Source organism: Sarcophilus harrisii, chromosome 4 (genome assembly GCF_902635505.1).
Source record: "Sarcophilus harrisii chromosome 4, mSarHar1.11, whole genome shotgun sequence".
NCBI lineage: Eukaryota > Metazoa > Chordata > Mammalia > Dasyuromorphia > Dasyuridae > Sarcophilus > Sarcophilus harrisii.
In genome coordinates, this window is record NC_045429.1 from 410758361 (window position 1) to 410977582 (window position 219222).

Genomic DNA, 219222 nt, shown 5'->3' on the forward strand with positions numbered 1-219222 from the left:
ATACATTCTGTCTGTGTCACCCTGGACAAATGATTCTCTAGACAATTCTTTAAAACTATAATGAATAAAACAACAACAACAAAAACTATAATGAATAATAGATAAGCTTAGTACCTGCTGATAGAGGGAGTTCTCACATAAAGAAATCTCTATACAAAAAAAAAATCACAGGTCTAGTCCCTACTATCCCATTATGTGCAGGCATTGTGCTAGGAAAAGATTTACAAATTGAAAAATGAAAAAATCTCTCTTGTCCAGGAAATATTTATTATTATTACACGTCTTTTCATATTTTTCTGAAATCTGTCGTATTTACCATGTGGTGCAATAAAATTCTATTGCCTTTATATAACATAATTTGTTCCATTGTTGGCCAATTAATGAACACCCATTTTGTTTCTAATTTTTGGCCACCACAAAATGTGTTGCTATAAATATATCAATCTTTCCAGTCTGATATAAAGCTAGAAAGGACTAGAACATTTACAAAGGTCAAAAAGAATGAGAAAGCCTGGAAAATAGTCTCCACTGATGGATATAACACCCATATGGATAAGATCCCAGACACATTGAACCAATAATAGTTCACACTTATGTAGCATTTTCAGATTCAAAAAGGTTACACATAAATAGTTGTATTTTGGCCCAAAGAAGAAGCATTACTTTTCTCAATGAACCCCTTGCTAAAAATAGCTCCAAATATCACTTATATAGAGACTTTTTATTTGGTAAACACCCTCTTACTAAAAGGCTCATGACATTGCTTAAGCAATTAAAAATAAATTATAGTTGCATCCTACACACGCCTTCATAATGTCATCATTATGCTGATAATATTACTATTATAACTTCACTCTACTTAGACTCCCACTCAGTTCATAAATTGTGTCTTGCTTGCACTGGTCATGAATATAATGATAATAGTACTTTACTCTTTTAATGGGTTTTACAATTTTCAAAGGTCTTACATCAACTCTAACTTTTTCCCCTTCTCATCTTCTTTTTATGTGTCTTCTCCTATTAGATTGTGAGCTCCTGGAGAAGAGATACTATCTTATATAAGTCTTTCTTTGTATCCCCAGAGCTTAATACAGTGCCTGGTACATAGTAGCTGCTGTATTATTCAAAATATTGTACTATATCCATGGGGAGCTGCAAAAGAAACAATACAGTTATTAACTTAGTTATTTCATTGTAAATAATAAAATCTATGTGTGTTTGCTAATATTATCTCAGTAACCATTATATAATATTATATTACTATATAATATGTATATAATATGTCAGTTGGGTTAATCCATGGATGGCTGAATCTGAAACAAAGCAAGCTAGAAAAAGGAGTCAGGACACGAGCAGAAGTTTAATTAATTTCAGGGAGGAAAACAACCCCCATAGGTAGAAGCCTACCCTTTAAGAAAGAGGAATTAATACTGCTGGTTGTGGGACTACTTATATACATAAAAGCGGTTGGCTTATAACACAATCGTTCTTGGATCTTGGGATAGTTCTCATGATTAGCATTTCTTGGGACAACATAGGTGTTCTTTCAGTCCAAGGGAACAGTACGTCTCAAGTTTTGGGAGCCAATGCCACCCTGTGAAACACAGAATGAGAATTCTGTGATAGGAACAGAAGTGCAGAGTGATGGATGGCCCTGGAAAATAGAAGGAGCTAAATAAATCTCTCAGTGACCACCTGGTGCTGGTCCAAGCAATACACTTTGCCAGAGGGTAATATCATCCTGAATGCAAAGAATTATTGTTATGCCAAACTCAGGACATAGCCTGTTTGCTGGGCCTTAGCTTTGGGAAACAGGGTATCTCCAAAATATTTTGCCAAACATTATATCATAACACTATATTGTATAATATTGTAATGTAATATTATAATGTAATAAATTATAATGTAATTAATAATGTATATTATAATGTAATAATTATAACATTATTATCATCTATATAACTAATATCACTTGTGAGTTGATTTTTTTCCTGAAGTAGACACTTAACAGTCTATTTTAGTACCCAGTTGTGAACAAAGTTGAATAACTTAAGCTTAATCTTACAAATTAAAAGTGATTCACAGCCACAAAATAAGCCAGAAGGAACTTTACAAGAAGAAATATTTAAAACAATGCAAAATAAGAAAAATTCAGGTCACTTCAGGAAAGGAAGCAAGCATGAATTAAGATCTAGTATAGGCGTCAGCAACTTTAATCCTTTTCCAGGGAAGACATCAATTATTCCACATAATTAAATTCTAAACATTTACTTTTTCTTATATAATAGGGTTTATTGTCTCATGCCATAGGACTCTGGAGCATGTGCATATTGTTTTGGATGAAAAGCCCAAGAGATGCGTAATGCTGGAGAAACTGAAGCAAGATAGAGATTAGAGAGTATTTAATATTTTATTTGAAAGGGAGAGATTTACTGGGACCAAATGGATCCATGGTTTGGTCCCAAGACTGAATGAGACTATCATCTCCAAGAATCCAGCAAACAATATGAGTTCTCAATGACATATATACACGTGGCTCAGACTCAGGAGGTAGACTGAGGCAGGGGCAGATTCAGGGTGCTGAGAGCAGGAACTACATGCTGACAGGGTGGGGTAAGCCACCAGAGATGAGATGACATAATGGAGGGAGGAACCCTGGAGATGGGGAGGGGCATCTTAATAAGACAGTTTCTGATATTCTAAAATATAAGATCTTGATTTTATCAAATATTCTGATTAAGAGGGAGGGGTGGTTTTACAGGATTGAGCAGAACAATTATAAACTGAGGCAGAACAATTAGGGAAACTGAGTCAGGACAATAAAAGAGAACTGTGGCATAACAGATGGAGTTTCTGGGTAATTAATAATCAGCAGGCTAGGAAATACAATAGATTGATAGTTGGTGGTCTTTTTCATGAACCAAAGACAAAACTATAAAGATCCCTGAATACTTAAATACCTTTGGAAAAGGAAGTGCCCCTTGACAGATAAAAAACAACCCTGATTGATGAACAATTAATGAGGGGGGTAGATACATATGAATGAGGAGGTAGACTATCAGCTGCTCCTCAGAATGTGACTTGATCTTGGGACTCAGCTACCTCCAGCAATCTGGAAAAAAGAAATCTGTCTCTATCCAAACCACTGGATATTTTTTTCCTTAGTAAGCTGTGTCATTCTAAATTCTAATAGAGGTGTCCAAAGAATGGGACTTGTTTCCTGGAGGCAAAAACTCCCCTAACCTGGATTTTCTTTACACTTTAAACAGAAGAAAAGTCTTTTAATTGAGTGGTGTTCTGTCCAGGAACAAGGAGCATGTACCCCTATTTGGGCAATGACCACCTACAAAAGTGGAGATCCCTAAATAAGGAAATAATAGAAAGGGAAAACCTAAATCCTAATTCCATAACTGATAATTAATATAAAAATAATCATTTCTCAAAATATCTCATTAGTTTGCTAAAATAGGATTATCTATATGGAGAATGCTAAGAAGCTGCTTCTAGAAGACTTGTAAGGGATTGAAGCACGTGTGGACTTTTTGCAACTGATTCCATTTGGCCTAATACATGGTTAAGAGTCCAGCTGTGTCACTAGACCTGCTGACATCTTTAAAAGGGCCTGCGTCAGCACCAGCCACAGCTTTAGCTGTATTTGTATTTGAGAGAGCATAGTAGCCTTAACAGTGGTGAGAGAGTCATACTGTAAGGGGAAGTACTAGAGCTATAGGTCCCTTTCCTTAAGCCTCAAGCTATCTGGGCCCCAAGAAATAGGCCTGGATCCTCTAATTTTTTTCTTTTTTTTTTTTTTTCTTTTGAACCATGGAAACCTGAGAGTCTAGGAAGCAGCCAGCTCAACATCAATGTCCTAAGGAACAAAGGTCCAGGATTCCAACCTAGCTGGACACAAATTTGGTGGACAAATGCTATGAAGGAACTAAGCTGAACTGTGAACATCTAGAGTCTGAAGTGATAAAAGGGGAAATTAGCACAATGTTGGGGGAAAGGTTTATATTTTTGTTCTTATATCTGTAAATTAAATATCCCTTTGTAAAAGCTACCCAGTGATAATTGATTAAAAAGAACACTGATGGTAGGGACCCCTGCTGATGAAAGAGAGAATAGAATTTCCCATTTCCCTCAGTGTATCTGAGAAGGGCGGTAGGAAGTGTGAATTCAACAGGCCTAACCCCTAGATAGTAGGGTCAGAGACAACCATGTTATATTTATTATATTTTATCAATTCTAAGTCAGGAAAGAAAGTACTCCAACTCTATTCCCTAGAAGCAGCATTATTGAGAAATTACAAGCAGAAGAACATAATGTATTAAAATTGTTGTTACTCCATTTTTAAAGAGGTCCAATGATATCACAAACATGATCTCTTGACTCTGTGGATGAATTTGATTAAAGTAAAGCAAAGTTGCACAAAGTCAGTCAACCTAACTTTTACTTCCAGAGTTCTCAAAGTCCAGGGGCAAGACAAAGTAAGCATAACTGGTGATGGGCTGGGATGCTGCGTCTAAGTTCTAAGCACCCCACATCCACTGGTGCAACTGACTTTGTGGTCATTAGAACAAATTGTTCTCATCCACTCAATCTTCTGGGAGTCTTTGTGCTTAGGATAACATCTCCCTAACTCACTGATGGATTTGAGGCTCATCAATTGAAGCACGTGTTTAGCCTGTCAAGGAGCCTGTTAATCAGCATGAGATTACTTCTCATGCTACAGCTTCGTGGAATCACAGGTGAGAGTTGAGTTTTGGTAGACACCAAAGGTAGATAGATAAGCAGTTCTGAAAAGGGCTGGCAAGCCCTCACCCCAGAGGTGCTAGTTTTACTTGAACACCCATACACTCCTGTGTTAAAAATATTCACAAAGGGAATACTTTAATCTATAGAAAGGTAAGTTACCTAGTGTAAGGGATTTGACACTTTCACCTCAATCAATCACTCAACAGACATGATTAGGTTCTAAAAAATGTATATACAACACTGTTTTTTACCTTGGGATCCCTTTGATAGACACAAATTCCCCCTTAGTTTTGTCTGAAGCAGTGTGATTGGCTAGCTAAGCAAATAAACCAAGGGACTTTAAATAGTGAAGATTTAGCAGTGAGGCAGTCAAGTGGTAAGAGCTCTATGCTTTTGAATGCCTTGAGAAGGTGAAGCCTTGTACCTGTACCAGAGAGCATTAAGGGAGTGAGCAGTTGAATATAGAAGCAGTCTGTCTCTGTCTCTGTCTCTGTCTCTCTCACACACATACACACACACACCCTCCCATTGATCCTATTTTAAAAAAAATTTTTTTTAATAACTTTTTATTGATAGTACATATGCCTGGGTAATTTTTTACAACATTATCCCTTGCATTCACTTCTGTTCCAATTTTTCCCCTCTCTCCCTCCACCCCCTTCCCTAGATGGCAAGCAATCTTATACATGTTAAATATGTTATAGTATATCCTAGATACAATATATGTGTGCAGAACCAAACAGTTCTCTTGTTGCACAGGAAGAATTGGATTCAGAAGATAAAAATAACCTGAGAAGAAAAGCAAAAATGCAAACAGTTTACATTCATTTCCCAGTGTTCTTTCTCTGGGTATATCTGATGCTGTCCATCATTGATCAATTGGAACTGAGTTAGATCTCTTTGTTGAAGATCCATTGATCCTATTATTGAAAAGAATAGACTAGTAGGAGAAAATGCCTCAAATTGAGAACAAACAGGGAAATACTGAGGAAAATACAGACAAATTTTAACACAGATGGATACAAAAATTTAGTCACCCAAGAAAGGACGCAGCTTTAAGAACCATGATTCCTTGCACCAGAAAATAATGCCAGTTACAGATTCAAGAAAAGACTTCTAAAAACCAAAATTTGTGAATTTGCCCATTAGATATGTTCTCTATAGTAAAAGCCTACTCATATCCCATTGACATGTGTGTACTTGTGGCAGAGAGTGCCCCAGACCTTGGGGCAGATGTTTTATACCAATTGATCTTAGCAGCTTAGTATGTGCCCTTTTCTAAAAGTTAATTGAAGCATACTGATGGAATTAGAAGTTTTAACTGTAAATGTGAATGGGATGAACTCTCCCATAAAGCCTAAACGGATAGCAGAGTGGATTAAAAGCCAGAATCCTACAATATGTTGTTTATAGAAAACACATACAGAGTAAAGGTAAAAGGCTGGAGCAGATTTTATTGTGCTTCAGGTGAAGTAAAAAAAAGCAGGGGTAGCCATCCTGATCTCAGATCAAGCAAAAGCAAAAATTGTTCTAATTAAAAGAGATAAGGAAGGAAACTATATCTTGTTAAAGGGTACTATAGATAATGAAGCAATATCAATATTAACCATATATGCACCAGGTGACGTATCTAAATTCCTAAAGGAGAAGTTAAGAGAGTTTCAAGAAGAAATAGCCAGGAAAACTATAATAGTGGGAGATCTCAACCTTGCTTTCTAAGAACTAGATAAATCAAACACAAAATAAATAAGAAAGAAGTAAAAGAGGTAAATAGAATACTAGAAAAATTAGGGATGATAGATCTTTGGAGAAAATTAAATGGAGATAGAAAAGAATACATTTTCTTCTCAGTAGTTCATGGAATCTACACAAAAATTAACTATATATTAGGACATAAAGACCTCAAAATCAAATGCAGAAAGGCAGAAATAGTAAATGCATTTTTTTCAGATCACAATGCCATAAACATTACTTTCAATAAAAGGCCAGGGGGAAATAGACCAAAAAGTATTGGAAACTAAATCATTTCATCCTAAAGAATGGTGAAACAGCAAATCATAGACACAATCAATAATTTCATCCAAGAGAATAACAATAATAAGACAACATACCAAAATTTGTGAGATAAAGCCAAAGTGGGGGTAAGGGGAAATTTTATATCTCTAGATATATAGATACTTGCATAAAATAGAAGCATACTGATGAATGTCAATGGGAAACATACTAATAGGGGCTTATTAGCTACTGTATTAGACATCCATAAACTCTCAAAATTTTGAGGTGGTAGTAGTTTTGGACTAGACCCAGAGGTGGCATATATCCCAACATTCTATCTGTATACTTCACCAAGAAGCAACCTATTTACATAAATTCTTTTTCCCCCATTTTTTATATAATAGCTTTTTATTTTTCCAAATACATGCAAAGATAGTTTTAAACATTCATCTTTGCAAAATCTTGTGTTCAATTTTTTCTCTCTCCCTTCCCTCACCCCAGATTAGCAAGCAATCCACTATAGGTTAAATATGTACTATTCTTCTAAACCACATAGATTCTTAATGAGTAGCTATAATTAATATCTTAATATTGCCCAGAAAAAAAAGTTATTACATTGTTACATTTTAATTTGGATAATATATGATGTTTTGAACAGATAATTAGGAATGAAGGAAGCCTTATCACATATTGTTTTTTATTCTAGTTATTTGTGTATGTAGCTCATCTACCTAACTGTAAACTCTTAAAAAGCAATGTCTATGTTAGTCCACTATTAAAATCCCTACTGTATATTGCTTGACACAGACAAATATTTGTTGATAAAATTCATTGAATAAATAAAGCAGGGATTTTGTTGCTAAGTGTCTAACCAGAAGGAATTGTGAGACTATTATACTTCATGACAGATTAAAAAATAGAACAGGTTACCTGGCTGATAGTCACCACAGACACTTCTAAATGTCTTGACAAAATATTGGTTTCCTAGTGCAATATCAGATTTTTGCAAGATATCTCAATTAAACTGATGATCTCACTTTTTCTTCCATATTAGCCCACTTTGACTAAGATAATATAATATCAACTTGCCTTTCCTACTAATTGTCACTATGTAAACAAGTCATTCAAAAGATGAGCCACTTAAAGGCATGGGCCTTATAGCTTCAAAAATTACATAATTTGAAGATACAGGTATTAAAATGTTAATATTGTGCAGTCATTACTTAGTGATTTAAATCCTTAACCAATGAGAATTTAAACTTAGCAATATGATTTTTATATATTATTTCAGAGGGGAAGTTTGTGTGACTGACTTCAGAAACAAATAGGAATCTGATGAAATAAGATGAAAAAAATCTGTTTTCCTTCTTTGCAGAGGCAGGGAAGTATGGAAGCAGGACATTGCATATACTTTCAGATTTAGTTAATGGATTGGTTAATTTACAAATCACTTTTTTTCAGGACATACCTCTCTATAAGGAAAGAAGAAAGGAAATATTTGGAAATGAAGTTGATGTAAAAAAATAAGATATTGATAAAAACTTTCACATGACATTGAAAGACATGAATCAATGTAAAATGTAAAAAATGAAAGACAAAGAGTAACGTAATAAAGTGGTTACAACTTTATAAATTCCAGCAATCTAGATGGGTGTTTTAGGAAAGATCATAGGATATGTGAGAGAGAGAGAGAGAGAGATAAGAGACAGAGATTAGTATCAACATAAGAAACAAGAGCTCTGAGGTCCCTTCCAGCTCAAAACTGCTCAGCTACTCATATTCAGTACTGGTAGTTGCCAGTTTCTAGGTAGCCTTTCCTAATGAAGAAGTTATTTTTTCCTAAACTATGTCCAATGAGAAGACAAACTTTCTGTTACTTCTCTACAAAAGAACATATTTAGGACTGAAAGACAATTTCAGATTATTTTCCATGTAACTGTAATCAATACAAATTCCAGGCACTAAGAAAAACAAACAAGTCAGTCACTGCAGAATTCAGAAGAAAATTTAACTTTGAAATTCTGCAAATATGAGCCTTATATGACATTTAGTAAGTTATATGTTACAAGATTTTTGATCAGGTTGTCATGTAGTGAGAGGATTTTTCCTATACATAGTGGGAGAGAAAAGTGATAGATTTTTAAAAATTATTTCTAATAGTTTGCATTTGCATGGCACATTATGATTTTAAAAGTATTTTCACACACACACCAAGGCCAGTTAGGTGGAACAGTGGATAGAGTGCCGAGTATGGAGACAGGAAGACTCATGGTTCTTGTCTCAGACATTCATTAGCTGTGTGACCCACAGCAAGTCACTTTACCTTATTTGCTTCTGTTTCCTCATTTATAAATTGAACTGGAGAAGGAAATGGCAAACTACTCTAGTATCTTGACAAGAAAACTCTAAATGGGGTCATAAAGAGTTGGACACAAATGAAAATACCTCTCATATAGTCAAGACAAATAATATACTTACAAATGAGAAAAAGTTGTAAATTGTCTTCCAATGCCAAGCCCACTATCCCAGGCTAATTATATTTAAGCATGGTACAATACAACTTGTTATTCAAGCTGATTAATTCCATTCATCATTTCCAATGTCCTTTGAAATAGAGAAACCAAATATTTACTTGTACACTACTTCTGAATTCTGGAGACTCTGGGGAGATAGCTTTTAGAAACTGCTTTAAAATAAAATAGTAGTAAAGAAATAAATTTATTGAAATGGCATGATCATCTAAGCAGAGGAGTCAAAGTCCAAAGGCTACATGTGGAGTAACTTTCCTGAGTGCAGTACAATCCAGATTAAAATGTAATTGGGAAATATTTAGTAATGGAATAAAAATACAGTAAAACATGGTCAATATGCAACCCGCAGGGTTTTTGTAGTATAATGACCCCATTTCTATTCGAGTTGAACTTCAATGATCAATACTACCAGGCTTTTCCAGAAATTAATTAGTGGTTGCAGTTCTTAAAGATATAAAGATATTGTAAAGTTTTTGGAAGCTCTGAGATGCTGCTTACAATACTTCCCATGAATTTCATCTTCTAGGCCCTGGGTATACTCTGCACTGAAATCCATAATTTCTTTCAATCAAAAGTTTCTAAGTTTAAAAAGTTAATTGCACTGTGTAAGACAATAGAAGTCAGTATGTGGTCTGTTTTAAGCTTTCAGTATCACCTTCAACTTTTTTGTATAGGATAAAGATGCAATCTTAGAATTAGTCATGAAAACTGGGAAATAAAGATTAATATTAAATTTTAAAACTTAACTGTGCAAAGGGTCATTTGTAAATGATAAGTTCTAATATAGTTGTATAATAAAATCTCGAACTATACCCATAAAATTGGCAGTATTGGTATATTACTTATTTTCAATAAGTCATCCTAATTTAAAATACAATTGCTATTTGAATGGGGATTTATCTTGAACAAGAAGTGCAATAATCTGGATATTAGCCTTTTGCACTGCCTTGCTTATCTTTCCCAATGAATGTGCTAATAAATAAATGAGTAGTACTTTGTATTATTACAAAGTTTTGGGGATTTTTTTGCTTTGCCTATTTTAGGATTCAATTCTGGGGTTAGATGGGATCATATCCAGAAATAGCTATGATGCAAAAAAAAAAAAAAAAAAAAAAAAAAGGCATCAGACTTTTTTATATGTCAAAGCTTATTTTAAAGTAGGCTGGTATATGGGAGGTGTGATACAGTGCTGGACTTGAATTTTTAAAAAGTCCTAGTTCTTTCACATGTCCCTAGTAGACAAGTCATTTATTCTGTCTCTTCTTCTATAAAATGGGGACAAATAATACTTATGCTTTCTACCTCACAAAAAGGCTCTGAAAATTACTACAAAAAGTAATTTTTGTTTAAAAACTGCCTAAGAAATGTTATAGTTTCTATAAGATATAAAATCTGAACCTTCTAAGATTAAAAATGAACCACCTCATCCTTTCATTATCAAATTTGTTAAGAAGCTGATAAGCAGCTCAAATACTAGTAGATTTTCAGTGGTTTATATTATCTAGTGTCCTTCAAGATAATTTAAGAAGAGTAGCTGAAGAGCAAACTCACACCCCAAAATAGTATTTTTAAAGGACAGTTAGACTCAGCACACATCATCTTTTATACATGTAAAATGATACATACTACTGCCCCACATATGCCCAGGAAAATCACTACATCAGAGGCTATTCATAAGCATTTATTAAGCACCTTCTATGTGCCAGTCATAGGAATACAAAGACAAAAATGAAATAGTTCCTGCCCTTAAGGGACTCACAATCTATATGTTATATAGTGTTGTGAATAATATTTTGGACTTGGAAATCAAAAAGTCTGGTTCTAATATTAAACAGTGTAATCTGGTCTCAATTTTCTCACTTACAAAGTAGGGAAAAACACTTTACTACCCAATTTAGAAAGTCTGTTGTAAAGGAAAGCACCTTTGTAAACTGTAAGGACTTATTAAATAGGACCTACTTTAGTACACTTGCTTCAACTTCTTAGGTACCCAGAATCATTCCTGATGAGAAAGAAGGCAAATACCGCAGCATTTAGGATTTATTAAGTATCATCTATTTGCTTAGAGTCCTAACCTTAAAGTGCATGGAGAAACCTGTGGAAAACATAGTTATTTACATTGATCACAGTAGTTAACATATCTCCACAAGGGGCATAAACAACATAATGAGCAAAGTTCTTATTTGAGGGGTAATCAATTGAAAAAATGATTGGGAATAGAAATAGAATTGAATCAGGAGTCATCAGAAAACCAGGGTTCTAATCCCAGTTTTGTTGCTGTATGATCACATGACCTCAGCCAAATCTCTTGGCCTAATTCTCAGTCTCCTTCGTAACAAAGGAACTGTTGGGGACTATGAGATATCTGTTTCATAACTATAAAATGCTATATAAATGTAAGCCATTATAGTGATCAGTAATATAGCAATGGGCTAGAAAAAAAGAAACTTCTTAAAGAATAAGATATAATACATCCACAGGAATATACAAATAACAGAAACATCATACTTTGGATTTCACATTAACTTGCTTAATTTTCATTGACGGTTTTATTTTTAATATTAAAAAAATCAAGGTAGCAGAATTTCCCAAATATTGATTAATAGGTTGTTCACAACCAACACCAAAAAGTATAATTTTACATAAAAAAAGAATTTTTCAATGATTCCCTAACTTTTTTCAATTCTAATATTAAATTAATAATAGTATAAACAATAATAATTTAATACATTATGGTTAAATACACACAAAACTTCCATATCCTGAGCTATAATAGCAATACCTAAAGTCACGTGTGTAGGTGCTGGCAGATATTACCACAATGAACAAAGTTCTTAAAACAAAATTTAAAATACCGCCATTTTTACTAAAATTTAGAGTGTCTGCATTTGAACTCCTTTAAGTGTCTCAGAATTTAAATCCTTTTGGTAGAGGTCAGTTCTTCTAAAACTCAAACAATGAATCTAGTAGGCTCAAAAGATTTTTAGTAAGAACCAAAAAAAGCTCTCAAATTATCTTAAGTTTTCACATGGAATTCTGAAAGGGAAAAGGAACTTTCACAAAGAAAAAATTACTTTTGATATCCAATGAAAGAAATAAAAACAAATTATTTCTTTTAAGAAATCTAATCTTATGCAAAAGAATCTAATCTTTCAGCAAAAAATCTGGAACTTTCCCTCTTTTTCTTTAAGAGAACCAAGAATACTTTATAAATATATCCCAAAACAGAGCGTCAAAAAACAGTTTCCTGTTGCAACCCATAAAACCATTATCTGAGAGATTGAAAGTAACCAAAAGACTTGTTTTATGAATTGCAAAACCAAAAAGATTAATATTTAGATTTCACATATCAAACTGCTATAAAATTCAGTAGCAAAAAGCAGACCAAAACATAAATACTAATTAGTTTAAATTATCTTTATCACCTCAGAAAAATAGGATGATTTGCATGGTTTTCAGAGGATTTTAGCTTCTTCCATGCTGTCATTAAAACCAATGAGCAATTTCAAGTATCAAAAAGAAAGACAGGCAATTTAATACCTAAATACCACTTTTAGAATCCACGAAGTCAAAGTAAAGGCAGCAATGAAGTGCTCCATTCTTCATTTATAGGATCAGCTGGATATAGACAATAAGGTAATTGTAAGAAGTACTTAAATTATTTCAGGACCTTTCATTTTTTGGCAAGGTGAAAAATACACAGTTCTAGTACACACACATTTGTTCTAGAAGACAGTGGAACTTTAGAGAACATAAAAGATGTCAGGATCCATAGTTTGCTTCATCAAATGCTTTTCTAGCCCGTTTCAGTTCTTCATTCATAGTAAGCAAGTCTTTAACTCTGGCAAACTTCCTTGGGTCCTTTCGAATCAAAAAGACAATATCTTCAACTTGCACTCGACCTTGTCGTCCAATAGACATTGCTTTGTGAGTCTATCATGAAGATACGAAGAAACATGATGAGTTCAACTAATGGAAAAATTTTTTCTTAAGTTATTTCATCTTTTCTATCAATTTTTCCCCACAATCAGGCAGAACAACTTGCTTCTAAAAAAGAGAGTTAATTTTAAAAACTTTATTTAAACCTTAGTCATTTCCCAGATTGTAAGGCTACAATCTGAAAGATATCAGACTAGCACTGTCAATCCATAATATAAGTGGATATGAGAAAAAGCTGTCTATTTGGGGACTGTTCAGCATCAATTTTTTTTTTTTTTTTTTGTCATTTTATTTGTTCTCTCCAAATAAACTGTTTTTTTCTTCCTTCCTAAATTCTATTTTATGTTTTTCATTCTCCATTCCCTGCCCCCCATTTATTGCAGGTTCCTGATCTTTTCTTTCTTCCCTTTTTTGGGGAGGGGAGGGGAAGAGAATAGAGTTTCTAATTTTTAAAGAGACAAAAGGAGTAGATTTAGTATCTTGTGTCTCTTTAGTTACTGAACTAATGAAAAAACACAGAATGATTTTCAAACAAGGACGGCCTTTCTTCCACTTTTCTCCAATCACTTAAAGAGGAAATGGACCACCTCTGTATAGACTATTTTAAAAGCTCTGTGGTTTCTGAATGAAGTCTTTCTTAACATTCATGGTATAGAAGAGTTCTAGATGTCACTTCAAGGAGAAATCTAGGTTCAAATCCTATATCTGACAAAGTAGTTGTATAACTATGGCTAAGCCACTTAACCCAAACCTGTTTTCTCATCTGTAAAATGGGAATGATATTTGTAGTATCTACAAAGTGTTTATGCGGTTCAAATAAGACAAGAAACACAGTATTTTGAAAATTTTAAAGAACTATATGTCATGTACTATCAATACTTATATACATATATTATTTATATAGTACCCTGTGTAAATAAGCTGCGTGAATAAAATGAGATAATGTATATGAAATTGCTCTATAGACTTTAAAACCCAATAGAAATGTAAAGTGTTAAAACTATCTAATTTATAAATAAAACTCCTCTCATATTTATAAAGTACTCTCTTCACAGCAACACCGTGAGGCAGATAATACTAATGGCATTAAGTCCACTGTATAGATGAGAAAACTGTGACATAAATAAAGTGACTTGCCCAGTGTCATATAGTAAGTGTCAAAAAATAAGTTTTGAGCCCTCTACTCTTCACTTTTAAAATTTTGTCACACAATCTCTGATCAACCAATGGAATAGGGAATCTAAATCTGGGGTCCAGAAACCTTCAAAGAGATTTATGAAGAAACTTCAGGGAGTCTATGAATTTGCATTTTTATTTTCACTAACCTTTAATTAAAATGTACTATTTCCTTCAATTATTTAAAAACATGACTCTGAAAAGGGGCACACAGACTTCAACAAAACTGACAAGGGAATCCAGGAATAAGGAAAGGTCACTAAAAAGGGTCTGTGAATGAATACCAGCTGTTTCAAGATGGCTAATTCAAAGAAGAGTAACTTAAGATGCTCAAAGTAAGAAGAGCTTATAGCTCATATTTATTGTTTGGCTATACACATTCTCGAAATTAAAAGAAAACTTCCTTATACTCCTTTCTTTAATGCTATATAATGACTTACAACAATAGCCCTTCAAAAACTTCTATTTTAAGGAGAGTTTTAGTCCCATATAAGATAATTTTTAAAATAATTAGTTACTCAACTTTTTAAAATATCTTACCATTTCAGTGATGAATTCTATGACAAGATCTTCTAGAATATCCACTGATTCTGTGTAAGGATTTTGGTCATCACCAAAGCCATACATCATACACCTTACTGTGAAAGAATAAAGTATTAATAAATCTGAATACATACAGCCTTTTACTACAGTATGTAGGTATTCTTCAAACTACGTTCCACATTCCATACCAGGTATTTACAACCCATAGAATGTATAATTGGAATAGACCTTCAAAACAATTTAGTTCAATCCTCAGTTTACAGATGAGGAAACTGAGACCAAGAGAAGGTAAGTGACTTGCCTAAGAAAGTAGCAGAGCTGGGATTCAAGTCCAGTAGTTTCCATTGTACCATCATACCTTCTCTCAATAAACAAGACCAGTTTTTCTAAAATATATTTTAGCTTCTTCTACAAAATCCTATTCTGATGTTTCCTTGTGATAAGGAAGTTGCTCCCTAGTCCTCGAAGGTTAAGCAAAACACAAGATTTGATAAAACTTTTACTGTATTGAAAAGGGGCTACAAATATGGTCCCAGAAAAAAGAATGCTTATTTTCCAAGGACTAACCTGGCTAAGCAGGGAGAGGATTTTCAATAGTAGATTTAGCTATGAATTCTTTAGCCACAATAAAGAAAAGCCATGCATTGCAAATTAGATGAACTTATAGGTGTGCACCTTCAAAGTGAATATAGGCATAGGAAAAGATAATGAAAAAACTGGAAAATAATTTAAGAGTAAGGAATGAGTATGGTCAGGAGAGAATTCTAGGAAGATGGAGGAGTAAATTAAAAAACTTTCGGTTCTCCCAATTTTCTCCATAAAAAAAGACAGAATATCACCCCAGAGAGAATACAGCATAGTAGAAATAAACAAAAACTAGGGTTAAGCAGTTGTTCAAAGACAACTTAAGAAGACCCCCAGGAAAGACCAGACCTTCAGGGGCAAAGATTGTCCAGTGAAGTATAAATATCTCAAAGCTGACTGTAGAAACAACAACAAACAATTATTCCTAAGGGCAAATGGTTAAGAGGCAGCCTCAGCCTTGGAAACTGTCATCTCACAGACTGTATAGGGGTATGATGGCTGAATAGTAGCCTAAAGGATCTTCCACTGATGCCAAGCAGAGATGTGCTGACCATCACATCCCAGACTGTGGCTTCAGGGGAGAAGGAGATAATGAGTTCAGTAGAAAGGAATGGAGACCCTATTGGCTGCAGGCACTTGCAGGAGAACAGAGTCCCTGGTTTCAGTTCTGAGGCAGAGAGGAAGTTATAGTTTGCTGCTGACTAGCAGGGAGTAAGATCATTTGCCAGATAGTGTGACTGGGGACTATAGTTATATGGCTTAGGAATGGAGAGGAGAGTCTAAGGTTCAGCCTCAAGACAGACCTCAGACTATAATAGTAAGAAGGACTTGAGATGTGGGGCATCATTCTCCATGGGATTATAACTTGATTACAATAATAGCTGCTAAAAACAAAACTTTAAAAAGTGAAAATAAAAATGAGTAAGCAAAGAAGATAGAACCCAACCATAGATATAGCTGCTAATGGGATAGAGAATATCTGGATTCATATTCAGAGGAAAATAAGAGACCAAAAAAAAAAAAAAAAAAAAAAAGCTACTCTTTTTTTCAATGAGAAATGCCAAATGGCCCCAGGTGCAAAGAGTTACTAAAGGACTTTAAAAATCAAAATAAGAAAGAGCAAGGAAAAATTAGAAAAAAAAAAAATAAGAAAGAAAAGAAAACTTGAAATAGAGAATCAAAAACTTAAGGAAGAAAATAATTATTTGAAAATTAGAATTGGGCAAGAGGAAGCCAATGACATTCTAAGATACCAAGAAATAATAAAATAAAATAAAAAGAATGAAAAAAAAAAAAAAAGAATTTCAAATAGCTCAACAGAAAAACAACTGATCTGGAGAACAGACTGAGGAAAAATAATAGAAGAATGGTCAAACTACCTGAAAATTACAATAAAAAAGAATCTTGATACAATGTTACAAGGAAAATTGCCCAGAAGTTTTAGAATAAGAAGGCAAAGCAGAAATAGAAAAAAAAAAAAATCCACTAATCACCATCTGAAAAAGATTCCAGGAGGAAAACTTATAAGAATAACATAGCCAAGTTTCAAAAATCATGAGTTAAGGAAAAAAATATTGGAAGCAACAAGAAAAATAATTTTTTAATATCATGGAGCTACAATAAGAATTACACAAGACCTAGCAGCTCCTACATTAAAAGCCTGAAATACTATAGTCTTGGTATACTAGTATTGTATTTTGCAGAGCAAAAGAGCTGTGGTTACAATCAAGGGTAACTTACCTATCAAAGTTAACTATAATCCTGAATGAAAAAATGGATACTGAATGAAATGAAAGACTTTCAGGTTTATGTGACAAAAACAGCAGAACTTGAGGAAAAATTCGACATAAAATATCCTGGAGAAATATAAGGTAAACATTAAAGGCCAATTATAACTCAATGAGTTTAAATTTTTTACTTCTTACATGTGAAAGTATTATCAGACTGTGATTAAAAGATATAAAAAAGGAGTAATTATCCCATACAAATGAAGCATAAAAAGGAAAAAGCTGATGCAGAAGAAGGTAGTAGGAGATAGGCTGGATAATGCTGTAACTTTATACTCATCAGGAATGGGTTAAAGAGGGTGTTGGTGTGCGTGCCCTCACAAGTGTGTATGTATATAAAAGTATAAAAATTCTTCTACATACAGAAAGGAATAAGAGAATAAAGGGATATGGAGGGTAAGAGAATAGGGAGGGACTCATGGAAGATGAGTAGGTTAAGATATAGGAAGATGTAGATATAGGATAGATGTTAAAGCAGAGAAATGAGTAGGGATAGGAATAGGGTAAGAAGGATAGTGAGAAAAACATAGAAAGAAGGAAAATACATAACAAGTAATTATAGTTTAAAATGTGAATAGGATGAATTTGCCCATAAAATGCAAACTGATAGAAAAATTAAAAATTTGAATTCAATAATATATTGCTTTCTGAAAACACTATAAAAATGAGAGGCACACACAAAGATAAAATAAAGGTCAGAAGTTGATTATGTTTTAAAAGAAAGAAAAAAAGAAAGAAGCAGGGGTAGTAATCATGATCCCAGACAAAGTTAAAGCTAAAATTGTAGAGGGCTGAAACTCCAAAAAAATATGCTTGAATCAGAAAACCAAGCACTTAAGGCTATTCGATGTGAGACAATGACTCTATTAGCACATATTTGGATAAATGGCTCTTCTCACTGTTGTTGCTTGCTGAATGTTTGGTGTCAAGATAATCAGAGGCAAGGATTGGAAGGGGGAGGGGAGGACACAGGCCAGTGTCACTTGGTGGCAGGACAAGGAGGTGAGAAGTTGGTGATTCTGGACTCCCGAATTCAGGAATCTGCTTGCCTGCCTCTTTCATTTCTTCCCCTAAAGACCAAGGACTTTGATTTATCCTGACTCTGGCTGACCCTGAAGCCCTCCAGAGAGCTAGCCTGTACTTCACATTGTAATGGGTTGAGGTTTGAGCTGATGCACTGAGGTCCCAAGTACATGAGGCTAGATAGTAATTGGGCTATACTCTATTAATATACATGATTGGATAAAGAATGGTCCCTGCCCACTCTCCGTGCAAGTCCTGATGTGTTGTATAGGAAATGACGATTTTGGTGGGTGGAGGCAGAGAGAGAGACAGGAAGAGAAGCTGGGAGAGATTGGGCTGGGTTCGAGACTCCAAGCTGCTGGTTGTGTGGCTGCTGGTCGAGCTAGCTTCTTGACTCAGCTGCACACATTGCTATCGCCGATTCTCTTCCACCTCCAATCCTTCTTCACTGAGAATAAAGACTGACGATTTTCCCCTAACCTGAATTCCTGTCTCGTGCTGATCTTAAAATACACGATCTTCACATCACATTAAATAGATTTAATCAAAAGAGAAAAATAGAGAAACTACAATATGTATCAACAATATTGTTTTAAACTATTCAAAATAACTAGAGTATAAAATACTTGAGAGCATACCTGCCAAAGAAGATACAGGAACTACATGAACATAAACATAAAAACCTTTTTATACAAATAGTTAGATTTAAATAACTGAAATATTTACTCTTCATGGACAGGTAAAGCCAATATAATTTTTTTAAATGACAATTTTACCTAACTAAATCTATTTAATCACTGCTACCCCAATTAGATTACTAAAAAATTATTTTGCTGAGATAGAAAAAAATTAAAAAGTTGGAAGAACAAAAGGTCAGGGACTTCAAAAAAAACAGGAAAAAAAAGATGTAATGGAAGCAAACTGGTAGTATCAGATATAAACTTATTTTAAGATTCCACAGAAGATGGTAAGAAAATTATGAACAAAGCTGTCTCATAAAACAGTGAGAAATAGTGAGGAGAAAAGCATATATGGTTTGGCTAGATCATCTTGAAAAACTTTGTGGATAAAATTGGAAGGTCAACAAATAGAAAGACAAAATTAATTCTGCAAAAAAATTTCTAAAACAAAGTAATAGAAACAGCACCAAAAAAACCCCCAAACCCCAAAAAACAAAGGGAAGCAATTAGACTCCATCAAATAAGTACAAAGGTCTATGCCAATTCAGAGAATGATAAGACATCAGTTTTCAAATTTTCTTAAAGTTAAAAAGCTATCATCAAACCCTTGGAAAAACTCTTCGAATTTATTGTAATCAAAAAAAGGATACAAAGAAAATACCCTTAATTACTTAACTAAATACCTCCTTGCCCATCTCTACATAATCTCTAAGAATAATCTACATGGATATTGAGGAGATGTTTAATGAAGATGATTAAGCAACAGGCTTTTGCAGCGGATCATATCTTTCCAATCAAAAACTGGTAAGTGTAGTGATATCAAATTTAATTCCCTACAGACATATCAATTTAGAAATCACAAATGAACATTATCTACATTATGTTGTATTTTTATTTATTTTGTTAAACATTTCCCTATTAGATTTTAATTGGGCTGGAACTTGGGAAGGGCAGCAATTCTGATACCTCTGACATAGAGACCACTGTGCTTGTCTGTCAACTATTAAAAAACATCTGATTCAGAAGAGCAAAATGCACCCTTAAAAAATTTTTCCCCTAAAAGTATCTCCCACACATGTCAAAATTGAACAAAGTTATTCAAAAGGTATAAAAAGATAACTTTGTTTGACAAACCTTTGATTATAAATGTTAAGTGAGGAGAGACATGCTCACCCAAAATGTTTGCCAGTGTCAAGAGTCCAAATCAAAGAGGTATTCTCCTTGAAGAAACTTTAGTGAAGGATATGGACAGGCTTAAATATTCACCTTTGGAGGAAGTAGTGATTAGTCACATTGATTAGTCAGACACTGATATACTGAAGAAGAATTTTAAGATTGTCCCCATTTACATTTTGTGGTTTGTCATCCATAGTGAGATAGCACAGTGTCTAACCTGTTTTTAAACAACATAAAGAGAGAGATTTTTTTTTTTAGTTTCTGTATAATTGGTTTTAAATACTATACAGGCAAACACAGGGGAACTCCAAGATATTTTTATTTCTTCACTGCTGACATTTGAGCACAGATCTTGCTGCTGCCCCTTATTTCTTTCTCATCCAAAGTTCAAATTCTAAATGTTTTTTCATAAAAGTATTATTTTTATTTACAGTTATGTTGCCATCATTGAGGTACATTATAGGCAAGACAATTCATGATTTTGTTGAGGGTAAATTTTAAACCAAATTATCACTCTTTGTAGATGATATGATGGTATACTTAGAGAACCCTAGAGAATCAACTAAAAATCTCTTAGAAATAATCCACAACTTTAGTAAAGTTGCAGGATACAAAATCAATCCACATAAAAAAAATCATCAGCATTTTTATACATCACACAATTAAAAATACAGTTGAGAACTACTATGGCAGCATACAAAGTTTTTGTAGCTTTCTAGAACCTACCAGAACTTACAGTCCACTGGATACCTCTCAAGAAGTGAGGATCACCACTGATCCAGGCATTCTGGGAAGCAATTTGGAATTATACCCAAGCAGTGTTACTACTGAGTCTGTACCCTAAAGAGATCATTAAAAAAAAAAAAAAAGAAAAGAAAAAGAGGGAAAAGGACCCACACATGCAAAAATTTTGCAACAATTCTTTTTATAGTAGCTAGGAATTTGAAATTGAGAAGATGCCCGTCAACTGGGTAATGGCTGAATAAGTTATAGTATATAATTGTGATGAAATTTTACTGTTAGTTATAAAAGAAATGATGAGCAGGCTGATTTCAGAAAAGCCTGGAAAAACAATATGAACTGATACTTAGTGCAATGAGCAAAACCAAAACACTGTACACAGTAACAGCAAGGTTATGTGATGATCAACTATGATCATCTCAGCCACACAGTGATCCAATTATTCCAATACACTTGGGATAGAAAATGCCATCTGAATCCAGAAGGAATACTATGATTCAGAATACGGATCAAATATATCATTTACACTTTTTTGGTTGTTGTTGCTTTTTCTTTCTCATGTTTTTTCCCCTTTTCTTCTGATTTTTCTTTCATAACATGACATATATAGAAATGTTTAAAATGAACATGCATAACCTATATCAGATTGCTAACTATATTGGGGAAGGAGAAAAAATTTGGAACTCAAAATCTTACAAAAATGTGGAAAACTATCTTTACATGTAATGGGAAAAACAAACTATTACTGAGAATATAAAAGTGAGGAAAACCTCCATATAATAATGTAGCGTCACAACAAGATATTAGTGGAGTACATCACAGATCAAATAGACTTTTATAGAGGACTTTAGACATATAAAGCACAATTTATAGTTTAACTTCTAATGACAGATGTTTCTGTTCCTAGCAACAAACAAATTAACTTTTAAAGCACAACCCATTTTTAATTTAGGGAATATCTATATATGTTTCATCTTCAATATATGACATTAATAACCAAATACTCCCAAATACAATACTTACATTCTTTTGAGAAAAGTCTTTTCCTTTTACCCTGTCCACCATCTGCTCCACCTCCTGCATCTTCATTATCTTCCTCAAACTAGAAGAATTTAAAAGAATTGAGATAAAGTAGACTTGTCAATATTTAATAAAGACTTAATTTTCAAAAATCAACTAAACTGGAAAGTACCTAAAAGATCATCAATGCAGAAAACTATTTCTGTGTCCATACAAAGATCTCTACAATATAGAACTCTAAAATATTAGAACTAAAAGGTACTTTTGTTAATCAAATAGTTTATCTAGCTACTATCTGAACATTGAGTGAAAGGAAGATTAGGATGTAATAAGGCTACTTATTTTTCTGTTAATAGTTGAAAGTATTTTATAATAATAAGGGAAAAAATTACATACAGTGCTATACAAATAGCTAAAACATATAAGTATTACTTAGTTGAAAAAGAGATTAAAGGAATTAGAGTGGGTAATTAGGAAACCAAATTATCACTCTTTGTAGATGATATACTTAGAGAACCCTAGAGAATCAACTAAAAAACTATTAGAAATATTAGAAATAATCCACAACATTAGTAAAGTTGCAGGATACAAAATAAATCCACATAAAAAAATCATCAGCATTTTTATACATCACTAACAAAATGCAACAGCAAGAGATACAAAGGGAAATTCCATTTAAAATAACTATCGATAGTACAAATATTTGGGAATCTATCTGCCAAGGGAAAGTCAGGAGCAAAACTACAAAACACTTTCCACACAAATAAAGTCAGATCTAAACAATTGGAAAAATATCAAATGCTCAGAAAATTCAGGTTTGAATCCTGGCTCTGCCATTTACTGTGTGATCTTAAGCAAGCCTTTCTTTCACCCCTAAAATAAGGGTCCCAGATGATAGCTAAACTCCTTTCTGTAATTTCATACCAACGTTTCCAAATCTCTCATTCTCTTTCATCTAGATGAATTCCCATTTGTTGATGTCCCTCTTAAAATACCGTGATCACAACTATAATATTCTTTCTAGTCTGAATGCCATCTTCTGTCAACTAGATAAATTCCATGCAATTTTACAAGTAGGTCAGTCCTCAAAAGTCATCTCTTTCAATACTCTCATTTTGTAAAGGATGAAACTGGGATCTTAATATGTTAAGTGAATCTTTCAAGGCCAGGGAAACCCAGTTCAGAACTGAGTTTTACTGATTTCCACAAATTTAGGGCCAGAAAAAATATTTAGTGAGTTTTACTGATTTCCACAAATTTAGAGCCAGAAAAAATATTTAGTGAGTTTTACTCATTTCCACAAATTTAGAGCCAGAAAAAACATTTAGTATCATTTCTGAATAATGCGTATACAGAGGCTTTTAATATTAAGTTTTTCTTCACAATGATGCTGTCAGAAAGTTATCACACATCAAACATTTATTATATAGGGCATGTGGTAAGCACTGGGGATATGAAAGTAAAAATGAAATAATTTCTACCCTCAAACAATTTAGATACTATGGAGGATAGCGTATGTATACATACAAAAACATGTTCAAAATATAGACACAAAATACAAAACACTAGTAGGAGATGGCTATTTTGAAGTGCTCTAAGTATCGTTTCCCCTAACATATAGAGGATATTCAGTCCACAGGAGTTAAAAGAGACTTGCCCAAAATCACAGTAGCGGGACCGTGCCCTTAGACTCCAAAATTAGTGTTTTTTAGACGTCACTGAGTGTCCGGACTTTAGGCTGCCGAGGGTTATGTTCTGCAACATCCCTGATTGTCGATGCATTCCCAGGTTCGGCGCTTCTTCCCCGTTTTAAGTCACCCTCCAACCTCCCTTCTTCCCCAGACAAAATAGGATGCGCAGAGGACGGAGGGAGGAATACTGCGGAAACCAGGCGATTAGATCAGAGAGAAGGGACCGCAAGTCCCCGGGGATTCCTGATTTGGGCCTCAGGACGCTCCCTCCCGCACACACTTCCAGCCCTAAGTGGCCGAGAGCCGCTGCTCGCTCCTAAGGGGAAGAGAGGAAGTGAGGAAGAGAGGCCGGGGATGACAGGACGGCTCACTCACAGTAGGATCCTCCTCCTCATCAGCCATCCCGTCCCCGTCTCCAACCGCCAAAGAGTCGGCTCCAGCTCTGGGCGCCAGTCCCAAACTTCCGCTTCACTATTTCCGCTTCCTCACTTCCTACCACGCCCCCTTCAGAGAGGTACCGTCTCAGTGCCGCCGCCCCTCGCTAGTCGGGGGAGGAGAGTTCACGCGGAAGCAGGGAGAATGTCTCGACGCGCAGGCGCATATTTCCCGGGGTCTCTGATTCGTCAGAGGCGAATGGGGCGGGGTCTCGGTGCTGACTCCGCTTTCAGTGATGTGAAAAAATTACTCTGTCTTTAGTTGATTAAGCTAAAAGATAAGTGGAAGCTGGGTGGCCGGGGGCAAATATAAAGAGTTTCTTTGTATATTTCAGAGGTTGACACTTGCAGCAGGAATTCTAGAGAGAAGGTCTCTACTGGAAATCTAGAGAAATGACCTCCAGGACATCTTTGGATAGTGGAAAGACCCTTGGACTTGGATTACAGCCTGATAGCGGGAGTATGGGACGTTCAGGAACGACTAGCACTTCCTTGCCCAGCCTTTTCCAGAGCTGCTTGTCCATCTTTGTTTCACCTCTCCCCTGTGACTCCAAGAAGCTGTGGCATGGAGCTGCCCTTGTGGAGGAGGATAAAAGGCAGATGAGAATCATTTCTTCCAAAAGTCACGAAAGTGTTGGATGCTGGTGCTTTGGAGCACTTAGAGATTGGTCAGACATAGGAAATGGCAAGATCATCCGCTGCATCTCAAGCTATTACCGGTCGCTTGACTTTTGTCTTGCAATTGTCTTCAATGATTCTGGAAGTTGCACTTTGGGAAACTCTGCTTCACTTAAATCTAATTTATATACAAGTCAAGACATCACCCCCAGATGCCACTGTTGCTTTTCAAAAGGGAAGGATGAACAACAATAATAAAAAGGGAAACTAACACAGATAATTGAAACTGACAAATGCAAATAAGAGTGCTAGAAGTACCTGGAGAATTTTGAGGAGAGCGAAATCACTTTCAGACTATCATTGGAAAGTAATGAGTGCCAGTAACAGCTGTTTTCTGCAGCTTGAAAAAAAAAAAGTTAAGACTTGTTATGGGCTGTATTGTGAAAGGCAATTTGGGGTTGAATCTTTTTTTAATCTGACTTGGAGAATAATGATAGATAGGCTTCAACATCCAATATGAAATTAGGGAAATTCTTTATCACTTTGTCCTATTTTTCTGTAAGCACTTGAGGCAGGTAGGTGGTATAGTGCATAGAATACAAGATATAGAGTCAGGAAAACCTGAGTTTGGAGCCTACCTCAAATACTTAAGTTGTCTGACACTGAAACTCACTTGCCTTGTCTGTAAAATAGCATCTACTTCCCAAGGTGGTTGTGAGGATAAAATGAGATAAATTATATGAAATAGTTTGCAAACCTTAAAGCATTACATAAATTCTATCTATTATCATTATCTCTCTGAAAGTTAAAACTTCTACTTGTGTTTCTAATTTTCTGTTTCTATATATGTTTTTATGTGTCTTTTACCTCTTACGTTGTCGCCAAGTCTTTGTGACTATTTTTGTCTTTTTTTTTTTTTTGGTAAAGATACTGGAGTTATTAACCATTTTCTTCTTCAGCTCATTTTACAGATTTTACTGAGGCAAGCAGGATGAAATGATTTGCTTAGGTTCACATAGCTCTTAAGTTTCTGAAGCCAGATTTAAACTAAGAAAGGTGAGTCTTTCTGACTTTAGACCCAATATACTTACTACTTTGTCACCTAGCTGCCTACTTCTTATGTATTCTAGTTCTAGTCTTCTGGTCCTTTAAAAAGATATATAACTTTTTACCATAAGAAGATATATAACTATTATAACTTAAATATGTTCTTTTTTTTAATATTTATGAGAGGCAGTAAAATATAATGGAGAAATGCTGGCCTAGAATTCAGGATGACCTGAATTCAAATTCCCCTGACATATTGACTATATCACCTCTGTATGTCCCAGGCTATTTTTTAAGACTATAAATTGAAGAACTATTTATCTACACGGAAAAAGTTTCTTCAGTGAGATGAAACCATATATCTGGACCCCCCAAAAACCATGTCATATGTTTGTATGTGTATATATATATGTTTATATATGTATACACATATGTGTATATATACAAATATGTATCTGTCTAACAAACATTTATGAATTACTTTTAGCAGGTTTAAAAGCTAATGTCTTCATGTAGTTATCTGAACTAATTATTATTTAAACAAAAATGATCACTATGATTATTGTATATTTTAATTATGTTTATTTTCAAGAGGACATCCTGAAAAGATCCAAATAGAAAAATTTCTTTCTAGATGGCAAAGTCTTCCAGATACTTCTATTTGCAAATGACAGTGCAAATGTATCATCAAGATTCAAATTTTGCTGAATCTTTCCAGTGAGATCCATAACTGCTCAAAAGAGATTAACCTAAAAATTTTTATGGCAAAAACTAAATGAGTGAATGAATGAAAAAGCATTAAGCATTTACTATGTTCTAAGCATAATTGAGCACTGGGGATACAAACAAAAAAATAAGTCTCTTTTCTCATAAAATTTACATCCGAATAAGGGAAACCACACATATGGATAGTTTTAGCTACAAGTCAGTTAAAAAGCCCCAGTGGTGTTTAAGGTGCAGTGATCAACAAATGGTAACATGTCTTTAGTGCTATTTCCACTGATCAAATCATCTTTGTTTCTGATAGTGAACCATTGGACAGTGCAGAGAACTTCATTGGCCAAAACATTGTTTTCCAGTTCTTCAATAGCTATGACTGGAGCATCTGCAGAGATACATGACAAGTTTCATCTCTACAAGTATTGCTTTCCTAGACAATGGCCATGGCAGTCCAGTTGTGAGCAGGGTTGATTGTGGGTAGGTGCTCTTGGAACTATTGCAGGGGCTCTTGGAACTTACTTCTGAATCAGTAGTGGTTGTTTGGTGGTTGATAATGGTAATGGTTGGAAGAATGGCTCCCTTCTTTAAGATTCTGTCTCCATTGTATTCTGACAGATGATAGTAGCTGAGGTATTGGTAGTAATGATGTGCTGACCAGTCTGGAATATATTGCTTCCTGTTTTCTTCAAAATACATTGCTCAGCTAGCAGCTGGTTTTACTGTCCTGTCAGTGGCAATTGGTTGGCATTAGTGGTGGTGATGTGGGAAGTGATATTGGAATTTTCTGTAGGAATTGCTCCCCTGGATGATGGTGGAAGAGGACAGCAGAGTTAGTAGGGGAAACTATTGTCACATTGTCACTGTGATATAGAGTTGGATGGATGGCCCATAATATCAATAGATAATGAACTGGACCAATAATTAAGAAGGAATACATTCACGATTGCAAATTGACAAAGTACTTTTGATGATTTCAAATTACTTACCATACACACATACATACACAAAATTACTTACCACACACACATACATACACAATATTTTACCAACACTATTACCAGCATTGTCCTGGTAATGCTATATAGTTTCAAATAATGGAATATAACCATAATCTCTGAGGAGACAAAGTTACAGGTAACTCTAAGGGAAAAAACATAAGCAGGGTGGATATAAGTAGATTCTAGCCTATTTGTTACCAGTGATGACTTAAAAGTAAAAAGTAATATAAAGAACATTATCTGTGGACCAATCATGAAAGTGGAATAAAAGATGAAGGATAATGGATGAACAGTCCAAATGTTTCACTGCTTTCCACTGAGTAGTAAAAGATTTAGTACTTGCACTACTAGTACATTAAATGGATTCTTTATGGGGGACTTCTGGGAAACCCTGGACAAGGATCACATCCAAGCCAAACTAGAATGGATAAGAAGGCACAGATAGATTGTCATTTGTTTTTTGTGGCAGCCTGGAGAGAATAACCATGTTAATGAGATTCTTTTAAACAATGTTGCTCCATCTCAGTTGAGTACAAGAGTCATATCCTTGATTTTGCCATTATCTACAAGCGTCCACTTCTATGTTCATCAACTCTGAAGTATCATTATTTGATCATAATCTGTTGCAATTCTACCTTTTTATCTCTTTAATCTTTATTTCTGTTCTTTCTCTTTCCAACCTCCAATCCCTCGACTCATTAATTTTCTAAGTGATTACCTCTGCACTAGCTACATCTCCTCCCATTCCCATCTTAATAACCCTTTGGTGAATCAGTTCAATCCTATCTTGTCCTCTACTTTTCCCCTTTGTTTTACCTATTTTCTTACCTTACAGAGCTTGGGCAGCTGTCTGACAAAGTGGATTGAGTACCAGCATTGAAATCAGGAAGACTCATTTTCCTGGGTTCAAATCTGATCTCAGATAGTTACTAGTTGTATGACCCTGAGCAAGCCACTTAACTTCCTTTGCCTCAGTACTTCATCTATAAAATGAGTTGGAGAAGGAAATGGCAAAGCATTCCAGTATCTTTGCCAAGAAAATCCCAGTTGTGATCATGAAGACTCAGACATGAATGAAATAACTGAACAACAACAAAAACAGAGTCTCAGCTTTGGGTTATTCTCACAATCCACTGTTATTGCTCCTATGCACATGCTATTAAATAAATCTGGAAAAATATCATGAAATTGTGCTGATTGTCTTTTTATGATGGCAAAGAATTGGAAATTAAAGAGATGCCTATCAATTGGGAAATAGCTGAATGTGTTGTATATGAATTAATATAATACTATTGTATTATAAGAAATGATGAGTAGGCAGATTTCACAAAAACTTGGAAACACTTACATGAACTGCTGCTGAGTAAAGTGAACAGAACCAGGAGAACACTGTACATAGTAACAACAACATTGTGAGATGATCAACTATGATAGACTTGGCTCTTCTCAGAAATCCAATGATCCAAGACTGCATTAAAAAATGCTATTTACATCCAGAAAAAAAGTTATGAAGTATGAATACAGATCAAAGCATACTATTTTCACTTTTATTTTTTTCTTTCTTGTGGTTTTTTCCTTTTGTTTTTCTTTCACAACAATGACTAATGTAGAAATATGATTGTACATATATAATCAATAATCAATTGCTTGCTATTGTGGGGAGAGGAGAGGAAAAAGGGAAAGTAGAAAACTGGGAACTCGGGATCTTATAAAAGTGAATGTTGAAAAGTACATTTATATGTAATTATAAAAAACTATTAAGTGTAAGTGGGGGAATAAAACAATAGTCTCCAAAAAACCACAACTGTGCTGATTGTATCCATTACATATTTATATTACATAGTTTAGAATTGGACTCTTACTGTGGCAAGGAAATCCTTTTGTACCTTGCTAATTAATTTACTCTGCCCTTAACAAAGTGACTTTTCCAAGCCTTTTTATCCTCCCTCAAACTTCCCATAGCACTCCTTTCCTTCACTCTCTCTGCTGAGAACCTGTCTTTATACTTCACTGGAAAAATTGAGGTAATTCATCAAAATCCCTAATTTTTCCCCTTATCTTCTCACATTCCCGAGATATCGTCCCTTACCATCCTCTCCTTTGCCTCTATTTCATATGAAGATGCAATCCTTCTCTTTAGGGGTTCAAGCTAACCCCTTTCTACATGCATAATTGTGCATTCCATTCCATCTTGTCTTGGTTAGCAGATTCTCTCTCCCAATTCATAACACATACACATACACATACACACACATGCCCATACACATGCATACACATATACATACACACATATTTTTTTTCTCTCTGATGAAAGCTTTTCTGACCAAAGAATCTATAAAATACAATCTCTAACATTTCATAATATCCTGGAACTTTGGCTTGTCAATGTAAAAAGTTTCTCTCACATTTACCCAATCCTGTTTACAGTATTTCTCTCAAGAATGTTTCTGCACAAAGGTGAATGGAAAAGCAAATAGGTGGTGGCCAGCAGATGGCACTCCATGAACAAACAAGAAATCAGCTCAGATTACAGAATAAAGAATTAAAAGAAAAAATATGTATTAGATAGATGTCTGCCTAAATTCCTGCTTTCAAAGAACTTACATCTGAATAGGAGAAGATAACAAATAGGGAAGTCACAAATAGTGACTAGAGAGGAAAATATGGGAAGACACAGGACAAGGATGGTAAGTAGAGCCATAAGGCAACTCATTGGTATATCCTATCTAGGAATGGTACTGTTGACTTGATCATTATCCACAGAGCTAGAAAGAGTGTGAATGGGTAGGAGCAGAAAGGGCACATGCATGGCACAAAGAAGGTCAGAAGGCAATGAAGTAGATCTGAGTAAGGTAGATTTGGAAAAGAGAAACATAAGGATAAGAAGGAAAGCTGGTGCACTGGAACACAGAGCCTCTATGTGGAGGGACAAAGACAGACTAGTACTTTTACTAGTACTGTGAGTTGTCCAGACTGTGGAAGTCTAAGGGACAGGGCTATACTCTTTGGTGATACAAAATTATTTCCTAATTTGGAGATTAATTCCAGGAGAGTGCTACAAATCTACAGTAACTATACAAGTTTCTAGAGAAAGTAAGTCTCATTAGAGAATAAGTTGCTTTATTCCTTAGAAATCCCAAGTTCTTTTCCCACATTGGGGATGCTCAAACCTAGGATAGCATTCAGAATCAGAACTACTATAAGGATTCCCAGGAGAGATGAGGTTTACTAAGGGTAAAAGTTTTTTGTTTTGTTTTTACTGTCCTTGTGTTTGGGCATGAATCTTTTTCTCTATTCTTTGATGTTTATATAATATGGTTTTCTCTGACTTCATTCTTTTAGAGTCAAGTTTGCTATATCTCCCCCTTAAAGTTCTCAGATACTCTCAAGGGGGTTATGTGTATTTTTTTAATCTGTCATCAACTCAAGTACCACTAGATGTGTTTTCCTCCCATTATTAAGGGTCTAGTGACTGGTACCATGAGTTTCATTTAACCCCTGAAATCAGATTAGCTTTTACAAAGGAATATTTACTTCGAAGACATAGCAAAATTTAAATATACAAATATTTTTCCAATACATCAGAGCATATTGACTCATACTACCTTGATCTCTAAGATTGGGGATTAAGTGCAAAATTTAGCTCACTTGCTATACAGCATTAGTCCCACCAAGTTCATATGACTAAATGACTGCCAGATGCATCTTAGTTACCTTGGGTTAAGTTCCCCAAAGTCACTTTCAGAAATTGCTTCATCATCCCATGGCAAATGATGCTGCACTTTTCTACAAAACCCAGACTCTGGAAAGATGTAATATTGAGATTCACTCTATTATTTTTATTTCTCAGGGCATGAACGTGCTGCATTAGCTGCAAACACAAATGATCGAATGCCCCGGGGCCACTGGTCCTTTTGAACTGATAAGGTCATAAGCTTTATTCCCTTCACCAGACACCAAGATTTTCCCAGAGTACTAAGCCGAAAGACTGAAACTGACAGACCTTTTTGAATGACTTATGTACCCATATCACAGGGTTGTCATAAGGAAATACACGAGGAAATTGTGATCCAGAAAAGTCAATAGTTAATTGGTGCACCCGATACTTAAACTTCATGTAATCGTTCAGCAAATATTTATTAATGGTCCCTATCAATCAATCAATCAATCAATCAATAAGTGTTTTCATGAAAGGGAACTTAGAGCTATCATTTATTGATACTAATAGGGAACGAACTCAGATCCAATTTCTATTAGACATAAGAATGAGTCAGGGTTATGCAACTGGGCAGCAGGCACAAAGCCCACCAACTCATCTTTTCGCTTTCCACGTACGAGTGTTAGTTAATAACCTGCAGAGGTACCTGCAAAGTTCAACGGATGCGCGCCCAGCATTACCTAGCACGCGCCCGGAGCCTCCGCCTTTTAGGAGAGTCCAGCCCCCAGCGTGGAAACCTGTTGCCATGACTACCGCCTCCGCCTCCCCGCCGCCCCGCGCCTTACGTACGCTCGGCGCTCACTTGGCCGTGCCTGGCCGCGGTTCGGCGCTCTCCGCTCTCCTCCTGCGCCTGCGTTGTTCTTCCCCTGCCAGTCACTCCGGCTCAGATCGGGAAGTGTCAAGCGGGAGCCGGTCTCCGCCACAGCGGCAGCCGCCCGCCTCCGGAGCCCCGAGGTCTCCGGCCCTGGCCCGGTTGGGCCCAGCCGTCATGACGAACGGTGAGACGGCGCCCGGCGCGGGGAGGGGGGAGGGGAGACGTGGCAGGCCGAGGAGGAGGGGAGGCGGGCGGGGCCCGGACTGACGTGGCCGCTCTCCCCGCCCCCTCCTGCTCCCAAAACTTGGGGAGCCTCTTCGCGGGGGACCGCTCTCCTCCCTTAGAAGGCCAGAGACGCGGTCCGACCCCGCGGGTGACGGGACAGAGCCGGTCACGGGGGGTGGGGGAGGCGGCCCAAGCTCGCCAGTCGGCCCCCCTCGCTGTCCCGGGCTGGGGGAGGGGGCTCCTGTGTCGGCGTCCTGCGAGCGCAGCCTCCACAAGTTTAGAGCCTGGGGATTCAGGGTTGGAAAGGAGTCCGACTCCTGCAGAGGGTGAAACTGAGGCTCGGAAGTGACTCGTCAGTTGGATCGAGCCGGGAGGGAGGCGCGGAGTCGGGAAACCTGGATTAGAAGTCTCTTCATCCGCGGTGGGATCCCGACCAGTTAATGAGCCCTTTTCTCTTGTGTCAGACGACTATGGCGAAAGCGTCTGCCTGCTCTCGGGTCATTGGGGAGAGAAAATAAAATCATGTAAAGTGGATTGCAAACCGCGTCCGGGGGAACTGCTACTGACGTGAAGGATCGGAGGCGGATCGTGTCCCGATCCTTTGGTACCGAACCTTAGGCTATTGGCTGTGGTCTTGAGGCTTATAAATTTGTTAAATTAATGCAAGTAACAATTCTGACCGATTGATCATATCCAGACACTCCGGATAGAGAGCGGTCTACCAGTTGTTGTGAAGAAGGTACTCTGAACACCTTAAAGTGCTCCATAAACATGTCATTCTTAGCGTAGGAATCAGTCTGGTAAGCAGAACTGTAACAAACTGTGTCCAAGGAAATACTTCTGGCTTCAGAAACTAAGGATTGAATTCCGTATGAGGAAACGGGGAGGAGGGTAATTACCTCATGCCTTTTTTCTAAGTAACCCGATAACTGCCACACTGATTATCTTTTTATTTCCCCGAGCTGGGAGGGTAGCATCTGCCCCAGAAGCATTATGATCATGATGTTAGTAAGGCAAAAATCCTTGTGTGTTCCTTTTCTGGTTAGCAGGGTGGGATGGTTAAAGCACTGGGTCTGGCACCAGAGAGAGTTCAAATCTGGTCTCAGACACACACAAGCTCTGTGATCTTGGACAAATCACTTCACCCTTTTGGACTCAATTTCCATATCTATAAAATCAGAGAAGGAAAGGAAACGGGCAAGCCACTCCAATATCTCTGTCAAGAAAACCCCAAATGGTATCACAGAGAGTCACAACTGACACAACTAGGTCTGGAATAGAGGTTCCGTGCCCTTTGAAGGCAATCTTTTGTGAGGTGGCCAGCGGAGACAGTAGTTTAAATGAAGGCCTAAAAACTTTCTCCTATGAGGGGTGGAGGATATCAGGATTGTGTTTACTGTTGCATCCAACTGATTTAAAATTTTCCTTCAAACTAAAATTTGGTTTTATGGGTAGGAAATCTGAGATATAGGCAAAGCCATAGATTTAGAGCTGAAAGAAAGTACTAGAATTATTTAGTCCAAACTCCTTATTTTACTGGTGAGGAAACAGACTCAGAGAGAGGTTAGTTATGGAGTTGTCAGAGAGGTTAGTTAGGTTGGATTTGGACCAAGGTTCCTTGGCTGCTGATCCAGCATCTTTTCCTCTGCACCACCACCCTGCCATAAGGAGATTTCAAGTTGTAAGGGGACGAAATACAGAGCTCAAGATCAGATTCCTTATTTGTTATTCTATTTATGGTTTGCTAAAGATTCTACATTCTTTTTTTCTTTTAAGAAGTTGGAGGTTTTTAGTGTTAGATGTTGTTCTGTATTCTACCTAATAAGAGAATATTTACAGTTGCTGTCTACATATGGGCCAGTAATACATATATGAACTCTAGCCCCTATAAGTTTGTTGAACTTTTCCATCTTCACCAAGCCATTATCCCAACAGAGCCAAATCTGATGTATTTAGTTGTAAACTTCCCTCTCCTTTGTATTTTTTTTTAAATGGGTGTATTATAACAAGAATATGTTAAAAATATCTCATGCCTTGTCAGTCTCTTGTCATCTGTCATGCATGGAAGCCTGATTTCAGAAGAACTGATGGTTGTTCTTTTTTTTAAACTGGGGATGGGGCACTATTTTGTTAAATCTTACTTAGGTTTCAGATAGTAAAAGTAACAAGTTGTTTCACATTTAAAACTCAAATGCATTATTTATTAAAGATTTGAAAAGATGGGTATGTATATCTGTATATATCTCACTTGTTGGCAAGTTTTCAATACTACTATTTGGGTGGCATTATAAGAGAGGTACTCTCTGGATAGTCCACTCAGGTGATCTAACTTCAGAATTCTTGAGTCTGTCTGGCTAAAGTAGTGTTCCTATTGATCTACATACAACACATTCTGCTTCCTGCCCCTGGGCCTTCTAGGAGGGCTGCACTTCTTCATTTCCCTCTCTCAGAATACTTCTTTCTTCTTCAAGACTCAGCTCCATTGTCACCTGAGGCTTCTCCTGATCTTCCCCAATTGCCAGTGGTTTCTCCCCAAAAATCAATTTTTAATTACTTTGTATGTATTTTGTATTTACATATATTTATATTACTTCTCTTTCCCCTTCCCTTTCATTCCCCCCTGCCCCCAACATGTAAGTTCCTTGGGAGAGACCCTAGACCTATTCCATTTTTTATTTTATATCTCTAGCATATGTCTGACCCATAGTAGTTGCTTAATAAATGTTTGTGAAATTAGTAATTGATACCCATTGTTTTATCTAGCAAGTATACGGTGGAAAAAAAATTTGAAGTTGATTTAAAGAATGCTCTTTAAGAAGCTTTTGAGAGTATTGGGGATCTATTTCATACTCATTCTTTCAACAAATATTTGTTGAAACTTAATTGAGGCAATGTTGCTAATAGCAGAAAACTGCTTTCTGTTATTAAAAGATGGCCTAGCCAATTTATACTGTTCACTATTCTATTCACTCCCAGCCCTCTAAAGGGAGCATCATCAGTCTTAGCTCAGATACTGATTTTTCTACCAATAAGTGATAAGCCAAGCTTTGTTTCTTTTCTTTTCACAGTATATTCCTTGGATGGGATCCTGGTATTTGGTTTGCTGTTTGTTTGCACCTGTGCCTACTTCAAGAAGGTGCCTCGTCTCAGGACCTGGTTGCTCTCAGAGAAGAAGGGAGTCTGGGGTGTGTTCTACAAAGGTGAGATGATGCTGGAATAGGAAGAGGAGATTTTTATATAGCATTGAGGAATTTGCAAGAGATGGGAAGGTTTATATGAGATAAGGTTCAAGTTTTCAGAATATTTTGGCAGTGAAAAGAAGTTTTAAGAATCTAGGATTGGGGGAAATTCTTTTTCTGACATTTAGAATAGAAATGAGCATTAAAAATAGGAGTAATTAGGAACTCAAGGATTTATTTTAGTGCTCTGAACTTTCTGAAAAATATGCAACATGTACATTTTAAAAATATCTGACAAAAATTTTGACAAACCTTGAGTTTGTTGGGAAGGCTGTAATCCTAATAAAAGGATTTAAGCCAACTTTAAAATTTCCAACTCTAAGAAAGATAACCTGGAGTTTTCCTCCCTCTTAGGTTTTGACTTTCATTTTTCTTTGACTTTTTGACCTCATTTTTGGTTCCTTTATCTGGAAGGCAAGCTCTATAAGTGATTACCACCATGATAGGTAATAACAATAACAACAAATATAATAGCTAACGTCTATCTAGCACTAACTATGTGTCTAAGTGCTTTACAATTATTATCTCATTTCTTCTTCATAACAAAACTATAAATTAGGTGATGTTATTATCCCTACTTTACAGATGAAGAAACTGAGACAAAAGGGTTAAGCAACATACTAAGGTCACAGAGCTAAGTGTTTGAGGCTGGATTTGAACTGGGGTTTTCTTGACTCCATGTCTAGTGCTCTAAGTCTGAATTGGGGCATTAGGATTTTTTAGCTGGCTTCTCATGACCTTGAGGAAGCTTTCTAAACTGTGGTCTAGTGTCCATCCTAGTTCATTGTGGGTGCCCAGTGACTTTCACAGAAGAGGAGGATTGGTTAGCAAGAGTAAAAGTTGTAGATCTTTTATTGGTGTGTTTTCATTGGCATAAGATTAGGCTTGTGGTCTTCCTTGAAGTACCAAAGAACCACTGTTGACAAGGAAGATGAAAGAAGGTTTTAGGGAAAGGGATACTTATGTTCTCATTCACAGAGACAAATATACAACTGTCCCTTAGATTCCTAAGAGAGGCTGATAGGACTCAAATGCAATGACTTTCAAGTCACTGGAGGCCAAAGGAGGGAGAGACTTATCTGCCTCGGAGAGTGGCTACACCCATGTTAAGCCAAACTCTTGTCACTCCTCCTAGGTTGGGGTTGGGCTGCGTGGGCTTGAGGTTTCTTGTTTCTTTATTTCCTTCCTTCCCTGCACTACTCTCCATCCCCCCTTTTAACCTGGAAAAGTCAGAAATGGAGGATTCTAGAAAAAGGGCAAGGAAGAGGTGCTAAATAGAAAGAAGGAATAGATCTATATTAGAGGCAGATTATGGCAGACACATCTCATGGAACTCAGGACAAGAAAACCTGAAACTTCTTTTGATTATCACACTTGGGGTCTCAAAAGTGTTCATCAGAAAGTGAAAAATTGTTTGAAAGACAGGAGGTCATTTTGCTCTTTGCTTTTTTTTCCCCCACAGCTGCTGTGATTGGAACCAGACTGCATGCTGCTGTGGCAATTGCCTGCATTGTGATGGCATTTTACGTTTTGTTTATAAAATGAACTCTAAGACATCCAAACCGCCAACTGCCAGTCAAGGGGCCTGGGGCAAGAGGCCTCTCAGGGACTTATGCCCCCTGTAGAAGAGCTGGACTGAGATCAGCAAGCCACCCCCAGGATGACGTTGCATCCTCTGCCCCTGCCAGGCCTAGAAAAAGCTCCTCGGGATCACCGCTTGGGGGGATTCCCGACAGCCAATTTCTCTACCTTCCTCTGATCTGTTTATAAATTAATCCGCTGCAAAGAGTCTATGGTGTTCAGCTATATAGCGCACCTCTTGGTGATAACATTACATACCTCTTGCTGAAGAGTACCTGTCATGTATTTTGTTCCTCAGCAGTTTTTCAGGATCTCATAAAATTGAGTAAGCCTAAGAAGAGTAGGAAGAGTAGACTGGGCCATGATTTCTTGGGAGAGAGTATTTTTCAAGTCTCACTTTTTTCCCTGTTTAATCTGCATTAGGCAAATTGGATAAATGGGAGTTATGCAATGCCAAGGAAGAGTTTGGCTTTAGAAAGTTCTCTTTTTTATATCCATCTGGGGGTATAACAGAGAGACATTCCCTTCTGTGCACAAAAAGAGCAGACCAACTAGCTGGTTGCTGAATATGTAGGAGTTCTGCCAAGACAATCTTGGGGAATGGCTAAGGTTGGGGAAGGGCATATCTGTTTGGGGTCTGGCCAGAAAGCAGATACATCCTAGAGAAGAGAAAGAGCTGGTAGTCAGAAATGCAGGCTTAGAGTTTTAACCAGATTAAATGGCACATGGAGAATTAGTAAACTGTTGTTTTCCTTAGCCTTGGTAGATTTTTCAAATTTCCTAAATTTGAATACAATCATTAAAGAAGTTTGAAATGTAGCCATTTAGGGGAGGGGGAACTTTAAAGGAAAGAATTTTACAATTTATTTACAGTTGGGAGGGGGGGAACCTATCATATTACAAACATTTGTTATTATATATTAGAAAGATTGGCATTTCTAGCCAAAATATAATAAGATCCATACTCATTGTTTGAAAAGACTAGATTGTTAGGACAGTTCTCAATTACTTCTACTTTTGTCTGGCTACCTCTTGTGATCCCACATATACTTTTCTTGAAAACTGGTCTGGGAGGGGGAAAAAATGAATAGTTAAGTCTGGGAAGGGGGCAGTGTGCTGCCATTTGGATGGTCTTCATCCATATATTGTTTCATAGTGTCTAGACTTAGACAGGTTAAGGCTTTTTCATGCCTCTGAAATGAGTTTGAGATAAGGGGAGTTTTCCAGAAAGAATGGATGCTCAAACCTGTTTGGAGAACTCTACATTTTAAAAAAGTGTTGACATTTCCACGTCTCTTCTTTGATCTACAGTGGCATTGGGCTTGATGAGGCCAGAGCTTCTGCATCAAAAATATTCTTATAATAAGGGCTGAACACATTAAATTACCTTGAACAACAAGTGTAGATTTGAGTCTATTAATTATCTGTTTAGGTTAAAAAAAAAAAAAAAGTGGTTCTACTTTTCCTAAATCTCTCAGAAGGAAAGTTTTTTGTCTGTGCTTGCCACGGGGAGATGATGAGTTGTCTTTTATATCTGCTCCTTCCAAACCAGTAAAAGCTGCTGGAAAGTAGGGTTTAGGCAAAATGAGTCTATTGGCGTTAGAACCCCCAGCAGCAGTAGAAAGTCATCGTAAGACCAACCAGAGCAGCCATCTATTGGGCTTGATCTATGGGAAGAATATGAGTGGATGATTCTGTGTTCTCTTGGGATTGATGGGATCTTTGACAAGGAAAAAGACTTCTTTTAAGTGACTGATATGAAAGGGAGGAATGAGATCCACCTGGTGGAAGTGAGCTTGGGATGGCTCACTAGAGACCCAGGTTCAGCACATTTTGCACATACTGAGTTCAGTAGCTTTAATGTATTTTCTTTTCTAATAGGACTAACATCTCTGAGGTTGGTGCTTAAAGCAGCTTCATAGATTAAACTAGTCTCGTTTCTTACAGCGGTTTGTCCAAACCAATCTATATGGCTTCTTAAGTTGATCAGCATGAACTTTTGAGGAATTTTATTCTGAAATGTTTTTCTTACCAAAATGAACCAAAAATGTACTAGGTAAGCATAATTATTCACAGGAAGAAAATGCTTAATTGTGTTTTTCACAGCTTCACAATTCTTTATGTAAGTAGAGAACCAGGAATTCCCTAACCAAGTGAGTTTATCAGCTTAGCTAACATGTCCTACCACAGAAAATCACAAGCAGAAACACCAGAAAGCCATTCCATTGGGCAGTGGTGAATTAGTGGCTGAGGGAAGAAAGGAGATGTCAATATTGGGATTTCTGATGTTGATATCTAGTATAAAAACTAGGATGATCACAAACCCCTCCCCTTTATGTCAGGTGGATTGAGGAGGGCAGCTCCTTTTTTAAAGTTAAAGAATTTTTTTACTTACCATTGTCTGTACAAATTCTTGGAAATAAAATCTCTTTCCCTATAGCCTTTGTCTATTTCCATTTGTCTTATGCAGATTTTGTCTGCTTCAATATAATCTCTTGAGTGCTCCTTAGTCCTGAAGCCTAGGTCTGACTATGGCACACCCTAGCTCTCTATTCAAGATAAAAACCCAATACTTCTATTTGGCATTTCAGGTCCTTTACACTGAAGTCCTTCAGCTCTAGTTATGTTTCCAGACTTAGCTCAAGTTACTCCCCCTTGTGTATTCTACATTTCTGTTAAATTGGCCTATTTGTTGTTTCCCTAGTTTGATTTCTGTATACCTTTACATGGGTGTGGAAAATTCTTACCTCTGTCTCTTGGAGTCTCTAGCTCCATTTAAACCCCAAGTTAAGGGTCACCTCTTGAATCTTTTCCAGAATCCGGATCATTCACATACCTACTCAGTGTTCTTCAATTCCAGAAATACTTTTGTATTTACTTTGTATATATTTTACTCTGAAGAAAATAAGCTCTGTGAAGGGAAGAGCTGTTTTTGTCTTAATATCTCTACCAATTGGCCCAGTACCTGGCTTCATAAATATTAGTTGGATACTACTAAAAAGGGTAATAATACCTGATAATGTAGTGACCTGTTTTTGTGGTATGATTTGAAGTTTCCCAAAAAAATGCTCTTGTGGGGGAAAATGTAGCAGCTTTCTTATAAATGGTTTTTGAGAGGGGCAGCTAGGGAGTTCATTGGATAGAGTGCCAGACCTCTTCCTGAGTTCAAATCCAACCTCAGACATTTACTAGATGTGTTTCCTTGGATAAGTCACTTAACCCTGTTTGCCTCAGTTTCCTCATTTGTAAAATGAGTTGGAGATGGAAATGACAAAACAACTTTGCTTAAGAAAATCCCAAATGACTCAATAACGAACACAAATCAACAAATCTTGTTGATGATCAACAAGAATTTTGTTAATCATTTAGTACCAGACACTATGTTAAGCATTGGAAATAAAAGCAAAAACTTCCTATCATCAAAGAACTTTAAAAAGTTTAAACTTTTTCCACTTATGACCCATTTTGCCCTCCAAATTTTTACATGGTGCTGGGTATATAGGTTTATGAAATAGATATACAAATCAAACGCTGATAAATCAATTTCATGACTCACATTCTTTGGGTGCTCCCAAAGATTGAGACCCTATATGGGGTTGTGAACTACAGTTTTAGGAAGCTGGGAGGTAGACCACCACATACATGGCTAGGAACATAATTAGAAGATATCCTCAGAAGGAAAAGCAATAGCAGGTGAAAGATCAGGACAGGCTTCTTGCACTAGGTGGCCTTTGTGGCTGACTTGAATGGAGTCAAAGATTCCAAGAGGCTAATAGGAGGGAGAGTGTTCTGGCCACAGAGGACAACCAGATGGAACAGAGGAATGGTAAGTGGAGAGTTTGTGAAGGGAAATAATTTGTAGAAAGACTAGAAAATTAGAAAGGGCCAAATCACGAAGAACTTTAAAGGCTAAATAGAAGAGGATATAATTGATCTTGGAGTAATAACGAGCCACTAGTTTCCTAAGTATGTGTATGGGGGGGAGAAGTGACATGATCTGGGATCAAAGGTCCATGGTAGCTGTGTGGAGGCTGGAGTAGAGCAGGAAGAGACTTGAAGCGGAAAGACTGATTAAACTATATTAGACAATATTTTAGGCAAGAGATGATGAGACCTGTGCCTGTGTGAGGGGAGAACATGAGAAATAGATGAGAGATATCAAAGGGGAAAGAAAAGGCAGGTTTCAGCAACTGATTGGAAATGTGAGTTGAGAGGAGGCAAGAATGTTATATAAAATTCAGATGTGGGTGCCTGAAAGAACTGTGTTGCCTTTACTAGTAATGGGGAGGACACTGGTTGATGCTTTGGGCATCTTGAGTTTGAGATGACTACAGAATGTCCAGTTCAGAATGTCTAATAGGGGCAACTAGATGGTACCAGCCCTGGAGTCAGGAGGACCTGAGTTGAAATCTATGACATTTAACACTTACTAGCAGTGTGATCCTGGGCAAGCCACGTTTGCCTGCAAAAAATAAAGTCCAGTCAGCTAGTGATGCAGGGCTGGAGCTCACAGGAAAGAGTAGGCCTAAACATATAGCTCTGGGGATCACCTGCAGGATGATAATGGTATTTTTATGTGGATGTATAGACACATACATATATAAATACATATATGTATTATACACATGTTTATAATTTACACATTAAATATATTTTACTTATATATGATAATAGCATTTATAGTTGTAATAGCTAGCTTTAAGTTTGCAAAGCTCTTTATAGAATGTTCTCCCATTTGGTTTTCATAACAATCTTATGAATTAGGTGCTTTTATTATTCTCCTTTTACATTTAAAGAAGCATTCTAAGAATGGGTAAGTGGCTTGCCCAGGATCACACAGATAAATATATGAGCCAGAATTTGAGTCGTCTTGAGTCCAGGTTCAACAATATTCATTACACCACCTGACTCTAGCTAACAGGTTTGGTAGGACCAGATAAATATTTTTTAAGGATGGGGTGATGAACATTTTTATAGGCAACAAGGAAGAAACCGGGAAAAAGGGGAGAGATTTTTAAAAATTAGAGGTAAAGATAGTGATTCAAGAAGCAAATCTGCTGGATGGAATGGGTGAGCTTTAAAAGTTCTTATAGCGCGGTTCTGACTCAGAGAACTCAGAGAACTACTACTTCATGAAAGACCAGAACCAGAACAAAGGAGAAGGTAGTGGGTGATATAGATCATCACTGAAAAAAAGGGAGGAAAAGGGAGCACTTGTTAGTGAATAGACTTAATTTTTTCAGTGAAGTGTGAAATCCTTAGCTAAAATGAGGGCAATCGGGCTTGGAGAAAGAAAAGGTTTGAAATAACCATTGTTGTGAATGGGATGGGGAACCTTATAAAAAGGAGCAAGATTGCCTAGCTGTAAGGAGGAACCAGTTCGGATTAGGCAGCATACATTTGTAGTGAACTCAATCATCCCTGTTTCCGGACTTTTTTGTTCTCCAAAAAGGACCAATGACTTCAGAAGGCTGATGTTTTGATTTGCAAGTGAATTGGATTTAAGTGAGGCAATGGCCTCTCAGTATCGTGTAGGTAGCAGTGAAGGAAGTGGACAATCTAGGGGTGGGATTAGGAAAGATGTGATTGGTGAAAAGACAGAGGGACAAGGGATCAGAATAGAAAATAGTATTAAGTAGAACTGTCTCACCAAGAGTTGGAAACTGAAAGAGTGGCCAGGGTGATAACCTGGAAAAGTATTGAAAAATGAAGAAATTGGAGGATAAATAAGTTTAGAAATCATAAGCCATGGGGAGAGATGGAATGAAAATGAAAAAAAAATATGATCCAATAGAGGAATTTAGGAGTTCTTGAACACAAAAGCAGAACATTTGCGGGTAATGGCAAAATCAAGAGTATGACCACTCCTGTGTATAGCTGAGATACTAAGTAGATCGTGGGAGCTGAGTAGCTTGAGGAATTGGAAAGGTAAGATATTTGAAGGAACATCAGTATATATGTTCAAGTGTCCTAGGAGGAAGGCAGGAGTTGAGAAGGAGATTATGAGCCACTAAGTGAGGGACCAAGCTCAGTGAGGAAAGAGGGAGGGAATTGTGAAGGGTAGGGGATTAAGTGATGAATTTAGAAAATGTGAACCTCAGAGGAGGAAAAGTTGCTGAATGATGATGGAAGAGAGAGAATCTGAAAAAGTAAGGAATACTCCAGCTTGACATCCAGGGTGTGTGTGTGTGTGTGTGTGTGTGTGTGTGTGTGTGTAGAGTTAGGAGGGGTGGATGAGAGACAGTGTGGCCAGTACTGAAGAGGACAACCAGGGATTCATTATCTGGATGAAGCCAGGTGTCAGAACCAGAAGATGGAAGGAGCAAGAAGTTGTTAAAAATGAAAGGGAATTGGTTAATTATGGAGCAGGAGTTCCAGGCAGCACTATGGGGGTGGGCAGATCTGGAGTAAGGGTATGAGGTTGATGTTGGTGAGAACAAGGTAGGGGAGAGCTGGGTTTCAGGGTATGTTTTGCTCATCACAAGCTGGAGATTCAGTGTTATTGGTATAGGGAGAGCTCATGGTGAAGCCAGGTAATTGAAGATTCAGTATCATCCCTCAAAATCTCAGCACATCCTCATGACATGTGGTATTCGTCTCTGGAAGCCTACCTTGAGGCAGAAGAGAGCAAGAGGTGATGTGTGGCTCATTAGGAGCCCAGGCAGGAGGTGAGAGTTAATCTGGCCTGGAGCCTTGGTATTCCACTTCCTGGCAAGCACAAGCAAAGTCTGGTGGTTTGGAGGCCTCTGGGAGCCTGGCCAAGATATTTAAATTGCCCCTTATGGTTTACAAAGAACTTTTCTCACCCTGAGAGGTGGGCAATGGACATACTATCCCCCTTATTAGAACTGAGTAAATTATGTGCTGCCATAACCATAAAGCTAGGATTACACATGCCCCACGTCTCCTGATTCCCAAATTCAATACTTTTTGTATGGTACCTTATTATCTCCTTATTATTTTGTATGGTACCTTAGAACTGGTTTATCAGGTGGTGCTAGGCCAGGAATCAGGAGCACTCATCTTCCTGGTCCCAGAAGAATAGATAAGAAAACATACCTTCTTTCTCTAAGCAAAGAGACTGGATGTAGAATGATGAGAGATCTCAGATGTAGAATACTGCATACACCCTGTCAGATATTATTCCACCTATCAATTGCTTTTCTTTAACTGTTTTTCTTTGTTAGAAGAGAACATTCCATGCTTGGGAGGTTGGGACAGAAGGAAATGACTCCGATGTAATGATTAAAGTCATCTATAAAACTTTGTTTTTAAATTATGATACCATGAGAAAAGTCACTTTATTCAATTAGCTAGCCAGTCACCTACCAAAGCCTTTCATAAGGCCACAGGCACATTTGAATGGTGAGGAGAAATGTTTCAGTGTTGGGGAGCTTGGATTAGCCAGGGAGCAGTAGGAGGATGAGAGTAGAAAGTAGAAACCCTGCAATTTTTATATTTTATGTACATCTTGTCAGAGATTAGTCCTGACTTTAGCTTTGTGAACTTAGATAAAGCATTTATGCTTCCATTGTATAGTATTGCTGCTGCAGTGTATAATGATCTGGCTCTGCTCATTTCACTCAGCATCAGTCCTGTAAGTCTCTCCAAGCTTCTCTGAAATCATCCTGCTAGTTGTTTCTTACAGAACAATAATATTCCATAATATTCATATACCACAATTTACCCAACCATTCTCCAACTGATGGGCATCCACTCAGTTTCCAAGTTTCTGGACACTACAAAAAGGGCTGCCATAAACATTCTTGTACATAGAGGTCCCTTTCCCTTCTTTATAATCTCTTTGGGATATAAGCCCAGTAGTAATACTGCTGGATCAAAGGGTATGCTGGATCAAAGTCTGATAACTTTTTGAGCATAGTTCCAAATTGCTCTCCAGAATGGTTGCATCCATTCACAGTTCCACCAACAATGTATCAGTGCCCCTGTTTTCCCACATCTCCTCCAACTTTGTCATTATCTTTTCCTGTCAGCTTAGCCAATCTGATAAGTGTGTAGTGGTATTTCAGAGTTGTCTTAATTTGCATCTCTCTGATCAATAGTGATTTGAAGCACTTTATCATATAGCTACAAATAGTTTCAATTTCTTCATCTGAAAATTGTTCATATCCTTTGACCATTTATCAATTGGAGAATGGCTTGAACTATTATAAATTTGAGTCAATTCTCTATATATTTTAGAAATGAGGCTTTTATCAGATCCTTTGGATGTAAAAATGTTCTTATATGTATTAGCTTTGTTTGTATAAAAACTTTTAAACTTAATATAATCAAAATTATCTGTTTTGTGATCAATAATGATCTCTAGTTCTTCTTTGGTCACAAATTTCTTCCTTCTCCATAAATCTAAGGTAAACTATCCTATGTTCTTCTAATTTGTTTATAATGGTATTCTTTATGTCTATATCATGAACCCATTTTGAACTTATCTTGATATACAGTGTTAGGTGTTGGTCTATGCCTACTATACTAGTTTCCAATTCTCCCGGCAGTTTTTGTCAAATAGTGAATTCTTATCCTAAAAGTTGGGACCTTGGCGTTTGTCAAATACTAGATTGCTATAGTCATTGACTATTTTGTTCTATGAACCTAACCTATTCCACTGATCAACTGGTCTGTTTCTTAGCCAATACCAAATGATTTTGATGACTGCTGCTTTATAATATAGTTTTATATCTGGTACAGCTAGGCCACTTTCATTTGTAAAGTTTTTTATTTTCAAAACACATGCATAGATAATTTTCAGCATTCACCATTGCAAAACCTTGTGTTTGGATAAAGCATTTAAAAAGCCCTTTCATTTTCTTTTTCCTTTTAATAAAATGTATTTGCCTTCTTTGAGGGCAGGAAGCGGATGCTATACTTTTAGCTAAGGATGCCACTAATTAATATACATATTAATTAATAAACAATATATTAATATTCAATATACATATTAAGGTTTGCAAAGCATTTTCCTAACAAGCTTATCATGGCAGATAATGCTAGTATTATCCACACTTCATATGAGAGGAGACAGGGAGTCTTTCTGTAGTTTCATTCCTGAATAAAGTAACTCCTAGGTGAGGAAAATCCCTTTACCAGTGCTGGTGGTTATTTTTCTACAATTCAGAGCTTTCAACAGTTGCTTAAATTCCGAGAGATTACATAAACCCGGGACTCCATCAGAATCAATAAACATACCCTGGATACTGTTTCTCTTTAAAGCACTGGGCGTATAAAAAGTTACACGCAATCGGGCTTTGGTGAATCTATAATCTGAATCAGTAACTTCCACTCCAAACATGGAAAATATACCCAGAAAAAAGACGGACGGTGGCGACGGGCTCGGCAAGAATTATGCCGCCGGTGCATTTAGCGAAATAAGGCCAGGAAAGCGGGGAGACTGCGATGTTCGCTATCTGTACGATCCTGGGCAGGACATTTCCCGCCGGTGTTCCGGCAATGGGACACTATGCCTGCAGTGCGGGCGGAGGGTTGGCTTTGCAGTGAGGAAGTTCTGGGCTCGGGCTCTGAAGACCACGCGCTATACACCCCGCAGACAACTCACTCAACCTGTCCGGGACACCAGCGGCTGAGCGTAGGGGGGGGCGCTTTTCCCATACCAGGAGTTTCCTACCCCGAAATCTCCCTTTTTTCCCCCAAAAAGGGAAAATTTTGGCCCTTTCCTGGTCAAAAATAACTCTTCCCTCCGTGTTACTGGGAAGCGAACTCTTTGTAAAGATTGTGCCGCTAGATCTAGTTATTTAATTCCAAAACATTTATAACAAGTTCATTATTTTCCACTTTCCCCGGAACTAGGCTCCGTAATCCGTTAACAGCCCTATTGGTTCCCCCGTTTCAACGCCAGGGGGCAGCGCTTGCCGACGGATAGAAGGCGCTCCATCCGGCGACAGCTCTATGGTTACTCCCATAACCCCTCGAGACGGGGGCGGGGCGGAAAAGGAAAAAAAAAAATCTATAAAAGGCGCTTCCGGAAGAAGTTAGGTTTTATAGGCGGGATCTCGATCTTGGGAGCGGTGAGGTTTAAGCACGCGGGGTGTTTGTTGTGCGTGAGGTGGCTGAGTTTAGCGAGCAAGGACGCGTGCAAGCCGTGTGGGTGTGCGTGCAAGTCCCGAGTGTGAGTGTGCAAGGCGAGTGCGTGCCCGCGTGCCGAACCGACCCCTTCCTGACGCGTTCCCCCCCTACACTCTGATCTTATTTGATCGGGTCGCGCTCCCGCCTCGCCGGCCCGGCCCGAGATGAGAAGCTCTCCTCCCGCGAAGCCCCGGCCCCCCCCGGGCCGAGGCGCTGTGCGGCGAGGCCTATGCGAACAGGCGGCGGCCGCTCCCGGGCTTCCCGAGCCGGCCCTTCCGGGGCCGGCCCGGCCGGGCGCTCAGAAGTGATGAGTTGATCAGATAGACGAGGCGGGGCTCGCCCCTGCCCTTGAGTATCGAGGCGATTCTGATCTGAGCGAGCCCGCCGCCCATCCCCCTCTGCCAGGCGCCGGCAGCCCGCTGGGAGGAGTTCCCGCGGTGCGGAGCCCTGAGCGCCCGTGGGCGCCTCCTAAGGAGGGCGCCTCCTAAGGAGGGCGTCCAGGGGCGGGGAGGGGCCGCGCTGGAGGCTCCGCGCCTCCTCTCCCGGCGTCCAGCCATCTCCGTCCATGAGCATTCGAATGGTGGCGAATACATCAGCATGTATTATAGGAGTGCTTGACGTAGTCGGAGCCCTGGCGTTGCCAATTGGCTACTTAACCCTAAACCCGTCCCCCATTTCCTCTGGGGGCTTCCATTTCCTGGCGGCAAAGTGAAGGGTCTGGTCTAAGTGAGATTTCTTAAGAGCCTTGGCTTTTGGACAGGTGCTGTTATGACAGCCTTCAGTAACGATGAGCTGATTATCAAAAAGCCATTTCTTGTCCGTTATAGTGTGCCAGGTACTGGGGATACAGGACAAACGGAAAGTATCAGATGGAAAGCTTAGATTATATGGAGGAAACAAACTTGTCTCGTGTGTATCCATATGTGTGTGTATGTATATATATATATATATGTGTATGTGTATATATATATATATATATATGAGACAAGTTTATATATATTTTTTATTTATATATTTATTTATTTTTATATATACACATATATATATAAAATATACAGTCTACAGATTATGTGCATATATTCTGATATATATGGAAGGGAGACACTAGCAGCTAAGAGACTAAAGTTTATTAGTTCTAAAAAGGTAGTATAGAACCAGAATTTGAAGGACTTTTGTCAAGTCACCAAGCATTTATTTTGCATTTACTCGTACCACATAAGCACCATTTTTCCTGCACCTCTTATGGGAATAATGTGTAAATGCTTAAAAACAGAGTAGTGAAAGGAAATCTTAGAAGGTTCTGTGGAGAGTTGGTAAACTGCTGGGAAAAGCTCAAAGTGGAATTTAAATTGAGTCTTGAAGAAAGCTAAAAGTGAAGAACATCTGAACATGGGAAAAAGTCAATGCAAATGCATGAGTGAGGGAAATGTGATTTGTTTTTAAATTTAAACAAGTGCACAAAAAAAATTGCTATATACATAGCAGAACTTAAGAGGGGATTCACTATAAAGCAATATGTTTCCATTTCAAGAAAACCTTTATAATAAATACTACGTATTGTTTTCAAAGCTGCCCACTTTGCTTCCTTGTAAGTTTTCTTTTGTTCTCTGCTGTGGGCTTTTTTTTCCCCCCTCTCTTTCTTCCCTTCCCCACTCCAGGCAGCTACAATTAGGCTTCTATATTTACATGTATGTATATAGTTTAATATATTAAATATAGAAAACATGATTTATAGATTTATGTAAAGCTACACATATATGTAAATTTATATAAATCTACAATATGCATGCATATATACATACATATGTCTATGTATATACACATGCATATGCAAATATACACAGATTAAGACCGTACTATGCTTAATTTCAGTTACCTATTTCTTTGCAGATGGATAGCATCTTTTAAGTCCAAGTTTTTCCATATTTTTCTAAATCAACCATCTCATTTCCTAGACCACAGCAGTATTTCCAACCCAATCACATTCTATTGGAGAGATTATCTATGGAAGCTTTTTCTTCCACTTTTCTGCATGCCTTCTTCTATTGGCTGCATAGATTTTATACAAGAAAATTTTAATTTAAAATAAAATCCATTTTATATCTCAACAATGCTCTTACCTTATAAGATGATTTAAGGTCTGATACTACTAAATCTACTTTATGTTTCCTTCATATCTGTGCCCCCCCTCCCGTTTCTTTGAAGTTCCTGACTTTTTGGTCTTCTAAATGAACTTTAAAGTTTTTTCTAACTCAGATAATTTTTTTAGTAATTTAATTGAGCTGGCATTATGTAAATAGGTAAAATTATATTATATTGGTTTTACCTACTTGTGAACAATTACTACAATTATTTAGTTCCAACTTTATTTGTATAAAAAGTGTTTTATGTTTATATTTATATAGTTCCTGTGTTTATTTTAATTGGTATACTCTCAGGTATTTTATACAGTCCAGTTATTTTAAATGATCTAAAACATAACTGCTTTACCAGGAATTTGTAGTCTAATGGAATGTGAAGTACACAAATAATTGATATGAAGGGGAGAGGAAGTTGCAAAGGAATAATGCAGGCAAGGTCCACAGAGGAATTTTAGAGAAAGATGGCTTTCATTGAGGAGCAAGACTTCACAGAATAGTAGCATCTGATTTGGCTCTAGAAAAATAGGTCTCAGCGTGAAGCTCTAAGTAAGGAGGAGGTAATAAATAAAGACATAGAGATGCGGAAGGACAAAATATGAATAAGGGCCGAAAAGAAAAGATTGGTTTGGTTGGCTCAACATAGATTATGTTAAGGGAATAAGATTGATTCCCTTAGTAGTTAGATTATGGAAAACCTTGATTATCAGGGTCAGAAATTTGTTTTATTAGAGAGGCAGTGAAGAGCCAGTAAAGGTTTCTAAAGTAAAGGACTGGCATAATAAGGCATAATGAAGATTATTCAGGGAATTAAGGAGGAGACATTGGAGGCAGGAAATCCAAATTGGAAACTCTTTTAAGTGAGAGAAGATAAATGTTTGAACTAGGTGACTTCAGTGGAAATGGAAAATTGGGTATGAAAGAAATTTTCACTGATAGAAATGATCCAATTTGACTTCAAAGAGTAAGGATAGAGATGGATCAATTGTGGCTCTAGGGTTTTATACCTAGGTGACTAACAGAAATCAGCTAGAGTTTGGGTGTGGAGGATGAGATTACAAATTCAGTTTTAGATATGTTCAAGTTCGGTTACCTAGACAGATGACCAGTAGTCCAGCTGGAAATGCATCACTGATGGAAAGAAGTTGGGTGGGTGGATGGGAGATGGTGATGGTTGTTATGGGCCAGAACTTGAAACAAGGTGCTGAGTCAGTGGAATTGATAGAGACAATAGTTATCTACTTTAGCATGGTTCAGTATAATCTGATCCTACAAGGAGATGTTATGTGCCAGAACTTAAAACAAGGTACTAAGTGGAATTGAGACAATGGTTAAATCTAGTTTAGCATTGATTTAATCCTACAACAAATAATCGTTTCCTAGTGATATAATGATTGGTGTATACTCAAGTGTATAGCATATAAGCTAGAAGCTCTCAGGGCCAGAAAGGACAAGCACACTAGAAGCTCTAGGAGGCTGAGACAGATTCATTCCATCTTTCCCTTTTGTTGTGGTTGGAAGCTGAAGCATAAACCTTTGGAAGTCGGGGAGATTCAGAAACCTGAGAAGGCAGGCGGGAGCAGCGGCTCTTGGAACCAAGGAGAGAGATAGGCCTCCAGAAAAACTAGCTGAGCCGCAAGTGAAGGAAGGAGACAAGACTTTGAAGGAGACAATAAAGGATTTGGACTTTAATCCCTGGCTGCACTTGTGATTACTGAACTGAAATAAAGACTGTCTCCAGAGACCCCAAGGAAACCTCAACAAGAGAAGATTACATTTTAGAGAAGAATATTACAGATGGTAATTTAAAAGATTTAGGGGTCACGTGAATACAGGTGGTAAACATGAACTCCTGGAAATGGTGATCATCAATGAAAGGGCATGGAAATACCGTCTAAGCTAAAACCTTAAGAAACACCAATACTTAAATGATTTTCAAACTGAAACACCATGGTTCTCAATAATGATACCCAATCTTGCTCCATTTCCATTTCCATCTGTCCCTTTGAGCTCTTCTTTCACTTTATCTGTTTTCTGCCTTTCAATTTCACACTTTAACTCTTTGTCTTTACATAGTTTGTCCTAACCATTAAGTCAAATTCCTTACCATTTTTATGAGCCAGAAACACAGATATAATATAAATTCAGTTTCCCTGTGGTTACTGTCTTGGTAAAAAAAATGCCAACTGCCAGGATGAAATTGCTAACTGCTCTGATGTTCAGAAACCAAAACTTTCTTGGTTCCGGATTTTACAGTAAATCGAATCTCCTTGACTGCTGTTTGAATGTTCTGATTAGATTAGACCACTAACTCAACAGCTCAGGGAACTGTTCTTTCCTCACTGGATCCTCAAGTAATTAATACAACTGAATGACAAAAGGATGAGCTGATTTAATTTTCTAGGCCTTGTACTGAGCTGTCTCTATTCATTTGCCAGTCTCTTATTATGTAAGTGTACTACAGCACAGATTACCTTCTCTGATTCATTAATGGTAGTCTACTAGGTTTTCTTTCAATTATTCAAATAGCAAAATGATACAAGAGATGTCTGTACAAGCACTGGATAGTTATATATTTAAGAATGTTGCTTCTTTACAAGTTATTAGTCTTAGAATTTCATATTACATAGACCACATGCAAAGGAAACTTTTCTTTAAGGAAAATGTGGTAAAAGAAAGTAAAGATGCAAAATCCAGAATCTTGGACTTGAAATCCTAATTGGAAGAAAGAACTGTACAAAGAATGCATCCTCGGGCCTCCAAAGAAAACACCAGTAACTCACATAATAGGGGAAAAATATTGCATATTCCTGGAGCTTATATTTGAGAATGAAGAGATTGGGTGTCACAAAAAGAACTAAGAAACTGCTTCTTGTTTAGTCATTTCTGATTTCATGATCCCATTTGGAGTGTTCTTGGCAAAGATCCTGGGAATTGTTTTTGTCATTTTCTCCTCTAGTTCATTTTACAGAAGAGAAAACCAAGGCAAACAGGGATAAATGATTTATTCAAGGTCACACAGTAAGTGTCTGAGGCTTGATTTGAACCCAGGAAGGTGAGGCTTCCTGACTTCAGGCCCAGTACTCCATCCATTATGCCACTTAACTTGCTCCTAAGTTACAAGTTGCTCCTATCCAAACTCTTATTTTTCCATTCGTAATCCATGAATTTTTTTTTAATCTTATCATCTTTTTCAATACTCAGTTTGTTTGTTTTTGACTATGGGGAAAGTTCTCCACATTTTGCAAGTGCTCTGATGGTAAGCTTTCTCCCTGTCCCTGAGAAACACCATATGCCTTCAAAAGTTTCATTTGATTATAAGTTTATTTAATGGATGTGAGGAAGGGTTGCTTAAGTTATTCATGTGGGCAATAGTAAAGACTAGGTGGAGAAGAAGCCACCATCGTTCTTGCGAGAGTAGCCGCCATTGGTGGCTGCATTGTGAGGGGACACTGTGGAGAAAAGAAATACAAGAGTTAGGAAGCTGTCATGTTGCCTGGCACTCCAGAGATCTCAATGCACTGCTGAAGGGGACTCCTATTTCATGATTCAATAAAGGTGTTTGCAAAAGAACAAAAACTTGCCCTTACTATGAAAATAGTGCCTGCTGGCTTTCTTCAGTTCTCATACATTGCCCATTGCTGCTGAGAACTGTCTTTAAGGTTAATTATCTGTGTAGCCATTTGCACTAGATTAAGCCACCCATATGCTGATTTTCCCCAGAAGGTGGCACCCCCAGCCACTACCTAACTTCCTAAATGTCTCCACTGATTTTAATGGGGAAAGCATATGGCTTGTGTGCCTTTTAAAAAGACAAATACCCTCCATTCCCACTCCCCAGGTAGCCAGCCTTACCTATGGTCCCTTGGACACTGTGGATTGACTCCTTTTTGGGACTGACCCAGTGTCTCATCATTGCTCGAGTAGTGATGGGAGGTAGGGGACAAGGAGGCAGAATCTCATCTGGGTACTGTAGTTTGACAACTCTGGAACAAACCAAGGAAAGAAACCAGATAATAGTCAAATACAGCAGAATTCCAAAGCTGACCTGTAAGAAAAGCTTCCCAGAAAGTCAAGGTTCATATGGACTTTTTTTTTTTTAACTTCAAAGTCACCTTAAATTGTGATTAAAAAATCATATTTATATAGCACCTTAATGGTTATAAAATATTTTTGCATACATATTCTCTTCTATCAAATAATGCAAGGATTTTTATCCTGCCCAGATGAGGAATATGAGGAACTAAGAGGTAGGGTAGAATAGTGGAAAGAGCAGTGACTTTGGAGTCAGAAAACCTGGTTTTCAATGCTATCAAAGACACTACCAATTGAGATCCTGGACAAATCATGTACCTTCTATAGGCCCTGATTTTCCCAGGTATAAAATGAGTGCATGGGATTCATTGACCTCTCAGTTCCTTTCCCTCTCCAAACCTATGAACCTTTGACTTGCTTGGGTTCCTATAACAAGTGGCTTAGAAAGCAAGTTATGATGGATAAAGCAGAACTTAGGAGTCAAGAAGACCTGGATTCAAATCCTGTGGATTTTGATCTTAATTTTTTTTTTTTTTTTTAAGTGGAAAAACTAAGAAGAGTCTTAATGTGGTAGAATGAACCTTTGGCCTTGGTGTCAGGAGACCTGAATTCAAACTCTAGTTCTGACAGAATTAATACCTCCACATTTCCCTCTGCTTTTAAGATCTCTTTGCAGCAGTATCTAAGCTACTCAGACTCTTATCATGAGTGTTGGACAGTTTCAATTCTATTTCTGTATCTTCAGTGCCTAGTCCTTAATAGTAATTTTAAATAAGTGTGTGTGTTTAAATTGCAGATTAAATACTTTTAAAAATAATTTTTCCCATTGACTTTAGGTTAGTTGCTTAAAGTCTCAGTCTCAGTTGCCTTTTAAAATGGGAATAATACTACATGTACTACCTTTTAGAGGGTGGTTGTTGAGAGAAAAGTGCTTTAAAATGTAAAAGGTCTGTATAAATAAGATTATCATTATTTATTCAAATTAGGTCAATTCAAAACAAGAAAAAAAATCCTCTGAATATTGCGCTTATGTGTCTTAACTGATGCAGAAAAACTGTGGAAATTGGAATTGATTTGAAGAGTATTTGTGTGGAGCAGCTGGATTGGACTGGTATGTAGGGATATCTAGCAACGGAGGGTACAGAAGAATTTCTGTCTATTTAGATAGTGACTGAAAACATGAAAAGTTGTTATATCAGATATGTATGTAGACACATATATGTACACAAAGATGTGTATATATACAAATAAGAGTATTAATTTTTTAAGCTAACAATTTGTGATCCTATTGCAGAAACAATGTGACTTAGTGAATAGGAACACTAGACTTGGGAGTCAAAATGTTCAAGGTTCAAATTCTCTTTATGATATTTAATATGATCCTGGTGATTTGGGCTTTAGGTAACTTCCCTAGAATTTATCTACTAACTTTTGGAAAGATTGCAACCTTCTAGGAGTTCTCTAAGCTGAAATAGTCAGACTCCTCCTGAATATATGGCATGATCATATGGTAATATTGAAATAAGAAGATGGTTGATAGATTCAGCATAGAAACTCTGGGACTAAACTCTTCACCTTAAGGTACTGACCGCTTTTATTAGAATTCACTGTCTAATCTACTTACCCATGAGTATCATTGATAGTCTCCTGATGGACTAGCACCTGTGCCTTGTCCTGAAACAGTCCAGTATGGTGATTGTACAAGGATGTTATTCGGAAATCCAAGTCATCCAAAGGGATCTGGAATAGAAGTCGGCAAGACAGTCATTTATAGGCCTTTTGCTCTTGCCAAGCTCTGTTCCTCTCCTCCCCCCCGCCTCCACCCAAGAACTTAGTAGAGATTTTGTTTGGTTTGAGATCCAGCAGCAAGTCTTTATACAGGGTGTCCTAAAAGTCTCAGTTCTGTCTAAAACTTAATCGCTTAAAAGCTCTTGCACTGAGGTCTGTTTAAAACTGCACTAAGACTTTTGGGACATCCTGCATTAGAGGCATTTCTTGCTTGACACAGTAATCCCTTATGTATTACCAAGTTTGATTTCCTACTTTAAATGAGCCTAATCCCTATTTTCCTTTCTAATAATCTTAGAAGTCAATTTTATAATTTATTTGTATTATGTGGGATCAATAGTAATTCATCCCATAGTTAGCATCCTCTTGCATTTTAGGCAGTGGAAAATGGGAGACACTGGGTCAGTCCCAAAAAGGAGTCAATCCACAGTGTCCAAGGGACCATAGGTAAGGCTGGCTACCTGGGGAGTGGGAATGGAGGATATTTGTCTTTTTAAAAGGCACACAAGCCATATGCTTTCCCTATTAAAATCAGTGGAGACATTTAGGAAGTTAGGTAGTGGCTGGGGGTGCCACCTTCTGGGGAAAATCAGCATATGGGTGGCTTAATCTAGTGCAAATGGCTACACAGATAATTAACCTTAAAGACAGTTCTCAGCAGCAATGGGCAATGTATGAGAACTGAAGAAAGCCAGCAGGCACTATTTTCATAGTAAGGGCAAGCCCCACAGAGAGACAGTGACTTGTTCAAAGTGAAAGTGAAACAGAGCCAGACCAGAATTGACTCTTGGTGATTCTTTTTCCAGAGACCTGAGAATAGGATAGGAGTGAGGCAGGGGAGTCTGGATAACTTTTTTGGTAGATTTTTAAATTATGGATACAAGGAAGGCGAGATCTTCCAAAAAATCAAAGTTTGACCATATTTCTTTAAAAACTGCTCTGTTTCAAGTCAGGAAAAAATAAAATGGATTCTTAGTTCTCAGTACCTCTGGGTCATAGAAATATACATCCCTCCTGATACTGGCAACAGTGGTAGTTGAATGGAGTCGGTTCCAAGGATCCTGCTGCTGGACAAGATGGCTTGGGCTGGTGTAGGGGGCTTTCTGCAAGACACAAATCACAGCCATCAGAGAGTCATGTCCTGGTGGTTTTTTACAACTCTCTACTGGTTCCTCTGTTATCAAGAAGCAGCAACTGTAATGTTAGATAAAGAATGACAGTTGTCACTAGAATTGTGACCTTTGAATGTTTCGAGTCTTGATAACCAGCAGAGTGATATTATCATTCAATGAAATAGAGAAATTTAGAGGAGATACTTATTTGGCAGTTGGGTGAGTTTTAAGTTAGAGATGTTGAGCTTCCTCAAAGAGAGGAAAATTGAAGAAAAGCAAAGATAGGAAGGAATAAATTCATATAGAAACTGGATAATTTGTCACAGAGGCAAAGGAAGGAGTAATTTTAAATGATAGAGCTGGTTAACCAGGGTGATGAAATAGAGATATCAAGGATAATAAAAATAATGAGATATGAAAGGAAAAAAAAAACTTATGGAAACAGCAAAACATAATTAGTACTCAAACTACAGGCAAAAACACCATTATCTTATTGAAACTAATATGATCACATTAAAATTAAGTATACCATATGGTCATGCAGTTATGTCAATGCCAGTCCTTTACCTCTCTAGAACAAAGGTTTCTGATTGTGAGCTGTGTTCTCTACAAATATTAGCAGACAGATAATAAAGGATTTGGGTTTGTTTGTTTTTTTTTTTTGCTTTAAAGTAACAATTACTCTAATTTCTCTTATACTTTCCACTTCAAGATGCCAAATCACATAAGAAAAACTATTTAAATTCATAAATAGTACCTTCCATATAGTTGGTTCTTACAATTCAAATTGGCTACTCTATTTGAAACATTGTTCTAGGATTGAGAATGCAAAGACAGGGACTGTTCTCAAGTATCTTAGGATCTGATGGAGAAGAGGAAAAGAAGCACACAAATATTTAATATACCAGGGTTCATGAGAAAAAGCCAAAGAAAAATCTTTGCAAAGCCTTATGAACAATTAAAAACCTTGACAGATATTTGTTGTTGCTATAAAATTTTAAAAACCCACGAGTTTGGAAGGGTTAAAAGGAGGTATTGAAAATACACGTATGGCTTTTTTACCCTATTTTGGAGCACTACCTTTAAAGGATACCACTATTCACTCTGAATAGGGAGCTAGGAAAGCTTTAGGGAAACAAAGCTAGTTTAAAGTTCATTATTTTAAAGTGAATCTTGCTCACTTTGGGATGCCTTGAAGACCTCTTATTATACCAGGATCGCATTTCCAGGACACCCTATAAACTCATGGATCGCCAAAGACAAAGAACTTGATAACTTCTTCCCAGGATAACCGTGGGGGACATTTATTTATAAATAAGCTTCCTGGAAAGCTGATGGAGGAGTTTATGGCTTTCCTGGGGTGATACACCTGCTCAATTGTATGAGCAAGAGCCCTACTCTTGACTTCGGATTCGAAATCTTGTGTTCTTTCGCTCACAAGTCTCTCTGCCTTTAGAAAGGAAATAAAGGCACTCGCCCAGACCCCTAGAGATATACCTGGCAGTCCCTTTTGCCCACGTAGGTTTCTTCATTCTCGTACTTAGGGCTTTGAATGGGGTCTCGAGTAGGAGGCATAGTGAGAAGCGAACTCCGCCCAGAAGCTCAGGACCAGCCACACGGCGTATGGAGATCTCGGTGCCTCTTGTTTGGAATCCCAGGAGCAGGTTGCTAGGCGACGCCCCGCCTCCTCTATGACTAGGGATGCCCCTAGCTGTGGGGATTCGAACTCATCTAAGTGAGACCAGGTTAGAGCTCAGGAATGGTCTTACAAGTTGGCAGGTGGGTTAAGTTATTGTTATTTAGTCGTCTTTCAGTCGTGATCAACTCTTCGTGACCCTATTTGGGATTTTCTTGGCGAGGACACCGGAGTGACACTGGAGTGGTTTGCCGTTTCATTCTCTAGCTAATTTTACAGGAGAGGAAACTGAGGCAAACAGGGTTAAGTGATTTGGAGGGTCACAGCTAATAAGTGTCTGAGGTAAAATTTGAACTCAGATCTTCCTAATTCCAGGCGGGACGCTTTATTTATTTTGCTAGGTTGGGGAACAGTGTTGCAAAGGTAACCCACAGTTTCCAGGAGTCTCCAAGAGAGAACTTTGCCTTACATGAAGAAAGACAATACACGTCTTGAAATTTCTGCTTTAGGAAAAAAGTCATAAAAGATGGTGTGGAAAATTACTTTCCCCATGTGGTAGGAAAATGATATTTCTGCCCTTGGCAAAACTGTTGGGGAATTCGGCATAATTACTTGTGTTTCTTTAGCGTAGTGAGATTTGCAAAGCACTTTCCTCAATAGTACTGGAGGTGGCTTATCCACTTCTTTTTATCCCCAATGGGCCTGGGGTACTAATACTCAGACAGGTTAAGTGACTTGCTTAGGGCTAGATAGAGAACGTCCGAGCCACAGTTCAGATGAATAAATGAATAAAACATTTGAAACTCAGGGGATTCAAATAAAAATGTCTCCCCTCAAGGAACTAACATTCTTATGGAGAAGGTGGCAACATATATGAAAGGTTTCTTAAGAGTTTATCAGCAAAGCAGATAATAATGCCCCTTTTAATATATATATTATATATTAAAATATATGTTAATATATATTAAAATATGTATTAAAAGGGGCATTATCTGCTTTGCTGATAAACTGATAAAATCATAGGTTTCTAATTTTGAATCATTGCCAGAGACTTTGGAGACAAGAATTTTTTTTTTCTTATAGCACCTACATAAGGGTCGTGTCCCAGGTTGATGGCCCTAGGCACTGAGCTGGCAACATTTACCATTCCCAAGTATTGAATTCAGAGACCTGGGCTGTCTCCATCAAAATCGGGGAGAGAAAATAGTGGTCTAGGCGCTTGTGGTGGTTTGACCAGCCTGGCACATGTTGCCTCCTGTCTCTCCCCCAAGGTCTCTTGATGGCCACCCTTGTACTCTTGTTTCCCTAAGTGCAGACAGAGGTGTTTATTCGCACTGGAAAGTATCCTGTATTTTGTCAGTAGAGGAGTCACTGGAACTGGACCTGTGATTTCACAAATGGGATAATTATGTAAACCATAAATAAATGTTACTTATTATTGGGATGGGGAACTACTAAGGCTGATCAGCACAGCTGTAAATCCTAGTTGTAGAGCTGTCTGGAGTGGGAGAGACAGACACAAAGCCATATGTGTCACAGACTAGATTTCAGTCCTGGTCTTCTTGACGCCAAGGTCGGCTCTCCATCCACTACACCATTTACTTCATTTTTTTTTTTCTCTTCCTTAGCAAATACTTGTGCTTAAAACTGGTAGACCAGATAAGACAAGTCTGATTTAGCATTAGTTAACAGGCATACTTTCTAATAAATGGGAGAGTGTCTTTGGAGTGAAGGAAAGCAGACTTTGAGAAGCAGCTCCCTAAAATAGAGAAATACTTTACGCAGGGAGCCGCATTTAAACACACACACACACACACACACACACACACACACACACACACACCGAAACAGATGCACCTGGACCATGAACCAGTAGAATTTTTTTAATGCCTCAAGCTCCATTTACACGCGCAGTTTCCTTGTCTGTTAAGCCGTTTGCAGCCCTTTAGCGCGCGTCCTCCCACGCGACTCGCTTGCCTGGGTGGTAGCTTCGGCGGCTGCTGCTGCCATGGCGACAGGCAGGTGAGCGGCAAAGGCACCGCGCGTGGTCCCTTCCCCACCCGCGCGGAAGGGAGGAGGAGGCGGTTGCCAAGGCGACGCCAGTAGAAGGAGGAGAAAGGGAAGGTGGGAGGAGGAGGATGGGCGGCCCTGGGCTAGCTGCAGGGAGGTGACTGAGGCGAGCCCAACCCCTTGCATCCTCCCTCCTTGTGCCTCCCTCCCGGTTCTGCTTCCTTCTGCCAGCAGAAGCGGTGGCGGCAGCAGCACCTGAGGCTGCTCTCTCTCCTAGCAGCGCTATGGCTAGAGCTGGGAGCAGCCTCCATCCTTCTGCCAGAGACAGGGAGAGAATTGAGAGGCCTCCTGCTGTATTCCTACTGCTGCTGCTGCTGTTGCTCTGGGCTGGGGCTGCTTTCCAGGTGGCTCAGGGAACCGAGCTCCACGCCTGCAAAGAGGTACCATCGCTCCCTCCCAAATGTATCCCCTATCCCCCTCCCCTTAACCAGAGAGGAAGTCAGGTTGAGACTTCTTGGGGTCGAAGCACCAGCTAGTTTCAGAGGCCCAAAGAGTTTGGGTTCCTGTGGGGAGAGAGGGAAGGTGGGACAGACAGTGGCGTCATAGAAATGTAAAAGCCCTAGAGGTCTTATGAAATAGAACATCTTCATCCTTTGGGGTGTCCAATCTCCCCTCGCCAGTTGCTCAGGAATAGAGAGGAGCCTGGGTCACGGAGCAGGAGAGAATGGAAGAAGGAAATGTCCATCTAGAAAGTAGGGAAAAATAATCAGTGGTTCAAAACAAAGGGCTAAAAACATGATGGAACCTCAGAAAGAAGAGGGCTGAAGTGATAAGAGAGTGGAGTTAGGAAAGTGGAAGGAAAAAGGCAAAGTGAACTAGTTTACATTTTTAAGGGAATAATTGGGGTAGAGGGATGAGAAAGAAAAGCCAGGTGAACCCCTCCTCCCCCCCAAAAAATATCACTCTTCCTCCAGGATTAAATGCAGTAACTTTTCGAGCTGGAAAATAGACCAGATTATTTTCTCTCTGTAACTTTTAAAGGGAGAAATGTGCTTTGTTTTGTATCTGAAGAGGATCCTACCTCCTTCCAGGTAGTTCTCTGAGTTCCAACAGTGTATTCTTTCTCAGTCAGTACTTAACATCTTTTCTGGATTTCTGAACTTGCCTCAAAGTTGGATTTTCCAGATATTTCTGAAATGTTTGGTAGCATGATTTACAATTTAATTTAGTGAGTGCCTCTTGATCAATTAATTATTGAAATACTTTAAAAATAGGAAGTAAATGGGGTGTAAGTAGCAAAACTTCTTGAGTTCCCACAATAGTGAAATGACAGGATGATTTTGGTTCTCCTGGGCATAACTTTTCCTAACCATATGGCACAGTTAGTAATAGAGTACATACAATATTAGAGGAGATACAGTAGATATTGCTCTGTAATGTCTGTGAAATGTTAACCATTTCAAAACAGATCAGGTCCCAAATTGCAAAAATAATTGCAAGTCTCAAATTTGGCATAGCATTTATGAAACATTTTTGTTTATTTGCTAGTGATTTTTGGATAGACAAAAACAGGGCGCTTGGGGTCTCATTCCATCTCTTGATAGATTGTAAGGTAATTATTGGCCAGGTCATGAAGAATCGAAATGAATTTTTAAAGAAATAAATGTCCTCTTCTTCACATATTTACTTATTGTTAGGATCCAATGTAAACTACTCTGGTTGCCATTAGAACTCATGATAACCTGGCTCTTTCCTACCTTTCCAAGTCATTTTATATTTTATTCACCTCTACCATTTCCATAATCTGCCCATTCTGCTCTGTTTGCTGTTCCTCTTATAAAACACCCCTACCTTCTGTCCCTGTGCTTTTTGCCCTATCTATCCCTCATGCTCTTTCCCCTCACTTCTGCTTAGTTCCCCTGGCTTCAGTCAGTACTCAATTTGCATCTTTTTTCTGTCTTCTCCCTAGATTAACGCTTTCTCAGTCCATTTTGTATGTATTTAATATGTGCTGAGATATTTATATATATTATCTTCCCCATTATCTTTCCCCTTGAAAGAAGGGACCATGTTTTTGCCTCCTTTTGTATCCTCAGCACTTAGCTAGCATAGTGTTAGTGTTAGGCACATAGTAAGTACTTAAAAATGTTGACTGACTAATTTTAAAGATAATACTAACACATCATCAATATGTTATAAAATATAGGATTGCTTTTCTAATATTGATCATGGATTTTAGTCAGCTATTATACTCTATGGACATCTATAGCATATGCCTTATATCTTTAAGGCATATCATTTAAGGCTAATCATTAATAGACTGTTCAGTGACTGCAAAAATGAATAAGTTTCTTAGCCCATAAAGATCAGATACCCAATTTTAATCTTGGTAGCACTGTGTGCTGAATTAGCCAGCCAATCCAGACAAATTTATTTTTGGCTGGAAATCAAACTTGGAAAGTTCAAGAGTTCTATCACTGAATTAACAATTCCCATGAAAATTTTTGTAAACTAGGAGAAAATGAGAAATGTTTAATAACATGATTTTATTATCTTGATGTGGGGAGAAAATTAATATTTGAGAACTCAAGACTTTTACCTTTAAATTAGTACTGTCTAAACAAGTATCTTCAGTTTTATAAACACAATAAAATAGAGGGAATCTTTTGCTATATGAATTTACTATATGAATATAGATTTTCCCTCTCTCCCTGCTCCTCATATTCTTGAAGCCATCTATTTTATTTCCTCTATATTGTCTTAGACCACAGCCTAGCCCTATGAACTTGTGAGACAGGCTACTAGAGCTGGCAGCAAGCACAGCATTGTTTGCACACACCTTCTCCAAACAATGACCAGCAAATCACACAAGACTCCAAGATCCACCTCCAGGAAAGGATAAATTCACCTCATTGATAGTCTTAATTTGAGGGCTTTGAATTAGATCCTGAAGGACTCTGGATTTCTAAACCATACCCATAACATAATCTTAGAGAGGGGAAATTCACCTCTTGCTTGGTTGGACTGTTTCAGTTTTAAGATCTTGGTTTGGACTTAAGAAATCCAGCCCAAGGTATTTTATGCTGGGAGATGTTTTCTGGCCAAGGCAAAATAATAGCATTTAATAACAAGCCAGCATTTACACAATGCTGGAAACACCCTCTATGCATTTGCATTTGTGCCTTGACATCATTGAATGAGGCCAGTCCTTTTTAGTAGCATTCTAACTGCTTCTAACCCTTCTGACAATTGCTGGTGATGTTTCCTTGGTTCCTGAGAGCCAGGGCAATCCCCTGGGATCTAATAAGGCAGAAGAAATAGTGGATTACTTGATTAGTTGGGGCAGAGGTGGCAGGATGAGTATGAGTTCTTCACTCTCTAAAGTGTGTTGAGGCTTGATGGGGTCTGTTTGAATGTTTGTTTTAAATTAATCATTTTATGACTCCCATGCTGGTGCTGGCTCAGTGCTGACTGATTCCTGATGGGATATTTCTTGTGCTAGCAGCATATCTCTGTTAAAGAATATAGTAACAAAAAATTGTCTTTGATCTGAACTTGATCTTTGATCAGAAACCAGGAGCTATATGGATGCCATATGTGTGGCTTCCCCAGTTCTTTTCAGAGATACTTCCTAGATTGACTGAAGCAGAGAAGCATCTAGGGGAAAAATGATTTCTAGTACGGGAAACTGAATTTTAGCTAAATTCTGGACCTGAAGATCACTTACTAGTCCCAAGTTATATTTAGTATTTCCTTAGAACTTGCATATGTCAATGGGATTATTGACATAGTACTCTCTTCAGTAGTGCAGACTGCAACCTTTCTATACCTCATCCTGGTTGACTCTTGTCTATGTCCTCTAATAAATCCTCCATGGGGGCCCCACCCAACATTTTAGGTGCTTTCCTCAAGGTCTTTTACTATTCCATGGATTATAGTACCTGATTTGGGCTGCTGAATTGTTATCTTTTATTTTTTAATACATGAATGGCCTTATTTTCCTATTATATCTCTTGGAAAGATGTCTTTGACCCATTTCTTATTTGCAACTAGTTAATCATTATTTATATGCCCACCATGTACCTCTCCATTGCCATTTGGGTTATCTGAAATTTTGACCTTTGGGACACTTTAATTTCTATGATTTGCAACCAGATAGCATCACTTGAAGAATATTAATGTTTAAAAATATGCATATTTGTTTCAGGGTAAATCTCTGTTCAATTAAAGAAAAAGAACAAAAACTTTAAAATACCAAATGGCCAACAATCACTATAGCTGGCTTACTTTCTATTCTTATGAAACAATCATGTTTTATCATTATTCATTCCTTTCCTCAACAAATATTTGAACATCTGCTATGTAGTAGTCACTCCTTCAAGTGTCAGCAGAACTCCCACCTTCTCCAAGAAACCATTCCCAGCCCTCAGCATTTCCTTCAGTTAATCCTCATATAACATGAACTGAAAGTTATTCCTCATCGCGATTGCCCTCCACTGGATGTGCTCTATAGTTTATCAGCATCTTTCCTAAGAGGTGGTGCTGAGAATCAAACACAGTATTCTAGATGTACTCTGTCCAGAGCAGAATAAAGCAGGATTAATAGCTCCTGAAATTCTTGGAAGTGTGTGTGTGTGTGACCCACAGTTGCATTAACTTTTTGGGCTTCCATACTGCATTGTTGACTCATTTTGGACTTATTGCCTACCAAAACCTCCAGATCTCTTTCAAATAAACTATTATCTAGTCAATTCTCCCCTACCATGTACTTGTGCAGTTTTTTGGTTTGTGTTTATTTGTTTGGAAATCAAATTTAGATTTTATCCATATCAAATTTCATCTTACTGATTTGGGCCCAGGATTAAAACTTATAAAGATCTTTTTCAGTCTTGACTTTATCTTCCATTGTGTTGGCTATCTCCTCCAGCTTTGATTAACATGCTATCTGTGGTTTTTGTTTTTGCTTTTTAATCCAACTTAATACCCAAGGACCAAACATAGCTTCTTAGGGCACCCCACTAAAGACCTCTTTAAGTATGGGGCAGCTAGGTGGTACAATGAATAGAGCACCAGCCCTGAATTCAGGAAGACCTGAGTTCAAATTTGATCTCAAACACTAAACACTTCCTAGCTGTGTGACCTTGGGCAAGTCACTTAACCCCAATTGCCTCAGCAAAAAACAAAAAAAAAAACCCAAACCTCTTAAGTGGACAAAAATGTTATCAACTACCTTTTGAGTTTAATGGTTTAACCAGTTACAAATCCTTTTTATTGTCTTATTGTCTAGCTTATGCCCCTCCTTTTCCCCATAAGAATTATATGAATCATTTTATTATTAATGGCTTTGCTAAAATGTAGATAAACTATAGGAGAAAAAAGCCTTATAGGAGAGAAAAAAATCAGTTCTAATATAGGAAACATTTGTGTGGTCTGGTTTGATTGAAACATATATATACATATAGAGGAAGTAATAGAAAATGGAATTATTATACAAGTTGTTTGGAGCCATATTGGGAAAGTCTTTGAATGTAGTTTGAATTTCATTTAACTGACAGGGGAAACCATTGAAGGTTTTTTTAGTATAGGAGTGAAGTGACTAAGGTGATGCTGTGAGACTAATTAATCCGGTTGTAGGGAACAGAACTTGGATCAGAGAGACTGGAAGATGGCTAACCTCTGATGAAACTATCTCATGAATCTGAAAATATGATAGCAAGGGCTTCAATTGGAATGAAAGAAGTAAGACTGAAGGTTCTGATTTAAATAATCAGTAGAATTTGGAGGATGATTATGTGTAATAAGCAAAGGAGGAATCATTTCACAATCAGGACTCTGAAGGCTGAGAAAGTAGGAGAATTAACAGCACCATTCACATTATATAGCCATTACCAGATGTTAGAAATTTATAAGGAGGAGCTTTGTAATAGGGTACTTAAACACATGTATGTAAACAAGCTTTTCAGCTTTAAATTCTCTCTATAGATTCTACTTTTATACTACCTGGGAAAGCTAACAAGTCTTGGTGGACTATTTCCCTGCTTCATGGCAACTTCTAGGCCTTATATAAATTCTAGTGCCTTTTTGTGGCTCCTGCTCTATAAAAAGAAGGGTTGTTGTTGTTATTTGTCTGTCCTTCTTGAAGAGGACCATGACATCAGGGAGGTGATGCCATGACATGCAAGGGAATTGGATTGAAGTGAGGAAGGGCTAGGCAAAATGACCTGCCTCATTTTTTCCTCCAGAGCCATCGGGGTCCAGTGGCCAGATAGAGATTAGGATGATTGGAGGTGGCTTTGGATGGAATGGGAAACCTTGGCCTTCTTAAGCTAAACTCTTCAACATCATTTTAATGATTAAGGCTAGACAGAAATTTCACCTAGTTCCCCCCCCAAAAAAAAAAAATCTAAAATAAATAAGTCTGGGAGAGAAAGACCCTCAGGGTTTTGGGTCAAAGCAGAAATGACTGCTATTTATATTCAATTAGAGTTGATCAGACCAAAGAATGATCAAATGGATCTTGGCCTGGGATCTGTTGGTGGCTAATCAATGATAAGGAAAGAAGGAAAGATAGATTACTATTCAGGTATCTCCCGGATCACTGCCTTATTTATCATGGTGGAGGGTCTTGTGTGGTTCAATGAAACTATGAGCAAAGCTGTGCAGATCACTCAAAATGGACAGGTCATAATGGAGAGTTCTGATAAAAGGTGATCCATTGGAGAAGGAATGGCTAACCACTCCAATATCTTTGTCAAGTAAATCCCATGAATAGTACTAAAAGAGATAACATTGGAAGCTGAACTCCTCAGGCTGAAGGGCCTGGCGTGCTATATGATCCACTAAATCAAGAAGAGTAGGATATCACTGAACAATGACAAACCAATCTATAAAACTGTTATACTTTATTTAATGGGAGTGGAAGGAACTAAAGAAGGATGTGATCTTGGGACTAGTCTCCCCTGCTTCAAGGTATAATGACACTTGTACAATTTGTACCATATCCTAAAACTGGAACCACACAAATAACAAATTAATTCTAATGGGTTTATTTTAAATCTAAAACAGTCCCATCTCAATTCCTAACTAATCTTGTTTTTCCAAAGTTCTAGGAACTTTGCTAAAGACTTAGCAAAAGTCACATACCTTGCCGGAGAGTGTCCTTTGTTATTAAAACAGTGTGATTAACTTGGACTAGACCACCTGTACACTCAGAAGGGTGGACAATTCCTACAATTGGGCAAAAGCTTAGAGTTTCTGGGGAATGTTGACCCTCTGAGATTATGGTTTCTTCTAGCTAATAGCACATTGCCTGAGCTAGGTAAGTAGGTGATGAATGGTAGAAGGGTAGAAGGATTTAGAACATTGTGAAGGCAGGAGAGCTTGACAGAATGGATGAAGAGTAGAAATAGCCACACTAATCATCTGGGAAACATCTTGATGCTTAGATCTGTTGGATTAGTTTTTTATTTTAGTAACTATTAAGAATAACTTAATTGCCATTAATTATACATATTTAATCACTAATTTAGTATATTTTAAGCTAATAACAGTTTATTGTTGTTCAGTTGTGTCCAGATCTATGTGACTTTGTCCATAGGGTTTTCTTGGCAAAGATATTCCCTTTCCTTCTCCAGTGTGTCCCCATTTTACAGATGAACTGAGGCAAGGGGTTAAGTTACATGCCCAGAGTCACATAGCTAGTAAATGTCTGAGGCCAGATTTGAATTCAGGGTCCTTCTGTTTCTAAGTCTAGTGTTCTATCCATTATCTAGTTGCCCCCATAACAGTTTAATCACAGTCAAATTTAGTATTATTCTTTTCTCTTCTTAAAGTTTGGAAGAATTAGTAGAATTCAAAACTCTGGACATTTGAAGAACCAACTTCCAAGAAATATTGAGCCCTGGTATTAGGCGTTTTGGGAATATTGGCAGTTTTAAATTTTGTACTCAGAGCTGGCTCACTGACATTCCATGTTGGACACAGATTAAATGATCTTCTCTGGCCTGATCCTTGTATACCTCATTTTATTTGTCTGTCTTATATTTTTATTTTATTTTTCCCACTTTATTTTTAATATACATTTGTTTTATAATCATTTTGGGAGAGAAAAATCAGAGCAAAAGGGAAAAACCATGGGAGAGGAAAAAAACAGAAAAAAAGAAATGAACATAGAATGTGTTAATTTACATTCAATCTCCATAATTCTTTTTCTGGATACGGATGGCTTTTCCTGTCCAAAATCTATTAGGATTGCTTTGGATCATTGAACCACTGAGGAGAACCAAGTCTTTCATAGTTGATCATCCCATATTCTTGCTGTTATTGTGGTTCTGTTTGTTTCACTCAGCATCAGTTCATTTAAATCTTTTTAGGCCTTTCTAAAATCAGCTTTTTATCATTTTTGTAGAACAATAATATTCAATTATCTTCACATACTACAACTTATTCAGCCATTCCCTAATTGATGGGCATCTATTAATTTTCCAGTTCTTTGCTATCACAAAAAGAGCTGCTACAAATATTTTGCACATATGGGTCCTTTTCCCTTCTTTATACTTTCCTTGTGATATAGACCCAGTAATGGCACTGCTGGGTCAAAGGGTATGCACAATTTTACAGCATAGTTCCAGATTGCTCTTCAGAATAGTTAAATCATTTCACAACTCCACCAACAATGTATTAGTGTCCCAGTTTTCCCACATCCCCTTCAACATTTGCCATTATCTTTCCTGTTATCTTAGTCAATCAGAGAGGTGTGAGGTGGTACCTCAGAGTTTTAATTTGCATTTCTCTAATCAGTAGTGATTTAGATCATTTTTTTGTATGACTACAGATGGTTTTAATTTTGTCATCTGAAAATTGCTCATATCCTTTGATCATTTATCAATTGGGGAATGACTTGTATTGTTATAAATTTGACACTATTCTTTATATATTTTAGAAATGAGACCTTTATCAGAAACACTGGCTGTAAAGATTTTTTCCCAGCTTTGTATTTCCCTTTAAATCTTGTTTCTGTTGGTTTTGTTTGTGCAAAAATTTTTAAATTTAATGTAAAGTTGTCCATTTTGCATTTCATAATGTTCTCTAGTTATTCTTTGATCATAAATCCCTCCCTTCTTCAAAAATCTAATAGTTAGATTTTCCCTTGCTCTCCTGATTTGATTATGGTATCACCCTTTATGGCCAAATCATGTACCCATTTTGATCTTATTCTGATATGGGATGTGAGATGTAGGTCTGTACACCTCATTTTAAAAAGGAGGACTTATTAACCCATCCCCAATCTTTCCATAGAGGGCATGGGCTTTTTGCTTTTTCCTAAATGCTAACATGATCTCATTGATCAGGTGACTTTGTTTTCATCTGAGAATCTCTTAACAGCAATGATGTTATTATCTTAGGCTCACAGAGGTCTAGTAATGAAATCTCTTAAAAGTGCTTAGCATAGTGCTTGGTACATAGTAGATGCTTAATGATGTTTATTGATTGAAAAACAATGTGGGACAGTTGAATGTGTGCTGATTTTGGATCCGAGAGCTGGGTTCAAATTTTGACTCAAATATGAACTGATTGATAAAATAGCTTGAGTTATCTAAATCTTGGTTGCCTCATATGAAAAATGGAGACAGTAATACCTAAGCTACCTACTTGATAGAGCTGTTCTTAGAAAAGATCTTAGCAAACCTGAAGATCCCATATAAATGTGAGTAATTATTAAGGCAGAGCACATAAACTAAAGGCTTGCTGCTGAAACTTTAGGATGGAACCCAGGATTTCTTTACCCATTGAACACCACTTAGATGGAATATTTCAGAGACTAAACCCAAACCTTAAGGACTAGAGAAATTATCTGTTATTTTCTTTATTTTTTATACTACTTAAAAATTTAAGTTTAAATACAAAATGAGAAAAAATATTGCTACCTACACAGCAGAGCATAGGACAGCATTCAATAGAAAACAATACATTTTCATTTCAAGAACACCTCTATAATAAATACTACATATTGTTTTCAAAGCTTCCCAGTCTCTTTGCTTCCTTGTTGGTTTTCTTTTGTTCTGGACTGTGTCTATGTTTCCCTCTCTCTCCCCTATGCAAAGAAGACTATACAAATAAGGGGGAGATATCTCTCTCTCTGTTTTCTCTTTCTCTATTTACACATACACATATACAAAGATATCTATAAACTTATACACATGTATATAAGCCTATACTATGTTTTTTTTCTACATGTTATCAGTTTCTCTGAAGGTGGATAGCATCTTCCTTCATAGGTCCAAATTTTTTCATATTTTCCTAAATTAATCAACTCATTACAGACACAGGAACTATATGAACTTAAACATAAAACCAAAACTTTTTATACAAATAAACTCAGATCTAAATAATTGAAGTAATATTTATTGTTTGTGAGGGGGTAAAGTCAATATGCTTTTTTTATTATAGCTTTTTATTTACAAGTTATATGCATGGGTAATTTTACAGCATTGACAATTGCCAAACCTTTTGTTCCAATTTTTCTCCTCCTTCCCCCTGCCCTCTCCCCCAGATGACAGGTTGACCCAATACATGTTAAATACGTCAATATAATTTTAAAATGACAATTTTACTTAATGAATCTATTCATTCAACATCATCCTAATTAAATTTCTAAAAATTATTTCACTGAGTTAGAAAAAATAATAACAAAGTTCATCTGAAAGAGCATAAGGTCAGGTACTTCAAAGAAACCAGGAAAAATTAAACTTATATTAAGATATTTTATAACAAAGAACATTGATAAGTATAAGAAGGATAATTTCAATTACTTTAAAAAATTTTTTATATAAATAAAACTTATGTAGACAAAAATAGAAGGAATGCAGAAAATTGGAATGGGAGGATGCTTTTATAGATAATCTTTTAGGTAAGATCTGACCTGATTGGAATGCTGCTTATGATGTTTTTATGTTTTATGTTTATGTTCATATAGTTCCTATGTCTATTTTGGCAGGTATACATCTGAGTATTTTATATTGTCTAGTTACTTTAAATGGTCTAAAACTATATTGCTGACACATAATGGTTTTTCTATTTTTCACTTTTGTTTAAATATATTTTAACTTTAACTTTGTCTGAGATCATGATTACTATCCGTGCTTTTTTTTTTTTTCAAAATAAATTTTACTCCTGCCCTTTATCTCTGTATCTCTTATTTTTATGTTTTCTGAAAGCAATATATTGTTGAATTCAAAATTTTAATCTATCCATTTCTGTTTTATAGGTAATTTTGTCCCCTTCACATTCTAAGCTATGATTATTTGTATTTTTTGGTCCTTCCTATTTTTCCTCCCTATTCTTCTCATCCCACTTATCCTATCTCTCTTCACTCCTGTGATTTCCTTCTGGCCAACACCTCTGTACATTTGTGTGTGTATGCATATATATGCATACACACATATATTTTCTCCTCTTTAACCCATTCCTGATGAAAGTAATGTTCTAGGAGTAAGCGCCCTCCCCCCCCCCATTAGCTCGAAGGCTGTATCAGTTTTTCTTTTATGACTCACTTGTTTGAGATAATTATCCATTTTATCTCTCCCCACACAGTTTTGTTTTGTTTGTGAAACACCCCCTCATACTAGCTTAGTCCAAGTCTTTTTTTTCAAACTACCTGAATACAAATTACAGTCATAAAAGAACCAATAATAAGTTTACATAGGAGAAGTAAATGATTTGACCTTATTGAGTTTCTTATATTTGGTCTTTAATGTTTACCTTATATTTCTCCCGTATGTTACATGCCAAAATTTCCCTTCAGTCCTATGGGTTTTATCACAAAAACCTTAGTCTTTCAATTCATTAAATGTTGATTTTTTTTTAAATTTAGGATTATACTTAATTTTGCTGCATAAGTTACTCTGGGTTGTAACCCTAGCTCTATGAAATATAGTATTCCAAGACCACCTGTCCTTCAATGTATTAGTTTGTCAGGTTCTGTGTAATCTATTGTAACTCCATGATATTCAAATTGCTTTTTTCTTGTTTTGTCCAATATTTTATCCTTAACTTGGGAGGTTTGAAACTTGGTATTCTTGTAAGTTTTCCTCCTCACATCTCTTCCGGGCAGTGATTGGTGGATTCTTTATATTTCTGCTTTGCCTTCTTGTCTCCTTGGGCTCTCCAGTCCTCAGCCATGGCTAGGGCCCCCAACGTCCCTGGTCCACAAACAGTCTTACTCCCTACGGGTCCCTCTGGTAGATAGTTGTCCTTTCTGTCCCGGAACTAAAAAACCAGGGACTTTGCTCTCCTGTTAGTGCCCGCAGCCAACAGGGTCCCATCCCCTTGCTACTGCACTCACCAGGTGTGTGGTAACTCCTTTTCCCTGCAGCCACAGCCAGAGAGGCATCTGGCACAGCTGTGTCTTGTGTCCCGCCACAGGGGAAGGATCTTCAATTTTCTTTTCCTCAGCCATCAGACCCAGATCAAAATGAAAATTTCTAAGGCTGGAGATGTCCCTCAGCACAGCTGCCTCCAGGGCTTCTTTGAGGAAAATGCAGTCACTTTACGAGTCTTTGCACTTCACTCCAATTGAATTTCTCTCTGGAAGTTGGGTCTTTCCTGGGGTCTTCTCAAACTGTCTCAGGAAAACAGCTGCTTTATCCCTTGGTTTATTTCTGCTAGTCTAAAGCGATATTCTTTCTTTTTTTTTGTGGATGAAATTTGGAAAGCCAAAGGTTTTATGCCCTTCTCTGCCATCTTTCCAGAATCCTCAGTTATTTTCCAAATTTCTGAGAGGCCAAGGTCATGCTTGTTCAGCTTCAGTACTAAGGAGCTGTTGAGTTTAAACTATTGTGATTCAAGGAGGACACAAACCTGTGTTCCAAGACCTTCTTGGGCTATTAAGTTTGATGCAAAGATTGCACTGTCCTCCACTCCCACCCCATTTTGTCTCTTCAGTTGGTCAGAGTAGAGAAGACAAATACCATGGGTGGGACATTACTACGTATTGGCATCAAATGGCGTGATTAGCACACGGTCCGTTGCTTTTAGGGCCCATAGATTGTGGACTTTGCAGTGAATTGTCTTTTTGGCTCTTTTGAATCCATGCTCTGGAGTCCTTGTTATTTGCATGTTGCATCATAGCCTTGGAAAGGGAACCTCCTACCTTTGTGAAGTGAAAAGGATGAGACTAAATGATCTGTAAGGTCCCCTTGTGGCTCTCAGTCCTGTGGATCTTTTGTGGCAAGGATTATTTGCCACATATAAGGTGTCTCTGTGGCAGGAAAGGATGCAGAATATATATATATATATATATATATATCTTGCTTCTTCTCCCCCTACCTACCTTTAGCCAAGAGATTTTAATTTCTGTCTAGGAAGAACCAAGAAGTTGGTAGAGCCAGAAATCTGGCCATTTTGCCCTCCTCAGAGAAGGGGTACCAGGCTAGAATTATATCTATCTGTTCTGGTAAATAGTGTTAATCTAATAGGTATTATTTTCAAGTTCAATTTACCTTTTAATGACCATTTAATATTAGGGAAAGGAGGACCCCACATTTTATATCCGAGGCATGATTCCCTTCTCACCAAATCCTAGATTCACAATGAACATACATAGTAAAAATCAAAAAGAAAATCCATTTATCCAAATCACAGCAAAACATAAATCAGAGTAAATGGACACAGGAGAATACAAACCAAACAATATAGAGTAAAGGAACTATCCCACTGGATGTCCTCGATATCACCCAAGGAGAAGTTTTTCCAAATCTCCAGCATAGGAAGCTGGGTATAGGGACTTGATGGAGATGGCTTTCTTCTAGAAAAAGAAGAAAGAAGACCTAGAAAGAAGGCTAGCTCCTCTCATGTGGCTTCTTCCCAGAGGCTTTTTCTTCAGCAGCCTGCAATGGGATTGGATTCTTAGATCTGGAAGCCAGAAGTACCTGAAGTGATGTGAGGAGACTGTTGGAGAGACTGAAGTTCTCTCTGCTACTCTGATCAATTCTACCTGCCCTTCAGGCAGGTGATGTGATGGCCACCAAGAATGAGGCAGTACCATCTCCAGGGGCTTACCCACATGGGAGTAAATGACACCTTAAATCCTAAATCTTGTCTATCAAGCAGCTTCTGGGACAAAGAGGAGCAGACCTGACAGGCTGTAGCCACCACTGAGTTGTCTGAGAAGTACATAGGTAAGCTCAGGCATCTTTCTCATTCAGGACTATTGCCTCTCAGGTGATGAAAGCCGCCCAATTTGTCACATTTCCTCCCAGAGCTGTGCTCCTGTGTCCTAGAGAAATAGAAACAGATGATTATGGCCATCTGGCAGACGATGAAAAGCTTTTAAAAAGAAAAATCCTTTTCATCATTCCTGGGTATTCCATTTTTAAAAACCCCATGTGGAAACCAGAGTCTGTAACCTATTTTGAGGTTGTCATTGCTTTTTTCAAAGGGTTTCCATCATCTTTGGATTGTCTTGTGTTACTAAACCCAGAATCACAGATTGAATCATAGAATTGTGGCATTGGAAGGGATCCCAGAAGTCCTTGTAGCTGCGGCCTTCCCCAAAGCATGAATCCTATCTATGGCAGCCCCAACCAGGGGTCACTAGTCTCTGATCAAAGATCTTTACTATTAGGGAATTCACTGCCTTCCAAAGAAGTTTATTCTGCTTGATAGCTCTAATTATTAGATAATTTTTCCTTATCTAAAGGAAAAATCTACCTATTTATAACTTCTGCCATTGTTCCTACTTTTTCCTCTTGGGGACAAGCAGAATAAATTTTATTCCTTTTCCACATGACAAGTCAGATAGTGTGTTCTCCTTAAACCTTCTCAAAGCTAAATATCCTTAGGAACTGCTCCTTGTTTATTATGGCTTGGAGTCTTTTTTGTCATCATGGTCTTTGACTTCTGGACACAATCTAGTTTGTCAATATACCTTCTAAAGGAACATGGGTGGGGGCAGCTAGTAGTGCAGTGGATAGAGCACTAGCTTAAGTCAGGAGGACCTGAGTTCAAATGTGGCCTAAGATACTTGACTATGACCACTTACAGGAGTCCTCAAACTTTTTAAATAGGGGGCCAGTTCACTCTCCCTCAGACTGTTGGAGGGCCAGACTATAGTAAAAATAAAAACTTTTGTTTTGTGGGCCTTTAAATAAAGAAACTTCATAGCCCTGGGTCAGGGGGATGAACTTTCTCAGCTGCTGCATCTGGCCCGCAGGCCTTAATTTGAGGACTCCTGATAACCCCTTGCCTGTGTAACCACTTAACCCCTTTGCTTGACCAAAATCAATCAGAAAAAGAAATACATTTGCCCTGAAGGGAAGTCACATCCCTTCTGCATCATGGATTCCTACTGTGGACTAACATGGATGTGGGGGAGGAAGGGACTCTCAAAAGAGAGGGGATTTAGATTTTTTTTCTTACTGGTTTGTTATGCTACCATCTGGAGTTATTTTAGGTGAAAATTTCTAAACATATTGTTGGTTTGGGGGGTTTTCTTGGCAAAGATACTAGAGCGGTTTGCCATTTCCTTTCTCCAAGTCATTTTACAGATAAAGAACTGAGGTAGGGTTAATTAAGTGACTTGCCTAGTAGTCACAGAACTAGTAAATGTCTGAGGCTGTATTTGAACTCAGGTCCTCAACTCCATTCTGTCCACTGTATCACCTAATAGCCCAAACAAATGTTAGGTATCACTGATGTCTATGTCTATAGTCTTTCCCAAAAGGAATTAACAGTTCCTTCTAGAAAAGTTTCTCAATATGCAGAGGATAGAGAATCAGCTGTTCCCTCTCCCACAAAAGAAATGCCTAAAATAAAAAAGCTTCATAAGCATGAAATGACAGATCCTCAAAACACAAAACAATAAGTCATAACTCCTATTACATTTTTATGAGAGATGGTCTCCGGAAGACTTATGAGACTGCTAAACAGAAATTTCATTTTTATGTGGAAGCTGCTTTTTTTTTTTAAACAATTCATTTATGATCTTTAACCATCTAGGCTTCCATATCTCATTCCCCTTTTTATGGCCATTTTTCTTTACAATTCCTAGAAGCAACACTAGCTTCCAACATCTGGATATTTCAGTGAACATTCAGATGACTTCATGAGGTAATCATCAAGGTGGAAAAGATCCATCTCAGGGTTACTGTTGGATCACCTATGCTCAGGAAGAGAAACACATTCAAGTCACCAGCTGCCTGTCTTACGGCAGACGATGACTTAGGAACTGATCCCAACATTGTTGGTGGAGTTGTGAAATGATCCAACCATTCTGGAGAGCAGTTTGGAATTATGCCCACAGGACATGTCCAGCAGTGTCTTTCACACGTGCAAAAATGTTTGTAACAGCCCTTTTTGTAGGGGCAAGGAATTGTAAATTGAACAGATGCCCATCAGTTAGGGAAGGGCTGGAAAAGTTGTGGTATATGAATGTAATAGAATATTATTATTGTTCTGTAAAAATGATGAGCAACCTGATTTCAGAAAAGCCTGGAAAGACTTACATGTACTGATGTTGAGTGAAGCAAGTAAAACTAGGAGAACATGGTACATGGCAACAACAAGATTATGTGATGATCAACTGTGATGGACTTGGCTTTTTTCAATAATGAGGTAATTCAAGGCATTTCCAATATTTGTGATGGAAAGAACTATCCACATCCAGAGAGAGAACTATAGAGACTGAATGTGGATCAAAGCATAGTATTTTCACCTTTTTTGTTGTTGTTTGTTTATTTTTTCCTTTTCTTGTGTTTTTTCCCTTTTGATCTGATTTTTCTTGCATTTTTGTGTAGCATGACAAATATGGAAATATGTTTAGAAGAACTGCACATGTTTAAACAATATCAAACTGCTTGCTGTTTAGGGATGAGAGAGGGGAAGAGAGAAGGAGAAACTTTTGGAACTCAAGATTTTGCAAGGTGAATATTGAAAACTATCTTTGCATGTATCTGGAAAAAGAAAATACTATTTAAAAAAAGAACTGGTCCCAGGCAAGCACATATATACTTGTTGCTATGTGCATGTAGCTGCCATAGATTTGTTAGTGAGGAGGAAACCCAAATGGGATCCCATACTTTCTCAAACTGCCATTATCTTTGATTCCCCTGAAAGAGCCCAGAATACTTACATTTTCAGCTCCTCACCTCTGTTTCATATAGTATAGGAAATACTTCAGAGAATAGGGTAGAATACACCAAAATCATCTTTCTGGTTCCTATGTTTTGATCAAGGAAGATTGAAGTAGCTTTTATTATTGCTCATTATTATATTATCCTATGAACTCATGCTGAGCTTGAAGGCTGCTAAAGCTAGCTATTTTTCTTATGAATGCTTATTATTTGTGCACCTGATTTTTCAGATCTTAAGTGTAGGACCTTCTATTTCTTCCTATCAAATTTCATCTTCTTGGCTTTAGAACTTTTTTGATTCTAATTCTTTCATCTCCGGCTTTAGCAATACCTTCACATCACCTTCACATCATCTGCAAATTTGACAAGTGTTTTATCTCTGCAAGAAAACAAAAGAGGTTTTCTAATTTGCAAAGTCTAAAAGAATCTAATTTTCAACAGGCAGGGACTTAGGAACGTGTCTTCCTAAATGTGATTTTCGGTGCTGGTGCAAAATAAAAGCAAAATGAATGTAAGAAGCTTTAAGGCTAATTGAGATGCCATTTCCAATATCGAGTGCAATTAAAAACATAAGAGGAGGTTGCTCCCAAATTGGAGTGAAGCTAAGCTTGAAAAGCATAATGAGATTAACCAATTTGTTCTTAAGAAACTGACTAATTTGAGCTCAATTATGTGGAATAAAACCAGTGAACGCTAAAACATGAGTATTTGAGGAAGTATGATGTCATAGAGCACCGGACCCGCTCAAGAATGTGGGTTCAAGCCCCCATTCTGACACTTATCTGTGTGAGACCCAGTCCTCGGCTCTTATTTTCTGTGGGCCCCATTTCATCATTTGCAAGTTGGATTAGATGTCATTGAACAAGCTTTCCAGCCCTAAATTTATAATCCTAAAGAGCAGAGAGAAGAGAGTTAATTAGTTATCGTTTGGGAAGGGTTTAGCTAGGACACAGTTTTAGAAAGAAGGAAGGTTAGGAAAAAATGAAGACATTAAACCCCTTGGATTTCACTGGCCTTCTGCTTTATTGCTCCTTTGGGAATAAGTAAAAGGATTCTTTTCCTTGGGTTAATAATGATAATGCATCTGGTGGCAGTGATGATTATGGTACTGATGATGTGATAATGATGATGACGGTGGTGGGAGTGATTATGGTATGACATTGATGGTGATGGTGATGATGTGATATTGATAGTAAGGATGATAACGGTGATGATGATGGTGGTGGTCATGGTGATGACTCCTTATGACGGACTACACCCTGATACAACCACTCAAGAATTAGACACTTCAGGGGTCTCTGCCTTGTATGTCACCAACTTTGGGGCTTATCCTTTGACAGACTTCCCCTAAAGCTTTTCAACTGCAGCATGGTGCAATGGAAAAAGAACTAGATTTGGACTCAGGGAAGCGGGGTTCAAATTCTGGCTCCTTATGGGCAAGTCAGTTATGCTACCTTGTTTTCCTCCGACGTAAATTCGGAGATTGTACCAAATGATCTTGAAAATGCCTCCTAGCTCCAAATCTGTGATCTTATAATCAGTCCCTCCTGTGCTCACAATCTCTTGATGCTGTGAACTCACACATAGGGATGAAACTTTATTTGAGGATTGTAGTTACAAAAAGAACATGTCTATCTCTAGACATCTTTCTCCCCATACTCTTAAATACATTTTGTTATTATTTAAATATTAACTTGTTATATAATATTATGGTGATATATAATATTAAACACAAATATATTACAAATATAAATACTAACTAGATCATATATAAAATATGTTAACTTGAAATAACAAATAAGATTAAACTTATATTTCTAACTAATTATACTTTTTTGTTACTAAATATACTTCTAAAAGACTTTCAAGATTTAGATGTTAATAACATAGAATTAATTGCTCTCACTGTCTCTCTCTGTTCCCTTCAATTCATTATTTTTATTTACTCTTTGAATGTATTTTCTGTTTATGTTCTCTTAGCCTTGTGAGATGGAGAATAACTAGAGGGAGTGGACATGACTAGAAGTAAATGAAGGTGGTGCTAAATGTGAACAAGTTTGAGCATATCTGGGAGAACTAAGTAGATTAGCTGGAAGCTATCTGTGTACTGCAGACCCTTTGAATTTCAAATTCCCAAAGGATCTCAAGCACTTTGATTATTGCATTCCACCTGGGGGATAAGTATTATATACTGATAATTTAATAGGCCCATGGTTCTATCAGTGTGGATAATATTTCTACAACTTCTCCATATATCTTGATTCTGTGTGATTTCTATCCACGTCTCCCCATAAAATCCCTCTAGAAAGGATGTACCCCCCACATCCTTGATAGCTTTCATCTGGTTCTTTTAATATTTCGAAGGAGCCAAGGTGGTGCTTGGAATGTCCTTTCTTGTTGTCTTTCATTCTCCCTCCTTGATCAGTTATGTTCATCCGTGATAAAAAAAAACAAAAACAAAAAAAAAAAAAAAAAAAACCCCAGCCAGATTCCTTTATGAAGACTCCTTTTATGGTCATCAAAAGAGGTCTGGTAAGAGTTCATCTTGTTAAGTCCAGTAGATCTCTGGGCCTTACCCAGTCATTGAAAACCATCTCCTAAAAGGTATCAGTGGGGCAGCTCCAAACTAAATGATTCATCTTGGGATAGCCCCTTTTCTGAGACTTTAACAGGAGCTGTTCTTGTCCTCTCGATTCAAATCTGGCCTCAAACACTTACTAGCTGGAGAACCCTAGGCTGGACTTTAACCTCTGTTTGCCGCAGTTTCCACTACTGTAAAATGGGGACAATAACAGCAGGGTCATTGTGAAGATTAAATGAGATAATGTTGACAAAGCACCTAACACAATGCCCGGCACACAGTAGGACCATAGTAGGTAGTCTGTAAATGCTTTTTCCTTCCCTCCCCCTTCCCCCTTTGTGCCTCAGTTTCTTCATCGGAAAAATGAGGGGATTGGATTCATATCCTTTAGAGTCTCTTCTAGCTCTAAATCTAAGTATGATCCTTTGTCAAACATCTTTCAAAAGTCACAACCAGTTCTTCACTGTTTTGAATTTTTGCCTCCTGAGGGCAGGGACTTCCCCTCACTCCCTTTTCTTTTTATCCCCAGTACCTGGCACATAGTAAGTGAATAAATTCACCTGCTAAATAAAAAAAAATGAATAAATGCTTATTGATTGACTGACCAAAGATCCTTTGACTTGTAAAATCAGAAACTCCCCAACATTAAACTTTTACACTGGAGACTGCTCAAGTTACCAGTCTGGAGAATTGGATCCACGTCTTGACTCTGATGCTTGTGACCTTCATTTCCTCTTGTGTAAGATGGGTATATTGATCATTGTACCATTTGCCTCCAAGGTTGTGTGAAGAAAGTGTCTTGTAAACTTTTAAGTATTAACATTAAGACTGAGTCATCCTGGGGACATCCCCCCAGATTTCTTTCTAAAGCTTATTTGAATAGTGTGCTTCAAAAGTAATTTTAGATCAAGATCTAAATGGGCCTGACTTACGGAAGGATTGTCATTTTTTTTTCCTGAGACATTACTGTCATTATTGGACAGCAATTTTGGCAAATGAGCAAGCCTGTGAAAAACTAAAAGGAATTTGGGGAAAGAAAATAAAAATTATTTACCTGGAAATTTTAAAAAATCAGATGAATATCTATGGGAGGCAGCAATGGAAAGAGCATTGATTGTGCAGTTATAGAGGGCGCAGGTTCACATCTCCCCCGGAATGCTCTCTACCTTAGTGACCTGGGCTAGTCATATAAACTGCATCTGCTTTACATTTCTCAGATTAGAGTGTAAGTGGCTTGTTAAGTCTCTCCTAGTACTATGATTGTTTGAAAGTAAGATAGTTTAGATCAGGGTTTCTTAAACTTTCCACTGCCACTCTTTTCACTCAAGAACTTTTTACCTGGGTTACATAGATATATAATATAGGTATACAAGTCAAACATTTACTAATTATAAACATAAATAAATTTGTTTTAAAACAATTCTTTTATATTATATATACATATAATTTTGCCATTCATTAAAGATGAAAGCAAATTTGTATACCAATGAGATGGATATGCTTGATTATATTTACTTAAAGAATTAAATTTTGGCAGAATATTTGATACCTTTAACTGTTATCAAATTTTTTGCAATCCTGCATTCTATTATATGGCCCTATATGCGGTTGTGACTCACAGTTTAAGAAGCTTTGGTTTATATAAATTTAGAAGAAACATTTTAGCCTTAAGATCTTAGCAATTTGGAAATTTATTTCTGATAGCCACCTCAATTAAACAAACAATTCTTATGTACCAATGTGCAAGGTACTGTATTAACAAAGACAAAAATGAAACCTTTCCTATCCTCAATGAACTTACTTGACTAGACTGTTAGCATTATTACCTTGACCAGTATTTACTTTCATAGCTCATGGATCTGTGGCTTCCCCATTTTGGGTACTAACTCCACTGAGGCACATTGAAACCTATCCATGACTTGGTAGATAAGTCTTAGAGAGTTACTGTGTCCAAAAATGCAATCTCCCTGTGGCATGAAGGGTGATTGAATGAACTCTTTGGAAAGGCTAAGTTGCTTTTTAGAAAACATAAAAAATCTATTTATGGATCTATATTCAAAGCCTTTTAAGTTTGGTTGTCAGCTTGCTCTCCACTGGCAGAGCCTTTGAGAACCCAGGGCCATTTTCCAGGTACAATGAGATCCTGGATAAGGACTTTAGTGGAGGTTTTACAAATCAGAAAAACATTTTATGGCGAGACTGGACATGAATATATATATACTGCTAAAATGAGAGGTGGGACTTTGAGATTTCCCAAACATTTAACACATTATTTTGACCTCACTACAATCTTGGGCGGGAAGTGTTATTATCACTATTTTTCAGATGAGGAAATTCTGGTCGAATGCAGTGCTCTAAGTCTATAATTTTCAGAGCAGTTGCTGATCTCTATTGGTAGATAGCATTTCCTCTATTACAAGTCTAGCCCCCCAAAATGACAAATTATTGTGTGTATGTGTACATATATATATGTATATATATATTTATGTATATGTGTATATGTGTGTGTAAACACATATACATACATGTTTCTGAATCAAAAGAGCTTTCAAACATAGTTGTTTGATGAGCTATTTGAAAATGGAAATGACAGTTTCTCTAAGTAGCTGTGTAATGTGATTTACCGTCTCTTCTGAAAGTCTTATTTTCTTCCTTCTGTTATGCATGACCCAGCATTCCCCCAAGGCTTTTTGGCTTCCCTGGGCCAAATTTGATTCAGGGGATTGAACTCATAGAGGTCAGATTCTCTCTTTGACCCTAGCCCAAATCTGGAAAAAACTAAAAAAGCTCTAAAACAAATTGTAGATATAGTCCTTGTCTAAGGATTTCCCCTATGTTGGTAATAGGGTTACTTAATCCTTGCAAAGGTACTACAGATCAATCAGTGAGTGGATTAATAAATATTTTTAGATGTCTATTAAGTTTCAGACACTGTGCTAAGTGATGAGTATATCAAAAAAAAAAAAAAAAAGGCAAATATGGACCTTGCTTTCAAGGATCCTATATATTTCCTCCAGCCTTTAAAAAAAAAATCAATTGATCTGACCACCCTTTGATCTGCCTGTCTTTCATGACTCACTTCCTTGAGAAAGGTGTTTATACTGCCTACCTCTACTCTTTTTCTCTCACTGTCCTTTAAATCTTCTGGCTTCTCATTAATGTCATCATTCAATAGAAACTCCTCTCATGTTACCCATGATCTTTTACTTATCATATCTAATGACTTTTCCCTCTATTCTCTCTTCAGCCTTTGGCATTTGATCACTCTTTTTTCCTGAATACTTTCTCCTCTCTAGATTTTCATAAAACTACTCTTTCCAGGTTCTCCTCCTACCTTTCTGACAACTCCTCAGTCTCTTTTGCTGGTTCCTTAACCAGATCATGCCCACTAATTGTGGGTTTGTGCCTATACTGTCCTACTTGTTCATCTCATTAATTACATGGTTTTAGTTCTCTTCTCTATGAAGATAATTCTCATATCTACTTATCCAGTCCTAACATCTCTCAAAAATATCTTGTATCATCAACTTTTTATTGGAGAAGAGAATTCTGGGAAGATGGCAGAAAAAGTAAGAAAACTTTAGACTTTCCAAATGTCCTTTACAAAAACAGACAAAACATCAGCTCAGAGGAAATAGAGAAGTGAAAACAAACAGAAGTTAGGATAAAGCAACTGTCCTCCTAAAATAAGCTGAGGAGATCCCTGGAAACACCATAGCTCTCCTAGGGCAGAAAGTAAAGTGCAAACACCTCCAGGCTAACTGTAGAATTAAAAAAATAACAATTTTACATGACCAATACTATTTACTTAATGCCACCCCAATTAAATTACTTTGAACTAAATTAAATTAATTAAAATTTACCTTACTGAGTTAGAAAAAAACAAAAGGTCAGGCACTTTAAGCAATCCAGGGAGAAAAGGTATAGGGGAAGCTGATTCAGCAGCATCAGATCTTTTTAAACTATATTATAAGATGAGAGCATTGTTGAAATGTAAAATAGATGATTTTGATCATATTAGAATTTTCTTGTATAAATAAAAGCTATATAGCCAAGAATAGTAAGAATGTAGAAAACTGGGGGAAAAATATTTCATAGATAATCCCTTAGATAAGATGTGATTGGTTGGAATATTGCTATGGTATAGAATGTGAAGAGTTGATTGATCTGTAAAGACTTGGGCTTATAAGCATAGTACAATATAATATGTGTATGGGTGTATATGTATTTGTTTATAGATATTTTTGTGTATATATCTTAATTGTAGCCCTCTTTAGGGGAGTGGGGAGTGGGGAGGGAAGGGAAAATATACAGTAAAAAGTGGACAATGGAGAGCAAAAGAAAATCTACAAGCAAACAAAGAAAAGCTGTGCAACTTTGAAAACAATGTGTATTAATATTTATTATATAGGTTTTCTTGATATGGAAATTTATTGTTTTATATTGAATCATGGGCTGCTGTGTTCATTATAGTTTCTTTTTTTCTCGTTTATATTTAAATTTAAAATAAAAAATTACAAAAAAATAAAAAAGAGGCAGATCTTCTTAGCAATACAATGATCTAAGACAGTTCTAAAAGACTCATGATAGAAAATTCTATCCATATTCAGAGAAAGAATTATGGAGTCTGAATGCAGATTGAAGCATACTATTTTCAGCTTTTGTTGCTTTTTCTTATGATTTTTGTTCTGATTCTTCTTTTACAACATGACTGATGTGGAAATAGGTTTTCTTCAAAAAAGAGGCAGAATCAAAAACCCAAACCAAAACAAAAAGCAGCTTCTTATTAGACTTTTTGAATTGGATACCTTTTAGACCTCTCAAAGTCAAAATGTCCAAAACAGAATTAAACCATCCCTTCTTCTGAATTTCCCTATTCCTGATGAGGGAACTACTATCCTCCCAGTCACTCAACCTTGCAACCTCATCCTCTTCCTCATCTCCTCACTCCCTCATCCCATAAACCTAATCTGCTGTTGTTTCTACTTTCACCAAATCTCTCATATACATCTTTTCTTACTACTCACACAGCTGCCACTCTGATCACCTTTTTCACACCTGGACTATTGCAGTAGCCTGATGGAGTTCTCTTCACTCCACTACATCTTTCACCCACCTGCCAAAGTGATCTTCCTAAAGGGCAGTTCAATGTGGGGCTGGCACTCCCCAGCCCTATTCATTTAAAACTCCAGTGGGCTCACCTTCAGGATCCAATATAAATACTCCGCTGTGCTTTTCAATACCTTACTGCTCTCAGATATAATTAAGCATTCTCTAAGTTTCAAAGATCACGGTATAAACTACTCCTCCCAAAAAGAGTCCGTCTCCCTGAACCTCAGTCCCTAGGAAGCATCTGGGTTTCCTGGAAACAAATGAGAGGAGCTCACTGAATATTCTTGGCAAGAGACTAAGCTTAGCCTTCCCACTCTATGGGAAGTATGCTCTTCTGACAAAAGTCCACCCTCTGGACTCTCATTAACTTGATTGGGGTATAAATCAAACTGAACAGGTCTCTTGTCCATCCCATTACACTTCTTACTCCTTTCAAGTAATAGCCATAGTGGGTGCCTTTCTGCTACAGCATTCTGGAAAACAGAGTTTCTTCTCACAGCTCCCCAAGCATGGTCCTTTTGTGTCTCTTTCTTCCTTAGTGGGGGTAGACAAAAGAAGCGTTGTTTTTATTCTTTCACCTGCAATAATTTTTATTAGATTTTTTTTTGCAATTTAGATCTTTTATCATATTTATTTAGATGTCTTATCACTCTTATGAAATCATCCCATAAGGGAACTAGATTTGGATTTCATATTTATATCCTCTGTATCTAGAGGAAGGTATTGCATATATTAAGGGATTAATAAACATTTGCTTAGTTCAACAGAATTGAATTTATGCTGCCATGATTTTCTGTCCTGCAGGAGAAACCCCACAAGTTTGGAGAAAGGCTCAAAATTAATTACTCTCTCTTCTCTACTTCCATCTCTTCCCTCCCTTCAGTGTACAATAATATAATTTCCCATTGTAAAAAAGTGGTAACTGCCGGTTAAGCTTAGTTTTGCTTTTTTAGGAAAGGCGATAACATTTATCAAGCAAGTGTGGGATAGGTAGGCACTTCTTGTTGGCCTTTGGAGTCTGCCTCCAAATGTAGCAAAAGCTTTTAAAGCCTCTATTTTACCTTTATTATGGTTGTTTCCAGTTTTTTTCTGTGAGGAAACCAGACCATTTCTGAGAGAGATCCTCAAGTCCCAACCTTTTTTGCAAATTTGAAAATGAACTTGAATATTATGCTTTTATGACTTAGTCTCCTGTTGGTTTATTGATAGGAAATGAATGCAGGTACAGTCTCTTGCCCCAAATGCTTCCTTTAAATAAATTTCTCATCTTGATTATAAAGATTAAGGCAGCAGAAATATTGTGTTCAGTGTTATAATGTCTTTTTATGGCTTTCAAAGCAGCTTGCTGATATTACCCTGGAGTAATCTAATTCATTTTACAGTTACCAAAAACTGACAAAGAACTTTGGCATCTTGACTGATGGCCCAGTCAGTATTCTCCCCAAGAAATCATGTTTTCTTAAGCAGTAGATTATCAAGAGATCATTAGTTTAGGCAAGAAGAGGAAAGATCAGGCCTTCCCTCCTTATTTAGAATCACAGAATTTTAGGCTTGAAAGGGAGAGTTTTGTAGTTTATCTAGCCCCACCTCTAGCTGCTCAAGAATTCTCCTTATAACCTTATGAGGAGCAGATCTCTAGCCTTTGCTTGAAAAAAATATACTACTTCCAGCCAAACTAGTCTATTAACCATATTTCAAACATGCTGCTCATCTCCTATCTCCATGCCTTTGTACAGGCTGTCCTCCACTCCTGGAATGCTCTCTCCCTTCTCATTCTACCTCATAATTCCCAGCTTTCTTCAAAGCTCCAGTGTTCCCTCCTACTATGTAAGATTTTTCCTGAACTACTGATTCTGTCCTCCATCACTCAATAATATGTATACACATGCTATTTATAGAATTAAGTTTACATCTTATTTCCCTCAAACCTTTGAGGATAGCAATAATTTTGGTTTTTGTCTTTATATCCATAGCACCTAGCATGTAGTAGGTACTTAATAAGTGCTTGTTGGTTGATTGACAGATCACTTTCTTTTGGATGTACTCTGTCCTTTTTAAAAATATTGTAGCCAGAACTCCTAACACATTACTCTTTGAGTGGTCTATTCAGAGCAGAAATTTCTAATTTTCAACAATATGCTTCTCTTAAATATGTCTAATGTGTAGCCATTTCTAAAATGGCTAGCATTACTATTCTGGGTCACCTTGTTAAAGCATTGACTCACTTTAGGATCTACTAAATCTCCCAGATGTTTTTTTTAGCAAAAAAATATTGTTTATGAACTAAAATACAGTTTTTGTGATTCTGCTTTTTCCTTTTCTGTCGCTAAGAGGTCTTGTGTTCCACCTGCTACCCTAGACAAGCCTGGAGCAGAAAGCTATTACTCTCCTTATTGATCATGGATCTATGATCTCAATTAATCAGACTTGATATCTAATCAAACTCTTAAGTGCTCCACAACACTTGTTTCCCTGCCTTCATGGCCATTGAAACAAATTGTTCTCATCCACCCATTCTACCCGAGTAATGCTTGGAGTGGATACCCCCTGACTCACCACAGGGTTTGAGACCCCTTGGTTACCCTGTGTTTAGCCTGTGTGCTGAAATGGTTTACCAAGGTGTGGCTCCTGTAAATGCTATAGCTTCTTGGAGTCACAGGTGAGAGTTAGGTGGCTCAGTTAGACACCAACGGTGGAAAGCAGTCCTGTAAAGGACCCTCCTCTTCCCTGAGCACATCCCATGTCCCGTTTGAATTGTCTCAGGAAGATTCTGAAGATCACCTGGCAGGAGAGGATGTCAGACACTGAGGTCCTTTCTCAGACTAAACTGTCAAGTATTCCAACTCTGCTGCCGAGAGCAAAACTCCATGGGGCTGGCCACGTTGTCTGGATGCCAAACATACGCTTGCCAAAAAGATTATTTGAAGGAGAACTCATCAGATCAGAAAAAGCCATACAAGGACACTCTTAAGGTCTCTTTTAAGAACGTGACTCTTTCCAACAATGGGATGGCTGATACCAGTTCCAATAATCTTGTGATGAAGAGAGCCATGTACACCCAGAAAGAGAACTGTGGGAACTGAGGGTGGATCACAACACAGCATTCTCACTCTTTTTGATGTTGTTCATTTGCATTTTGTTTTCTTATTCATTTTTTTTTTCTTTTTTGATCTGATTTTTCTTGTGCAACAAGAGAATTGTATAAATATGTTTACACATATTGGATTTAACATATATTTTAACATGTATGACATATATTGGATTGCTTGCCATCCAGGGGAGGGGGTGGGAGGAAGGAGGAGAAAATCTGAAACACAAGGCTATGCAAGGGTCAATGTTGAAAAATTATCCATGCATATGTTTTAAAAATAAAAAAGCTTTTAAGACAAAAAAAAAAGAACTTTAGAATTGATTGTATGACATAGGAGACACTGGCACAGGACCGCCCCACATGGTGTACCTCATCAGAGAAGGGGCTGTGCTCTGTAAGTAAAACATAATTGAATTAGCTTAGAAGAAATGCAAGGTGAGCAAAGTTAGAGAGTCCACCTCAAATGTTCTTAGGGACTATTGTGTCCAACTTGTGGCAGAGCATTCTGAGCTTGTATTGGTCTGGCCAACAGTTGGACAGTGGTTGACTGCGACTCAATTCTTAACACAGTGATGTCAATTTGCTCCTCTCTGAGAATGACTGACAACCAACCAATGATCTCAGTAATGTGGGGACCCCCTCTCCAGATACAGATAGTAACCCATCCACATTTTATCATCCTAGGCAATTCTTGCCCATATCCTGCTATAAGCCCTCCTCCCTCTACCTTGCCTGCTGGGAGAAATTCCACTAGGGTGCTTGACATTTTGAGATGCCAGTGAAGCACACAAGCCATTCATGAGGCATCAGAGGATAACTACCATTTGCTCTTCATACATGACTGGCCCTCCTCTTTTTCCAGTAGTAAATGTGATGTCTTTTATTGAACTTCTTGAATGCAGAAGGAAATATGCTGTAGCTTATTTATGCATAACATTTTTTTCAGTCACCTGTTGTGTAAATTGTAGCACTAATTCTTGAAAAACTATAGTATTCAATGCTTTGAGGCAAGATAGAAACTGGAAGAATACTACCATGAAAAATAAGGGTCTTTGTTCAAGGAAGACACTTAAAAAGTCTAAAAATAGCCTTTCCCAAATGCATTTCAGTTCACTGACCTTTTTCTGTTCAACTGGGGACCTTACTCCTTTCCATTTGCAGCATCTATCCAAGATATATGTCTTGAGCAGTTTTATGGATTTGGATCCAACTTGAGTATTTTGTGTAGACAGAAGGCATCCTTACCCACTTGTTTGCCCAGTGGATACAGTTATACTGAACTTTTTTGCATGATTATGGCTATTGTTTAGGAGGCTCTGCCATGTTCTGGAGTTGGATGCTGTCAGCACAATGTTATCCATGAACGGGGACATGTGGAGGAGAATCTGGTATCTAGAGAGATCCCTCTCTTTTAGTGGTCAGACATGGCTTTGTGAAGGTAGGATCTCATCTGGATCCTGAAGGATGAGACTTTGGATAGGAAGGGAAGCAATAAAACATAAGGGCATGAGCAATTAAAAAAATAATAGATTTTTTCCTGAGAAATTTTTTTCTGACTTTTTTGCTTGAGATGTAAAGTTATATCATTGACAAGGACTGAATGGGAGTAGGAGGGTATTATTCATTTAGAAGACATTGAGATGGGAAGAAGGAAAAAGCAAAAAAAAAAAATTGTCTTGACAGAATAAAATTCACTTGCTTCTTTATAGACATTGGGACTTCCTACTCACTGTTGAAATGAAAAGAGATCTTAGCTAGATTCCAAAGCTACCAGATTTCAAAGTTATACTTAAAAGACATGCCTAAAGCAAACTTTACTTCCTTATTTGTCCCCTGGTATTAAAGTCTTTGGATTATAGCTGGGAATATTTAAACAATAGCCAGGAGCTTGCCAGATGGAATTTGTGTGTATATGGTATAGGGAGAGTGTGTGTGTGTGTGTGTGTGTGTGTGTGTGTGTGTGTGTACAAGTATTTACAAGGGAACAACTAGAACTAAAAACATTTCTTGAAATGGATTTCACACTTTGAGGGAATGGATCAAGTTCCATGGGGTTTAAAAGCATGACTTTGGGCCAGAATTTTGCTACTCTTTATTTTTTTTCCTGTCCTAGAGAAAGGACTTCCCTGGAAAGTTAGCAATGTAAGGAAAATTTAAAAACTCTTTTCCAATGTTTACAAATCAATTCATGGCCCACCAATGACATTTTGGAGAAAGAGCACAGGTAGGTATCAGAATCTCTCCAACATGCCCTATGCTCTGTGTCCAACTAAGCTCACACTACATTGAGATTCTAGTTGCTGATGGAACCCTCTTCCTTCCTTTTATAAAACAAATCTAAAAGAGTGTTTTCAAAATCCCCCAAATGTAGCTTAATTGATCAGTTTCTTAGCTTGAAAAGAAAATTTTCAAGGATTAGTGTCATCTGAAAAGCCCTAGTAGTATCAGGAACCTTTCTTGCCAGGAGGGTGGATTGCTGCCATTAAGACTGTAGCCTCCCAGGTGTATACATCCCAGGTATATACACTCTAGAAGGCTAGTGCTGTAACTGGGGTGGCCTGAACAAGGCTTTTGTCCAAAGGTATTTGGATCTAATGGGTAGGTGTACTTCCACTAGGAGGGTGGTGGGGGGGGAGGCTTCTAGCTGACTTTTTAGCTCAAGAAATGACTGTTCCCCTCTCTGAAATTCTCAGGAACCCATCAAACCTGCCTTTCCTCATTCTTATATGCAAGTAGAGTGTGCATGTGTGTACATGGGGACAGCTAACTGGCATGGGGGATCAAGGGCTGGAACTTAAAATACTGTTCTGATCTGCTCTCAGATACTTACTAGTTTGATCTTGGACAAATCACTTAACCCCTATTTGCCTCAGTTTCCATATCTGTAAAACAGGAGTAATCATAATACCTATCTCCTGGACTGGTTGTGATAATAACTGATTATAAAAGTATTAATAAAATACAATTATGATAATACAAAGATAATAATTGGAAATCACTTAGCTCAGTGTCTGGCATATAATAAGCTCTATATAAATGTTAGCTATTAGTATATATAGTACATAATAATTGGAACGCACTTAGCCCAAAGTCTGGCTCTATATAAATGTTAGCTATTAGTGTACATATATATATGTAGCTAATAGTATATATTAGTATACATAGGACACATTTTTACAAGTAAGCATAAATATAAACATATATACATATATATTCATACATGTTTGTACATATAACCTGTCTGAAACTGGTACATAGGTTTCTTAAGTAGCTAAGGATTTTTAAATTTAGGACCCACTATTCTTTTAACAGTCTTTAATGGGGGAAATTTAATAGCAGATTATTTGGATTCATATTGTGACACCCTCTGCTGCACAGTGAGCTTGAGGGGTTTTTCATTTATACACCTACTCTTTCCTCTGCAATTCCTTTCCCTCCTCTCTCAGCTGAATTTATCACAGTTGCAAAAATCCCTAATATTGTGGAAGCCGGTTATTAGTCCCTGCTACTTAATTCAGGAAGCTTATGAAGAACTTCCAGTCTGAGGCAGATTGTTACCTCAGTTTCACTGCTGCCTTGATTTGTGTTCTTGTGGTCCTGGCTACTTTCATGACCTGGATCTTCTAAGTCCAGACCCACTGCTTTGTCTTGATCCCAAACTTCCATAATCTGCCTGGGCAAAAACTGTCCCCCAGTTTACTTTTATGATTTGTCCTTAAGCTTTGCCTTGGCTCACCTCAACCTCCTTTTTTTACTTCCTCAATCCATCACTGTTGTCAGCCCGTTTTAACGGGGCAGCATGTTAGGAATGGTTGAGAGATCACAAGACAATAGACAAAAGTCAGAGGGAGTCTTAGATACATCCAAACCAGCAAGAAAACCTGATTCTCCTGTACCGTCTCAGTCTTCTGGGAAGGGATAGGAGGGAGGATCAGGATCACAGCTTAACTCAGTTCCATTAATCCTGCCAACTTCAATTCCAAAGTACCACAGGGCTAGTATCAGAAACCGTTGCTCCTACGGACTTCCTTGCTCCCTTGGCTGAAACTTCCAGTCTGGATGTGACTCACATTTCCACTTTGGAGACTCTGCATCTAAGTCTAAAAAGGACAGATGAAAAAGGCCAAATCCAGGGCCATTTCTAGGTGTTCCATGATCTAAATGGAGGAAGAAAAGGAAGTGGTCCTGAGGCTGTTCCCCCAATCACTTGGTGTGGATGATGGGAATGCAGCAAGAACCCTACTGGGCTCAGTCAAGCAGTTTTACAGACACAGACAGTTTGGGCCAATGTTAAACTAAATCTTCCATTCACAAGGTAAACTGATGCAGAATGTTCATCTTTAGGCAAATTTTCCTCTTATCTCCCAGAAGTTGATACCTGGCAATTTCCACGTTATGCCCTGAATAAAATTATTATAACCCCCTTCCCCTTTCGCTTGCCATTAGGACTGGGAGAATTGAGTCAGGAAAAACCTTAAAGCTCTGGTTACTTTACATTCCATTGTACCATAAACTCCAGGTGCATTATCTCCATCCTTGATAGGATAATTCCCCCTCCATTTGAGTATTTCCCTTCACCTCACTGTCTCCTGCCCTCAACCTTCTTATCTTGACCCCTATTCTGTCAGGATTAAGTTATGATCCTTTCCTGGAATTATGGCTTGTTCACTTGCCCATAATCCTCAATTTGCCTTTGTTTCCCCTGTAAGATTATATTCAAGTTATTCTGTTGGCAAACCCTAGTTAGCTATAAAAGGTCCCTGCTTCAGTCGCTCAGGGCTGGAATGATTTTTGGACATGAGTCCCATCCTGGTCAGCTAGCCTAAATCTCCACAATTAAAAGATTATAAACTAATCTCTGTGTTGTCTCAGTTTCTTTGGCATTAAACACATGGGTGATGACGCGGGCCAGATGCGGCAGCTGAGGACGATTATCCCCCTCATCCAGGCCTATGAAGTTTCTTTATTTAAAGGCCCACAAAACAAAGTTTTTGTTTTTACTATAGTCCGGCCCTGCAACAGTCTGAGGGACAGTGAACTGGCCCCCTGTTTAAAAAGTTTGAGGACCCCTGTGACTATAGAAGATGTATTTAGGAGGAAACTAATAAAGCTTTCCTGAGGTGTTAAATTTCCTTGCTAACGTTAGTTTTCTGAGATGTAGCCTTGCTTCTTTAATGCACTTTGAGTAAAATTAATTGTCACAGTCAATCCATATACCTGTACGTCTGCTATAAGGTGGGGCTCACCAGATGGGCTCCGTTTTGGGTGACTCTCTGGAAACTGTGTTTCCTTCGTATGGAGACTTGAACATCAGGATTGCACTGTTACCTTAGTGTACTATAGGACAAGGAAGAAAAGGAGAGTCATATTGTCTGTTTGTGGGCATGGATGAGAGAGTCCTTTGCTTTTCCTGTTGGACTGTGCATGTGTGATGGCTTGTTAACTTGAGTGATTGATTGCTCGATAGCTAAGGGCCCTTTTTCTTTTATGATGATGATCTGAATCGGAGCCAAATTCCAAGTTTTTTTGAGGAAATCCTGAATGGGAGCCTGAGGCAAAAAAGAGATTATGCAATAAGTTCCCACTGGTTACACTATTAATAGAATTATCTAGAGAAAGAGGGGTCTGGTGAATGGCACAGTGATTGAATGAATGAATGAATAATTTATTAAGAATTTTACTGTGCTCAGAGCTCTGAGGCAAGAAGTGGGGAGAGAAACAGAAAAGTCAGGCAATCCCTGCTCTCAAGGAGCTCCCATTCTGATGAGAGAGACTACATATACAGATGGTTTCAGCTGCAAGTCCCGTGGAAACGATTCCATGGTTCTTAGGAGAAAGCAGCAAAGCAGATTGCCTTTTCTCTGATGTATTTCCACTGATAAAATCATCAGTTTCTTTTTATTATAGCTTTTTTATTTACAAGTTATATGCATGTGTAATTTTACAGCATTGACAATTGACAAACCTTTTGTTCCAATTTTTCCCCTCCTTCCCCCCATCTCCTCCCCTAGATGGTAGGATGACCAGTATGTGTTAAATATATTAAAGTATACATTAAATACAGAATAAGTTTACATGTCCAAACCATTATTTTACTGTACAAAAAGAATCGGACTCTGAAATATTGTACAATTAGCCTGTGAAGGAAATAAAAAAAAAATATGCAGGCAGGCAAAAAATCATCAGTTTCTGACGTTGAATTATCTGACAGGATCAAGGGTTTCAAAGACAAGAACTTTCTTCTCTGGATCTTTAGCAGTTTGTGACTACAGGAACAGTTGCCAGGTTGCATCCTCAGGATGTTGACTAAGGACACCAGGCTGGGAGTCATTGCCATTCCCAAGTTCTCGGGCTCAGAATCTTGGGGTGAAGTTGGTTTTTATAGTAGTGGCTTGTCTTGTCTGGTCTGTGCTGTTTCTTATCTCTCCCTCAAGGTGCCTTGCAGTTTCAGCTAAGTGGGATTGTCTGCCCTATGGATGGGCAGAGGATTGACAGTTGGTGGGTTTGGCTGCTCCCTTTTCCAGAGGATTTGCTTCCCAATATTGACCATTGGGGAAAGAAACAGTTTGAGAGTTGGCCCAAGAATAAGGAAAACCTGGCTTCAAATTATATCTCATAACACTTCCTGGGCAAGTTATTTAGTCTTCAAGTTCCCTAGGACTATTAAATTGTTGATTAATCGCCAATTGTCATCTCTTAGGGAGAGATTTTCCTTCTTAGCAGCTCTTCACCAATCGCATCACAGGTTCAGACAAAAAAAAATGGAGAGAATACATCTGCTGACAATAACTGAGAGATAATCATGTCTTGTCACCACAAGATCAGGAGTAAGAAGACTGTATTTATCATTTGTTGATTATTTCAGATTATTTTCAAATTGTTCAAATCAATTCAGGGCATTTTTATTGAACTGTAGTAGGTGATGATAGAAAAAAATAAACATAAAGAATCATTATTTTGTCTGCTTCTGATTGGAAAAATAAGATATACACCCAAAATATTTAAAGAGAAATGTAAGAAAGTGTGATATACATTGCCCACATGTTTGGAATAGACAATCATTATGAGAGTAGTTCAGACTAGGGAAAGGTCAATGTGTGCTCACTAGTGTAGAAATTTAGTGGAAGACTTGGAAGGAGCTCTTAAAGATGAATTAGATTTGGATTTGCATTAAAGATAAGAAAGGATGTCCCAAGCTGGAGGAAAATCTAAGGTTCCAAGTTAGAAAAGGACATGGAACATTTAGAGGACTCTGAAAGGAATTGATTAAAGAAGGGGAATAAATCTCACCTTTAAATGAATGAATGTACAAAAAAAGCATGATTCTCAGTATTGTTTTTAGGAACATAACAATATAGTGTTATCTCTTGGTAATATCAAGAAACAGTCATGTCTTATTGTAGTATTTTGAGTAGGGAGAGTAGTAGTAAAATGGTCAAGTGGTCAACAGAAGTGGGGCCAGATTTTGAAGGGATTTGAATAGCAGATTGAAGACTTGAAATTTGATCCTAATCAAGAAGTTTGGGAACCTTTGGAGACATCTGAACAGGTTCTGCTGATGCTTAAGGAAGATGAATCTAGTAAAAGGATGAAGGATGACTTGGAGTGGAGAGACATCAGAAGTCTCCAAATTGCTCTTTGCATTTTTCTGATACTGAAAGATGAAAGCCTTGAGATTGCCTTTTAACAAATTTCAGTTTAATTTAGAAAATATGGGATTATGCTTCTTTTTCTTAATTTTTAAAATTTTTAACATTCTTTTTTTAAATTTTGAGTTCCATATTCTCTTTCATCTAGCCCCTTCCTCACCCATTGAGAAGGCAAGCGATATGATAACAATTACACATATGACATCATGTAGAATATATTTCATTATTAGCCATATTGCAAAAAAATCAAGATAAAATCATACTTCAATTTGCACTCAGAATTCATCAGTTCTTTCTGGAGGTGGATAGCATTTTTCATCATGAGTCCTTTTCTCTCGGATCATTATATTAATCAGAGTAGTTGTCTTTCACAATTGATCATCTTTATAAAATTGCTATTACTATGTACAGTGATCTGATTCTGCTCATTTCATTTTGCATCAACTCATATAATAAGTCTTTCCAGGTTTTTCTGAAATCCTCATCATCATCATATCTTATTGTTCAATAATATTCCATTACAATTATACGCACAATTTGTTCATCCATTTCCCAATTAATGAGCATCCCCTCGTTTTTTTCAATACCACAGAAAGAGCTTCTATAAATATTAGTGTACAACGTAGGTCCTTTTCCTTTGATCTCTTTGGGGTGAAGAACTAGTGGTGGTATTGCCTGGCTAAAGGATATCCACATTCATGAAGATATTTCAAGTCCTCCTGATGAGTTTTTTTCCCCCTCCAGCTTATTGTGAAACATGTAGAAATCTGATTTGGTTAAAAAAAAAAAAAAATCTCTAACCTGGCCACTCTATATTACTAGTTTGCTGCTACTAAGGTTTACTTCCCAAGAAATTCTTCTAGAGCATGAAAGAAAAGAAAGTTGGAGTTAAGTCAAACTTCTGTTCTGATAATTTACTTGAGACAGACATGGTGAGAGTAGCTCAGCTAATCTTTGTCCAAGAGTGAAGGGCAGTCCTCAGAGCAGCACATATAATAGTGCCAAGGAAAGCACTTCTATTTTGGGGGAAAATCAATTTAATCACCCAAGGGATTGCATTGTTGCCTGCTCCCTCCCCATTGCTCTGGTCAGAAGAAGTGCTCCTGCAGCCCCAACTATTAACCTTTAATTCCAGGGCTCTATTTACATATTGTATTACAAGCTGGCTGTGTCCTTGGGAGTTTTGAACCGGGCTTGGATGAAGGATTAAAGGTTTAGGGTAAGTTAAAAAAAATAGATCATATTGATCTCAGTAAGAATTTGGGAAGAGGCACATTTGAGCATTTTTGGTTTGGTAGAACCTTGCCTTATTTGCAGGCTTGTGTCCTGAAAGTGAACCTTCACCTATAAGGGGAATGAAAATATTAAACAGCATTTGGTTTCTTGGTAACAGAGCTAACTCAATCCTAGGGATATCTGCAAACTAGCCTGGAAAATCAGATGTGCCTGACGAGCCTATTTCTTTGTGGGTATCTATAAATGTCAGTTCTCAGCTTTTCCCCTAAAGGGATTAGCTTTGGAGAATAGTGGGAAGGAGAATGGGATAAAAGACAGATGTTGTTCCATATGGATGAGGAGAAATCTGATCAGAGAAGAGGGTGAGGGTAGGACAGGAGGTAAACACAAGCAACTGGGAGCAAAGAAAGATGGGATTTTTGTAATCTTTTTGACATCATCAGAAATGTTACCAGTTCTTCTCTTTCCTTTGTTTTCATGTACTGAAGGCACGGGGGCACTGCCTAGAACATACCCTTAGTCATGTGACTTCTTTATTAATTAGCACTTTTTTTTAGCCAAAAAAACCCCAAAACAAAACCAAACCTAACTCTGGGAAGCCCACCTATCTTAACCCCACTGGTTTCAAAGCACTCACTCCAGCAATCATTGTCTCAGTATAATAGGTTCCTAGAGTGCTGAGCATGAACTTGCTTTCCAGGTAATTTTCTCTTTTTCTTCTTCCTTCTTCATTAGACTGTGATCTTTCCAGACATCGGGACTACATCTATAGGCTTTGTATTCAGCAGGCTCACATTAAATATTATTGACCACAGGGAGGGTTGGCTAAACACCAAAGGCATCTGCCCTTCTTGGGACAAGACCTACCAAACAAGAACATAAAATTGCTATTTTGATTATATGAACAATGAACTCTTGATCCTCCCTCTTTGGGGCTATTGAATTTTTTTCCCCCAGAGTGAAAATGTCTCCCAGAGAGATTGTTAGAAACTTACCAGAGTTCCCTTTGCTTCATATAAAAGGAGTCTTAGCTTTTCTTGTAACCTGTTTCTAAGTAACAGTAGTGTGTTGAGGGGTTTCTTTATCTATATTTTCTCATGGTGGTCCTATTCATAAACTGAATAGATGTTTACCTGCACAGTGTGATTTAAAGGATGATCAAAAGGCATCTACAGGATGTCCTAATCTAGCTTTATTACAGTTTTAAGCTTTAAGATTTTTGGGACATCCTGTATTATTTAGCTTGACACAGTGTTTGAAATTCTATCACTGGAGGGTCAATATTTTAAGGTTTTTTTTTTATCTTTGGATGCTCCCTTTTAAAGGGTAAATGCCAGGAGATAAATAACATTAAGCCAGTTATCCATCCTTTAACACCTATAGAGATTGACTGATCCATTTTTCTTTCAGTGGGACAGCTAGGTGTGAGGGAATGGGACATAGAGTAAGTTTTGATGAAAGAAAACTCTAAGCTTGGCCAGGAGGATCTGGGCAACTGTAAGGAGGTCATTTATATAACTGTTTACCTAATTTATCTCATTTGATGCTTACAATCTGGTGAAGTATTTTAAAGATTAGGAAACTAAGGTTTGAGTAATTTGCCCATGGTCACATATTCAGTAAGTGTCAGAGATATAGTTTACACCAAGATTTTTCTGACTTTTATTTATTTATTTTTGCTGAAGCAATTTGGGTTAAATGATTTTGCCCAGGGTCACACAGCTAGGAAGTGTTAAGTGTCTGAGGTCAGATTTGAGCTCGGGTCCTCCTGACTTCAAGGGTTGGTGCTCTATCCACTGCCCCCATGGCCAAGTCTTCAATTTCAAATGGACCAAGCTTGAGTTCCAAGTATAAAGACATTTCTTTCACTTGTATCCACACTCTACTTCTGATTGTCTTAAACTTTTCACACGTTTCAGCTGATTTCTTACCTTAGTAGATCTTTCTGATACTGAAGCTCCCATCCTCCCTTGGTGATTTCCTCCTCTATTTTGAGAAATGCCTTGATTAGACAACTTTCCCTTTCCTCCCGGAGAAGCTTCTGACTTTAGATTTTGCCATGTTCCCATTAGGTTACCTTTTCTCAGTTCTGCACCAATCCTTCATCTCAGTTCCTTTTATGTATTTTTTTTTTCTTAATTAGAATGTAAGCTCTCTCAAAACAGGGATTGTCTTTTTTTTTTTTGCTTAAATATGTATTCCTAGTACTTCACACATTGATACTTAATAAATGCTTGTCAACTTGTCTTGTTGACACAAAAGTGAAAAGAATAAGAATCAGACTTGAAAACCAGTTTGGTTCAGAGTGAGACTTAAGAATCATATTCTTAGAATGATTTATCTGATTTTATATCATCCCACCTGTTCTCCAAGCATACATAGTGAGCATCTTGAGGAAAATGAGCTCTTATTTTTTCTTCTTTCTTAATAACTGGTTCTGAGATTTGGGGAATGGTCTAGAAGTCATGTGATTTTTTTGTATGGGATTTGAGAGAACAGTAGAAAAAGCATGGAGTTGAGAGTCAGGGAGACTCTCGTTTCAATGCAGACTGCTTCCTGTATAATATTAGTCACACTTAGGATCTCTGGACTCAGTTTCCTTATCTATGAAATGAAAGAATGGGGCAAAAAAAATTAGCAAAATTCACTTTGTCTAAAACCGAAGAGATTAATAATAGAGACTAGATTTAATATCTGTTTTTTGCCAAGAAAAGAATGATTTACAACTGCGTCATGAATCCGTGATTAAATATTTATTGTATGCTTGTGTGTAAAGCACAAAGTTAAACTTCAGTTACATTTCCCTGACCTTATGCATATCTATTTCAACATTTTCTCGACTTGTTTTTCAGCCCCATTGGGGTGAGAACAGCCCTTGAGAATTTTGGTCCATCTGAGGTGCCAAAGAGAGAAAATACATGGGGGGCAAGGAGACAGGGCTGCAGAATTGCAAGCTGCTGAAACATTCCTACTGCTGTCCTCTGGCACTAATCTGAATCCGGGTTTGCTTAAGAACTAGCTTGTTACCTCAGGCTCAGATCTTGCCAAGGCAAACACTAGAGACCTGGGTCATGCTGATCCCCTTCTTGTTATGAGAATGGGAATTTGTACAAGACTTGACAGGGTCACAGAAACAGAGAGTTACAGAATTGCCCATATGGTGCCACCCTGATCTGAAAAAAAAATCCCTTCTACAATATTCCCAACAAAATGCTCATCCAATCTTTGCCTGAATTAATCAGTCAATCAACAAACAGGATGTACGGGGTATTTCAAGAAACTAGTTCCTCTGGTGTGAAGGCTGTTTAGGGCTGCTCACCCATCTTTGATCCTCCACAGTAAAAGAGAAACTTGAAAGATGGGTAGGTTTGGGGAGAAAAATAGGGAGTCATTCCCTTTTGGATATGATGTAATTGAGATGTCCATGGGATGTCCAGTTTGAAATGTTCAATAGGAGGTTAGTTTTTGCTCCCCAAGTCTTCTCTTCTAGATAAGTATATATAGTTCTTTCAACTAATCCATCCTAATCCTAAATATGGTGCCCAGAACTGAATGCAATATTTGAAATGGGGACTTCCCTGAGCACACAACAACAGGAAGATCCAAGTACATTAGCTTTTGTGAATGCCATATCATGCTAATGATATATTTAGCAAACAATTCACAAAAATCTCCAGATTGTTTTTGTTATTGTTGTTGATATTGTTTTTAATACAGAGACTGCTGTCTAGTCATTTAAACAAATTATTCATGCTGAAAAACAGGAAATCATTAAAAGAACAGACATCAACACAGACTATCACCTTTTCCAAAGGAAGTCTTACCAATGAAAACTAATTTAGCCACAATTAGGAGGCCAAAAGAACTTGGAAATCATCTTAGTTAGATAAAAGGTGATCTTATTGTCAAGTGGGGAGAGAATATAATGGAGGCCAACACTGATTTAAAACATAAATACTTTTATAAAATCTTACAAGGAAAAGGGTGGTAACTTCTGAAAAGTATCTCAGAAACCAGCAAGAAATGGAAGAAAAACTATGTTTGTAAAAAGCTAGGATATCATGAGAGCAATTAAGGGTTAAGTTGGATTAACAACAAAATAGTAGAAAAATATCTACTATAGCAAACAATGTTCTCCATCAAATATGGTGGAGCTGTGGTATTTGGAATCTTAACATCATAGTCCCCAGTATTGCATGAGGAAATAGAAATGATAATAAAGAAAATAAAGATGGAAAGAATAACTGGCCTAAGCTATAATACCTAAGACTAACACAAGGGTGAGGTATGTGTTCAAGACAATGCAATTTTGATGGAATCGAAGGATAGATTGTTAAGATAACTGATAGAAGAGAGCATTCTTAATCATTGAAAATAAATCTTGAATATTATTGCTATTGGGAAAAAAATTATTTGCTTCTTTTTTTTAGAAATGGGGGCCATCAGTTTCAATGATCTTGTGATAAAAAGAGCCATCTACACCCAGGGAAAGGACTGTGGGAACTGAGTGTGGATCACAACATAGCATTTTCACTCTTTTTGTTGTTGTTTGCTTGCATTTATTTTCTTTATCATTTTTTCCTTTTTGATTTGATTTTTCTTGTGCAACAAGATAATTGTATAAATATGTATGCACATATTGGATTTAACATATTTTTGCCATGTTTAACATATATTGGATTACTTGTTCTCTAGGGGAAGGAAGTGGGAGGAAGAAGGGAAAATTGAATACAAGGTTTTGCAAGGGTTAATGTTGAAAAATTGTCAATGCATATGTTTTGAAAATAAAGAGCTTTACATAAATATATATATGTAAATATATATACACACCATATGTATATATATAAACTCATGAACTCTCAAAAAAAAAAAAGAAAAAGAAATGGGGGCCATGGTTGTATATGATAATTTTTTTAAAATTCAATATTGTTTTTCAGTTTTGAATTCTCTCTTTCCTCCCTTTACAAAACCATTACATTACAAAATTCCATCACAAATATGTATAGCTATGTAAAACAAATTCCCGTGTTAGCATGTTAAGAAGAGAAAAGAAAGATACATGTGCATACTGAGTCCATCAGCTCTCTATTTGGAAGTGATTAGCATGTTTCATCATCAGTCTTTTGGAACTGTTTTGGTCTTTGTGTTGATTGGAGCGCTTTAGTTCTTTTTTCTTTTGAAAAGATTCAATTTTTTCCCAATTACATATTAAAACAACTTTTAACATTTATCATTTAAAATTTTGAATTCCAAATTCTATCCTCTTCTCTTTCCCTTCCTCCCTCTCCCCTTTTAAGAAGGCAAGCAATCTCATATGGCTTATACCTATGAAGTTATGTAAGACATATCTCCATATTAGTCATGGTATAAAGAAAAAGAGACCCCCCCAAAACAAAAAATAAGAAAGTTTTTAAAAAGTATGCTTTGATCTGCATTCATTTAAACTCCATTAGTTCTTTATATGAGGTTGGATAGCATTTTTTCATCATAGATTCTTCAGAATTGTCTTAGATCATTGTATTACTAAGAATGGTTACAAGGCTTTCAAAGTTACATTTCAATATTATTTATGTTTTCTTCTCGTTCTGCTAACTTTGTATCAATTCATACAAGTTTTTCCAGATTTTTCTGAAACTATTCCATTCATCATTTCTTATAACACAATGATATTGTTTGTAAAGTAAAACAATGTTTTTTCTTTATATTTTATTATATGGGATGGCTTTCTGAAGAGGGGGAAGAAAACAATGGGAAAGAGATGATATAAAACCAAGATTTTAATGTACCTTGTGTAAAGAAAAAAGTAATTGAGAAAATATCAATAACCAAGTACTACCATATTATGCTACTTTCTCAGCTCTACAGACTCTTTATAAGAATAAGCTATTATTTACTCTCAGGGTTACTCCCCAGCTCAAAGGTAGAGGGAGTTCTGTGAGGAACAATTAATCCAGGTTCTTAGTGTTCTGTGGGTCCTCAATCCTGGTGCATTTAATTTGAAAAGTCTGTTGACACAATTAGCTCAAAGCAAAGACTGAAATGGCATGATATCTCTACATTCCCTCCCTAACTATGGGGTTTACTGTAGTATGAATATACACAGCCTCAGAGTTGAAGAGAATACATACACATAAAGTGCACTGGTCAAAAGGCTTATATGTAGGAATCTACAGGACCAAAGCAACTCACACTTTTGGTAGTGTTTTTTCTTGTGGTGTTCTCTCATTACTTCCCTTGGATGCAGCATCTCTGCTGGACAGGTCACTCCATTGACCTTCATGGGTCTGCAGCTAAATCCAACTTTTCAGCTGGATTATTAGTCTTCTCTCTGTGAGGCACAACATCTCCTACTGAGTGAATTTCTGTACTGAAAAATTCCTTTACCAGCGATGGGTGAGATGTGTGTGTATGTGTGTGTATGTGTGTGTGTAAATCCTCTCCTTATCACCTACCTGTCACTCTGAAAGAGGCACAAAAGAAAAGACAAAGAGTGATTTCCTCTTATGAGCTGTGTCCTTCTTTTCTAGTTGACTCTCTTTTCTACTATCAGAAATAACTGCCTTTTCAGATCTTGCTTTTCTTTTGTAAAAACCATCAGGGAAGGACATTTGAGACACTCATCTCAGACTGGAAAGCTTCCTCAAAGCCATATTGCTAACCAGTTTCCAGGGAGGATTCAGACTGCTCTTGCTCCCTTCAAGGTCTCTTGGTTATATAAGTAGAGAGGGATAGTGGCTTATGCATGTGGGGTGTGGGGTATGATTTCAGGGTCCTAGGGATGTGCTCATTGCCATAAAATGTTACTTATTTCTGATGTCTAGGATACTACATTTACTAGTTCATTAATTTTATCTTCTGTCAAAATGCCTATTAGTGGTAACATATGTTTTTATATCTTTATTTTTTTCAAATACATGCAAAAATAGTTTTCAACACCTTTGCAAAACCTTGTGTTCTAAATTTTTCTCTTTCTCTATCCTCCCCCCTCCATTAGACAGCAATCCATCCAATAGAAGTTCAACATGTACAATTCTTCTAAACATATTTTCATATTTGTTATGTTGAGCAAGAAAAACCAGATCAAAAAGGGGGAAAGTAAGCAAAGAACGACAATGACAAAAAAGGTGAAAATATTATGCTTTTACCCTTTGATCCAGCAGTGTTACTACTGGGCTTATATCCCAAAGAGATCTTAAAGAGGGGAAAGGGACCTGTATGTGCAAGAATGTTTGTGGCAGCCCTCTTTGTAGTGGCTAGAAACTGGAAACTGAGTGGATGCCCATCAATTGGAGAATGGCTGAATAAATTGTGGTATATGAATATTATGCAATATTATCGTTCGGTAAGAAATGACCAACAGGATGATTTCAGAAAGGCCTGGAGAGACTTACATGAACTGATGCTGAGTGAAATGAGCAGGACCAGGAGATCATTATATACTTCAACAACAATACTAAATGATGATCAATTCTGATGGACATGGCCCTCTTCAACAATGAGATGAATCAAATCAGTTCCATTAGTTCAATAATGAAGAGAACCAGCTATACCCAGCAAAAGAACTCTGGGAGATGACTATGAACCCCTACATAGCATTTCCAATCCCTCTGTTTTTATCTGCTTGCATTTTTTATTTCCTCCTCAGGTTAATTTTACCTTATTTCAAAGTCCGATTCTTCTTGTGCAGCAAAATAACTGTATGGATATGTATACATATATTGTATTTAACATATACTTTAACATATTTAACATGTATTGATCAACCTGCCATCTGGGGGAGGGAGTGGGGGAAAGGAGGGCTAAAGTTGGAAGTTTTGCAAGGGTCAATGCTAAAAAATTACCCATGCATATATCTTGTAAATAAAAAAGATATATATATATATATATATAAAAGAAAATATTATGCTTTGAGTCACATTAAGTCTCCATAATTCTCTCTCTGGATGTGGATAGTCTTTCCATCCCAAATATATTAGAATTGTCTTGGATCACCTCATTGTTGAAAGGAGCCGAGTCCAGCACAGTTGATGATAATCTTGTTTCTGTGTGCAATGTTCTCTTGGTTCTACTCACTTCACTTAGCATCAGTTCGTGTAAGTCTTTCCAGGCTTTTCTGAAATCAGCCTATTCATCTTTTCTTATAAAATAGAAATAATTCCATTACATTATTTAGCCATTCCCCAACTGATGGACATCATAGTGGTAACACAATTAGCCATTTGTATTTATACATGATAGAGCTTCTCATTAAATTCTTTCCAGTTTTGGATCCAAGTTTGGATAAGAAATAAAGATAAGCATGATTCCTCAGCTAGTCCTATAATGGCATCAAGCTGACGGAAAAATTTCACACCTCTTTTATCTTCTCTGGCCCTCCAAAAAGAAAGGGGGAGAACCCTTTGGTGGGATAGGATGGGCTCAGTTTTTATTTATTACTCTTCATAATCTGAGAATAGATCAGTTAGGGTGTGAAGCTTGCAAGATTTTATGTACATGAGAATTAAGCAGCCACTTTGAAAAGGAGTATAATCTCAATTTATCATAATTATTGTTATCTAATCCTTAATACTGTAATTTCAGTAAATGGATTAGGGAAGGGGACTAGATTGCCTCGATCAGTCCTTACCCACAAATACAAGCATGCACCTATGCATGTACACACACACACACACACACACACACACGGCATTTTTAGTAATAGTATAAGAAGGGAAAAGGCAGGTTTTTGCAAATGCAGACCATGGCTTAGATGCAGAGGATATGCCATGTTTGTTGTTAGCTTACTATTTAAAAAGCATTTGAATTGGTAGAGCAAAATGCTTGCCTTAAAGGCTTTCCTCCAACAAGCTGAGAACAACGCTGTTTTTTGGTGGATAGAGGGCAGAGCCTAGAATCAGGATATTCATCTTTCTAAGTTCAAATGTGGCTTCACTTATTACTAATTCCTGTGATCCTTACTAATTGTGTGATCCTGGGCAAGTCACATAACTCTGCCTCAGTTTCCTCATCTGTAAAATGAGCTGGAGAAGGAAATGAAAATTTCTCCAGTATATTTGCCAAGAAAACCCTAAATGGGGCTGTGAAGAGTCAGACACAATTGAACAATAGCAATCAGCAAGGTGCCTTCCTTGCATGTGTTTAAAACACACAAAATAGAAGAAGGTGTCACAGTACAGTGAAAGAGAACATAGAGTCAGAGTTCTTGTGTTCAAATCCTACCCCTAACACTGGCTGTGTGACCTTAGCAAGTCTTTTATCTGATTACAAAAAGCATATAAGCACTTAGTGAAATGGATCATAGAATCCTTTTCAACTCAAAACTATTATCCATGAACAGCAGAGAACAGTAACAAGCTTAGCCATCTAAGCAAACATTGTAGACTCTCCAGAAGTGAATTTACCAACATCAAGGAGGATGGATGTCCAGCAGAGAATTCAGCTACTAGAGGGATTATTTTTAGGGAGAGAGAACAAACATTTATTAAATACCTACTATATACCAAGCACTGTACAAAAAATATCTCCTTTGATCTTCCCAGCAAATCTAGGAGATAGGTGCTATTATTATCTCCACTTCACAATTGAAGAATCTGAGGCAAACTTATCCATGATTATACAGCTAATAAATGTGCGGGGCTGGACTTGAATTCAGGTGTTCTAACTCAGATCAAGTGCTTTATTCTCTGTGCCATCTAGCTGGTCTATAATGTTTAGACCCTTCAGATGCTATTTGTATACAATGGCCACTGATTGCATCAGAGTACAGAACAAAGCAGAGCCTCTTATTTTTTTTTTTTGTTCTTTCATTTTTTTGTTAAAACTTTTTATTTTCAAAACATATGCATAGATAATTTTCAATATTCATCCTTATCCTTGCAAAATCTTGTATTCCAATTTTTTTCCCTTCTTTCTCCCTCCCTTAGATGGCAAGTAATCCAATATATATTAAACATGTGCAATTCTTTTATATATATTTCCACAATTATTATGCTGCGCAAAAAAATCAGATCAAAAAGTAGAAAAATTAGAAAGAAGACAAAATGAAAGCAAACAACAAAAAGTGAAAATACTATGTTGTGATCCACACTCAGTTCCCACAGTTCTCTACATCACAAGACCATTGGAACTGGCCTGAATCACGTCACTGTTGAAAAGAACCACGTCTGTCAAAATTGATCATCACATAATCTTGTTGTTGCTGTGTACAATGATCTCCTGGTTCTATTTACTTCACTTAGCATCAGTTCATGTAAGTCTCTCCAGGCCTCTCTGAAATCATTCAAAGCAAATCCTCTTCAACAAATCCTACAATCATTTTAAAAATTGATCAACTATTCACACAAGTGGATTGCAAATCCATTTCCAAGTGTTAAACTACCTGATAAACTAGTCTGAAGCAGACTTAGCTGCTCCCTGACACCTCCTCTTTGCTGCTTCTTATCACATTTCTTGTCTGCCTTTGCGTCTCATGATCTTCAAAAAACAGTCATCCAGTTCCATGCTGTCTATCTTCTCCAGTTCTGCAGCCCAGTAGTTATTTTTAGATAATTTAAAAGTAGTGATTAGTGCGGGACTCATTCATAGTCCTAGTGATGCTTTGTTTTCATTCTGTTAAGTAGGTTCCAGAAACAGTTTTGGTTAGGTGGTTATATTGTGACCTGAATGTCAAGAAAGCCTTGTTTTGCCTTTTAAATGGATTTCCTAGGAACCAGATAATTTACCTAGAAAAAAGAAAGGAAGGTATAATAACAATTCCTTGATGGCTCTTTGGCCCAGCCGCAGTGAGATGAAGAGCATTCTCAGGACCCAGACTGTTGACATGCCACAAAATGTTGACATCTTTCTGAAGGGATAGAGTTATTCTGAAGGCCCTGCAGGAATCCTATGAAGAAATTTCAACCCCACCAAAGTTGATTTAACAGAATAAAAAGCACAAGTTTGACAGGTGCTAGGAACATATAAAGGAACTCACAACAAAGTATTGTACAATCCTTTGACAGGTGCAGAACTTGATCAAAGACACTACCCTGCTTTTTTCTGTAAGAGATGAAGTCTGTATATATTAGATTCCCTATTTTACTTTCTAAGAGAATTGTTTACTTATTGAAAATCAGAAACTTTTTGGGTGAAAAATACTTCCACAAAGTATACAGGAGACCAGATGTTGGTTCTGCTTCTCAAGATGACTTAATTCTTGAGGAAAATACTTCAAATATATCAAATTCAGTTGCTCCAACAAGTCAAAATAGTAAAAAGTAAGGATATTGGAAAATTTTTGGGTGATGATGGTATCTGTATTTCAGGAAAAGGTTGATGCATAAGACTTCTGAATAAGTTTTAAAAGTTGTACAATGCTGAAGGTTGTGTTTTGCGGACTCAACACAGCTTTCATAATAAAAATACATTTGGTCCTTTGTAAGAAGAGAAAAGAAAATTGTCAAATATAAGCCTACAATTAGATTCAATAAGAGAATTTAGAAAATAGGATATTTAGAATATAATCTGTATTTTTTGTAATTTTTCTAAGTTTGGGAGGAGGAGTTGGAGTGCACCTCTCTGTGAAGGTGACATTTACTGTTAGGGATTCTGTATTTTTTGTGCTCCTTTCCTCTATCTAGGACAATGTTCTCCTTTACCCCATGCTTCCACTAATTTGTCATTTACTCCCTCTCTACTGTTCATAAACATCCCCATCCTCAAAAATCCTCATTTGATCCATCTATCTATGCTAGGTTTTATCCCATATTTATTCTCCCTTTTGTGGCTCAACTCTTTAAGAAATCCATTGACAATAGGGGATCTTCATTCCCAAAACTGGGTGTCTTAAGTAGCACAATGATTAGAGTACCAGGCCTGGAGAGAGGAAGACTCATTTCCTGAATTCAAATCTGGCTTCAGACACTTACTAGTTGTGTGACCCTGGGCAAGTCATTTCACTCTGACTCAGTGTCCTCGTCTGTAAAATAAACTGAAGAAGGAAATGGCAAACCACTCCAGTATCTTTGCCAAGGAGACCCCAAATGAGGTCATAAAGAGCTGGACATAACTACAAATACAACAAAATTGATTTACTATCTCATTTATTACAGCAACTTTTCAAAATCTGTAATACCCTTTTCCTCCTCCCTCAACCCTCCCATAAATTCTCTCCATCTTGCCTTTGAGCAGCATTTGGATGGGCAATCCCTCAGTATGCATACACTGAACAGATGTTGTAAATAGACAGTGAATTAAAACTGGGTAGTTCAGTGAATGCAATTGGGAAGTTCTGCAAGGTTTTCAATGATCTCTAATTGTTAAAATTGGTATTTTGACTACTAATGGTCTTCTGATGTTACATCAACCATGGAACACCAAGATCTCCAAAGAATCAATATTTTAGGTAATTAAAAGAGTAATGGAGAAACTGTGGCCTGTTACTAACATCAACTTAGATAATAAATCACATCAAATATATTTTTTGAAGGAACAATATAGGAGAACAGGGAAGGACAGCATAGGTTGATATTGCCTTGGTAGCCACATAATATCAAAAAATCTAGAAAACATTTTCTAGCATGTTGAATATACTTTCTATAAATGATTTATAGAAAGAGATGGCTAAAAATCACCTTAAGACAGTATCGATAGGTTGCATTGTGCACTGTTGCAGAGGGTACCCATACCTGTAAGCCCTACCCTCCTTGAAGTACTGATGAAAGGTTAGTCATACATAAATTGCATCTTGTGTGAAGTGTTATTTAGGGTCTTTAATCCTGCTTCTTGCTAGCTAGGAAGCACAGTGGATAAGAGAGCCAGACCTAGAGACAGGAAGACTCATCCTCCTTCAAATCTGGCCTCAGATACCTACTAGCTGTATGACCCTGGGCAAGTCAGTTAACTGTGTTTACCTTTGTTTCCTGTCTTTACCAAGAAAACCCCAAATGGGGTCACAAAAAATCACATTTCTTGAAACAATTGAACAACAGTAACAACAGCCCTACCCCTGTCTTAGCAGTGGTTTGGAATGGTTAGGTCCATGGTAGAAGTGTAAAACTTCTAACAACTATGCTTTCATCTTGCCTTTTACAACAGAAAATTAATATTGAAGAAATAGAAAACCCATACTTGTCTTGACTCCAGTCTTGGATTTGGGGGTGTTGAATACATGTTCAGAAGCAGGACTCTACAGGTGAATGTACAATGGTGACAGCTCTATTGTATATCATTTCAAGAGCCCAGATCACTCACCTCTAGATCAGCCTGTACACCAGGTCTCTCCTGGTAATGTTATGTGCATATGGGTTACTGATCAATCACCTCCTACTCGTCCAGGATCTGTACTAGATGCTAGTCACAATTCCGCCCCTCAGGGATCTTGCATTCTATGGAGGAAATGTGTATACATCTAAATAGATACAGAATACATACAATGTAAATAGAATATATTGGCAGGGAGTACGAGCAGCTAGGACAGTTGGAAAACCTTAGGCTAAAGATGGTTCTTGAGCTCAGTTTTGAAGGAAGCTTCTTGGAGGCAAAGGAAAGCAAAGAGACCTTTCCAAGCAAGTCTGTTAAGTCAGGGCAAAAGCTCAAAGATGGGGAATGGAACAGCAAGAAAAGTCTTTTGGCCAGATTGTAGACTCAGTGAAAATAGAATCAATAAGATTTGACAGTTGATTGGATATGGGAGTTTGAGAGAATGAGAAATCAAGGATGATGCAGCAGAGGTTGTAAACTTAGGGACTGAAAGGATGGTGGCAGCTTTGATGGAAATGGGGAAATTCAGAATATGAAGGATTTTTTTGGAGGGGAGAGGGAAACATGAGTTGCTTAGGATATGTTTTAAGGGGTAAAGATATATTTAGAGGGCAGCTAGGTGATACAGTAGAACAAGGATTGGGCCTGAAGTTAAAAAGACCAGAGTTGAAATTTTACCCCAGATACTTACTAGCTGTGTCACCCTGAGCAAATCATTAATCTCTATTTACCTCAGTTCCCACATGTGTAAAATGAGATAATAATAGTATCTACCCCTCAAATGAGAATCAAATGAGATAATATCTGTAAAGCACTTAACACTGTCTGGTACATAGCTCTCTATAAATGTTGGTTGTTATTAGTGGAGCTTGAAATGCTTTGGGACATAGTACCAGAAAAATATATCTTTGTCACTAACAACTGTATGTAATGGTGTAGCATATGGACACATGTTTCAGGATGGACTAGAGCCAATTAGGATGAACTGTCTCAAGAGGATCTAGAATCTCTATGGCCCCAAAGTGCAGATCCTTGAAATCCTTCCATACTCAGAGAGAAATAGTTATTCTCAGGTCTCTGAGACTCTTAAAATAACAGAATTCAGTGGCCTGGAGATTTTTCATATTTTGCTAACTCCAGCAAGTTCCCATGTGGGAGAGACGTTGTTCTTCTCTTCAGGAGATGAAAAGTAGGCGTCATGAATAGAGAGATAATTCATATTTGGCCCCAGAGGAATAGAACTTTAGCATTTCATCTCTTCCCTTTTATTTCTATGGGAATTAAGAAGCTGAACTGTGTCAGACTAGTGTATTAGAATCTCTCCATTCTTTCCCAAAAGAATAGTCAGCATTACTGCTTTTCAGCTAGGAGAAGGGTGTGAAATGTAAGGGTACTTCGTAGTTGTCTGAACTGGCCCTGATTAATTATACATTCGGGACTACTTGTCAATGTATGAGCTATCTAAGCACAATTCAGGGAAGGCCGCAGGTAAACTGAGGCATACATTCCAAGAGAGGTGATTTATCAACACACCTGAGGAATTCTATTGCCTTCCCTCTTTTATCTGTCATTTGCCCTTCTTTAAAGTTCTTGTTAATAATATTATCTCAGGGTAATTCAGACTTGGAACCATAACAAGCAGGGACAACAGAGACAACCACCCCAGATGCTGTAAATCTATTCTGATAACAACGAATAAATTAGCACATATTGGAAAGGAAATTTGTCTAAGGTCTAAAACTGCCATTTGCCCGGGAAATCTCCCACCACACAGTGGGACCCAGGGGAGAGCAGATGAAAGAAGACAGAAAGAAATGGAATTGTTCCATTTATCTTCCCAAGGGGAAAATGCAATCAGACTGAAGAGAAACCCTCTTACTGAACACATTAGCTTTTTAACAGCACTTGTGAGGGATGTAGGTTTGAACCTGGCTGGCTGAGAACACTGACCCACTCACTTCTTTAGAAAGGCATATTCCTAGGCTGAGGGCCTCACCTAGGTATTATTACAATGCCAGTGAGAGGAGGGAGAACTGCATTAATTTGTTACACGATGGTTCTAGAAGAGCCTTGCCAAAAGCACAGATAAAACACCTGCTCCAGCAGACTTTTTGCTATTCTTTTCCATGCTCACAATTGTGTGCAACTAATTAAGTCAATCCAATCATTGTTCATTACTTTCTTTGTTGTTCAGTAACATCTGACTCTTCATTACCCTATTTGGGGTTTTCTTTGGCAATGATACTAGTGGTTTGCCATTGCCTTCTCAAGTTCATTTTATAAATGAGGAAACTGAGGGGTTAAGTGACTTACCCAGCTGATGAGTGTCTGAGGTCAGATTTGAACTCGGGAAGATAAGGCTGATTCCAGACCTGGTGCTCCAGCTATGTGTCCCTCATTACTTGCCTCAGGGATAAGTCTTTATTTACTTTGGTGAAGAAAAATAAGTGGTTCTTTATAGTTTATATAGCTACTGAATAGTAGAAACTTTCTGTTTAAGATAATCAGGTCTAGAATTTATACAGCACTTTTAAAAAGAAACCAAGGGGTTGGGGCAGCTAGGTGGTGCAATGGACAGAGCATTAGTCCTGAAGTCAGGATGATCTGAGTTCTGATTTGATCTCAGACACTTAACACTTCCTGGCTGTGTGACCCTGGGCAAGACACTTAACCCCAATTGCCTCAGAAAAACAAAACAAAACAAAAACAAGCAACAAACCAAGGGGTTCAATGCTTTACAAATATGTTAACATTCTTCTTACCTCTTTGTGAGACAGGAAGATGAGGATGATGGGGAAAATGGGATCCTCCCAAGTGGCCATCCCAAAATGTTACTGCATATTGACTGACATCAGGGCATAAACAGGGCTTCTTTCTCCAACCCAGGACTCTTTCCTAGATAGAGCTTAAATACAGACTTGAATGAAACAAGTGGTTGTGGAGAAAAAAAAATTCTGAAATTTTCTAAATTTTAATAACCATGCTCCTTGGATCTGGCTAACAGGTTTACTTGAAAATTGAACCCTGCTCAGTGTACCTAATACTTCTTGTGTTAGGTACACAATAAGTGCTCAATCAATATTTTAAATTGATGCATATTAAAACAAAATTCCAAATTATTTTTTTCAATTGCTATAAGAAGCTCTTTATCTCAGATCTGGGAACAATATGTTAGTATCCCTGCTTGCTTTTCCCTTTCCAGGGAACAAAGCTGTTTTTGGTTCTGGTTTGGTGTACTGTCCCAATATAGACCTGAAATCCATTCGTTCCTAGCCTTCATGTAGTTTTGGGTGATTCTTTATAACATGTGTTTAAGGTAGAAAATAGAGATGGGGAGGGGGAACCAAAAACCTAAGATGAAAGATCACTAGATCTGGAACTGTAAGGGACCTTCATTTTAATAATGATGATGATGACAATTAGCATTTAGCACCTTAAAGTTTGCAAAAGGCTTTATATCTATTCACTCATTAGATACTCCCAGCAATCTAGTCAGGAAAGGACAATCATTATTCCTACTTTTTGATGAGGAAAAGAAAGGGCAGGTGATTTATCAAGGGTCACACAAGTAGAAACTGTTTGAGCCTGGATTTGAACATGGATCTTTCGGACTCCAAGTCTTGCCCTCTGTCCACTGGCCACCAAGCTTCATTTTATAATAAAGAAACTGAGTTGCAGGGAACCATTCTCCATCATACACTTGTGGTTATGAGACTTTATTTCTTAAGTCTTTATCTCTCTGACCCTATATTTTCATGTTTAAAATGAGATTAGGTTAAATGATCTCTAAGCTCTAAAACATTGGATCATTTCTTTCCACATGGACAGCCAGAACAGAGGAAATCTTTGTTTCAGGTTTTTTTAGGTTTCAAAAATTTTAGGTAAGTGATAGTATATGAATGAAATAGGTTTCAAAGCCATATTGCGGCCAGTTCCATTGTTTGTATTTTTAATGTTTTAAAAATATTTGGGGGGGCAAGTCTATTGTGTTTCTCCTCTTTGAAACAATGCTCTGCTTTTAATTGCTAATTCAGTTCTTTCTGCAGATAATTTTTAGTCAGGTACAATTATCTGATTACCTTTTTATTCTATTGAAGAGAAAATCCAAAGAATAGTGAAGAGTTTTTATACCCAGCTAGTCCAGGATTAGAAAAGGGAGTCCCCCCAATCTTGCTGTATCATCTGTCTGAAAATGCTTACTTGAGTAATATAGGGAACAACAGCTTTGATCATAACTTAATTTTTTCTATGTCTGGACAGATCCTTTCTCATGGGAAGTTGGAATCTATCTGTTCTTCAGTTTGGGGCAATCCGAACTCTTCCTTCTTGCTAACACACACCTCACCCCCTTTTGTTCTGATCTACTTTAGCTCATCTCTCAATCCTGTGGGCCATGAACTTTTATTTTCAAAGGACAATAAAGGATCCTAAAACATCTCTGTGAAAAACTTTGTCATTTCAATGACAGGATAACAGCCAAGAAAAACAAGCCAAATCACTTCCATTACTGATGATCAATCTAAAAATTTTTTGTTGTCAACTAGGGCAGGGCTTCTTAAACTTTTTCCAATTGTGACCCCTTTTTGCCCTCCCAAATTTTGTGACCCCAGGTATACAGGTATATAAAACAGGTATGCAAATCTAACATTTATTGATAACAAATCATAATTTTGCAATTCCCACAATCATTCACGGGGGGATCCCATATGGGGTCACAAACCACATTTTAAGAAGCTGGGAACATGGGTATCCAAGGAATTTAGAATCCTTGGATAGACTCTTCCTTTAGATCATGTTTTACATAGGGAAGGCGAGGGACAGCAGGTGTGCATATGTGCTCTGGATGACTGCCCCATCCTCATGGTATGATGTTGTTTCTCTCTCTCCTACAGTCCGAGTATCATTACGAGTATACTGCGTGTGACAGCCTGGGCTCCAGATGGAGGGTCGCCGTGCCCCACACTCCTGGACTGTGTACCAGCCTCCCTGATCCAGTCAAAGGCACTGAATGCTGTAAGCAGCTGTCACTCCGGGCTCACTTTATATATTACCTCTGCTTTATCCTTATTTGTCAGAGCCCTGTCAGCTTTAAGTCCTCTTTTTCTATAGTTGGAGGAGGGGAAATGGGTCTTCAGGAAATCACGTCTTTTTCCAAACACTTGGTTTTTCTTTTTCTCCCTCTTCCCACCCCCAATTTCGGTAGAGAAAAATTTTATGTGATACAGACTTAAAACTTGGATGTTGTTTTTTTTTTTTCCCCTAAGCTTTTTGGATCTTGGGGAATAAGAATGCAGAATTCCAGCTGTGCTACATTCAGATGTTTTCTTCTTTTGCATATTCAGTTTCCTTTATGTTTATGCATTCTGAGCCTAGCTGTTCACTGGGCAGTTATAATCACTCATTAGTGAAGATTGCAGCCCATTTTCATTCTTGGAAAGGGAGCCAGAAAAGCTGGATTGCTGCAGAGGCAGACCTTTAAAGTACTTTGAGTGTCAATTCAGAGAAATACAAATCTCATTTGGCGGGTGGGTTTGATTGTGCATTCAGAAACATGAGGACTTGTCTGAAGCTCACACTCCTATTCTGTGTAACTGTATTTAATGATCACAACCTTTCAAATGGTTGCCACCTGTTTTCTCTTTCCTCTTCTAATAGAACAGGAAAAGGGGGAAGAACTGAGAGTTAGGGAATTGGGATAAAGAACATTTTTTGTTGTTGAGGTAATTGGGGTTAAGTGACTTGCCCAGGTTAGATTTGAACTTAGGTCCTCCTGACTTCAGGGCTGGTACTCTATCCATTGATCACCTAGCTACCCTGATAAAGAACATTTTTAAGTTGGGGATGATACTGAGAATGTTGCCTCCTTCTCAGGGAAATTGGAGTTAAGTAACTTGCAATTAAGTATCAAGGCTGTATTTGAACTCAGATGATCCTCCTCCTTTCAGGACTGATGCTTTATCCACTGTATCACCTAGTTGCCCCAATACTGAAGATGTTAAAAAAAATGTATTTGTGAAGGATGCTGAAATTTAGGCTGATTTTAAAGGGGTCTTAACCAGGCTAAAAAATCATGAGCAAATGAATTATTGTATACACCAAAAAAGGCATGAGTTTGAATTCTGGCTTTGCTACTTAATTACCTCTGTGTGCCCTTGAGCTAGTCAGTCAGCCTCCTGAGGTGGAGGAAATGGACTGGAAAATCTTTTCTATGACTAGTTATGATCCTTTGAAAGCACTATGGGATATGGATAGTTCTACATAAAAATTAGGGGTGTCTGAAGCTCTTCCATAGAAAGTCTTCAGAAGAGGAAAGGCTCCTCACAACAGAGTGACCTTACTTAAAGTCAGACCACAAGCCCCCTGTGGAAAGCGAATGAAAAGTTTTAGGTCTTAAGTTACTGAGCCCTTAGTGGCTAGAACCCTGTGCCATCCTGCTGATTCTGTTCCTTTTGATTGGATATTAAGATTTTCCCCAACCGTATAGAACCGAAGTTCGTCAACTCTCCTAATATGACCCAACTTATCTTCTGTTTTTAGCCTTTTCCTGCAAGGCTGGGGAATTCCTGGACATGAAGGACCAGTCGTGTAAGCCATGCGCCAAAGGCCGATATTCTCTAGGCACAGGTATACGATTCGATGAGTGGGATGAGTTACCGCACGGGTTTGCCACCCTAGCGAACAACCTGGAGATTGATGAAGACTTCACCGAGACATCTGAAAATTGCACCTCGTGAGTGTCGCATCTGGCTGGGACATGCTTACTGCTCAGCCCCATTTTTCTAGGAAAATGGCTACAGTGCCAGCTGGGTAGGCACGGGCAAGTTTAGCAAGAGATTTCACTTGAATTATTACCTTTGAGCCTTCCCATAAGCCTGTAAGGTCTAAAATATATATACTTTACATATATAAATATATATCAAATTGATATATATTGTGTTTTGTATTGTTTATTATATCAGTGGTCCTCAAAGTGTAGTCCAAAGAATTGTTGGGGTCTCTGAAACCCTTTCAGAGGGTCTACAAATTCAAAATTATTTTTTATTTCTAATATAGTAAATAGCTATAAATATAACCCATGTGAACAAAAACTCTTTGAACAGATCCTCGATAGTTTTTTTTTTAACAATATGAAGATACTGAGAACAAAAGTTTGAGAACCACTGGATATATTGTATCCTGCTACTCATTAAATTAAAATTAAAAATACAAAATAATATCAATATAATTGAACCTTAGAAAACTAAGGTTCATTGAGAATATATATATATATATATATATATATATATATACATATATATATATATGCCTTATTTTATAGATGAGAAAACTAAGGTTCAATGAGAATTTACCCAGGCTCACAAAACTGGCCTATGGAAAAATCAAACCTTGAACTAGTAAGAGTCAAAGTAAAATGCTTGCTCACTTAGCCATATACTTATTCTAATAAATAATAATTCAGAAAATAAAATCTTAAATACTTACTGTGCACAATGCCCTGTACTATCAGTAATAGCTAGTATTTATATAGGGTTTTAAGGTTTGCAAAGTTCTTCACATATGTTAAATTGTTTGATTCTCAGAACTGTTTTGGAAAGTAGGTGCTAGTGACCACAGAGAGGTTGAGTGAGTTGCCTGGAATCACATAGCTAGCAAGTGTCCAAGGTTATATTTAAACTTGGATCTTCCTGATTCTTGGCCCCCCACTCTTATCTACTGCACCTCCACTCCTGCTCACAAGCTGCCTCTTTGTTATTATTTATTCAGTTGTTTTATAGTGATCAATTCTTCATGATTCTATTTAGGGATTTTTTTTTTTTTTGGCAAAGATACCAAAGTGGTTTGTTATTTCTTTCTCCAACTCGTTTGACAGTTAGGGAAACAGGCAAACAGGGCTAAATTATTTGTTCAGGATCACACAGTAAGTATCTGATGCCATATTTGAATCCAGATCTTCCTGATTCTAGGTCTGGCACTTTACTCACTGTGCTACCTAACTGCCCGTAGCTGCCTCTATAAGGGATATAAAGATGGGCAAGAGAGAATAAGAGAAAGAAGGAAGCTCAGAAGTCATTAGATTATAGATAAGAGCAATAATAAGACCAATTCTCTAAGATTTTCTATCACAATCAGTCACTTGCCACCCTTAATATAAACACCTCATCTCCTATTACTAGGTGGGTATTGCTTTCCAAATAGTTAGAGGGCAAAGGCTTAAAGAAAAATTCCCATGTAAAAACAAAAATTTTATTTCTTTTAGGTGTTTTTATTTGGATAGGCTAACTCATACCATAAATTTTTGCCTTATTTTAGCACTTCAAAGAGCTATAATTTCATTGATGTGTGCATATGAGCTGTATCAATGCAAATCACAATCTGAAATCTCTCAGAGAACCATGAGAGCCACTTGTTATCAATATCTTTTGTTTTTACATCACCTGCATTTTAAGATATAGCTTTCTACTCCTGTCTAGAGAGCAATCCTATATAATAAAGAATAAAAAAGATGCGAAAAATGCAGTTCAACTAAATTAGCCAACATATTGAAAAAGGCTGGCATTATATATAGTGTTCCACAACCATAGTTCTCCACCTTTGTAAAGAAGCATTTCCCATTTATTTGGAATAATTTGGGAATCATGAGTTCTAATTCTAATTTGCTGAGTGCTTGCTAAGGTCGTGAAAGAAGTGCCTGATGGCTGAAGGAGGAGGGTTTGAAAGGCTGAAGAAGAGCAAATTTCTCCATTTTCCAGAGAGGAAAAAAGACTAAAAATGATAGGCCACTGAACTTAACCTTAATTCTTAGAAAAATTCTAGGAAGTATTAAATATTGATCACAACAGCCAGCCTGATTTCAACTAGATCAGGTAATGCTAGACAAATCTATTTCCTTTTTTCTTTTTTCTTTTTTATTATTGTAGCTTTTTATTGACAGAACATATGCATGGGTAATTTGTCAACATTGACCCTTGCAATCACTTCTGTTCCAACTTTTCCCTTCCTTCCCTCCACCCCCTCCCCTAGTGTAATGTTCTCTTCTCTAAAATATAATGTTCTCTGGGAGCAGGTTTCTTGGGGGGCTTCTGGAGGCAACCTTCCTTTCAGTTCGATGTAATCACCCCAAATTCAGCCAGGAGTTAAAATCCAAATCCTTTATTGTCTCCTCCAAAATAGCCCGGTTAGCTTTCTTAGAGGCCTATCTCTCTCCTTGGTTCTGAAAGCTCTTGCTTCTAGTCCTTTGTCTCTTCCAGCTTCAGCCTCTCTTCCTCCCAGTGTTTCCAGCTAGCACAAAGGTGGAAGTTAAAATAAATCTGACTCCGCCTCCGAGAGTGGGCTTGTGGGCTTCTGTGTCTGGCCCTGAGAGCTTCTTGCTTATATGCTGTGCACTGAGTATAGTTCAATCATTACATCACTAGGAAACCATTATTTGTTGTAGGATTAAATCAATGCTAAATTAGATTTAACCATTGTCTCCTCAATTCCAGTACCTTGTTTTAAGTTCTGGCCCATAACATCTCCTTGTAGAATCAGATCAATCATACTGAACCATGCTAAATTAGATAATTATTGTCTCTATCAATTCCACTGTCTTAGTACCTTGTAAGAATCATAATACCCTAGATGGCAGGCAGTTTCATACATGTTAAACATGTTAAAGTATATCTTAAATACAATATATGAGTACATACAGTTAGCTTGTTGCACAAGAAAAATCAGAATTAGAAAGGTAAAAATAACCTGGGAAGAAAAACAAAAATGCAAACAGTCCACATGCATTTCCCAGTGTTCTTTCTCTGGGTGTAGCTGGTTCTGTTCATCACTGATCAATTGGAACTGATCAATTTCCTCTTTTCACAGGATTACTAGGTTGCTAAAAATCAAGGGAATGTTGTTGATAAAATGTCTGTAGATTTACAGAAAGCATTTGACAGTTTCTCATGCTGAGAGGTGGGTTAGATAACAATACAGTTAATTGGATTTTTGAATTGATTGAAAAACTTGACCCAAAGAGGACTCGCTAATGACTTGATGTCAGTTAGAAGAAGGTCTCTGAAGTTCCTCAGGGAATTGTCCTTAGCCCCAGAATTTTTAAAACTTTTATCAAGAACTTAAGTGAAGGCATAGTTGATATGCTTATAAAACTGGTAGAATAGGTGACCCAAACTGGAAGATCACTGGATGATAGAATCAGAATCCAAAAAAAAAAAAAATTATGGCAGCCTTGAATATTGAATCAAATCTCTACTACTTTGATGGATCCTGCCACTCATCCAAATTTCTCCTTGCATTAAGTCTGATAAAATTAAATTAAATAGGGTTTCATTTGTGTTCCATCAATAGATAACTTATTAAGCTCTTACTCTGTATCTATCACTGGTCTAGGAACTAGGGAAATGAGAAAAAATGAAGCAATTCCTACTCCAAAAGAATTTTTTTTCATTCTGTTAGAGTAGATGTGTACACATATAAGCATATTCAGAATAAATATATAAAGAACAAATGTAATATAAATATATGGGAGCTGGGGAAGGAGAGCACTAGTTGACTGGGGGATCAGGAAAGGCATCATGTAAAAGTTGGTGTTTGAACTGAGTCTTGAAGGAAGGGAGGAATTTCACAAATATAATATGAAAGAGGCATGACTTCATTTAATTCATCTGAAAAAGATCTGGGAAGCTTTAGTACCCAATGTAGATCAATAAATATCTTAGCTAAAAAAAAAGCTAATGTAAGCTTATAGTGTATGGAGACCCATAATACCCAGAAACAGGGAAGTGTGGAAGTCTGAATTGTATTGTTTCCTAGTCAGACTACATGTGGAAGATTGGCTTCGGCTCTAGACACTCATTTTAGGGATGTCATTGATAGGCTAATAATTGTCCAGAGGAAGCCAAGCAGGATGATGAGAGTTTTGAGGTTATGTTATAGTAAGGGTAGGTTGAAAGAACTGGGAATGCTTGGTCCCGAGGGGAGAAGATTCAGATGGGACATAATCACCATCTTTTTTAATGAGAATGGCTGCCATATTTATAGAAGAAGGATTAGATTTGCTCCCATTAGGCTTAGCCCCAGAGAACAGAACTAGAAATGACCAGTGTGATTTGCAGAGGCAGCAAACTTAGGTTCTGGATAAGGAAAAACTTCCCAGCAATTGGAGTTTTTGAAAAAATAGAATGGCCTGCCTCAGGAGGCAGTAGGGGATTCCTTTTCATCACAAGAAGAAATCCACTGACCACTTGCCACAAAAGTTGGAGAGATGATTCTTGTTCAGTAATGGTCAGATTAGATGGCTTCATGGTTCCTTCCAATTCTGAGATTCTTTGAACCTTGTAACCCCTCTGTACCTTAGAAGATTGTCTTGAATCCTTTGAGTTCCATAATTTGTCACTTGTGGCAAATCTGATGATTAGTCTTTTTAAACCTATACTTAGACCAGTGCTTGGAAACTTGACAAGCTAGTTCATCACCAAGCCCCAACTCAAAACCTTTCCAGCTTGAAGGGGCAGGATGGTGTAGTGGAAAAAATGTTGGAATCAAGAAGAGCTATTATCAGTCTGACCTTAGGGAAATACTAATCTGGGCAGCTGGGGGCAAAGGGAATAGAATGCTGGATCTGGAGTCAAGGAGACTAAATCCTGGCCTCTGACACTTACTAGCTAGGTGATCTTCTCTGTAAAATGAAGATGATAATAGTACCTAACTCCCAGGAGGATTTTGAGAATAAAAGGAAATTTTTTCAAAGTACTTTGTAAACCTTAAACTACTACATGTTGCTGTTGTTGTGGTTATTGTTTGGTTGTTCATGAATCCATTTTGTATTTTCTTGGCCAAAATATTGGAGTGGCTTGTCATTTCCTTTTCCTTTTCCAGCTCATTTTCCAGAAGAGGAAACTAAGGTAAACAGGGTGAAGTGACTTGCCCAATCTGGTGTCAGCTAGTATCTGAAATCATGCTTGAATTATAACACTACATAAATGTTGGCTAGTGTTACTATTACTAGGATTCCTGCTTAATCTCTGTCTTACTCAGTTACCTCCTTTATAAAATGAGGTTAGATTGGATGGCCTTTGAGGTCTCTTTCAGTTCTAAATCTACGATCCTATAATCCAGTAGTGCTTCCACTCCATTGACATCCCCTTCAAGCACCTAGGGTTACCTTCATAACATAAAGTATTAGAGAAAACATTTTGTAGAGAGAAGTCTTGCTAAAGTCAGCCATATTACATTATTGCTCTTACATCCAAACAGTGAGTGATGTGAGGGGTTGGGCTTTTTCCTTGGGGCTTGACATTAACTCATAAGTGTAATTTAACCAAACTTATATAGTAGAATTCTGGAGGACAGAATTAGAAATTCTGGTTTCTAAAGTCTATTATGGCCTCAAGGTTAGAAAATCCCTCAGCTAAAGAGATTTTTGCAAAGGAACCAAGGAGATACCATACAGCAATGCTGATGTTCAGTCATTCAACAAATATTTATTTAGCATTTATTATGTACAAGGCACTAAGCATCGGCATTGTAAAGCATACAAAGATATAAGGCTTTGTACAATACACTTTGTTAAACAGTGTTGACATTGAAAAAATGTCACTGATGAAAAAGAAAAATAAATGAACATTTCCTTTTGAGAAATACTTGTATACAAGTGATTCATTGGATCAGATCTTGAATTTGGAAAATGGGGGAGGCTGCTCAAATTTCTTAAGTTACATCCCTTGGAAGCCCCTTTAAAGTCTATCTGTGTTAAGCAGAATGAACATTTAATAGATCAATTTGACTTATCTCAAGTGTTCGTTTTGATGTTCTGTGGGCATTAGCATGACAACCAGTTTCCTAGGGGATGGGGGAAACTGAGACAGGCTGGTGGCAAAAAAAAGCTAAAAGAGGAGGCATAATATACAGAGTTAAGACAACCACTATTTAAGTCCTAATGGAGTATGTAATTTGGTCAGAACAAGATGCAGGCTCAGCCCATATGATCAATTTACTTCCGTGCACAGAAAGACATTCTTGGCTCTCTAGAGTCAGCCCCAGAGAGATTTCAGAGATTATCTCAGAGCTCATTTCAGTGAAGCAGGATGGAGGATAATAGAACATCTTATATTTCTACAGTTGCCTTTCTTCCAGGAGCTCAGCAGGTCTCAGTCACTGGTTTCGTTCATTTCTTTCACACACTTTAAGGATGGGGATTTTTTTTGTCCTATTAGCTAAGTGAAAATTGGAGTATAGAAAGAGTAAGTAGTGACAGAGTCTGAACTAATCTGGACTATCTCTCCTTTCTCTTAACCAGCATGATGAAGCTGGTGTTCATGATAGCTAGAGTCTCTATATGTTGTGTAACATCATTTATCAAGATTCTGTCCTAGTTTCCCCAAGGCCGTTGTAGAACTCATGGGAGGTATGTCAATATTAAGTAAATCCACTTGTGACCCTTCTTTTTGTAGATCCAGGCCTGGACCTGGAAGTGCTTTTGTCCATGAAGCTTCTCTTCTCAATCAGGGACACCGAGACCAGACAAAATCAAGGCTGTTTATATACAACTTGCAAATGTAACCTACTTTTGGCATCAATTTAATAATTCATCAAACCTCGGAGGTTATTTATAGCTTGTGCTAGGTGGCAAGTTTTGTCTTTCTCAGAACAGGAGAAATCAATGCCATTTAGGTTAATGATGGGCTCAGCTTTGGGGAATTGAAAGGATTTCCATTTAATGAGGAGCACTGCAGAGGGAACACTCTTTAGGGGATTGCTTCCAAGGTAAAACACAAAATCCTCTGTCTGGCATTTAAAATCCTGAACAACCTGGCTTTATTCTCCCTTTCCAGTCTTATTTTATATCACCCTAAATCACCCTTTCTTACAAACTCGACATATCCATCATTCTATCACCCCTCTCTCAGGCTTTGCCTATGGCTGGAATGTACTCCTTCCTAACGTTGTCCTTTTAATCTAATGCTTTCAAAGCTCCCATAGTACCCCAATATCCTTCACAAAGTCTTTCCCAATAAATACCTTTCCTCTGATATTGCCTTCCATTACACTATATATCTCTTCTATGTACATAATTGTATACTGTCTTCCTCAATGTGAGCCCTTTGAGAGGAGGGTCAGTATTTCTGCCATTTTTTTTTCTTTTTTTTTATTTCTAAGCCTTAGTCTGGTATATAATAGTGCTTAATAAAAACTTGTTGAATGAATGGATGGATGGATGAAAGTTGTTGTTAATGTTAAAGAAAATGGCAAGATAGCTGTAATATATAGAAATATATATTTATATAGTGTATATATATATAAAGTATATTTCAAATTCTAGAGTCAGATAGGGGAAAGGAAAGATAGGGAAAGGGGAACTATTTCTAGAGAAGTAGTTTGGGCCAGGCTGAACACCAGAACACTTGATTCTACTTATGCCTTTTCTTTTGATTTGCTCTGGGTCTTTGGACATACCCTGTGAAATTTGGATATTTTGGTTCTTCTCCCTAAACCTTGGAGGCATTGGGAAGAGAAAAGTTAAGGTTTTTATTTGGTCCTAGAAAGTAGATCAGAACCTCGGGCTAATCTTTCCATGTTTGTTACTTCCAAATTTTCTGTCCTGCAACTTAAAGTTTAGAGAGACCAAAGAGGGTTCATGCAAAAGAGAGAGGTGGAGGGAGGAAGAGAAACTGAAAGACAGAGACAGAGGAAGGAGGAGAGGAGAAGGAAGGAAAGGGTAGGGGGAGAGAGAAGAAGAGAGAAGGGGAAGAAAGGGAGAAAGATTCAAAGTTAATTGCTGATTGGGGTTATTTGAGCAATAGAAAAAATTGCCAGTAATTTACATCCCATCTCCAGTTATCCTGATCTATCTCTGGCCACTGAACCTAGGTGACTCTGGAGGGGAAAGTGACCTTGCCCAGCCCTCCCTCACTTAAAGCCAATTCACTTGCATGTCATGACATCACCTCCCTGATGTCATGGTCCTTTTAGAGAATGAAGGACAAACAACAACAACTTTAGCACCTTATAGGTTACAAAGTTCTTTATTCTCAATAATGGTGTTTGAGAAGAAAAACTCAGAGAATGGACTCATACCAGTCCAGAAAGACTTAAGTAATTCACTCACAGCTAAGAGATATGAGAACCAAAGCTAGAAGAGTCTGCATTAGAGTTTCCATACTGACATAGATACATATACGTACATATATATGTACATATATATATATATATATATATACACACACACACACATATAGGATCACATAACCAGATCACTGAGCACAAATCATCCACAGTGACCCTCAACATGTCTGTTGATAGTGGTGGATAATTGCCTCCTCTCTGCTGAGTTCAGAATAAAAGCACATGAATTTTAATTGCAGAAAAAATACATTTAGATCATGTGATGGGAAGAGCATTGTGACTTCATAATTTGTAAGAGACTGGAATGCCTTTCCAGTGGAACACTGGAGATTTTTAACGATGAGGTCAAAGAGAAATGGCACAGGATAGTTTTAAGTGCTGTGTTAGCTGGAGTTGAGAGCATTTCTCTCTTAATGCCCTAGGAAGCCTAAATGCTTTTCCACTCCAAAGCATAAAAACCCTTGTACAATAAGACAGTTAAAGGTTTCCAATTAATCAATCTACATTGATCAGTGGTTATTCTAAATCAAGCAATCAGTAAGCATTTATAAAGTATTTACTGTGTGCCATACACAGTGTTAGGTACTAGGGATACAAAGGCAGTGAGATATCACTGCGATCAAGGATCTTACATTCCAAAGAGAGAGACATCACATACACATATAAATATATACAGAATCAATATAAGCTAATTTATGAGTGGGGAAATAGAGGGAAAGGAGAGGGGGTTGCCAGCACCTAGGAAGTAGAGAGTAAATCTGTCAGCTCAATGGATTAAAATATACAGAATATATATAGCAGTTATACTATAATTAGGATGGAGTAGCCAGGGCTTTGCCTTAGTAAGGTGCTGAAATTTAGAGGGTGCTAATAGTGCTTTTTAACATGCAGGAAAAAACAAATCTTAGTATCCAATTGGTGTTGTTTAGTGGTTTCTGTCATTCCTGACTCTGTGTGACTTTACTTGGGGTTTTCTTGGCAAAAATACTGAAGTAGTTTGTTATTCTTTCTCCAGCTCATTTGACAGATGAGGAAAGAGTTAAGTGACTTGCCCAGAGTCAAAAAGCTACAAACTGTCTGAGGCCAGATTTGAACTCAGGAAAATGAATCTTTGTAATATTCTTTTCTCTAAAATATAATGTTCTCTGGGAGCAGGTTTCTTGGGGGGCTTCTGGAGGCAGCCTTAGTTTCAGTTCAGTGTAATAATCACCTCAAACACAGCCAGCTGTTAAAGTCCAAATCCTTTATTGTCTCTTTCCAAGTATTGTCTCCTTCCTTGGATCCAGTTAGCTTTCTTAGAGCCCCATCTCTCTCCTTGCTTCCGAGAGCTTCTGCCACTAGTCCTTTGCCTCTCCAGCTTCAGCCTCCAGCCAACACAAAGGTGGAAGATGGAATGACTCTGTCTCTGCCTCCGAGAGTGGGCTTGTGTCTTAGTGGGCTCCTCCTTATATATGCTCTCTTAAAGGTGTGAATCTTGTGGAACTCTAATAAGTACTAAGTACATTAGTGAACTAGAGAATTGTTTAAGTACCCTGCTAAATTAGATAATTACTGTCTCTATCAATTCCACTGACTTAGCACCTTGTAAAAATTCTAACATCTCCCGCTTTCTTTTGATTTAGAACATAGGTGGTCATGACTTCCCTGACTTCTCAAGGAGGTGAGAACCCCAAAAAGGAAGGTGATCACGCCTTCCCTGACTGCTCAAAAAAGAAGTGAAAACACCATAAAAAGGAGGTAGTCACACCCTCCCTGATGTCTCAGGAAAGGAGATGAAAACACCAAAAGAAATGGGAAATCAAATCAGATTAGTGGGTTTCTGAAGGGGCTCACTCTTAAAACAGGTATACATAAATCCATCAATATGGGAGGTATCACATATAATTGCATAAATTATATAAGCACATAGTAACATAACACAGTCTAGTAGTGATGTAACAAATAACATGAATCAACATGAGAATTTATACATGTCCATAAGTCCTAGAAATAGTCCAAAAGGAATCCATTGTCCATTAGTTCATGTGCCAGGAATCCAATAATTCCTACAAGTTTTGAAGTCCTGCAACAGTCTCATCTTGTGTTAGGGAATCCAATGATTCCTGCAGATTTTGTTCTCCTTTGTTTTGAGGTTTTTCTCTTTTTCTGTTTCTCTCCAGGTGCTCATTGCCACCCATCTGTTTCCTTCTCCATCTGATTCCTTCTCCATCTGCAGGAATACAAGCAAACCCTCTCTCCCGGGCAGTTAACCTATCTAGTCCCTTCTATTCACCACTTTCTAGATCTCTCCTCATCATCTGGCAATTACATTGGAGCTGCTTGCACTGGACACTGCCCTGTTGGGTTAAAAGGCCTGTATTCTCCCCAGTTGTAATCCCTTTCTGCCATGTGATTGCTTTTCGACTGATCACATCAGAGTCCTGACCTTGTAAAGACTCTCTGGCTGTAACCTCAGCTGCCATCATGCCTCACCTGTCTTTTGTATGATATTTTGGGGCTGGGCCCTGCCTCTCATTTCCCTGAGTCAATCTACATTCTGAAACTCAGTGGAAGTCTTTCTTGCATTTTGGACATGGGGTTTTGGGTTTTATTCTCTCACCCTGTCCTCTCACTCTATCTCTGTACCTACACTGGGCTCTCAGATGTCCTATTTTCCCACACTGAAAACACTGACGAGCTTCTCTAGAAGTTCCTTGCCAAGAGGGACCCTGTCTTCCCATGTTCATCATAGTTTGGGTATAATAAGTATTTGTGCCCACTATGGCACAGCGTCTTATGATCTCCTCTAAAGGAGAATTTTTGTCTAGTCCCCATATAATTCTTTTGCAAATCTCATTGGCATTTTCCTTAGCCAGTTGTCTGATCATTATTTTTGTAGCTGCATTTTCTCCAATAGTTCTTGTGACAGCTGTTTGCAAACATCCCACAAAATCTGCAAAGGGTTCATTGGGACCTTGCTCTATTTTTGTGAAGGCTTCCCCTCGATCTTTTCCTGGAGGTGTACCCCAAGCTTTTATAGCAGCAGTAGCTATCTGTTCATAAGCTGTTGTGGGGTAATTAATCTATGTGAAATTCTCTGCATACTGACCTTCACTGGCTAGTTGGTCAAAAGTGATTTGTACGTTAACTCCCGTTTGCCTACTGCATCTGGCTTGAATCCTACATAATTCAAGATACTTCGAAAGCCACAAAAGTTTTGTCCAGGTTCTAAACATGTCCATGCTATGGATTTCCAATCACTAGGGATTAGGATTTCATAAGCCAAACTATCTAGTAACATCTTAACATAAGAAGGTGTAGCCCCATAAAGAGTGCAAGCCTTTTTCAAATCCTTAATTTTTTCCAGATCAAAAGGAATGTATCTTCTCCTTTGTTTACCTGAAAGGTCAAGCTCTTCAATCACAGGGTATTCATTTATTTTTAAATCAGGTATATCCTGTCCTTCTCTCTTAGCCTTGACCAATGCCTTTTGTAATCTTGTTATGGGCTGTTTAATAGGTGGTTCTGTTTGTGTCACTGCCTCTCCCCCTCCTTGTTTAGTGGTTTCTGTCATTCCTGACTCTGTGTGACCCTACTTGGGGTTTTCTTGGCAAAGATACTGAAGTAGTTTGTTATTCTTTCTCCAGCTCATTTGAGAGATGAGGAAACAGAGTTAAGTGACAACAATTTAACAACAAAATAACCCTAATTTCTGGGTCGAGGAGACTTTTCCACTGAAATCAGGATCAAGTCTGTCCCATGTTCAGGTGCCAAAAATGTAATGTTCTTCTCTAAATCATAATGTTCTCTAGGAGCAGGTTTCTTGGGGGGCTTCTGGAGGCAGCCCTCATTTCAGTTCAGTGTAATAATCACCTCAAATGCAGCCAGGTGTTAAAGTCCAAATCCTTTATTTTCTCTTTCCAAGTCTTGTTTCCTTCCTTGGGCCCAATTAGCTTTCTTAGAGGCCCTCTCCACTGACTTAGCACCTTGTAAGAATCCTAACAGATCTTTTTGACTTCAAGGCTGGCACTCTGTCCATTGTACCATTTAGTTGCCCCTAGTATCTAGTAAGCAAGAGTAAGCAATTGGTTGAAGATGCCAAATGTCCCACTTCCCTCTTGCCTCCATCTCATATCTGTACCCCAGGTAAGTTCCTCCCCAATTCTGTTTCCCTCTCCCATGGTGTCAGTCTCCACCCACTCTCAACTGTTTGTTTTTAAAAAGGTGATTTGAGGATATATTCATGATGTTTTCCCTGAGCACAAGAATTGCTAGTTAGGTCTCAGAAGTGCAGTGCCCTTATGAAATTTTGTTATTCTGTGAGATTGTATTTAAGTGAATGTTTGAAATCACATCAGGTTTTTAAGGTGAGTTTATTAATTTTTCAAAATCTTGTGTGAATCTTTGTCAAGTAAAGCATACTTTTGTAAAAATGAAATGAAGTGCTTTAATATGAGCTATCCATCCTTGGGATAGACATTGGGCTCCTCTAACTCCATCCTAATTACAGTGGATAACCGCTATATATAGTGTGTATATTTTAATCTACTGAGCTGACAGATTTGCTTTCTTTTGCTAGCAACCCTCCCTCCTTTCCCTCTATTCCCTCAAAAATTATTTTGTATTGATTCTGTATATTTTTATACGTGTATGTGTTGTGTCTCCTTTGGAATGCAAGGCCTCTCCAATGTCCTGCAATGAGATTTTTTTTTTCAAGTTTAGTTCAGCTTTAGAATTTAGCTTTTGAGCTTCAATTACCTCAATTTGGTCCATCTCTAGATTATTTCTTTCTTCCAATTTTTATTTCTAGTTCCAAGTTCCAAATTCTATTCCTCCCTCTATCCCTCCCTGAGATGTTAGGCAATCAGACAAAGGTTATACATATACAAATCACGTAAAACATTTTCATACAAGAAGACCCAAATAAAAGGAAAAAGTGAAAGAAAGTGGAAATAGCATGCTTCAAGCTGTATTCAGATAGTATCAGTTCTTTCTCTGGAGCATATAGCATGCTTCATGAGTCCTTTGGGATTGTCTTGAATCATTGTATTACTGAGAATATCTAAGACATTCACAGATCTTCATTGTATAATATTGCTGTTATATACAATGTTCTCCTGGTTCTGTTCACTTCACCATGCCTCACTTCATGTAACTGCTTCTGGACTGTTTCTAATGTTCTTTTTAAGTCTATTAAGTCATCAGTTTTGGAATCCTCCAGTCTCTGCCGAAGACTTTGGGCAACCTCTCTTCCCAGTGTCCAATAGCTATGGAGAGTCTCCCTCCAGTGATTTTGGCTTTTTTCTTCACATAGGTCAACTTGGGTTCCCTTGGGTGACTACATCGCCTCGAACACAGATGAATGCACGGCCACACTGATATATGCTGTCAACCTAAAACAGTCAGGCACTGTGTCATTTGAATATTTATATCCGGACACTGGGATCATCTTTGAATTTTTTGTAAGCTCTCAGTCAGAGGGATGCTGGGCTTGTCAAGGACTGAAATCTGTTTGTTAAGAACCACTAGGGGAGGGCTAAGCAGCCAGTGAGGGCTAACGGGGACTTTTCCCAGCTTTCCAGAGCTAAAGAGGATTATGAGGGCCAACCCAAGGGCTATAGGAACTAGGAAAAAACACCAAAATTGAAAGATACACCGGGGAGGAGGATGGGGTGGGTGAAAAGGGAAGCAGAACCACATGTAAATTGAATTACTGATTAAAAAAAATTTTTAATGACGTCTCATTATGAAGTATTACTATGGGATCTTGAAGTCTCAGTGTTATAAGGAGCAAAGATTTCCTGGTTTCCACCTCCAGATCAGAGCTGTTATTCTCAAGTAAATTGGTAACTTGTTTTCTGTCAAAAAGACCGCCTAAAAGTTCATTCAGAGTTGTGAGCTAGTATAGTTTCAGGAAAAAAATGAATGCACTCATTCCCTCATGAATTTGAGACCTGTTTCATATTTCCTTCTGTCCCAGGTTCAGAATGATCAATGTCAACCTAACATAGAAGACTCGAGATGGATGAAAACTACAGAAAGGGGATGGGAATACCACAGTGTAAGTATGGTACCAGCCTTCTCTCTGGGTAGAGTAAAACAAAAATAAAAACAAAAGTCTCTCCTCCTACCCAAGGCTCCTCCCCAGTCTGTATTGCCATTCAAAAGTTACTGGAGTGTTGGAGGACCTGATGGGGGGGGGGAATCACCCCACAAGGGATGGAGGGATTTCCCATCCATATGGGTTTGATCAAAGCACTGGGCAGTTTCCCATCTCTAGTTGCTGATCTTCCTGATGATGGAGAAATAAGAGAATAGAAGTCATTGTCATTGTCGGTAACCCTGATGGAGTCACCAGAAAGGGGGGAAGGTCAAAGGAGGATATGGCTGGAATCTCAGTAGGAGAGGTCACAAGAGCAGTGGTGACAATAGGAGACTTGGGAGAGGTGAATTGGGCAGGAAATAAGATTTATTAGTGGTGTGACTTTGGACAACTTGCTGCTTCTGTTTGGGCTGAGGATTTTACTTTTATATATATATAAAAAGGGATTTGTTTTAGGTAATAGATATTACCTAAATAATTCTTCTCACTTCTTAAGTCCCTGGGTGAACAGAGGCAGGGGGAGGATAGTGGGCAGGTATCCCCTAAAGCTTTGTTCTGGGACTTCTTTTCTCTATATACCTTCTTCACTTGTGACTTTATCATCTCCTCCTAGGTTCAAGTCCTACAATATCCAGCCCTGGTCTGTGTCTTTCTCTCTGCCTCTCTCTATTTATCTCTGTGTGTCTCTGTCTCTCTCTCTCTGTGTCTGTCTCTGTGTGATTTTCCTAAAGTGTAGTTCTGATCATGTTATTCTCCTCTTCAGTAAATTCTAGGACTCGTTGTTAGCCCTAGAATCAAACCAAAACTCTATTGACATTTGCAATTTTTCACAACTTGACCCCCTCCAGCCTTTATTCCTCGATGCACCCCACCTTCCATGAGTCTGTTATATGCCTTTGCTTGTACTCTCTCTGTTCAGAGACTTCTCCCTCCAGGTTACCTTGTCTCTGGTTTGAAAACGTTTTATATAATGTGTGTGTGTGTGTGTGTGTGTGTGTGTGTGTGTGTGGTCTCTCTTGACAGAATGTAAGTTCTTTGAGGACGTTGACTGGTTTTCCCCTTTGTCATTTTGTTCCCAGTACTTGGCATATAGTAGGTGTTTAATAAATGCTTGTTGACTGATGGACTGTTTGATAGGCACAAGGGATAGGAGAGAGGGGAGAAGAGGCTGTGTGTGGTTTAAGGAGCTCAGAGGAGAAGGTATTCAAGAGACAGGAGCCATATATGTGGGGAGTGATTCCTTTTTCTCACATCTTCAGGTGGAGTTAAATCGTGGCAACAACGTTCTGTATTGGAGAACCACAGCCTTCTCAGTCTGGTCTAAAGTCCGTAAGCCTGTGCTGGTGAGGAACATCGCCATTACAGGTACAGAATTGGGGTTCAGCTTCAAGCTTCCTGTTGAAGTCTTCCTAGCTTCACACCCAGGACCCAAATTGGACCCAAACTGTACTCTTTCTCCACAGGAGTTGCCTATACTTCCGAATGTTTCCCCTGCAAACCTGGTACCTACGCTGCCAAGGAGGGCTCCTCTACCTGCAAGCTTTGCCCAGTAAACTCTTACTCCAATAAGGGAGAAACCTCCTGCCACAAGTGTGACTTGGACAAATACTCAGGTGATGTTTCTAAAGACCAAGAGAACTGCAGGACTACCAAAGCCACAGACACACCATGAGAGAAAGGGAAATGGCCATTCTTTTGGCCAGGGTTTTAAATAGTGGTTCTCAAAGTCGACCTTTCCAGGCAGATCCTGGTAGTTTCCTACAGTTCCAAAGAGATGATAACTGGGTTGAGTTTTCTAAACTGAAAAGTGCTTGTTTTTTTCAATGAGAGTTATGTCCCACTAAACTTCTCCAAAACAAAAATAGAACCAGAATCTAATTTCTATATTTGAAAGGAAAGGTGGGACAATCAGAAATGGTATCTTTTCATGACCTGGAAAGCTCCCCATCTCTAGCCCTCAATTTGAAAGACATTGGAGGAAACAAGAAAATGAATTCCACCTATTGCAGGAAGTATCTGAACAGGATGGTCTCTCAAGAATGAAGAGGGAGTGAGGGAAGCAGGGAGGGCAGTGGCAGAGGACCAAAGACCCTCGGAGAGGGGAGTAAAGAGTCCTAATATTTTTTGACTCTTCAGATCTGGCCTCCACAATCTTTTTTTCCTGAGGCAATTGGGGTTAAGTGACTTGCCCAGAGTCACACAAGCTAGGACGGGTTAAGTGTCTGAAACCAGATTTGAACTCGGGTCCTCCTGAATTCAGGGCTGGTGCTCTATCCACATTGCCACCTAGCTTTGCCCCTTTCCACAGTCTTTACGACTAGATCTGAAATCAATTGATCAATTTGGAAATGGGTAGAGTAAGCCTCCTTCCCTGATCTAGTTATTTTCCACCCTTACACAGCCAAATTCAGACCCAGCAAATATCCAGGCAAAGATTTGTAGTCCCAGAAATTGTCAGCATATCACCACCACATTTGCCTACAAATCCATATTCACAAATCACCCATTAGAGTGCTTGCTCAGTCAAGAATAGAAATTGACCTCTGCTTATTTCCTCTATTGATAAAATGAAAAGTCCTATTCATTATCCAAGGTCTTGCAAGCTTAGTGTAACTTTAGGCAAGAATAGAAATGTTTAGGTCTGGCAAACAAATGGGTTTCTCTGTATGTCTAAATTCCTGTTTTTCCACTTGGATTTCTTATACTGCTTCCTTCTGTGCCTCCGTCAATGGCAGCCTTTGTTGTTCTGGCTCTCAGGCTCCTCTCTCCAGCCCACCAGTTGTGCAATGGTTTGAATGACAAGATTCTGGCAAAATTACCCCGGTTTGTTTTGATGATGTAAATCAGTTTGCAGCCTTGGGACTGGGGTTTGTGAGTTAGTTTGAGAATCAGTATTTGTGAATCCATTCTTCTGCTCAGACTGAGAAGTTAGCCCTCAAATGTAAATCTTTTGAATAGGGACTGAGTCTATTCAGTCTGTTTGGATTATGGAGAATGTGGTTAGCACTTTAGCTTGGAGTGCATCATAATGGACAGAAGACGCAGAATGGAGAAAAGAGGGAGGGAATAAGTATTTAGATATTTATATATGTGGCGGGCATTCAGCTAAGAGCTTTAGAGATATCTCATTTGATTCTTTGAGCATCCCTGCTAGGCAGGTTCTGTTGCTATCCTTGTTTTACAGTTGAGGAAACTGAGGCAGACAGAAGTTAAGTGTCTTGCCCAGGATCATATAGCTGGTGTCTGAAGCAGGATTAGAGGTATTTCTGACTCCAGATCTAGAGCCTTCTGCATCTGAGCTCCCAAATAAAGAACTATACTGAGAACACGGTAGGTAGTTGAAAGAGCCCTAGGTTTGAAGCGAATAGATCTGGACTCCAAGCTCAGCTCTTCTATTTAATTCTGGGGCACAGATGACCCCTTCTGAGCTTATTTACTCAACTATAAAATGAGGAGGTGGGACAAGATGACCCTTAAAGTCACTTTTGGCTGTAACATGCAATGATCCTGCAGTTCTTTGATTCTAACTTTTATGTTGCTCCGGCTGTTTTCAGCTGAGAAATGCTAAATGCTCTCTGAATCAAATAGGGTTCTGTTGGTCCATGGCCTCTTTCCTTATAAAACATTTCTTCATTCTCTCAGGTACTAGCGTGCTCTCCCTTCAGAAATTACTGTGTATCCCCTTTATATTTACTTTCTATAAATCTGTATCTATATACATGTTATCTCTCTCATAGAATGTAAGCATTTTGAGGGTAAGGAATGTTTCACTTTTTGTCTTTGTACCCCCATCACCTAGCACAGTGCTTGTTAAGTGATAGACTGTTAGTAAATGCTTGTTGATTAATTGGTACAATGTAAGCTCCTTGAGAACAGGAACTTTATTTTTTGTCTTTGTATCCCCAGTGCCCAGGACAAAGTAGATGTTTAAATAGCAAGGGATCACTATAAACTGGGAGATTCAACACTTGGTGATTTCCTTAACCTTTATGTGTGTGTATATATATATGTATGTGTGTATACATGTATGTGTGTGTATATACACACATATGAATACATATATGTGTATATATACAAATAAATAAATACACATGTGTGTGTGTATATACACGCACACATATATCCATTTTATGGAAACTAAAATGAGGCTTATAGGAGATTTTACTTTATCAAGGATGCTGAATCAGTAACAGGATTAAATAATAATAATAATAAAAAAGGATGCATCAGTTTTTCTTCAGTTTTTCCCAGGACCGGCCACGCTCTTTTCTCTTACTAAACACCATATCTAGTCTCTCTCTCTTTTTAAAAAATTGGTGGCACCCAGTTTGTGTGCCTCACTAAGACCTTTTGACCAGGGAAATTGAATGTGCCATGATATTTGGGTTAATCATTAATTAAATCAGACAGCTAATCAACAAGTCAACAGCTGCAGCATTTCTACGAAGCCAGGAGTGAGGCTGTCACACAGAGCAAATATTTGCCAAGCCCAAGAAGCCCTCCTTGTCATGCAGATGTTATTTTTCAGCAGGTAACCAGGTGGTTTGCTTGGTCCAGCACTCAGGAAAAAGAGAGAGAGAAAAAAAAAGCCCTACAACCTAATCCTCAAGGGTCCTGGGAAAGAGTTCATTTTCAAAATCTTCCTCAATCCTTTTTGAACCAAATCAGCCAAATTCAAGAGTCTCTAGATCCATTAGCCTTGTTGCTTAAGAGGGCCTCTAGCTTGTTAATCTAGTTAATGAGCTGAGAAGGCACCAGCTGCTTTTCTGCCATTAATTCCACCCTGCCTTTGCTAATAAGACTGGAGCCTTGGAGTGCTGGGAAATTTTTTGTTTGAGAGAAGTCCCCAAAACGTGTTCTCAGAAGAGCTCACATCTAATAGCCTTTGGTGATACAGAAAGGGAGAGGGAGCATTTGGGAAACAGCTCCTTGTTTGGGGATGCTGAAATGATGCTATTTTGTCTTTGCACTAAGCCAGCAAACAAGCCTTTATTAAGCACTTGATATGTTCCAAGCACTGTGCTAAGTATTGGGGACACAAAGAAAAAGGAGAAATATTTCCTATTCTCGAGAAGTTTAGATTTTAGTCAATTTTTTATTAAATGCCTACTATGTGCCTGACATTGTGTAAATTACTAGAGATACAAATATGAAAAAGACAGTCCCTGTCCTCAAGGAGGTTACAATCTAAAGAGGGAAGACAACTCACAGAAAATAGCTGAAAAGCCTTTGAAGGGGATGGAGAAGGATTGGTAGCCGGGATGGGGAAGGTACCCAACACAGTAGAAGAAATTGCAGAAATCTCAAGGTGAGAAATGAGATTTCTGAGCTCAGCTCCTTAAATGAAGGCTTGGCATTCATGGCTCTAACCTGTCCAGAAAAGCTGAGGGAGGTGGAATTCCAAAGTTGATGAAATCCTGAAAGAAAGCATATGCATAATTAGGTAGATAAAAGATCCATCCTTAAGGGCAGCTAGGAGGTGCAGTGGATAGAGCATCAGCCCTGAAGTCAGGAAGACTTGAATTCAAATCTGGTCTCAGACACTTAATGCTTCTTAGCTGTGTGGCCCTGACAAGTCACTTAACCCCAATTGCCTCAGCAACAATAACAACAATAATAATTAATAAATCAGAAAAAGATACATCCTTAAAAGGAAAGGCATTAGCAGCTGGGAGATCCAGGAGAATTTTCCTTCAAGAAAATGAAATTCAAAGGAAGCCAAGGATTCAATGATTGCTGCCAAGAATAAGCCCATATACCTATATCATAGCTATAGCAAAAGATTCTCATCATCATTACCAAGTTTATCAAATGCCGTTGCCATGTTTGGGGCTCTGTACCAAGAAAGCTACACAGAAAACAGTCTTTTGCCTTCTAGGATCTAAAAATTGGAAGCAGATATGAATCAATAGTGAGCATGCAATACCCAAATTTCAAGCTAAGTATCAAAAGCAATACAAGGGTAGTGGAAGTGAGAGACAGAAGAATTTTAGTGTGATCCAAATGGGGTTGAAGATTATCACCTCTCTTTTGATTAATTTAGAAAGACTGCCTGGGAAAGGGGGGAAATGGCTTTGCTAATGGAAAACACTTTTGCTGCTTTGAGAGAGAGGGCATTCCTGGCATGTGGTGATAGACCTTATCACCTTAGACCAGACCTTAAAACCCCTCTCGTGTATCCCTATCATTTTACAGAAACTCGGTGACTCAGTGTAGTATATTTGAGAGGAAGCCCAGAGTTAGTAGTCAAACAATCAGATAAAGAGGACATGCTTTTCTTCAGTCATGGAAGAGGAGAAGGGCACTGTGCCCAAGCAGGGTTTATGAGGAAAGGCCTGCAAACATGCAGTAGGATAATAAGTCCATTTGGAGCCTGTCTGCCGGCCAAGCTGATTCCTTGATTCTGTGTATCCCCCACCCTCCAACTTAGCATTACCCTGTACGTCCCTGATAGGAGGTTAGAACTTTAAATGCCAAACCTCCGTTTAAGAAATGGAGCCCAGATATCTCATTTCTCTCCTGCCACACTACCTTGAGACTTCTGATTTCTTCTCCTATTTTGGGTATTTTCCCCAGCCCCTCCATGCATCATGTTGCTCAATGATTGAGCCATTCAAAGGATCCCACATCTATAGGTGAAGGAGACTTGGAGGTCAGTGAGTGCCACATCCATCATTCTGTGGATGAGAAAACATAGTACCTGGCTGATAAGTGGCTTGCCTAGGATCACTTAACTAATAGATGCACACTGGGTCTACCAGTCCAGGCTTCTGATTTCAAGCCCAGCTGTCTTTCCACTCCATGTAATCACTACTATGTGACAAGCTAGTAAGAGAATTGGGTCCCATTTGTCTGACCCTGCCTGGGGCCTCAGCAGGGAAGTGAGAGGTGGAGAGGTGGGGGCTTTCAGCAGCACCTGTGCAGGTAAAATGTTTGCTCTCAGAAGGAAAAAAGACTCCTATATTTCTAACATGAGCTAAGGTATTTTCCTCTGCTTTTGGTCTATAGAACAAGGATCCTCCTCTTGCAAGCTGCGTCCAGCTTGCACCGACAAAGATTATTTCTACACACATACAGCCTGTGATGCCAATGGAGAGGTAGGTACAGTGATGACAAAGTTCATGTGTGCCTGACGGGAGGCTCCACAGGCCACCTGGTTCCCTAAGTACCCAGTAAGAGGCCAGCAATGCTGAACAGTCCCCCAAGAGAGTCCCTGGAAAAGTCCCAGGACAGAGAGGAAAGCTAAATGAGGTGACAAGATGTCTCAGTAAGTAGGGATTCTTTGGGGCCTCCTCATCTTGGGGTCAGAGGTTGCTGGGGTTTGGATAATTTTCACTGCTTGTTGACTCCTGCCCTGATAACCAAAATCATTTAATTTTCTTTGGAGTTAACTTTTTCATCTGCTTAGCTTATCCCTGTAATCCCTGACTGACAGGCAATTAAGCATGACCTCCTCTTGCTGCCATCAACACCTTTGATGAAACTTGTGCTCTATCAGCTGCTTTTTCAACTTAGCAGAGGGGTCTGGTTCCTCCTACATGCTTCAGTGAGGGTTACTTAGATTCTGGGAGTGTAAAGAGAGAGAGAGAGAGAGAGAGAGAGAGAGTGTGTGTGTGTGTGTGTGTGTGTGTGTGTGTGTGCATGGGCACACACTCATTTCTGTGCTCATTCTGAAATCTGAATCTATCCAAAAGAAAACGAGCATCCTTCCTTTGCACCTTGGATTGTTCTGGAGGATCACTGGTTCAAAGATTTTGAGCTAGAAATTACCCTAGGATCCCTCTAATGCAGCACTCTCTCCTTGTATAGGAGATATATCTATTTATATTTTTATTTATATAATATATAATTATATAATATATGTATTATTATATTTATATATATATATAATAATATTACATATTATAAACAGAGGCCCAGAAAGATTAAGTGAATCACTTTGTGTAAGTCTGATAGTTAACGGCAGATGGAAGATTTGAATCCCAGTCCTCTGACTTTTTTTCACTGCAGACAAAGCAGTGACTTCAAAGAGCACACAAAGAGGGCTGGACTTTGAATCCAGCAGACTCAGGATGAATATAGCAGCTCTGACATTTATGAGTTCTGTAAAAATGGTCAGTTCCCATAATATCTCTGAGCATCAATTTCCTCATCTATAAAGTGAGGTGATAAACCTGTAGTTCTTAGTAAACTAGAGTTACTTGGAGGCCCAGCTGAACTACTATATAACAAGGTGTTTTGCAAATTTTAAATGGGTAGATCTGTACACATTGCAGTGATTTAAGATTTCCCTACTCATCCATGTCCATGGGGGTTTTTTCCCCTTTTCAGAAAGCAAGAAAATCTGAATTTGTGACTTGGCAGTTAAACTCTGAAAAATCTTAAACATAAGGACAAGTTGGGCAGGGGCTTCCAAAAATCTCATAATAGAACTAAAATGTCTGTAAAAGATAACAACTTAGCTATTATATTCTACCGCTGATTCAATGTTATAGCTTCTCAATCTGCTCTTTATAGTCTTACAATGATTAATTTAAAAAGAATAAATTTCAATTTAAAAGATGTTATTTAAAGTCAGTAATATATTTCACATGTAAACTAAAATTTGTATTTACCAGGAGAAAGATACTGCACCTTGCAGTTTGTAATCTTGCCCTGTTTTTAAATTTCAAACATAAATGCAAATGCTAAGTGGTCACAGAGAATGACAGAATTGAAATATTTCAAGCTCACTTTCTTTGTCTTTAAAATACATATTGCAGCGAGCACAGAATAACTTGAAAACGGCCACCAATGTGAATGGAACAAAAAAATAACATCTGTAGAAATGAATAACTACAGGGAGTCTCTGATCACGGAAATAGGAATCACCAGGCTATCTGTTCATTTGGAATCTACCGTTTAAATGCAGAAATATATAAGGCCCCAGGTGTTGGAAACAAACTCTTCCTGAATTGAATTCAAACAGTTTGAACATTTAGGAACTTAGTCTTAAATGGAGGCTTGTAACAGAGTCTTGAGTGTTTCAGGGCTAACTGCCATCATGCAGAAATTGTTTAAAAGTAAAAGATTTTAAGGGGAAGAGTAATTTATTGCTGATATTGTTTAGAATCATTGGCACATGACGGTAATAAAAAACAGACTGCTAATCAGTTTTAAAATTGTCTACAGATAATTTTACTCCCTAATTTTCTGTCCCCCAGGTAGACATCTCCCACTTATCCCACTCTTGGTATTGTCAGAACTATGAGGTTCTCTGGTCACTGAGAACCATTCCTGTTTGCTCTCCACTACAGAAAACCCAAGACTATAAAATCCAATACAGAGAATCAGGATTTGGAAAATTAAGGAGCCTGCTTAAAAGATATTAACACAATGTCACAACACAATTAAAAAATTAACCAGAACGATTAATACCACAAGTGCTTATTATGTGACAGGTTCTGTGTTAAGTACAATGGATATGAAGAAAGGTAAAAAAAAAAAAATTCCTAATTTCGAGAAACTCACTTTGTAAAAATGCCATATAGATGCTCTAGTATGGGTTATCTCTCCAGCATTGCAGATGATAGTCCCCTCATGCCATCTCATCCTGTAAAATTCTTGTCCAGGTCCTGCTACGAGCTCTTCATAGGGGAGTCACTCAATGCACTGGGGACCTTCCTATGGGTTTTAAAAAAATAGATGTGAATACTTTTCTGCTCTTCCTTGTGACTCCTTTCCTGAATTATCATCCGAACCATACAACCCTTTCCCTTCTAACTATAAGTATACTTCAAGCCTCTGTCCTGGCGCTCTTTCCTTCCTCTCCATTCTTTCTTGGTGACCTTATCAGCTCTTATTGGCTCAATTATCATCTCCATGCAGATGACTCCCAAATCTAGATAGCCAACTCTCATTTCTTTCCTGAATTTTAGTTCCTCATCACCAACTGACTATTAAACATTGCAAACCAGATATCCCAAAGGCACCTATTTCCCATTAAACCCTTTCCCATATGGAACTTCCCTATTTCCACAGAAGATACTACTCATCTAATATCCCAGGTTCACAAACTTGCCATTATTCCTAACTCCTTATGTCCCTCACTCTACATACTTAATCAGTTGCCAGATCTTATTTTCATCTCCACTTCATCTTTGAAATATGTCCCTTTCTCTCTATTCATAGAGCCACCATTCTAGTTCAGGTTCTTATCATCTCTGACATGGACTACTGCAGTAGCCTCATAATTAATCTCCCTGCCTCAGGTCTTTCCCTATTCCGGTCCATTATCCACAGAATTGCTAACGTGAATTTCCTAAAGTACAATTTTAGGATTGCACATTCCCTCCTTATCCAAGAGACTATGGCTTTCTGTTGCTTTGAGGATTAACATATGAATCCTCTGGCCTTTTAGAGTTTGACCTCAACTTACCTTTCCATTCTCTGTTTATTACTCTTTCTTGTATTCTATGATTTGTCTATATTAACCTTCTCTATGGTCTTGCTCCCAGAACATCTTCTCTCATATCTAGACCCTCCATGTTTGTACTACATTTCCTCTTCACCTCCACTTTGTAGAATCTTTCTATCAAGAGTAAAACTTAAATACCATTTCTACATGGATTGCTGCTAAGAATATTTTAGTATACATGGGACCTTCTTTTTTGTCTTTGACCTCCTTTACATCTAGCATTGGGATCCCTGGGTGAAAGAATATGGATGTATTAATCACTTAAGTCCCATTTTCTACATGAATTGTTCCTGAGGATATTTTGGTATACATGGGACCTTTTTTCTGTCTTTGACTTCCTTGGAGCATATATCTAGCATTGGGATCCCTGGGGGAAAGAATATGGATATATCAGTCACTTGCTTATCCTTAACAAATTGCTTTCCAGAATGTCTCTACCAATTCATAACTGCCCACAGTGGAATCGTTCCTGTCTTTTGCAACCTTGCAACATTTCCATCTTTTGGGATAATACATTTTATATCACTTCTTGGACACCTCACTGATAACATGTTGCAATCTAATGGTATCCACAGCCTGTTTTATCATTATCTTTTTGGGTCCCCTACAAATCTGATCCTTTTGTGAACATAGGGTTCCATGAGTCAAAGCCATCATGTGGTTTTCTTTTATAACAATAGAATCAAGACAAATCCTTATTTAGCCTCTTTCCCCAGTCAATTATCTCCTTTTCCTAAGAGATGTTAGCATCTATCCATTAATTCCATGCTAGGATACTGTTGATCAATCTGCAGAGGCTGATTTTTCTGCTTTTCCAGATTCTTTTTCTAAAGAGACATCCTGAAAAGTCATCTCTTGTAGTCGGAGTGCCATTGTAGAATAAATAATACATGAAATATGACCCTGGCAACTTGAAAAGACCCTGGGTTCTTTTCACAGCAAATGTAATTTGATTAAGGATGGGAGCCAATATTCACCAGCATCATTAACATAGAGTTTCTGTCATTTTTGTCTCCTAAAATGATAATGCATAATTTATTTAGTATCATGAATAGAACTGATAGATATTTTACATTATTCATTCATTACTTTCACATGTATAATTTGATTAAAATCATAGATAATTTCAATCACAGACAGATTCAATTCAAATTGAAATAATTTTTTTTTCTCTACATTTGCCTTATGACTGAGCATGGAAATTCTTAAGAGATATAGTTGACTCCAGTACCACATTTTGATTTTTCTGCTTCACAGCTTCCCCAACATGACCTCATCCAAGTGACTTTAAAAAATGTTCATATCATGATAGTATGGTTAGTTTTGACTTTAGAAGACTGGTAATCAAACATGCCTTCTTCCTCTTGGTAAAAAGATCACAGATGACAGATGCACAAAACATCTTGTCAGACATGACCGATTTGTTGCCCTGCTTAATTATATGTTTTTGTTACAAGGGAGAATTTTGGGAGAGGGGAGAAGGGATAGGGCATTGAACATCAGAATGTAAGTTCATTGTAAGGAAGGATTATTTCATTCTTTGTGACTATATATCCATAGCACCTAGCACATAGTAAATGCTTAGTAAATACTTGTTGATTGATTGGGAAGATGATAGATTATATATATATATATATATATATATATATATAAAGGTCTTTGTGGTTCCTAGAAAAAAAGACATTATTCTCTTTCTCCTTTGATTTACTTACTGAGAGAAATGGAACCAATGCTATGTGCCCCTGAATTCCTAGAACCAACTTTCCCACCTCATTTCTCCCTCCTAATAAAGAGTGTTCAAAAGTCTGCCTTAAGACTTTTGTAATACCCTGTATAAAACACTATTGCTCTGTGAAGTTATAGGAAAAAGCCATTATCAGTTGTGGAGGGATCAGGGAAAGCTTCATGGAAATGGGGGTTTCAAACTAAGTTTTAAAAGATGGTTAGTTGAAGAAGGAGGGATTCTAGGTATATGAAATGGCCAGAGCAGCAGTCGAGAGGTATGAGAACCCAGTGCTATTTAGGTACAAAGAATTGTCTAGTTTTGCTATAGCACAAAATTGTGGTTTTTTTTAAATTTTTTTTATTTAATAGCCTTTTATTTACAGGATATATACATAGGTAACTTTACAGCATTAACAATTGCCAAACCTCTTGTTCCAATTTTTCACCTCTTACCCCCCCACCCCCTCCCCTAAATGTCAGGATGACCAGTAGATGTTAAAATATATTAAAATATAACTTAGATACACAATAAGTATACATGACCAAAACATTATTTTGCTGTACAAAAAGAATCAGACTCTGAATTATTGTACAATTAGCTTGTGAAGGAAATCAAAAATGCAGGTGTAGCACAAAATTGTGTGAAAAGGACTTATATGCAACAAATCTGCCAAGCTTGGAAAAGTGGGTGGGTGCCAGGTGGTAGAGAACCTTGGACACCAGCTAGAAGAGTTTCTGTTTGTCAAGTAACAGGGAACTGGTGAAGATTTGGGGGTAGAATGATATGATGAAATCTTTATAAAGTAGCCAACAAACATTAAGCACCTACCATATACCAGGTACTGTGCTAAGTGCTTTGTTGTTATTGAATCCTATCCAACTCTTTATGACTGCATTTGGGACTTTTTTGGTAAAAATATTGGATAACTTTGCCCTTTCCTTCTTCGGACCATTTTACAGATGAGGAACTGAGGCAAACAGGGTTAAGTAACTTTCCCAGAATCACATAGCTAGTAAGTTTTAAGGCTATGTGTGAACTCTGGAAGATAAGTTTTCTGGACTTAAGTCCTGTGCCTTCTCCCCCAGTGCCATCTAGCTGCCCTCAGTATACAAATAAGAAAAAGAAAATCAATTTATGTTCCACCTTCCAATGAGAGGGGAGAAGTAACTGAAGGTTTTGAGTAGCAAAGCTGTTTTCCTGATGATAAGATACCAGATGATGAGCCTCTTCTGGGGGAAGCAGGATGTTTATGGTGTTGAAACCAGAGCAACTGATGGACAATAAGAAACATTTCCCTGGGACTTATATGAAAGGTAGATTGAAGTAGAGAGAGAATGGAAGAATGGAAGTAGATTGAAGTGGGGAGAAAAGAGAAGCAAGAAAACTTTTGGACTATTTATTGTGTTAATCCAGGTGTTTACAAAACATCTTTGTCCCAAAGCCCCACCAAAGCTTCTGCAAAACAGAACTTATCTTTTCTCCACAAAATCATTCCTCCTTCTGACTTCCACATTTCTGTCAATGGCACCACCAGTTATCTAATCAAAACCTTAGCATTATCTTTTGGACCCTTCATCCTTTACCTTCCTCATCCAGTCTTCTACCAAATCTTGTTAATTCTATCTCTGTCAGATCTCTCTAATTCATCCCTTCCTTTCTGTTTCCTCTACTTTTTGCACAGACCATCATAATTGCTTTCTTGGAGAATTACTGCACCAGTTTTTTAAGAAGTATGTCTAACTTCAGTCTTTTCCTATACCAAATTTGTCTTTTACCTTGCTGCCATACTGAACTTCCTTATGCACCAATCTGGCCATATGTCTCTGCTCAAATCCTTCAGTGGTTCCCTACTGGCTACTAAATAAAGACTTCATTCCTTAACCTGGATTTCCTTCCACAAGGTGGTGCCTTTCTACTTTATTTCATACTACATCCCTCTGCTTCTACTATAATCCAGTCAAATTACACTGTTACTAACCCTTCCCAACATTACTATTTTCCCACCTCCATGCTTTTTGTTGATACCATTCCTTATGCCAAAAATGCCCTTGCTCACTGAGTTATGGTAAAAAAAAATGCTCAACTTTCTGTGATGAAAGAAGCTTCTAACTTACCTAAGCTAAACCTCATGGGACAGACATATATAGTTTATCATTGGGCCCGTGCTCAGAGTTATATAAGTTCAGAGTGCTGAAGTTTGTGGCAGGATAAAACATTGGAATAAAATCTAGTGAAGGATTCTATACTGTAATTACCATATATGTATTATACAATCCCCCCCCCCTCAATTATGCATATAACCCAGGCTTCTCTGGGTATGCTTAGATCACCTAACATGAAGGCATCCTGAGAACTTTTTTAATGTGTCCAGACAGTCCTTGACTTCTTCAGGCCTATATGCCAGGCTAATTAACTGTTATCCTGATATGTACCATTCCACCTGCAATCTTGGATCCAAGGTGACCATGGATCACACCTCCAGCCAAATGGGATGGTGAGGATCCCTGCTAGCCCCTAAAACCAAGAAGGACAAAGACACAGACTAGAAACATACATTTTCCAGGTCCATCTCTTTGAATCTGGGTAAAGAGAGAGAGAGAACTAAAGAAGAAGACCATGTCTATTGGTTCAATTTATGGGCCTGTACTGTGGATAAACTGTGAACTTCACCCTCTGGATGCAGGAGGGAAGAGTTAGGAAGAAAAAACCATGCTAGTAAGTACCAGAGATAGACAGAAACAGATAGAGAGGGAGAGACAGAAAGAGACTTAGGTCTGAGTCTTGCCAGTTTTAAAGTTAGTTGTATAGCCAATTAAAGGTTACCCACCTCCAAGATAGAGGGATTCAAAGATCTCCATGTTAGCCAATCTAAACTTGCCACAAAATTCCCTCAAGGTTAAGCAATCTGGGCATGCTCAGGTTATATATATATATATATATATATATATATATAAAATAGTGCTATGAAATCTTTGACAGCCCCTTTTTTGTTTGTTTTTCCTTATACTTTCCCAATAGAAGTACTGGGTGGTATTATGATTTTTTTCAGCTTTAACTGCATTCTGCTATATAGTTGTCCAAAATGATTCTAAAACTTACAATTCTAGTAAAACTGAATGAATTCACTTGTTTAATCACACCTCTGCTAGTAGCAATGAATATTATTGCTTTTCATTATATTTGCAAATTTGACAGATGTGAGACCTCTAATTGTTCTAATTTGCATCTCTTTTCATTTCTGTTAAAATTGAGCATTTTTTCCAAGTGATTATCAACAATTTGTGTTTATCCCATTGAAAATTATTCATAGATTTTGACTATCCATCCTGGAGTGGAATTACAGTTGCTTATATATTTTAGATATCAGGTTTTTGTCTAGCATATTTGCCATAAATGTTTTTTCTAGTCTTTGATTTTTATTACATATTTCTTTGTTGTACAGATTTTTTTAAATATTACCACAGCCTAATATCTCAAGATCTAGAATTACATAGACTAGATTCAGTTTTCAAGAAGGTTTCCACTTTCTTTGGCTTGTGTTGTCATCCTTCACTTGAACTCTTAGAATATAGTTCCATCATGACTAGTATCTATTTTCTACAATGAGAGTCCTTTGGAGAGTCCATGTAAATCTACAACATATCCACATGTATTGGGTAAAATTTACAAGGCAAATGCATGTTTTGGACATGCAATATATTGGATAGAGGATAGCCCTTATTCCAACCCATAGAAAACCCATAAAGGATCTAGTGTAGTACATAAACAATTTTCTTCTTAGAAATCCTACCTTTTTCTAGGATCCTAAAGACTTCCTAAAAGAAACTCACCCTATGGTTTGGATTCATCTCTGAAAAGAAGGAAACGGGGTTGTACAGAACATACACATCCCTTCTCATCAGACCATCACCCTCCAAATAACTCCATAACAGCAGAATGCAGAGTCCAGGTCTTTGTACTTAGGTATAAAAAGACTTTCCCCTTATTTAAGATTTAGATTTACCTGAAGCTCCTCCCGTTTCAAAAGCCACATGTGAATCACAGTTACAAAATTTGAGGATTGTAAAGAATCTCATAGGCTTCAATCAGTACATTAAAGAATCTGATAACATACCCACCAAGTGGTGGTCTAGCTTCTGCTTGAAGACCTCAGAGGAGGGGAATCCACTGCCATTCCATTTTGGGACATTTGAATTGTTAGAAGGAAGTTGATGTTCCTTGACATCAAGCCTAAGTTGATATCTTTGATCTTTTGGAGCCAAACAGAACAAACCTAACCCATCATCTGCGACACAGAGCCCTGGAGTGTTCAGGAGGACTAACACCTCTGGTGTGAGGGCTGCTTATCCACCTTTGGGGTCCACTTGATTCACCCAACTCTCACCATGGCTCCAAGAAGCTGTAGCATGTGCAGTTGTCACACCCTCATAAAACCACTGCAGAAGACAGGTTGAAGGTGACCCACAGGCTTTACGCCCATTGGTGAGTTAGGGGGATGTCCACCCCAAGTAAGTGAAGACTTCCCCCAGGGGGATGGACAGATGAGAACAGTTTGTTCCAACAGCCACAAAGGCAGCTGAAGCCAGTGCTATGGACCTCATAGAGTTTGGTCAAGCAGGGAAAATGCCAAGATCATCCACTACATCCTAAGTGATCACTGCACTGGTATGACTGTGGAAGAAAGAATAAGGCTTTTGACTTTGTGCAATTTGCCTCACGTAAGTCCAATTCACACAAGTCAAGACATCATCCAGTGATGTCCCTGGACCTCTTTGAAGGTGGAAAAATGACAATCCTTAAAAAACACAGCTTTCTCTCACCCTGAATCATCCCTTCTCCAAGCCAAACATTCCCAGTTCCTTCAACCAATTCTGATGTGATATGAACTAAAGACAATTCACATACAGATGGATATTATCCATCTTATTCATACCTCTCTGATGTCCAGAACTGAACACAGTCTATCAGATATCTGACCTGGTTAGAGTACAGTGGAGGTGATCCCATCCCCTCCCTGTGCTTAGAAGGTATGGACCTCTTAATATACCCATACTTAAGTTTTCATTTGTGGCAGCCATATTTGGTAACCCACATTGAGCTTGAAAAGCCACACTGAGCTCGGATCCTTAGGTCTTTTTCAGAATTGCTGTCTACTTAATGACTCCCCAATCTTAGGAATTTGAGGATTTTTTTTATACCTAAGTACAAGACCTTATTATCCTATTAGATTAGTCTAATGCTCAATTTTATTTTTAATTTTATCATTCCCCTATTATTAGCTATTTCTGCCAGCTTTGTGTCATCTGGAAATTTGATGAGCTTACCATCTGTGTTTTTCTTCAAGTCATTGATAAAATGTGTAACAGAATAGGGCTAATTCCAGATTTCTAGGATTCTCCACTGGAAACCTTCTCTCTTTAACATTGAGTCTTAATAACTACTCTTCTTTTAGTCTGAGTATCTACTAAAGTAAGCTGATTGTGAAATCATCTAATCTATATATGTTTCTTTTTTCCCCCATGAGAATATATGACATAGTTTATCAAGAATTTTGCTAAAATTTAGGTAATATCAACATTCTCCTGATTTATCAGTTTGGTAATCCTTATTTAAAAAAATAGGTTGTATGACCTGTTCTTAGTAAACCAATGATGACTGTGATTACTGCTTCCTTTTCTAGATACTAACCAACTATGTCTTTAATAATAAACTCTGGATTTTTAGTCTTGAAGTATAATTTGACCTAAAATTTCTTTAGCATTAGGCACATCTGATGAGAAACCCCTACTCAGGGGAATTAGGAGATTAAGTTTGAACTAGCCCAGAATCATATAACTAGTATGTGTTGGAAGAAAAAATTGAACCTATGTTTTCTTCTCTAAACCAGCTTTATGTCCACTTCTTCACACTACTTCTCTGGCTAAGATAATAATAAAAAAGAAAATTATAGCCCACTTTCCCTGATGAATGTAAATGTAAAAATAAAATATTAGCTAATTAAACACAGTAATATATTAAAATATTACTCACCATGGTCAAGTTGGGTTTATATCAGAAAAGACTGGTTAAAAATTAGAAAAACTAAATTTTTTTTTAAATCAGAAAAACTATCAATATAACACAATGAGGGGGATTGAGGCTATTAGGGTTAAGTGATCTGCCCAGCATTATAAAGCTAGTAAATGTCTGAGGCAAGATTTGAACTCAGATCCTCCTGATTCCAATGCCAGTATTCTATCCATTGTGCCATGTGGCTGTCCCCTCCATGTAATTTTATTAATAGTTCCATAGCTAACATCGAGGGATATTAACAGAAGTTGTTCCAGCCTGTGGCTTGCCCTTAATTGAGACAAAAGAGGCTAATGAGCCAATGAGAAGAGAGTTAGGGATAATGTCTAGAGAGTTTAATCTTAATAAATTATATGCTAATTACACACTAACTAATATTAACACTTACTGGGCTGGAGAATGCCCTGGAATATAAACTGCTATGAGCTGGGATTTTGGTTTTTGTTTGTTGTTTTTGGCTTTCTTCTTACTTGTATGTGTTGTTGGTTTTTGGAGGAGTGTTTTTTTAAATAGTATTTTATTTTTCCAAATACATGCAAAAATAGTTTTCAACATTCATTTTGTAAAACCTTGTGTTCCAAATTTTTCTCCTTTTTTCCTCATTCTCTCTCCCCAAGACAGCAAGTAATCCCATATAAGTTAAACATGCAATTCTTCTAAACATATTTCCATATTCATCATGTTATGCAAGAAAAATCATATCAAAAGGGAAAAAAACCAGGAGAAAATAAAAAATAAAAACAAGCAAACAACAACAAAAAGTGAAAATACTATACTTTGATCCACATGCAGTCTCCATAGTTCTCTCTCTGGATGAGGGATGGCACTTTCCATCACAAGTATATTGGAATTTCCTCGAATCACTTCATTGTTGAAAAGAGCCAAATCTATCATAGTTGCAACACATAATGTTCTCTTGATTCTGCTCACTTAAGCATCAGGTCAGGTCAGTCTTTCCAGGCTTTTCTGAAATGTGATAAGGTTTTGAAATGCAAAATTTAAGAGGAAACCTAAACTTGTATAAATCTAGAACTTTTCCAGGCCTTTACTTACATTCTTCTCTATGCCTGAATGTAATACCTAGATTATGAAATACAGAGTAATTTAAAATATTAGAAACTCTACCTATAAAATAAGATTATGTTTATGTATGTATGTATGTGTACATATAGATATATAAAATTCAGCTGTTTCGATAAAAAAAATTATGGAGACAATATCACATCATTATTGCATAATAAAATATATTTGTCATATCCCCATCTTCCCAAGTTCTATGTGGGTTCAGATAATTTATTTTTAAAATCTTATGCTAAATTTTCTTTTTGATTATTATGAAATTGACAAAGCTTAACAGATACGAGCAGTTCTATATACAAAGGAGAAAAGAAGAAAATTTTAGTGAAACTATGAATTCTTATTACATATACTTTGTTGAAGTATATATTCAGTTCAGCACAGTAGTTTTAACACAGTTCATAGATATTATTATCTTTGCCTCATCCTTATTGTACCTAGTTCTGTGACTTTCATATACTGGTCACCAAAAATGGTTGATGTGTAAATGAATGAGTGACAGAACTGACTCTACCTCTTCCCTGTAGTTCCCATTGCTCATTGATTTGATTCCCAACAGATTTAATTGTTTATGGTTACACTCCTTTGATACACCATGAATCCTACAGGATGGATGGCTAGCAATCCTTGGATCTTTTTTTTTCTTCATCAGACACAGCTCATGTACAAATGGGCAGAGCCAAAAACTTGCAGTGAAGATCTTAAGGGAGCTGTGAAACTTCCAGCCTCTGGAATGAAAACCCGCTGTCCACCTTGTAATCCAGGATTCTTCAAAACCAACACCAGCACCTGTGAGCCCTGTCCTTATGGCTCCTTCTCCAATGGCTCAGGTGACCTGGAGTCCCTGCCCCACTGCCCTATCCTTTACCATCTCACCCTACAGTGATTAGGCCGATAATCCCACCTGGAGCACTGAACACAGCCCTCTTACCTCCTGAAGAGCGTGCTAACAACAAGGGGAGCACTGGTCCAAGGGCCATCTTAGAATACAGGGCTCTCGAGTTCTACTCCCATCCCCTTCCTTCTTCTAGCAGTGAAATCTTACAGACACTGGCACAGGTGTGAAGGAAATGACTTGGGTGTGAGGTGCCTATGTCCCAACCACTTCTACTTGTGCAAAAAAAAAATTGCCACTAGGTTTCCCAGCAAGGGACAGCCCAGCTAGACACAACAGAGTCCAGAAATGATGGGGAAGAAAGGAGTTGAGGAATGAATTACATCCGGTACTAGGAACTGATGTGTTAGGTTTGAAGATACCCTGATCTATAAGATGGACCAAGGTTTTAGATTGAACAATTTGGGGGGAAACCTGAACTTGTAAGGTATCTAACCCTTCTCTGTCTTTTTGTTTTTTTTAACTTTTGTCCTCATCATCCTTTATACCTGGATATTGGATATCCTATATATTCTATATAGGATATCTATATCTATATCTATATATCTATATATATATATATATAGGATATCTATTGATTACAGATCAATCTTTTTGTCATTTTTGAGTTTGTTAAATATGGCAAATGAGAATTAGATTTTTTGAGTCAATGGAGTAGGCATTTTTTAGAACAGAACTTAGCATTGTCCCTTTTTTTGCTGTCTGGCTATTATTGTCAGTAACCAGCATGGTTGCAACTCCATCAGTAACTTTTGTGCATCATTTCTTGTCAGGCTGTGTTAGCTGCCCAGCTGGGACTGAACCGGCCCTGGGTTTTGAATATAAATGGTGGAACACCCTGCCTGCAAATATGGAAACTACAGTTCTTAGTGGAATCAATTTTGAGTACAAGGGCATGGCAGGTAAGGACCCTCCCTTTTCTCCTCTGTGATTGCCTCAGCCCCTCTGCCCACTTGTGTGGCTCTGCAGTATTCCCTGGTGTCCTTGAAGCCCCTTTAGAAATGACCCTTGCTTTCCAAATCTTGTAATTCTTCCTTTTAAGCTGATGATTGCAAGGTCTTCGACCAAAGTAACTGGATCACCTCATGAATCTCTTGTCTGGAAACGGAGAGATTCTGCTCATTTTAGAAACTCATTTTGCCTCATTCTCTGAATCATAATTGACCCTCCTGCTCAGGATCTCAGGAGTGCACCCTCTTCTCCCTGATTTTCCAGGCTGGGAGGTGTCCGGAGACCATATTTATACAGCTGCTGGAGCCTCAGATAATGACTTCATGATTCTTACACTGATTGTACCAGGATTCAGGTGAGGAATGTAAACTCCCAGAAGGGATTGGAGCTGAAGCTGCCACGTCTAAATCACAAAGGGTTAAGTTTTTCTAAGAAGTGACTCTCAGGCTTGAAACCTGAATGAAATCAAGATTTCCTGACAGCCAAGTTTACCTTGCTTAACACCTCCTCGTTTAGTGTAGCACTCCTGTTGTCTTACTGCTTAAAAAACTACACTCAAGCTGGAAGGGACATTAGAGATTTAGTTCAAAACTTTATGGATAAAAAAACTAAGGCCCAGAATGGATAAGGGACTAGAGTGACATATCTACTCAGTTGTTTTTGAGTCATTTTAATCGTGTTTTATTCCATAACCCCGTTTGGGGTTTTCTTGGTAAAAATATTGGAGGGGTTTGCCATTTCCTTCTCTAGCTCATTTTACAAATGAGGAAACTTAAGACCAACAGAATGCGATGACTTGCCCACGTCACACAGGTAGTGAGTATCTGAGGGCAGATTTAGAACTCAGGAAGATGAAGTTTCCTGCTTCCAGACCCAATGTTCTAATCACTGTGCCACCCACTTGCCCTGATTTATTCAGTTACAGAGCATATACTCAGTCACAGACTCACAGGCCAGTTTTCTTCCCAGGACACAGTATTGTAGCTCTCATTCTTGCCTCTTGATGTTTCTGAAAGAGTATTGCAATATGGTCTCCCTGGGAAGAGCGATTATCCTCCCTCCTCCCATTAAAAAAAATCCTTTTGTCCTCATTGACCAAGAAGTATTATTTGAATATTCCTTCTCCCCTTTTTAAGGAAGATATCATATGATATCCTAAGAGTGGTACTGGATTGCAATAAAATTATAAAGAGGTGTGGGGGTGGGGTGGTAAGGTGTCCACTCGTGTCTTTGTCATTAATTTTGGATAAAGCTCTTAATCCTTCTGAGCCTGCCTCCTTATCTGAACACGTGAGCCAAACTGGAAGAACTTTCTAGTTCCTTCCTGTACTAAAATTCTGTGATTTCCCTGGGCTTGGGTGCCTGTGAACGCAGGTTAAATTCTTTCTTCTCAGCCAATGGCGAACAGAACCACTGGTTTAGAAAAAGAGGACTTGAGGATGTAGGGAGTCCCCAGACTCAAGAGAGAGGACAAGAATGGGAAGCAAAGCTCTCTCTGGATTTCTCCAGAGCCACGGTGAATTCTTTGTTATGCTTTTCAAGGGGAAAAGCAAAGCCAACAACAAACTCAGCTTTTCTTTTGCCAGCATAACTTCACCTGTTCTTCCTTTCTATTCTGCTTGAGCCCCATCATGAGTTTATCACAGGAGGATTATTGAAACTTTTAGAATTTTTGTTGGTGTTTCTTCTCCCTTTCTGGTCAAGTGCCAGATCTTCCTCAAATAGTCCCCAGTAGAGTTTCTCTTGGCTCTGCATAGGTCACAATTGTCAGACACACTTGGTGAAGGTTTTCTGCTTTGCAGGAAGAAATGGGATTTGAGCTCCCTTCTCTTTGTTAAAGAAGCAAGACTAGAGAGGGCCTCTCCCAAGCACCCAGCACCTCATCCTGCCCCTTCTCCCTTTTGGCCCACATCGTTCTATTTAAATTTGTATTTACGGCCCCCTGGAAGTGACATCTGGCTTCTGCTCCCGCAGCCCTCCACATTCCGTGATGGCAGACACAGAAAATAAAGAGATTGCCAGAATTACCTTTGTCTTTGAGACCGTGTGTTCCGTGAACTGCGAGCTTTATTTCATGGTGGTAGGTCGCATCCCTGGCCTGGGCAGGTACTTCCTGGGGCCCACATCCACTTACTCTGTTAATGAATCTACTTGTGGAGAGGCAACGTGGGGTGGAGGGGAGGCCCCATACACAGGTGCCTTGGGGAGACTCAGAAGGAGGCACCTTGCTGCTCTCAGGGTCTTCACCGACTACTTGGGAGTCTCATTAGGGCATCATGCTCTAGGTCTTCATCCACTGCCATCAGGTTTAGGGAGGCTTCAGACTCGGTACAAAAGTTCTATCCCTGTTCTGGATTCAGGGAATGAACTCCAGGACCAACACCCCAGTGGAAACATGGAAGGGACCAAAAGGCAAACAGTCCTACACGTATATCATTGAGAAGAACTCCAGCATGAGCTTCACCTGGGCCTTCCAGAGGACCACCTCCCATGAAACTGTGAGTCTTCCACTTATCCCAGCTCTCACTGCCAGGCCCATTCTGGCTCAGGATAAGACAATTTGAACAAGGGAGAACTCTCAGAAGTGGCTTGTGAGGGTGGAGGGATCCTTGGAGCACTAGGTTTATTTAGAAGGACTTTAAGGGATTTTCTCTTAACTGATAACTGATTCTGTTGTCTGACATTAATGCCCCAGACCAGGCGGATAGAGATCTATCTTTTTCTAGCTCTTTCCTAGGTAAGTGATTCTGTAGTCCTAGAAAACCAGTTCCAGGATCTAACAGCCTCTTTTGTCACAAAGATGATCTCTGTGTCTGTTCTAGATTTGGTCCAGTATTTAAATATTGGGAAATACTTTATATAAAAGTAATTTAGTGAATTTTTGAGGAATACAATGGTAAAAGAAATACTCTGTATTTCTAGACTTATTATTTAATACAATAATGTAATTTAATATAATATTTTTCCCCAAGGACCCCAATTATGGATTCTTTCCTTGGGACTCAAATACGGATTCTTTTATCTCTTTCTTCTTTCTGTCTCGGTTCCAGGGACGGAAGTACACCAATGATGTGGCCAAACTCTACTCCATCAATGTCACCAATGTCATGGATGGGGTGGCCTCCTACTGCCGCCTCTGTGCCCTGGAGGCTTCCGACTCCGGCTCCTCCTGCACTTCCTGTCCCGCTGGCTACTACATTAATCGGAAATCTGGGGCCTGCCACTCCTGTCCTGCTAACACGTTCCTGAGAGCTCACCAGCCCTATGGGGTCCAGGCCTGTGTGCCCTGTGGCCCGGGGACCCAGAGTAACAAGGTGTCGCCCAGTCTACTCTACCATTCACTTCCCCTATCAAGCTGACTGCTACTTAACCTATTCAAAGAGATCTTAAGAAGCACCTGAGCTCAAATATATTTCCTGGGATATACCTAGGATCCTGGAGGTCCAGGACATGTTGACTGTATGAATGATATACTCTTACTTTCCAGAGCCCAGTGTTCCCTCTGACCTTCAGGGGATCTTGTCCTGTTCCTTTAGGGATAAATAAGAGAAATTGGGATCTGTTTAAACCTAGACGGTTATGAGGTTTATCATCATTATTATTATTTATTAGGTTTATTCAGGGGCCTAATAAGTAAACATGTATTTTTTTTCATCTTTTTAAAAAGTGGGGGAGAAAGAGAGAGCCCTGGTGTCCCAAGTTTCCATTTCAGTCTAATTCCACATAATTTCATAACAATTTATCTAGTCCAATTTTGGGAATCTAACTGTTCTTTGAGGGACAGTTACCTTCACTATTTTCTAAGGCATGGAGGGGCTTTTTGCTATGCTATACAGCATGACCTCTAGGTTAAAATGAAATAATGTGTAGATGAAGCTTTACGTAAAGTACTTTACAAACATTAACATGCCCTAAAAATGTCAATTATTGTCAAGATTGAGCCACCCAGAGGAATGGCTTCCCTAAAAGAGAAGCAAGGAATAAGATTAGGAAAAAAAGAGCCACTGTGGTTAGTTCTTTTACAGAAACCTAAGAAATGAGATTGGGAAGGAGAGGTGAAATTAGAAATTTATATTGTTGATGAGGAAACCTGTAATTCACCTGACTGAGTTCCTAAACCTCCTCCCTGCAGATCCATTCGCTGTGTTTCAACAATTGCACTTTCTCTGTCAGCAATGGAGCCAGAACCTTCAACTATGACTTCTCAGCCTTGGCAAATCCTATTTCTCTGTCTGGGGGACCAAGCTTTACTTCCAAAGGGCTCAAGTATTTCCACCACTTTATTCTCAGCCTCTGTGGAAACCAGGTAAAATGTATGGGAAGCACATGTGTGGGAAGAGTATGTGGATGGGTAAGGGATGAAAAATTTGATGACCGGGAAAGGGGCAGGGGGAAAGGTGGGGAAAAAAACTTTTCCATCCAGCACATTTTTTTCTTGAATAATTAAAATCTTGAGATTATCATTTTTAAACTGTTTTTGAAAATGTAATTCAATAAACATTTAAATTCTGATATGCAAAGCATTAAGCTAGATGCTGGAGAAGATACAAAAAATTAATATGAAATTATCCTTGCTCTCATGGAATTTAGGATTTAGTAGAAGGACATAATATGTTTATCATGCAAAATAGACTAAAATAATTACATGAGAGAGGAATAGAAAATATGCTGTCTGGGAACCTAGAAAAGGAAAGATCATTTTAACAGAAGGGATTTTTTTTGTAGGGGAAGGGAAGGGAATAAGCATTTATATAGTACCAACTATATGCCAGGGACTGTACTAAATTTTTCTTTAAATATAAAATTTGGAACACAAGGTTTTGCAAGGGTGACTGTTGAAAACTATTTGAAGTATTTTGAGAAATAAAAAAACTTATTTAAAAAGCAAGTAAACTGAGGGATTTCTTGGACTTTTCCCCAATTTTTCTCTCTTTTTGTAGGAAAAAAATTCTTTTCTTTTATACTCTTAAAGAGAATTTGGTTTTCCTTGAGTTTTGTTTGTTTTTTAACTGGCAACCTTTAAGTTTAAATTAAAAGTACTTTTATGATTGAAAAAATATCTCTTGATTCTCACAATTCTGTGAGGCAGATGCTATTATTATTCCCATTTTACAGTTGAAGAAGCTGAAGTAGACAGAGGATTAGTGATCTAGCTCAGATCACACAACTAGTAAGCATCTGAGGCTGAATTTGATTTCAAGCCCAGCACTTCATCCACTGTGCCACTTAATTGGGCACCCCATGCCATGAAGGTCTCCATGAAGGTTCCATGATGCCATCTGGAGGGCTGGAGGAGGAGAGCAAGCTCAAAGACTGTGTCTCCTTTAAAAGTTCTCTTTAGTCATTGGCTCTGCTGGCTCAGCAGATAATAAAGGGATTGCTTTGTCATCTCAAAGTGTGTTCTCTACAATGATGGACCACTTTTAGTGAAAATCACTCTCTCTCTATATCTATATCTATCTATCTATATAAATATAGATAGATAGATATAGATAAATAGACATATCTATTTATATCTATCCCTATCTCAAATGCTGGCTTTCTCTACTATAGGGTTAGGAAGAAGGGAGGGAGACATTTTGGGACTCGAAATGCAGATAGATGAAACCAGGTCTTAATGCTCCTATACTGTCACCTCAAACCATCTCATGTGGAAAATAGGTCTTTACAAAAGTTTGGGGATGCCTGGTGTATAGTCTCAAAAGCCAGGGCAGATGGGATGTGGCCTTCATTTCCTCCCTACCTTGTAATTAAGAATGAAATGAGTCATCATTCCTTATTCTGGGCCACAGAAAAGCTGAAATCTTGGACCTTTACCAGTTTATCCCCTCTTCTCCTTTAATGGTTTTCCCTAACTGTTGATCCTTTGCTTCCCCAGGGTAAAAAATTGGCTTCCTGCACAGACAATGTCACTGACATCCGGATCCCAGAGGGGGAATCAGGCTTCTCTAAATCCATCACATCCTATGCCTGCCAGGCGGTTATCATCCCCTCCGAGGTGACAGGCTATAAGTCAGGGGTCTCCTCACAGCCTGTCAGCCTTGCTGATCGACTTATAGGTGAGTGACACAGTCAGCCACGTCTCAAGTATAGAAGGTGGGTCCCCAAGGGATGCTAAGCACATAGGAGTTGCGCTGTTGTTCAGCTGTGGAGCTGTGCCTGACTCTTTGTGACCCCATGGACCATAGCACGCTGGCCCGTCCATCAACTCCACCAGCTCTCAAAGTCTGTCCAATTTTGTCATCTTTGTTTCCATGATGCTATCCATCTCCTCTGCCAACCCCTTTTTCTTTTACCTTCAATTTTCCCAGTTATAGGATGGGTTTTTTCTCCAGTAACTCCCTTCTTTTCATTCTGTAGCCAAAACATTTAAGCTTCAGCTTTAGTATTTGACCTTACGTTGAATAGCCTAAATTAATTTTTAAAATTCTTTTTCTTAAAGCATTCACCATTGCAAAACCTTGTGTTCCAAATTTTTTTCCCTTCCTTCCCCACACCTCCTCCCTCAGACAGCAAGAAATCTAATATGTTAAACATGAGCAACTGAATTAATTTCTTTAAGTACTAACCTATTTGATCTCCTGTCTGATGGACTCTCAAAAGTCCTCTTTAGCATGTCAGTTCGAAAGCATGTCCTGTCTCTCTTGGATAACCCTGTGATTATCTATCCGTTTTGGATAACCCTACAACAAGCATAGCCCATAGCTTCAGTGAACTCCACAAGCCTCTCTGCCACAACAAGGCAATGATCTAGGGGGACAAGCACACAGGAGACAGTAAATATTTGAATAAATGAGAGAATGAATAAATGAATGAAGAAAAAGAAAACATGCATCAATGGTCAGAGATTCAGACTGGGCAATTGAACTTCTAGATTCTATTTCTAATTTCATTCCCAATTCACCATGTTTCTTTGGTCTTTTTTTTTTTTGAGCTTTGCCCCATTCATTAATTGTCTCCAAGAATATATAGATTCACAAAACCTCTGGTGAGATACAGGGCTGAGAGGAATGTTTTTGTATTCCTACTGAGAATTAATTGAGAGACTGCTTTGGCAGGAGTGACAACAAATATGAACCTAGATGGAATCACCTCCCCGCTGGAACTTTTTCCCTCTGAAACTCTAAGGATGCCTGATGTGATCTTCTTTTACAGGTGAGAAACTATTTAGAAACCTGGTATGTAAAAAACAACTACCCTTGCGTGAAGTAAAGAGTTCTTTAGCATCCATCCATCCATCCATTCGTCCATCTATCCATCCATCTCCCTTGGTTGGCCATTCAACAATATAAAATTACTATGACCTGGGAAGCATCTGTCCATAAAATACAGTTATGATCCATTGACCAAAGCATTTTCTGGAATTCGGTATTATTCTTGAGTCTGTCCTGTCCTGAAAGCAAGGAGGAGAGCTTTAGTCTATGACCAAAAATTCACCAATTTTATAACAATCAACAATTATTTATTAAATGCCTGTCATGTGCCAACCACTGTGCTAGGCACTAAGAAATACAAGTACAAAGAATGAAACAATATATACTTATAGTGAGTCATATTCTTGTATTTTGTTCCCTTAATGAATTTATCTTTTAGGCACATTTTATTTTTAGTTTTAGTTTTCAATATTTTATAAGATTTTTATTTCCAATTTTTTTCCTTCTCAAGATGGTAAGCAATCTGATATAGCTTATACACATAAAATTATATTCATACTTCCATCCCAGTGACTTTAAAATATTTTTTCTTTTAAATTACTATCACCTATGTGTCCACTACAGAGCCTTGTAACAAGTAAGTTCAGCTAAACAAAACCATGAACACATTGCTCATGTGTAAAAATGTATGCCCCATTCTGCCTCTGCCATCACCATTCTTTTGCTGTACCATCAAGCCCTTTGCTGTCCTTCCTAACTCCTAATCTTTCTCCCTTCCCACTTTCAGAGATGAATAAACCAAGGCAATACCAGACATTTGTTGGGTCTCTGTGTCACAAAGCCCATACGTCCTTGCTGCCAACAGAGGGCCTTAGGTTGATTCCTTAGAAGCACCAGTTGTTATCTGGGGTCTCCCTCAAGTGGTCTGGATTCCTTCCTTTTCAGGTCTAATGAGGTGACACAATCCTGCACTTCGGGGAGGTCAACCACTGTGCGAGTCAGATGCAATCCACTGAAGCCTGCCTCTGGAAGTCTCTCCTTGCCAGTGTAAGCATAATAGATGGGGAGCACTGAAACCCAGTTTATTATTTTCCTCAGCTGTTTATGTTTTCCATTATTTAGAAGATGGCTGAAGGGTCGAGAGGGAGAAGGCATGTTGGGTCTCTTAATGGGTCTTTGGGGATGCAGAGAGCCCTGAACTCTCAATAGATTCAGGAGCCAATTAATCAAAAAAAAATTTTAAGTACCTCTTATGTGCCAAATAGTACTAGAAATTGGGGACAGAAAGATAGAAATAAAATCGTTCCCACCTTCAAAGAACTTTCTACTTTTCTTCCTGTTTTATGCAAACTATCATGAGCTCCTGTCTCTGCATTCTATTTTTATATATATTTAGTTGGTTCTTTAAATCACTCTTGAGACAAACTAAGGGCTCTCAGTCATTGTAAAAGGAGTAGGAAATGCCATCAGCAAAGGACATACATGAAGCACATGGTGAGTTGAAGGTTCACCCTTAATGGCTAAAGCTTCTAAGCCAAAGCTTCTTTAACTGTGGGTTGCAATCCCATGTGAGGTCTCCTAATGGAATATGGGGATTGTAAAAAAAAATTTGACAACAGTCAAGGGTTTCTGAATACAATGACCAAGAAGTAATTCAGAATCAAATGTGTAATGAATTGGAAGTGTTTCTGGCAGTACTTTCCCACATTGTGGTATCATGCAATTTCATTGCAGCCTTAGTTCTAAACATACAAAATGTGTATTTTGCACTGTGCATGCACAAACAATGCCAGAAACACTTTGGCTCAGATTCAAGATGGAGTCACATAAAAATTTTTGGGATGAAAAGGGGGCATGAGTGGGAAAAGTTTAAGAAGCCCTACTTTAAGCAATCAACTAAATAGGAACATAAAAATGGTGTGTGGGGGGGAGGTCAGTGGCTGAGGAGGCTAGTGAGAATATTGCTGATGTATGCCCAGAAAAAGAACTCTGGGAGATGACTAAAAACCATTACATTGAATTCCCAATCCCTATATTTATGCACACCTGCATTTTTTATTTCCTTCACAAGCTAATTGTACAATATTTCAGAGTCTTATTCTTTTGGTACAGCAAAATAACGTTTTGGTCATGTATACTTATTGTGTATCTAATTTATATTTTAATGTATTTAACATCTACTGGTCATCCTGCCATCTGGGGGAGGGGGTGGTGGGTAAGAGGTGAAAAATTGGAACAAGAGGTTTGGCAATTGTTAATACTGTAAAGTTACCCATGCATATATCCTGTAAATAAAAGGCTATTAAATAAAAAAAAAAAGAGAGAGAATATTGCTGATGGTAGAGATCTTGATGAACAGAAAGCTTAGGGGTACAAAGGGCAATACAAACAGGAAAGGAGACACCACAAGATTGACAAGCCATCTGTCACATATGCTCTTTGTGTACAAGGATGTTAAAATGGATATTAAGGATCAAAGACTATGTTAGCAATTGGGATGGGAATCAAAGTGTGGGAGAAACGTGGAAGATCTGAACAAAAAAAAAAAGGGGCTGTCAGAGAATCTATGACAAGGTGGAACCCCAGGATTTTCTACTAGATGTGCCCTCCCTATAAGAAATATTTTCTTTTCTCTGTCCTACTAGGAAATGCTCAGATGGGACTTGTGATGGCTGTAACTTCCACTTCTTACTGGAGAGTGTAACAGCTTGCCCCCTCTGCTCCAGCTCTGACTACCATGCTATCATCAGTAGCTGTGTGGCCGGGATCCAGGTAAGATCCCCTGGCTGAATAGTCACTAATCCCAGGAAACATAAAAGTTTGACGCTAAAATCCTCATTTCCCTCCCCAACAGAGAACCACTTATGTGTGGCGAGAACCGAAGCTGTGTACAGGAGGCATTTCCCTGCCTGACCAGAGTGTTACCATCTGCAAGACTATGGATTTTTGGCTCAAAGTGGGCATCTCTGCAGGCACCTGTGCTGCTATTCTTCTCACTGTCATGACCTGTTACTTCTGGAAAAAGAACCAAAAGTACATGACTAGATATTCGGGTAGTGATTGGGATGGAGGATAAGAATACAAGGGGATGGAACCAAGGGGCTGGGGGGGGGGAGCATGTCATATCCCAGGAGTCAAAATTGCTGGCATCCTTCCCTGCTAACCACCTACTCTATTCTTGGATGCCTCTTAAGTGAGGGTCATAATATTGACCATCACCATGAGTAGTGCATTAGTAGTATATTGAATTGCTAGAAAATATTTAAAAAATAAATGTGGAACGGGTTTATTTTTCATTTTTCTGTTACCCTGAATATTTTAATTTCCATGGTACTTGGTTATATGTGCTTTGAGATTCCACAAGTCAGCCAATGTTTTTAAAAAAAAACCCCAGTTTATTTTCCACTTTGCCCTCTGTAACTCACCTTCCCCTGCCATGAAAGGGCAACGACTGTCTGCAGCTCAGCTCGCTTTTACAAAAACGCTGTCAATCTAAACTGATATGTTTGTTTTCCTGTCCTTCTCTTTCATAGACTGGAATACAAATATTCCAAGCTGGTGATGAATGCCACCCTTAAGGACTGTGACCTGCCCGCTGCTGATAGCTGCGCCATCATGGAGGGTGAGGATGTAGAGGATGATCTCATATTCACCAGCAAAAAGTCACTCTTTGGGAAGATCAAGTCATTTACTTCTAAGGTAATAGAACTGGGAATATGGTCCATGGTACCAGAGAAGGGCATCATTCCTAGGAAGGAATGACCCTCTTGGGAAGTTGAGTGGCCCAGAATTACTCAGTTCTGTAACCTATGGTTCTGCATCCCCAAGGTCTCTCACTCTCTAAGGTCCTTTCTAGTTCTAAATAAATCTTTTTCTTGTAGGAAAACTACTCAACAACTCTTTCTGAAAATGTAAACAAACCAACCCATATTAAAACCATATAATTATATTGTAGAGAGGGTTTGATTTTAATTAGGCTGGCTCTAGCCTTTTGGAAATAGTGCTTTATAAATGTGGAATCGTGTTATTAATGTTTCCCCAGACTAAAAGTTGATCTTGATCCAAAGCAGGGGACAAGACATCTTGTTTGACCAGCAGGGGGTACTATCCCTCAAGGCATCCTGGCCAAGTCCCAGGCAGTGAGTTAGAGCTGACAGTCAACGTGTGAGCTATTCAGAGTTGGGAGGGATAGGGTTTGTGTGGGTGAGAGGGTGAGCTGGATGCTTGTAAATGTGAACACTAGACACCACTTTATGGCTGGGCATGGGGCCAAACAGAAGGCATAGCCAGCATGAGCTGCTTCTGCAGTTCCACAAGTGCCCTAATTCCTGCCCCTTGCCAAATGACTTAAAAACATGTGTGGTATGTGTGTAAATAATAATAATAACAGTAATGATAATGATAGCTAACATTTATATAACACCTACTATGTGCCAGGCACTCTGCTAAGTGCATTGCTAATATTATCTCATTTTATCCTCATAACCAGCCTGGGTGCTTCATTCCCCCCATTTACAGTTGAGGAAACTGAGGCAAATATTTGGGAAAGAAGGGGGATTAGAGATGTGGAGGAGGAAAGGAAGGTCTGAACTTCTGAATTCTGTTCACTAGGTAGCTCCCTTCATTTTTTGTTTTTTATTTTTGTTTATTTTCTGGTGGGAAAAATCATCCATCCCAAGGAACTTGGCAGTTAGGAAATGGAGTGGGGAAGCACATTATAAAAATTCAACATTATGACATAGGAAGACTTTAATTCTAATTAGGCTGATGAGGCAGGAAGCTTTTGTTTTTTCTCTTAAAAACTTTTCTTTTTATCTTTTATCACCGGCTTTTCTAATTTGTTTGATCAGTAAGATGTACCTAAAAAAGAAAACAAAACAAAAAATCAAGAAGCTCAAATACTGACCAAAAAAAGTCCTCATTTTTATGTAGCTATTGAAATCAGGAATTTTACCCTTCTATCTTATCCATTTACCAACTAGTTTTCCTATTCCTTAGTCCTTCTTCAGTGACTCTCTCCTCCCCAACCCCAACTGCTTGCTGGATATAAAAGAAGGCCCAAGGATACCAGCCATCCCCAATCATTGTCTCTCTTTCAGAGGACCCCAGATGGTTTTGATTCCGTGCCATTGAAGACATCCTCAGGAGACATGGACATGTGAGGGGCCCACACCTGCCTCCTCCTGCTTCTTCACCTAGGCAGATTGTTTTGTGAGCCCGTGGTGACTTGGCTGCCCAGCTCTCTCTCACACCTACAGCTGGAAGATTCTTTATGTGGCCTTATCATAAAATGTTTAAATTACAGATTTTTTATATACACACCCAAATTTCCCCACCCTGCCTACTCCCAAACCTGCCAGACACATCCACATTTGTCTGTGCAATGCTCCTTTGCTCACATTCTGCTTGTCAAAATGATCCAGCCTCTCAAACTGTAGCTTTATCCACCATTGGTTCTCATTGATCCAAAATGAAAAAAAAAAAAAAAAAAAGGTCTTTCTTGCTAAGTACAGAGCTGACTTCTTCTGACTATCACAAGCTCTCCTTGCATTTCCTTACTTTCCCCTTGGGGAACTAGGTGCCAAGTCAGCTGGGTTCTCTTGAGCTCCTTTCCTTCTGATGATATTTTGAATCAAAAAGACCAATTGAACCTGGAGTGGAGAAGACAAGTGTGGCAAGTATAAAAGGGAGCAATATTCTTAGGAAGCACAAAAGAAGCCAGGGGGCTTTGTTTTAAGGGTTTTCTCCCCTTTACTAGATGGTACTTTTTCCTTTCTTATCACAGAGATGTTCTCATTGGAGCCAAGTAAGAAAGTTAATAAAGAAATTCACTAAAGAATCTGGTCAAATATTTTCCCTACCCTGATATTTATAGTGAAGGATTCCATCTCCATAGCTCCCTTCTCCCTGCCATCTTCCTCTGGCCTTCAAGGGGCACAGGCAAGCCACACTTTGTCTCTTTGCTTTATTCTATTACTCACTAAACCTGTAACAAGAGAGGCTGGAGAAACCAGAGCAAGAGTCAAAATTTCACCACTGACAATAACTCTCCCTTCACTCTACTGCTTGAGATGATGATGATTGTCCCTTGGCCAGTGGTCCAGTTGTCCACTTTTTCTGTTTGCACTATTTACCGGTCAGTTGATATTTGTTTGTACAGAATAGGTTATCATTGAAAAGTCATGTCTCTGTTCTTCATAATGACTGGGTTAGCGACAGATGACCTCAAAATTCTTTCATTAAAGCCTCCATGCTACGCTAGAGCACCTCAGTGACACTGATGGGAGGGGGGGTAGGATTTAGCAGTGAATAACACAAGCCCACTATTGGGGTTATTTCCTCCTTTAGGATCTGAGACTCTGCTGGGAAATTCTCCCAGGAAATTCTCTCAGTAGCTCTACCCTTACAATTGCTCCTACAACCTTAGGCCTCTTTATTTAGAGGGCTTGGTTTTTGCATCATCCAGCCACTTTCTTTCCTCCTGCTGCCTCAAAGGACATGGAAAGCTCCCAGACCATTCTTAAAAACAGCCCCAAAGGGAATAATCACACTTCCTTTACCCTCCTGATAGCCAAAGTCTGGCCTCCTCAGAACAAGCTTGAATTCCAGTGATTTGGTTAAAGCATTTTTCAAAGATTTCTCTTCCTCAGGGTATAGGCAGGGGGTCTACATGGGACCCTAAAGCACCATCAGGGTCACTAGTAGCCATCTTTCCATTACTCCTTGAGTTTTTTTTTAAGAGATCTTGGACATATGCATTTGTGTTTTAGAAATGTTTTCAATATGATTTCTAAGAAAGCCTAGTTTTGGTTTTGTTTTTTGTCAAGGAGAATAACATCTTATACAAGCTCTCTGAGGGAACTTTTAAAATCTCATTGGGATGCTCCTAGTCCTAGGACACAGGAATTAGTCATAAGTAATTTCTATGTTTGGCTGAGGGCACAAATGAAAATTATGATGTATATTCAAGGACCAGGAGATTTCTTATGCCAACCAACAAGATTTTTTTGACTTTTTTTTGGCCAAACTGTACATTAAAAAAAAAAAAAAAAGACTGACTATATTTATACAACAGAGACTTTGTAATAGATTTTTCAGCTTTGTGAAACCAAAATTCTGTCCTGTCAGAACGGGTTGGATTTCCTTTTTACACTGTTTTCCAAGAATTTGTAGTTTGTTAGGGGATGGGTAATGCATGTAATGTGTGTGAAATAAAAATGTACCTTTTGGATTTTTTTTTTCCTTGAGCATGGGCTTGGGGAATAGATGGGTGAATTAAGAATGAGCATTGGCAAGCAAAAAAGAGCTAAACATTCATCTGTAGTTTTAAACAGGTTAGCTTGCTGTCTACATCGATCATTCAAGAAACACTTATTAAGTGACTGCTGTGTACAAGACACTGAAGGAGAGAAGATGAAAGATATAGAATACAATCTAATGGGAGAGTCAGAAACTATGCTAATAATTACAAAATGTACTTTGGGCCCTCTGCAAACAAATATGCAAAAAAACCCAAAACAAAACAAAACAAAAAAACCTAAAAGCCATACCCAAGTGTAAGCTATACTTTGGTTCAGCTACTACTAAAATCCAGCTCATGAAGTCTATCGAATGCTGCTTTTCACCAGACCAAACCAGAGAACACACGAAAGCAAAAGCAGGAAATTAAAAAGGTCAATAGCAAGGAACCTCTTCCATCAACAAACACAGAAACACATTCTTGTTTGCCATCAGGGAGGAAGGTGACTTACTCTCCTAGGTGCTGTGTCCAACTGGAACACCCCTAAAGCTTCCCCATTGAGCTGCTGATCTGATTTTCTGAATTCCTACTGCCATCTCCTGTTTCTCTGTTGAATTACAACTACTATATTGCCTTTTCCCTACAGGAGAGAGGAAGCAGATCTTTTTAAGAGATGCCCTAGTTCAGTTCTTTTGTGAGTCTGACCCATGGCCATACCCAGCCAGCATTGGAGAAAGTCTCTCAGGGCAATTCTATACCTCAAATTCACCTTGTTCTCCTTTATCCCAGTAGAAACTCCTTTAGACCTAACCTTTCAGCCCCCATCTTGTTCCTGGCAACTGGCCTAAGTCATAGAATCATAGATTTAGACCTGGAAGGGAACTCGGAGGTCCTCAAGTACAAACTTTTTCTACTTATGACCCCTTTTCACCTGAGAAATTTTTATTCAATCCTGGGCATATAGGTATATAAAACAGGTAAAGAAATCAAACATTTACTGATAATCATTTCACAATTCCCACATTCACACAACACCATAGGGTATTGTAAACCACAGTTTTTAAGAAGCTTTAGTCTAGTATATACCTCTCCCCTTATTTTAAAAATAGGGAAACTGAAAAGTGATGGTGCCATAATTAAAACTCTGGTCTTATGGCTCAGTGCTCCTTCTCTAGGACCATGCTATCGACAAGCAGAATAGCATTAAATTTCACTTAACAAGATTAGAAGGGGCAGGGAGGAATTGGCCACTTTGAAATTACATTATTGCAGTTATATTCTAAACCACAAAATATTAGTGCATAAAAGAAGTAAAAAGTACTTTGAGAATTCAGAGGAAAAGATTAGGAAGAGTGGGAGAGGGAATATGAAAGAAACCATCATGCAGCAAGTGGCAATTAAGTCTTGAAGTCTATAGATTAGATTTCAAGTGCAAATATTGAAGTGGCCATTCTAGACTTAATTAATGGCATGAACAAAAATATGGAAGTGTAAGGAAGCATGGGATATATGTGAATGGAGGACATCCACAAATGCAATAAAAATAATTAGTATGAAGTGGCTCACAGAATGCATGTATATAAAAAACTAATGACAGATTAATTGTAACTACTCAGACAACCAGGTTTTCCTGTTTCTACACTGTCCTCCCCCAGGAACTTTACCAAAGTTGAAAACTTAAAAGAGTTTTATTTTGAAAGTTCTAGCACAAATGTTGTTCTAGTAGTGTTCCATGATAAAGATGCCAGAAGTAAAAACACCAGAAAGAAACTACATGGGCTAAATGTTGGTTCTAGATGAATGATATTAAAACACCTCTCTGTTAATTATTAACATTTTAACTTTCTGTAAGAATGGAACCAACAATTGTGCCAATGGTTGCAATCACTATTAGATGACTTTGCTTAACTTTAAGGGATGGGAGTGGGAGGTCGTAAAGGTTAGTAAGAGATGACTGTGGAGTCCAAACAAAATATATCAATACATTTTAAAAACCTACCATTGCTCCTGATCCTTCTACATACCACTAGATCCAAGATAAGCCAAGGATAACCCAGATAAGCTGAGAAGAGAGATTCAAGCAAAGGGAACTAAGAAATGAGATGTTAGGAGCAATCAAGATTTTTGTGGTTTTTCAATTATCCAGCTTCATTACATGGCTGCCTTTATGTCAGATTGGTCTAGGGAAACTCCCTCCACTTTATTTTTTTTGGATATATACTATTTTGTTAAGAAAAAGTCAATTTTTTTTAGGATTTTAACAAAAGTGAGCATGATGTATCACAAAATTTATTGATTTTATAGCTTTTTATTTACAAAACATATGCAGGGGAATTTTTCAACATTGATCTTTTTAAAACCTTCTGTTTCAATTTTTTCCCTCCTTCCCCCCACCCCTCCCTAGATGGTAGGTAGTCCAATACATGTTAAAAATGTTAAAGTATATGTTAAATACAATATATGTATACATATTTACACAGCTATCTTGCTGCATAAGAAAAATTGGATCTATAAAGAAAGTTAAAAAAAAACTTGAGAGGGAAAACAAAAATGCAAACAAGAGAAAGAGTGGAAATGCTATATTGTGGTCCGCATTCATTTCCCCTAGTTCGCTCTCTGGGTGTAGCTGATTATCTTCATTACTGAACAGTTGGGGAACTGGTTTGAATCATTTCATTGTTAGAGTCCGACAGAATTGATCAGCATATATCATTGTTGTTGAAGTGTATAATGATCTCCTGGTTCTTCTCGTTTCACTTAACATCAGGACATGTAAATCTCTCCAGACCTCTCTGAAATCATCCTGTTGGTCATTTCTTACAGAACAATAATATTCCATAACATTCATGTAGCACAATTTGTTCAGCCATTCTCCAATTGATGGGCAGTTTCCAGTTTCTGGCCACTACAAAAAGGGCTGCCACAAACATTTTTGCACATGGGTCCCTTTCCCTTCTTTGAGATCTCATTGGTATATAAGTGCAGTAGTAACACTGTTGGATCAAAGGGTATGTACAGTTTGATAACTTTCTGAGCGTAGTTCCAAATCGCTCTCCAGAATCAACCCACTTTATATAATACTTGAAACTGGAAGCTATTTTCCCCAAAACCACACTGTGAAATAGATAAACTGATTATTTCTTAAGCACAGACTGTACCAAGTACCATATTGGTACTTGGGGGAGGTAGTGGAGAGCTTTTGGAAATAAAAGGAAAGATCTGGAAAAAAAAATCTGAGGCTTTAAGAGAAAGCCTTTTGAAAAGTCAAAAACAATTTTGAATCTAGTTCCCCAGCTCTAGTCCATCTGGATTCTAAAGGGGCTAGCTAGTCCAGATATCTCACAGTAGGGAATAGTAGATGTTTTGAGATTTAACTGCTGTAATTATTGGACACAACTTGGGCTTTGTTGCAAATCACTTGGAGAATCATCCCAAGAAATCATTTTATTCAGCCCTGTAATTCAGCCTACCAATGATTTGGGCGGAGTTGCAGGAATATCTTGTATTCCCTGCCTTACCACATCTTTGACTCAAGGATTACTTCTCTCTGCACTTGTTTGCCATTAAGTTTAAACACTAATACCTTAAGCAAACTCAATTCGAGGGGGGCAGGTCCAGACAGACCCCCTTTGTAAGCTTCTCTGCAAGCAGTCACATGCCAAGTGATTCTATGGCTCAGGGCCCTTTGGCAGAGCCTGTGCGGAGAGAAGGGCAAACAGGTTGTAAGTAGGTGGAATTAATGGTATTGGTAGACTTAGTTTGAGAATTGTAAATGGAGTAGTGCTCTATGACCTACTTGTGGCTAATAGTGGGCAATGGGTGAAGAAATAGAGATCATGTAGTTTACCAAATCATCCTCTTCCCACATTTCTTTTAGCAGAGGATTTCATTTCATTCTTCACTGTAAAAATTGAGGGCGTTCATTTTTATCTCCAATTTATCCTGAATGTGACTTGTTTGTACATAGCTGTTTGCATGTTGTCTCCTTTAAGAGATGAAGATCCTTGAAAGCCTGGACTGGATTTTTTTTTTTGAGGGGGAGTGGAGAGAAGCAGAGGGCTTTGCCTTTATATCCAAAGCACTTAGCCTGGTTCTTGGCACTTAGTATATGCTTAATAAATGCTTGTTGACTTGCTTTTATATCACATTTCCAAATGACACTTCCCTCCTCATTAAACCTTCCCTGGTTAATGGAGAAAAATCCACTGGCATCCTCTATATGTATTTTTTAATGTGTATGTGTGTATTATATATACACATATACATACACATACACATATACATATATATCAAAATTATATATAATGTAGATAAATCAAAATGATATATGACAGATATATTGATATATATTTCGATATTTATATATACGATTTAATGTGTATATATGTTTATATACCATATTTAATGTGTATGAATGTATATATGTATGTGTGTATACACACATACATATATACATATACACACAAAAACACACACAAATAGTATTTGAAACATTCCACACCCACATCTCCTACAAAAGGAGAAAGATGCATTTTTTTTCTCTCTTAGGGACTCAGCTCATTCATTTTAATTACACATAATTCAATTTTGTGGTAGTTTGTCAACAATCATTTAAGTGCCTTCTGTATGTTGGGCACTGTGTGAAGCACTATGTGTACAAAACCAAAACCAAAATGTTTCCCGCCTTCAAGTAGCTTATATTCTATTGTGAAGAAACTATATGTGTACAGAAATTATATTCAAAAGAATATCTCGGTGGGTGGGGACAAATGAACCCTGTAATCAAGAGAGATTTCTTGTAGAAGGTGATACTTGAGTTGAGCTTTGAAAGATTCTCTAAGGTGAAGAGGGAATGCTTTTCAGACATAGGGAACAGTCTGTGCAAAGACCTGATGATGGGAAATAAACATTCAAGGGGAACAAGTCTATGCTTTTTAAAAAAAAATTTACTTTGTTACATTTGAGTTCTGAGTTATCTCCCTCTCTTCCTCCCTTCCAACCCCACATTAAAGAAGACCAACATGGGTACAAATATTTGTTTATCTTTCCTTCTCAAAAAGGATCATGACATCAGGGAGATGATGCCATAATATACAAACTGGATTTGAGAGAGGGAGGGCTGTGCAAGATTGCCTACCTCACTTTCTTTGGAGTCATCTGAGTCCAGGGGCCAGATACCGATTAGGATTATTGGAGGCGCATTTAGTGATTAAGAGTAGGTAAGAAAGAACTATGTCAAAGAGTGGCCTTTCTTACCTGGTCAAAAAAAAAAAAAAGTAATTATCTGGGAGGGGAAGACCCTCTGTTTCTGGCCAAATTAAAATTAATTGCTATTTACATTCACTCAGAGGCAATCCTTGCCCAAAGACCAAGGGCCCGGGACCTTTAGTTTGGCCAGTCTTGAGAGCCACGAATGATTTGCATGTCTCCTTAGATGATTCTGTGAATTTTGCAGCTAACTTCTATCTTTCTACAGAATTCCAATATTGCTCTCCTTTTTCCTCTAGGATTGCCTAGTATGATTGGATGTCTTAAATAATTCATTTCAAAAACAAAATTAATTTCCAAAAACACTCCTCCATTTCCATTAAAGATGCCATTCCTTATCTACAAGTCATTCCCCAATTGATAAAATATATGAGCAAGCCATTTTTTAGATTTTTTAGATTTTAGATTTAGTGATATAAAAAATGTTCTAAGTCATTAATTAGAGAAATGCAAATTAAAACAATTCTGAGATACCACCCAAATTGACTAGGAAAAAATAATGTTGCAGGGGATATGGGAAAATTGGGACACTAATGCTTTGTTGGTGAAGTTGTAAACTGATCCAACCATAGAAGAGAGTAATTTATAACTATGCCCAAAGTGCAATCAAATTGTTCTTATTCTTTGATCCAGCTTTAACCACTGTATCTAAGGAGATTTTTTTAAAAGGGAAAATGATCTACTTTTACAAAAATATTTATATCAGCTCTTTTTATGTAGTACAGAATTGGAAATTGAGGGGATAGCCATCAACTGGAGAATGGCTGGACAAGTTGTGGCATATGAATGTAATATAATACTGTAAGGAATGTGTTATAAGTGCTAGTGGAAATGATGAGCAAGTAGATTTATAGAAAAACCTGAAAAGACTTACATGAACTGATGCAAAGTGAAGTGAGCAGAACCAGGAGAACACTGTATAATAAAAAGCAACGTTGTATGATGGTCAACTATCAATAACTTAGCTATTCCCATCATCACAATGATCCAAGGCAAATACAAAGGACTTTTGATGAAAAATGCTATCCATATCCAGAGAAAGAACTGATAAACTCTGAATGCAGATGAAAGAATACTATTTTCACCTTTTTTTGGTATGTTTCTTTTTCCTTGGGGGTTTCTTTCATATCACGACTAATATGGAAATATGTTTTACATGACTGCACACATATAATCCATATCAAATTGCTTAGAAGAAAATTTAGAACTCAAAAAAAATTTAAATGAAAGTTAAAATTTGTCTTATATTATAATTGGGGAAAAAATTAAAAAATAAAATACTATTTTTAAAAAGATATCATTATTCTTTTAGTCACCCAGATTTGCAACTTTGATTTCTTCCTTGGCTCATCATTTTTTTTTACATGTTTCATCAATTGCTAAATCTTTTTGTTTTTATCTTTGGCACATGCCGCCACCTCTTTATTCACACAGTTCCCACCATGGTTCAGGCCATCACCATCTGCTATAATTTCCTAATTGGTCACTCTGCCTTTTTACCAAAGTGATTTTCCTAATGTACAGTTTTAACCATGTTACTCACTTATTGAATTAATTCCACTGGCTCCCTTTTGCTTTTAGGATCAAAAATAATCTCTTATTTGGCATTTAACTCTTCACATGCTGACCCCATCCTTTCTTTACAGCTTTCCTATACAATACTTTACCTATTCTGTGGTCCAGGCATATTGGACACTCACACATCTTTCCATCATCAGCTAGCTAACTAAATGGATGGATGGATAGGTTTAGATAGATGGATAGATAGATGGATGGATGGATGATAGATGATAGATAAGATAGGAAGAGACAAAAAGAGAAACAGAAAGCGTTATGATGTGTGGGGTAATCAAGAAAAGTAAAGTAACTCCATTTTGTTTGCAATTCCTTTTTCTTGTTACTAACCCTATTTGTACTGCAGCCCCTGATAATAACCTTGCTAATAACCTCTCTTAGGGTTGAAACATCAAGTATCCAAAATGGTCCTATTAGGGTCAAGTTACTAGAAATAACCAATTCAAACAATTGCCTTTTCCATTTATACATCCCTAATCTTAACCCCAAACCTTCAGCAACAACCCTATCCAATCAAGAGGTATCTTATATCGAATTTACCCCCTGTCTAATTGAATTTTATGTAATAATATTTGTCCTTTTGTTCCTTAGGGAGTCTCTGCCCTATGGGTAGAGCTTCTTGTTTGATAAACCCAATTCAATAAACCCTCATTGATTCCTAAATTTCTGATTCTGATTTTTATTCTAGCACCAACAATTTTACCCATAGATAAGAGCACTGGGAACTATGCTAAATGCTAGAAATACAAAAACAAACAAAAAAGGCAGTACTTCAAGAAGCATAAATCCTAATGGAAAAAACAACATACATAAGGGAAGAAAAGCAGTGGAGAGTAAAGAAAATGATGAGAAGGATAGAGATGGAAAAGTCAAGAAAGTCAGAAGCAGAACAGGGTTTTAAGTAAACACGATTGGTCTGGGTACTCAAATGGAAGTTCCTCTGCCAGAGGAGGGGGCTGTGGTGTAGGGAAGGAATGGAAAAGTATGGAGAGTAGAGAGTTAGAAGAAACAAAATATCTTATCAAAAACTCCACTGTCTTCACTGATGAATGCAGGAAAGATTAATTTTACATTCTTACAAGAATGGGTGCCTAGGTAAGGTAGACACACCTTTGAAACTCCAAAGGCAGCATTTTATTTCCAATCCTGAGGCACAACTCCCTCCCTGATTCCCTTTAATTGGACGTTACAGAAGTTACAGAACATGAATCTCTACATCTCCAGGAGCTTTCATTCTAGGAAGAAGATAACAGTGGAGAATTAAGGGAAAGAACAAAAAAATTCTCAGGCCACCCCCACTTACAAGTCAGTCACTGCCCCCAAAGAGCTTATATTCTTTTGGGGGAAGATAACTAACTTCTACCCTTGATTATTCTTTGATATCCTTATGGATTTCAATTTTCTAATTTATTTCATCTCTCCAATTCAATTTTCACTTTGAATTATTCAATCAAATTGAATGATTTAACCAAATAAATGCCCATTCATTTCTCACAGAGTGGACCTGATCTTAAAATATGATTGTTGCATTCACTCCTCCATACCTGAAATGTTTGTTCCTCTGCTTCTTAGAATCCCTACTTTTTGTTAAAACTCAGCTCAAAATTTGGAACTATGCTCAAAAAGTTGGAAATACCCTTTGATCCAGCAGTGTTACTACTGGTCTTATATCCCAAAGAGATTATAAAGAAGGGAAAGGGGCCTGTATGTGCAAGAATGTTTGTGGCAGGTCTCTTTGTAGTGGCCAGAAACTGGAAACTGAGTGGATGCCCATCAGTTGGAGAATGGCTGAATAAATTGTGGTATATGAATATTATGGAATGTTATTGTTGTGTAAGAAATGACCAACAGGATGATTTCAGAAAGGCCTAGAGAGACTTACATGATCATTATATAGTTCAACAACAATACTATATGATGATCAATTCTGATGGACGTGGCCCTCTTCAACAACAAGATGAACCAAATCAGTTCCAATAGAGCAGTAATGAATTGAACTGGCTACACCCAGCAAAAGAACTCTGGGAGATGACTAAAAATCATTACATTGAATTCCCAATCCCTATATTTTTGTCTGCCTGCATTTTTTATTTCCTTCACAGGCTAATTATACACTATTTCAAAGTCTGATTCTTTTTGTGCAGCAAAATAACTGTTTGGACATGTATACTAATATTGTATTTAATTTATACTTTAACATATTTAACATGTATTGGTCAACCTACCATCTGGGGGAGGGGGTGGGAGGAAGGAAGGGAAAAATTGGAACAAAAGGTTTTGCAATTGTCAATTCTGTAAAATTACCCACGCATATAACTTGTAAATAAAAAGCTATAATATATTTAAAAAAAAAAAAAAAAAACTAAGTTCAAGCCTTTCCCAGTATCCCAGCTGCTACATTTGATTTGTGTGTAGTACATATTGTGTCTCTTGTTTAGAACATAAGCTCCTAGGGACTATTTTACTCCGGCCTTTATATCTCCAGTGCCTAGCATATACTCAAAGGGATCTGTGATCTCATCCATTCAGGAGTATCCTTCAACATACAGATGGATAGCAACCCATCCATACCTGCCCATCTTGCTCAAATTTCATCCAGGTCTTCCCAAAAGTCTGTCATGGAGGCTGAAGGCCTTCTACCCACACTGAAAGGATGCAAGTAGACATTTAAAAAATCCAAAATTGATTTGCTGAATTATTAGCCTCCCCCACAAAAAAAAATCACTTTGCATTTATTTTTTTGCTTCCCTGTCAAGAACACATCTCCCAAATAGACCGTAAGCTGCTAGATAGTTTCCATTTTTATCTTTGTATCTGTGCATTCTGTATCACATTCTGGCACAATTCAAATCTGGAATTTTAAGTCATTTTACCCTATTCTTTCATTCCAGAATGACTAAAAGGGCCGAGAAGAATTGGACACGTGTGAATATTTTTTAATGGGTGCTGAAATCAGGGTGGCCCCATTTGGGGTTTTCTTGGCAAAGAGCAGCCTTTTGCCATTTCCTTTTCCAGCTCATTTTACAAATGAGGAACTGGGGGTTAAGTGATGTATCAGGTGTCTGAGGCCAGATTTGAACTCATGACCATGAGAGAGTTTCCCCCCTCCCCCCCTACCACCCAGCTGCTTATTAATATGTATGACTGGTCTATATCATCATGTCTATATCATCATGTCTATATCACCATCCGTCTATTTCAACATCGCTGCTTCCGCACGCCAGAAGCCACCAATGACAGGGGAGAGTCTCGCGATTATAATATTTTGAATAAACAGACCAAGAATATTAATAAATTATAAAAGTTCCGTTCATACGAAACAAAACAAAAGGAGAGACAGACGAGCGGAAATACAGAGAACGACAGAGAAAGAGACAGAGACAGACGGACAATTCCAAGATAAACGCTCCCCTTCAAGGTCCTCAGCGTCCCGCCCCTTTCTGGGCCCAGCCGTTGCATTCTACCCCTCCGACCAGAGGGAGGCGCCCTAGGTCCCCGACCTTTCCGGTCGCCTCTCGCAGGCCGCGCTTGCCCCAAACCCCGCCTCTCGCGCAGCCGCAGTGCGCCTCTCGCGCAGCCGCAGTGCGCCGCTCGCTGGCAAGTCGGAGGAAACCGGGAGAGGCGAGTCCCCTAACCTCAGCGAAAGGCCGGAAGAGAGGAGAAGATGGTGCTGGACCTGGATCTGTTTCGCGTTGATAAAGGCGGAGATCCGGCGCTGGTCCGGGAAACGCAAGAGAAGCGCTTCAAGGACCCGGGGCTGGTGGACCAGCTGGTGCGGGCGGACAGCGAGTGGCGACGATGTAGGTGCCGGGCCGCGCGCGGGAGAGACCCTCCCTGACTAATCTCCCCTCGGCCTGGGCTGGGAAGGGACTCCCCCTCCTCCTCCTTACCGGGCCCTCCGCGACCCCTCCGCCTTCCTTCGGGCCCCCGCCCGGCGGGCGCCGGCCGGGGTCGCGGGGACTCGCTCGGCGCATGCGTGTGGGGAGCGTGCTGTCAGCCTTCCTGCCAGATAGGCAGCCGAGGTGGGAGGGGATCCCGGGAGCTGCCTTAGCTCAGAAGCCCCCTCCGCCTCTTTGCTGGGCAGATAAACGGCTAAAGTCTAGCCACGTGCTGGGCTCCGTTTTTTTTTGTTTTTTTTTTTTTTTTTAACCAAATCCCTATAAAGCTGATAGCCGGTAACCCCGGAGGCTGCGGCTTTACCCCTGGGGGGGGTCTCATCCATCCCGGGATCAGTCACGCGGCTAGGAAGGAATGGGGGGAGGGTAGGATTGGAAAACCCAAAGACCCAGGACCGAAGGGACGCAAAGTTCTTCTCGCAGCAGTAGGGACGTGGGAGAGTTAAGGAAGGTCAGCTCTAGATTTACTTCCGTGACCTCTCGTTGATACAGAGGAGGGTAGAAGCTTGTTGGAAATGATTTTTTTTTTTTTTGGCAAAAATGGAGATAGGAATCAAATCGCTCTCTAATTGCAGATGTCTAAGGAACACTGGGGCGAGGCAGGGCATCCATCCTGGGCCGAAGTGGATCACTATTTGGCAGGACGCTGCTGCAGTTCTTGTGATTCATTTCGTCTGATGCAATACACTGGCAACCAGCTGGGAGCAGGGTTCCTTGAGATGCAGCTGCAAATGCCCCCAAACTAGGGTTTCTCACTTGAAAGGTCTTGAGAAATTGATTTTCTTGGTTTCTTTTTAGGGTTTTATGCTAATTCTCTTCGATAGTCCTAGTTTATGTGGTTTTCCAGATAAACTTTTTAGAGTCCTCTATACTTTCTTGAAGTTCTGTGTTATGTTAGAGGTTTGCTTCCTTGCTAATCTTTACTCATAAAAGATGACAGGATTCAACTACTTTATGTTTAGAGAAAAATAAAGCTGGGTCTGAACAAGTCAGGAGAACCAAGTTCTTGAATTAGAATGGCCCCTAAATTTGGCTATATCTTGGCCACTGCTTTAGTTTCCCCATCTGCAAAATGGAAATTTAAAAAACAACTCCAACATTTCTAGTGAACAAATAAGTGTTTCTTAATATAGGATGTTTTTCTCCCAAATCTGATGTGTAAAATGAAATTAATTGTATCTAACAATCAGTGTTGTTTTTCACTGAATATTAATACATCCATCTTTATGGGAAGAGATCTCATTTAGGCATACAGAACATTAGAGTTAAAGGATGTATATTTTTGCTAAAATCTTGTGGGTTTTTAGGTGTCGGGCACTCTAAGTGAGGAAGCCCCCTGGACCATGAAAAATTAGCAGCTATTGTGCAACTTCCAGTCATGACAAACTGCCTATAAATGACTCGGAGGGTGACGGAACTCAGATTTATCAGCAGCAGGTCTTTAACTCAGGTCTTCTTGACTGAAGTTTGCCATATCAATGAAGTCCCCTGTTTCTCTCTCCCTCATCTCCTGCCAAAAGAGAGGTTCAGAGAGGTTGGCGATTTCCATTTACTAAATCTACTGAGACTACTGTCTTCTCTGGCAGCCAGGTGGCGCGCTTCTAATTCAGCCTCAGACACTGTGTGACCCTAAGCAAGTCACCTAATTTTTTTGCCTCAGTTTCTTTATCTGTCAAATGAGCTGGAGAAGGAAACGGCCAATCACGAGTATCTTTGCCAAGAAAACCCCAGATGGGATCAGGAAGAGTTAAATACAGACAAAATGCCTGACCAGTGGAAAATTGGTCTTCTGTTTTTTTGGGACAACAGTAAACAATACCAATTTAATGAGTGTAGCCTGTATTTTTAATAATTCATATGTTTTAGGTTTATAAAACACATTGCTGTGAAATAAATTAGTATAAGTATTACTGTTTTTAACACATTAGGAAACTGAAACACATAAAGATTGGCTCAGGGTCTGGTAGCTGGTAAGTGTCACAGCTTGGACTCTGACAGGGCAGAGTAGGCCTGGATGATCCCCAAGGTCCTCAGTAGCCCTCTTGCCCGTGATAGTGGTAGTAGCTCACATTTATCTTCTAGGCTGTTACTATTTACAAAATGCTTTCCTCACAGTAATGTAATCTTCATAAAGGAGGATAAATCTAAGAGTATGAAGGATGGTTGAGAGGTGAGCCAAGAGGCTGTTGAAGTGATCTACATGTTGATGATGAGGACTTATGCTGGGATGTGGCAGTAGAAGAAAAGTTTGAATTTATGAGAGATCTATGGAGGTTAGGACACTTGGTGAACTGGTAGGAGGAGAAGTTAGGAAAAAGAGTCAAAGAGAAATCCGTATAATAATTTTTTATTTTGGGGGGAGGGGTCTGTGGAATTTGATTTCACTGCTCTATGAAACTCCCTATGAAGAAATCCCCTCTCCCAATGCAAATCATCGCCTGCTCTGCCAGTTTTAGAGTGTTTGGACCAGTTTGAAGTCTCTTCATTTTTTCAGCTTGATTTATTCCTGAATCTTTCATTCCTAGGCAGATTTCGGGCAGACAACTTAAACAAGCTGAAGAACTTATGCAGCAGAACAATTGGAGAGAAAATGAAGGTAAGAAAGGCATGAAATGATAAAGACCTGGAATGAGATAATTTGATACAGATACTGGATACAGTATGATTGATCACATGCCATGAGACCAATATGTCAAGTACTGCCCCATTTCTCAAATTTCTTAAATCTGAGGTATATTAGGTTTTTCACTTCTCAGTTATACAGAAATTATACAATTCTAGGAGCAATATCCAGACGGGTACTTGAAGAACTCATGATTTAGTCAATGAAAGATAGTCCATTCATTAACATAGATGGTAAACTCTTATTGCCTTTCATCATAAAAGAGCCTTTCAGTATTAGGAGATTGTCCTTTTGTTCTTTTTACTTTCTCAAGCAGTCTTTCTAGAACAATATCCAAGTCATTAGCTGTAGCTTTATCCTGTTCTTTAAACTTAACTTGGGAAGTAGATTCCTCTCTACTTTGTCCATGCACAACAATTACAGTGCTTGACACACAGAAGACCCTTTATAAATGTTTATGGATAGAGAAGTCGACCCTTCTATTGCATGTTAGCCTCATTTCTTCTTGTTCTTTCTTTGGTTTTATACCAGCCATTTCCAGATAATGCATTCTCTTGAATCAGTCCTCTTAAAAAAAAAAAAAGAAAAGCAATTAAGCAAGACCAATGAATACATTGACAGAGTGTATTACATTCCATATCCATAGTCTCTGGCATCTCTACCAAATAGAAGGACATGCTTCCTCATTTTTGTCCCAAGACTGGTTATTACAATTGTTTAGTAATAGTTTTTATGATCATTATTGTATTGGTTAAAAAAATAGAAGAGTCGATAAATAGAACAAACTAAATTACTGAACTCAGTAACACAGTGTAATAAACCTAAAAACATAACCCGGGGAAGAACAACTGTTTGATAAGAACTGCTGGAAAGTGATTTGGCAGAAATTAAGTTTAGACCATATCTTCAAAAGAGATACATTCCATGAATCTAAAACATCATGGCATAAAAAAAATTGGAAGATAACAAGATCAGATGATACCTTTGCAATTATGACTGAGAGAGAATTATATTTTTCCATAACTATTTTTACATCATCTGTATTTCCTGTGATCCCTCCTAACCATGTCTTACTGCCAAAAATGTTTTTAAAAATAACAGCAAAACTAACCACTCCATGGAAGAAGTCTGATATTCTGTGCAGTGTTCTGCATCTATAATTCCCTGTTTCTGCAAAGTTGATGGGGAGATATCTTCTAATCTCTTTTTTAGGGGATCAAACTTCATCATTGTGATTTCACAGCATTAATTTTTTATTGTTTTGTTATCATTCTTTCCATTTATGTTCCATTGTCCCATGAGAACATGCAAAATGACTTTAACAATGTAAAGAATAAAAAAAGAAACTGATTGCTGCATAATTATAATGACCGAACTTAACCTTAGGAGAGTTCCTTTTGTTTCAATCATGGAAAACTATGGGTGTGGAGTATGCTATATGCTGTCAGCCACAGGTGTGTTGGTTAGTTTTGCTAGGTTGGTTTTTTTTTTTCCTCTTTTAATCTTTGTTTTAAGGCATGGCTTGTTGGGTCTAGAAGGAGATAAATGTGGTATAAAATTAAAAAACCCAATAAAAATAATATGTAAAAGTACTAAGCTTTTAAGTTTGTTTTATTCTCTTCATTTTCATTATTGCAGTCACTATATTGTCTTTCTGGTACTGCCTACTGAACTATATCTGAAGAGTTTTCCCAGATTCCTGAATTTCTCATACTTGTAGTTCCTTAGGGGCAATAATAATCCTACCATATTCCACAATTTGTTCAACTATTCTGTTTCCCTTTATTCTTTCATCAGCAAAATGATCTCTCGTAAAAATCTTTCATGTGCTTGAAGAAAGTAAAATTGTAGTTCAGCCTCTTTTTAGGTAAAATAATTCTGATACTACTTGTGCCTTGTATGATCAGAGCAAATTACTTTATGTTTGCTTCAGTTTCAAAAGAGTTGATCATTTGATAATTCTATGAACTTTTCCATTTATTTTAAAATTCTTTTAATCATTTTTCTCTACTTTTTTTTTTTTTTTTTTTTTTTTTTTGGCTGAGGCATTTGGGGTTAAGTGACTTGCCCCGAGTCACACAGCTAGGAAGTGTTTGAGGCCAGATTAGAACTCGGGTCCTCCTGACTTAAGGCCAGTGCTCTATCCACTGTACCATTTAGCTACTCCTTTTCTCTACTTTAAATCATTCAAAAATCTTTATGTCTATTACATTGAGATTGACTTTCATTCAGTCATTAAACTTGTTCTTTTTAGCCAGAGCAGCACACCAGAATGGTGGCAGTGTGAGGAGAGAAGGGAATCTATTAGAGAGATATTACAAAGATGAAATTGGCAATCCTTGGTGAAAGCTTGTATGGGAGCCTGGGGGTTATGATAATGAGGAATCCAGAATGAGCTAGGTTGTGAGCCTGAGGAACTGGGAGACTGGGGATGCCCTTTACAATAATAGGGTAGGTAGGGAGGTGAGAGGGCTTAAGGGGAAAGATGAGTTCAGATTTAGACATGTTGAGTTTAAGATATCTCCAGGACATCCAGTTCAAGTTGTCCAGTAGATCTGACTCTACCAGCAAGTTTTTTTTTAAGTTTCAGTGAATCTCTCTTCTATTGGTAGCAGTCAACATATTACTTTTTAATAAGACTTATGTTGTACATTTGGCTAGTGACCTACCATGACCTTTAGATATCTATAGTCATGGAAATTACTTTCTCTGGGAATCTTGACTGTGTTGTTGTGGAACTATTTGCATATTGTTTGCATCCTGGCTGAGGTCCCAGAACTGTATTATTTCCCTTCTTCCTTTCCAGTCTCCCCCACCCCACCCTATGCCCTCTCTGGATCCACACAAACATTGCCAGTCATTCTCCATTGCAAGGAAATGAAAGTGTGTGTTCCCATTTTGACAAAAGTCTTACACTTAGCTTGATTGCCAGCTCCATAGTATGGCAGGACAGTTTTCTCCACTCCTTTGTAAACTGGCTTCTATTAATTCTTTTTTGTGTGTGTGAGTTATTTTGCACTTAAATACATAATGAGAAAAGGAAAGAAAAAAAAATCACCATGTATATACAGCAGACCATAAGAGAGGATTCAATATAAAACAATAAATTTCCATTTCAAGAAAACCTATGTAATAAATATTACACACTGTTTTCAGAGCTGCTCTACTTTACTTCCTTGTGCGTTTTCTTTTGTTCTTTGCTATGTATGTTTTAATTTTATTCCCCCTTGTCCTAAAAGAAGGGTGCAATTAAGTGTGGCTAACACACACACACACACACATATACACATATTCATACACACATATGTAACACCATACTGTGCTTACTTCCTATCTATTTTTCTGAAGGTCGATAGCATCTTCCTTTTTAAGTCCAAGTATTTCCATGTTTTTCTAAATCAACCAGTTCATCATTTCTTACACCACAGCAATATTCCTTTCTAGATTCAAACAGCATTTATCTTCATAGGATCATTGAAGTTAATTTGAGTATTTATGATAGAATACTTGGTTGTTCAAAAGTTCTTAAAACACTACTTCTATTACTGTATATAACGTTCTCTGGTTCTGTTTATTTTGCTCTTCATTATTTTGTGGTGGTCTCTCTATGCTTTTCTAAAAGTATTGAGCTCGTTATTTCTTATAACAGAGTAATATACCATCATGAACATATACCACAATTTATTTACCCATTCCCCAGGCTACTATTAATTTTAAAAAATCTTTATACCTCCCATATTGTCAGAGGCATGAAAGGTGACCTGCTGGACACCCTTCCTAACTTGAGGTTCCTCCATAAGGCAACATCCATTTGCGTCTTGATATTTAGGCAGTTTGGTTTTCTTCCCTAGATACATTGAACTCCACAAATATTAAGTCCCTTTAAGAGAGAGCAAAGTGGACACAGTGTGTAGAGTGCTAGATCTGGAATCAGGAAGACCTGAGTTCAAATTCAGCCTTGGACACTTGTGTGACTGCCTGTTGCAGTTTTTGACATTATAAAATGGAGATTATAACAGAAGAATGTTGTAAGGATCAAATGAGAAAATATTTGTAAAAAGTGCTTAGCCAGGCACATGGGTGCCATATTCTACTAGGTATATTCCTTGTTCCCTTTAAGTCTCATTCAGAGTTTGTTCTGCCCTTTTTATCAAGGTTATTTTGGATGACCATCTTTTTTTTTTTTTTTTTTTTTTTTTGAGGAATGGAACATCTCACCCAATTTGTATATGTAAAATAGAATGCAGGGGATGTCAAAAGAATAGTGTCTTATCTCTACAAGTCACATATATTGGGTAAAAGAATTAAGAAACAAAAATCCTCCGGAGATCAAGTCCATTTCCTCCATTTTACAAATGGAAATTCAGACTCTGAGAAGGGAGATCACTTGCCCCCAATTCTCTTAAGTAGTCTGCAGCAGAACCCAAATTCCAATCTAGGTCTCTTTTCAGGTTGTCATAGTCTTCTACTGGGCCTGAAGAGGATGATTTGATCAGTTATTGTGAAAAAGAAACATTCCATGTCACTAGAGCCTTGTTTTCTAATGCTCTGTAGTGTTCAGTGTCATCTATGACTTAATTTTCCCCAAAGGTGTAATGATCTTTGGTTTGCATGGCATTCTAAACTTAGCTCTTGTTGGAAAGGAACTTGTAACTCCCAATTTTCAACCAATGAATTCCTCAGTTTGCAGGAGAAAAGGGGGGGATCCTGTTTCCTTTATTAGAGGCAGGATGATGTAATAAACAGAGAGGGGGCCTTGAAGGGGAAGATTTATCCTTAAGTTCTGCATCTGACACTGGTTGTGGGGCTATGGCCAAGTCATTTAGCCTTTTACGGCTCCAAACAACTCCCCCAATTGCATGCTGCAAATAAATTGCTAGTCAGCATTACTAGAGAAGTTTTCCAAAGTGAGAATTTCTTGGATGTATGAAATTACCGGTGTAGACCAAAAATAATTCTTAAGTTGCCCCATACTAATAACTCCTAGTCTTAATTTTTGCATTAAGTGAAGAAAAGATGATGTGAATTTATGGGTATGTGGGGGGCAGGAGGGGTGGTTTGTTTTTTTTTTGACAACCTTACTTAGGCCAGGGATATTTATTTGTAAAATTACTCCTACTAGAGTATGGTGTTATCTTTTGTTTTTTTGTGATGAGTAAGGTTGAGATAAGAAAACTGAAAAGACTCAGTTAAATAGATAAAGACAAAGTTGAATAGCAACTTTGGACATGATGATTTATAAGATGATAGCAAAGAACCTGATTTCCCACTCCTGTTTGTTAATGGATTTTTAAAATTTGGACAAAGCACAAAGGTTCCAGTTTTGTTTGTTTTAAATTAGTTGTATCTTTTATATTCCTTCCATTTTGCCAGATCTCAGCCCATCCGTATCTTATTTTAATGTTTAATGGGGACAGTTCCCTTCTCAATTAGCTAGGCTGCTTCCTTTTCTGGACTATCCCTTTATCTTTTATTTAAAAAAAAAAAAAAGTTTTATTGATATTTTTTGAAAAAATCAGTATCACTGCCTAATGACTACCATTCTTACTCCTTTATTCTCTTCTAACAGACTACAGTTAAGCAAAACAAATATATGCCCTGAGAATACTGAAAAGTGAATGTTTCATTTTGCACATAGTCTCATACCTCTCTAACAAGACATGGGAGGCATATTTCTGTTAGTACTCTGAAGTCATACTTAGTCACTGTATTCATCAGAGTTCTTTTCTTTCAGTGGTCTTTTCTCTGATCTTAGTGTGATCATCATATAAAGTATTCTGACTTTTCTCTACATCAGTTCACCCAAGATTTCCCAAGATTCTCAGAATTCTTTAGATTTTTGTCATTTCTTATAGTTCAATAATATTCCCTTACATTTAAATGCCATCATTTGTTCAACTCTTCCCCAGTTGGCAGGCACTTCCCAGCCAGCTCTTTGTCATCACAAAAAGGGTTGCTATCAGTATTTTTGTCTTTCTGGAACCTTTTCCTCTGTCTCTGACCTAGTTGAGTCCAATGATTTCTTTTATGTTACTTCTCCAAGTTTTTCCATATTCCAGGAATACTGAAAAATATAATTAAAGTTAGTACAATATTTTGAACTTTTTCAAAATTCTTTTACGCTAAAGTGTATGTTGGGTGTACATTTATAGAACTTTGTTGGAGTTTGTCTCTGCTTTTATAGTGTTGGACTTCTTTCTCTCTGCAGAAAAAAGAGCCTGTGGGGGATAATGAATCCTTACCAGAGAATGTGTTGAACCTTGATGACCTGACTGCAGACACCTTAGCGGTATGTTAGACTTTCTCTTTTTCAGGCACAGCATGACTGTATGGGGTTTTCTGTTCTTTTTTCCTGTGACCTTATTGTGAAATTGCAGGTATATATGCTCAACTCTGCTGTCTTTACTTTTTCCAGCTCTTGTGAACTTGTGCAAAATAGAAGCCTGTGCATCTAGCATTCCTTTCCCATCCCCTATATTCCAAAGTGTTCACTTGCCATTAGTGTTGGAGGCAGATGAAAAATAGCTGTGGAAAGGGAAAATGTAGAGACTGAGAAAGGGGAGATGCTAGACCAGTGTTTAAGTTTTCACCATCTTTAATTCCCAAATACAATCGGGTGTTTTGAATTTGAATCAGCATATGACTAACATTATACTAAGTGCTATGGGAGAAATAAAAGAAGTATCAGTATCTATTCAGGAAGCTTTCCTAGGGAAAAAGCATACATAAAACAATTGGGGAACAATGAAAAATAAGATCTACTGTATTGCTTAATTAGAACACTCAGGAAGATTTCAGAGAGAATTCTTGTGAGGATTATCCCATCAGAATTTCTCATAATATATAGAGGGCAAATGGGCAGAAATTCACCTGTGCTTTAGTTATTCCAAGGGGAAAAAAAAGTGAATGTGATTATAAGGCAGGGATGGTTTGCATATCTAATCCTTTTGTGAAATAATGCTTTGAAAGCTCAAGTTGTTTGTTTTTAGTGGCATATTGAGATATTGGAATGTTTTAGTGAATTCACAGAATGGGGAGTCAGGGCATTTGATTTAGCATAACCTGGAGTGGCTTGGGTTTCTTCATGTAGAGCCTGAAAGTGACACAAATAAAAAAAGTCCGACTCCTTATTGATGAAGCCATCATCAAGTGTGATGCTGAGAGGATACAATTGGAATCAGAGCGATTTGAAAGTCTTCGAGAAATTGGGAACCTCCTCCACCCCTCTGTGCCCATCAGTAATGATGAGGTAAGCCACAATAATCCTTATGGGAAAGCATCTTTCATTGCTGTTTCTCTGTTCTTGGGGGAAGAACTTTGAAACATTGGCACTCTCTGAATAACAGGCCCTGGGTCACAAGCAGGCTCTTTTGTGTCTTCCTTCTGCCCACCAGTTGGGAATTGAAGCAATCAGATCCCTGCCTGATTAGGAAGTAGCAGAGGCAGCAGGTAGGAAGAGACACTGGCACAGAAGTCTCTTCTAAATGGGGCTGCTCTCCCACACTGCTTGTTGCCCAGGGAAGCAGTGGGTTTAGTGGGAGGGGTCTGCTAAATCAACCTAACCCCCTCACCCACACCCAACTGAGAAGAGGCAGGTTGAAGGGAAATCTGCATGATAAAAGTTTCCTGTGGAGCTGGAGCTTCCAGAGCACAAAGCAGCTCTGAGCTCAGTCTTTGTTCCATGACACCCCAGCCGTGGCAAGGCCCATCTGTGCCTCTTTCATTCATTCTCTGTTGAGCATTAAACTCTCTGAGGCCTGGTGTGCAAGAGGCTGCAGAGCTGAGACAGGCAGTCGGGGTCAAGGCCCTGATCCCGCCCTTACTCTGGCCTCTGGACCAATGAGAGCCAGAAAAAAAGAGATCGCATTCTCATCAGTACTTTCAGGCAGCGCTGATTGTCAGGAGAAGGTTGCCCTAGTGGGGGCCTTTCTAGAAGGGCCAGAGTCATTTAAAAGGGTAAAAGCAAAAAGAGGACTACAGGTCTCCTGAAAAATCATGATCTCATTCATCATGTCTCTAGTCCCCTGGACTCTCCAAACTAGCATTTGTGTCTTGAATAAAGCTTCCTGCAACGTGTTTTCTCTAGGCTCTGTTTACAGTGAACAAAGCTCAGTTGTGGATTAGCTAGAGGCTTTCTTAACAAAACTTGTAGGGTTTAGACAAAGCTCACTTGTGAGTGAGCTAGGGGCCTTCTTCACAAAACTGTTTCCTCTTAATTTGAGTATCAGATAGAAGATGATTACTGAATGAGGACTCCTTGTCCTCTCTCTTGATTCTATTTGCTCAGGATGCTGACAACAAAGTAGAAAGGATTTGGGGTGATTGTACTGTGAGAAAGAAATATTCTCACGTGGACCTGGTAGTGATGGTGGACGGCTTTGAAGGTGAAAAAGGAGCAGTGGTGGCTGGAAGCCGGGGCTACTTCCTGAAGGTGAGAATGGGAACTAGTATCCACAACAGGATGAGTCTGTAAAGCAGCAGTCCAGCCTGCTAAAGAGAACTATTTTTGTTGCCTTATATCTATAAGATATTGTTATCATTCAAACATTGTTCACTCAGAGGGCAGTGGGAGATTTTTGAGGAGGGGGGGAGGAAAAAGAAGGGGAGTGTCAGATGTTACAGCAGTGATATGGAAAAGGTAACAAGAGCATGATAATGCCAAGTCTAGGGTAGAGTCCATGTACTCATTATCTAGCCAAGAAAGCAGTTATTTATAATAGTGGAATCAGATAATGTTGTCTAGGCATGAGTGTCCCCTGAAGCCACTTCCAAATGGGACCTCCTCCGGAACACCCACTTCTCCACCAAGCAGCTGGAGAGAGGTCACCACTTTGTCTCATTTCTGTTACCCAGCTGTCCCTTGGGAGTAATACTTCTTCCAACTGGCTAAGTCTGTAGAAAATGCCCAAGAGGGAGGAGATTGGGCCTTTGAACTTCCTTAAATTGGCTAGTCCCCCAAAAACTGTCAAGGGAAACTATTCTAGATTTAGTTCTTTTTACTTCTGAAAAGCATCCATGGAAATCCTATCATCTCTCTTTAATAACCTCTAAGCATTTGTCATGAGTAATGAGAGTTCCTATCTCCAGCCAGAATTATTCTAAAAGAAAGCCCTGTGAAAGGGAAATGCAGTGTTTTAAGAACTACTGAGTTGAAGGAGACCTTGTCCTGAATTCTGTTTTAAAAGGACAGTTACATTTTTTTTTAATTTGGTATCTTATCCCACCCTTTCCTCCTGGTTCTGCCCTCCTGCTCTTGGCCCCTGAGAGCAAAAACAAGAGTAAAAATTAGAAATCACGAGGAGGCAGATTTAGATCTGATGTCAGGAAAAACTCTGACAATTAGAACTGTCCCAGAGTGGAACAGGCTGCCTCCAGGTAGTGAAATCTTTCCTTGGAAGTCTTTAGGCTGAAGCCTGCTAACTACTGGGCTGGGATGTTTGACAGTTGTGAGATACCTTTTATTTATAGCTTAGACTAGCTGGTCACCAGGGTTCCTTCCAGAACTCAAAGTTGGTGCTTTTCCTCTGAAGATTTCATTGAATGACATATGGAGGCATGGAGCAATAGAGAACCACCACATGGATTTGTTGATTACAGTTCATAAGTTTTCTTGACTTCTTCAGTAATAACTGGGTTTTGATAGGTCCTGTTACCCAAACTGCTTCTGTTTTAATTTTGGCAGGTAGCTTAACTCTACAAGAATCAATAAATCTTTGTTCCTACAGGGAGTCCTTGTGTTCTTGGAGCAGGCCCTTATCCAGCTTGCCCTTCGAACCCTTGCCAGCAGGGGCTATACCCCCATCTACACCCCTTTCTTCATGAGAAAAGAGGTGATGCAAGAGGTAGCACAACTCAGCCAGTTCGATGAGGAACTATACAAGGTGAGTATTATAGGAACAGATGGGCAATTTCTATGTAGAGGGAAAGCAAACCAGGCTACGGTAGGAGAGAGAGAGAGTAAAGGGCCAGGGATCTTTTAGGGAGGTATCAAAGTCTTCCAGCAGTATAGGAAGAGAGAAAAGAGATTGCGGCCCTTGGTAACTGATTAGAGCTCATTATCCTTCTTAGTCTCCCCTTACTCGGTGTGCTTTGGAGGAAGAATCCCTAGAGCTCCAGCCCAGAGGGTCACCTTTTGAATGAGAGGCCCTTCTCTTGTCTCACTCATCTGAGCCATCTTGTATCAGGTTTCTATCGAACATCAGTTTTCCTACTTGTCTCTTAGCCAGCAACAGCAGGAGAAGGGGGAAGGGAAGAGGCTCCCTAAGGATAGTGAGATATAAAGAGTGCTGGATTTGGAGTGGGAGTGCCTTGTTCAGAAACTTCTGTTCTCCAGTGTGACCTGGGCCAGTCCTTTGGCCACTCTAGGTCTCATTTTCCTCACCTGTAAAAGTGATGGATTTGGTCTAGGTGACTTCTCATATCCCTTCCTATTCTAAAATTTGATTTGTGGTCCTCGCAGGTGATTGGCAAAGGCAGTGAAAAATCTGATGATAATTCCTATGATGAGAAGTACTTGATTGCCACCTCAGAGCAGCCCATTGCCGCCCTGCACCGAGATGAATGGCTTCGACCAGAAGACTTGCCTATCAAGTATGCTGGCTTCTCTACCTGCTTCCGCCAGGAGGTGGGCTCCCATGGTCGTGACACCCGTGGCATCTTCCGGGTCCACCAATTTGAGAAGGTGAGTGGATCTGTCTGTCAAGCCATCTAGGCTGGCGAGAGGAAATACCTAATCTGAGAGTGAGTCATTTGAGGTCACATTGAACCATAGCTCACCTCTTATGCTCCTGCCTGAAAAGGATCTCTCCTTATTTGTGGGCTTCTGGGATCCTTAATTGTTTTCGCTGGCTTTCTAGGGAGAGAAAAAGTTTCAGAAAACGACTCTTGCTCTGTATTTGTTCCTATCGTTTGTCTCTCCTACTTTAAGGATTGTTTTTGGTGGAGAACTTAAAAGAGAAGAACTCTAGTATTAATAGCATAATATATTAGGGTAAAGCACACTTTCAGACAAGAGACAAGTCCTGAATTTTTCCTGCCTCTGACACTTACTCGTTATATAGCCGTGGAGAAGCCACTGTCTTTCTGAACCTGTTTTCTTCTCTGTAAATGAGATTAATAATAGCTACAGTGCCTTCCTCATGGGATTTTTTAGAGGCTTATAGGAGATATAGCACATTAAAGTGTTATCAAAATGCCATCTATCAGTAGTACAGAGGAGCTCTGTCTTTGTGTTCTGGGGCCCCCAGCCTTCTTCTCACTGTTAGCCATCTCTCACTGCTGTATCCCCACTGGCACTTGGGTTGGCAGGTCAGCAGGAGAAGAATTGGAGAATTAGATTCTCTCTCCATACTTACTCCTGATCCCCCAGATTCCTCAGTTGACTCATCCTAACCCTGTACCTTTGCCCCCTCTCTCTAGATTGAGCAATTTGTCTATGCCTCACCACATGACAACAAATCATGGGAGATGTTTGATGAGATGATCAGCACTGCTGAGGAGTTCTATCAGGCCTTGGGCATCCCTTATCATATTGTGAATATTGTCTCAGGTAGGAGGCCGAGAGCTTGCTGTCTTCTTTGACTCTTTTCATTACAGTTCATAAACATCATCACCATTTGGATTGCTTCACAGAAATATAAAACAATCCTGCTAATTGCTTACATTGATTAAATTATTATAATTCCATCTGTGTAAACTGAAATTAAAATATGTGCCCTTCTTACTCTGCTCTGGAGTTAGCATATAAATTTGACTACTTTGGGAAAAAGGACATTAGGTGAGTTTCAGAAACCTCCTTTCTGTCCTCCATTCCCTAGAGAGAAGAGAATTCTGAACTTTAGTTGATAGGAATGATTTAAAGGAAAAGTGGCTTTGGTCTAACTTAATAGGGAGAGTAGTAAAATAGTAGAAAATCCCCAAACCTTGGTAGGAGTTTCTATTCCCCTGTTGTGAATTTTCAGGCTTTTTCTTTGTAGGCTCTTTGAACCATGCTGCTAGTAAGAAGCTGGACCTGGAGGCCTGGTTCCCTGGCTCAGGAGCCTTCCGTGAATTAGTATCCTGCTCCAATTGCACAGACTATCAGGCCCGTCGGCTCCGCATCCGCTATGGGCAGACTAAGAAGATGATGGATAAGGTAGGATATTTTGGGGCAATCAGGAAGAAGTAGGCTCTAGGATGAGAGCTAAAAGTACATTTCCAATCAGCTTTAAGGCTGCTGAGGGAGGCTAAAGATTTCTGTTTAGGGTCCAGAAGGAGTCACAGTGGTCAGGGCTGTAAACCTCCACTTGGCTTTGTTCTCTTGGCTGGAGTAAAGGATAAATAACTACTTCCTTGCCCAGAACTTGTTGAAGATAGTTATTAGGCTTCTGAGAGACACACTTGGGTTTTGAATGACATTGTGGGGTCACCCTTCTTCCTAGGTGGAATTTGTCCATATGCTTAATGCCACAATGTGTGCCACAACCCGTACCATCTGCGCCATCCTAGAGAACTACCAGACGGAGAATGGTATCATTGTCCCTGAGAAGTTAAAGGAATTCATGCCACCAGGTGAGATCTTTCCCCTCTTCCCCTGTTTTCTCTTCACTCAATTTACCATCCTCTTTTTCTACTCTAAAAATATATATCTCAAATCCCAGCTGACCAGGAGACACTTGTTTCCCCGACTTCCTTATTCCATTCCCTTCATTTCCTCCTTCCAGCTCTCCAATATACTCAAGAGGTTTTTGTTTCATGTATATCTCAAACACTTTATCTTCTGAGCCTCTCTGAAGAACATAATGAAATTTTTAAAAACAGAAATATGAATATAGCTAAAACCCTTATTCAGTGGAGAGGATAGAGAAGGCCATTATAGGATCTCCTTCCCTCAGAGAGTCGCCATTGACTCAATTCTTCCATGGGCTCATTACCCCCTAGCTGCTAAAAACCACTTGGTTTTGCTTTTTTCCCTTTTTAGGTCTTCAAGAATTGATACCCTTTGTGAAGCCTGCCCCAATTGACCAGGAGCTATCCAAGAAACAAAAGAAACAGCATGAGGGTGGCAAAAAGAAAATGACGGCGGGAGATGCGGCCCTGGAAGGTCGGCTGCAGAACATGGAGGTCACTGATGCCTGAACGTAGCTCAGCTCCTCATTCTTTTGTCTCTGCCAGCCTGGCACCCAGGACCCTGACCCGGGGCAGCAGAACAAGCATCCACACATTGCCCCACCCCATCCTGGCCCGAAGCTACAGAATCCGCTCGTACAGCGCACCTGCCTCTGCTTGGACTGGGGGCTTTCTCTCTGATGACTGATAAAAGATGTAATAAAGAGTCTGTGGGAGGTCAGCGTTTCCTTGGTCACCCTCACTGTGCGCTAGTGCCATCTGACACTTCTCCTGTGAGGTGATCCCAGCCCGCCTTTCTGCTTCACAAAAATAACTGCCCTTGGCTTTGGGTGGGGGTGTCTCCTGTGACTCTGGAGCACCAAGAGGGAATTTCTAACCAGGCCCTGGAGATCTAAAGTAGGGAGAGCAGTGGCAGTGTTGAGAAAAAGTGCCGAGAGAGAAGTAGAACTTTAGGGAATACGGAGTTACTGGCCTGGAACATTGTGGTTTTAATGATGGCTGCTGTTACCAAGGCAATGGAGCTACATATGGTCAATGATTGATTTGTAAAAATTCATGAGCTCCTTTGCTGTTGTAGCAGGGATCATACAGGAGAACTTCATTAATTCATGTCAATTGAATTAATGCATTAAGCACTAGGCCTGTTGTATATAAGGTGCTGCTAAGATTTAGGGAGACAGAGGCAGAAATAAAATCCACTGCCTCCAGTACTACTAAGGGGAGGTGGCAGTGCTGATACAGCATGTGTGCACAGAAGCAAATGCAACCAATTAATAATCATTTATTAGGTGCTTGCTATGTGCCATGTTAAGTGCTGGGGAAGTGGTTTGGAGTAGAAATAGAGAAGAAATTGTTGGCAGTTACAGTGAATTAAAAAGTTCTTGTATAGAAGGGGGCCTTGAAGGCCACATGAGCTAATCCTTGAATTGAAAGTCATGAGGAATTCCAAAGGGCAAATAGGAGAAATGAAGACCAATCTTTGGGGAGGGGACATCCTATTCAAAGATCAAGAGGTGGGAATTAAACTCTTGTTTGGGAAATAGAAAAGGTTCATTTAAATATGAAGGAAAGGAAAGTGGAGTGCACCTGAAAATGGGCTGGTCACATGGCAAGAACAAAGGATGAAATTGATAACCTCAAAATGACTGGGAAAATCATAATTCCAATTCTTGGGAGACCATGGACTAGAGCCACCAAGAGGAGCATCTGTGGTTGGGTGGGAGTTGTATTATCAGGAGCTTCCTAATTGGTGAGATCATTGATCCATTAGAGTATTGAGTATCTTATTTGAATGCTGAACCTGGTCAGATCCATATTTTAGGAATATCAATTTGTTAGCAATGTGAAGGACAGATTGGAGAGAAGAAAGCCTAGAAATGGGGAGCAATTAGGATGCATTGCCACCAGGTTATGGGTGATGACAGTTTTGTGGGGGACGAGAATAAAGATTAGAAATGTTAGAGAAGCAGATTCAGTGACAGCAACTGGATATGGTGGGTGAGAGTCTGCTCTGAACTATAACTAGCACTAATAGGAAATACAAACAGAAACAAAGTAGAAAGTAAGCACTAATAGGAAATACAAATAGAAACAAAGAGAATAAGCACAAAATACAAATAGGAACAAGAGAATCTGATAAAGTGGGGGTGGGGGGACCCTTTCCTCAAGAAGCTTACATTCTAGTGGGGGAAGACAACACACAGGGAAAGAGTGAAGATAGTGGGTCTGGGTCCCTTTAAAATGGAGATTATAGAAGGACTGACCAGTTAGAGGAAAGGACTGATAAGGCGGCTAGTGGATCTTGATGAGAAAGGTATCTTCCAGGTGGAGAAAGAAATCCATAGGAGCAGAACTGGGAGAGGAGTGGAGAGTAAAGGATGACTCGCAGCTTACAGACCTGGGATGGCATAGGCTTTGACAAAAATGGGGAAGGAGAAAAACCAGTGGTTTAATGGGCTCCATGAATGGAGATGAGGTGAGATCTATCTTGAGCTTAAAAGTTTGAGTTTGGACACCTAAGTCAAATCCACCACAATGATGAGCAGTTGGTGTTCGGGACAGGTTTTGGGGCCATGTGCTTGAGAGTCAGCGTAGGGGATGAAGTGTTGGAGAGGAAAGGGTCCTGGTGTGTACCATGATTGATGATCTAGCAAAGGATTTTAGAGTGGAAGTGGAGGCAGGTAAAAGAACTGAGCAGCCTCAGGAAAACCATGAAGAAAAGGTATCCAGGAGGGGATTATTAACAATCTCAAAAGCTACAGATGAGGTCAAAAAAGATGAGAAGTGAGAAAAGACCATTGTTCTCAGTTCAATGGTAACCTTGGAAAGAGCAGCTTGAATTGAGTGGGGAGGTTGGAAGCCAGATTAGAAGGGATTGAAGAGTGAATGAAAACCCGAGGTCAGGAGTCAATGAATGGAGGCAGTTTCTTCTATCCGAAAGAGGACAAAGACATGGGATGTTGGCTTGAAAGGCATCTCCTTTCCAGGTGTGGGGAATGAGAAACCAAACCAAGAGGAAGCACCAATTGATCACTGCAGTTCAAAGCACAAGTTGTGGAGGAGCTGGAGGGGAGGTTCTCGCTCCTTTTTGTGGAGTTTCCAGCAGTAATTTGACACAATCTAACTCCTCCTGGTTCACAGTGACATTCAGAGTCTATATTTACGCAGTGCCTTTCATCCTGGGATCTATCTACAGACATTTTTCTTTAATAACACCTTGTGAGGTCTTCTGACAGCCCTAAATGCCAACCATTTATTATTTGTTTTATCCTTATGACATTCCCAAGGAGGCAGAAATAATGATACCCATTGCAGCCAGGGGAAAACTGAAGCAATAAGAGCGTAAGAGCATATGATCCACAGCACTTGAGCTTTATACATGTCTCATTCATAAGTCTGCAAGGTAGATTACTGCACATGATCACACTGAGGCTTGGAGAAGGGTCCCACAGCCCACGAGTGGTAGAGGCTGGATTCAAACCCTTTTCTCCTGACCCCAAATCCTAATCCCACTTCACTCCTTTTCCCCAACACACTATCGTGCTGCCAGGGACAGGCTCCTAGGTTGTCCTTAGGTTGGGAGCTCTATGGTTGAGCTGTGACTGTGTGACTTTCCCCACAGCCCTTCTCCCCCTCTCTCTCAGCGAAGGCAGCCCAGACCTCCCCGAGTCGGCTCGGAAGGAGCCCAGGGGTCTTCCACATGCCTGCCTCTGCCGGAGGCTTGATCCTATTAATCGTGCGGCTGGAAGCCCTGGTCAAACTCGGGGCACGTGAAAGGGCGGCTGAGAGCCGCGCCGATGGCCCCATTGGCTGGTGCCGCCGCGGGGGCACCCGGGGCTCCGAGGGGGCGCCCGCCTTTGCTGCGCTGATTGGCCCCGGTCACCCCCGCTCCCGCACGGACAACAAAGCCCGCGGCCTGACAAAGGAAGGCTGCGGCGGAGCCCATTTGTAATTCAAAAGGCCTTGGAATTCGCATTCCGGCGGCCGCCCCGCGGACCCAGAAAGGGCCGCTCGGAGGCTCGGATGGGAGGGACCGCGCCGGGGCTTGCTCCCGGCCCGGCGGCCTGGGCTTTGCCCACTGGCCGAGCCTCCTCGGAGCATCCCGGCCGCCTCCTTCCCGCGGCAGCCAGTCACCGGGGGGAGTCTCGGATTTGGGGAGGCCTCCGCTCAGCCGTTTGTGGGCCCCTTCCCGCCACCAGGAGGCACTTCTGAGGCTGCACCCCGAGAGCCGTGGGGGAGGGCAGGGGAGGGGAGGGCCGCGGCGGGAGCACCCTTCGGGGCTGGGCCCCGCTTCCAGCTCCCCCGCAGAGACAAGGCCGGCCCTCCCATTTCTCACCCAACTCGTTCTCGGGAGCGGGCTGCCTTTGAAGCCCGGCTCGGCTTATCAGCTCCTGCTCTGTGCCGCGAGAGCCCGGCCCCTCCTGGGCTGTGCTACTTAGCAAGCTGCCCCCGGCCCTCCCCCGAGCCTCTTGCCAAGGATGAGGAGACGGCAAAAGCCGGGCCGCGGACAATCCGTGGGGTCCGAGCAAGCTTCCCAGCCAGGAGGAAGCCACGCCCGGAGCCACTCCGCGAGCAAGGGGACTTGCACTCTTTGCTTTTTTAAATTATTTTTTAACTTTTTCTTTTTAATTAAAGCTTTTTATTTGCAAAACGTATGCATGGGTAATTTTCAACATCCATCCTTGCCAAACCTTGCGTTCCAATTTTTCTCCTCCCTTCTCTCAACTCCTCCCCAATCCAATCTATGTTAAACATGTGCAGTTTCCACAATTATGGTGCTGCACAAGGAAAAATCAGGTCAAAAAGGAAAAAAATGAGAAAGAAAACGATGCAAGCTAACAACAACAAAAAGATTCCCTCTCTTAAGGGACGGAGAAGAGAACCAGAGAATCATAGATTTTAGAGACCATTGAATCTAACCCTGTCCTTTTAGAGTTGGGAATGAGTCGCCCCATTCAGCCCCATTCGGGGCTCCTTTATCACAGTAGCCTTAAGGGGTGAACTGGAGAGGAGGTTTCTCCTTTCCATTCCAGTTGCAGGGAATGGAGCAGCTGGGGGAATGGGAACCTTGCGAGCAATGGGATCAGGAAGGCAGGGCAGCCGTGGAGAGTCTGCCCTGATCCTCAAAGTAGGCAGAATTAAGGTTGGGATCTCTTGGGAATGGACCCAGATCCCAGGTTTTGAGGCTCCACCCTGTCAGCTCCCTCATCAGCCCACGGCCCATTCTCTCATGCCTGGCACACCATCAGCCTCCCCATCACCAGGGGTTGGCTGACTTGGCACAACAAGCCTTGCAGGCCTAGTGGGGTGAATCATGGAGCGTGGGGCCCCAAAGCAGTCCCTAATTCCCACATCTTGGAAGTTAGAGTCCAGGATTCAAGTTTTGGCAAGGAAGGACCGAAAGGCCAGGGGTCCAATCTTCTTCCTTCTCACTAAAGTGGGGGCAGAACAAGCTAGAGGCTTCCTAAGAGAGACACTCTGTTTTCCCAGAAGCAACTTGAAAGATTCATTAAAGACGGAATCTTAAATCCACTGGAGAGAGACTCGGTAAATAAGAAACAAGACTAATCACCCTATACCAAGGATTCAACCCCACTTGACTTCTGGAAACCGAACCCCAGAACATTTAAGATTTCCTCACTCTCTCAATTCCCTCTTGCTTTCCCTTCCTGGAGGCTTTTCCTGTCTCCCTTGGGCCCTGAGAATGTTTCCCTTACCCCCATCACCTCCCACTGAGGCCTGGGGGAGCCCTGGCTCACTTCCCAGCATGAGTCTGACAGGCAGAGCTGGGCTGGGCCCCAGAGAAATGTGCAACTTGTTGGGGCCTGCTTGAGGGATGAGGAGTCTAGTCTGCCCCCCTAAGCCACCCCTGCTTCTGGGATCCCCCAGTGGTACACCTGGCCCCGGCCCCACCTAGTCCCGCACAAAGGCAGAGGCGCCTCACAACTCCCTCTTCAAGCAGCTCCTCTGGAGATTGGTGTCCCCTAGTCTGTTATTGCCCTTTTAAGAGCCTTCTTACTCTCACTTTGGGGGGTGGGGGGAGGATGTTGCTGCAGGCTGGCTCTTGTTGCAGAAACACTGAAAGATCCAATTAGAAAGTATGGGACCAGGGGTTCCCACCCTCTCAGTTTCTAGCATCCTTACACCTGAATCTCCTCATCACTCAAGAAGTGGGGTCTGAGGCAAGGGACCTCTGAATCAAGGCAAGACACAGAGGACCTTTGGCTCAAGGGATGATTGTCTTCAAGACTAGAAGTACTATCTGGGGTATTCTGATTGCTAATTTTATAAGCCCTGTGTGATGTGAGTCTCCCTGGAGACTTCTCTATAGACAGCTGTATCAGGTAGGGAAGGAATAGTTTCTTCAGTGTTCCTTTCTATTCAAACCCGTTTTCAGGAAAGATCAGACAAAAAAACCCCAAACCAAAACTACACTGTTACAAATGATTGATACGGATAAATTTGCTTTCTCGCCAATCATAGTCTTAGCGTTTCAATACAAAAAAAAATAAAGATCAGAAATTGGGTAATTTTCAAGGTTTTGCAAGGGTCAGTGTTGAAAAAGTATCCTTGCACATGTTTTGAAAATAAAAAGCTTTAATAAAATAAAATTGTTTTAATTGTGTGATTTCAAACATTAATGTCATCAGCTATCCTATGGACAATTGTATTTCAGGAATTAGCAGCTGTCTGGGGGCAGCTACTAAAATAATAACAGGATGTGCCAAAATGTTTGTGGCAGCCCTGTTTGTAGTGGCCAGAAGCTGGAAAATGAATGGATGCCCATCAATTGGAGAATGGTTGAGTAAATTGTGGTATATGAATGTTATGGAATATTATTGTTCTGTAAGAAATGACCAGCAGGACGAATACAGAGAGGATTGGCGAGACTTACATGAACTGATGCTGAGTGAAATGAGCAGGACCAGGAGATCATTATATACATCAACAACGATATTGTATGAGGATGTATTCTGATGGAAGTGGATTTCTTTGACAAAGAGAAGATCTAACTTAGTTTCAATTGATCAAGAATGGACAGAAGCAGCTACACCCAAAGAAAGAACACTGGGAAATGAATGTAAACTGTTTGCATTTTTGTTCTTCTTCCCGGGTTATTTTTACCTTCTGAATCCAATTCTCCCTGAGCAACAAGAGAACTGTTTAGTTCTGCACACATATATTGTATTCAAGATCTACTGTAACCTATTTAACATATATAGGACAGCTTGACATCTTGGGGAGGGGGTGGAGGAGGGAGGAAAAAAATCGGAACAGAAGTGAGTGCAAGGGATAATGTTGTAAAAAATTACCCTGGCATGGGTTCTGTCAATAAAAGTTATTTAAAAATAAATAAATAAATAAATAAAATAATAACAGGAATAGTTGACATTCAACATGTTATCTCATCTGATCCTTACAAAGCCATGAAACGAAGTAGGTGCTAAGATTTTCCCCATTTTATGAATGAGGTCACTAAGGCTGCTGGACATGTTTAAAAGGAAGATGTTAGAGAAAAGGGTTAAAAAAGAAGCAAACATTATTACAGAATCAGGTTTAGAGCTGAAAGGAAACTGAGAGACCACTGAAACCCTACCCCACCCCCATTTTGCAGATGGAAATTGAGCACAGATCGATTCAATGACTTCCCTAGTCTGAGGTGGGTTTCAAACTCTTGCTGATACCAATTCCAGTGCCCTATCTATTATGGGCACACTTCCTCTTCATAGTATTTCCTGCAGACGTATTAAGGTAAGTCCTGCATCTTTATGGAAAGCAGCCTGGGATAATGATGCTGGTGGTGATACAGGTATTGCTTTGGCAATTTAGAACTGTACTCTTCAGAGACAAGTAGAACAGAGTTTGAATTCTATCTCTTAGTACACTTATGACCTTGGGCAAGTCCTGTAAGCCTTAGTTTTCTAATCTGTAAAATGAAAATAATAATACTTGGAATACTTCCCTCCCTGGACTGTTGGGATGATCAATGAAATCTTGTATATAAATCCCTTTGTAAATCTTAAAGTACTCATTAGTTGGTTGGTTTGGTCCAGGTTTATGATTTTATCAATGAAATAATGCTCAATGTGAACACAACCTCCAATAATGCAAATAAGCTATATATCTGTCATTTAGAATTTTAGAAAACTGTGTGGGGATGCTAGACGTTGTACCCAAGATCACACGGCTGGGATGTGTCAGGGGAAATACTTGAACCCAGATATTCCTGATCCTAAAACTAGACTTCTAGCTACCACATCATGCTATTTCTGTATTATTGTTGTTTTATTATTATTAATAGGGTAAGTTATGAGATGTAGTGTTTTATGCTTGTTGTCCTTGCTGCTTGGAAGTCTGAAGCTGGTGGAATGCTTGAACTTGGAGATCACAGCTGCAATAGAGTTAAAGCCAATTGGGTGACAGAACTGAGTGGGGTATCAATGTAGGGAGTCCCCTTCCTAGCATTGGGTCTGAAGTCAGAACCAAAATTCAAATCTGGTCTTAGACACTAATTGTGTGGCCCTGAGGCCATTACCTCAACTTCCTCATCTATAAAAAGGGGATCATAATACTTCCAAAGGTTATTTTGAGCATCAAATGAAATAATATTTGTGAAGTGCTTAGCATAGTCCCCTTCCTAGCATTGGGTTATATCAGTGAAAGAGAGGGATAGAGACAGAGAAAGGGGGTGAGAGAGAAAGAGATACAGAGAGAGAAACAGTTGGGGGGAGGAGAAAGAAAGAAACAGAGATAGAGACAAAAGGAGACATTCAGAGAGACATGTATAGATACAGAAAGACAAAAAGAGAGATAGAGGCACAGAGAAACAGAGAGAGACAGGGAGGAAGGAAGAAAACAAAATCCAATGTGATAGATGTCCTGAAAGGAGCTCTTTAAGTACATAGGGATAATAGTGGGGAGCTCACACTTAGTTGAGGGCATCATTGGAAAAGGCTTAAGGAAGGAACTGGTCATTTGATCTGGATTAAGGGGATCATTTAAAGCCAAGGCAACATTCTCCAATTGATAATGGTGAAAGAATATGAACAGGCAATTTTCAGAAGAAGAAATTAAAACCATTTCTAGTCATATGAAAAAAGTGCTCTAAATCATTATTGATCAGAGAAATGCAAATTAAGACAACTCTGAGATCCCACTACACACCTGTCAGATTGGCTAAAATGACAGAAAATTATAATTACGAATGCTGGAGGGGATGTGGGGAAAACTGGAACACTCATACATTGTTGGTGGAATTGTGAACCGATTCAATCATTCTGGAGAGCAATTTGGAACTATGCCTACCCTTTGATCCAGCAGTGTTACTACTTGGTCTGTATCCCAAGGAGATCATAAAGGAGGGAAAGGGACCTGTATGTTCAAAAATGTTTGTGGCAGCTCTTTTTGTAGTGACAAGAAACTGGAAACTGAGTGGATGCCCATCAACTGGAGAACGGCTGAATAACTTATGGTATATGAATGTTATGAAATATTATTGTTCTGTAAGAAATGATCAGCAGGATGAATACAGAGAGGCTTGGAGAGACCTACGTGAACTGATGCTGAGTGAAATGAGCAGAACCAAGAGAACATTGTACACAGTAACAGCAATATTATACAATGATCAATTCTGATGGATGTGACTTTCCAATAATGAGATGACTCTCTCACCCCCTTTCTCTGTCTCTATCCCTCTCTTTCACTGATATAACCCAATGCTAGGAAGGGGACTATGCTAAGCCCTTCACAAATATTATTTCATTTGATGCTCAAAATAACCTTTGGAAGTATTATGATCCCCTTTTTATAGATGAGGAAGTTGAGGTAATGGCCTCAGGGCCACACAATTAGTGTCTAAGACCAGATTTGAATTTTGGTTCTGACTTCAGACCCAATGCTAGGAAGGGGACTCCCTACATTGATACCCCACTCAGTTCTGTCACCCAATTGGCTTTAACTCTATTGCAGCTGTGATCTCCAAGTTCAAGCATTCCACCAGCTTCAGACTTCCAAGCAGCAAGGACAACAAGCATAAATGAGATCCATCAATGATCTTGTGATGAAGAGAGTCATCTACACCCAGAGAGAGCACTATGGGAACTGAATGTGGATCATAACATAGCATTTTCACTCTTTTTTTGTTGTTTACTTGCATTTTGTTTTCTTTCTCATTTTTTTTTCCTTTTGAATCTGATTTTTCTTGTGCAGCATAATATTTGTGAAAATATGTAAAGAGGGAATTGTTCATGTTTAACATATATTGGATCACTTGCTGCCAGGGGGAGGAGAAGAAAGGGAGAGAAAAAAATTAGAACACAGAATTTAGTAGGGGTGAATGTCAAAAATTATCCATGTGTATATTTTGAAAATAAAAAGCTATAATTAAAAAAAAAAGCCAAGGCAATAACCTAAGCCAACACAGAATGGAAAAGGGAGGAGACCGAAAAATGGCAAATAATTGTAGAAGCCTAGAATTCCAGCACTGGAAGTGATCTCACAAATTATTCAGTCCAACTTTTACCTAAAGCATGAATCACTTAAAGAACATCTCTGACAAGTGGTCATCAAGCCTCTACTTGAGCAGGTACAGATATAGGGAGCTTGCTGCCTCATGAAGAAGACCATTCCATATTTGAACAGATCTAATTAATAGAAAATTATTTATGTTAAGCTTCAATTTAATTCTTTGTAACTTCTATCCATAAATTCTAGCCTTGTCCTATGGCTCCAAGAAAAATAAATCTAGTCCCTCTTCTGCAAGAGGGCCTTTAAATACTTGAAGACACCTATCATGACTGAATTGTCTCTTCCAGTCAAGGTATCCTTTAACTAGCTCCCTGAGCTATTCTTCATATGGCATGGAGTCCTATCATCTTTCTCTGGTCTCCCCCTAGTTTGTCTGTGTTCCTCTGAAAATGAGATATCCTGATCTATTTAATTCAGGGTATGAAAATCACTTCCTTTTTTTCCCCTTGAATACTTTAACTCCATTAAAGAAGCTTAAGATTGCATTAGCCTTTTTCTCAGCCACATCACACCATGAATTTTAAGTCAGCTAAGACACTCAAGTCTTCTTTTGTGAACTATGAATAGTTCAGAATCATATTGTTTATGTCCAATGTGTATAGTACAGTAAGCATTTATTTAATAAATGTTGACTTAATGAAACGTGTGTTTAGCCACATCTCCCCTCTTCCATATTGGTACAATTGATTTTTTGAATCTATGTGCAAAACTTTGTTTATATCTTATAAAGCTGCATCTTTCTAGATTTTGCTCCTTTATTCCATTTAATTTTAGACCCTCTTCCCATCAAGTGTATTATTTAGCCCCCTCAGCTTCTTGCCACCTTCAAATTGGATGAGTTTGGTGTCAGTGTTTGGGTAGATGTTAAAAATGTTGAACAGATCATAACAGAGAAATGAATTGTCTACAGGTTGGTAGTAATCCATTAATTGACACTCTTCGGGTATAAATACCCCAAGGCTATCATGATTTTGTTAAATGTTTTACTGAAATCCAGACATATAATACATATAACATTCCTCTGATTTTTGGCAAGGGCTAAAAACCCACTTAAAAGGGAAATGAGATTAATCTGGCATGAATTGTTTTTGGTCAGTCCCTGGTGGGTCCTTGTAAATAATATTTTCGTTTCTAAGTATTCATAAAATTATTATACAATCCCTTCTAAAAATATGCCCGGAATCTACCTCAGGTGTACTAATCTGTAATTTATTGACTTCACTTTTTTCTCCCTTTTAAAAAAATCAAGAAGGGCAGCCAGGTGGTACAATGGTTAGTGCTCTGGGCCTGGAGTCAGGAAGACTCATTTTTATGAGTTCAAATCCAGCTCCAAATATTTATTAGCTGTGTGACTCTGGGCAAGTCACTTAACCCACTTAAATCTGTAAAATGAGCCAGAAAAGGAAATGACAAACCATTCCAAGAAAACTCCAAAAGGGTCACACAAAGAGTCAGACATGATTGAAAAATGACTTTACAACAAAATCAAGAAAATATCTTTAAGATACATCAAGGGAGCTTGTATATAAAGGGCTGATCTAGAGTAAGGAAGGCATGAGTTTGAATCCTCAGATAATTAATTAGTTGCTTATTTGCTATTAAGAATCTTTCTGACTCTAAGTCACATTTTATCTACTTTGCCACTTATATATACAGATATATATTATATATATATGCAGATCTGTATATATATATATATACAGATATATATGATACAAATATATTCTGTATATATATTTAAATAATCTATGTAAAATGTTTTGAAATCCTCTAAATGTTAACTATCATTATTATAAAAATCAAGACAATATCTACAAATCGTGTCATCACCTAAATTAAGATCTTGGTTTTTTGATGCTTCCAAAGGACACTATACCTTTACTGAATTTTTTGTTGTTTTGAACACCAAATTGCTTCATCTACTGGAGAGCTCCCTCAATTTCTTATTTGCTGCTATTGACAATGTCCATTCTTTCTGCCAACACTCTAATTTGGCCTCTGCACTATTTTAATAGCTGAGTAATTAGACCCCCCACATCCAGCCTCTCCTCCCCCTAATCCATCCTGCAGACCAACCACTGCCAGATTAATACTCTAAAGCATATCTCTGATCACATCACTCATCTGCTCAAAAATGACTTCAATGTACCTACAGAATGAAGGCCAAGCTTTTCAACCCACCATTCAAGTTCCTCCATCACGTGTAACTCCAAACTCTCTTTGCTGCCTCACTCCCCTCCAGATTCCAGCTACCTTGGATTATTCCTTCTTCCCTGAACACTACCTATACTTTCCTGCCTCAATTCTATGCTTAAGGCTTCAGACACTGCTCCCATCTCCATGATCCCTCCAAGAACAGTGCAAAGATTTCACAACTGAATCTCTGCATTCTTCCAGTATTCTGAAATGAAATTTGTCTAAGTCAAGGGCCTAAATTCATCTGATGTTGCTATGTGTTCTCCTATGCGTCACCTCTGTTCAGCAGCCCATTCATCCTTAACTATGTTTGTTCTGCCCTTCCTAATCTGAAGAGCATTCTCCTTGACAGAGAAAATAGAAGCAAAATATTAACTAGTAATTGTTTTGTTGGCAGAAGTAGTGGACCTACCCTTTCTTGTTCCTTTTCTTGCATCAAATATATCTTTTAATAGCCTGTTTTGTCATATTTTGCATTTTTCTAAAACCTCAGCTCACCATGAACTTAGCCTTCCTAGCATTATTCTATTTGGTCCATACAGCTCCTTCTGGTTTTCTCTAGTTATTATGTGCCCCATTTCCTTTTTTTTTTTTTTTTTTTTTTGACATGTTCATTTTGAATCTGAGTTTACAGAAGGAAGAGTGTTCTATGAAGTTGCCCTGTTCTCTTTAGAAGTTTTTAAATGAATGAATGAAAAAAAATTTTTTTTTAATTACATGAGGATCACTGGGGATACACATAGAGAAAAGTCAATACAGAGTATACCCTCAAGGAACTTATATTCAAATTGAAGAGATTATAATCAAAGGGGAGTAATGGTCTACTAAGAGACCATTTGGTTGGTAAAATTATGTGAAGTCAATTGACCCCAGCCAGGAACAATGGCAGAGTTGATTTGATCATGATTCATAAGTCAAGAATTGTGGGGAGAAAAGAAAGGGTTCCTGTTAGAGGGTCAGACAGTTAATGAGAAAAAGGCTGGACAGTCTAGTGTGAAGTAAAGTACTGTGAGAGCTCTTCTTGAAATAGTTGTGTAAAGGGAGCTTTGGAGCACATCCAGTTCATTGAACTTGGGGGCACCTCTAAGGGGGCTTGCCTGACCATGCCCAATCTCCTAAAATGGAAACATTTTTCACCACATGGGTGGATAAAACCTCCTTTGATTGGTTGCTTAGTATCTTTAAAACTGGCAAAACTGAGAAGATAACCATTCCTGTATTCCTTTCTAGCTCATGAACTTTTCTGTTCTCTCTTTCCAACTCTGGGCACCATGAACTGAACTGGAGAAAGAGGAAGGACTTCCTCCTCTCCCTCTCCTTCTCTTATTTCAGTTCCAAAAAAATAGGTTGAGGTATTTGTCTTGCTCTGGTTCATTTGTACTCAATTTAAGATTAGTGGATCAAAAAACATTTATCTACTATGTGCTAGGCACTATGCTAAACCCTAGAGATAGATACAAAAAGGAGCAAAAACCAGTCCCTGCCCTCCAGGAATTTACAATCTAAGGGAGAAGACAGGAAACAAACACATATGAACAAATAATCAGGAAATGATTAAGAAAAGGAAGGAACAAGAATCAAGAGGGCTTGGGAAAAGCTTCCTGTAGGAGATGGGTGGCAGTAGAAATTTCTTTGAGACCAAGAATTTGAAGCCAGGATTCCTGGTGGGATAATGTAACAAGAAATCCTTAAGAAGCCAGGATCTGGATTCAAGCTCAAGGGGAATTTTGGACTTGGAAATGGAACTGTGTTCTTGGAACCTAATCCCTTTGCTCTGTTCAGAAATTGAGATGATACAGGGTAATTATGCCCTCCACCTGCTAGGAGGTTGGGGAAGTAAATTTGTATATTTTTGATTATATCTTTTTTTCTCAATTAGATCCATGAAAGCAAGAACTATTTCTTTTCATCTTTTGTGTCCCCAGTGCTTCACAAAAAGTCAGTGCTTAATAAATTCTGGTTTAATTGAATTGTTGATCATTCAAAATATCATCAGAATTTAATTCCTGATAAGCTCTCACATTCCCCTTGAGTTAGCTTTCCTTCTAGAGTCTATGGCCTTAGTATTGCTCTCTCTTTATTCTGGCCTTTTTGAATTCTTCTTTGCTAAGATTTGACTCCTCCTCTGACTCTACCCTCACTTTGGGATATGACAAATTTCAAAGTGACATTGTCACATTCTCCCACGGTTCCCATTCTAATTCATGAACCAGTCCTTCCTTCATTGTAAGAATTGGGTACCAAATAGCTGTTCCCTTCTTCCTTTTGGTGGCTAAAACTATCAAAAAGGCAAGGCTCTAATTTATGCTTCTAAAAGATATCTAGGTCTTCCATCACTATCATAAATCAGTACAACATTAGAGTTAAAGATGCCCAGAGGTTATATAGTCTAACCTGAACTTAATTGGGAATCCCATCTATAATATTCCAGAGAATTAGGTGTCCATCCAGCTTCTGCTTGAAGACCTCCAGGCAATGCACTCCCCCTAGAGAAAGCCAGTTCCACTTTCAGGCAGACCTAATTGTTAAGAAATTTTTTTCCTAACATAAAACTAAATCTGACTCTCTGCACCTTCCACCCCTTCTTCCTAATTCTTTACTCTGGGGACAAGCCTAGTTCTTCTTCCACATGAAAGCTCATATACTTGACAGTCTAGATCCTATCTCTTTCCCCCAGTGCTCCCTTCTTATATGTGATTCTTCACCTCTCAGCTCTGAGCCTTTTTCACTAATAGTCCTCCATGCCTGCAATGCTCTTTGTCCTTCTTTCTCTCTCCTGGAATTCCTGGCTTTCTTTAAGTGCCAATTAAAATCCCACCTTCAAGCTTTTCCCAACCCACCTTAACCTCCATGACTTCCCTTTGAGATTTCCTGCAATTTATCCTACAAATGTCTTCTTGGCACAAATTGTTTACATGTTGCCTCCCTCATTAGATTGTGAGCTCCATGAGGGGAGGGACTATTTTTGCCTGTCTTTGTATCCCTAAGTGCTTAGCAGGCATCTGGCACATAGTAGGTCCTTAGTAAAAATGCCTGTCGACTTGATGGTTAACTGAACGGTTCGAATTCCTTAAACTGATCTTTCTATGACATCATCTCCAATCTTCTCATCATACTGTTCCAATTTGCCAAAGGCCTTCCTAAAACATGCTTCCCACAAGTGAATAGAATTCTCCAAATGCTGTTTAATCCAGCCAGAGTACAATGAAACTGTCTCTTCCCTTGTTCTGGACACTATGCCTCTGTTAATATAGCATAAGATGTCATCAGATTTTTATTGTTGTTATTAGCCATACCACACTGTTGACTCACTAAGCTTACCACTAACTAAAACACTCAAGTCTTTTTCCTGTGAGCTGTGAAAGCACTTGCCCAACTCTAGTTTTCTATCATAGTGCTCTTTCTACCCTGAGCCAGCACTTAAGCTTATTTTGAGTTTTAATGTTTATGATACTATTTCTTACAGGACTAACTTCACTCTCAGTCACCTGCCTTTCCTTGAATCTTCCCTACAAGTCTTTTTAAAAAGCTCAATGGATCAATGAGTATCCTGTGCTTCCATAGTATTCTCATTAAACAGCACCTCTTTTCTTTTCTTACTGAAGTAATTTGAGTTCATCAGAATGTAGTTCCCGAGAGCATTCCATTACTCTTGTTCTGACTTTATAAGTAGGATTTTTAGGTTGTTAGATTCCATCCATTTTTTCCTCTGGATTCTTTGAAATTTGTTCTAATGTGTAAATTAGACTATTTCAACTTTTCTCCCTCTTATCTATTATAAATTCTAGGATGGACTATGTTTCTTCTTTCAACTTTTGAAAGATTATATTACTTTAAAATAAGTCAAGATTTCAACTTCTTTCCTTTCAGCAAAAAGAAGGCTCTGTTATTGTTTGTCCTTTGTTTTCCAGGAGGACCAATGCCGTCACAGGGTGATGTCTTAACTTGCACATGAACTGAATTCAAGTGAAACAGAGTTGTGCAATGCAATCAACCTCACTCCTTCTTCCAAAGTCAAGGAGGTCCAATGGCAGGACAAAAATCAAGATGACTGGCTATATAGCCTGGATACAGTGGATGATGTTGGTATCTTCCAAATGTAACCAAATTCTAAGTGCTCCATAGTGTCTGCTTCAGCTCCCTTCACGGCAGTTGGAACAAATTGTTCTTATCTGCCTATTCTGCCACAGGAAATCTTCATATTCTTTGGGGTAGATATCTCCCTAACTCACCAACGTTTTTGAGGTCTGTCAGTTTTTCCTCAACCTTAGCCCATCTGCAGAAACAGTTTTATTACATGGAGCCACACATGAGAGTTGAGGGAAAGGTGGACCCCAAAGATGGGTGAGCAAGTGAAAATCATAGATACCTAAGGGATCTTAGACTCCAAACTATACATCCCCAATTCCCTCAGCTGATCTTTCTATGACATCTTCTCATCTTAGTGTTGCAATTTGTTAAAGGCCTTTTTAAAATATGCTGCCCACAACTGAACAGAATGCTCCAAATGCTATCTAACCCAGAGTACTGTGGAATCATTACTTCCTTTGGTTAGGAAATTCTAGATGATTTCATGTAGTTTGACCCCTTAATTTTACAGATTAAGAAAGTTAAGCTAAGAGAGATAGTATAACTTGCATACGGAGAGTAAATGTTAGAACCAAGATGTGAACCCAGGCTCATTGACTACAAATTCATTACATGAAATTGTCTCTTGAAGTCTTCTATCATTAAGGAATCATGTTTCTATGTCATTTGCAATCCATTTCCTCAAGACTTCCTCCTTGATTTATTTCTTTTTTCTAATTAGGTAGTTCACATAACATACTTTTGCCATGTTTCTTCAGTTAATTCTTCATTGATCTAAATTTTTTTCACCAGTTGTGAATGGATCCAACCATTCTGGAGAGCAATTTGGAATTATGCCCCAAAAGTTGTCAAACTGTGCATATCCTTTGATCCAGCAGTGTTTCTACTGGGCTTGTATCTGACAGAGATCTTAAAAGAGGGAAAAGGACCAACATGTACAAAAATATTTGTTTGCAGTCCTTTTTGTAGTGGCAAAAAACTGAAAACTGAGTGGCTGCCCATCAGCTGGGGAATAGCTGAATAAGTTATGGTATATGAATGTTATGGAATATTATTGTTCTATAAGAAATGACCAGAAGGATGATTTTAGAGAAGCCTGGAGAGACTTACATGAACTGATGTTAAATGAAAGAGCAGAACCAGGAGATCATTGTACATGGCAACAAGATTATATGATGATCAATTCTGATGGTTATGGTTCTTTTCAACAATGAGAGACTGATGCCAGTTCCAATGATCTTGTGATGAAGAGAGGCATCTACACTCAGAGAGAGGACTATGGGAACTTAGGGTGGATCACAACATAGCATTTTCACTCTTTTTATTGTGGTTTGCTTAAATTTTTTTTCTTATTTTTTTTCCTTTTTGATCTGATTTTTCTTGTGCAGCAAGATAATTGTGTAAATATGTTTGCCTATATTGGATTTAACTTTTTTTTTTACCATGTTTAACATATATTGGATTACTTGTCATTTAGGGGAGTGGGTCTTGGAAGGGGGGAAATTGGAACATAAGGTTTTTCAAGGGTCAAGGTTGAAAAATTATCCATGCATATGTTTTGAAAATAAAAAATTTTAAATGTTTTCCACCATGTTTCTCCCCATTCAGCTTATGAATTTCCTCATGTGACTATAGTTTCTTTTTTAATAGTATTTTTTTCTAAATACACTAAAAAATAGTTTTCAATATTCACCTTTGCAAAACTTCATGTTCTAAATTTTTCTCCTTCTCTACCTTGCTCCCCCTCCCCAAGACGGAAAACAATGTCACTGTAATTTCTTGAGAGTCAGCATGAATTCAAAGGGCACTGGAACCAGAGTCAGAAAGACTTGTGTTTAAATCCCACCTCAGACATGACCCTGAGCAAATCATTAAAAATCTTCGGTGTCTCTGTTTCCTCATCTGTAAAATAAGAAGGTTGGATTGCATGGCCTCTAAGGTCCTTTCCAGCTCTAAATCTATAATGCTCTAACAAAGCTACTTTACCTCCCCCCTCTTCACTTTTTTTCTGCCGTGGACTCTTTGAGACTTTAGTAAAGCCTATGGATTTCTTCTCAGAAATAGTAAAATTTTCAAATTCATAAAATAAAATATGTAAAATTATAAAGGAAACAATGATGTTGAAATATACTCATCAAAATTAAAAACACACACAAGAAGTTCACAGATTCCAAGTAAAGAACCCCAACTAAAATATTCAATTTGAATTAGTTATATCCTCCCATAGCCATATATTCCAGCTATGGATCACATCTCAGCCAGTTTCAGTGCCATCTGTCAGGCTGAATTCATCTATTTGCTTTAAGCTCTGTAATTTACCAGAAGTGGGTAGTGGGTGTTGGGTCTCAGGAGGCTCTCCATCATGTCCCAGGTTCATACCTATTATGAACAATAGACGTTCCCATTCTGTTTATTAGGTTCCTATGTGACCACCTCAATCATTCTTCTGCAAGAAGTCCAATCACTGTTGCTGGTCTCTTCTTCCTCTCATCAGCATTGCCTGATTTCTCACTTGGTGAACCTCATCATTGTTCTTTGAAGAATGAGAAGCTTCTCCTTTTTAAAAGGTCCTTTTCCATCCGCTGTGTGAGGAGAACCTCAAATCCATTACATGGCTCCAGAAGTTTTTTTTTCCTTCTTCTTTGTAGCAAACTGTTTTACCCTCCATTTACCTGACATTAGTAAACTTTCCTTTCTTATTCTAGACTATTTTCCTTCTTCCTTCCTTCTGGAAGCATGAACTTTTTATTCTCCCTAATAACCTGAAGAGTAGAAAAATATTCTTCCTTCTTTCTTTTTCTCCTACACCAAGATGATCAACATATACTTCATACCAAATAGTTGCTACTTGACAGTGTCAGCAACACAAACACAGCAAATCTTTACAGAATTGCCCCTGCCCACCATTGCCTTTAGAAGTAGGACTTTTCTGTCGTTCTTGTGACCTACTAAGGGTAACTGCTTGTTTTCCCTACTTGTTCACTTGAATTGGAGGCTCTCGTGCTTCCTTAGGTGGGGGAGCATTATGTAGAATGGTCTTCCTACCTTTTTTCGGGATTGTCCCAACTTTATCCAGATATGAGGCTACTTGTTCATTTATTAAGCAATTAGCAAATTCTTGGCAATTTCCTAAGACAAACAAGAGATGCCCTTAGCTATTGTGTGTGAGATCTCGTGTAAAAAGTTCAACTTCTAGCTGATCAATCATGCCTGATCAGCTAGAAGTTGAACTTTTTACACGAGACCTCACACACAATAGCTAAGGGCACCTCCTGTTTGCTGAATGCCCATTATGAGGCAGTCACTGTGCTAGGTGATGGGAATAGAAAAACAATTGAATAGTTCTTGCTCTCAAGGAAAAAGTTAGGGGGAATAACATTGACCACCTGCCCTCCTTTGCTTTTCTGGAGTCTTCTAAAGAAGTTTTATAATATATATCAGGAACCCATTATCTATTTCTTTCTTCTGACTGGACTGTTTGTCATATACTTCTCTGATTATATCATTTCTATTTCTCTCAATTTTTATTCACTCAGCTACTCTCCAACATGCTTCTTCCATCAGTCAAAAAAGCATTTACCTTAATAAGCAAGTGTTATATGCCAGACCATGTGCTAAATGCTGGGGATACAAAGAAAGACAAAAACATAGTTCCTGCTCTTAAAGTACTCACAGCCTGAAGGGGGTTCAAGGATGTCCACTTATTATAACAATAATAGTTCATAAATGCTTCATAAAGCATTTTCCTCACAGTTCTATAAAGTAAGGAATTGTCTTCATTTTACAAATTAAAGAGGTTAAATGATTTACTCAAGAAATATATCCACTAAATGTCAAAGCCAGAGTGTGTTTTAATGTAACTCTCAGGTCCCAGTACAGTGTTCTCCCCATTCTACCATGTCACCTTCACATATATAAGGCATCCCAAATGTCTTAGTACAGTTTTAAGCTTTAATTGCTTAAATTAGACTCCTATCTGGTTTCCTCATCTCCAGTCTAACCATCACCTTCAAACCTTCATACACACTGATCATGTTATTCCTCAACTCAAAATTTTCCATGGTTCCTGATTGCCTAAAGTTCAGCTTCTTAAACTGTGATTCATGGCCCCATATGGGGGCTCATAACTGAATGTGGAGATCATGAAATTATGACTTATTATCAATCAATGTTTGATTTGTATACCTGTTTTATATACCTATATAATTGGGCTCCTGTAAAAATTTTTCAGAGGAAAAGGAGTTGAGAGTGGAAAAAGTTAAAGAATGCCTGGCCTAGAGGATAAAATCTAGACGCTGTTCAAGGTCTAATCTATTACTCCAATCTATCTTTCTGACTTTATTTCCCATTGTTTTCCATTATATGTGTTATTTATCAGTAACATGGATATTTAATTGAAGCAGCTCTGATAGAAAGTTTGGCAAAGTAGTACGAAAGTGTCCCAAAAGCCTAGATTTTATCCTCTAGGCAATCTGAAGCCCTGGAATCTCTGAGCTGGGGAGTAACATGATCAGTACTGGTTACTGGGTGTAAGATGGGATAGAGATGAGAAAACGAGATTGGAGGGTAATTGTAATAATACAAATCACAAGGTCAGTGTATTCAGAACAAGGTCACCTAGGTCAGCTAATTCAGGGTTACATGGTATTAAGTACCTGGACTATAGTGTCAGAGGAATTAGAAAAATGGAGTAGGTATGTAAGATTTTGCAGGTAGAAACAGGATCTGATCTGAATCAAAAGCTGAATCAAAGATTTGTTTTAACATTTTGAGCCAGCTCCTAATCTCTCTCCTAACCTTACATCTCCCACTGTTTACTGGATTTCTTGAAATGGACGTTCCAAGAATATCTTAAAATTCATTGTGACCAAAACTGATCTTTTTATACATTCCCTCAAACCCTCTGCTCTTCTGAACTTCCCCAGTACTGTCAAGAGTATCACCATCCTCCCAATCACCTAGGCTCTTAACCTTTTCTCCACACTGTCTCTTACCTCTCATGTGAAATCTGTTTCAATTTCACCTTTGTAACATCTCTCATATAACCCCACTTCCCTTCTCTCCTGTCACTACCATTGCCCTGGGATGAGGTGAACCATTATAATGTCTTCCTGCTCCTTAAGTCTAGTCCACTCTTCATTTAACTGTGAAATTCTTCTTCTTCTTCTTCTTCTTCTTCTTCTTCTTTCTTCTTTCTTCTTCTTCTTCTTCTTTCTTCTTCTTTCTTCTTCTTCTTCTTCTTCTTCTTCTTCTTCTTCTTTTTCTTCTTCTTCTCCTCCTCCTTCTCCTTTCTTCTTCTTTCTTCTTCTTCTTCTTCTTCTTCTTCTTTTTCTTCTTCTTCTCCTCCTCCTTCTCCTTCTCCTTCTTCTTCTTCTTCTTCTTCTCCTTCTCCTTCTTCTCCTTCTCCTTCTTCTCCTCCTCCTTCTCCTTCTTCTCCTCTTCTCCTTCTTCTCTTCTCCTTCTTCTCCTCCTCCTCCTCTTCTCCTTCTTCTTCTCCTCCTCTTCCTCCTTCTTTTTGTTGTTCAAAGCCCTTTTCAATCTTCAATCCAATCTTCTTATATCTTACTCACTCCAAGCCCTATGTGGTTCAGTGATACCGACTGTCTAGATTTTCCTTGAATAAAACATTCCTATTTCCTGACTGGACAGTTTTCCCAGCCATTGATCCTTGTCTGAAATTCTCTTCCTTCACATCAGTATCTCTTAGCTTCCTTCAAGTCCCAGCAAAAACACACCTTCTTCAAGAAACCTTCCTGATGGGACAGCTAGTTGGTGTAGTGGACAGAGCACCAGCCCTGAAGTCAGGAGAACCTGAGTTCAAATTTGATCTCAGACACTTTACACGTCTTAGCTGTGTGACCCTGGGCAAGTTATTTAACCCCAATTGCCTCAACAACAACAACAACAACAACAACAACAAAAAAAAGAAACCTTCCTGATTCCCTTTAAATTCTAATTCTTTTCCTCTATTGATTACTTTAGCAAAGGACTATATAAGCTGTTTGTACTTAGTTGTTGGAATATTGTCTCTGCCATTGAACTATGAGCTCTGCCCTTTTTTTTTGTATTCTCAGCACTTATCATATTGGCATTTAATAAATGCTTGTTGAAATTCACCATTAGCAGAAATGTTTACTACAGAAAGCCTACTATAGGGCAGCCGCTCTCCTAGATCCACGACTACAAGGATCGCACGGCTTCCTGAAGGAGCTTGCTGGCACTAAGGAGAGAAGACATGATAATGTCAGCAGCTGCACCAGGCATCTTAAGCTCAATATGTCTAAAACAGAACTCTATATTTTCCCCTAAATCCTCTCTTCTTTCTAACTTCTTTACATCTGTTGAAATTACCACCAATCTTCCCATCATTCACAGCTCTTCACCTATTCTCCCCCTCCCCATTCTAACTAACTGCCAAGTCATGTCCATTTGGCTTCAAGATCTATCAAATCTGTTCCCTTTTCTCCATTCATTCATATGGCTACTACCTTCATTTAGGCTCTCATTACTTTTCACTTGGACTACTGCAATAGCCTAATAAATAATCTCTATGCCTCTAGCCTTTTCTCTTTTCAATCCATCTCCTATATAGATGTCAAGCTGATATTCCTGAAACATAGGCCTGACCATTCCACTTACCTGCTGCTGCTCTCAAGAATTTTCAGTGGCTCTCTATTGCCAATTGAATAAAATAAAAATTCCCCTTTCTGGTATTTAAAGCCCTCAATAATTCTAGCTCATCTATGATATGTGATCTATGATTTATCTCTCATTATTTCTTCTCTCACATTTTACATCTGGGATAAACAGATCTACTTACTAATCTCCAAATGTCACAGTCCATCTCTTGCCATAGTGAATAGATAGGTCAGGATGACCCAGGTTTAGTGCTTCCTCTGACACATGATGCACTAAGTATCACAACACTAACTGTTCTACATGGCGAGGGGGGCAGATTCCTCCCCAATGAATTCTCCACATAGATGGAATCACAGATTGGGTCCAATAAATTCAGTAACACTTGAAAACGAATTTGTATTTTACTATTCATAACAGCATCTGTAAACAACTAAAAATAGCATTGTATATTTGTGTGAGACATATTAATTATTCAGTTTCCAGAATGCTTGTTCTGATACCTCCCAATGAGCCAGGGGTGACCTTAGGTTCACAAAGGCTATGCTAATGGAGTGCAAGCCCTAGCAGGTTCCTCCTGGCTGGAAAAATTCAGATATAGATAGGTCTAGCAGCAGACTATGTCTGCTATCCAAAGGCCAGCTTAGCTAAGGATGGCTAGGCTTGTCATCAAGAAGGTAGCCACTTGATGATAAAGTCCTTGGCTACGGAAACCTAGGAAACAAAGCAAAAAATGGACCTCTATCCTACTTAGCTTCCTGATGGAGTGGTGGAAAAGTGGGCAGAAGGTGCTAAAAATCATGCATTTTTTAAAAGATTATTTAACAGTATTAACAGTATTCCAAATGTGAGATCCTTATCTAATTAACAACCAGAAGATATGCTACTGGAAGAAATACATCTTATCCATCCCAACACACTTAGAATAAATGAAACTGGAAGATAAAAGGAAGTTGCCACTTAATGGAAGGATGACTCACAGGTTGCCCTTGGAGATGCATAAAAAGAAACTTGTGGGGATGGTTTTATTCTCTATCTGAAGCCAACAAGAAACATCATTTCATGTGATATTTTCAGTGCCCATGGAAAGACTGTAAAAAGATCAGAAAAAAGATATTTGGAGCTTGTTCGCCAGCCATCTGTTGCAGACAATACAAAATAAAACAAATTATATGAAGAAGTTAATGAGACCCTCAAATTAAATCAACATATACTTTGTGTTGTTGAGTTGTTTTTAAATTGTGGTCAATTCTTTGTGACCCTATTTTGTGTTTTCTTGGCAAAGCTACTGGAATATTTTGCCATTTTCTTCTACAAGTTATTTTACATTGGAATAACTGAGCTATTCCTCAAGTTAAATGACTTGACTGGGGTCACACAGCTAATATTAATAGCTAATAAAGTATCTGAGGCAGGATTTGAATTCACTAAAATGAGCTTTCCTAACTCTAGAACCAGAGCTCTTATCCACTTAGTCACCAAATTGTCTTGGTGACTTTAATGCAAAGTTGGTCATAAGGGAAAATAGATAAAGATAGTAAAACATAATTGAGGTATAAATAATGAGAGAGGCCAAAAGACCATACAAAAAGCTCATGTCTATAAATCAAGGCTACTTTCTTCAAGAAGGGGGGCAGGTTAGCAGGAACATGATTAGCACTAAGTAAAATAGCCAAAAAATGAAATTAATTGGATTCTAAAAGACAGGCAATACTGTTACTGCTGTTAAGAGTCATTTTTAATTTAGTTGTTTGTGCAGGCAATTATTGTTTTATAAAACTAGACAATTACTGACTTGTTAGAATAAAGATAAAAACAAATATCAAATTAGTTAAAAAGAAGAAAAAGAAGAAGATATAATGTCGAATTGAAGTAACTCTGACCTGACCTATTTAAACAAGTTATTGGCTTGAAAAAATGAAAAATGGATGAAAAGACAGATGTTAACACCAATCATTGCTATTTCCTAAAGAAGTTAAGAAATTAAAATGAATCATCAAAATGAGGTTTCTAAGAACCTAGGAACTACTTTAGCTTGCAAAGAGTTGATCTTGCCGAGCACAAAAATATGTCAGTTAAGGGCAGTGTTGGTTTAGAAAATAAACTCATTTATAAGGTCTTATGGAGGAAGATTGTGGGAAATTATTAGCAGTATTACCTAATAAACCAGTGAGACACAGTAGAAGCAAAAGCACATTTATAGAGCACTTGGTGAGAAACCAATGAAGCCAGATCATTACAAGAGGCATCTAAGGGTGAAAGTGGGAAGAAAACCAACAGACAAAAAAAGATCCATCAAGATTTCTATTACAAACCTCCAACTCTTTTCTACTAGTGCCAATGATCACTAACATCACAATCCCTGTTACATTATTTGAGGAGGCAAGAATACCAATAACAAAAACAAAGTTAGGAAGAACAGCTAGACTGGATTAAGTGTACAAAAAGGAGGCATGTGCCAGACATGACAGTATTCTGAGGGCAATGAAGGACAAATCCTCAAGATGTTGGGGGGAAAAGGGAAGGAGGTCAAATAATTTGGAAGAATCATAGATTTGGTGATTTTAAAGTCAGTAACTACTGACTTACATGCTAACTTTCTCATTTTTACAAAATCTTTATGAAACTAATCTATATGTGTTTTGAGGAGATACTTGACAAAAGTGAGAGAAGGAAACGGGTAGACTTTGCCAGGTGATATCCTACAACAAAGAGGCCTTTACAGATACACAATTAATAGTGCAGAAAAGACAAAATTCCATCGTGCTTATTTAGTTTCTTGAGAACAAAACAGCAAAACATTCAGTTTGGCAATGCAAAAATGTCACCTTAAAGGCTTCCTTCCATCATGGTTGCTCCCATTTTGGTTTTGGTTTTGCTCCAGACCCACGCTTTCACTGGCAAAGCAAGATCTTGGCGCAGAAACTCCAACTCCTAGTGTATACCAGCAACTGTCCTGCAACTTACAGTCTTGGAGTGTTATTAGGGAAATTGAGACATTAAATGACTTGCCTAGAGTCACACAGCTAATGTCTGTTAGAGGCCAAATACTGTTAGTTGATAAAAATGAAAAGACAAGAGGTCTCTATCCTCAAGAAACTTATATTCTAGTAGGGGATACAATATATACACAGATGAAGATTTCAGCTATA

The 219222-nt window shown here is 38.4% G+C and overlaps 5 protein-coding genes, 1 long non-coding RNA gene and 1 other non-coding gene across 10 annotated transcripts; 5 read left to right on the forward strand and 2 right to left on the reverse strand.

The window, feature by feature from the left end:
* Positions 1–12381: 12381 nt before the first annotated feature.
* Positions 12382–24140, reverse strand: TAF13 (TATA-box binding protein associated factor 13). Of its 3 annotated transcripts, none has more exons than XM_031967204.1 (5): positions 24018–24140; positions 21955–22033; positions 20917–20977; positions 14937–15034; positions 12382–13214 (listed from the first exon to the last, which is right to left on the reverse strand). In XM_031967204.1, the coding sequence occupies exons 1-5, from the start codon at positions 24035–24037 to the stop codon at positions 13044–13046; spliced, it is 429 nt and encodes a 142-aa protein (XP_031823064.1). In that variant the 5' UTR covers positions 24038–24140; the 3' UTR covers positions 12382–13043. The 3 variants fall into 3 exon arrangements, with proteins under 3 accessions (XP_031823064.1, XP_003769764.1, XP_031823065.1); XM_031967205.1 differs by lacking the exon at positions 24018–24140 and adding an exon at positions 23609–23991 and having other exon boundaries at positions 12710–13214; XM_003769716.4 differs by lacking the exon at positions 20917–20977 and having other exon boundaries at positions 12530–13214.
* A 142-nt stretch (positions 24141–24282) lies between these two features.
* Positions 24283–28410, forward strand: LOC105750516. Its single transcript, XR_001121087.2, has 3 exons — positions 24283–25750; positions 26769–26938; positions 28295–28410. It is a non-coding gene; the product is annotated as an uncharacterized LOC105750516 (long non-coding RNA).
* Positions 28411–31957: 3547 nt separating this feature from the next.
* TMEM167B (transmembrane protein 167B) lies at positions 31958–39475 on the forward strand. The gene is made up of 3 exons (XM_031967206.1): positions 31958–32175; positions 35285–35416; positions 36918–39475. The coding sequence occupies exons 1-3, from the start codon at positions 32166–32168 to the stop codon at positions 36998–37000; spliced, it is 225 nt and encodes a 74-aa protein (XP_031823066.1). The 5' UTR covers positions 31958–32165; the 3' UTR covers positions 37001–39475.
* Positions 39476–47068: 7593 nt separating this feature from the next.
* Positions 47069–47509, forward strand: LOC111720738. The gene has a single exon (XR_002770299.1).
* A 5068-nt stretch (positions 47510–52577) lies between these two features.
* On the reverse strand, positions 52578–57889 carry C4H1orf194 (chromosome 4 C1orf194 homolog). Its single transcript, XM_003769717.2, has 5 exons — positions 57705–57889; positions 56082–56198; positions 54932–55047; positions 53128–53258; positions 52578–52724 (listed from the first exon to the last, which is right to left on the reverse strand). Exons 1-5 carry the CDS (start codon positions 57780–57782, stop codon positions 52654–52656), a joined length of 513 nt encoding a protein of 170 aa, XP_003769765.1. The 5' UTR covers positions 57783–57889; the 3' UTR covers positions 52578–52653.
* A 67-nt stretch (positions 57890–57956) lies between these two features.
* On the forward strand, positions 57957–166643 carry KIAA1324 (KIAA1324 ortholog). Of its 2 annotated transcripts, none has more exons than XM_031967207.1 (22): positions 57957–57986; positions 114783–114903; positions 116428–116620; positions 130298–130445; positions 130964–131044; positions 132346–132451; positions 132550–132699; positions 138095–138183; positions 151067–151244; positions 152083–152211; positions 152525–152615; positions 154235–154340; positions 154621–154758; positions 155311–155574; positions 156393–156566; positions 158139–158319; positions 159319–159415; positions 160360–160461; positions 162060–162186; positions 162269–162447; positions 162948–163113; positions 164514–166643. In XM_031967207.1, exons 3-22 carry the CDS (start codon positions 116460–116462, stop codon positions 164574–164576), a joined length of 2730 nt encoding a protein of 909 aa, XP_031823067.1. In that variant the 5' UTR covers positions 57957–57986; positions 114783–114903; positions 116428–116459; the 3' UTR covers positions 164577–166643. The 2 variants fall into 2 exon arrangements, with proteins under 2 accessions (XP_031823067.1, XP_003769779.1); XM_003769731.3 differs by lacking the exon at positions 57957–57986 and adding an exon at positions 59922–60293.
* A 10392-nt stretch (positions 166644–177035) lies between these two features.
* Positions 177036–193343, forward strand: SARS1 (seryl-tRNA synthetase 1). The gene is made up of 11 exons (XM_003769718.3): positions 177036–177297; positions 179919–179989; positions 186225–186305; positions 187107–187265; positions 188304–188447; positions 189742–189897; positions 190476–190697; positions 191435–191564; positions 191992–192149; positions 192436–192565; positions 192975–193343. Exons 1-11 carry the CDS (start codon positions 177162–177164, stop codon positions 193130–193132), a joined length of 1545 nt encoding a protein of 514 aa, XP_003769766.1. The 5' UTR covers positions 177036–177161; the 3' UTR covers positions 193133–193343.
* The last annotated feature ends 25879 nt before the right edge of the window (positions 193344–219222 follow it).

What these genes read in the sequence shown, in the direction of transcription:
- C4H1orf194 (XM_003769717.2), bottom strand. Translation starts at nt 57,782, where the DNA reads ATGCCTCCTACTCGAGACCCCATTCAAAGCCCTAAGTACGAGAATGAA. An exon ending in TGGGCAAAAGGGACTGCCAG is followed by an intron (nt 56,199 to 57,704) that starts GTATATCTCTAG and finishes TGTGTCTTGCAG; the next exon opens with AAAGCCCCCTACACCAGCCC. An exon ending in ACTATCAATGATACTCATGG is followed by an intron (nt 53,259 to 54,931) that starts GTAAGTAGATTA and finishes GGTTTGTTCCAG; the next exon opens with AGTTGTCAAACTACAGTACC.
- KIAA1324 (XM_003769731.3), top strand. Translation starts at nt 60,138, where the DNA reads ATGGCTAGAGCTGGGAGCAGCCTCCATCCTTCTGCCAGAGACAGGGAG. An exon ending in AGTCAAAGGCACTGAATGCT is followed by an intron (nt 114,904 to 116,427) that starts GTAAGCAGCTGT and finishes TTCTGTTTTTAG; the next exon opens with CCTTTTCCTGCAAGGCTGGG. An exon ending in GGACCACCTCCCATGAAACT is followed by an intron (nt 154,759 to 155,310) that starts GTGAGTCTTCCA and finishes TCTCGGTTCCAG; the next exon opens with GGACGGAAGTACACCAATGA.
- SARS1 (XM_003769718.3), top strand. Translation starts at nt 177,162, where the DNA reads ATGGTGCTGGACCTGGATCTGTTTCGCGTTGATAAAGGCGGAGATCCG. An exon ending in GGGTCCACCAATTTGAGAAG is followed by an intron (nt 190,698 to 191,434) that starts GTGAGTGGATCT and finishes CCCTCTCTCTAG; the next exon opens with ATTGAGCAATTTGTCTATGC. An exon ending in AAAGGAATTCATGCCACCAG is followed by an intron (nt 192,566 to 192,974) that starts GTGAGATCTTTC and finishes TTCCCTTTTTAG; the next exon opens with GTCTTCAAGAATTGATACCC.
- TMEM167B (XM_031967206.1), top strand. An exon ending in CTGGGGTGTGTTCTACAAAG is followed by an intron (nt 35,417 to 36,917) that starts GTGAGATGATGC and finishes TTTCCCCCACAG; the next exon opens with CTGCTGTGATTGGAACCAGA.
- TAF13 (XM_031967204.1), bottom strand. Translation starts at nt 24,037, where the DNA reads ATGAGGAGGAGGATCCTACT. An exon ending in AAGACTTTTCTCAAAAGAAT is followed by an intron (nt 20,978 to 21,954) that starts GTAAGTATTGTA and finishes ATTGCTTCCCAG; the next exon opens with AATGCCTGGATCAGTGGTGA. An exon ending in TAGAATTCATCACTGAAATG is followed by an intron (nt 13,215 to 14,936) that starts GTAAGATATTTT and finishes TCTTCATGATAG; the next exon opens with ACTCACAAAGCAATGTCTAT.